Consider the following 288358-nt stretch of genomic DNA (forward strand, 5'->3'; position numbering starts at 1 on the left):
TTGAGGATTCCCCTCCCACATGAACAGCTGCACCTATCCTTCTGAAACTTTGCAGTGTTCTTCCCTCTAGGTTGTCTGTCATTTTCAGAACAATGGCCCACAAAGAACGTGGGGGATAAGCACATACACTTTGGGATACCTCTTGTACAAACTTCCCCGTGCCTCTTCATCTGAAACCTGTCAATCTTGATGTCCTCAAAAGGGGCAACTATCCTTCCATATTTCATTCAAATCTGCCAAGAAACAATAAAGTTATCGGCAGTTTCATCTGTCTGTCTGTCTGTCTGTCTGTCTGTCTATCTATCTATCTATCTATCTATCTATCTATCTATCTATCTATCATCTGTCTATCTAATCTATCTATCATTGGCACATAACACAAAAAAAACCTCACCTATTTTTCCTGACATTTGGCAGGCACAATCTTCTCCGTAGGTACCTCCATGCCTGCAAATATCACCCAATTCCAAAAAAGGGGAAAAAAGGTCATGCCAGCTAAGGGGGTGGAACGTTGAGAGGAAGTTGGTTTTAAAAGGGGGAGATTGGGGAATGGAGAGGAGGAGAGGGAAGAGGAACCAAGAGGAAAGAAGATGTTTTCTCTCTTTGAAGAGGGAGTTCAACCATCGTCACAGCTAATAGGCTGGACTAGGAACCTGCCTTCTCATGAAGGGACAGAATGGCTGTGAGGGGCAGGCGAGATCTGGAGACATGCTATGTGAAAGTCACCAGAGAAGCAAACAGTTGCAGTATATTGTCCTCTTATTCCAGCTAAGACACTAGCCCTATTCAGGTGTTCTGAAACTGAATAGGGCAAACATATGAAGAGGAGGAGTGCTCCAGTTCCACCCCTATGCTTCGTCACATTCACTGCCCTCAGCTCATGGAGGGCAACTGTCCATGCAAGCCAGAAAACTGATTTTCCAATGCTCTTGCTCCTGTGGAAAGCTCACCATATTACAGTAGTTGCAACATGGCATGGAAGTCTCAAAGGGTGTTGTGGGGTAAAGTAAAACAAAACCCACAGGGGTGTGAGCATGAGCCCTTAGGCTACCTTACAGGAGCTCTTGGGATCCAGTCCATTTTCTTGTAGCTCTTGTGTATTTGGTTTCAGAAGCTGGAATTTCATCATGATTTCTGGGAGTTGCAAAAGCTTTGTAAAAATGTCACAAGGAAACTTTCTTGTCAGAAGACCTTCCCTGAGGCACATTCTGTAATGTCATTCAGGCCAAAAAATGTCTCCTTTTGAGTCTCCCGGAAAGAACAAGTGGCAAAATTTTCAGTCCAACTGGGGTTTTATATAGTCTGTGGCAGCATTCATGGGATGAGGGAGCACAAATCAGTGGTGCAGTTTGGTAAATTGGGACTCTGGACATAATGGCTGTATTCATTGTATTGTATTTATTCATTCACCACTGTAATGGTGGGGGTGTTCTTTAAATGGTAATGTGTGTATTTCTTCGCTTACTTCAAAAGGTGGGAAGCCAGCCTTGCGGCCATTGGGGGCCGTCCTGCTCATTCTGCTAAGTGGGGCCCTGGAATTCTGCCCCAAGGTCTTGCACTGAGAGCACCACTGGGTTCAGTTCACACTCACCTGAACACTCTTCTCTCGACTCCGACATCCTGTTTGTGTGTGTGCATCATTAAAGTATAGAATGGTATTGGTGCAAACTGAATCAGTGTGATTCATCTCCAACCTGGTGACCTCCAGATGTGTTGGACTATAGTTCCCATCATCCCCGGCCAGAATGGCCAATGCTCCTCTGCTCTTTCATCAGTCCCTCTTAAAAAAAACAACCCAGATCAAATCTGAATTTGCATCATTGCACCTCTGAACCTGGACATGTTCCTAATTTTGTCTCTTAACAAAAACCCTAAAAACCTGGATTCTAGAATTTGGCTACTCCACATGTCCAGTCCCCCTCTTCTTCCCCTCTCCCCAACATGCTGCATAAATATGCACAGGTTCATACATGCAGTTGGGCACATTTATCTCAAGGAACATCTCCCCCTATACCAACCTCCCAGGCCATTACAATCTTCAGGGGAGGCCCTGTTGTCCTTGCTGCAGCCTACAGATTTCTGTTTGGTGATGACATGGAGATGGACCTTTTCTGCAGTGGCACCCATCCGGTGAAATGATCTTCCCTCTGAAGTACATCAGGCCTCAATGCTGGCATGCTTTTGGCATTGATTGAAAATGCATCTGTTTGCTTGGGCTTTCCCCCAACCATGAGCTATCTTTGTACCAGCCTCATGGTACTAATGGGGCTGTTCACACAGCATGCTAACCCACACTCAGTGGTTGAGTGTGGGTTGTTGTTGAATCATGGGTTGTTTGTTGAACTGTGGGTTAACGTGTTGTCTGAACTCAGGACATTTTCCACAGGGTGGCTTGTTAACCATGCAGTGCAGCTTGTTAACCACCCTGAACAGCCCAACAAGCCATGAGTTCTCAAGGTGGCTTGAGAAAAATAAGCCACGTTGAATGGGTAACAGACCACCCTGTGGAAAATGTCCTGTGTTCAGACAACATGCCAACCCATGTTTCAACAAACAACCCACAGATCAACAACAGCACACTGAGTGTAGGTTAGCATGTTGTGTGACCCCAGTCATTGTGTGTGTGTGTGTGTGTGTGCAGTCCATTTTGTTTGTTTTGTTGTTGTTTGTTTTTATTATTTTGTAAACTGCTTCAGGATTTGTTTCAAGTGAGGATTGGTATATTAAATATTGTGAAGAAGACGAACATGAAGAAGAGGCAATCAGAGATTTGTGTCCTAAGATAAGTTACCTTAAGCTTTCCTTACAAAGTTTCCTGTCCCTCCCTGTTGCAGCCACCTGAGCCCCCCTAAAAGCTTCTGCAGTGGTTCGGGGGTGGTTCTTCAACAACATGGGATGGGGTGTAAGGGGCTGCCAGAAGGTATTTGGCAAAAATTGGGCTTCAATCCTAAGATATGTTAACTTAAGGAAGTTCACCAGAGGAATGTTTCCCATCCCCTCCTCTCCCTGGCAGCCCCCCCACCCCACATGGATCAGGAGGAACCCTGACCCTCCCTAGAGGCTTTTCCGGGGTCATAAGTAACTGTGGGAAGGAAAGGACAGGATTTTTTTAATTCTGTGTACTTCCTTAAGTTAACTTATCTGAGGATCCAAGCCAGTGTTCTTACAAAAGCAGAGGAGGCAGTCATCAGTCTATCAGTAAACAGAAGGTTACCAAATGATTCAAAGCTCTGAGGTCCTAAACTGTTCAAATATTGAGTTAAGAGACTAAAAATGGTTTATAGCTGATGATCTGAAGGTGGAGTCTGCAGTTCGGCATAAAGTAGAAATTGGCACCATGTTGCATAGTTTCCTTATACTTCCAGAAGAAAAAAGAGTCGAGATGTACTTATTTTTAAATAAAAACGGAACATTTAGGGAAAGAGAACAGTGTATCACTGTGTGAACCAGGCCCTCACAAACTCCCTCTTGGCAAATCCCCTGGTACATGGACATATTATATGCATATTTTCTCCCTCCCCACCTCCTGATGGCTATGATGAAGAAAACACTTTACACTGTGGGATGTTCCACTGACAGGTATATAAGAGCTTGGAGAACAGGGAACAAGACCTGGTAGAAGTAAGCTGGGTTGCCATCAAACACTTCTAGCTTTGGGGGACACTGTGGGTCAACATAGGAACCTGCCTTGTACTGAGTCAGATCGTTGGTCCATTAAGGGTGCAATCCTATCTAGATAGGTGGCCACCTCTGAACTCAGAGGCGACTGCCTATCCAAAGCAAGGCAGGAGAAGCATGGAGGGGATCATTTCCCCTGCGCCTCTCCTGCCCTGCTTACTCTGTTAGACAGCCGTTTTTGGCTGTCTACCCATGGGGTGGGGGGCAAGCGAGAGAGGAGGCTGCTGTACCACACATCTGTGTCGTACAAGGAGGCTGCTGTATCACACATCTGTGTCGTACATGCAGTTCTGCTCTCCCTGCCCCAGAACGCCCCTAGCCCTGCCCCTTTTCACCCGCTCCGCGCTCCTCTTCCGAGTGTGGAGGACGGGATTTCTCTGCGCTGTTTTTTCTCCGGAAAACAGCATATCCTATGGCTGTTTAGCCGCTGTCTAGCGGCCATAGGATTGCTCCCTCCGCCCAGTATTGTTGACACTGGCTGGCAGCAGCGGCTCTCCAGGGTTTCATGCAGGATTCTTTCCAGCCCTACCTGGAGATGCCGGGGATTGAACCTGAGACCTTCTGTGTGCAGAGCAGGTGCTCTACCACTGAGCCACGCCCCCTCTGTCAAACTCTGAGTTTCTTTAAATACATAGCTTGCAGCTACAACTGTGCATTTTTCAAAAGTAAGCATGACCCACCAAATGCAGCGCACCACCTGGAAAGGTTTAATCCTTCCCTCTCCTGCTGTGACTCAACCCAAAACGCCCCCCCTTTCCTTCACACACACACACACACACACACACACACACACGCAGCAGTTAGGGATAGCAAAAAAGAAAAAAGAAACAAAAAAGAAGCAGCTCCCATTGGCAAATAACTGAACAAGACAGTGTCGTTCTCAGAGAACTGCTCTATGTGAATGGGGGAAATGTATAGGTAGGACTGTCAAGGTAGACTAGAGGAAGAGTACTCTACCATGCATTAGAGTAAGATGGCTGATGCCATTAAAAACCAGCAAATTGTTCATCATTTAGGCTGCATCCTATGGCCCCCCTGGGATGGCCTAGGGGCCATGGGAGAGATCAAATTTCCCCCTCCAAGGCTGGAGATAGAGCACTGACCTTAAAGGAAGAGATCTGATCTCAGTTTCCCCCTTCCTGCCTCTGCGGATCTTTCCATGGCCCTGCCCTCTTCGACATCAGAGTGGGAAGAATGGGTGAATCAGGGGCATGGCATGGGCAGAGCAGGGGAGGCTCTGGATATGCAGTATCCAAAGCCCTCCCAGCCCCGTAATGGGGGAAATTTAGGCCAGCCCGAGGGCTGGTCTAAAAGCTTCCCTAGCATTGCTCACTATTTATTTACTTATTTATTTATTACACTTATATCCCGCCTTTTTTCCTCTTGCAAAGAACCCAAGGTGGCTTACATAGTCCTTGTCCTCTCCATTTTATCCTCACAACAACCCTGTGAGATAGGTTAGGCTGAGAATCAGTGACTGGCCCAAAGTGTGGGACTAGAAGCCAGGTCTCCCAAGTGGGGCCAAAAGGGGACTAGAAGCTGGGTCTCTGAAGTCCCAGTCCAACACTCTGTGTTGCCCTGGCTGTTGAACTCTTAGGTCAGAAGTGCCAAGATAGTGATAAATCAGACTGAACGGTTTATTTACAAGGAGTACTTTATTGGGTAACTTATAGCACACAGGTGTACCCAATGGCTGGATCAGACCTTGGGTATAACGGGTCTTATACTCTACAGGTTAGCAATAAGCAGCGTTTCAGCAGCACGTGCCCCTAGCGTTCATTCCCCACACAGGCGAGCAGTGTTTGGTTCTCAGGCACAGCCACTTGTAAACAGACTTTGCTTCCCACCCAGGCACATCAGAGATAAGACTTTCTCCTCATTAGTAAGGAACGCACTGAGAAGGCTGTTATCGGCCTTTTGACTCATCTGCACATGCTCAGAGGCTTACTAGCACAGGAATTGCACCAATAATGAACTTGAGCAAGCATTATGGATCTCTAGGCCCCTCTAACACTACAAATGACTTGGCTATGCTCCTGGGGCCAATACATTCTCTAAACACTACACCATACTGGCGATGAGAGGGAAATAGGGTTTGTTTGTTTTAGAGAAACTGGGAGGAAAGGAGCAGTGAATGCAGCTCCTCCCTCCTTTCTGCTGTGCTGTTCTGTGTCAGGATGCTCTGACCTTGGAGTGCTCCAAATAAACAATAGGATTGCTCTGTTATTGATATATATATATATATGGTGAGCAAGGGAGAGGAGCCATTTGGATTTTACACCTCCAGCATTCAGATGTTTTGGACCTGAGAAAGGTGACTATTGTGTTCCCACAGGAGAGGATCGCCAGTCTAGAGGTGTTTTCTAATGCCTCTGTCCAAGTGCTTGACTCCCACTCTCCAGTCCAGGGGCTCCTGCCAGTCATTTTCTTTGAAAGCAAAAACTAGCCTGTTAATTCAATCAGAATAAGGACTAACTCCTGGAACCAGATTGTTCTGTTTCTTGCTTCCTTGGCCACAAGTGTCACCTGGATCAGTCACAATGGCATTTTTTTTTTTTTTAATGCTCCCATTTTGGGAATCTGTTTGCTGTTGCCACAGTTGCTGTTACCAAAATCGCTGTTGCCAAACAGTCATGTCCTGCTTAAGAACAAAGCTAGCCCTTGGGGTTTGCTTTTCCTGTTAATGCAAACAATAGTGACACCCGCGCTTACTGTACACACTTGAGGCATATCGCAACATTCCAGTCCCAACCCTGCCAACTTTTCCTGTTCAACTGTTTACTGTTCCCCCGTAAAAGCAGCCAGACTCTGCCACTTTTTTTTTTAATAGCTCAGTACAGTTAGCAAGTCACACCCGGTTTAGTGAGTCAGCAGCCTGCACTCAGCATCTTTGGAGATCGAAAGTTCTATTTCCTGCTCTGTCACGATGGGCTACCAGAAGGGGTAGCTACATGTTGGGCAGGGAGTGTGTAACAGTTCAGCAGGGTGGGCTGCTTTCTCTCCTGCTTGATTGGTGGTCCAGCATTCTGTTCACACAGCGGCCAGCCAGCTGCCTGTGGGAAACCCACAAGTTGGATATGAGTGCAATAGTGCCCTCCCACTAGCGTTCCCCAGCAAATGGTATACATGGGTACGCTGCCTCTGATATTGGAGGTCGCATATAGCCATCAGGATCAGCACCCATTGACAGCTTTCTCCTCCACCAATGTGTCTAACCCCTTTTTAAAGCCATCCAAAGTGGTGGCCATCACTACATCTTGTGGAAGTGAATTCCATAGTTTTAACTCTACACTGTGCATAGAGATACTTCCATTAATCTTTCCTGAATCTCCCACCATTCAGCTTCATGGGGTTTTCTAGTATTATGAAAGAGGGAGAAAGATGTCTCCCTTTTCCCTTTCTCCACCGCATGCACAATTTTGTATCTCACAGATGGCATGTGGGGAGCCATAGGTTAATGCATATCTCCTTCTTTGTGGCTGTTGACCTACAGCCACGGAGGAGAAGAGATCCAATTGTGGATCTTCCCCCCTTCCCACTCCCAGCCACTGCAGAACATTCCATGGTGGCTCCTCTTCCAAGGTCACAATGGACTGGGAGAGTGGAAAGGAGGCGGGCTGGTGGGAGAGCAGGGGAGAGGACGTAGACCTTTGTATCCACAAGCTTCTCCATTCCTGCCCCCCACCCCCAGGAAGATAGGAGAGCTAGATGGTCCTCTAAGGCCACAAAGTCTCTTGTTCTTTTTCCTGACCTTCTGGGCAGGGCTAAAAATGGATGGAGGTCACCGAGATCGGAGCCCTCCTTCTATTGAGTGTCAATCCTGTTGGATTGTGCTCTAAAGGTTTCTAATGGTAGCATTATTGGCAGTGTCAACCAAGATCTTGACCCCTTTTCATACTGAACCTCATAGAAGTTAACAATAATAGGAGCCTCAGAAATGTGGGTGGCAGTGGAACATAGGAAGCTGCCTTATACTAGGTAGAGTGGTCATGTGTCCTACTTTACAGAAGGTAGTCCTTCTGTGTAATAAGTCCCATTGAACCTGGTAAGATTTATATCTCAGTAGGCATGTATACAGATACAGATACTGAAGCTGAAGTTCAAATATTTTGGCCACCTAATGCGAAGAGAAAACTCCCTGGAAAAGACCCTGATGCTGGGAAAGACTGAAGGCAAAAGGAGAAGGGGACAGCAGAGGATGAGATGGCTAGATAGCATCACCGATGCAATGAATATGAACTTGAGCACGCTCCAGGAGAGAGCGCAGGACAGGAAGGCCTGGCGTGCTATGGTCCACGGGGTCACGAAGAGTTGGACACGACTTAACGACTGAACAACTGAGCAACAACAGGCATGTATAGGATTGCACTGTTAGTGTGTTTCGTGGCTGAGCAGAGATTTTAAAACCAAGTCTCTCCGGTCTAAGTCCAACACCAGCTGTGGCCTCGGGATGTCCCATCAACTCCAATTTTTAGCAAGTAATTTGGTCTTGCTCAAGCATATAATAACTAAACAAAAGTATAAGATACCATTGATTATCACATGTCTTAACAGTGGCTGCTTTCTGAGTATCTGATGTAGTTCCCCCTGCCCCCAAACATGATCCCACAAAATCCCCAGTTCAATTCTAACCAGGAAGTAGTTAGATATCTGTGGGGGCCGCTTGTGCTGACCAGGCAATTTTTGTCTTCTTCCTTATTTCACATCATGTTCCAGAACATGATGAAAAAACATCTCATGGCCCTATGAGCCCAGATGAGCCGCCTCCTTTGCAACCCAGTACTTGAGCAAATCCTATTTGCATGGAGGCCCTACAGTAGTCAAACTCTTCACCAGCAAGAACTTTTCTCTTCTCTTGGCCAAATGCCAGAAATGAAGAATGCAAGGCCAGCCTTTTGGTGTTCTAATTTCCCTGCTTTGGGACTTATACCAAGTCAGACCCTTGGGCCATCTCTAGCCCAGGACTGTCCACACGGACTGGCAGCGGCTTGCCGGAGTTTCGAGCAGGATTCTTTGCATGCAAAGCAGGTGCTCTACCACTGAGCTAGGGCCCTTTCCCCTTCCATCCGCTGCATCAAGGCACACGTTTTTGTGATCTTTTCGGCTGGCCTAAACAATACCCAATAAAGGGTTTTACCAGTGAAAGCTGGTGGCTCTGATTTAGGTGGGGCTGCGCTCCCATTCTGGCTTTCAGTCAGAACTCTAACGGAGCTATCCAAGGTGCTAAGCGCATTTTGGCGATAGGGTTCAGCACAACTGGATAGCGCCTCGAGAGTTCTGGCTGGTTCTGGCCGACACCCAGAACGGACCCACCACCCCACCGAAATCGGGGCCACCAGCCCCCACTGGGTCTTACGCTAATATGGATGCCTAGGGAAGCCGCTGCGTGCGGCGTCTTGCCGGCCGCGAAATCCCTTTGCGCAATGCACACGGGAGTAAACCCCACCGAACTCAGCGGGGTCCGCTGCCGGGCAAGCCGCATGCCGAGGGGGGGATGCGGGGGCGCCCGCGGCGGCGGAGCCAGCACCGACCCGGGGAGGGAGAGAGAGAAGCGGCGCGGGCGAGGCGGCCCGCCGCTTCGGGGAGGAGAAGCGGGCGGGCGAGGTCTTCCGGACGCCGCCGCAGCGACGAGGGCGCGTCCTGCAGCCCCCGCCCACTTCGTGCCGGGGGTGGAGAGAGGAGGAGGAGGAGGAGGAAGCGGAGGCGGCGTCGAATAGCGGGCAAATGGAGACCTGAGAGGCTGCAGCAGCCCCGGAGGGAGGAGGCGAGCGCGCGGCTCCGCTCCAGACGCCCCTCGCCTTCCTCCGCGGCCGCGGCTCGCCCGGGACTGCGCGCCTTCTTCTGGGCGAGCTCCGAGTCGCCGCCGCCTCAGGCTGGGCTTCCTCGGAGGGCGGCAGCAGTCGCCGCCGCCTGCCTGCTCCGTTAAGCGGGCACGAGGAGGAGGAGGAGGAGGAGGAGGAGGAGACGCCGCCGTTCCCCCTTGGCCGGAGGCACCTTCCCGTTGCCTCGGAACCTTCCTGGCTTCGCTGCGCCTGTCGGAGGGCCTGCGGGAAAGGGTCGCGCCCAGCTTGCCGCTGCTCGCCAGGACCCGGGGGAGCCCGGCCGCGCGAGCCCTTGGCGTGGGGAAGCTCCCCGATGGCTGCTGAGAGGCGTCTTTTGCTTTCCCTCCCCGCCGCTTCCTTCTCCCGGGATTCCGCTGCTTGAAAAACCACCACCACCACCATCATTATCATCATCCCAGATGTATGCGAAATACTAATGACCTCGCCCTCGTCAGAGCTCCAGGCACCTTGAAGACTGGATGTGTGTCTCCTAGAGATATTTCTCTCTCTCTCTCTGTCTCTCTCTCACACACACTCTCACACACACACACACACACACGCACACGCACGCGTATCATTTCCAAGTAGGTGCCGGAATCTTTTTTTGCGTACTGGGGGAGGTTCTCTTCCTTCCTGCTTCTTCCCTTCTTCAAAGAACAAGTGGAAGACGAGATGCAGACCTTTCTGAAAGGGAAAAGGGTTGGTTATTGGCTGAGCGAGAAGAAAATCAAGAAGCTGAATTTCCAAGCCTTTGCAGAGCTTTGCAGGTAAGAAAGAGTCTTGAGGATGGTGTGTGTTTGTGTAGGTAAGAAAGAATCCATTCCCTTTTCTCTGGGAACTCCATAAGTCACCCTTCCCCAACCTGGTGCCCGCCAGATGTGTTGCACCACAACGTCCAGCATCCCCAGCCAGCTGGGAGGTGATGGGTGTTGTAGTCCAACACATCTGGAGGGCACCAGGTTGGGCAAGGCTGCTAAAATTTGACACATTAGCATCTCCCTTTCTTAATAATTTCACACGGTGGGCCTCTTTGTTTCTTAACCATGATCTCCTGGCTTAAGACCCTTGGTAATTGCCACTTGGGGAATCAAGTCTTTACAAATCACTAGCAACACCCTGATCAAGTGAAAGAAACGTGCCTAACTCAGTGAGGATGTGCAAAGCGTATAATTTGCTTGGCTTCTTTTGCTACCTCCCCCCCCCCCCCCCAGCCCTTGTTCTCTGGATACGCCAATAACAGATGGGATATAATGTGAGGTTTGGGGGCTTATACAGACATATGCAGGTTTTTAAATAACATATTGAGGGAAGTTTTTAGCCACGCTTGTTATGGCTTATGAACTTTCTTGTGCCTTAAATGATGTGGTAATAAACTGGTCTGGGAAGGCTGATTACTTATTACACGTTCGAAAAATAGGTGAATATAGTGGAATGCTAGTAAGCCTTCCAGTAGTATTGTTTTTTTGTGGTGGAAAGCAGGCTGTATCTGTCCAATAACGTACCATTGTGTGTGTGTAACTAATACTGTGCCTCACTCAATTTTGCTTTTCTGGACCTCGCATCTTTTTGTGATGACAGTAATCTTTCCCTTCTTCCTTAATGTGCAACAGTAAATACCGTATGCCTTAAGCTAAGATGGGCCTAAATATTAGCCATTTCTTTATCTAAAAAAAAAAAACCTAAGAAAGGCCTTTCCTGATCGCCTTCTTTGCTGTACTATCGGGGTTCAATTAAACTTATGGTTGCATGCGCCATTCAAAAGCTTACCGGGCTTATTAATAGTCAAAACAAGAAAGGCTTGGTTGAGAACCAAAACAGTAACATAATGGTTCTGGCTACTAAATAGATGAATGAGCTGATTGTCTTGGTACATAACACAAGCTATTGAGCCTTACTATATGGTAGTCTCACTAGAGACAGTGGTGGTTTCATATGGGTATTTGGGAGACTTCTGAATGGTTAAACAGTAAAAACAACAACAACAACAACAACAACAAAAAACTTCTCCAGCTGTGAGAAGTTAGACATTTTTCAAACAAAGGTGGTAATTTTCCATGGCTTACATTATTGGTGGCTGCAACTTCATTCTGTAACTGTTTGTGCTGCTTATTTCTTGACTTGCTGAATTCCTCAAACTATATATTCCAGATAATATTTTCAGTTAAAAGCCTAGTGAGAACAACTGAGGCCTTATTGTTAAACATCCAGTCAACCCTTTGACTGTGTTGCTGTTACAAGACAATTTCCTTTGCTCCTTTTTAACATTATTCCATCTCTGTTTGCCAGTAATGTCCAACTAGTATCCCTCAGGCATTTTGTCTCAAAATGCAGCAGTCGAACCCCTGAGTGTCTTTTTTTGTGAGGGATGGTGAAAGGTTAGGGGTCATTGGAGCTGCTGGCCTGCAAATATGGCTTGAAAGTTTATGGTTGGGAAGCTAGTCAATAAACTAGATGTGAGGACTTGAGCATCCGAGTAGATCTTGGCTGCACAAGCAGAGTACACTGCCAGTGTATGGTATAGAATGTTATCTCCTAAGTAGAGGGAAACCTCATGGGGTATATGAACTTCTCAAGACTGCATTGGAACATTGGAAGCAGCCTTATACGAAGTCACACCGTTGTCCCATCAGTATTGTCTGCTATACTGACTGGCAGCAGCTCTCCAGGATTTCAGAAAAGGGTCTTTCCCAGCCCTATGTGTTGTTGGCAGGGTTTGAACCTGGGACCTCCTGCAATTCTTCTGCCACTGAGCTAGCCCCCCCACCCCGACAAGAGACGTCATGGGGTCCTGTCTGCCTTAACTGGTGGGCCTCAAATCCACAGCCTTGACAATATTAGCACCACACTGACCAACTGAGCGGTCATGACCAGCAGCAACAGGCCATGGAGGTTTGGAGTTGTTTAGGCCTGCCATTTTCAGAATTATTCTGACTATCTCTGAATAGGGTCTCTAAATCATAGGTGATGGGGGATTCCAATGTCTTGTGTGGTAATCATCCAGTCTGGGATTAGTGACCATCTGTAGTATACTTTCCTTAAAAAAAAAAAAAGTGTGAGGGGATGCCATCTCATTATTTTACCCTCTGATTTGATACTCAATTCATGTACATCATTGAAGGATACTTAACTGGTCTCTTCTTAAAAATGTGCCTCTTTAGATCCTAAGGATTTATTTGGGGTGTTCGCTTATATCACGCCTACAGGATTTTTCAACTTTAAAAGGGGGGAACTCTTCTTTCTTGATCATTTTGTGTGAGGATGGAATGCCACTGGAACTGGACATGTGGACAGGGGTGATCAGGTAGACATCGTTTACTTGGACTTTCAAAAGGCCTTTGACAAAAGTCCCTCACCAAAGAGTCCTGAACAAAGTTAGCAATCATGGAATAAGATGAGAAGTCCTCCTATGGATCAGTAAGTGCTAGCTGAAGGAAGTTATCTCCTTTGCCACTTTATTTCCCCAACAGCATCTCCTTTCACTCAAAAGGGATGCAAGTCATTGAACAGATTTATTTCCATCCCATGACTTTGGTTTGCAAAACAAATAAATGGGAGCTTTTAACAGCGGTTCTTAACAATGTTTGACCTATACTTCTCCTGTTAATTTGAACCATATTAATGAAACATGGGCAGAGAATATACACATGGGTAGAGATGTAAAATTTTTGGAAAACGTAAGGCCATGGGGGAAAAAAATGGATTTTTTTTGGGGGGGGGACTGGAAATTTTGGGAAACATTGAAAAATAAGCAATACTTATTTTTTTAATTCTCTTTACACATTCTAAAGTCACTTTGTTACTTTAAGACAGCCTTCCCCAACTTGGTTCCCTCTGAATATTTTGGACTTCAGCTCTCACCAGTCCCAGGCAGCATGTCCAATGGTCAGAAATGCTGGGTACTGTAGTCCAAAACATCCGGAGGGCACCGGGTTGGGGAGGGCTGCTTTAGGAACATAAAGCAGCCTTTCTGTTCCTAAAGTTATTTTTTGTATGACTTAGCTTGCTCATAAAATTGTCATTATATTTTAAAACTTTTAAAAGTAAACTCAGTAAATCTGTAATTCTTGTCTGAATAGATTAGGACTACATTAAATGACTGCCACAGCATCAGAAACGCAGGACTCTATAGAACAAAACACAAGCTGTCAAGAATGCGCATTTAATTTTAAGAATGCACAATGGTGACTCTACTTACATGTTGGGAAATAGCATAAATGTCTAGCAATAAAATATACTTTAGATCAATAATTTTAATAAGGAATGAAAGAAATAACTATGGTGGCAATCTTACAGAGAGGATTAAAAAACAATTTTTCCCCATGGCTTCATTATTTCCAGGCATTGTACATCTCTAGTCTTTCTATAAAAGTGTTCTTATTACATAGCCTTTAGAAATCATTTTGGAGGGAGTAAACGCTGGGTAACAATATATAAATACCTTGTCTTCAATTCTAAAAGAAAATAGTTCATAAACCAAAGCTGTTCAATTTTTCCAGTTTTTTTGGAAAAAACAAAAATGGTCCTTGGAAAAAACCATCCCCCCCCCCCATTTTTTTCCCCAGTTTTTTCCTGGGCCTTCATATCTCTTAAGTAGGAATTAATGGTAAATTCTCCCAGTGGAAAGATGTAAACAGTGGGTTCCCACAGGGATCTGTATTGGGACCAATGTTTTTCAGCTTGTTTATAAATGATCTGGAATTAGGAATGAGCAGTGAGATGGCTGATGACAGCAAATTATTTAGGGTGGTTAAAACAAAGAGGGATTGCGAAGAGCTCCAAAAGGATCTCTCCAAACTGGGTGAATGGGCATCAGAAAGGCAAATGTGGTTCAGTGTAAGCACATGTAAGGTGAGCAAAAAATCCCAGCTTCATGTATACTGTGAGAGGATCTGAGCACGAAAGTTGACTGACCACGAAAGTTGTGGTGGATAGCTCAATAAAAATGTTGACCCAGTGTGCAGCTGCTGTGAAAAAGGCAAATTCCATGTTAGGCATAATTAGGAAAGGAATCAAAAATAAAATTGCCTGTATACAATTCTGTGGTATGACCACACTTGGAAGACTGTATAAAGTTTTGGTCACTGCACTAAAAAGGATATTGTAGAGTTGGAAAAAGGACGGAAAAGGGCAGCTAAAATGATCAGGGGGATGGGGCTACTCCCCTATGAGGGAAGGTGACAACAACTGGGACTGTTTAAATTAGAAAAAAGGCAGGTGAGGAGAGACATACTAGAGGTGGACAAAATTATGCATGGTATGGAGAAATTGGATAGGGAAACATTTTTCTCCCTCACTGATAATATTAGAACATGGGTTCATCCGATGAAGCTGCTTGGTGGGTGATTCAGGACAGGTCTTCACACAGTACATAGTTAAACTATGGAATTTGTGACCACAAGATGTAGTGATGGCCATCGGCCTGGATGGCTTTAAAAGGAGATTGGACAAATTCATGCAGAATAAAATTATCATTTGCTATTAGTCCTGATGGCTATATGCTACCTCTAGTATCAGAAGCAATATGCCTAGGCACACGAGTTGCTGGGGAACATGAGCAGAAGGGTGCTGTTGCACTCATGCCCTACTTGTGGGCTTTTCACAGGCAGCCGGTTGGCCGCTGTGTGAACAGAATGCTGGATGAGATGTACCTTTGGTCTGATCCAGCATGACTCTTATGTTCTCAACTCCTGAAGGGCAAAGATGCTGGAGGGCAGGGAGTTGGGAGAGTTAAGCATTCTTCCTGCTTATCCCGTGCAAAATTGCCCCTCCTAATGCTGCTTTGTTGACAAGAATTAGTGGCTGAGGCTCCAAGGTGCAAGAACAAAGGTAGAACTGTACATTGTGCTCCAAGATGCTTTTGTAAAACTTCATCTTTTTCCAGACCCTCAGGGCAAAAAAACCTCCTATAACTCTCTAACATTCTGGGATCAGCTTTTGAATGAGTGATACCATGGCTTAGACATGCTTAAAGGGTGATGTAGTTTAGGCTGGAGGCTAAGATTGTCATCTCAACATTTTTCATACCTGATATTACACTTCCCATGCCTGTTAAGGCTCTTACATGCCAAAATTAGGGCTGTCACCCAGCTAAGTATAAATTCATAGATTAAATCTGCATACATTTCTTTCTGGAAAGCCATCGTTTATGTTTTGATGATGCCGCTGCCATCTTAGAAGAGGCATTCCCTGTTCTCTGATAGAATAGAGCAGCCTTCCCTGACCTTGACCATGCTGACTGGGGATGATGGGCATTGTAGTCCACATCTGGAGTGCACCAGGTTGGGGAAGTCTGCAGTAGGAAATGCCTTTTTGAGATGCCGGTTGCCATCTGTATTTTTAAATAATTACTTGTATATTAAATAATTACTGTATTTTTAAATAATTACTTCCCCTTTCACTCCCCACAGCACAAGCCACCCCACTCAGTAGGGTCCCCCAACACGCAGGAGCATTTCAAGGGGACTCTGGGGACCGGCGGGGAGAGGGAAGTCAGCTTGCGCCTGCCTCCTTCCATGGGTGGATATCTGGATACAACCGAGCATGGTTAGGTTTGCAGATTGACTAAATGTTACAGCCCTAGCCCAAATTTTAAAAATCATTATGCACTGCGAAAATCTTATTTCCAATGACACTACCACCTTTGTGTGATTGGTATCTAGTGTTTAGGACAGGGGTGGGCACCTTGTAGCCCTCTGGATATTTTTGGCCCACAACTCCCAGCATCCCTCACCATGGGCTAGCCTAGCTAGGGCTGGTGAGAACTGAAGGCCAAAACATCTGGATGGCCACAAGTTGTCCACCCCAGATTTAGGATTTAAGTGTAACCTGCTCTCTCCCAATTCCTCATGCCTTACCAGGTGAGCCATCTCTTTCAAACCAATACCAGTAATAGTATCTAAACTAGTAGTAACAAACCTTATTAGCAAGTGCGGCACAAGAATGTGTCCAGATAGTGCTGCTCTAATGCATCCTTCCCCAACTTGGTGCCCTCCAGATGTGTTGGTCATGCTGGCTGAGAATAATGGGAGTTGCAGTCCCAGCATATCAGGAGAGCCTCAGGTTGGGGAAGGATGCACTAACATGTCCTGCAGAGTGAGTGTGTGTGTGTGTGTGTGTGTGTGTATTCCCCTGTGCCCTGGGGCAATTTTGTAGATAGTCATGGGAGCAGGCAGGAGAGTAGACCTCACTTTAGGACCCAGGCACACCTCAAACTTCCACTGTGTGGGCCACCCATAGGATAGTAAACCAGTTAATCTGGAACTATGACTCCATCCCATCCCCAGTTGCATCTAATAAATTCTAGCCAGGGACTGGCGTGATCATGAAGTAATAAGAGAGTGGACTTTAGACCTTGTCCTAAAGCAATTGGAATTCTGCACTTAACTAAAATATGCAGTGTATGTGCGCTTTGCTCTTGAGAAAATAACGTATTGGGTTAACTGTGGATTTGGAACAAAGTGGGCATTGTGGCCTCCTGAATTCTTGTCAGTTTTTCTACCGGTTACATGTGAATCTTTCACGACTTGAGTTTACCCCCTTTATTGGAATTTGTCCAATTTCTCCATGTGCGTAAATAATTCTGCTTCATAATTTATTTTCTGAGTCGTAACGTTTAATCTCCTCGGACTGCAGATAGGGGTTTTCTCCAATCTCTGACCAGTTTTCACTTAATTTATGATGAGAATGCTAGTGCTTCCCTCTTTTTAGGCTTAGTTCAGGCATCACACTCCCTAATCTCCAGGCTGTGGTTTGGCAATTGGGGAATGTAGTATGGGATCCTGAGCTCTGTCTTCCACCTACCTTGCAAATGAATTTCCCTCTCCTTTCCATAGCTTGTTGTAACAATAATTTAGTGTTAATATCTGCTCTACCACTGAGCAATGGCACTTCCCTTTACTGTTTTTGCTATCCATTTTAGTAATTGTAATAGTGTTGCATTAATTTATTTTAGTGATTTTTGTACTTGATTAGTTGTACAATGCTTTGAATGCATGTATTTGGGAAAGTGGTCTATAAATAAAGATTTCCAGAGGCTGGGGCTTTGCATAGATCCTTAGCTGTCCCCATGACTAGCTATACCAGAATAAATTATGAACTACAAGAGCAATTATGCAAAAACTTTTTTTTAACATAGAATGCAAACAGTCCTGCATCTGAGCTATCAACTATCATCATCCGTGTCTTCAATTTGTCTCCTGTTAATTTCTGACGCCATTGCTTCTCTCTTCTTTCCTCTTACCTCGTGTTGTTGCCGCCACCACTACCTCTTCTTCCCAGACACCTTTTGGTTCCAGCATGTGTTGGGGGAGAGACAGGGTAGGGGTAGCCCTCCAGCTGTCCTGGCACCTTCCAGATGTTTTAAACTACAACTCCCGTCAGCCCCAGCCAGCATGGGCAATAGTTGGGGAATTGTGGGAGTTGTAGTTCAAAACACTGGAAAAGTACTGGATTGTCTACCCCAGGGGTAGAGTGTGAAGGAAGTACAAATCCACATCTTTCAGATGTGATGGTATAAGGCATGTTGAGCCTTGCTTGTATTATATTTTGCACACATGTGAATGGGTCTTAAAAGACCTGGATGTACCAGTCTGCTTTTAAATATATGGATTTTATAAATTGGTGTTTTTACTGTCACAGTTTTAAATGTATTATGGTGCTGTTTTAGTTCGTATTCTACATCTCAGTTTTTCATAATGTTGCCTTGTAAACTGCCATGAGGCAGTTTGTCTCCAAAAGCAGTATAAAAATATTTAAAATAAATAAATGAACGAAGGCTTTAAAAAAAAAAAAAAGTACTTTATTGCTTGTATTGTATGGAGAAACAGCCTGAAATTCCTGTTATCTCATGAAACTCACTTACAGGAACAAGCAGGCCACATGTTCAGACTAACTTCGGACGCAATCCTATGCATGTTTAGGCAGAGAAGAGGCCCACAACTCCCAGCATTCCCCAGCCAGCATGTTAGTGCTTCCCTCTTTTTAGGCTTAGTTCAGGCATCACACACCCTAATCTCCAAGCTGTTGGCTGGCTGGGGAATGCTGGGAGTTGTGGGCCTTTTCTCTGTCTAAACACGCATAGGATTGCGCCCTAAGTTGTGGGGAAGATTGAAGATAAGAGCCATACAGTGCTTAATACCAGTAAGTGCTATGGAAATGAATATTAATGACGACTCCGGAAGGCAGCACTTGCTTTCACCCCTGCCCCACACAAACACCAGCATTTGGGGGCAAGGAAAATAGTTCAGCATTGAGGTACAAGAGCAGCCTCACTAGTTTTAAAAAAAACATACTGCAGAAAAGTTACCCAAGAATGTGAGTACTTCCTTTAAAAATCTAGTCAGCTCTAATATCTGTTTTAGTGATACTTCCCAATGAAGTTTTTATACCACGTACCCCCCGCCCCGCTTCCCATCAAATGATCAAAGAAGATGATCAGGGGACTGGGAAACAAAGCCCCATGAGGAGAGACTGAACGAACTGGGCATGTTTAGCCTTGAGAAGAGAGGTCTGAGGGGAGATATGATAGTGCTCTTCAAGTACTTGAAAGGCTGTCACACAGAGGAAGGCTAGGATCTCTTCTCAATCATCCCAGAGTGCAGGACACGGAAGAATGGGCTCACGTTCCAGGAAGCCAGATTCCGGCTGGACATCAGGAAAAACTTCCAGACTGTTAGAGCAATACGACAATGGAACCAACTACCTAGGGAGGTGGTGGGCTCTCCCACGCTGGAGGCATTCAAGACGAGGCTGGACAGCCATCTGTCAGGGATGCTCTGACTTGGATTCCTGCACTGAGCAGGGGGTTGGACTCGATGGCCTTGTAGGCCCCTTCCAACCCTACTATTCTGTGATTCTATTAAATTTATTCAGAAGAGTAACATTCACATTATAACACTGCATTTTTATTGATTACAATTTTTTGGGTAGATGTCTAACCTCTGAATATTTATTTATTTATTTATTTCTATACTGCCCAATAGCTGAAGCCGAATATACCATGCAAAAATTAAACAGAAGTACAGCTCCCCCCTCCAGTCCAAGATCTTACATCCTCCCTTTATCAATACTTGTATTAATCTTTTACCTGGCTAGAAAGCCACCATGAAAGCCAATCTGTGTCTCCTAGGTTAGCTCAAGTATAAGCTTACACTATCTTTAATATGCAAAAATCAAGACTTGTATTCATGACAAATAATTTGGATGAACCTGAATCATGTGAGAGGTGAAATTCAGGGAGTGGGAACAGCCAGCCATGTGAACTGGCCCTTATCCCTGGAGAAGACAAAATGGTAGGCTTTTAAAAAAAATTATTTTTGCCATCTGGCAACTGCAGCGTCCAGATCTGGTTTACTGATGGTTATACTTTTGGATGTAAAAACACAACTGTAATAAGCTTTTTGATGCACATATTTCAGATCTCTAGATGTGTGGTTAGTTACTCATAACCACACTTCTAGTTTTGGAGGCAGGATGGTCATAGGAGGATGGCCTTTTTGCTTCCTATTCTTTTCAGTGCAAGTAGGAGTGGTGGCTGAAAAGTTCTCCATTTTACCTAGGCTGAGACCTTTTCCTTGTATATGGTTCAAAGTGGGAATTCTGATTTTTATTGGCAGCTGTGTTTCAGAAACTGCACTTCCAATAAATTAATTGGAATCCTTCATAGAGGTTGTTATAAACTGGGTTAAACACTTGGTCATTGTGTACACTACTCTAGGCACAAGAAGTTAAACAGTGAGAGATGATAGAGGTGTAGAATAATTCTAATGTGAGCCATTAATCACCTTTAAAAAAAAAGGCCATGAAGTGTATTGCATATCCTCCCTGGAATTCTCATTAACTCCCCACCCCACCCCCCAAGCTGGCAAAGACTAAATAGTCTTTTGTCATATGCCTGACTTGTGCCAGTTAAGAGTTTACTTTAGATTCCAAAGTAAAAATTAAGCATGTTTAAGAATGTCTCTTGTTACCTAGGCTGCTTTGTAATATTCAAGTATGAGCTGTAGATAGGATAAACATCTCTGCCTTAACCAGGTTTTAAGAGCTGTGAGGTGTCTTGTGCTAGCTGTTAATTTGAATTGTGCAAATATATTAAAGAAATGGATGAAATACTGCTACTAAACGTTTTGGTATCCTGGTGAATCAAGCCTTGTTGATAGCACCAAGATCATAATACTAAGAGTATAATTAAGTGTTAGTGCTATCTGAGCTGAGAGAATTTTGGAAAGGAGAGCTAGAGTACTGAGAATTGGAATTGGACCTTGCTTGGAGAGTTGGGTTCATGTCTTTCATCTGCTGTAAGAAACAGCCCTACACTTTATGCAGCAATCATACTTGCCACTGGTATGTTCATCTTTTTACACATGCATACAAGTGTTTCCAGCAGCAAAGAAGAAAAATATAACATGTTCATTCTTAAAGGAGCAAATCATGATCTTTCTTAATCTCCATTTCCTGGAATTTAATGTGATAAAAATCGGAGCCATTCTGTCTCTTCTCCTATACACACATGCATGTGTGCACACAGACACTCCTTTAGAGGATACAGAGTGGAATGAAGATCTTGCTTTCTTGGTTTTTTGTAATCTGACAACCACAAACATTTTAAATGGTGAGCTTTTTCACCTCAATCCTACTCCTCTTACTTGGAAGTAGAGATGGATGGAGTGGTCTGTTTCCAGCTTGGGTCAGGCTAGAAATAAGTTTGCAAGTCCATTCTGTCCTGTTTTTGCACAAAAAATCATATTATGCATTTTATCCCAAAATATGCTTTTTGTACACATTTTAGTATGTTTTTGAGCTATTATATTGCAAAGTTTGGAGAAGTGTGGAAGCCTAAGGGTTACAACATTCCAATTTGCATAGTAGTTTGGGAAATATGAAGTAGTTTAGGAAGCATGAATCATGTTGGTGTCAGGCTGGAAACTGAGCCGATAGAACCCCAGAGCAGTTCTGATTCTGAGGAGGAACAGCAATCTGTGGGAGAGGAGCACGCTCATCTCTCACAGGCACAGCAGCTGGCAGAGATTCCTCCTGCCAGCATTCCTGGGATAGATAGTGACCCTGGCAGAGAGAGAGTGTGGGAGGGGGGCTTGCTGGACGCTCGACGCCGATGCTGGGAGCGACGACAGCTGGAGGGCGCGGAAAGGAGGCGTAGCGCTCGTTTGGCGCGCAAGCAACAGTTGCGTCCCGAGGGAAAGAGGGAGGAACTCTCCCTAGCCCATAAGTTCAGGGTCTTCCCGTGATTCTCCTTCAAACGGGGATCAGCTGCCTAACCCGGAGCATAGGCTACTCTGCTGTCCCTTGCTTAGTTGCTGGTGATTAGCATCTAAAAGAGTCATTAAGTTGTAAAAGGATTAAAGCCTTGAAAAGAATCCTTTTGTCTGTGTCTTGAGTTAGCTATTGGAGTAGACTGAAAGAGGCTGCCAGGGCGCTCCTGACAGTTGGTTCATTTAAACTTGCAGGCCGAACAAAATCTTTGAGCATCCGTACTAGAACATGAGCTTGGCTGAAGTCATAGAATCATAGGGTTGGAAGGGCGTACAAGACCATCGAGTCCAACCCCCTGCCCAATGCAGGAAGGCAGATTCTCAGGCGGTCTCCCATCCAAGGACTAACCAGGGCTGACTCTGCTTAGCTTCCGAGATCAGACGAGATTGGGCACATCCAGCCCAGTGAGACTTGCTTCCATAAAGTGGCTGTGATCAGGTCTGCTTTCAGTTCAAAATTAAGATTCCAAATCCCCAAACAAAAATGGTCCCTTTATGTTGATATTCTGATGCCATTTGACTCTTATTAGTTGGTGGGAATGCCAGAAAGCTCGTGAATATCTTACCTTGCACGATTCAGGAATAACTCTGCATTAAATATTTACTTTCTCTCAACTCCTCCTGCCCTGCAACACATAGTATTTTATGTAACCTAATGACCTTACATACGTTTCCTGTTGGACTGAGTTTTTGGTATTTAAATGGACAAAACATGGGATTGTACCCAGTGTTAGTCTAACTTGTCCCATTCTGCTCTTAAGTAGAACTTGCATTGAATACAACTCATAGTTTGGGGAGAAGTTGAATCTTTGTACATCTGGATTTGACCCTAGAGTTCCAGTTCTATATCCAATTTGTTCAGTCCATTCATACACTATATGTTTCCTACAGATAGGGTCGAACACTAACTAGATACGATGGTGACACAACCTGTTCGAATGCAGATTGTGCTAACAGGTATAAAGAGGGTTGGGACATGAGGTGGGAGTTTAAAGCAAAGAACTGGTGTGCAGCAAGGAGATGCTGAAGTCTTTCACTCTCCTCCTGAATTTGGTTCCGCCAAGCTATTTTTATCCCATTTGGATGTTCCCCCCAACCCCGCCTGCTTCTTTTCTGCATTAAATTACTCCCCCTGAGCAGGCATATCCTCAGATTGTATTTGGCCTCTGGGTGGGCAAGGAAAAATGGTTTGTTTGGGTGAGCGGGAACCCTTTTGGGCTAATGCCATTGGGCAAGAGTAAAGACACTTCCATCAGAAGCTAGGTAGGGAGGTAGTTGTGTAATATCAGGGTGGATATAGGGTTAGGGTACTTTGGGGTGTCTTGTTGGGGAGGAGGAGTGGGACACAACTGTGTTCAGTCCAACTGCATATTTTATAGGATTTGCTTAATAACAACAGAAAAGCTCAATGCGTTTTCAGTAACAAAGGTAAGAGCAATTGCGTTTGTGCTGTGCATACAATTCGCCTACTCTAAATGTGGGTTAAAAGGGAGCTTTTCAAAGTTCCTTTGACTTTTAAGCAGCTGTTTCCCCCCTCTCAGAAGCTTCCTGTACGCTCTGTTGTTGCCTTGCTACAAAACTGGCAGCGTGGCAAAGAGTACCTTAAAAAGGAGCCGGTGTTCAGGGCAGCCTTCCCCAACCTGGGGCTTTCCAGGTGTGTTGCACGACGTCTCCCATCAACCCCATGGCCATGCAGGCTGTGGATGATGGGAACAGTAGTGCATCACATATCGAGGGTACCAGGTTGGGGAAGCCTGGTTTAGAGTGCTGGGCTAGTACTAGGGTTCAAATCCCCACCCAGCCATGGATCTTGCTGGGGTGGTCTGGGGCCAGTCGTTATCTCTTAGGCTAATCTACCTCAGAGGGTTGTTGTGGGGGAAAAACAAGGGTATGACACTTTGAGTTGCTTGGTGGAAAGGTGGGGTTAAAAAAAGGAAGGCACTTCGGCAGGTATGTATCCTCCCCCTCCCCCTGTGTAGGCCTTGTTTCCTATCTTGTCCGCCAGGGAATTAGTATGAGCTGTGCATTACTACAATGCGGTTGTGAGGCATTGAATATGCAGAGCCTAGGGAGAAAAAAAAAAAAAACCAAATCCCTGTGGAGGCAATGCCCTGCTAGTCCTGAACATTTTGAAGACGTTAACTTTCGAATTAAAAAAAAAAGGGGGGGTAGAGAATCATTTTGAGGAGCAGCATGGAAAGGAACTATTTTCAGCATAGATTAGTGTAGCACCATACAGAGTTCTTTTGAGTTGTGACAAAGCAAGGTCACTGTAGCAGAAATTATGACCGCTTAAAACCTATTATGTGACAGTCTAATTAGGGAGCTGAAGTACAAGAGGCTCAAGTGAGGGACAGCTTTTTAAAATTTCTCGAAGAACAGCTTTCCAGTAGGCAAACCAAAGGTTTTCAGTGTCTGCTTGGGTTGGTGCACATTCAGGATGCAATATTTTGCGGAGCCATCTGTTGACAAATTGTACATCAGGAAAATTTTCCTGACTGTAAGAGCAATACGACAATGGAACCAATTACCTGGGGAGGTGGTGGGCTCTCCCACACTGGAGGCCTTCAAGACGAGGCTGGACAGCCATCTGTCAGGGATGCTCTGACTTGGATTCCTGCATTGAGCAGGGGGTTGGACTCGATGGCCTTGTAGGCCCCTTCCAACCCTACTATTCTATGATTCTATGTACATTTTCAGGGTAGTCCTGATGATAGGGAGGGACACCAGTAGCGTGATGGAATTTGTTAATGCTGGATCATGGGTTTTCCTCTTTAGTGGCAGATGGAAGATAACCTGCAATTGCTCTTTGGCTGAATGAGGGCTTTATAATAGTGGTTGGTAACTGGCTTGGATAGAAGAGCAGCCTGATACAGGACATTGTTCCCTTCCTTTCTAGCTCTGGTCTCTTGCCTCGGTTAGCATGCTTGCAGAGTGAAAGTTCCAGACTGGCTGTGATGCTTGGTTGTGCTGAGGGTGGAAAAGAAACTGCAAGCAACACTTGTGCAGGACAGCCTGCATGCTTCTTCCAATTTTCCCTCTGTCCCGATACCAGTGGCTCTGTGCTTGGCTGGAACTAACAGTTTTCTTCTAGTCCAGCTTTCCCCCTGGTGCTCTCCAGATGTTTTGGACTTCAACTCTTATCAGCCCCAGCCAACATGGCCAATGGTCAGGAATGCTGGGAGTTGTAGTCTAAAACACCTGGAGGGCACCAGGTTGGAGAAGGCTTTTCTACTCATTAGAAGAGCATTAGTGAGTAGTTGGTCAGCTGGACAGGTTTGGCAAGGAGGCCCTCAGTTGCTGACTGCTGCAGCAGCATAAACATATGCCACAGCTTAGTGGTAGAGCACATGCTTTGCATGCAAAAGGTCCCAGGTTCAATCACTGTCATCTCCAGGTAGGCCTGGGAAAGACTGTCTGAAACCCTAGAGAGCTGATGCTAATCAGACAATACTGAAGTAGATGGACCAGTCTTTTGACTTGATATAAGGCAGCTTCCAAAACCCTGGAATGCTGCTTCTACTCAGTGTACACCAGGCTTGGCCAGCCTGATGCCTTCTGGATGTGTTGGACTACAACTCATTAATGACTTGGATGAGGAGGTACAGGGAATGCTTATGAAATTTGCAGATGATACAAAATTGGGTGGGATAGCTAATACCGTGGAAGAAGGAAACAATATTCAAAGTGATCTTGATAGGCTAGAGCGCTGGCCAGAAGACAACAGAATGAAATTTAATAGGGATAAATGCCAAGTTCTGCACCTAGGAAAAAGAAACCAAATGCACAGTTACAAGATGGGAGATACTTGGCTCAACAATACTACAAGTGAGAAGGATCTTGGAATTGTTGTCGATCGCAAGCTGAATATGTACCAACAATGTGATGTGGCTGCAAAAAAGGCAATGCTATTTTGGGCTATATTAATAGAAATATAGTTTCCAAATCCCGTGAAGTACCAGTTCCCCTCTACTCAGCACTGGTTAGGCCTCATCTGGAGTACTGTGTTCAGTTATGGGCACCACATTTTAAGAAGGATGCAGACAAGCTGGAGAGGGTTCAGAGGAGGGCAACGAAGATGATCAGGGGACTGGAAACAAAGCCCCATGAGGAGAGACTGAACGAACTGGGCATGTTTAGCCTTGAGGAGAGAAGACTGAAGGGAGATATGATAGCGCTCTTCAAGTACTTGAAAGGTTGTCCCAGAGAGGAAGGCCAGGATCTCTTCTTGATCATCCCAGAGTGCAGGACACAGAATAATGGGCTCAAGTTACAGGAAGCCAGATTCCAGAGGAACATCAGGAGAAACGTCCTGACTGTTAGAGCAATACGACAATGGAACCAATTCCCTAGGGAGGTAGTGGGCTCTCTCACACTGGAAGCATTCAAGAGGAGGCTGGAGACCCATTTGTCAGGGATGCTTTGACTTGGATTCCTGCATTGAGCAGGGGGCTGGACTCAATGGTCTTATAGGCTCCTTCCAACCCTACTATTCTATGATTCCCATCATTCCCAGCCTTCATGGCCTTGGTTTAAGGCAGATTGTTATGTTTCTTCTCATATGGCTAACTATCCCATTGTTTCAAAAGCACCACATTTTATTAATAAATGGCTAGCTTGGCCACGGAACAGATTAGTCTGTAAAGTCAAAGAAATTGGCTGGAACATTTTAGATTCACCCTTTTCTCTCTGTAAAAGTCCACAAACAACCTTTATATGCCATTAGTATATAGTGTTCTGTAGCACTTTCATTTGGCTTCTAATGGAGGAAGCATAAGGTATTACACTCTGCAACAAATAATGCTAGGCAGAGCTGTTGGTATTTTGCAATGCCGAGAACTGTGTATGGGCTATTAAATATGACATTCCAAAAATTCTGTGACACAGGATGAGTCAGAAAGCTATCAGTATACGCTAGCCCCTTGCATTAAATGGGAAGATACCTTATAGTTGGTTCAGTTGTATTGTATAATATTTTTTTCAGAACGTAGAATTTAGTTGTCTTCTAGTAATATGGCATGACTAATGTCCTTGTGGAGAACCTAGAGTTTAAATTTGGTTGGCTCAGACACCTGGCTTTTTAACATGAGCTAATGGGTTCTAGCATAGAAGCCTCCAGAAATGCTATCCCATCTGAATCTACTTTGAATTTTTGTCCCATCTCAGTGATGTCTGAAGCATGTTAAATGAGGGTAACTTGAAATTGGTGGAACCTTATTTCAGGCAATCAGTGTAAGATGAGTGTGTGAAATAACACAAGCTATTGACATCTAGGCCACCTGCTATGTGAGTCACAATAAAGAGGCATTGCACTTCACCTAAAAGATAAATTTTGTCTATTATCGAGGGGAAAGATTTGGGGGAAACATACAAATAGCGCCTTCTGGCACTGTACACATTTGTGTACTCGCATGCTCCCTTCTCTCCCCTGTTTCAATTCTTTTATCCTCACCCTGTAGTATTACGTCTGCACCAAACTCAACATTAACCATGGTTAGCTTTAATGAGAGTTAAAAACCTTTGGTTAATCTGGTTTGCAAATCCTTTCTTAGGGTAACAATAGCTAGTCTTAACTTTAGCATGAATGTAATTCTGCACCATGGGTAATTGGTGTAACTGAAAGGAAGGGAGCAATTTGCACAAGTGTGATTTCTTAAGCATGGCTAAGGGATTGAGAAATGCTATGTCTCCTTGAGGCCTTTGCATCTTTGCAAGGTCAGATTGCAGAGAAGTCCCCATGGAGATGACCAGCAGCTGCCTTCTGGGAGTTCTCTGCTAAGAAGGAGCAGAACCATTTGGGTGATTCTGTAATCCAGCCTTCCCCAACCTGCCACCCTCCAGATGTGTTGAACTACAGCTTCCATCATCGCCAGCCAGCATGGATGGCTAGGGATGCTGGGAGTTATAGTCCAAACATCTGGAGGTTGGGGAAGGCTTCTGTAATCATTTAGCCAGTTCTACAGAGCTGTACTGTCACACAGAAACTGAGATCATTAATCACATTGAAGGCTTGCAGTAGCTGAAGGTTCTGAAATAATTGGATTTAGTTCTTCATTCACATAGGATATGGGGAAATAATAAATGGTAACTAGCCCTTCTGTGTTAAGATAAAGTAGTTGCAGGAATTCTCTTTAAAATGTCTCAGTAGCTGCTCCGTATTTGTTTAAAGATGCTAATCTCTCCCATGCGTGTAGCTAAAAATCTTATTCTCTGCCGAAATGCAAAAGACAGCGCAGCTTTTAGTTTTACTGAAGTTTAGCATAGTTCATCAGGGTTGATCCAAGTCTTGTGCTTGAATAGTATCTGATTTTTAATATGTCCTGTGTAATCTTGACATTATCGTCATTCTGGGATTGCTGATTAACTGTTAATTGAACAAGTGATGTGGGTGATGATTAATGTTGTGGGCAAGAGGAAGGATGTTATAAAATACTCTTTTATAATGCTCCCTGCCCATTCACTACAGTGCTAAAATGCACCAGCTGATTCTTTATACTACTCCTAAATTATTTATGTGGTTGATTAGGACCTGTCTCCTCAAAATAATCTATGAGTCCCTGTGCCACAAGGTAGAATGAGGCAAGCAGGAGTGCCTTCACAAATCAGAAATCCTAAAACAGTTGTAAAATTTTAAATGGCTGGAAAAAAAATCTGTCATTTTGTGTAGATGTTACTTGGGGATTATGTCCTAGTATTTCTTGGGGAAAATACTTGCCTAATAAAATATCAGTGGCAGTAAGGGCATTTTCCTGGGATTGCTCAACACAATCTATACACGGTAGTGACAATGCCTGCCCCTGGGTATCTTCCAATACTAATTATATTATTTATTACATTTACATCCCACCTTTCTTCCATCATGAAATTCAAGGCGGTGCATATAGGATTTCCAGCTGGATTCACATCCAGGTACTACCTCATGTGCCTTCCTTGGGGCCATAAAATTGTTACTTTCCGTGTACCTTAATGCCCATTGTCTGACTGAAAGGAACCTTCCAAACCTACTTAACCCATGAGTCGCACATTCAGGGTTTTCTAGAATCCCTTTTAATGTAGAGCAGGGGTGGGCAACTGCAGGAGGTCTGGGGGCCATTTTTGCCCCATGGGCCACCCCAGCCCCAGGTGCTGAAAAAAGGGTATCTGTAGCAACTACAGAGTGCCCAAAGGGTCAAATTTAGCTTGTTTGCAAGCTAAGTTTGACCCCTTAGGCACTCCATAGCCATTACTCATGCCATTTTTTAAAAAACAACAACACTCAATTTCCCCCTGAAATTCAGGGGGCAGTGGGGGCTGCTCGTGGCCTGCGTGGCCATGTGTTGCACACTCCTGATGGTAGGGGCTGCAAACATAGGTCTGGAGAAAATAACTTCCTTGTGGACCAGAAGCAGGCAGCTCTGACCGGGTGTAATTCCCCAAATTTCCATGATGGCGTGGAAGAGCAGTAGTGCTCACAACTCCCTCTGTGTTTTTGTTTGCACTGAAGCATACGTGGCTCCTATTGTAATGTGGAAGCCATGAACATCTTCTGTGAAAACAAAAACCCAAAGTAGAGAGGGAGGGAGCAAGCACGCTGGCTGGTGAGGAGCAGCATCAGCCATAGCAGGATGCTGTCCCTCTGGGTGAAGAGCTTCCAGTTTCCAGCTCCCACCCATGGCTTTAAGTGGGTTTAGGAAGATCTGCATAGGACCTTCAAATGTACTGAAGTTCCTTTATGGCAATTAAAAACATGGCAAAGATGTTACCTTTTAGGAAAGCCTTCAGTGAGTGATTGTCTCCCTCTGTATGTCTCTTTATTGAACTGCTGTACTTATTTTATATAATACACACACACACACGTGTGTGTGTGTGTGTGTGTCACTGTTACTGCATAATGAGTGTGTCTGTATGGGGGGTAGATACTGTTCTGAGCCATCCTGATGGTCGTCTGAGTCACAAGGTAGGATCTTAAAATCACACTTAAACATAGAAGGTACAAATTTCTGCATAAACAGAAATTATACTATCCAACTGAGGACAATTGGAGCAAATGTGCGCCAAAACCCAAACCAGTCACTGCATGCATTTAGTACATTATCTCTGAATATCAGTTGCTGGGGAACGCCAGCATTAGGGTGCTATTGCACTCATGTCCTGCTTGTGGGCTTCCCACAGGCAGCCACTGTGAACAGAATGCCTAGAAGGGCCTTTGGTCTGATTCAGCATGGCTCTTCTTATGGTCTTAAGTAATGCCCCTCTGCTTGCCTTTAGGTAATGAGGAACCAAGCACAATTTTAATTTCTCTACACAAACCTCCAAGTGTTACCAGTGTACCCATTAATTCATTGCTTCTTCTTTTTTGCTTACTCTGAAGCAATTGTTCCCTGATTAGCCTATCACCCTGTATGTTCACATTTGCACAATGGGATTTGTTTAGTGGGAAAGCTAATTGTTGACTGAACAACAATTTGCCAATTTGGGTGTGTGTGAATATATCCTTTTCAGAGTCTGAACCAATGAATTAATATAAAAATTAAACAAAATGGGGGCCAAGACACCCCCCTGTCTTACTCCATTATGAGTGGGTATTAATCCTGTTAAATGGCTGATTCGGCTGCATCTGACCTTCAAATTAGTATTTTCATAGAGACTCTGCATAAGTATAAGCAGCCTCCTATCAATGTTAGTCGCCTCAAACTTTTCCCATAGCTTGTTTTTAGGGATTAAGTCAAAGGTAGTTTTAACATCAATAATTTAGTTATTGATGCATTTGTTGTTGTTCAGTTGTTAAGTCATGTCCGACTCTTTGTGACCCCATGGACCATAGCACGCCAGGCCTTCCTGTCCTCCACTCTCTCCCGGAGTGTGCTCAAGTTCATATTCATTGCATCGGTGATGCTATCTAGCCATCTCATCCTCTGCCGTCCCCTTCTCCTTTTACCTTCAGTCTTTTCCAGCATCAGGGTCTTTTCCAGAGTGTTTTCTCTTTGCATTAGGTGGCCAAAATATTTGAGCTTCAGCTTCATTATCTGTCCTTCCAATGAGCAGTCAGGGTTGATTTCCTTTAGGATGGACTGATTTGACCTCCTTGCAGTCCAGGGGACTCGTAAGAGTCTTCTCCAGCACCACAGTTGGAAAGCATCCATTCTTCGGCGCTCAGCCTTCCGTATAAGTCCAGCTCTCACAGCCATACGTTGCTACTGGGAAAACCATAGCTTTGATTATACGAACCTTTGTCAGCAAGGAGATGTCTCTGCTTCTTACTATGCTGTCTAGGTTTGCCATAGCTTTCCTCCCAAGGAGACTGAAAGAACTGGGCATGTTTAGCCTTGAGAAGAGAAGACTGAGGGGAGATATGATAGCACTCTTCAAGTACTTGAAAGGTTGTCCCAGAGAGGAAGGCCAGGATCTCTTCTTGATCATCCCAGAGTGCAGGACATGGAATAATGGGCTCAAGTGACAGGAAGCCAGATTCCGGCTGAACATCAGTAAAAACATCAGTAAGAACATCAGTCCTGACTGTTAGAGCAATACGACAATGGAACCAATTATGTAGGGAGGTAGTGGGCTCTCCCACACTGGAGGTGTTCAAGACAAGGCTGGACAGCCATCTGTCAGGGATGCTCTGACTTGGATTCCTGCATTGAGCAGGGGGTTGGACTCGATGGCCTTGTAGGCCCCTTCCAACCCTACTATTCTATGATTCTAGATATATGATTTTTTCTACATCAAGCCTTGGTCTACTGACATTTGAAATTACCCTAGAACAACTGTTCAGTAGCAAGCTGCTAGTTTCGAGCTTCTGGGGGGCAAAGGAAGAGATGATCCTTGTGTTTCCTTATTCTTCAAAACAAAATAAAGCATTGTCAAAGTAAGTAGTCATGAAACTACTTATGTAATATGATACATTGCTCCAGAGTTGCTCCGCTTCTTCACTTCTTCCTTACCTCCTAGTTCCTGTTTACTGCTTCGCTTTGTTCTGCTTGGATTTCTTGGTTGCTTTTTGTGGAATTCTAGGTGGCCATCCAGAAGTTTATGGTGCCTTGATTGTAACAGAGATCAGGTGTGGCAAGAACTGAAGGAAGGTGACATGAGAACCTAATATACTAGTTGTTCCTGTAAATACCGTGCCCAACAGCAAATAGTCAAAGGTCGGTTCCCTCCAGGGCAGCTGTGCAGGCAAAGACCTGTTGAGAGCTATGCATTTATTTCAATTCCCTTCTAACATCCGGTTAGGTTTAAAGTCTGAATTACCTGTTTTCCCTCCCAAGTAATTCCCTCCCAGGGCCATGAGACCATTTCTTCTATAGTATATAAATCCTTAAAATGAAACACTTTAATCTATTCTCTCCTCCCTCCCCCAATGCACAAAAACAAATGAAAAGGCTGTGCAGTAACTCCATTAGTCTTATGGAAGGTATATGTTGGAGAATGTGTTTATTATGGGGGTTCCCTCAATTAGGCAAAGTTGCTGTAGCACATTCTCATTTACTTTGGCACATGGCCGTATAGGGTGTATTTGCTTTGCGAAGGCTAGCAATTGTGCTTTCTATCTCTGAGCTTTCTGCATCCTTGTGCTAAGGTGATGCTGTGATTCAATACAAATATGCTCCCTTGAGATTAGAGGCCCATAACACACTCTTAAGAATGCAACCAGTGCATTTATAGAACTTGTAAGAATAATTAAATTACAGTTATGGAGGGGGAGGGCTGCTTTGTTTTGTTCAGAACAGCCAAAGAATGGTACTAATGTATTCCAGTGGGAGATGGATTCCTGTGAGGATATTTTCAGCTCACTACATGTTATTCATTCCTTAAGAATCTCAAGCGATTGGCTACATGTGGGGTCTCTAGAGCCAGGATGACAGACGTATGCTGCAGGAGATAATTATTTGAGCTTTTAATGATGCAACAGTGATTATGGGATTGTGTTACATTAGCCTGGGCCATGGCTTTTCATTTCTTCCCCCTCCTCCTTTTCCTAAGCAAACCTCTTTTTTTTTTTTAGTGAATTCAGTTTATTAAATCTGGTGACTATGTTAAACTTCAAAAGCTAAGTACAGTCAGGTTAGCAATGTATGATTGTAGGTGCTAATGACATGGTGCTAGCATAAACCAGTACTTGTGCAATGTAACTTGTGCTTGCTTGGGGCAATGGGGAAAAGCAGTGATTTGCTGCCAAGGTTTTTCAGGTGTAGGCAACATGTGATCCTGGTGGCATCGAGTGTGGTCCCTGCATTGCCAAAATTCAGTGATGGCGGCCATGGTGGCAGCAAACTCAAACGTGCCAAATCTTGCTTGTTTTCAAGCTAAATATGGCCCTTTTGTGTCTCCATAACACAGGGTGGGCAACATGCAGCCCACATGTGGCCTTGCAGCCCCCCAGTGTGCTCACCCAATTTGGGAGGGACCCAAATAAATCTTTTTTAAAAAGTGGGGTTTTTTTGCAAACCAAATGGCGCCTGGAGCTACTACAGAGTGTTAAAAGAATCAAAATAGCTTGTTTGCAAGCTGATTTTGACCCTTTGGGGGCTCCGTTGCAGCTCTGGGTGCCATTTGGGGTTTTTTTGGGGGGGAGGGCTTCTCCTGCTATTGGCACCTGTGTGTGTTGGGTGGCCTGCACGGGGGAGGATGAAATTGCCCCCACCACTGCCCGAAGTTGCCCACCCCTATGTAATTGTTGACAGTAGGGTGGCTCTTTATTTTTCATGAGGCTTTCTTGTGGTCCTGACTACACCTACTACATTTACTTTCTCCTTTGTGCCTTAGTTCACAATTGCTGAACACTCCATGTATTTATTTGTGCTTAGCTACACCTGGCAAGGTGCTCGCTGCTTTCTTTGCTTCCTGAAAAATTCGGATTTTGACAGTCCTAGGATGCAACTCCTAGGACCTCCTTTGCTGCTGCACTTGGTCTCTCCAAGTAAGGACTGTATCCTGAAGCTCAGGAGAGGGCTCGAGTTGCTCCTACCAGAATTGTTCCTGCAGTCCTTGTAAATCTCAGTGGCGAGCTACTTGGGACAACAAAAGCAGTAGCAGTCTCATAAGCCTTGCTAACCCAAGCCTCTCCTGTTAACTGTTCCACTAGCTGTTGTATAGAATGATTGCGGCTGTGTGACCATTCCTGGCTGTTAGGGCTTAGACTTGGCTGTGTTTAAGGAGTTGGGATTGGGTTTCAGCATCTTGTGCTCTTTCTCCCCTCCTGTGTGAATTCCTCCACAGGCCTAGTTGAAAGCAAAACATGTTAAAACTAACTAGAGCAAGGACAATGCTGATGTATCCATGCTTAAATCTATTGGAGGGGAGGGAGGAAGCATGTGATTGACGTCTGATGCTCTGCTGTTCTCAACTTGTGTTTCTTTGGCCAATATTTTTCCTTGCAGTCTTCTAAAAGTTGCCTTTTAGTCAGCCTACCTCACCCAGGCACCAACCAGGCACCCTCTAAGACTGGCTGGGGATGATGGGAGTTGTAACCAAACACACCAGGAGGGCACTGGTTGGGAAGGCTGCTTTTAGCTGTATTTTAAGCATTAAATGATTCACAATAACTTTTTTTATTTGGGTTACCCTGCAGCATGGTAAAGTGCCACCCTCACTGTTATCTAGAGGCAAAGCAGCCCTCTGCCAGGATGTCTTTGGCTTTTACAAGGTTCAAGAATGCGACTCAGCTTCTTGAATGGCAGTGTCTTAAATGAAAAGAAGCTTAAGAGCAAATGTTCCTCTGTGACATTCAGGAAAAATGAACATGGGTAGAAAGATGCAAGTTGTTTGTACTAGAATGGTTAGTTCATTTCTGTCAGGCCTACTTTTAAGAAGGTGTGATGATTTTGTGGTAAGTAAAGCCCCACAAATTGCATGAGCTTAAGCCAGAGGTAGGCAAGCTTTTTGGACCATGGGCACATTTAGCAAATTGAAAATCTGCCCTGGGCACCAACACAAAATGGCTGCCATAGGAGGTGTGGCAAAGGACTACCTGCCTGAAAGACTGAGAACAAGGTAGAGATGGGGTCTGAGCTCCAACACACTCAACAACTTATTTGAACCAACCAAGTTCACAGCAATCCCTGCTGCTGGTAAGAAAATATATTAATTAAAAGAAGAAGTGGAAAGGGTAGGACACCTTGGCAGGTGCCACGAAAGGTGTCTGGGGGGACATTGGTGTCCACGGGCACCGTGATGACTGCCCCTGGTTTAAGCTGTTGACTTTCACTAGATCAGCCTTCTCCAACCCGGCACCTTCCAGATGTGGTAGACTGCAACTCCCATATTCCCAGCCAGTATGGCCATCGGCCATGGAATTATGGGAGTTGCAGTCCAGGACATCTGGAGGGCACCTGGTTGGGGCAGGCTGCTCTAGACCTTTAGGATACTTTTGAAACTATGCCAGTAGTGTGGGCCCTAACGCAAGTGTTCTGGGCTAGGATGCCAAGAACTGATTGGTTAAGGGTGCAATCCTATGCATGTTTAGACAAAAAAAATCCTACAACTCCCAGCATTCCTCAGCCAGCTAAACGTCTAAATGTTTAGACGTTTTTCTGTCAAAACATTCATAGGATTGCACCTTAAAATGATGATTATTCTACTTCTGGCGCCGACACTGCATCTTTTTGTGGCTGGTAAAGACCAGCAAAGGACTGGATGCACCTGATCTTGGATACTTGGATGGGGACTGCCTCCGAATCAGGCTTCCTGCATTGAGCAGGGTGTTGGACTCGATGGTCTTGCCCTTCCAACCCTATGATTCTGACCACCTTCTACTCCCAGGCATTTAACAGTATATGATGGGGTGTCTATGTTTGCTGTTTTTGAACAGCTCTATTAGGAAAAACATTGTTTATTTAAATTGCTTTTAGCTGTTTACATTGTTTTGATTTTTCTGTTAAAAATTTAAGACTGTTTTTATTATGTTGTATTTTTTTATTATGAATTGTTGTAAACCACCCAGAATGCTTTGGCTATGGGTCAGTGTAGAAATGAAGTAAATAATAATAAAACTTCTGCAACCAAGAGCAGTCTAGCGGTCAGTCCACCTGAAGTGTTCCCACTAGATTACTGGGGTCCTTAACAGCATTTTTTGATATTAATTCCATTCTTGCTTGTTCTTCAACTGTGTAATTGCCTCCTGTTCACCTCAGTATAAACAGAGAGCAGATCCACTGGGGAAATCAAAGGTGGTCAGACACACCCTGCTTCCGTGAGTATCTTTGGCCATAAAAAGTGGTGTATCTTCAATCACATGAGTCTTAAGATCCAGATGTTGTGATAGATTTTGGTCTTGACAGTTACAATCTTGCTGAAGGTTTCATCACTGCAAGTTAACCACAGTTTGGGATTATGAAATCAATAAATGTCTGTCTTTACTTATAGGGGAGGGCATAAGATGCTTTTAGTGACTAAAAAGTAATATGAGTAATAACGGCAATTTCCTCAGGAAGAGGCTATAGCATGGTGGCTCAATGGTGGACCAGCAATGCAAAGGCAAACACATTCTCAAGTGTGCTAAGTCCTGTTAGAATGAGGTGATCTAAATGTGTAGCTTTCACTGCAGGAACAACTGAGGGGGATGTTAAAGCTCTTGTATTAGAGTTAGAAATCAGTGAGTCTGCTGGCTACATATGTTTTTCGGTAGCTGCTAAAGCTGCTTTCTCTGTTCTTGCAATCCTTTCTGCAGTGCTTATATAAGTGACCTGTAGCCATTTTTGGTAGTATAAAGCTACATGACTTTTCTTGAATTATCTAGCCAGCTGTAAATATGAAAGATTGAAATTCCTATGTGGAACTAGAAGAGAATGTGTGTGAGGTGTGTTAACACTACTAAGATAGCTCTCTGTGTGTGTTTATAAGTGCCCAGTTGAACAACTGTTCAGACAAAATGTATTTTTGCTTCCATATCAAATTCATAAACCTCTCAGAGTTAGGATGCTTACAATATGTGCATAGGCTTGTTAAGAGACGTCGTGGGGAATCTGTGGGTAAGATCGTCTTGGATAAATAAGCTGTGCTTAGATAACCTTGATCCTCTGCCTGATAAACAGCAGCTATATCAACTTTTTGTTTATGCTACATTCCACGGAGCAAAAATGTCACCTGGTTAGCTAAATTATTCATCAAGTTTTATTCATTTTCATGCTTTGAACTACATTTCAGAGCTAAACGGGGACAGAGACAGCTGTTTATGAACAACTGAAAAAGAGAAGTATGGCTGAAATACTTGCAGCAAGTTACTCTTCTGGGAACAGAAACAAAAGCATTTATTTGAATGAGTTACTAACTGGGCTAAAACTTACCCAAGAATCTGTGGGAGGTTTCTTTGACCAAAAGCACTGAAGATATTAAAAGTCATGTTCAAATATGGCCTCCCTTCCCACTTCCACAATCTCCTCCACCCCATTCTTCAACACTACACCATCAGCCTTGTTTGTCAGCATTGTGCCATGTGCCTCCATCAAGTCTGGGAGGAGAAGCTGTCCTTGAATTGGCCAGCTCAAGAAAAAAGGGGGCGACCAAGCTGCTGTTTTAACACATTTCTTTGTCTTGCTCATCAGATAAAGCACGATTTAACAATTTCCAGAAGTGTAGTCATTTTAGTCTGTTGTGGCAAAAACAACAAAGAGACTTGTAGCACATTAAAGACTAACACATTTTATTCTGGAGTAAGCTTTGGTGGACACTGTCCACTTCATCAGATGCATGAAGTGTTAACCTCAAATTGGCAAATTTAGATGCACGTCCTGAAGGTAGGGTGGGGGGAAACGTTGTTGGGTTATAATACAGAGAGCTGGATGGCGGCAATTAATTGCCAGGGAGAAGCAGAGCGCACAAGTCCTGTGCAAGCCATTTGTGATTTCAGTTACTTCCAATTTCAGTTTCCAGTTTCAGACGAGGAAACTCTGTGTTGTTCATGGGTTAAACAATCCAGAGCTAACTCAACAACAAACCATGGCCAATTGTTGGATTGACTCTGAGTTGTTTAACTCTGAAACAACCCTGAGTTTCTGAGTTTGCACATTACAAAGCAACGCAGGAACTCGGTGTTCCTGGGTTATTAATTAATAGCAGAAATGACAAGTGTGTGGCTCATGTACTCTGCTCATCCCTGCAATTCCTGGGTTAAACAATTCAGGAACTGGTACTGTGACATGCGAACCAGCTGTCTGTATTATCACCCAACAACACTTTGTGAATGGCATCCATTAAGGTAATTGTCACTGTCTGTACTTCTTTGCATTTCACTTCCCTCTGACAGTACAGTTTACCTCTCTTCCCACTCTACCCCCAGCATGTGTATGTAGATCTTCCTATTTGAGGTTAACATTTCATGCATCTGATGAAGTGGACAGTGTCCACAAAAATAAACCTGTCAGTCTTTAAGTCACCACAAGACTCTTTGCAGTATTTAACAAAGGCTTTATGGGTCTGACTGTTCAAAATATATCCCAGTTAGTGATTCCATTTCTTTTGCTTAGGGTCTAAGTGCCATTATGTGCCCCTTATTTTTGTCAATTTGATTCAGCAGGCACACTTACCAAAATGATAGTGTAATTTTGATTAAATGAACTTTAGAACCCATAAGAATGGGCTAGTATACTGTATTTCGAATTTCGAATTTCTTGGAGCAAAAAGGATGTTTGTAACTTGTACAGAATGTTGTACACAAGGTTGTATTGTGCATAAGATCCTTATATTGCACAGTCTGCTCTTCTTTGGCAGTCTTCATAGGGCACCTTAATTCATATTACATTAGTTGTGAGTGTAGCTCCTTATAATTAATGGGAAATTTCCACTGAGGCAAAGTGTCTTCATTGCTTAGAGCCCAAATCACTTCTCTTCTGAAATCTTCAGAACAACCGTCATTTGACCTATTAGTGCATGGGCATGTGGTGTTACTAGACAATGATTCATCCACCTTTGTCCTTCTTTGTAATTCAGTGGGAAGGTTAGTCACAAAATGAATCGAGAACGTGCATGATTTAGTGTATAGACCAAGTGATATATACCACTTTCGCTTCCTCCTTCAATGCTTCCTATGGGCCACATTCGACTTCCCCCGCCCCGATCCTCTGGTACTGCTGTGCCGCTGAAGCCAAAAAACCTGGACACCAGATTTTGGCAGCAGACTGCTATGGAGGCTTACAGACAAATTTAGCTTGTTTTCAAGTCTGTACTGCAGACTGTTTGTTTTTATACCTGGGTTCAAGTCTTGGCTTGGCTTGTATCTTACTGGACAGCAGCCCTGGGCAATCACAATCTCTCAGCCTCGTGTCTCTATATATCAGATAGAAACAGTCCTGATGCAAATACCACTGGGCTTTGTGAGGATGAATGTCAAAGATTATAACCAGCCTTCCTCAACCCAGTGCCATCCAGGCACTCCTATTATCCCCAGCACATAGCGTCTAACACAGCTGCAAAGCACCAGGTTGGATAAGCTGTTTATAAGGTATTAGGCACAAGAACATTTTGTTTAATCAAACATGATCAAATTAATAAGTGCTCTGGCTCAACTTTGCAGGTAGGATTGTTGGTAAAATTAGATTTTATTCACCAGGTTTAGGATGTATTTTAACTTATTTAGCTTAGGACGGAATAACTTGGTTTAATTTTTGTTCTTGATCAGTGCTGATGTCTCTCAAAGGCATGTGTGGTTTGCAGACTTAACATTTTGTACTTCTGTTCTTTAAAACGACCTGGAAGTCTTACTTAGCTTAGCTAATGTGGTTACAGTTGACCTGTGTATCAACGGTTATGTGAACTTCATAATAATAGACTTGCTTAAAAATATAGTTTATGATTATCTTGTGATGTTGGATGAATCTTCACAGAACCAACTCATCTAACTTGATATCTTCATTATGTGAATATTCATCCCACATCACAAGGAAGGCGGGGGTATTCTTTGACTTTGCAAGGTTCTGAGTATGAAGTTGGAGGTAAAGGCAGAGACTCCAGCTGGAGCAGAGAGGTGTGGTTGCTGTGGTGAGCAAATGTGTGGACCATCCATTTGGGTAGCTTGGAGGTTTCCAGATAATATCCTCCCCAAGATGCTTGGCCTCTTCAGCATCCCTGGTCAGTTTCTGGCGTGATTTGCAGATAACATTAACCCATGTTTTATTTAACCCATGGGATGTTAATTCTAGGTTGTCATGATATGTGAACCCAGCAATGCTAACAAACCATGGTTTGTTAACCACGAACACCCAGAAAGAGAACCTATCGGGGCTGGTTGCACATCACGACAACCCCTCGGTTAAACAACCGATGAGTTGTTGTGCATAAACAGCTTCCGCTTTTACTCCACAACCTGTGATTAGCTCCATTGTAGGCTATGGAGTGTGACATCTGAACCCAGACAACTGGATTGTTTAGTGGCTAAACAACTCAGCGGTTAATTCCTGGTTTGTTGTTGTTTGTTGTTGTTGTTGGGTTAACGGCTGGGATTTTTAGCCCCTAAACAACCCAGAAGTCAGGGTTTACATGTCACATTCCACAACCTACAAACGAGTGTGTCGTGGGTTGTGGGTTAAACGTGGAGGTGGCAGACACGCTGCAGACAGCATGCCTGCTTGTGTATGGCAACCCCTTGATTGTTGAATTGATAGATCGTTCTATCTTCGATAGATCGTTCTACCTGGTTACGTGTGAACCAGGTCATGGTTTGTTGTTACATTGTAAATTCTAGGTTGTTTAATGACCACATCAGCACAACACGACAATCCACCCTGCGAATTAGCAACGTGGTGTGGTTCATTTTCAGAACAACTCATGGTGCACCTGACAGACAATCGGGCTCACCGTGGGTTGTTATATCCCTCCTTCCCTTTGTCTTCCACCTGGTATCCCAGTGTCTTGTGCGGTAGAACCCATCTTGTCTGCCTGTCCTGTCCCCCTCCCTGCTGCAATCGTGACCCCTTTTCATTCCTTGGCTTTTGGGGGGAGCACCAGACATTTGCGCAAATGTGTTCATGATTTTTAAAATTACTATGATTTTTGGTTTTTCACAATTGCACAAGTTTGCACTTGCGGCTGTCAGATATGTGTAGCCTTGCCTTGACTATATCCTTGTATGTTTCAGCTGGCAAAGGGAAGGAAATGCAGTATGAAACATACAAGGAAATTGACAAGATGAGATTGCATATAGGCTAATTTGCACACCATTTGACAGCGACAGGTTGGGAAAAGCGGACAAGATTGCCCACTTAAGGTGATCCTCAAGGTTGTAAGTGTTGAACTGACGCTTGTGGGTGCTCTGCTTCCATTCCATACTTCCCTGAGACTCCAGCAAGTCCTCCAAAGAGAGATGTAGGCTCCCCCACACCCCTTTTCGCAGCTCCCTTTCAGAGTAACTGCAGCAGTAACTGCTCTGGATTGTGCATCTGTGAAAAACCACCAACAAAAAATAATAATAAAAAAAAATGAATTGTCGTTACATGTGAACCCAGTACCATGGGTTGTTCGTGGGTTGTTTCACCAAATTACAGAGGCAGCGGGCAAGAGTGGTAAAAACCAGTGGGCAAGAGTGGTGAAAAAACAACTACTCTACATGCCAGTACTATAGCAGCGCAAAGGCATTTAGGATACAGGGAGGGAGTAGGCAAAGAAAGAGGGAAATAAATAGCCCAGGGATTCAGAAAACACACCATAGTTTGTTCAATAGTCTCCCAGAGAAACCCTGGGTAGGACAACAAACTACAGATTAAATAACCCATGGGTTAACATAATGTGTGAACTAGGTCTCTGTGTCACTTGCCATCACACAAGTATAACACACAATCTGCTCCTTGGGGAACCTCTTCCCCATGTTAGTCCTTCCCAGGTTGCTAGAGACGGGCAAACACAATGAAACTTAAAGTGTAACTTTCTCTTCCTCCTTCGTTGCTTCCCCTTTTACTGGCTCCTGCTTGGTGATCATGCTACAGCAGGGGAAAGAGGAAGGGAACATGCTGGCAGATGGCAAGTGACACAACTCAGAGCATTCAATCTGCTCATTTTATAACCTCTAAACTCCACTACATGATTGCAAATAGTGGTATAGAACGCTGTGGGGGTTGTCTGGTTCACAGCATTAGAAAATATACACATGGAGAAGCCCTAAGGCACAATATGGTTTTCTCCATACTATATTTGCTAAATTTGGCTCATTTGGGGCAGTATTGCTACAGATCTAGCTCCAGTCAAATTAGTTGGCACTAAAAATGTGCAGATGTCAAGAATCGGTTCTTAACACTGTTGGTTGAGCAAGTTCTAAATTTCCTTGATGCTTGGTGGATTAATAGTCTTATTTGACTCCTTCCAATGGTAACTTTCTTGCAGACAAATTCATTTCGTTTTGTCTTCTAGCAAGACTGGGTTGTGTCTCTAGAGACTCTCAAACCCATCAGCAGTACTAGAAAGTTAGTTTTTGTTTTTAAATGGTATGAAGGGGCACTCTTAATTTCCCATGAAGAAATTCATTTATTATTATATGTAGTCTTCAGTCTTTTTAGACCTAGTGCTTACCTTTTGTCCCTCATCTGCAACATGGAACCTAGATTGTTGTTGTTGTTATTGCTTTTGCATGTGTGTGTAAGAGAGTGTGTGGGGGTGGAGGGACAGACAGACAGACAGACTGCAGACAAGACTGGCTTAAGTTATTTCTTCCCAGGAGGCCTTGGGAATTGTAGTTCTCTGTGTGTGTGTCAGGGCTTAAAAGCATATTCATATCTGCGCCAAAGTACAATATCCAGGAATTTGGGGAGAAGCCATAACTAGGTAAACTAGTATAAACTTGTAGCGTAGATATGCCTTCACTTTTTCTTCTTTTCTCCCCCTAACCTGTCTTTGTACTACTACTTCCCACCATTTGTCTTTAGTGATGCCACTAATGGAACTTGCAACCTACTTATGGTCCAGACCCAACAAATTGAAGAGCAGTAGTGTATTTCGTGTTGTGACCCCCAGCCTAAATGAAATCTTTTGGGGCTAAACTCAGCTTGGTTTAAAGTACAGTGCCTTGTATTCACCCCCCTTTGACTTTTCCACATTTTGTTATGTTACAACCTGGAATTAAAATAGATTTAATTAGGATTTCTTGTCACTGATCTATACAAAATAGTCCATAATGTTGATGTGGGGAAAAAATCTACATATTTTACAAAATGATTTACAAGTAAAAAACGGAAAAGTCTGGATTTCATAAGTATTCACCCCCTTTGCTGTGACACCCCTAAATAAGCTCTGGCAGAACCAACTGCCCTCAGAAGTCACATAATTAGTTGAATGGAGTCCATCTGTGTGCAATTCAAGTGTCACATGGTCTCAGGTTAAATACACCTGATTCTGGAAGACCCCAGAGTTTGTTGAAGAGCATATCTAAATAAAGACGGCATAAAGACCAAGGAGCTATCAAAACAAGTCCAGGATCAAGTTCTGGAGAAGCACCAATCAGGGTTGGGTTATAAAAAAATATCCCAAACTATGAACTTACCTCAGAGCACTGTTAAATTGATTAGTACAAAATGGAAAGAACATGGCACAACCACGACTCTGCTTAGAGAAGGCCGTCCACCAAAACACAGTGACTGGGTAAGGAGGGCATTAGTCAGAGAACCAGCCAAGAGGCCAGTAATAACTTTGAAGGAGCAGGAGAGATCCACAACTGAGATGGGAGAAACTGTCCATAGGACAACTATCACCCAGATGTGCCACAAAGCTGGGCTTTATGCAAGAGTGATTGGAAGAAAGCAATTGCTGGGAAAAAACCCCATATCAAATCCCATTTGGATTTTGCCAAATGGCATGTGGGAGAGACAGCAAACATGTGGGAAAAGGTTCTCTGGTCTGATGAGACCAAAACTGAACTTTTTGGCCTTACCGCAAAACGCTGTGTGTGGCACAAAGCCAACAGTGCTCATTGCCCTGAGAACACCATCTCCACGGTGAAGCATGGTGGTGGCAGCACCATGTTGTGGGGATACTTTTTCATCAGCAGGGACTGGAAAGCTGGTCAGGATTGAGGGCAAGATGGATGGAGCCAAATACAGGGCAATTCTAGAGGAAAACCTGTTTCAGTCTGCAAGGGACCTGGGACTGGGATGGAGGTTCACCTTCCAGCAGGACAATGACCCTAAACACACAGCCAAAGTTACACTGGAGTGGCTTAAAAACAAGAACCTGAATGTCATAGAATGGCCCAGTCAAAGTCCAGACCTCAATCTGATTGAGAATCTGCAGCAATACTTGGAAATTGCTGTTCACCAACGCTTCCCATCCACCTGACAGAGTTTGAGCAATTTTGCCAAAAAGAATGGGCAAAAATTGCAGGATCCAGATGTGCAAAGCTGGTAGAGACTTACCCTCAAAGACTCACCGCTGTAATTGCTGCCAAAGGTGCCTCTACCAAGTATTGACTTGGGGGTGAATACTTATGCAACCAACAAATGCCAGTTTTTGTTTAATTAACTTTTGTGCCACAAAAACAAATGCCAGTTTTTGTTTAATTAACTTTTGTGCCACAATAAAAATATTTTGCACTTTCAAAGTGTTAAGTATGTTGTATATATCAAATAGTAAAAATGCCAATTAAATCCATTTTCATTCCAGGTTGTAACACAACAACATGTGGAAAAGTCAAACAGTGGGGGAAGGGGGGAGAGTGAATGCAAGGCACTGTAGCTATCATCCTTTGGTTCTTGGCAAGCTTTGGACATCCAGATATGGCTAAGGGTGCAATCCTATGGATGTTTAGACAGAAAAAAAGTCATACAAATCTCAGCATTCCCAGAGTAGGACTTTTTCCTGTTTAAACTTTCATAGGATTGTAGCTTAAGGAAATTAAATGTTCACAGCAAGTTATTTGAATGATTTCTCATTTGTGGGTGGAGATGAGAGATGTAAGTTTAGAAATCTGTCTCATATCCGTCTTGCAAAGATCCTCTTGATTCACAGTCGGGGCTGGATTAAGACTTGCTGAGGCCCTAAGCCATGTCAAGATTCAGAGGCCCCCTACCATAAAAAATAAAATAAAGAGAAAAGCGTGTATTACATTATAATAGAAAGGTAAATAATATTTGCATATATACACAGGGAAAGATGCAATGAGAAACAACTAAATAAAATGTAGTTCTTGCAAAAAGCTTTATGTGCATTATCAAATACCTTTCTTAATTACCATATATGAAACTGAAACATTTTAATTTATAGAAACACAAGAGGAATTACAGAGATCAGAACTGAGTTAACAGAAGTAGTAATGTAGCTTGTAATGAAAAATCAATACTGGTATTCGAAACAAAACATATGCAGACCTGCGGTAATCCTATATTCATTATTGTATACCTTTAAATGAAAATATAATTTCTTACTTAGCATATATGAAATTGAATACTTTTAACATAATGGGACACAAGAACTTCATACAGATTAGCACTAGTAAATGGAAGCTATTTACTGCACCTTGACAACAATGCCATGATTACTCGAAGCCAACATGGATTTGTCAAAAACAAGTCCTGCCAGACAAATCTGATCTCATTTTTTGATCAAGTCACCTCCCTTGTAGACCGTGGGAATGCTTTAGACATCATATACCTCGACTTCAGCAAAGCTTTCGACAAAGTGCCCCATGATATCCTGATGAGCAAACTAGCTCAAAGTGGGCTAGATGAAACAACGATCCGGTGGATGCACAATTGGCTACAGAATCGGACTCAAAGAGTGCTTATCAATGGGACCTTCTCCAACTGGGGAGAGGTAACGAGTGGGGTACCGCAGGGCTCAGTCCTGGGCCCAGTGCTCTTCAACATTTGTATTAATGACTTGGAGGAGGAGGTGCAGGGAATGCTGATCAAATTTGCAGATGACACAAAATTGGGAGGGATAGCTAATACTTTGGAAGACAGAAACAAAATTCAAAGTGATCTGGATAGACTGGAGCGCTGGGCAGAAAACAACAGAATGACATTTAATAGGGACAAATGCCAAGTTCTGCACCTAGGAAAAAGAAACCAAATGCACAGTTACAAGATGGGGGATACGTGGCTCAACCACACTACAAGCGAGAAGGATCTTGGAATTGTTGTCGATCACAAGCTGAATATGAGCCAACCATGTGATGTGGCTGCAAAAAAGGCAAATGCCATTTTGGGCTGCATTCATAGAAGCATCACTTCCAAATCCCGGGAAGTACTAGTTCCCCTCTACTCAGCACTGGTTAGGCCTCATCTGGAGTACTGTGGCCAGTTCTGGGCACCACACTTGAAGAAGGATGCAGACAAACTGAAGAGGGTTTAGAGGAGGGCAACAGAGATGATCGGGGGACTGGAAACAAAGCCCTATGAAGAGAGACTGAAAGAACTGGGCATGTTTAGCCTTGAGAAGAGAAGACTGAGGGGAGATATGATAGCACTCTTCAAGTACTTGAAAGGTTGTCACAGAGAAGAAGGCCAGGATCTCTTCTTGATCATCCCAGAGTGCAGGACACGGAATAATGGGCTCAAGTGACAGGAAGCCAGATTCCGGCTGAACATCAGGAAAAACGTCCTGACTGTAAGAGCAATACGACAATGGAACCAATCACCTGGGGAGGTGGTGGGCTCTCCCACACTGGAGGCATTCAAGACGAGGCTGGACAGCCATTTGTCAGGGATGCTCTGACTTGGATTCCTGCCTTGAGCAGGGGGTTGGACTCGATGGCCTTGTAGGCCCCTTCCAACCCTACTATTCTATGATTCTATGAAGCAGCAAAGTAATTTGCACAGTCACTTCTCTTTGAACATCACATTTAAAACGTTTTCTTTCATGATTTTAAAAGAGCAAAGTCATGGATGATGTCATCAAATGATAAGCTATGAAATGTATCATTTTACGTGCACATAATGCTTAGCGCAGGCAGCTTTTCTTGCAGCATTGAGGTCTGCAGTTCATTCTTAATCCTTTCCAGCTGTGTAACTGACCTCTCTTCTGAGCAGTGTGTTACCATTAGACTCAAAAATAGCCACAATACTACTTCTATGTTAGGGAAAGCCAACTGAGTCTAGTCTCGGAAGATGACCTAATGCAGATTCTGGTGGCATAAGTGTCCTTTATCTGAATATTTTTGCTTGATAAAGCACATGTTTTATTTCCCCAATGTTTTATTTCCCCAATGAGGTTGGATGTCAGCATTGTCAGGATAGTCTTTCATCAGAAGGTTTACAGCTCTGCACAACTGTCCTTCTGGGGCTTCTAAATCAACCAAAAAGGTGTGTTGTTTTTGCAACGTTATCGTATGTGATTGCTCTTTTCTTGAAGTTGACTTCAGAGGCATCCATTTTTGGAATAAAGGATTTTATGTCAAATTTGTCTCTCGGGGAAAGCCTTTCATCACCGTTGGGTGCACCACCATCATCGACTTGCCTGTTTTCTACCCTTTTTCTTTTATTCACACACACACGTAGTCTATACCAGGCAGGTTTCCTTTTGCTTTGAGCTCAGTTTCATCAAAACTCTGAGTTAACGTGTGTTAAGCCCGATCCGTGGGTCCTGCAGGGAGGGGCTTACTGGTTTTGTGGAACTGATCTAACAAGTGTTTCCAAAGTTCTAACATGAACACGAACTCTAATTCTCCCATTTCTTCCAGAAGAACAGAAGTTTCCCTTCTTTTTCACCATCATTAGTGTGGATAAGAGTAAAAGCATCAATAACTGAATTGTAACTCATGCCTATAGCTGAAGTAGCCTTTGCATGTGCGTCTCACCTAGTGTCAGAGAGATGTTTTGGTACTGTGGATTCTGGACTCAAGAATTATTTGAATAATGCCTGGTGTTTCGGAGAGGCAGAGAAGAAAGTGTGTATTTGTTGCACAACAGAAAAAAATAAAGATTACTGCATCTAGGCAGAAATCAACTGCAGCACGACCTACAAGATTCAGCGAATGCCCAGCACATGGAATATATACAGCTTACTTATTTTTCTTTAGAAGGTTTTGAATAACTGCTTCAGTTTCTCAAATGAGCTATTTCACCCCTAGTCAAGACACTTTCAAAAGTTCTCATCTTTGTTAGACTTAATTTTTTTTTGCTTAGCCAATGATACTATAAAAGTAGTCCTTAAAAGGTCTTTGTAAAAGATGCATAGATCTCTGCCCCCCTGTAATGTTGTAGTCGGTGAGTTAGGTGCTGGGAATTGTAGTTAGAGGCATGGAAGGCAGCTGGAGGGAAGGGGAAGTGAGAGGATGGAGCCAGATTTGTTGAGTGTGGCCTGATGGATTAGTTTTCAGGTTTGCTAAGCTTCTGAAATAAAGAAGCTTTATGTCCTTATCTCTGGTAGTTTGTAATTCCCACAACACAGCACCCCTTATATTTTTGTCCCCCGCCCCCAGATCACTGAGGCTGGCTACAGTCCTGTGTGACAGTATATGGGTGGGGGTGGGAAAGTGGCAAGGAGGGGATTAGCGGAGATGCTGCCTAGTGTGGAACGGGACTTTAGGATGTGTTGGTAGGCTAGCTCCCATGGTCTCCTCTTGAGATCTGAGGTGAAGCTGGGCAACCTGTGGATGATGTAAGCAGCCCTGGAAAGGAAGTTGATGGGATTGGGTTTAGATTGGGATGGGGAAGTCAGGGTTCAGAATTTGGGTGGTGGATTTTATATGAAAAATTATTTAAGACAAAGCAATTTCAATTATAATAAATCTTCATTATCTCCAAAGTATTTAGAGTCCCCTCATAATATGAAGCCCTAAGCCATGACTTACTTGGCTTGTTCCCAAATCCGGCACTGTTCAAAGCATGTGTTGTACTTTCTTGTAGATGAGACTTAGGATAGTTCTCAAGTCCATGTGTTTACAAAGAAGTGTTATAGAGGGAATTTTGTTAGCAGTTCCTCCAGGATGTAAAGTAGCTCTTAGATTTCTGACGCTTTCCTTATTCAAGCCAATTGTTTTGCCACTTAAAATGTCTGTCCTGAAATGTGAACTGCTTAGCCCAGCTGTTAGCAAAAAAGAAAACTGCATCTTGTGAAATTCCCAATTCGCAAGGGTCACCATACTACACTAACAGCACAATCATATTCTACTCAAAGGTAATCCCTCTTGAGTTAAATGGGGCTTACTCCCAGGTATTTTATTTAATTTATTTAAAATATTTCTTGGCTGCCTTTCAGGACAGGAGCCTCCCAAGATGGCGTACAATAATAGAACACATAATAGTAACCAATATAGTCTTAAAAAGCAATAAAAAACAGCAACAACAGTGAACATATCAGGGGAAACCTGAAGTAAAATAATGTTTTCAGGGCCTTCTCAAAAACATGCAATGGTGGGGTCTGGCGAACCTCTGATGACAACTTTATTCCAGAGTTGTGGGACCACCATGGAAAAGGCTGTCTCTTGTGTGGTCACCCATCTTACAGGTGGGCAAATGAGAAGGGCCTCTCTTGCTGTTCTTAAAGGTAACTGTATAGGATTGTAGCTTAATTCTGTTAGGGTTAGCTGGCTGGGGAATGCTGGGAATTGTAGGACTTTTTTCTGTCTGAACATGCATAGGATTGCATCCTTAGTTTTCAAGGTCCCCAGGACAATTTTTTTTTAAATACAGTCTTTCATGGAAATATAATGAAAAGCAGCTACAGCTGAAACTGTCTTTTTTATATATGTATATACTCCTGCAGTCATCACTGCTCTTCTAATAGAGCTGAAAAATCTCATTGCAGTAGTGAGTCATTGCAGAGGACCCCTTTTGGCTTGTATGTGGTGTCCATACAAAGCAATTTGCTGATAGACATAGACATAGAATCATAGGGTTGGAAGGGGCCCACAAGACCATCGAGTCCAACCCCCTGCTCAATGCAGGAATGATTTGCATGACTTCAGCAGACAGTGTGGAGCGATTAGTGGACATGTTGGACTACTTCTATGATGCCAAGTCTTGTCCAGTGTTTTGATTTAAAAACAGCTGGTGTGCCAGGGGATAAATAGTCAAAATCTAACCACTACCCACCTCCTCCAAAAGATTGTTTGATTTAGGGGTATTGGATTTTATATATAGCTGACCTATCAGCTGTAGTTCATGAGAATGCAAGAGAAACGAGATGAGTCAGAGTGAATTTAAGGCAGTGATGCCTATTTGAATTCTCTGTCTTACCTTTTTCCCAGTAGCTACACCGAGCAGCAGAAGGCAGCAGCTACTTCTGTTGTACAAGAGCTGATCTGTTATGGTGCTTCCAGACGAGGCTTTTATTTTATTTTATTTTTTATTTTATTTTATGAGGCTGTGCCTCATTCACAGAATTTTACAGCCTCCTGTGATTTCTCACTGTTTCTTGAATCGTTTTTCTTTCCACAAAAAAATTGTTGAGGAGGAAAAGATGGAATAGCTGTAATGCTTTTTGGTTGGTACTGCTAGGAGCTGTCCATCTGGAAGGACCATTACAGAGTGATGATAGTTATTTATTGTATATCCTACTTAGGATAATTCCCTACAACGCAGCTCACAAAACTCAAAAGGAATTTAAAAATCACATAATCAGTAAAAGCAATCTAAAATCACAGCATAACACAGGAAAGTATAAAAACAACACAACTAAACAGTTGTTTTAAAAATCATGCCAGCACATCCAGATTAAAAATCAAGACCCTGGTACAGACAGTTGACTTAATGTGCAGTGTGAACACAAAACAAAGACTTATGCTTCTAGTTCTCATTGGTACCCAGGAAATAAAAAGCAAGCTATTGGTTAAGGAACTGTAGATTTATTGCACTAAAATGTATATGATGTGCCTTTTTATCTGCTTTAAGAGAGGCCTCCATATGAGTTAGGGGCCGCGGTGGCTTAGTGGTTAAGACGCTGAACTGCAGACTGGAAGGTCGGCAGGTCAGCAGTTCGAGACCCGAGTGCTGCGTGACGGAGTGAGCTCCCGTCTTCCGTCCCAGCTCCTGCCAACCTAGCAGTTCGAAAGCAAGAAATTGCAAGTAGATAAATAGGTACCGCCTCGGCGGGAAAGGTAACAGCGTTCCGTGCACCTCGGTGTTCAGTCATGCCGGCCACATGACCACGGAAGCGTCTTTAGACAGCGCTGGCTCTTCGGCTTAGAAACGGGGATGAGCACCGCACCCTAGAGTTGGACACGACTGGTTGGGGACACCTTCACCTTTTACCATATGAGTTAGGTGAATATGGAGCCAATAAAGAAATTCCCATTAAAGCACCAGTAAAAAATCACTCCTTACTGTACTGAAGACCAGCCTGTCTCTCTTCTAGCGAATGAAAATTAAACTCTTGTGGGAACTATGCCCAATGTTCAGACAATTAACATTTTGTTGGTTGTATTTCTATAATAGTCTTTCTTTGAAAAGGCCACTGATGTCTAGCCTGCTGGAAGAGCACTGAGTCTTTGCAATACATTACTAGAAGTAAGAATATAGAGTATGTTGCTATCTCCATTGTGTGTTGAATCTTGGTTGTGTGTATGTGTGGTTTTAAGCATCTACTATTAAGGTGAATTTGGAGATAGCAAGACTGTTGTTTTCAGGTCTGATAATGATAGTCATGGCAAAAATGAGATGATGACTGGGCAAGCCAACAGTTTTTTAGCCTTGTTCTATATCCAGAGAATTCCAGTACTGAAAAATATGGATAGTCATTTGGAGAGTTGCTTTCTCGGCATGACCCATCTATCACAAGTCTGGCTCTTCTGTGGCATTTCATTTTCAGGGAACAATCTCTGGTATGTAAGGAAGGGTGATAAGCCCTTTCTAAACAGCTGAGTCTTCTAGCCTGCTGGGGTAACAGCCAAGAGTTCTTATAAAGTTAATCCCCCAGTGTTGAAGATCATGATTCAGCTCTTCCTTTTATGAGGTTTGAAAACGTGACAGGTCTACTTTTTAGTTTCTGAAAGTAAAGGACCTTCCCCCCACCCCCTTTATTCTAGCCACCCTCATGCATGTTGGAAGCCTTTAAAACTGAATACCAAGTTTCCGCATGCGGGGGAAGGTCCTTTACATGGCCTTGCAGTTTATGCAAGTTCTTCAATGGGGGCAGTACATGCATTGCTGACTGTATGCTGCCAAAGCCCTCTAATCTAATCCAAAACAGGAAGGCTGCAAGTAACACAAGTTCAAGAGGAAAAGAATTATAATGCCTCTCTACGTGATAGGCCAAATGCTCTATTGTGGCTTAGAAAATCCTGACCCAGTCAGGGCCAAACCATTTATCTAACAGGATCTGTTTAGGCATATGCCTGGAAACACACTCTTGGGGATTATTCTCCTGTTTTGATATACGCACATCTATTAAAAACACCACTCTGTTAAATGCTTGTGAATGTAAAAAGAATGCTTTATTGAAATGTATCCAACATGTTCCGATGAAATGTTATTATCTGATAACATTTGTAATACTTGATGATAAAAACTTCTAGAAAAACACCACCATGGGAAGCATATGCAGCTGCCATCACTTGTCCTTCTGGGCCAGGATTGTGTACTTTCAGCGACATCAGGTCTTCAGGGAGGCCATTCCCATCACTTGCTCCTGGATCCTTTCTTCATCTGGAGATGCTGAGGTTCAAGCCTGGGACCTTCTGAATGCAAGATCAGTGATGTATCACTGAGACACAGCCCTTCCCCAAAGCAGTGACCTTAGCCTTTTCCGATTGGAAACAGCATTAAAAAAAAAGAGGAAACACAGCCTTGTTTCTACGCATGGGTGCCCTTCATACTTGATGAGGTTCTTGTGTATATGTAGATATAGTAATAGAGGGGTACAAAATTATGTATGATGTGGAGGAAGTGGATCGGGAAATTTCTCCCTCTCTCATAATACTGGAACCGGATGGGCTCATCCCTTGAAGCTGAATGGTGGAAGACTTGGGACAGATAAAAGAAAGGACTTCTTCACACAGCGCATAGTTAAACTATGGAATTCGCTTCCACAAGATGTAGTGATGGCCACGAATTTGGATGGTTTTAAAAGAGGGTTAGACATATTCATGGAGGATAAGGTTATCAATGGCTACTGGTCATGATGGCTCTATGCTGCCTCCAGTATCGGGGCAGTATGCCTACCACACCAGTTGCAGGGGGACACAACTAGGAGGGTGCTGTTGCACTCATGACCTACTTGTGGGTTTCCCCATAGGCAGCTGCTTGGCCACTGTGTGAACAGAATGCGGGATATGATGGATCTGATCTGATGGTCTGATCCAGCTGGCTCTTATGTTCTTAGGTATGCATTCACAAGAACAAACAAAGTGAGAATCTGCCTGTAGGCTTGAAATAACTTGGATTCCTTTCGAAACCCCATGACTGCATCTTTGGTCATACTTGCTGCTACTGTTGCTGAGTCACTTAGCACTCATGTAGTGTACTGAACCATGTTCATTCTGTCATGGCACAAGTTTTGAGGAAGATGTTATTACTCTACAGTGATTATTTCTGATCTGCCTGCTGGGAGAGGGGCCATAGCTCGGTGCTAAAGCACATCCTTTGCGTGCAGAAAGTCCCGGGCTCGGTGCCCAGCATCTCCAGGTAAGGATGGAAGGACCCCTGGAGAGCCATTGCCAGGCATTGTCAATAACTGAACCAGTTGGGCCAAGGGTCTGACTCAGTATAAGGCAGCTTCTTGTGTTACACCTGGGGCAATGTCAGGTTATATGAACGCTGTGCCCTTTCTAAGAATGTAGTGCCATATCATTCCTTCATTTTACCTCTTGAGTAATGGCTTAATTGTGCAAAACGTTGCCCTGTTTTGCCAGCTGGGGCTTGCCTGATCTTGTGGCTAGAAATAGGCAGATGCTGGGGGAAACTCCCTAGAAATCGGTCTTAATTTAGTCCACTGTAGATTGTTTATGTCAGGGGTGAGCAACTGCAGGAAGTCTGGTGGCCATTTGTGCCCCCTGGACTCTCCCCAGTGGGCGCTGCACAGTTCGTGGGGCCCCCCAGTTCTTAAAAACAAAACAAAATCAGTGGTTTGCTGCTGAAATTCTTCAAATCGCTCTGTACCACTTAAAACGGTTACATTTAGCTTGTTTGCAAGCTAAATTTGACCCTTTTAGCTGTCTGTAGCACTAAAAGAGCCTTTTTTCCTTTTTTTTTGGAAAAACACCCAGAATTCAGCAGGGTGCCGGGGCCAACATGCAGCCCGCAGACTGTGTGTTGCCTGCCCCAGTTTATGTGAATGAAATAGGAAAGGTACCCAATATTCCAGACTCATTTTAATTTGGAGTAAAAGAACGTGTGTGTACGTGTGTTTTAAAGGATAATTCGTGGGATTATATCTATAGGGTTTTCGTTGATTTATGACAGTTTTTGTTCCTCTAGTGATAGAAGCTCCTGCACAAGGAATATTTAATATAAGCTCAATTGCTAATGGTGAAGTCGTTCTCTCCCTCTTTTTTTTTTTAAGGTGATTGTGCTTGGCAAATAAATACAGAAATACAGAAATTAAATTAACAGAGCACTCCTATGCCCATCCAAGGAGGTTAACCCTAATCAGAACATCCTATGCTCTGCCAGCAGACACCCGGTAGGGGAGGAGGAGCAACGGAGGCGATCTTCACTTCTCCTTTCCGTTGCTCTAAGTGGAGTTGTGGGGATGGGGAACAGGAGGCTTTAGGATTCTGCGGATCCTCTGCACGTCCCCTCCCCCTTCCCCTTCATTTGCATTCCTCACCTGAGGCTGGAGCTCCACAGCAGCTGTGAGGGATGGTGGTGGTGAGACCCATGTTTGGGGATCTTGTGCCAATGTCTATGGCCTCAGAAGGGAAACTTGGCAATATCCTATGGTCTCTGGTCTCTAAGACAATGTGAAGACCCCAATATGTGTTCTCAGATTGAACTCTCTCTGGTGGTTGTAGTTTTTTTTTCACTTTAGAATTCCATAAATGACTAAGGGCACAATCCTATGCATATTTAGACAGAAAAAAGTCCTACAACTCCCAGCATTCTCTAGACAATATGGCTGGCTGGGGAATGCTGGGAATTGTAGGACTTTTTTCTGTCTAAACATGCATAGGATTGTGCCCTTAATCTTAGGAAATTATCTACACAGAGGTGGGAGACTTGGCAGTTACCTCCACCCACTCTTTGGGAATTTCCTCATGGAGTTCTGCAAGATCCTGTTGTGCCTCAAATATGAAATGTCTGGCAGAGTGAGAGAGAGCAAGCGAGCTTGGGAGTATAGGGTGTACTGTCATTGAAAAGCTAATGTCCTAGTTTTTTTGTGTTCCTTTTTCAACAGATACAGAAGCAGCAGTAACAGGTTGGGAATGAATGTCAGATGAATGGTGTTACTTAGTTTAGAGTTAACCAACAAACTGAATTCAGTTGAGATGGAGGAGGTGATGAAGGATGACTTGTGCAGTTGGGAGGGGGTTTCTGGTTATAGCTGAGAGTAACATCGTGATGCATGAGGTTCATCATCTGGATGTAATACTAGATCTGGTCTTGTTCCTTGATGCCAATGTAGTCAGGAGTGCCTTTTTATCAGCTACATCTCACTTACTGTGTCCCTTGATCCAGTCATCCATTTCCTGGTGATTTCTCAAATTGGTTTTAGTGCAGTGAGCTCTATGCTGATCTGCCCTTTCAAACACTTTGGACGCTTAGAGCAATGCAGGCTGCGCCCGCACAGTTTGGCCATGTCTTGGCTCTTTCCAGGCCATTTCTGAATGAGGTTCTGCTCCAGACTCTGTATGTTTTGTTCAGAGCTGGGTGCTCTCTGTCCTGGCATCACAACTTTGGAAAACCCTTCCCAAGGAGGCCTGTTGGCGAAACAGTTTACAAAATTTTGGGAAGCAGGCAAAGACTTTTATCTCAAAACTTTTAAAGACTATTGATCTGCTCTGTGTTCTTGTGTTATGGTGTTGTTGTTGTTGTTGCTGTGGGGTTGTGTTTTTTAAATGTTTCGTATGTAGGTGTGTTTTTTTTTTAATGGATTTTTAAAGTTGAATTTTGTGGATTTTGTAAGCCACTTGGGGAACCGTTTGATGGAAAGGCTACTTAGGAAAGTTATGTTCAAGGTATTTAGCATGGCCTAACTCCTTCTAGTCTGCACAGGAAAAGAATATGGGCAGACATGCACATTGCATATTCCTAGGAATTGCCCTTTTACTATCAGTGGATCAGGATTGTTTAGCTACAGGGCTGATCACAAGAACCGGTTTTCTATGCCTTACTTCAGCAAGCAATATTGAAGAATGAACTTTTCTATTAGTGTTCAAGCACTGACATACCATTGCCTGATCCAACTGTGATTATGGAGCGCCCTGTGGGTTCTACTGCTCCTCACTGTTCCTCTCTGCTCCCTTCTCGCCTCTCTTCTAGTTAACTCTGAAAATGTAAAAGGAAGGGGATTTGAATGAGGGAAAGAAAGACAGGTCACGGTTGGGAGACGGGGCAGAGATCCATCCATCTACACTGGGTCTGTAAATGATCTTACTTGAACAGCAGATTTTTTTTTTGCAAAGGTAATACAAGATGGCTGATTTGGTTTCCTCGTCTGCTTCTGTTTGCAAAGGTGAATCATAGTGTATTTCAACTAAGTGAAAAATAAATTAGTATTATGAAGGAGCTCTTAAGGACTACACACCAAATCAAAGTAGTTTCTCTGTCAATTGTCCCCTCCACCCACACGTTCCCTCATTTAAGGAACACTTCTAATTGTCTTACTGTTGTGAACTAGATGACGTATATAGCCAAGAAAATGTCTTTTTCATTTGAACTTTGATATTTTCATAGCTGAATTGGTCCTAGTAAATCATCAATCCAGCAAAGACCATTTTTATTGGCTCTATAAAGCGTTTTTGGATAGACTGTGAGTGTGTTTGGCCATCAGTTTGTTGCCGTTTGTGCCTTTTGAAAGCATAATAAAAACTTCACTGTGGAGAGGGAAAATGTATAAGACCATTTGGGGATGATTTCATGGCTGAATATTTTTGCCTTTGTCGCCAGTTTGATTATTTTATGCAACAGATAGCCTGAGATGCTTGAGATAATTGTGTATGGAAATAACTTCTATTTGAAAAAAATGCAATCTAGTTAAGACTAGTCAACTTCTATTTGAAAAAATGCAATCTATAACTTGATGATGCAGAATGTGCTATTTGTTCCTGTTGCTGTCTATATTGAAATATGATTTAGGTTTTTTTAAAAAATATAATTTTCTCTCTTAACCCCTTTTTCCAAAGTACATGACTTGAGCTGTGGGTGGATGGATGACATGGATTCTTTGGTGAAGTTGTTACTGACTATCGTACCTCCTAAATCTGTAGCTGAAGCTGTTTTTCTAGATGAGGGGAAACGTGTTCCAGTGTTCTACAGTTATATTGATGTAGTTATTATCTTTTATTTTGAAAATAGGAAGTCAAGGTGGTTGTTTAATGTAGCAGTGGGTAGAAGTAGATTTACAGATGTTTTGGAGTTCAGCTCCCAGAAGCCCCTGCCAGCATGGCCAGTGGTCAAGAATGCTGGGAGTTGAAGTCCAAAACATCTGGAGATCTACTTTTTGACCACTCCTGGTTTAATGGACTGGATTTCTGTCTTCCATGCTATGTATGTCACAGTTGTATAGCCTTCTACATGAGCATTTATAAAGAAACCCTATGCTCATCGACTCAAGAGTAACCCCCATTGTGTTTAATAGGACTGACTTCCAGGTAAGTGGATATAGGATTGTAGTCTCATGAACTTTAAATTATCATAAACTTGTAAGCAATAACTAGTTTTGCATTTTCTTATATAATAATTTTATTTCTTTTCCCTTTCTTTCCTCAGGAAAAGAGGGATAGAAGTCATACAGGTGAGTACCACTGATTTGTTTGTTCTCCTGGTTTTGTTTAAGGGTTTTTCAAAATCCCTTCCCTCTCTCTCTCTCTCTCTGTCACACACACACACACACACACACACACACTCGAAGGCTGAAAGGTGTAGACAGAAACATCTTTGCATTTTGCGTTTCTCTTGCTTTGCAATGTTTGATTTAGATTGCTTATGCTGTTTATCGGTAAGTATCAGAAACCTATATTATTGCAATGCAGTATGATAGTGGTGGAAACTTACCAAAAACACATGGTTTCCACAGAACATAGCAGCACTGTTGATGGCTCCAGTTGTGAGAATAAAGGTAGGTGACCCTTAATGAAATCCACAATGCCTACTTCCAGTTCCTTCCAGCTATTACCCAAATCGTGCCCCTGATATAACCTTTAAAAAACAGAGGCACATAGGATCGTTGCTAAATGGAAGGGGACAGCTCCTCCTTAATTATAAATATTAATAAGGCTATTTCCCAACTGTGGATTTTGGATATTTTTTTCTCTTTGTTTTGTTTTTGTTTTTTATGGCCACTTCAATAATGCAATGCCAAAACTCTGATGGGCAGGAGCATAAGGTTCTCTCTTGGTTTGGGATTCATTGGTTGTCCTGACAGCATGGATGTCTGCAACATCACTTAAAACCACATTTGAAATATGAAAAGAAAAACTAATAAACATTTAATATAGGAAAAAACGTATGTTGGTTTGGAAGGAACTGCAGGACTGAAAGGTGACAAGCATTGCAGGATGCTGGAAGCCAGTAACGTCTAGAAGGCAATTTCAGTTTCTAGGCTAGCATAACTTATCAGGATTCCATTCCTACCCTTCTGATAGTTCTGGATAGATGTAGGCCACTGAATGTTTTTATTAGTTGTTCCCTTCATGATATGATACAAATGATATTCATGACATTAATGCATGGAATCAGAGCTGCAAAAATTTAGGGTCCTGATCACCATTGGTTACATTGGTTAAATTGGAGTATCACCGTTGGGAAATTATCTGTAGGGCTTAATTAAAAATCACTGAGTGTGTGAAACTAAGGTGGAAAAACACATTTGGAAGAAATTATTTGGACTGCTCATAATAAACACAAATAAGCATTTCATTGATACATAGAGAAGTACTCATCATGTGTATTAGCTATGAAAACCTGTCCTTCAAGTAGAATGAAATATAGTCACAAACAGGTACATTCATTGATTCTTAAATGGCTTTTAGAATGGAAGATCTTTTCAAAAAGATCTGTTTGACTTCAACTGGCTCTGTTTTATTACACTGTGGCAATATTCTGTTTTGGTAAATTCAAGAAGCTATATATCCTGTAATGATACGTAAGCCCCCTTTTATCTCTGCTTTCTAAAGTGGGATTTATGTGTGTAAAATGGATCTGCACGGGGAGCACCTGCTTCTCCCCTCATCCCCCTACTCACTCTCTCAGTGCTACAGGTAATAAAAATCTCAGATTCCTCTTGAAATTGTGGTCTGTCTTCCTTTCAAGAGAATAACCAGAAGACTTGATGGGGAGAGCAATCCTATGACCTCTAGACAGTGTCGGGGGAGGGGGGAGCATAGAATAGTTTGGATTCCTGGATCTGAGGTCAGACTCGGTGCTCCAACCTTGGACCCAGAAGTCAGAGCTCTCTGCCCCTCCCCCTTGCAGAGAGAACCATGCCGGCTGCCTCCCTGACGTTGCAAAAGCGACCTTGGAGGAAGGTGGAGGGAGTGTTTCTGGGAGAGGGGACTGGGGAGGCTGGTTACAAGGAATCCTCGGGCCTCCCAAACCTTCTTCCCTCACCCTTTCTGATGCTTCAGCTAGATGGGCAAAAAAGCCCCTCTAGCCAAAATGCAGAGCAGGAGGAGCATGGAGGTGAAGATCACCGCTCTGCATTGGATGGCTCTAACCCTCTGAATTTGGAGGCTTACGGCCATCCTGATAGGATTGCACCCTTAGGTTCCTTTTCTCACTGGTGACTCCCAGGGACTAGATTTATGATGTTCATGAATAGTGCATTGTCATAGAACCGCCTTACGCAACCAGGTGTCCTCCAGATCTGTTGGATTGCTATGGCCATGCTGGTTGGGAAAGATGGAAGCTGCAGTCAAATACTTCTGGAGGGCACAGGGTTGAGGAAGGCTGTCGTAGAAGAATACCTTTCCCACCCTGCAGACTTGGGCCTTCTACACTGTGCCAGGTTCTTGGGGCACATTTTACTCGAAGACATCTTAGGGTTAGGCTGTAATGTTGCGCTGGATCTCTTCTTCTCTCTTATCAAAATTCAGATAGCAAAGCTGATGTATTTATATTACTTATATGATTATGTTGTACTGCTCAGAGAGCTTCGTTGATGGGGAGATATAGAAATGTCATAAATAAGTTTTAGACCAGCATAAATTCATTGCTTTGTCATTAAACTGCTCATAACTTTTGCTGCATTTTTTCTTTCCATAGTAGAACAATAGTTTGCTTTTAGTAGTAAATTGGTGGTCCCTTACGACTGCAAGTCTCTTGTTCTTATTGAACAGAAAAATATAAGATCTAGAAAAGAGGCACCTGCCGCTTTTCCATCTTAGGTCAGAACTGGTGTTTCCACATGCATGTACATACAAGGAATCAATTTTAAAGAATTTACTGAAAATCCTGAGAAATCAGAATACGATAAAATCAAATTGAAACTTCCAGCTGTACAGTGGTGATAAGTAGTAATAGGGTCCTGGGACCTTCCTCATGCAAAGCGTGTGATCTACCACTGGACTACAGCTCCACCTCAAGGAAGCTTATAAAATGCATATATTAAAACACACATCATAATAGCATGGCAACAGTGCACAAGATAAATCTAATACAGATTGGAATTAATGGCTTTTTCTCATGACAAAGAAAACACTAACTTATTTTAATTCAGCTAGCTAGGCCAAAGAGGGAGATTCTTCGCTAGCAGGTGCTGTTTGGTTCCCACTGCACAGAGAAAGGATATTACTCTTGGTGCTTAATTTCAAATAACATAGTTTTACCACAGTCTTAACTACCATAGGAAGCATACCACATTAACAAATTTGCCCTTTTAAACCAGGCGTGAGTAATTGTGGCCCTAAAGTGTAATGTAGCCCTTGACTTAACGTCATGTGGCCCTCAGCCTAATTTCAAAAGCCCTCTGTGTGTGATGAGTTCAGTCCTCTTGCAAGAGTGATCTATCCCTCCCCTGGCAGCCCGTTGCATGGGAAGGAAGAGGGAGAGAAAAAGGGGTGGCAGAAAGAGAGGGAAAAGGGGCAACCTACCCACCTTTAGCTCTGGCTGTATTCACCGCTGTCGTTTGCCCTGCCTGACACTGACATGCAGCCCCTGAGAATTACGGATGAGGGATTGTGGCCCTTGACAGAAAAAAGGGTTTTAAAACAGCCCCGTTTTAAACTATGTTCCATCTCTAAACATGGTCAATGGTGTCCTCTGATGCACTTCCTACGATCACTTTTGTGTACAGCCCCCCATTTTGCATGCATCTTTGGCCAATTACGTTTTATATGATCTTAAAAGCCAACAATTACATAGTTCAGTAACAGGCCTGGAATAGGAAAATAATTGGCCACTGCAGTGTTGAACATTTGCCTGCTTGCTTCTGCTAAAGATTTCTTCTCATGACATAGCCTTATAGTCTCATAAATCTTTACTTAAACTTACGACACAAAATCGCTGGTAGCACTTGAAGATGTCACGTCTCTGCTGCTGAACCATTCAGCATGCCGTGGAAAAAATGCTGAAGATAGAATCTACACACTGAAAATATTTAATTGGAACTCTTCACCCCAGTTACTTCTGAAAATGGCCAGCTCCTTGGCTAGCTGTAGCTTATGTACTCCATTGGTTTCCCTTGCACTAAGGGTAGATGGTTCTGGATTGCAATGTGTTGGACACTTAATGACCTGGTAGGAAGTATATCTGTGTTAAGCATAAGCTGCTTTTGATTTTTTTGTTTGCGATCCCGGATTGTATCCTACGGAGCTAAGCTTTGTAGGAACTTGCTGATATTGCTGACAACAACCTACAAACTGAAACATACAATACAGCTCAATCAGTATTCTATCCATATTTCTCTTTCCCCACAATATTCTGTGTAGCCTGTTCATCCCCGTGTTTGCAGAATTTAGACAATCTCGAAGTTAATTTAAAAAACACACACAGTAAAACAAAGCAGCAAAGGCATGAATCCATTTGCACCGGTAGTACAGCACCCATGTACAGAAGATTACAGTCAGTCAATCAATCAATCAAGCTCAATGCAGACTTGTTTTTCCTCCTCACTACTGCCTTCATATGCACATGACACTGTGCATCTCCCATATCCCCAGCAATCCCCGATTCTCAGTGCCTTACAAACAGAGCCGGCACCAAGGGTGAGCACAGTCGGTCATTTCTTGAGGGCTCATGCCCAAGCAGCAGCCCATTAACAAGAGCGGCCCTGGAGTTGCTCCTTTTCTTCACCATTGCAACCTGCTTGCTCACCTGCCTTTTGCTCTGGCCCAGACAGTGGTGGTGGTGGTAAGGAGAAGCAATAGATGCCACTGCCTGCTTGCTCACTGGTGCTTTGCCTGGCAAGCAAGTAAGTGGTAGCAATGATGAGAAAGAATATGAGCAATAGCAGCTGGTGACAATGGTGGTGAGAAAGTAGACTCACTGAGGGAGGCGTCCCATTGAGGGGTTCTTGCCCAAGGGCCCTCAAAAACCTGGAGCTGGTACTGCTTGCAAGTCACTCATGCTCTCAGCCTAAGGAATTTTTCTTCTGGAAGAGAGGCAAGGGTGGGGTAGGTAAATGGGATTGGGGATATGAGAGGTATTCACAGATCTTCCCTTCACCCTAACCTATGGACTCCTGAGAACCTTTAGGTTCTTCCTTTGCCCCAAAACCTATTTTTTGTTTAGAGGCTATGAAGAACACTTAAAAAGTTATATCCATGTGACATTTTAAGAAGTGCAGTTCCAGTCTTTATGATGATGATGATCTGCTTATTTACTGCATTTCTGTACTGCCCAGTAATTGAAGCTGTTTGGGTGATTCACAAAATAAAGTTAAAAACCATAAAATATGTAAATACAATAAAACAGTGTACAATCTAAACAAGATTAAAACAGCCACAGAATAAAATGAAAGTATAACCAACAATAGAGGACAGTAGCAGTGCAAGGATCTAAAAGCCTGAGAAAAGAAAAATGTCTTGATGTGTGGCACCAAAAAGACCACAGTGGAGGCACCAAGTGAGTGGTGGCGGCACCTTTTCTCTGGAAAGGGCATTCCATAACTGGGGCACCACCACTGAAAAGGCCCTCCCTCTAGCATCCTCCCACCTCACCTCGGTGAGAAGGGACGAGTATATTGAGACTATATTTATTTTCCATGGGGAGTATCCAATGTTAGTCCTATGTAGAGTGGACCCACTGAAATGAATAAGTCACAACTAACTTAAGTCCCATTCATTTTAATGGGTCTACTGTACATAGGACTAACATTGGATAGTATGCAAAATGTATATATCCTGCCTTCATATATAAAACATTCAAAGTGTCTTGCAGTGCAAGAAAACAAAACAAAAATACAAACAAATAGCAAATTATAATTGTCCAATAAAACAGACTGAAAACAGCTACAAAGGAAGGAGCAGGTAAAATTAAGAGCAATAACCTGCAAAAGCTCATAGGAATAAAATGGGCCGCTGTCCATACAGATGTGGGCCGTGATGGGGTTGGGCAGATCTTCCTACACAGGCTATTCCATCTTGGGTGCTATAGCAGAAAAGGCCCTGCCCTGGGTACCCACCTGAAACAGGATCTTCCTGGAGCAAAGGTCTTAGATAAGCTTATATAACTAATATATAGTTTGATAGATAGTGAAGAGCAATAGAAACGGGAAAATAAATATTTAATATTTCATTTTTTTAATCATTAAGTTGTGCAAAATTCATTAAATCTGTATTTTAAATCCCTGCATTACTGCTAGGTTTTATTCTGGTTGTACTGTTATACTGTGGTTTTAGTGTTTTATATATTTTATATTGTTTTATTGTGTGCTCTTTGGTTTTAATTTTTGTGAACCGCCCAGAGAGCTTCGGCTATTGGGCGGTATAGAAATGAAATTAAATGAAATAAATAAATGATACTGTGGTATGTTAATGCTCATTAAAGGAAAATACTGATTTTGTCATGTTCTTAAATTGCTGCTTTAATAAAAGGAACAGGGGGGAAATTCTCTTCCTTTTTAAAACAGCTGGATTCATAAAAAAACTACGAAGAAGGGAGTTTGTCTTCAGTCGAAGTACAATATTGCTGAAAATAGTTTGCACTCATTGTTGCCAGGCGACGCCTGTTTTTGTGAAATGTTGAGGGTTTATTTTTGTGTGAAACATCAGTGGACTGAGTACAGAGCAGAATATATCCAACAAAAAGGGAGCTTATAAAATACACATCCAATAACATATACATAGACTCAATTGGAAGTCTTCCAGGCTTGAATGATGTTGCAAAGCTGGGTTCTTAGAATATGGAGGGGGGTGTTTTTTGTGTGTTCCTTCACGTGCCAGCAGCTCAATAAAAGGACACATTTTGCTTGAAAATTGCAACTCTGACCTCAGTTCCTTTTCGGGTAAAGGTGGTATATGCGCCTCCCAACTATGTGACGTTAACGAATGAGTAAGCTTCATACCTTTATGTAAAGATGCTCCAACCATTTCTTATGCACTTGTGTGTGCGCCATCCATCCCCCAAAGATTTGAGCCCTCCAGGGGTGGGCGGGGGGGGTGAGGCATGGAGTCATCGGGGGGGGGGAACCTTAATTAAGTTTATATCCCGCATCCTTCAGCACAAATGCTGTCATAGCAGCTAACAAACAGACAAAAATAATACAAGCTATCAGTAAAATAGCAGACACAATCAGCTAATAACTCTCCTTCATTTTCTGAATTATCAGTTTGATAACTGCTGCTCCAGGTACATGGGGCAAATGAGGTAGTCATTGCCTCCTTGAGGGATGATAAGGTTCCTGCAGCTTTGAAGGAAGCAGTGGTGAGGCCCTTGTTGAAGAAACTAAATTTAGATCCTGTGGTTTTAGATAGCTACCACCCAGCGTCAACTTTGCCTTGCTTGGGCCAGGTGCTGGAGCGTGTGGTGGCCTTGCAGCTCCAAGAAGTGTTGGATGATACTGATTATTTAGATCCATTCCAATCAGGTTTCAGACCTCGTTATGGGATGGAAACAGCCTTGGTCACCCTGGTTGATTACTTATGCCGGTGAATGGATGGGGGGAGTGCAAGCCTCTTGGTTCTTCCGCACCTCTCAGTGGCTTTTGATATTATTGCCAATGGTATCCTTCTGGATTGTTTATCTGGGTTGGGCTTAGGAGGTACTGTGTTAAAGTGGCTCTGGTCTTTCCTGGAGGAGCGGTCTCAGAAGGTGGTGGTGGGAGACTTCTGTGGGGTGCCGCAAGGTTCCATTCTGTCCCCCCTTTTAACATCTACATGAAACTGCTGGGGAAGTCATCAGGAGCTTTTGTCTGAAGTGTCATCAGCATGGATGATACTCCGCTCTACCTCTCATTTCCATCTATGCATCCTAGAGAAGCTGTGGTGATCTTGAACCAGTGTCTGGAGTCTGTTTGGGGGTGAATGAGGGTCAGCAAGCTCAGACTTTAGCCAGAGAAGAGAGGGATCCTGTGGGTTGGGAAACCAACTACTCTGGATGGAGGTTTACTACTGGTCTTAGGGTCACGCAGCTGCAAGCCTATCTATCTGGAGAGGATGGAGGTTGCTTCAGTTATCCATGCACTAGTGACATCCAAGTTGGACTACTGTAATGCACTGTATATGGGGCTGCCTTTGAAGATGGTCCAGAAGCGTAAACTGATGCAGAATGCAGCCACCCAAATGTTGTTGGGGGAGAGGTGGACAGATCATACAACACCTGTACTGCACCAACTGCACTGGTTACCAGTGTGTTTTCAAGCCCAATTTAAAGTGCTGGTTTTGACCTTTAATGCCTTAAACTGTTTGGAACTAAATTATCTGAAGGATTGTCTTCACCCTTATCAGTCTTCCTGCACTATACGATCACTGTAAGATCAGCAACAGAGGCCCTTCTCACTTGCCCTCCTTTGTGGTTAGTTAGGTGGGCAAGTACACGACAGACAGTCTTTTCAGCACTGGTCCCACACCTCTGGAATGGGTTACCATCGGGGGTCCATCAGGCCCCATCACTGCAGGCTTTTAGGAAGTCCTGAAAACCTACTTGTTAATTCTGGCCTTTCCCTGACTATGGTTTATTGAACTGTTGTGCTCTGTAGCTGCAGTTATGTTGTAGACTTTTAGTAATGTTTTACTGCTTGTGTTTTATGAAAGTTTGCTGCCTTATTACTGTATTGGTTTATATGGATTTTATCGTTGTAAGCTGCCTTGGGAGGGTTTTCACCCTGAAAGGTGACCCAGAAATGTTTTAAATAATAAACAAACAACTACATAGCATTAAATCACAATGAAAGGCTGTACCCAAGTGCAGTGTGTTGAGATAACGCAGGACTGCAAAATGTGGTGCTGCACACAGAATTCAACTGCCTCGGATTTTTCAGCTTTGATTTATATGTTTTAAAAATATAAGTTATTCTAGCACTTATAATCAAAAAGATGTGTTTGAATGTGTGTGGGTTCTGAAATCTCAGAACTCAGAGTGATGACTAAACAAGATTTCCAGAAGTTAGGAACAAAATTACATACAATTATGCAGCATAATAAAAAATACAAGATAAAGTATGAAAAATATACAAATGTTGCAGAATCCAGCTTTTCTTGGTGCAGAATAGGTTGCCTGGGTACAGCATGGAACTTCTGGTCTACATTAGTCAGGAGGAACAAGGCAAGTAGTTCATCCTTGAGATAAGGAAAGCTATCAGTGTTCTAATTGGATTAGCTCAGAGGTCTCTAACCTTTTTGGACCCATGGGCACATTTGGAAATCCGAGAAATTATCATGGGACCACCACTAAATGGCTGCCATGGGGGGCCTGCCTGGTCATAAAAAGCAAGTCACTTCCCCAAGAAGCTGAGTACAAGGCAGAGGTTTACCACATAATTGCCTTCACCAAGCACAACAAAATACCCATTTCACAGGAGGAAAACTGGTGATGCTCAAAGAAACCCTCAGCCCCCATCAAAAAAGTTTACCACACAGGCAAAACTAATCCCCCCACTCCTCCTAAAAGAGCACCACTGTACAGATGAAACACACACACACACACACACACACCAGAACGAACCATCACCACACAGGCGGAAGAGCCCTCCCCGAAAATCCCAGGCAAAACAAATCCCCCTCCAAACACAGACAAAACACACATGTGCACATACACAGCCCTCAGGCAAAACACTTTCATTCGCTGCTCCCCACTGAATCCGCTAGGCTGCTCCCCCAAGCTTACCAGGTGTCAGTAGGGTCCCTTTTATTTCCTTGTGCAGCTGGCTGGTTGGCCCACTGGAAGTCAGCAGGCATCAAGCCTCCAGCTGCCTCAAAGGACAGCTGGCCTTTTCCTCCAGCTGCCCTTTCCCTCCTTCTCCAAAGAACAGTCTGGGCCAGTGTATGGCCCAGAGGCATTCTGGCAGAGGGGAAGGAAAGAAAGATGGTGGGACTGCTAGAGGCTGATTTGTTTTTAGAGTGCCCAAGGTTTTTTTTTTTTTTTACATCATTTAATTTTAAACATTTGGGGAGACAAGGGCCCCCCACAGGCACTTACAGAGTTGTCTGGGAGTGCAATAGTGCCTGTGGGCACCATGTTGCTGACCCTAGGATCGGCTTATAAATGGATAGGTGTCCCTTTCTCTATTACTCTTGACAGCCCTAAAGGGTCCTAATAGCAAGTGGGGGAAGAAACATTAAAAAAGGAATGTATTATGGCTGCACAATAGGGATTGTCTCTGTGACTGACAAATTGGGTATAGTGTCTGATGGCTGCTTTCAGTATGTTCAGGTTATTTATTAGTTTGCATGTGTGCTGCAAATGGAATGGTTTAAAACAGGATAAAACCTAGTGATACTGCTTTTATCCTGGACAATCTCCACCTGCTCTCTTTTTCTGAAAATCTTAAGAGTTGGACGGGACATCAGAAGTCATCAAGTCCAATCCCCTGCCGGTACAACAAAATCCCGTAAAGTGCAAGTTACGTAGACCTAGGAAATTTTTCAGTTCAAACATGGTTTACTTATCCCATACCAGAAAGGCCATTCTAACCCTTATGCCAAAAAGCCATTATTTCAATTGTTAGTAGAGAGATTCCAATTTCCCCCCTTGCCTGATGTTCTCTTGTCAAATAGCAGCTACGTATTTACACTGTTCTGAGAGAATCAGCCGAAGAATGGACAGAAAAGACATAATTGGGATTGAGCTAATAGTGTATGGGATCAAATTGTAAGGCAAACAAAAGAAGAATGTTGGCTAGTTGTGCAAATGAAAGGAAGCTTTTAAGTCTTGTTGACTAAGAGCTGAGCTTTACCGTCTAGATACATTTGGAAATAGTTTGATCTAATGAAGTTATTTTACAGAAAAGCCTAACATTTCTAGTCTTAGGACTTCTAGATGTTGTCTTGCAAGGGGAGCTAATTCCTTGCTGGTTATTTTACTACTCTTTACTACTAACAACGGTTATCCCTGCTTTGGTTACATCACAGTTAGACTATTCCAATGCGCTCTATGGGGGCTATCCTTGAAGAGCTTCTGGAAGCTTCCATTGGTTCAAAATGCAGCAGCTAGGCTGCTAACCAGTGCACGGTATCAGGATCTCATTAGTCCAATACCGAAAGATCTGCCCTGGTTGCCAATTGTTTTTCAAGCTCAATTTAAGGTATTGGTTTTAACCTTTAAAGCCCTGAATGGCTTAGGGGCTGGTTATCTGAGGGACTGCCTATCTCGGTATGAACCAGCTCAGTTATTAAGATCAACAGGAGAGGCCTTTTGAAGACATGCTCACTTACAGAGGCCTCCTCACCTGGCATGTAGAAAAGTGCTTTCTCCTGTGTTACTCCCAGACTCTGGGATGCACTCTCTGTGGAGTTACGACTTGTCCCCACTCTCTGCATTCAGGAAGGTGATCAAGACACATCTTTTTTTATTTGGTTTAAATTGTTATGATTTTTGAGGCTGATTTAGCCACCTTAAAGTTGGTCTCCCAGCACCACCTTCTGAAATCACTGCTCCAAGAAGGACCAGAGCCACTGTTTGACAGTGCCTCCCAGTCCCATCTCAGACAGATGCTTCAGAAGGATACTATATTCAATGATATCGAAAGCTGCAGATCATCCACCAAGGCGGCCAGAGGTGTCTCTGTCCCATAGCCAGGCCTGAAACCAGGTTGAAATTCAATCTGCCTCATCCAGATACCCCTGGAGCTGATAAGCTACCACATATTCTGGCATCTTTCCAAAGAATGGAATATTGGAGACTGGCTGGAAATTATCCAGTACAGGGGGGGGGGGGTGTTAAACATAGGTCTTACTACTGCCTATTTGAGGGAAGACAGAATCACACCTTGCTGTAAAGAGTAATTTACTACTACCCTTACCCACTCAGCCAGTGCTCCCTCCCTAGCTGCTCTTATAAGCCAGGAAGGGCAAGGGTCTAGCAGTCAAGTCTCCAAGGGTCCTGTCTAGGGATGCTGGAGAAATTCGAGACAGACTAAAATGAGCTCGGATTTCTAAGAATCCGACCGCAAAATCCTCTGCAGAGCATCCCCTTCAGGCTGCATGGACTTTCAGATGATTTTTTTACTTTCCCAAAATTTACATATATATATTTGTAGGAAAATACACACATTTCTGCTGAGGAAACATTGATTGTAATGGGGGACAATATGCTAAATGTTACGTACTAAGGTGAATTATGTAAATACTTACGTAATTATTTGTGTATTTTTTCCGCATGACAAAAAAAATATTCACATCTGTCTGTGAGCGGATGATGGAAGAAGAGGCACCTGACAATCCATGAAACACAGGCAGAGTGGATTTTGCAGTCTGTACATCCCTAGTCCTGTCTACCTGGTTATGAGGGAAATGCATCTGGAATCCCTAGGGTAGAAATTGCAGTTGAATGTGGACGGGAAGTCGCGGTGAAAAAGTGATATGCTACTTCTTTGCTGGAGATGGCTCGTAGCACTGAGTTGCAGCAAGGAAGTAGGCCATCAAGATTTCATTACACAGGTTTGTGTGTAAAGTGTATATTTTAGCCCCAAAGGGTTCCGAGTCTAAACACATTCTGATAATTCACCTAACAATACGATGGATGACTTCAGGAATAAAACCAGAACAGTTCAAAGGGAGATTGTGTCAGGGTGGACACTGAGCCCATAGAACCTCAGAGCAGTTCTGATTCTGAGGAGGAACAGCCGTCTGTGGGAGAGGAGAGCGCTCTTCCCTCCCAGGCCCTGCAGCTGGCAGAGATTCCTCCTACTGGCATTCCAGACATAGATAGCAGTCCTGGGAGTGCGAGAGCACGGGAGGAGGACTGGCTGGATGCTCAACGCAGACACAGAGAGTGACGAGCTATGGAGGGCGCGGAAAGGAGGCGTAGCGCCTGTTTGGCGCGCAAGCAACGGTCACGTCCAGAGGACCCAAGGGAGAAGGGGAGGGACTCTCCCTAGCCCATAAATTAAGGGTCTGCAAGTGATTCTCATTCAAACGGGGACCAACTGTTTCCACCCTGGGGCATAGATTACTCTGCTGTTCATAGCTTAGTTGCTGGTGATAGAGTTATTAAGTTGTAAAAGGAATAAAGCCTTGAAAAGAATCCTTTGTCTGTGTCTGGAGTAGGGATGGGGGAGAATTTCTCCCCGAAACTTCGGGGGGCCAAGCACCAACGCATTCGGTCCTCCGAAGGTTGTTTGGGGAGAACTTCTCTGCCCTCCCTGCCCCCCCCCCGGGATGGGACTTACCTTTCACGAATGTCCCTCCCGGCGGCGGGTCCCGGTGGCGGTTCGGCAGATCTTCGTCAGGGGCGGGGGCGGCAGCAGGTCTTTCGACCGGCTGCCGCCACCGCCATTACAAGCAAAGTAAAAAAAAAAACGCCCCTGTGATAGGCTACGTAACGATTAACGTAGCCTATCACGGCTGACTTTGCAGATCTAGCCGTGATAGGCTACGTTAATTGTTACATAGCCTATCACAGGGGCGTTTTTTTTCTTTTTTTCTTTTGAAGTTCGCGGCCGGGGAGACGGGGCGCTTCTCCCCGGCCTGAATTTCGGCCGGGCGAGGCGGAAAGCCTCCCCCCCGGCCTGAATTTCGGCCGGGCGAGGAGGGAAGCCTCCCCCCCCCCGGCCTGAACTTCGGGGGGAGCAGCGAAGCGCCTCCCCCCACCGCGAAGCAAGCTGTGAGACCAGGTAAGTGACTTTCGTGCACCCCTAGTCTGGAGTTGGCTACTGGAGTAGACTGAAAGAGGCCGGCTAGGGCCTCCTGACAGATTGTTGAACAGCCTTCCCTGTCTTGGTGCTCTCCAACCCTCATCACCTCTCAAGTCCCATTGGGCATGCTGGCTGGGAGTGATGGGAGTTGTATCAAACACATCTGGAGGGCACCAGATTGGGGGAAGGCTGTTTTTAGTCTGTGCAGAAGGGGCGCTAGTGATAGGCAGACTGTGTATTAAAAGAGGTTAAGAAAACCGGAGCATCCTCATACTGGGTTTATTGGACGTGAGAAGTTGCTGTTAAGAACCTTCCAGACAAAGAGGGTATCGGACAAGATTTGGCTGTTCAACTCTTCTTTGTTTTTGGTAGAGTTGCAACTTTTTTTTGTTTCGTTTTTTGCTTAAGGTAGAAACTTCTGCAAACTTGACTACCAGCATTATTAGGCTAGTGGTCAAACGTTCATCTGTGTTGGAAAAATCCTAGATGGTCCGTAATCTGGGCACCTATAAATTTGATGCTGGGGCCTAAGAAGCTAAAAGACTGTTTATAATTCAAGTAAATTGAGCAAGTAATGCACCCTTGGCTTGCTCCATATAAAGAAGGCACTGTAAATGTTACATAGCATACGCCTGAAAGCTTCAGGAACACTTCTGACCTTGGTACCTTCCGCTTTCGTTCTAAATTGTGATTTCTGCAAAGAAAAAGACCATAAAGTTGAGTGCCATCTGTGGGGAGCTGAACTAGAGTTTTTCATTTTGATTGCAACAAATACTGAACATAGCTGGTTGTGAATGGTTATTTCCTCTAACTCCCTGCTGATTGAGGATTAAAATCTTTCTTAATTGAACCTCTCGAGATTGTGTGTGTGTGTGTGTGTGTGTGTGTGTGTTTTCAAGTGGTGACATAGCAACAAAGTATGTTTCAGTGATGGTCAAGCATAACAAGCGTGGATGATAAAGCATGAAACTTCATAACAGATATTTCCAGTTAGGTAATAGAAGTTAAAATCAACTAAAATAAAATGTTTAATTGAGTTTTTAAACATATGCATTTGGTATTCCTCAGGTGTCATCATTAAAACATAACTTATTCATTCCTCCATTCATCAGTACTTCTTAATTTGGCTGCTTACACAGCACCAAATAAGATAACTCTCAGGATTGATTCTGAGTGTGTGGAGGTAGTTAGCAGTTCAGATTCAGAAGGGGAACAGCAAGAACCGGGGGAGGCATCTTCCCCAGCCAGTTCAGTTATGGATAGGCATGCTTTTCAGGATGCTAGCACCCAGATGGCTGGGCCTGAAGCCCCCCCCCCCCGTGAGAATCCAGGAGGAGGAGAGCATGGGGTGTGACCTGAGGGATGCTAGACTGCAGTGCAGAGCAAAGCGGGAAAAGTTAGAGGTGGAGCTCAGATGGTCCACTCGGTTGGCGATGCATGAGGGTCGACAGAGGGGACCATCACTGGATGGGAGGGGTTTCCCTCCCTAAGTTATTCTAGCTAGCAAGTCCCTGTTCAAACTGCTACCAACATGGTAGCTCCCATTTGGATTCGCTGCTGTTATTCCTTTGTAGCCTGAGAGTCTTCGGGGATTTGCATCTGTAATGAACCTGTTGATAGTAAATTAAAGATGTGAGACTGAAGCCTCTCTTCTTGTGTGTGTGCATGAGGGTGGTGGGGGCAAGGGAACATGACAGTAACATAGGCTTGCATAAAATGCTCATGTGCTAATTTATATGTATAGAGATGTAAATTTAGAAATAGAGCCAATGTGGTATAGTGGTTAGAGTGTTGGACTGGGATTGGGGAGACCCAGTTTCAAGTCCCCACTCAGCCATGAAGCTCACTGGGTGACTTTGGGCCAGTCACTGACACTCAACCTAACCTATCTCATGGGGTTGTTGTGAGGATAAAATGGAGGAGGATCGTGTATTCCCCCTTGGGCTCCTTAAAGGAAAAGGTAGGATATAAATGTAACAAATAAATTCTATAATTTAGATTTATAGTGACCAGATGACCTGTGCGCCTGCTCAGTGCGCTTCCTCCTTTATTGTTCTTTTATCTTTCAACCTGACTTGGACTGGTCAGCCCTTCCAACAGGGAACACCTTCAAATAGAGGACTGTTCTTTGTAAAGTAGGACACATGGCCACTCTATTTCTCCTAATCTGTAGTTGCAGCATGTGAACATTGGAAAATAGTAGCTGGAGCTGTATAAAGCTTCACAGAGGGCCTGCTTTGACTATCAGCAGTTTAACTTCATCCAGTTTGACACACTAGGCAGAAATTGACCCAAACCAGATTATCCAGCAATCCAGGTTTTATTAGAACCCATCAGGGGTTAATGCATTTTTATGTATTACTGTCTTTAGACTTAGCACAAAAAAGCCTTCTGATTTGTTACTCAGGCTGCAGTCCTGTAATGGATCTTATTCTGAGTAGGTCTGTATAGGATTGCCCTGCAAGGCAAAACATTGGTCAGGTGAAGGCCAGGCTGCTAGACAAGTGTCTCCATAGGTCAGAGAGTCTTTTAGGCCATGGTTCTCCATTACTGAGAATGGGCAGTATTAAGTAGCTTGGCAGTTGCAAAGAGAGCAGCTTCCTCATTCTGTTCCCTGATCCAGAGTGTGTAATTTTGGACTAGTCCATTAACATTCCCAATGCACGCAAATATTCATGAATGAAAGTTCAGCCATCAGTTCATTATATGTGCACATCCTAACATAGGCGGAAAGGGGGCAGTGCCAAAAATAAGCAAAAAAAGGGGGGGGGGACAAAGCCTCAAAATGCATCTGAAAAAAATAGGAATTTTATAAAATAGTCAAATTCCCAATACAATTTGGTGAATGACTTTGCCCTCACCCCCACTGCTTTTTCTTCCTCTTCATTAGCATAGACAAAAACACAAAGGACATAATTCAGCTGAAGTTAAAACATTTTTAACTCCCATGGTTCAAGGGGAGTTTTAAGCAATTGCTTAAATCTCTCTCCCATTGAAATAAAAGGAATTTAAAAGTGTTTAGCTTTGGCTGGATTATTCCCAAAGTTTTTTTGTTTATAATTAATACAGGTCGAAAAGGGTACATTGATCCAGTTATTCCCTTTTCTCCAGCACAAATACGTTTTCCAAAGAGAATCCAGTAGTAGATTTATTGTGAACACAGCCCCTCTGCCCTCTTGAACTTAATATTGGTTCCCTGTCTCATTTTAGTCATTTGTGGGCTCTGGATACCATTTTCCAATCAAAGATGAATTTTATGAAGGTTTTCCTGTTTTTGTTAACCGTTGTTGTTGTTCAGTCGTTAAGTCGTGTCCGACTCTTCGTGACCCCATGGACCGTAGCACGCCAGGCCTTCCTGTCCTCCGCTCTCTCCCGGAGTGTGCTCAAGTTCATATTCATTGCATCGGTGATGCTATCTAGCCATCTCATCCTCTGCCGTCCCCTTCTCCTGTTGCCTTCAATCTTTCCCAGCATCAGGGTCTTTCCCAGTGACTTTTCTCTTCGCATTAGGTGGCCAAAATATTTGAGCTTCAGCTTCAGTATCTGTCCTTCCAATGAGCAGTCAGGGTTGATTTCCTTTAGGATTGACTGGTTTGACCTTGCAGTCCAGGGGACTCGTAACAGTCTTCTCCAGCACCACATTTCAAAAGCATCCATTCTTCGGCGCTCAGCCTTCCTTATAGTCCAGCTCTCACAGCCATACATTACTACTGGGAAAACCATAGCTTTGATTATACGGACCTTTGTCAGCAAGGAGATGTCTCTGCTTCTTACTATGCTGTCTAGGTTTGCCATAGCTTTCCTCCCAAGGAGCAAGCGTCTTTTAATTTCATGGCTACAGTCACCATCTGCGGAGATCTTGGAGCCCAAGAAAATAAAATCTGTCACTGCTTCCATTTCTTCCCCTTCTATATGCCAGGAAGTGATGGGGCAAAATGCCATGATCTTAGTTTTGTTAATGTTGAGTTTCAAACCAGCTTTTGCACTCTCCACTTTCACCCTCAACAAGAGGCTCTTGAGATCCTCTTTGCTTTCTGCCATTAGGGTGGTATCGTCTGCGTACCTGAGGTTGTTGATAATTCTCCCGGCAATCTTAATTCTGACCTGTGATTCATCCAACCCGGTGTTTCTCATGATGTACTCTGCATATAAGTTAAATAAGCAGGGCAACAATATGCAGCCTTGTCGTACTTTTTCCCAATTTTGAACCAATCGGTTGTTCCATGTCTGGTTCTTACTGTTGCTTCTTGACCCTCGTACAGGTTTCTCAGGAGACAGGTAAGGTGGTCTGGTACTCCCATCTCTTTAAGAATTTGCCACAGTTTGTTGTGATCCACACAATCAAAGGCTTTAGCGTAGTCAATGAAGGAGAAATAGACGTTTTTCTGGAATTCTCTTGCTTTCCCCATGATCCAGCAAATGTTGGCGATTTGATCTCTAGTTCCTCTGCCTCTTCGAAACCCAGCTTGTACTTCTGGTAGTTCTCGGTTCACATACTGCTGAAGCCTAGCTTGTAGGATTTTGAGCATCACCTTGCTGGCATGTGAAATGAGCACAATTGTGCGGTAGTTTGAACACTCTTTGGCATTGCCCTTCTTTGGAATTGGAATGTAAACTGACCTTTTCCAGTCTTGTGGCCACTGTTGAGTGTTCCAAATTTGTTGGCATATTGAATGCAGCACTTTAACAGCATCATCTTTTAGGATCTTAAATAGCTCAGCTGGAATACTGTCATCTCCGCTAGCTTTGTTGTTACTAATGCTTCCTAAGGCCCACTTGACTTCACTTTCTAGGATGTCCGGCTCAAGTTCAGTGACCACACTATCATGGCTATCAGGGACATTAAGATCTTTCCTGTATAGTTCTTCTGTGTATTCTTTCTTAATCTCTTCTTAATCTCACCTGCTTCTGTTAGGACCCTGCCTTCTTTGTCCTGTATCATGCCCATCTTTGCACAAAAAGTTCCCTTGATATCTCCGATTTTCTTGAAAAGATCTCTAGTCTTTTCCATTGTATTGTTTTCCTCGATTTCTTTGCATTGTTCATTTCAGAAGGCCTTCTTGTCTCTCCTTGCTATTCTCTGGAACTCTGCATTCAGTTGGCTATATCTTCCCCCTTCTCCCTTGCTTTTCGCTTCCCTTCTTTCCTCAGCTACTTGTAAAGCCTCATCAGACAGCCACTTTGCTTTGTTGCATTTCTTTTTCTTGGGGATGGATGTAGTTGCTGCCTCCTGAACAATGTTACAGACCTCCATCCATAGTTCCTCAGGCACTCTATCAGGTCTTATCCCTTAAATCTATTCCTCACCTCCACTGTATATTCATAAGGGATATGATTGAGGTCATACCTGAACGGTTTAGTGGTTTTCCCTACGTTCTTCAATTTCAGCTGAAATTTTGCAAGAAGCAGCTCATGTTCTGAGCCACAGTCAGCTCCAGGTCTTGTTTTGACTGACTGTATAGAGCTTCTCCATCTTTGGCTGCAAAGGACATAATCAATCTGATTTCGATATTGACCATCTGGTGATGTCCATGTGTAGAGTCGTCTCTTGTGCTGTTGGAAACGAGTGTTTTCTATGATCAGCGTGTTCTCTTGGCAAAACTCTATTAGCCTTTGTCCTGCTTCATTTTGTACACCAAGGCCATGCTTGCCTGTTATCCCGGTGATTTCTTGACTTTCTACTTTAGCATTCCAGTCCCCTATGATGAAAAGGACATCTTTTTTTGGTGTTAGTTCTAGAAGGTGTTGTAGGTCTTCATAGAACCGATCAACCTCAGCTTCTTCGGCCTCAGTGGTTGGGGCATAGACTTGAATTACTGTGATGTTGAATGGTTTGCCTTGGATTCATACTGAGATCATTCTATCGTTTTTGAGATTGTACCCCAGTACTGCTTTTCCCACCCTTTTATTGACTATGAGTGCTGCTCCATTTCTTCTAAGGGATTCTTGCCCACAGTAGTAGATATAATGGTCCCCTGAATTAAATTCACCCATGCTTGTCCATTTTATTTTGCTGATTCCCAATCTTGTCGATGTTCAATCTTGCCATCTCATGTTTAACTATCTCCTGCTTACCTTGATTCATTGATCTTACATTCTAGGTTCCTAAACAATATTGTTCTTTACAGCATCGGATTTTCTTTTCACCACCAGACACATCCACAGCTGAGTGTCCTTTCGGCTTTGGCCCAGCCACTTCACTCTTTCTGGTGCTACTTGGAAATACCCTCTGCTCTTCCCCAGTAGTATATTGGACACCTCCCGACCTGAGGGGCTCATCTTCCGGCGTCATCTCTTTTAGCCTTGTGATACGTTCCATGGGGTTTTCTTAGCAAGAATACTGGAGTGGGTTGCCATTTCCTTCTCCAGTGGACCACATTTTGTCAGAACTCTCCACCATGATCTATCCGTCTTGGGTGGCCCTGCACGGCATAGCTTATGCCTTCACTGGGTTACGCAAGCCCCTTCGCCACAACAAGGCAGTGATCCATGAATGGGATTGTTAACCCTACTAGACCATTTTAAAGGAGCCTGGATTTTTTTGCAACCACTGTTTTTTTTTTTTATATATATATATATATATATATACACACATATACATATATATATATATATATATATATATATATACATACATACACACACACACACATATATTTTGTGTCCTAATAGTTGAACATTTTATTAAAAACTGTTATGGGTGAAAACCATAGTAACACATTTAATGTTTCATCGCTTTGGTGTGAAAAATAATGTCCTCTTATCCTTCCTCTAGTATTTGCAGTCTGCTGCAATGGATTGTAACCCCACCCTGCCAGCTGCTTCTCATCCTTTGAAAATGCCTGAGGTACTGAAGCTGGGAAAACCCATGTATACACCTCTCCCAGATCTTTTTATATGCTTATGTTTCTCTTATACTGGACTGGTAACATTTTAAGCGAGGTTTCAGGGATGCAGATGAGAATGGAGGCTGCACATGAGATTGGAGGTTGCAAATGAGATTGGAGGAAAGATGTTTCCTTGGTAGTTTATCAATGATGTTCACTTTCTACTTTATCAATCCAGCATGGAAGGTCCACTGTGATTAAATCCTGCATCGCCTAGCTGAGGTGATCTCAGGATAATGGGTAAGGATATGGGCCTGTGTCACTTTCCCACTTAATGTTTTCCCCTTTCCCAGACCGTACCCCCCCTATACTACTTTTTTGGGTGGTCCCACAGTCTTCTTCCTTACTTTTAGCCTGGTTCTGTGTAGTGACAAATTCATGGAGGATAAGGCTATCAACAGCTACTAGTCATGATATATGCCTTTGAATACCAGTTGCTAGAGAACACAAGCAGGAGGGTGCTATTGTGCTTATGTCATGCTTGTGGGTGTTGCATGGGCATCTGTGGGAACAGAATGCTGGACTTGACAGGCCTTTGGGCTGATCCACCAGGGCTCTTATGTTCTTAGGCAGATCCTGTTCCACTCACCACATACTTCTACTAACCCTTGCTTTCACCAAGGGATTGCTAATCTGGGTGCCATTCTTTGTCTGCCTTGGCAATTGCAAGGTTCTATACAGGCCCGTATTGTACAGATGTCAACTTAGCCAAGTTTCTATGATGCATGATTGCCAGAGCTCTCATGGCTGGAAGCTGTCAGCTACTGGCGCTCATATTTCATGGCTCCCATGAAGGCAGACATGGGGATAGCACTCATATATAGAATACGTTGTCCCACCTAAGTAGAATTTGTATTAGAATTCACCCTATTCTGAGAGTGGGCTTTAGTGAAAACCCATATCTGACTCTTATTTGGGAACTTTCCAGATTTCACTTAATATAATGACGTTAATTAAGTTTAAAGACGTCAAAAATCCTAAACCCTAGAGGAGTGTGGGTTTATAATTCAACAGGAATTCAATAAGGAATTTTAAGAAGAGTGGCTACTAAAGATTAATGTTGTGAGATTAATGAAGATAGCATTTTTGTGTTAATGGAATTGCTTCAGGCAGATGAATGGAGGCCAAGAAACAGTGAAATAAGGAGACTGAATGTCTTCCCAGCTTGCACTGTGGAGGTTCATATTTTGAGCAGTGCAGATAAGTGGTTTGACATGAATGCTATCTCAGTTCATCAGATTATTCCCTTCCTGCATATTCATTGCTGTGCTTTTACTAGAGTCATAGAATTATAGGCTTGGTAAGATAGCATCCTCTAAACATTGCCATGACACTCAATTCACTATACTCAAGTCTGTCCAAGTAGATGAATTCAGGGAGAGCAACATGTAACTTTCCTAGCCCTGCTTCCAAGGTTTAGATGGGTTCCACCCTGACTTTGTGTGTCTTGCCAAGTTCTTGTATTGTACAACTTCCATGAAGCTGTGAGTAGTCTTGGTTGTAGTTTCATGCATTTTCCTACAACGCAGGGATCATTTATAGTATTTTATCCTAATCTCCACTTCCAAGTAATTACAGTTACTATGATGGAGAGCCCCAGTTGGACTAATTTCCCTTAGAGAAGGGAGATACTGGAAGAAGAGGTTGACCTTCATAGATAGCCCTCTATGGGAGATAATGGTGGCAGCGATGGGGAGAGATAATTTGTCCACTTCTGAACTAATGCATATAGCTAGAATTTGACTGTTGTTGTTGTTGTTGTTGTTATACCACCCAATAGCCAAAGCTCTCTGGGCAGTATACAGAGATTAAAAACATTAAAAATATGTTTTAATCAGATACATGAAAACTATAGCGATTGGGTGAATCAAGATATACCAGTAAGATAACCAAAGAACTGGTTGAGTGAGGGTTTTTTGGGGGGTGGGGGGAATAAAGGTGCAGCAGAAAAAAGTAACTTCTAAAGACCAGGGAATGAACATTATTTTCTCTCCCCCCACCCCGATACTCTCAGTGGTCACCACTGCCCCCTCAAAGAGCCAGAAGCTGTGGCCTGTCTGCCAGGGTGAGGAGAAGCTCTGTGCCTATGGATGCAAACATCAAGCGCTACCTGGCCCTTGTTGCCAGGTAGCACACTTCAAGGCAGGGGTGGTGGTGGTGGAAGCAATTTTTTCAGTCTCTGCTGTGGCAACTTACAGAATAGCAGTTTTGACATCTAAACTGGGGACTGACCATTTCAGACCAGTATGCTCCCTGTGCCTTCATCACTCCTCCACTTACTTTCTTTTTTTAACTGTTTGTGGTTTAATTTTCTCATTGTTGATTGCCTTGAAGTCCTTTTGTCAGGCCGAAAAGCAGCATATACATATCTGAAATAAGGGGACTCTTAAGTCCAGCTTTTGTACTTCTCTTTGTTTCTCTTTGTAAAAGAAAAATGTGGCAGCAGAGAGACAATGAACGAAATGGAAATTTCACAATTACACAGCAGCAGAGTTGAAAAGATACCAAATGGCCATCGAGTGTAGCCCCTTGGCCAAAAGGGCAGACAGCTGTTCACCTCTCTCCAAATGCACATTGATCTGTACAAACTAAGCCAGTGACGTGCTGCTAGCAGGGAGGAGGGCACTTTTGCAGAGAAATTAGCTCCAAATTACTCAAAATTGAGCTGAGCCACACATAGGCTTGACAGTTTTAAGAGCATTGTTTATAGCAGGGGTGGAGAACGTGTGGCCCTCAAAATGTTGTTGGACTACAACTCCCATCAGCTCTAGCCAGCATAGCCAATGATGAGAGATGATGGGAGTTTCAGTCCAACAACATCTGGAGGGCCACATGTTTTCCATCTCTGATTTATAGCATTAAATAACTAAGGAGGTGGCCCAGAAGCTGTTGGTGGGTACCAAGGCCTTTTGAGGTAGGGCTGGTAGCGTGAGAAGGCCTTTTCTGTGGTAACCCCCTGCATGTGGAACTCCCTGCCCTAAGAATTTAGGATACCATCATCTTTACTGGTGTTTTGCTGGTGCTTGAAGATGTTCCTCTTCCATCAAGTTTTTAACTATTGCTGTTGAAGTTTCTAAGTCTTCTTTTCTTGTGCTATTTTTTTGTTATTGTCTTACTTATTTTATGATTTTAATGATATAAATTAATGTTGTTTTCATTCTGTTCATTGGGTTTTGTAAACTGCCTTGAGTGCATCCACAGGGAGGGGAAAACCGGGATAAAAGTTTGATGTAAATCAAATACACCTGTGGCTGCATGATAGGAATAACAAACAGGGTATTAAAAAGCTTGTGGTCCAATGAATTTATGTGTTTTAGCCAAAAAGGCGCCCAAGTTAGCTTACAAAGATAAGAAATAAGGGGATCCCTGCTGGCAGGCTTACAATCTAAAAGACATGACAAAAAAGGAAAGGGGATTGGGAGGGAGGAGGATGGAAGGAAGGAAGCAAATTCAGGCACTAGAGCCTTGGTTGCAAGGTTCATCAGGTCATGGGCACAGTGGAAGGGCTGCTGCCTTTGATGGCCTCAACAGCAACAGTTGGTAGCTGGACAGATGGAGGTTCTCAGCTGGAACTGTATCCTGGCATGATGGGCAGAGGTGGTGGTGCCTGACTGCTGTTTTCTCTCCCTCTGATGGCCTCAGCAGCGAATTGATGAGGTGAAGTAAGGAAGTTGCTGTGACTCAGTCCTGGAATGTGCCTATCCTGAAATTTCTGCTTAATTGAGTCACTTGTGGCAGAGGGGGGGCGGGGAGGTGGGGGGCTAGGTGGGAGAAAAGAGTGTGGCAGCTGTAAGCTGAGAGTATATTTAACCAGCTGCCCTGCCAATTTGATTGAAGAGCAGGGCATAAATCTTAATAAATAAATAAACCCATTTGTTTTCCTTAATGGAGGTTGGAAAGTTTGCCTCATGGGCATGGATAATTTATGGCTATTCTGGCCTTAAAAATATGACGTTATGCTATTGATTCGACTGTCTGCTGACTGATGGGGTTCTCCATGTCGTTTCTCAGCCTGCAACCCAGGATGCCTTTAATGGTTGTTTGGATTCTGTACTATTCCTGTTGTAGTGCACAGTTTTGAGATCGTTTTTAATGGTGTGCTGTTTTATTTTTGTTATCAGTATTTATATTCTGTAAGCTGCCTTAGAGAGGCAAAACGTTTTAACGAAATTAACTGGTGATGCCAGGAATTGAACCTGGTAAATGCTGTACTATTTCACATTGAGCCCTGTCATTGAGAGTGTAAGGTTTCACTTTTTCCACAGAAGAGAAACATGTTTAAATCTGAGTCAGTGAGTAGAAGTTTTAGGTTAAGAAAAGAATTGTTAATTTAGTGGGTTTGAGCTAAACTTTAGTGGATAGCGGTGCCCTAATCACAGCTTTGGCACCTTAAAACACACATACACCCCAACTGAATTTTCTTCATTCTATCGCTTATTTGGAAATATTATGGACTTCATCTGGACTTGCCCTCCAGAGCAGCAAGGGAGGTGGTGCTGTGGACTGAAGGCAAAATCAGAAAATCACCATCCAACCCCTTCTGGAAAGGAGAAGGAGTTTCTACTCCCAGTTCCCTCTGCAAACAGAAGGAGCCCTTCTGTTCACAGAGGGGCAAGTATGAATCCAGCCCTATGAATGTGAATTCTCAGTGGATTTTCCCAATGGGACAATACATCAATAATAGTTATATACTACTGCCCCTAAGTAATTAATATATTATTTCAGTAATGCATTCAACAGTCCTGTAAGGTAGACCAGTATTATACCCATATTACAGATTGCAGGAAGCTGGGAAAAAGTGGCTTCCCAAGGTCACCTAGTGAGTTCATGGCTAAGCTGATGTTTGAACTGAGGATTTACATTATTTTTATTTAGTAGAAATGTTCCACGCAGGCCTTCAATATAAATATTCTCAGGGCAGCATATACAATAGAAACAAATATAACAAACCAAAAATAAAGTATAAAACAGCAGATAGAAACCAGAACAATAAAGTTAAACAGTGATATTTAATGTACGAAACAATTACATGCCTTGGAAAGTGAAAAGAACTTTGCCTGGTTCTGAAAAGAGCAAAGTAAGTGCCAAGCAAGCCTCCTTGGACTTCCATAAATGAGACACTACCATTGAGAAGACTCCAGTAACCACCTGCCTCACTTTTCTGATGGCAGGGATACCTGGAGGAGGGCCTTCGATAATGATCTTAGTGTATAGGCAGGCTGATGTGAAGGCAGGCATTCCTTCAGGTATGCTGGTCCCTAGTCATGCAGGCCTTTTAACAGGAAACACCAGCACTTTGACTTGTTGTTAGAAATGGATTAGTAATCAATGAAGGTGTTCAAGAATTGGTGAAATATCTTCTATCTTGAAATTGATTAAAAGCCTTGCAGCTGTATTTTGAACTATCTGAAGCTTCCATACAGTCTTCAAAGGCAGCCCCATGTACAGCATGTTGGAGAAGTCTTAACCTAGAGCTTACCAGACCATGGATAACTGTTGCCAAGCTACCTCTATCCAAGAGGGGCTTCCAGAAGATAACGAAAAGTCCAAAAGTGGTATGGTGTCCAAACACAGACCTGTATAACCATGGTTAAACTTGCTCTATCTCCCAACATGATGGTATGCAGGGAAGTACAAGTCTTCAACCCACCATTTACACTAAAATAACCTCTGTGGAGAAAAAACACCAGGTGACAAGTGGTTCTGAGGAAGTGTGAAAGATCTGAAAATACCTCTTTCCATAATCTGGTTCCAGTCTAGTAAAGGTTACAATTTCCAGATGATCAAATTTATGGAGGTAGGCAATAGCTGGGATTTACACGTTTTTATAGAAATGTATAAAGCTTTATAGAAATTGCGTGTTTTTTCCTTCAGTTATTTGGAGGGAGAAAAATTGTATCATTCATTTCTTGCTTGAATTGCAGGCCTTCTTTGGTTTTGAAAAAATACGCATACGGCACAATTATGCCCAAATTATGTCTAAAAGAACATTGTGTCCAAAAGCTTTATTGAAATAGTTGCCTTGATCTAGGACTGTAATGCTGCCATTTTATCTGTTTATCTCTGTTTTTAATCAGTAGTGCATGAAGTTCTTGTTAAAGTTTTGTTGCCACTCCTTTCTCTTTGGATTGTCACCAGCTAACAATATTATATCAAAGCACTTGTCTGTCTTGCTTCATTTTTGCCTCTTCCTCAGATGATCAATGAGTTCTAACTTCTTAGCCCTTCACTCACCAAGTTTGATTTCTTTGCCCTGGCTTTATCATTGTGCCCAGTTTACACAATTCAATTTAAACAATTATTTCTAATGCTGTAGCTGTCATTTAATGTAGTTCTAATCTATTCAGACAATAACTGCAAATTTACTGACTGAATTTACTTTGAAAAGTTTTAAAATATACTGATAAGTTTATGAACAAACTAAGGGCGCAATTCTATGGGAATAGATGTCAGCCTCCGAACTCGGAGGCTGACACCTATTCAGTGCAGGGAGGATGAGCGCAGAGGGGATCCTCTCCTCCGTGCTCCAGCTGCCCTACATTTATGGCTAGATGCGCTTTTCGCATGTCTAGCCCCGGCTTCGGGGAGTGGGGAGGGAAGGGTCCGGAGACCTGATAAGAAGCTAATCTAAAGTGGCTTCCGCAGCCTCCTCCCCTGCCTGGCCCCAGGACCACCCCCTTTTCACCATCTCTGCACTCCGTTTACAAGCATGGAGATAGGAGCGGCGCAGAAAGAACTGCGCCAGCTACGAGGGGGTGGGCAGCATGGTTTCTGGAAAACTTCGGTTCCCAGAAACCGAAAAATCGTATGGCCATCTCGACAGTGTCTAATGGCCATAGGACTGCTCTCTAAGTCATACATAAAGTAACTTTAGGAACAGAAAGGCTCCTAAAGCCTTTTTTTTTATGTTCCTAAAGCAGCCCTCCCCAATCTGCTGCCTTCTGGATGTTTTGGACTACAGTGCCTGGCATTTCTGACTATTGGACATGCTGCCTGAAGCTGATGGGAGCTGAAGTCCAAAATATCTAGAGGGCACCAGGTGGGGAAGGCTGTCTTAAAGCAACAAAATGACTTTAGATGTGTAATCTAAAAAAAAAAAAAATGCTTATTTTTCAATTTTTCCCCAGAAAAAAAAAGGGGGGGGGGACCGTTTTTTCCCCTCATGGCCTCAAAATTTATGGAAATGTTACATCACTACCCATGTGTATATTCTCTTCCCACGTTTCATTACTATGGTTCAAGTTAATAGGAGGAGGTTAGGTCAAACATTGTAAGAATTGCTGTTAAAAGCTCCTGTTTGTTCCTTTTGCAAACCAAAGTCATGGGATGGAAATAAGTCTGTTCTTATTTGCATCCCTTTCAAGTGGAAGGAGATGATGTTGGGAAATTGGCAAAGGAGATAACTACCTTTATCTGCATATCTTGATGTTATGCAAGATTGTTTGTTTCACCACCACCACCACTAGATGTGATGGGGCAGAGCCTTGTTTGTTCACATGTCTTGCCTATTCAGGCATAAAGCGAAGTTGGGTGTCTAATTTTGTCAGTTGTGGCACCCGCCTTGTGGAATACCTTCCCCAGAAAGGCTCACCTGGTGCTTACATTGTAGTCTTTTTAGTGCCAGGTGAAGACCTTTTATTCTCCCAGGCATTTTAGTCCTTCATTTTTTGTTGTTTTTAATATCTGTTACAGGGGTGGGGGGAGGGGAATCTTTACACCGCTGTTGGTTTTTACTTGGTTTTATACTGTAATTTTAAACTTTTAAAAGTTTTATATTATGTTTTATCAGTTGTTGTATTTTATTTTTTAACTGTTGTGAACTGCCCAAAGAGTTCGGCTATTGGGTAGTATAAAAATGTAATGAAATGAAATAAAAGGTGTGTACTAGTAAGGGGAACTGATCAGTCATCTGCCTCACCTTGCTGATTTCTGTTGTAACTACTTTTCTCCCCAATCTGGCTTATGTCTGGGTATTGGAACTGGGCTGGGGAGGAACATAGGAAATTGCCTTATACCAAGTCAGACCTTTGGTCCATCTAGCCTGGTATTGTTGACATTGACTGGTAACAGCTCTCTAGGGTTTCAGGCAGTTTTTCCAGCTTTACCTGGGACCTTATGCATGTGAAGCAAGTGCTCTACCCACTAAGCTATGGTCCCGTCCAAGCACCTGTGGTAAATCAGCATGGCAGCATGAGTTTATGGTGCTCCCCTCACCCATGTGCAGATGTTGTAAGAAACCTGCTAGCACTCTACATTTTAGTAGAACTTGGATATGGGACTGTTGTTCTCCTTTCTAGTGACGAAGCATCATCAAGTTCAAGGGAGCAAGTCTGAGAATCTTCCAGTTAATGATACCAGATATAATCTTATCTCCAATTTATGCAAATGAGTGCAATAAGGATAAAATAGTTGGGGCACACATTAATTGATCATATGGAGAAGTGCCTGAGCTACCACTGTAATAAATTCCAGAGTGGTAGCCATAATAAATGTGTTAGTCTTAGAGGTGTCATAAGACTCTGTTGTTGTTTTATACCCATGGGCAATGAGAGAGGCTTAGATTAGAGATTTTTTTAAAAGGTCACAACCGTAAGAACAATTGGCAGGTAGAGCAAAGCTAGAATGAAGATGTAGAACCTTGGTTTTGTTTGTGTATTTTTTAATAAAAAGGGGGGAGGATTAACTCCTGGCAGAATCTTTACAACTAAAGATTCTGACATTGCAGAAAGTTGGACTAAATGATTCTTGAGCTCCCATCCAATTTTGCAATTCTGTTTTAAGCAGTTATTTGTTGAGTACACTAATACGTTGGTCCTGGGGCATAGTCTGAAACACATGATGGAGCAATCTTGCTGATGGTAGGAATATCTGGGTCTGGTTAATGCCTTGGTAGAAGACCACTTGGAAACCCTATGGCCTTGCTCACATGGAATGCTATACCATGGTTTAGTGTTAAGTTGTCAATACAGCTATATCTGCTGCCTTGAGTTCTGTGGAAGAAAAGTGGGATATAAATGTAATTAACTGCCTTTGAATGTCTTTCTCCTTATTCTGGAAAGGTCCAACAAGCAGAGTCTTGGATTCTAGAGGGGTTTCTTCAGTGGACCTCTGGAAGGATGTGTACCTGAGTGGTCAATAGTACTGGATTGCATGCCTTGATAACAAATGAAATGTCCCCACTTAAAATGAAAAATATGGCTGCATTTCTCAAATTGTATTTTTGGAGAGGAAATGTTTTAAAAGCAATTTCTAAATTTATACCTCATAAGGCAGTATCCATTGCTAGTGCAACAGGAAGCTAGTGACTGCAGAAGCAAGTGGAAAGAGTGGAAACAGTCATTTCTGGAACGGGGCAGGTCAGCGGAGCTCTCAGAAGGGAGCTCTGCTGACCTGTACTATTCCAGAAACAAGCATTTCTGCTTATTTCCAGGGTTGCTGTAAGAAGTGCTAGTTCCTGTTGCACCAGTGGTAGGTCCCACAGGCACAACAGAACTAGCGGAGGCACGGCAGCAATATTGGATACTCCCAGAATGTTACCATCAGTTATATTCTAGCTAAGTGTTCTACCTAATTATAAAGGGAGGAAGGTGGTGATGGTGAGTAAAATTGCCTGCCCATGGTGAGTAAAATTGACTACCCAGATTACTAATAGTGATGTGGGTTTTCCAGGAAATAGTTAATTTGCATAGGGTAATTTGCATTCAATTTTTTTTATGCCATAGAAAGTTATCTAATTTAGCATGTGTATTTTACTTGAATTCAGTAAAAAGAATCAAGCTTAAAAAAAAGTACTTCATGTTAATTTTTGTCCCAATACACCACAAGTATTTTGCCTGAAATACCTGAGGAAAAATATTAAAACACTTAATGTGTACATCATGTTGTCATTTTTATTATGCTTGTAGAAATTTAAAGACAATAGCATGAACGTCCCTTATATTGTTTAAATTTAAGTGGGGGTGGGGGAGAGGTACTGAAAACCGTTGACACGTTAATAAATTTTAGCAACCCCAAGAACTGTGCATGGATATGTTGACAGCCACACATCTATTTCAAGGGAGTTCAAGTGTCTTCCACTAAGGTTATTGGGGTACCTTCAGTTTCACCGTCCCTATTTATTAGTTCCATTTCACTCTGAGACATATATGTATTTCAGTGGCATAAATGCATTCTCTCACATACTTGCTAGGGAAGACATTAAATACAACTGTATTTGCAATTAGCATCCATTCATTGTTACTAATGAGCTTATGCATTGGACATTTTTCATAGAAAAATAAAGCACTAGAAAATTATTATTATTATTCTTTTATTTCATTTCTATACTGCCCAATGGCTGAAGCTCTCTGGGCAGTTCACAAAAATGTTCTATTGGTGTGGGGGGAATTCTGCCGCACACCACTGGTTATTCAGCAGGAATGGCTTTGTAAAGGAGTTGGAATTACTTTCTTGCATGCTGTGGATATGCTATGAACAATTGACATAGGTATGTGGAGGCATACTGGCTACTAAAATGTTTTGTAGGACAGTAACTATTGTGGCTTTATTTGCATTAGTGTGCTTATCCCAAACCTGTACCCAAAACTCATAATAGGGAGGAAACTAAAGACATGGGAAATGTAACTTGGAAATGGGTTGGCTTATGCCTGTTTAACTCCCCAGACACTTAGCAGCAGTAAGGGGGCTAGCACATATCTGGGAAGTTGAATAGATAAGCATTGGCCTGTTTGCAAGTACGGGGAGGGGCCATAACTCATAGATAGAGTACATGCTTTCTAAGCAGAAGTTCCCAGGTTAATCCCCAGATTCTCCAGGTACAGCTAGGAAAGAATCCTGCCCGAAACCCTGGAGAGACGCTGCCAATCCATGTTGACAATACTGGCCTATGTGGGTCAGTGTTCTGATTCAGTATAAGGCAGCTACCTATGTTCCAAGGAATACTTTAATTGCTTTCCCCTCTAACATGTGACAAGATGCAGTTCTGGGATAGTAAGTCATGTCAGTAGCAGACCTGAGTGCAGTGCTGTGATGGTAATAGTGTTGTATTGTGATCCAACTCTGCAGCTTTCCTCCAGCATCCTGCATAATCTATACCAAGTTGCTTACAGCAGGTTTTGAATTGTCAACCAACTGTTCACATCACCTGATGTGAGCTTCCACACAAACATTGGTTGGTGAAAATGTGTTTGTGTGCAATCTACAGAATTTCTGCCAAATTCAAGTCACCTCCAGTTCCAACAAAGCACCAAAATGATGAGTGGTGTTGCATATGCAAAGGTTTCTCTTTGATGTGTTATGTTGCTAAACTTTGCAGTAGGCCAGTTGCAACCAGCTGGACCACAGCCTGAGCCTGGTGTACTTGAAACAAATGTGAAAAGAAGCAACTAACTGCAGTTACCAAACCATCTGTGGTTGAAGGTGTCCTTCAAACTTAGTGTGTTGGTGAAGTTGGATGTTGGATCATTTTTTGACATGTAGCCACCATGTGGAAGTTTCCTAAAGTCTAGTAGGGTTGCTGTCAATTACTGCAAACACTTGGAATTCAGTAGGAGATTTGGTGTTATGGAGGGACAGGATCTGGTGCACAACCCTGTATGGACCTGGCTTAAGCCTCTGTTGTGCAAAGGTTATGTTGTGAGTGTGACCTACCCAACTGACAAATGCCCTTGAGGGAGTTTACAATCATAAAAATCCAAACAAAATAAAAAAGGGAATTTTTTTGTTGTTCAGTCGTTAAGTCGTGTCCGACTCTTTGTGACGCCATGGACCATAGCACGCCAGGCCTTCCTGTCCTCCGCTCTCTCCCAGTGTGTGCTCAAGTTCATATTCATCGCATCGGTGATGCTATCAAGGAAAAAATACAACTATAAAAATATCAAAATAATACAATATTAAACATTAAAGAGCCAGCAGTAAAATTAATAGATTGAAGGTTAAATGCCTGTTGGACGAGGAAGGTCTTAGCCTGCCATCTAAATATATACAATGAAGATACCAGGTGGATCTCCCTGGGGAAAGCATTCCCCAGATGGGAGACCACTACAAGAAAAGGCGGTTTCCCTGGTAGCCACCCATCACACCACTGTTGGCAGTGGGGGCGGCAGCCAGAAAAGAGCCTCCGAAGACCAACTCAGCAACTAGGTTAGGTTAGATTAGTTTATTTCTCTGCATCTTTTCTGCCAAAACGACCCCAAAGTGGCTCACAAAAATATACAAATACAATATTGAAACAATACACTACATACAAGTTTAAAGTAGAAATATCACAATGACTATTTAAAACTAAAAAACCCTAAAATTCAAACACAGCTTCTTCATGTCCAAAAGCATTTTGACCAGAATCTGCTGCTGTGATGCCCTCCGCCCCAGTTTTCCATGGAATTCCACACCGAAATTTTGGTAGCATGGCCGATTCAGTGGAATTTTCTTAAGCAGTTTCTCCAATCTGTTATATCCAGGTGGAACTTCGTCACATTGAAACCAGTAACTGGGAAGCAGCGCAATTTGTTGGCTGGCTGCTAGTTGACTATTCCTGTCAGTGTGTCATGACTGTTCCAGACTCTCTTAGGAAAATGTAGGGTTATTCCACAGTGGGGGAAGCAAAGGGAGGCCTGGCTCTGCATTGCCTGGACTTCAGCAGCTAGCCAAGGAGCAGCTGGTAGATAAATGCAGCAGAATGGGATGTCGCAGATATTCTACATGAGTAACTTCTAGGTGTGTTTATGCTTCATTTGGTAAAGGTGGTGGCTGATGCCTCTGTGTTCCTTTGTTCATGTGGAAAAAGGATGAGAAGCATGTATTTCAAGTCCAGGTAGGAATTGTATGCTACTCTTGTATATCTCACAGTGGTCCTCTCAATAACCAGTGGAGCTGAACTGAACATCTGCAGTGACCCTTAAATTAAACAAACTTTCCAATGGCGTAGAAAATACAATAGATAGTTGCCTAACCAGAATTGCTTTCTCAGATGCATTTCTATTTTTGCACTTTAGCTTGCTGCTAATTCTGAAAAACTTGAAATTTGAATCCAAAGCCAAAGGACAAGGCCACATGGAACAGCTGTTGATTCAACATCTGTGTTGGTATAGACCATCTTCATGTTTGTTTACATAGTAACATTGATGTACCTGGTACTTTCAGAGTAACATAAGCAAACAAAAAAGAGATGTTCCTGTCCTGAGGAACTTACCGTCTAATTTAGACATCAGGGGAAATAACAAAAGAAGGGAAGAGTGGATCATGTATATTTGCTCTTGATAGGCTCAGATGACCAGTCGTTGATTCCTTTATCCTGTTCCTGCTCTGAATACTTGTAAGGTTCCGAAGCTTGAAGCATAAGGAATTGTCTCAACACATAATTTTAATGGGGTCAGAAGACTGGGAGCATCCCACAGACTCTTGCAGTCCTCCCTCTCCACATGTGAATTCTGTGTTCCTTTTAATTTTTGGAGCTAATTGCAAAGTCATGTTATATTTGCACTGGTGTCTTTTCTAACCATGGTTAACTCCAAATCATACTTTGCAGCCAGTTGCAAGTGGGTTTGCAAACTACAGTGTGAGTTTATAATGGCAGAAATGCTGGTGCAGAAAATGAAAGGGAGGGGATAAGCTATGAATAAGAAGGGTGAAGAAAGGAACATATAAGCCTGAGGGCAGAAGTGGGAGGAGCATACAGTCTCATGGGGTGCTCCCATCTCTTAGCTGTCATTATGAGGTTGGGCAGCATTATATTTGTACCAGTCCTCCTGTGTGTTTGCAGGGCCAATTTGGCTACAGTGATCTTGACCTTTTAGATTGACTATTTGCGAATTGGAGCCATGTGTTGGGTGTACCACTGACTGCTGTGCCAGTAACCCCAGTTTGTCATTGTGGTACATTGTAGATAGTCTGCAAATGTGCTGAGGCAACTGGGCCATAAAGTACTGTACAGGTGCAACTTCCACAATCTGAATTGCGTAGTTAATAGAGTGTCTTGATCTCCACCTCAAATATCTTATCAGGCAGCAAATAAAATCAATCGCATTTGCACAGGGTGTTTCTCCCGTGCATTACACTTTGTCCCCTTTTCATTATAAAAAATGCACTATCTGCAAAATGCTTGTTACTTTCTGAAATGTAGAATCAAGGCTTATTTGGTTTATTTTCTTGCAACCCTTCCCCCCCAAAACAAAACAAAACCTCCCAGAATAGGCTTGCATGTATTTCAGTGACAGTTGCTATTGTGGCTGTAACATAATCATAAAAGGCTGGTGCAGAGGATTGGGGGCGGGGAAGGGGGGATAATAGGACAGAGGGTCTGCAGCGTATCTTTATTAGCAGCAGCTAATACTTGGTAATAGTGTAGCCTAGTGGTCAGCAACTGATTGGCAAATTTGGCCACCTGAAGATTGCCATTAGTTTTCAGTTGCCAGTTCAGAAGTCATTGAGGAATCACTGGTTGTTCTCGTGGGACTTGCTCACTAACCTCCAGTAAAACTAGCTGCTGACTAGGCCCAGTGATTTCTGAGATTTACATATAGGAATTGGTGGTTTAGTAGTGTGCTGCTTCTTTCTAAATCAAAATTTCTAAAGAAATCTAAGCCCGTGTTTTGCACACAAAAAATCCCCATCTTGGTTCCTCTGTAGCTGTAACACTTCCTGTTTTATTGTACTGAATTTTCACTGCAACATTCTAGGACTTGTATGCAAGTCGACCCCTGTTGTGTTTGAGAGCTGCAACTAAGTGTCAAGACTGCTGTGTGCAGTGTGAATTTATGCACCCAGCTCCTCAATTTCCTTCTACGCCTACCCCGTAACTTGCTGTGCACCAGGAGGCATCTGATTTGGTAGCCTAGTAAAACTGCACAACCCCAATATGTAGTAAAAGGATTTGTCCGGCTTGCATTTATTGCTGACAAAAATAAGTCTAATTTCCCTAAACCAGCTCAGATAAGTGGATACTTATGTTATGAAAACATGTATAAACAGGAATAATCAGAGCTCTGATAATATTAGCTTGAATCAGAGAGGGGAGGACAAGGTTGCAGCCCTCCATTGTTTTCCTCTGCAAACATAATTCAGTGGTCAGGAAGACTGGCTTAGAATTGATACCATGTCCAGATGGCTTCAGTTTTGAAGGCTAAGGCTGCAGTCCTATACACACTTCCCCAGGAGTAAGTCCCTCTGACCTCTACAGGCCTTACTTCTGAGTAGATATGTATAGGATTGCACTGCACATGAACTGTCGTTTCTTTACTTGCCCCAGCAGCTTCATTTTGCTGTCAAAGACCAGTGCAGGCTGTGCTGTTTGTACAACTGACTCTGTGTGTTCCTGTTTGTAAGCTAAAAAAAAGGGTGGGCAGAATGTAGATTGGGATCTAGTGGTAGATCTCCGAGTAGTTTGCAGTAGATCTTCAGGGGTTTCTGACTATAATGAGAGCAAGGGTACAGCAACTACTTAATTTTTGTGAACCGCACAGAGAGCTTCAGCTTTTGGGCAGTATAGAAATGACATACATACATACATACACAATAAAAACTACAAAAATCCAGCAACAACAAATCTTTGCCATGGCTGGCCTTGTTCTAATTGTTTATCTCTCAGCCTCAGTGTTCCTTGTCTGTAAAATGGGTATACTAATTCATTGCTTTTGACCAGGTCTTTGTTCAGCTCTGCCTTCAGTTTTAGAGTGGTGGGCTAGAATCCCTGATCTATGGTAACTGACATGTAGATTTATATGTATCCCAGTGTACGGTTCATGGAGTGCAGTAGATAATGGACTCCCTCTGCTCCCCCTCCCACGAGCCACCATTTTGAATCTGGCTCTAGTTGGTAGGCCTCATCATTCTATGAGAAAACAAAATAAATCTCACAAGCCTGAAGTTTGCCCACCACTGAGCTAGAGCATGCACGCATGGGTTATATGTACATGTAAAATTATAATTTTTATTATTTGCATTTTAATATATGCTGCCTTGGGAAGGCTCCTGCCCTGAAAGACGGCCTATAAATATTTCAAATAAATATAACTGTTTCAGTGTCTATATAAGCCCATTGAAGTAATTTGTTGTGTTTGGGTAAGTTTCCAGTGGTCATGCAGCACTTAGCACTAATGACATTATACTAGTATAAACCCAAAGCATGAACTTGAGCACACTCCGGGAGAAAGCGGGAGGACAGGAAGGCCTGGCGTGGACACGACTTAAGGACTGAACAACAACAACAACAAACCCAAAGCGTCTATTTGCTGCTGAAATTTGGCAGTGGGGCTGAACTTTGGTGGGAAATCACGGTTTGTTTCCTTTGCACTAGTAAGCAGCACCAGCATTATTATCCCTTTATTATTATGAATGCATGTTCTTTTTCTTTTATTTTGTCATATGCTGGAATGTATGCATGTTTTTCCTGAATAAACTTTTTTTCCGATTTTGACAATCGTCCTGTGGATTTGCCTTAGGAATTCAGGAACTGATTCAAATCACACTTGATTTCTATGGAAATTGATAATGACCTTCATGTGGATGGGTCATGAGATTGAAAACCTCTCTGAACCTAAATCAGAGAGGGAGTTTTATACATTCCACATCACTTCAGTTTATCTTAACAAGGACTCTTTTCCCAACCTGGATAAAATATGTAGTAAATTAATAAGAGCCTTCCTGAAAAGCCAGCGTGAAAGCTAACTTAGGCAACTGCTTAGGTATTAAGTCATCCCAGGGCTGGGTCTGAATATGAAAAGTGCGCTTAACTGGATTATTTCCCAGCTCCATGACAATTCTGCACTAACAAATTTAAGCAAGTATTGATTTGTCACTGGCTTGCATCAAAGCCCTAACTTATATCCCATTCATTAAAAGTTCTCATTAGTTCTGACAATCTTTTTCTGGTAACAGGCTCAGCCTTGTAGAATCCTGCAATGAATTTAAAGTGGAAGCAGCTTAATTTCTTTTAATGTTTATCAGAAAAGAGCTTTATATGTGGAGGGGGAAGGGGGGAAATTTCAGATTGGAATCTGTCTTGAGCATTTTTGATGCTGTTCGGGCACAAAAAGTTTCAGTAGATTTTTGTTCCCAAATCGTTGGCTAGTGGCAAATATAGGCAGCCAATTAGTGAGCTGGCTGAATAGAGTTTTGTTGTGAAACAAGCTCCCTTTTTAATGCTTTTAATTTTCAAGTGAAATTTTCTGTGTGTCGAGTTGACAGTCAAGGAGGCAGAGTTGAGACTTCAAGCAGTATAATGAGAGAGATCCATCCTTAGATGGCCAATGTGGAATAGTTAGAATACAGTAACCCAATTTGCCTGATCAAACAGTCCAGGGTTAACAAAGTATGGGTTATTTGTGAGCGGCAGGAGCAGGTGAGTGGGCTGACTCCTGCCCACTTCTGCTTTGCTAAACAACTCAGGAACAACCATTTCTGGGTGGTTCACCATGATGTCCAATCCTGGAACTCAGGGTTGTTGAAGGAGAAATAATCCAGAGTTTTAACCCATGGTTTGTTGTTAGGTTAAAACTCTGGCCTGTTTCTCTCTCAACAACCCCAAATTCTGGGTTCGTACGTTACGGTGAACAACCCAGGTACGGTGCATTCCTGGGTTGTTTAGCAAAGTGGACACAGGTGAATGGATGAGAGCCAGCACACTTGCTCACTTGCAACTGCTTGCAGGCAATGTAATAGGCTGAACTGGGTCAGTATTTGATTGGATTTAGAAGCAAGGTATAAATATAAATAAATCCAAAGTGGGGAGAACTGGGCTTAAATCTCCACTCAGCCATGAACCTCACCAGGTGTCCTTCGGGCAGCCAGTCTCTCTGCCTAGCCTATCTTACAGGATTGTTGTGAGGATAACATTTTTTTTAATGTAGTTTAAATCTACTGAGATGCTTGTTTGAGGTTCTGCTCATAGAGAATGTGCATCAAAGGTTGGCTGAAATGCTCTTCTCTAATGGGTCTGAAAACAGAGCACAGGCATTCTGAGATTGCTGAAACTCAGCACAGACAGTAGCTGAGATCAAGTCACAGCTCTTTACATGAGATGAGGATTGCTATGAATTAAATATCAGTTTCTCCAATGGCTGTAAAAGGCGTGTAGGCCTGCTGCTTAACTGCAGTGGTGATGTAGGTTGGTCACGTTGGCTTTCTGAAGTGTGTTCAGTATTTTGTTTTGGCTTCTTCATCTTTCTTTAAATTCCATTTTTTGCAACACATGGAACAAGATTTAGCCTATTCGAAAAGGATCACCAAGAATGAAATACAAAATGTTATCTGCTGATGTTTTAACCTGAAAGACTGCCTTCTCCCATATGAGCCCGCCCACATTGTAAGCTCTTTGGGGGAGGTCCTTCTCTCGGTGCCGCAGTCATCAGGAGCACATTTCGTGGGGACACGAGAAAGACCCTTCTCAGTAGCTGCTTCCTGGCTTTGGAATTCCTTGCAGAGGGAGGCTAGGTTGGCTCCCTCTCTGCTGTCCTTCTGCTAACAGTCAAGGCTTTTTTTATTCAAGCAGGCGTTTGGCATGTATGCTGGTTTGTTGCCTTGGGTGCTATTTTTATTCTGTTATTGTTGTGGTTTTTAAATTGTGTTTTTAATGTATTTTATTGTGTTTAAAAATATATATTTTACATTTTGATTCCTGTTAGCCGCCTTGAGAGTGATAAAAAATGAAAATAATTGGCAGGGGAAAGTGATTTGATGGTGTCTTCAACATCATATTTACTTGCTGTCTTAGAAAATATTTATGTCATTTTTGTTTTGTCTTCCTCCATGAGTACATCAAGTAAGTGGCCTGGTGCAGACTCTCTGCAAATCATGGCTTGCCAATCTATGTTCATTCCCCTCTCTAGTGCAAATCCTCCTTCCATCCTAAGTTGGCTACAACCATGTTTGAGCATTACATTGGCACTGATGCGTTAAGTATGATGAACCCTAACCAGGTTTCTCTCGATCACGATTTGTTTAAACCTGCTTCAAATTCTTGTTGGAAGCCCTGGCTCCTATTCACATCATTGCAGGCCTAATGCTAAACCATTGTTAAACAAACAAAGGAAATGAGGGTGAAATTTGCACATTGTATTATGTGGTGTGAAGGAAGTCATTAAATTTTCACTAGGCCAATATCCTTTTTTGTTTCAGCGGCTTTCATAAATAAAAGGATTGGAGGAGAAATGTTGGAAAACAGCAAATGATTATTGTATACTACCATTGGCAGGTGATATCTCCTGGCAGCTTGTGAGGTGTTGTTATTTTTCCTTTTTCTGTTTGTATTAACAACTTTTAAAGGTAACTTTAGCTGAGCTGGGTCACCTTCCTTGGAGAGAAACAATTGAGACCCTGAGAACAGCTGAAAAATAGTTAATTCATGTCCTTGGCATGGGGATAATGATGAATGCTGGGGTGAGGTGATGCCCATGGATATTGTTTTCATCTGTGATGGTATCGCACATGGCATCAAATCTACCCTAGATCATTCAACAGACACTCCTGGGGTTTTATGTCTAAACTTGATAATGCTAGGAAAGATGGTGACCAGATGGGAGAACACATGGTAGGATTCTCTTCTGGTTCTTGTCAGATGCCAACTGCCCTTCTTTCCCACACTTACAGTGGAATTTCACATTATGGTAGAGATGTGATTGCCATCAAAAACAGCAGCCCTGCCTCAGTTGCTTTTACCTTCTCAGCCAATTGACCGGAACTCAGCAGGGAAAGTCAGCAGTGTGATGACATCACATCATGTGATACCTTACACTGGGGAAGGGAATGGAGAAAGTGAGATGGAACTGCTGTTTTCAGTGGCAGCCATGTCTCCATAATGTGTCATTTGCCCCGAATTATCTTGCACATGATAGGAAATTGTCCTCTCATCAGTACACACTATACTGGCATTTGGAGGCAATGTTCTGTCAAATCCATCCCCAAATGCCCTTTTATTGTGTTTGGTTTGGGGCCAATTTGATGATGTGGAATAACAATAAGTAGGTTTTGCTAGAGCTAAACGCAACACAGCAAGGTAACTGGATATTTGTAATGTTCCCTGGATTGCTTTTGCACCTGACGAGATTTGATTACCCAAGTTCAGTGCCAGTGAAGTATATTAAGAGGAGTTTGAAACTTGAAAAATGTTTAGTTTTTCTTAACCTGGGTAGATAAAAAACAATGATTTTTAAGGAAAGAAAGAAACAAAATGGGATTTTATTTTTATTTTTAAATATCACATAACATACTAAATTTCTCTGTCAGTTAAAAAAATAAACAGAGTTACATTTATATCTAATCACAAACATAATAAACCTACACTTAGAGAGCAATCCTATGATCCAGAGGCCATGGGATATGGCAGATTTCCTCTTCCAAGGGCGAAGAGAGAGAGATGCCTTCAGAGAGGAAAATCTGCCAATTAATCCCCCCGGCCACTGTGAAAACTTCTGTGGTGGCTTCCTCCATAGGGTCAAAACTCCAGTCTTGGGGAAGGGGGGGAAGTGGGCCAGAGGGAACAGCAGTGGATCCACAGCCCTCCCAGCCCTTGACTACACCCCTGACATGGAAAGACATCTACACCAGCCCTGGATCTGGTCTAAATGAATTCGCTCCCATTGCTCTCAATGTTAGGGATTTGTTTGTTTGGAAACCCACAGAGGGGGAAATAAAGCCAAAACCCCCACACCCTGCTGTCTTCCACACTGCAGGGCTTAGGATAGTTTGGAGCCTCTGATATTGGAGCACTCTGAAAACATAGGATTGTTCTCTTACAGTCTCTTGAAAGCGAATTAACAGTTCTGTCACTCTCACACACATTGACCTGGTTCACATAACACGACTACCCGTGGTGGGTTGTCAGCCTTGTTTGTTTCAGAGTGGTTTGTTGTGACATCTGAACCCAGCACGGTTCCTTAGTGTGGTTTGTTAACCATGCACAAGCCACCCTGAGAACCCATGGCTTGTTGTTGGATTGTTCATGGTGGCTTGTTTTCAGAGTGGATTGCTGTGACATGCCAACCTGGCATGATGGCTTGTGCATGGCTTGTTGGAAAGGGCTACAGAGCTGCTTGGCAAGAGCAGTGAAATACCTGGTTGCTCCTTACAATCTTACTAACAATATCCCCTCTCTATTATGTCTTGAAATGACACTAATCAATTTACTCCTCCACCTTATCACCTTCTTAAACAGTGACACCTTTTTTCTCACCTTCAGGGAGATTTGTGCATATTTTTAAAAAGTTCACCTTTGGAGAGATTTGGGCAAATTTAACTTTTTAAACTTTTCGGGAGATTTGTGCAAATTCACAGTAAATACCGTGCATGAGCAAATTTGCACAAATCTCCCCAAAAGTCACATTTTTAAAAACAAAAGTTAAATTTGCACAAATCTTCCTGAAGGTGAAAAAAATCTACGAAACAAACTCTGCTGTGCTCTGCATTTGCACTCATTAGTGGAGCAGCAGAATAGGCTGCTGAGGGTGTGCCAGAAAGGCCTATGGGATACGTGCCGTGAGCAGGTGGGGGGACTAAGGGAAACTAAGGAGGAAACAAGCCCCAGTAAACTGCAGAATGCCTGATCATCAGTTAAGAGCAATGTGGATTAGCGAGCGAACGACCATCCCACTGTACCTTATTTTCAGGGGGGCTTATCATGATGTCTGTACCGGCTCATTGAGTTAACTACCAGTAAAACATGGCTATTCATTTCAGTTTTTCCTCTCATACAAATGAGAGTTCTACCAGCTCTTGCTTTCTGAAAATTCTGGGTTTTGCCATAGCTCAGTGGTGGAACACCTGCTTTACATGCAGAAGTTGCAGAGTCGGTCACTGAGATTTCTTGGTAGGTCGAGGAAATGATCCTGCCTGAAACCCTGGAGAGCCACTGCCCGTCAGTGTTGACAGTGCTGGGCTAGATGGACCAATGACTCCCTGTAAGGCAGCTTCCTGTGTTTCTCTGACTAAAGTTACAGGTACAAAGACACAGGTTGGATAGGACTGTTGTTCTATCTATAGGTCAGAGGCAGAGTGAAAAGGAACAATGGAGTGAATTGGAAAGGAAAAGGTTAGACATTATATATATACACATATACATAATATACACATTATATATAATTGGAAAGGAAAAGGTTAGACACAGGTTCGGGTTCCAATACTCCCTCACACTTTTGTCACAGAAATGCTGCCATGGCTTCTGGGAATGGATCCTCCTTGATGTTGTAAAAGTGCTGTACTGAGCTGTAAATTAACATGTTTTAGTGATCGAGTTTGCAATGGTTTAAGAAATATATGAAGAACTATCTTTGGCAAACGTGATTTAAATCTGTGATTTAAATCAGGGTTTCTCTTGGTGATTTAAATCAGTCCACCTTGCTAACCTCTAGCTCTCTTCCCAAGAAATGTTTGCATAATTGTTCCCCAGTTAGATCTTCAGTTGTACTACATTCCTTCAAAACTCAGAATCGAGTTATTATTTTCAATATAGGATTCCTATCAGCCACTCTTGTAACAAAAGAGATCAAAGTGCTTTCAATCCCAGCAGGCCTTAATCTATTCTCTTGCTTCAGTTACATTTCTCTTTGTGCTACACGTTTTCAGATAATCACTAGATTGTCCCTTGTGTGGCACAGATCGCTCTGTGCTGAAGGGTAATTATAAGAATTTGACTACATAAACATAGAGCAATACAGTGTAATTAGCCCCTGTGGCTTACTGTGATTCTTCTGGAGGAAGATGAAATAAGAGTTGAGTATAGGTGTAACTTTGCAATATAATACTCTATTTTGATCCGAAACCAGAAATCTAAAATGTTGCTGGGGGAAGAAGTAAGGCTAGAAAAAAGGTAGTATGTATGGAGAGGCTGCTCTCACTGCTGCCAGTGTTGTTGTTTTTTACAAATGAGAAGTATACATTTTCCAGTGAACATACTGATGAAGATGTTTTAAAACGGGACACATGCGTTTAACCCTAGGAAGGACCACAGCTCAGTGTTGGGAACACATGCTTTGCATGATGCAGAGGATTCCAAGTTCAACCCCTAAAACCTTTGTTGAAGGATTTCAGGCAGACCCAACTCTGCCATTAGGCAAAGTGAGGCAAATGCCTCAGGAAAGTGATTTTGGGTATCATGAAAGGATAGCAAATGTTTATATTTAAAAATATATTTTATTTTATTTAGTATATATATATATATATATATATTACTGGTAGGATAGGGGAAAGGCTCTTGTGGCATTTTCTGCTTCAGGTACCAAAGCAACTTGACCAGCCTTCTGTTCTCTGCACCATGACTTGGGGGGAGGGGGGCAGCATTTTGCTCTGACTCAGGCACCAAAATGTCTTGGGCTGGCCTTGGATCTGAGGTATAACATCTGGAAACGTGTAATGCCTTAGGCTTTCAGAGAACTAATGGCCAGTCAGAGTAGATGAGACTGGGCTAAAGCAATCAATGATCTGACTTAGGTTTCTCGTGTGTGTGTGTGTGTGTGTGTGTGTGTGTGTGTGTATGGAAGGATCAACATGTATTCATATATATTAATCTTTTCCCAGGTTGCATCTATTCACCATAAGGAAGAGTGACTCTTTTTAGAGTGGGGTTGGTAGGTGGGTGGAAAATCAGAGTTGAGTTGACTTTCAGATATTCTTATGCAACTTTTGTTGAATATGCTCCTCCTTGTGAAGAAAAAAAAGGAGCCTGTTCTTCTCTACTGTTCACACAAATGTTTTTTGTGGAGAATAGCACCCATCCCCATGAATAACCCCACAAAAGTAACTGATACTGTTGACCTTTGGATGCAGTCCTAAGTAAAAATAGCAACAAGAAGTTATTTTAACATCTAGATACCTATAGACAAAATATTCTGATTGGGTGACTTAAGGAGCAATCCTATACATGTTTAGACAGAAAAAAAGTCTTACAATTCCCAGCATTTGCCAACCAGTTTAGGGGATGGTGGGAGTTGTAGCACTTTTTCTGTCTAAACATGCATAGGATTGCACCTTTAATAGATTACCCCCTTAATCTTGGATTTTTCCAATTCTGGGAAGAATAGGAAATGAGTGTGTTGACATTGTTCATTCACAGTAGGAGTTGGGTTCTCTCTCTGGCGACCTTCAGTGCAGAAATATTTGTCCAGTCAGGCACTGAAGGAGAAGATTGGGAAACTTCCACAGTGACGTGGATTTTCTTCCCAAGCCCATTTGCTGCTTCTGCAAAAGTTTGAATGGATAATTAAATGAGCTAACTGTGCAGAATGTAAGATGGGAGGGATAAATGGAAATCCCATTTGTTGAACTTTTCACTCTTCTGTTACAGTCTGCAATGGGTCTGGTTTGAGTTTGCCCTTTGCAACGGGATCAGGGTAGCACTTCTGTTACAAAGGGAGGTTTATATGCCACCGGTTCTCCCTCGCTGCCCTTTGGCTCCATTATCAGCTGCAGCAAGAGTTAAATAGCTGAGCTTGTTCTGGTATCTGGGTGGGGGAGCTAAACTTACCAAGTGGGTAGGGATAATAAGGAGATGCATTAAAGTTGATTAAATGACTTAAAAAGTGGCATGCACATTATGATTCCAAGTTTGGCAGATAGGCTAGCTTTTGTATAACTTTGCATATCTTATCTTTTTTTCAGCTAGACTTGTGTGTCTTTCTAACAGCTGTGTGTCAGGCCAACATTCAACAGATGTAGCTTGTCATGCAGCTGTCAAGGCAGACATGCTTGAAGCCTCAAATTTAATACCAGGCACCAACACTTAAAGGATGGTCGGCCTGAGATAGGTGAGGATTTGTTATGAGTCCATACAAGGCCACTTTGTGGAGGCTCCTTCATAACTGACCATTCGGGGTACAGCAGGAATTCAAAAGCTGAAGAAAGTATCTATTTGGAAGCTCACCAGATTGGGGAAGGCTGCTTTATAGCTTGCATACCCAGTCTTTCATTTGATAGTGAGCTTCTCTTAGGTTGCTTTACTCTTATCTGTCCCTGCAGCATATCTATAATATACTAAGAATTCTAATCAGTGAGTTTCTTATTTCTTTAGTGATCATGGCATATTATTGTGTGTTCTTTTTTATTGCTTCTTTTTGTTAGGATTTTATTTCAAAATAGAATAAAATTTCATGGGAAAAATGCAAACATGGTTGCCCCTCTCTAACCTTCCCTGAATTTTTTTGCCAATAAAATCAGTGATGTTTTTACATGCAGTGTAACAGGACAGGCTTTCTTTTGCTTCCAACAGTAGGCTTTTCATCCGATGAAGAATATTTCTAGGTTTTACGAATGGTATTTTGCTTATCTATTGGTTAATATCTACTGCAACATTTCTGAAAGCCTGCCTTTAGGGTTTTTCACCTATGCAGAACAACCACTATCCAGGGTGCCTCCCCCCGCAGATATTCACATAAAGGTTCAGATAAATGCCCATTAATTTCTCTGACTTGTTGGCATGGATGGGCAAAGGACACTGAATCATCATCATTATCTATACTAATAGTGAACTTGGTTATGACAGTTGTGTAGCCAAAACGGGGCTGCTGAGAAACAAGAGAGACATCTTGGTATGCTTGGGGGAACCGTAAGGTTTACAAATGTAGAAACAATATTTAGGGGACAAAAAGATCTAAGGGGGCAGTATCCCTCTGAGAAACACCCCAATGAGACTGAGCAGACCCAACAGCCTATGTGGGGCGAGTGGAATGGAATGGAGTTTCCTGAAAGAAATCCTGGCTCTCTGGCTGACTGGAACATTGAACAGGTGCTCTCTACTACAACATTTTGTTGCAGTTCTCACTTGGACTGTAACTCAGTGGTAGAGCAGATGTTTTACATGCAGGAGGGCACAGGTTCAGTCCCTGGCATCTCCAGTTGGGAAGCTAGTGTGGGAGTAGGAAGGGTTCAAATTGCCACACGGCCACAAAGTTTGCTGGGTGACCTTAGGCCAGCCATTCTCTTTCAGCTCAACCTACTTCACAGGAGTGCTGTGAAGATAAAAGGGGTGGGGGAGAACCCTGTATATTGCCCTGAACTCCTTGGAGGATGGGTGGGGAAAATGTAATAATAAAAATAAGCAATTAATATGTTGATAAGTAAATTTATGGCAGCAGTGAATCGAAGCATTTTTTTATTGCCCTGGAAGCTGTGTTGCTACACCTTGATTTTGGTGGACTTTGATAAGCTGAAATCTTAAACTGAAATAAACTAAGAGAGAACTTTTCTGGCTTAGTAATCCTTAATGTGTCATGCACATTACAGCTACTTTACGAATACCATATACAGACTTCAGACAGGGTCAATACAGGCAAGTACTGTACATCCTGCTCAGAAAAAGCAGCATCCAGTGCCAACGAACAATGAAATTAGCAGCAAAGTCTTGAATTGTACAATTTATGGAAATACATTAGAATGCCATGAATCTGATGCTGAAGGGAAGTTTACAGAACGCACAAATGCTTTTGCCTTAGTAGGTGTTTAGTACAAGATACGGTCATGAACTCCAAATTCTGACACCACCAAATCTTAACCACTTTAGGTTAAGAAATCAGAAGATTTTTGTTTATTATATGTAAAATTCTGCGTTGCGCTCCATGGAGCAGCTGTGAGAGCAAGTAATAGTAGTAGTAGTAGTAGTAGTAGTAATAATAACAGTAATATTAAGCCTTCATATAGCACTTTATAGAGTGCTTCACATATATTATCTTAGTAATCTCTACAAATGGACTAAGAAAGATAGGTCAGTATTATCAATGAAATAAAAAAGTGGAGGCATATCTGACACAAGAGGAGTTCACAAAAGCAGAAAGTGATTCCAAGCATATGCAGGGAGGGGATATTTTATTACAAAATGTCCTATTTATAAACCTCCGAAGACAGAAAAGTGGTTGAGCTGGTTGCAGGAGAAAAGTGCTGAACGGGGGCTGAGTTAATTAAGCAACGTTGTACAGAAACAGCAGCTGGGATGTTGATGCATAAGGTGGCCAGATGTGTGTAGCTTCTGGCTAAGGTTACCTCAGTGCCGGCTCCAGTTTTGAGGGCCCTTGGGCAAGACACCTTCAATGGGCCACTCCCTCAGTAAGCATACTTTCTCACCATTATTGGCAGCAGCTGCTGTTGCTCCTCATCCTCATCATTGCTATCTCTTGCTTGCTTGACAGGCAGAGAACCGGTGAGCAAGTAGGCAGTAGCATTTATTCCTCTTCTTTCTCACCACCACTGATGGCCGGCCCAGAGGGAGAGGCATGTGAGCAAGCAGGTTGCAATGGTGAAGAGGAGGAGCTAGTCCATGAGACTTTTGTCAGCGGGCCCCTGCTGTTATGTGGGCCCTTGGCAAGGGTCTAACCATGCCTACCCTTGACATCAACCCTGCTCTCTCTCCCTTCAGGTTTTTGTGTTGTTACAGAGCAACAGCCGTATCCTCTTCCAGTGTTCTGGCTTCATTGAGGTCCACATTTAAAAGTTCTTCATCCCTGATTCTTCCTTCCTTTTCGATAGCTTTTGCCTCCAGTTGTGAGAGCTTTGCACTGAATTCTATGGAAAAAAAACAAACTGTTGCAGATGAACGTGTCAAATGTGAGAAATTCTTAAAGAGAGATGCTGCAAAAAGCCTGAAGCAGGAGGGCTGCCGTTCCAGCCAAAGAGAAATACTGGCTCGTTTTGCTTAGCGGAGGGCCATCAGAAATGTGCGCTAGACTTTGTCAGACTTATGACAGGAGCTGGTATTTCTCTTGAAAAGGCTTCAGTTTATTTTTATTTTTTGTTAAGGACCTTTTTATGCCAGTATACAAAGGAAAAGTGGAAATGCTCCAAATTCTGTGAGTGTAGAAATGTTTACCTTTTCTATGGCTACGAATTGTTCTCAGAACATGGAGAACTTTCTTGCAAATGGCTTGATCTGTGTAATAATTGGTTGACACTGTTGGTTCTTGCTGTTAGGGGTCATAATCTGGAGAACCTGTTCTACATTTAGAAACCAGCTTACACCATGGGGACCAACTCTTTTCCTTACTCAAGCAGTTTGGGCAGGAACTTTTCCTTATGCCAGGAGAATTAAAACAGCATAACAAGTATTTATTCCGTGTGCAGTTTCACATGGCTAATTTCTTTCCCTTTTGTACCTCACTTTCCACAGTTGTTTGTGAAGGGACTTGCACATCTGTATGTGGAGAAATATGGGCAAGATAATCTCTTGCACACTCAACCCTCATGTATCTTACAGCAAACAGGATAATGTGGCAATTTTAAAGTTGTTGTTGTTCAGTCGTTCAGTCGTGTCCGACTCTTCGTGACCCCATGGACCATAGCACGCCAGGCCTTCCTGTCCTGCGCTCTCTCCCGGAGCGTGCTCAAGTTCATACTCATTGCATTGGTGATGCTATCTAGCCATCTCATCCTCTGCCGTTCCTTCTCCTTTTGCCTTCAGTCTTTCCCAGCATCAGGGTCTTTTCCAGGGAGTTTTCTCTTCGCAATAGGTGGCCAAAACATTTGAGCTTCAGCTTCAGTATCTGTCCTTCCAATGAGCAGTCAGGGTTGATTTCCTTTAGGATGGACTGATTGGACCTCCTTGCAGTCCAGGGGACTCGTAAGAGTCTTCTCCAGCACCACAGTTTGAAGGCATCCGTTCTTCGGCGCTCAGCCTTCCTGATAGTCCAGCTCTCACGTTGCTACTGGGAAAACCATAGCTTTGATTAGATGGACCTTTGTCGGCAAGGTGATGTCTCTGCTTCTTACTATGCTGTCTAGGTTTGCCATAGCTTTCCTCCCAAGGAGCAAGCGTCTTTTAATTTCATGGCTACAGTCACTGTCTGCGGTGATCTTGGAGCCCAAGAAAATAAAATCTGTCACAGCTTCCATTTCTTCCTCTTCTAAACGCCAGGAAGTGATGGGGCCAGATGCCATGATCTTAGTTTTTTTAATGTTGAGTTTCAAACTCTGCACTTTCACCCTCAACAAGAGGCTCTTTAGATCCTCTTCGCTTTTTGCCATTAGGGTGGTATCGTCTGCATATCGGAGGTTGTTGATAATTCTCCCGGCAATCTTAATTCCGACTTGTGATTCATCCAGCCCGGCATTTCTCATGATGTACTCTGCATATAAGTTAAATAAGCAGGGCGACAATATGCAGCCTTGTCGTATTCCTTTCCCAATTTTGAACCAATCGGTTGTTCCATGTCCGGTTCTTACTGTTGCTTCTTGACCCCCTCGTACAGGTTTCTCAGGAGACGGGTAAGGTGGTCTGGTATTCCCATCACTTTAAGAATTTGCCACAGTTTGTTGTGATCCACACAATCAAAGGCTTTAGCATAGTCAATGAAGCAGAAATAGACGTTTTTCTGGAATTCTCTTGCTTTCTCCATGATCCAGCGAACGTTGGCGATTTGATCTCTAGTTCCTCTGCCTCTTCGAAACCCAGCTTGTACTTCCGGTAGTTCTCGGTTCGCATACTGCTGAAGCCTAGCTTGTAGGATTTTGAGCATCACCTTGCTGGCATGTGAAATGAGCACAATTGTGCGGTAGTTTGAACACTCTTTGGCGTTGCCCTTCTTTGGAATTGGAATGTAAACTGACCTTTTCCAGTCTTGTGGCCACTGTTGAATGTTCCAAATTTGTTGGCATATTGAGTGCAGCTCTTTAACAGCATCATCTTTTAGGATTTTAAATAGCTCAGCTGGAATACTGTCATCTCCGCTAGCTTTGTTGTTAGTAATGCTTCCTAAGGCCCACTTGACTTCACTCTCGAGGATGTCCGGCTCAAGTTCAGTGACCGCACTATCATGGCTATCAGGGACATTCAGATCTTTCCTGTATAGTTCTTCTGTGTATTCTTTCCACCTCTTCTTAATCTCATTTGCTTCTGTTATGTCCCTGCCTTCTTTGTCCTTTATCATGCCCGTCTTTGCACAAAACGTTCCCTTGAGATCTCGGATTTTCTTGAAGAGATCTCTAGTCTTTCCCATTCTGTTGTTTTCCTCGATTTCTTTGCATTGTTCATTTGAGAAGGCCTTCTTGTCTCTCCTTGCTATTCTCTGGAACTCTGCATTTAGTTGGTTATATCTTCCCCCTTCTCCCTTGCTTTTCGCTTCCCTTCTTTCCTCAGCTACTTGTAAAGCCTCCTCAGACAGCCACTTGGCTTTCTTGCATTTCTTTTTCTTTGGGATGGATTTCATTGCCACCTCCTGAACAGTGTTACGGACCTCTGTCCATAGTTCCTCAGGCACTCTGTCTATCAGGTCTAATCCCTGAAATCTATTCCTCATCTCCACTGTATATTCATAAGGGATATGATTGAGGTCATACCTGAATGGTTTAGTGGTTTTCCCTACGTTCTTCAATTTCAGCCGAAATTTTGCAAGAAGCAGCTCATGATCTGAGCCACAGTCAGCTCCAGGTCTTGTTTTGACTGACTGTATAGAGCTTCTCCATCTTTGGCTGCAAAGGACATAATCAATCTGATTTCGATATTGACCATCTGGTGATGTCCATGTGTAGAGTCGCCTCTTGTGCTGTTGGAAAAGAGTGTTTGCTATGAATAGCATGTTCTCTTGGCAAAACTCTATTAGCTTTTGTCCTGCTTCATTTTGTACACCAAGGCCATGCTTGCCTGTTATCCCGGTGATTTCTTGACTTCCTACTTTAGCATTCCAATCCCCTATGATGAAGAGGACATCTTTTTTTGGTGTTAGTTCTAGAAGGTGTTGTAGGTCTTCATAGAACCGATCAACCTCAGCTTCTTCGGCATCAGTGGTTGGGGCATAGACTTGAATTACTGTGATGTTGAATGGTTTGCCTTGGATTCGTACTGAGATCATTCTATCGTTTTTGAGATTGTACCCCAGTACTGCTTTTCCCACCCTTTTGTTGACTATGAGTGCTACTCCATTTCTTCTAAGGGATTCTTGCCCACAGTAGTAGATATGATGGTCACCTGAATTAAATTCGCCCATGCCTGTCCATTTTAGTTCACTGATTCCCAAGATGTCGATGTTCTGTCTTACCATCTCATGTTTGACCACCTCCAGCTTACCTTGATTCATTGATCTGACATTCCAGGTTCCTAAACAGTATTGTTCTTTACAGCATCGGATTTTCTTTTCACCACCAGACACATCCACAGCTGAGTGTCCTTTCGGCTTTGGCCCAGCCACTTCACTCTTTCTTCTGGCACTACTTGGAAATACCCTCTGCTCTTCCCCAGTAGTATATTGGACACCTTCCGACCTGAGGGGCTCATCTTCCGGCATCATCTCTTTTAGCCTTGTGATACGTTCCATGGGGTTTTCTTGGCCAGAATACTGGAGTGGGTTGCCATTTCCTTCTCCAGCGGACCACATTTTGTCAGAACTCTCTGCCATGACCTGTCCGTCTTGGGTGGCCCTGCACGGCACAGCTTATGGCTTCACTGAGTTACGCAAGCCCCTTCGCCACAACAAGGCAGTGATCCATGAAGGGGAATTTTAAAGTTATGATGGTCCAATTACACAGGACTCATTCCCGTGTTAATGTATTTTCCATCACAAAGGAGTATACAGGAACTCATGAAAAATATTGAACAGCAAAATCCATGTGGTGATTATATTTCAACAATGTGTTCTCACAAGTTTTTCACACAATCTGTTTTTCTGAGGCCTGATGGAGAGAATGTTCCTGTTCCACTTTCAGAACGCATGCCAACGTTCTTTAAATGTGCTGTTCTTATAAAGATTGGTTGAAGGATTACATGAGTCTTGGTAATATATTCTCTTTCACTCTTTTTAGCTGTGGAGGAAAAATAGATGACAAAGTCTATATCCAGATCATCAGTTCCCTCCCCCCCTTCTCTTTCTGATATGCTTTATTTTATTTTATTTTATTTTATTTTGAGTTGGTGGTGCAGTCTGAGTCATGTTCTGTGATCTCATTGTTTGCCACTTCTTTGGCTTTTCTCGCAGAGAATGATCATTGAAAGAGGTACACCCTTTCCTGAAAATACTCTTGGAAGAAGTATCGCTCTGTCACCCTTTCCCACCTGTTGCCCCATCCCTTCTCCTAACAATGTAAGGAAAGCCTTGCCAGATCAGAGCAAAGGTCCATTTCTAGCCCATCACATATTTTCTAAGAATGACCAGCCATATTGACATCTGTTGGGAAGCGCACAAGCAGGAAGCAAGGGGGAGGAAACGGCAGCACTGGAGCAGAAGATGAGTGAATATAGAACATCAGTGTACCACATGGGAAATGCTGGGGAGTTTGCCCATTTCTTACATGTGGTAGTACAGCAATGCAGACAGCTAACAAACATACGAAGGGGCTGCTGAGAACTAAGAGGTGATCTTAGAGGTATTGATTTCCGCAAGTCGATTTTATTGATTTCAACCTTCATGCCTGACCTGTTTCAGTAGCCATATAACCTCTGCAGGGGTGGAGGGGCCTGTTGAAATGGCCTTTCCTTGGAGGCTATTGGATCTGGAAGTATTCCTGATGCTCTCAGGGATTTTCCATCTGGTGGAGTTGGTGAGAGAAGGAGTGGTGCTGGCCTCTTTAAAAGAGGTGGTGATTAGGCCAGTCCTCAAAAAGCCTAACCTGGACCTAGAGGATATTAACAACTATGGTCCAGTTCAAACATCCCCTTCCTGAACAAGGTGCTTGAGTGGGTGATTGCAGGACAACTCCAGGCCCCCTTGAATAAAACAAGTTATCTAGATCCATTTCAGTCAGGCTTCAGGCCTTGTTTTGGAATGGAAACTGCCTTGGTCTCCCTGTGAGATTACCTTTGCTGGGACAGAGACAGGGGGAATGCAACCCTGTTGATTCTCCTGGACCTCTCAGTAGCTTTCGATGGCATCAACCATGGCATCCTTCTGGACTGGGTTGGGAGTTGGAGGCAGTGTGCTGCAGTGGTTCCAATCCTACTTGGATGGCCAATTCCAAGATGGTGCTGGGGGATTATTGCTCTCTGCCTTGGCAACTATGCCATGGGATTCCACAGAGCTCTATTTTATCCCATATGCTGTTCAACATCTACATGAAACTGCTGGGGGAAGTTATCCAGAAGTGAGGGCTGAGATGTCATCAATATGTGGATGACACCCAGGTCTACCTCTGTTTTTCATCAAATCCAGGTGAGGCAGTGGCTGTTCTAAATCAGTGCCTGGGGACAGTAATGGATTGGATGAGGGCCAGTACATTAGACTCAGTTCAGACAAGATGGAGGTACTGTTAGTGGGTGGTTTGTCTGCCCAGCTAGGTGACATTCAACCTGTTCTGGAGGGAGTCGCTCCCCCCCCCAAGAATCAGGTTCATAGTTTGGGAGTGCTCCTGGACCCAGAACTGTCACTCGAGGCACAGGTGGACTCCAGAGCACAGTCTGGAAGTTCAGCTGATCCAAAACAGGGCAGCATGATTGTTAACAGGGACTGGCCAACACGATCACATTACACCAGTACTTTTCTAGCTGCACTGGCTGCTAGTCCATGCCTGGGCCTGATTCAAAGTGCTGGTATTAACTTTCAAAGCCCTAAATGGCTTGGGGCCAGGTTATCTGAAGGATCTTTTCCTCGCATACGCACCTGCCTAGACCTTGCAAAGGAAATGAGGCATGTGGCTACAGGGAAGAGGGTCTTTTGGAATGAGCTCCATAGATAGGTTCGCCTGGCACCTATGTTGTACTCTTTCAGGCACCAGGTGAAGACTTTTTTTTTATTTTCCCAGCATTTTAGCATTATAGACTTTTAACTTTGCTGTTTGAAATCTGTTGCTGTATTTTCAATCTACGTTGCTGCTAGGTTTTATTCTTGTTGTATTTTTATATTGTAGTTTTAAGCTTTTATATTTTATACTGTTTTTATTCTGTACCTTGTCATTTTAATTTTTGTGACCCGCCTAGAGGGCTTTGGCTATTGGGTGGTGTAGAAATGTAATAAATAAAGTCCTGGTTGGTCTGTGAAATGGGGAGATAACCCAGACAGTTGACATCATTGCTCCTAAGCACCCTCTCTCAAGCTTTCTTGGTTTTCTCAGGAGAGTAGGGCAATGAAATATCTTGGTAGACAGCTAGAGAAGTGGAAGAACACTCAGTGCAAATCCCACTGAATGAGGCATGGCAAATGGCTACCAGAGAAATGGCTTTTCCAGTGGTGGCATCCTAATTGTAGAATACTGTTCCCGGAGAAGCTGGCCCAGAGCCCACATTATGGTCCTTTTGGTACATTTTTACTTTCCCAGGCATTTTAAGGTCATTTGGGGATTATTTTGATATCCTCGGGTTTTTTTAGTGCCGCTGTGTTAATGTTTTGCTGTTGCTGGTTATTTTATTTATGTGCTGTGGTTAATTTTCTCCTGTTTTATTTTTACGACTATCTTGATTGTTTTTATGGCTTCTTGCTAAAAACAACTATCCTCACGCACACCCAAAGTTCAATATTAAAAATATCTTATGATAACTGTAAATACTTCAGCATTCAAAAAATCCATAAACAGCACTTGGAATACAAATCTGAATAGGGGAGTCAAGCAGTTCCTTTGAAAGATTTCTCTAGTCCTGAAACTCCACAGCTCAAGGGAATAATTTCTCCTCTTAATGTTTCTTCCCATAGATTACTAATCTAGATGACTAGTTTACCAAGTGGTAAATGAGGGAAATCCTTACCATTTGATGGTCCCCAGCTTTTACCACAATTACAATGTATGGCAGGAAAAAAATGCATCATGTTTTTATTAATACAGATGAAGCAATCACAGGGTATATCACATAGTACATTGGCTGTCTATATTCACTCTACTCTGGTACTCCTTGGTTTCATTCTGCTGTTCCTCTCTCACCTCCCTGCTGTGAAGTAGAACTGTAGCCTTGCTTGCTACACCTGGTAGGAAAGAGAGTGTAAGAGTGCTCTTGACTTCCAAGTTCCTTCTTAACAGCAGCTTAAGGCTGCAATCTTACTAGTCGTAAGCCCCACTGAACACAGTAGGACTTACTTCTAAGTAATACATAGTATTGCACTATGAGTGTGCATAGGATTGCACCATGAAGCTCCTTGGTACTCAACAAACACAGAACTACTTTTTCCATCCCTTCCTTCTTTTGCTCTTCATTTGCAAGTGTTACCTTAGGCTGGGGTGAGCTCCCTCAGTATGCATGGGGGGGAGGGGCTTATATCATCTTCCTCCTAAATGTTTTACAAGTAGTTTTGCATGCAAAAGAAATGAAAAGTTAATTGTTCCATTTAATGACCAGCCTGTCTTCCCAAGAATTTGGGAAGAGTGGAAAGCTGAGTTCAATCTAAAATAAACACACTGGGTTGTTGCATTTTCCATTTTAAATACTGGAAGTAACCTGCCTGAAAACTATTTAGCTTACCTGATGTTAAGTGTATTTGAAGACAACAGGGAATTCCCCCTCATGCATGCTAAATGTCATAGCCATTTTGGGGTAGCTGGCAATGCGTCACCATGGCTTTATGTTTTAATCATTTGCTGAGTCATACATATCCTATAGATTTCAGATCTCTATGCTATTGGGACACATACAGGCAGCTTCTACTTATTCTCATCTCAAACTCTTCCCCACTTGTCATGTCCCCAAGGACTTTAGAGCGATGATTTGGCATCAGCATGTAGGTGCAATAAAAGAGATTAAAGGGCAACTAGAGGAGGGTTTCCCACAAACGATGGCTGTATTAGCACAAAAGCCTAAGCCAGGATTCCTCAGAATCCTGGTTTATGGTTCACAAGCAAATGTGCTGGTGCATGCCACCCAGCTGCTCCCACTTGGCTCCTCCTGGAAGTAGAAGTGGCTAAGTTAACTAGGAACAGGACAGGGTGGGAAAGCTTAGTGTTACGTCCAAACCCGGATCCTGGCTTGCCATTCCTCTAAGTGGTGTTAAATGACTTGGGGTAAGCACAGTGCTGAAGGTAAATAATATCCCAAAAATCTGATAATATTATTTTATCTATGCAGACTAAAAATATACATTCAAAGATAATAGAGGAGAATACAATTCAGTTTTTTAATAATATCCTGCAATCCCAAGAATAACCAGCACCAGAAAGGACCAAACTGAGAGCCAGTGTGGTGTAGTGGCTAGAGTGTTGGACTGGGAGCCAGGAGATCTGGGTTCTAGTCCCCACTCAGCCATGGAAGCTCACTGGGTGACTTTGGGCCAGTCACAGACTCTCAGCCCAACCTACCTCACAGGGTTGTTGTTGTGAGGATAAAATGGAGAGGAGGGGGACCATGTAAGCCGCCTTGGGTTCCTTGGAAGAGGAAAAATGGCGGGATATAAATGCAATCAATCAAGCAAGCAATAAACAAACAAACGCGTTTCGACCTACGGTTTTCTTCAGTGGTCTAGTATGTAAAAATGGTCTAGTATTTAAAAAGGCAATGAAAAAAATATATAAAGGCTTATATAGACACATATGTGTTTCAATTCTAGTTTCTCACATCTATAGACAATATAAGACACTGCAGTGTTGCCACCTGCAACTATAAAAAACACTTATTTTTGTAAATATTTTTTAACTGCTTCCAGAATATAGAATAAAACATTCAAATACGTTATGTGTAAAACACTCATCAATTCAGGCACTAATTCATGGACCTGGCCAAACATAAATAATGTATACACATGCCGGAGCATACGTATATCTGAATAGAAAGAAACTGGAACGCTCAGCTTTTCTGCCCTGACAAGTCCCTGGCTGGTTTAATTCAGCCGTTGTCAACATGGTGGCCTCCAGATGTTTGAAGGTACAACTCCCAGCATTCTTGACCGTTGGCTATGCTGGCTGTGGCTTGAAATCCAAAACATCTGAAAGGCACCAGCTGGGGAAGGCTGGTTTGGCCACTCCTGATTGCAGAAGGAGCCAAGCTGGAGCGATCAGGCAGCATGCACCAGCATGCTTGTGAACGGTAAAGCAGGATTCTGAGGAATTCTGGCTTAGGGCATCTCTACATCAGCCTAAAATCCTGAATTTAAAACAGGGCTTTCTGCTTCTATTTTAAATGCAGGATCAGAACTGACTCCCGTTACACATGCTCCCCTTTCCCCCTTCTTGCCGCTTTAACTCTTTTCACAGAGGAAACTGAAGCGGAACACAACGGGGTAATTTGATAGCTCATTATCTGCAATCTATTTAAAAACTGAACAAAGGGCATTTAGTGCAGGAGATGCCTTGGAGGTTCACGGCGTCATGTAAAGAGCCCGCAAACTTCCATGAAGGAGCAATCTCAATCGTGGGATAAAAGCTTCGTGTGAAGGAGCCCTTAGTGTTTTGTGCAAATGCAACCCATGTGCCCGTTCTGTGAGCAAGCTTCCTGGATTTTCTTTCTTTCTTAAAAGCAATTCTGAATGTTTGGCCAGAATAAATATCAGGGCTGTCAGCATAAATCAATCAGATATGATTAGAGCAGATCTGCTCTAATCATATCGAATGTGAGATTCTAGGGTGTGCTTTAAAGTGCCAAAGGGGTATGTGGACAAGAGGTGCTGAATCTTCCCGTTCACCTTTTTCCTTACCTGGGTACTCCCCCACCCCCCCCAAGCGGGTCTCTTCTATGGGTTGGAGCCCAGATGGAAGAAAAAGATACAGTGGAGACAGAGTGTAGAACTAAGAGGAGCAGGCACACGCATGTGCACACACACACACACACACACACACACTCACATACCCATTTATTGCTTTAAACTGCATACTATCCCTGCTTTAGTCCTTATTGGCGCTGACCTGCCTCTGAACACAGTCTGCTTTCGTATGTAGTTTGGGCTTAAGTAATTCATACTGCAACAGAGCTGACTCTGTGGGAGGCCTAGCCTATGGTGGAAAATGGAACTGAGAATTCTGAGTCTGTCAAGTATTTGCATTATGCTCATCACCATGGCATTCTGGCAAAGTGCTTACATGACACGTTCCCTAATTCACCACTTTGTTTTACAATACGGGGAAAGTCACCCGCATTGTTAAGGCATTCTGTATATTTTGTTATCATTTTTGTTCGTTTGTTTAAAGAAAACTTTATACACTATCCTCCTTCTGCAGTCACAATCCTCACTGTAGCTTCATCACAACCCCTATTCATTTCAATAGTGTATGTGTATATATCAAGAATAATAAAAGAGGATCTGTGTCTGTCCTTCCATCTGTCTGTCCGTGCCATAACATCAAGACCATGAAATGTAGACACCTGAAACTTAACAAGCACACTAAGGGGACCCTTGGGGTTTGCACTTCAGGGTTATTTTGTTTCTAACATACATCAGTTAATTTAATTTTAATATGTCTGTGTGGTTGAAGCCTACAGGAACATCTTCAGCCACAAGGGGCAGTTAAGTCTCTAACCAGCACATTGCGTTGCAGTCCATACAGTTTGAAGCCAGGGGAGATTAGTAGACTGAGGAACAGAGTTATATGTCTGTCCTCTCCCCCTCTGTGGGACAGCCCACCCTCAGGGGAATGGTGTGGACAAACCCCTCCTTTCAGGGCTGTAGGGGTTTGGCAGCGTCTGTGCCTAGGGATGCCAGTGGACATTGTTTCACTCAGACAGGGTGGGCACAATGTGTCCCAACTCTAACAGCTGTGTACGTTTGCTTGAACATTTTGCTGTATCAAACGAAGCGGTATTCCAACCCATGTGAAGCTGGGTTTGTTCACTAGTAAATATAAATAATAATAAGTTGTTTAAGGGCAAAGGTATAACTGATTGCCACCACCCCAGCATCGTTTTAACTGAAGTTCCTAACAGTGAGAAGTGGGAAGATGTTCCCTCTTGTGTCATGTGCACAGCTTAGGTTTTTGGCTTCCGTCGACTGCACTTGCCTTGTGACATAATATGGTGTAGATCATGGGTATTCATCTGCAGGGGAGGGCACACAGGGAAGGGATTTGATCCTCTGGATTCCTGCTTGGCCCCTCCCAATTCCTATTTAATGTGTAAATTCCATTCCATTCCTTTGTTACTTAGTCCAAACATGAGTACAGCATAGCATTTAAGATTTTATTTTGATACCTAATATATGGAAATAAACCCAAGATGGAGAATAGGGTAAAATAAGCACCTTGAGAAAGTTTATTTTACAAAACCTTTAGCTTCAGCAGGAGGCTGAACTGCACCATGAGCCCTCTGACTATTCTGTGATGAAAACTGAAATGTATTTGCTGCCTTATCAGTCAATCTGTTGCTTCATATAACTCAAGTAAATCTGTGTACAGACTTAGTCTGAATCTAACATAGCAGTTGTACCGTTATCATAACTATTCATGCCCATTGGTGTCATGTGTACCAATAGTTATGATAACGGTATAGAATCACAGAATCATAGAATAGTAGGGTTGGAAGGGGCCTTTCAGACCGTTGAGTCCAACCCCCTGCTCAATGTAGGAATCCAAGTCAAAGCATCCCTGACAGATGGCTGTCCAGCTTCATCCTGAATGCCCCCAGTGTGGGAGAGCTGGTTCCATTGTTGTATTGCTCTAACAGGAAGTTTTTCCTGATGTTCAGCTGGAATCTGGCTTCCTGTAACTTGAGCCCATTATTCTGTGTCCTGTACTCTGGGATGATCGAGAAGAAATCTTGGCCTTCCTCTCTGTGACAGCCTTTCAAGTACTTGAAGAGCGCTATCATATCTCCCCTCAGTCTTCTCTTCTCAAGGCTAAACATGCCCAGTTCATTCAGTCTCTCTTCATAAGGCTTTGTTTCCAGTCCCCTGATCATCTTTGTTGCCCTCCTCTGAACCCTCTCCAGTTTGTCTGCATCCTTCTTAAAGTGTGGTGCCCAGAACTGGACACAGTACTCCAGATGAGGCCTAGCCAGTGCTGAGTAGAGGGGAACTAGTACTTCCCGGGATTTGGAAGCTATCCTTCTATTAATGGAGCCCAAAATAGCATTTGCCTTTTTTGCAGCCACATCACTTTGTTGGTTCATATTCAGCTTGTGATCTACAACAATTCCAAGATCCTTCTCGCTTGTAGTATTTTTGAGCCAAGTATGATAACGGTATAACTGCTATGTGTAGATTCAGCCATACTTGATTTAGCAAACGTTTCTGTACCATATAGGGAGGGGATATAGATAAGTGGTAGAACCCATGCTCTGCATGTGTAAAGTTCAACCCCAGCAACTCCAGTAAAAAGGACTACAGATATCTGCACTGCTGGGGGAAACTCTCTGCCTGCAACTTTGGAAAGCTACTGTCTGAGTAGACCAGTAGTTCCTAACCTTGGGTCCCCAGATGTTGAACTACCACTCCAGCTGTGGAATTGTGGGAGGGACTGTGGCTCAGTGGTTGAGCACATGGCTTGCATGTGGAAGGTCCCAGGTTCAATCCCCAGCATCTCCAGATAGGGCTGGAAAAATGTAGAAACCCCCCAGCCAATGTCGACAATACTGGGCTAGACAGACCAATAGTCTGACTCATAGAATCATAGAACAGTAGGGTTGGAAGGGGCCTACAAGGCCATCGAGTCCAACCCCCTGCTCAGTGCGGGAATCCAAGTATTTACTTATATTCAGTATATATTGAGTATATACTTACACTCGGTATAAGGCAGCTTCCTATGTTCCACTCCCATCATCCCCAGCCAGCATAGTTGGGGTGAAAGGGGTTGTAGTCAAACAACATTTTGGGACTCAAGCTTGGGAATGACTGGAGTAAACCATACTGGGCTAGATAGATGAGAGCCAGCGTGGTGTAGTGGTTAGAGTGTTGGACTGGGAGCCGGGAGATCCGGGTTCTAGTCCCCACTCGGCCATGGAAGCTCACGGGGTGACTTTGGGCCAGTCATGGACTCTCAGCCCAGCCTACCTCACAGGGTTGCTGTTGTGAGGATAAAATGGAGAGGAGGAGGAGGAGAATGTAAGCTGCCTTGGGTTCCTTCCATGAGGAAAAAAGGCGGGATATAAATGCAATAAATAAATAAATAAATAGACCCAGTAACTTGAATCAGTATAAAACAGCTTCATATGTTGCCTTCAGTGGTTCTGGGAAATGGCAGCTCATGGCTTGTATTTGGACCCCCTCTTCGAAAGCCCTACCAGTTGGAAAAGATACCACTGGGCAAGGTGAACAAATGGCCTCGCTCAAAAGGTCAGGTTCATATATGTTCAGCTATGCCCCATGAATAACCAATCCTTGAAAAATATTCTCCATATCTGGAGCTGAATATTCTTAGTGACGGTCACCAGAAAACATGGATTTGATCTTTCACGGAATAAGCCTATTTTCTATCTTTCATTATTTTTTTCCAGCTTGACCTTACCAAACCAATAGAAGATCAGGGCCCGTTAGATGTCATCATACATAAACTGACAGACGTCATCATTGAAGCTGACCAAAATGACAGCCAGTCACTGGAGTTGGTTCACAGGTTCCAGGTTAGTCAAGTTTGTGTTACCTTCTTGTGATTAATGGCAGAGGCAGAAGGCAAGAGGTTGGAGATTTGTGTTCACTTTATGCCATACCCTTCGTTTAAAAAAATTATTTCCGCTTTCAGCTTGCCTTCGCTATTCAGTCATATGGCCTCCTGCAAATGATGCTGTTAGCCTGTGTTAGAGAACAGAATTAAAATGTATGCTGCAAAACAGCTGAACATGCAACCTGTTCTTGCTTTTCCATTTATGCTGGCCTTCCCCAACTGATTTTATCAGCAGGACCAGGACCTCTAAGGCAGATCTTGGCATATGGGCTCAGCCGGAGGGAAGTTCCATAACTGTGGGACCATCACTGTGAGACCATCACCAAGAATGCCCTGCCTCTTGTGTTCACCAGTGTAACAGATTTTACCGGCCGGCACATGAGCAGGACCTCTGCAGCAGATCTTAGCATATGGGCAATGTCATACTGGTAAAGGTGGTCCTTAAAGTAACCTAATCCCAAATAGTTTAAGGCTTTAAAAGTTTACACAAACTTGAATTTGGCCCAGAAATGTACTGGTAACCAATGCAGCTGGTGCAAAAATAGTGTTACGTGTTCAGACTTTCTGGTCCCCATTAGCATCTGGGCAGCTGCATCCAACTGAACTATCTTCAAAAGCCAGCCCCACATTATAACACATTATAGCAGTCCAGCTTGGAGGTGGCTAGTGCATGGGTGACCAAAGCCAGGTCTGCTCAGCCCCTTCAAAAGAAGTCTTTAAGAAGGCCTTGAAAATGTCTCTCTTCTTCCTATCCTTAAGTGTGTAAATTACTTGTACGATTCATAGCTGGTTCCCCCCCCCCATAGTAATTGTACACCGGTCTGATATACCGAATGTATTGTAAACCTCAAAGAATATTGAGGCACCTTAAAGACTCATTTATTCTGGCATAAGCTTTTGTGGACAGTAGTACACTTTTTGTATCATTCTTCTTCTGTATGTCACTTTTTAAGGTCTTGGCCCTAAAAAGTGGCTTATAAATACATTGAATTAAAAAAATATATACAGTATGTATTGGCTAGTTTCGTCCTTAAGCCCAGCAGTAATATTTATAAAATGCTGCAGTGTCTACAGCAAAACAAAAGTAGAGTTAGCTTAGTCAGCTAAGGACAAGTATTTGTTACCTTTAAAAGTACAACATGTGTGACTTGTCCCCTTGGCTATTTCTTGTATTTATTTTTTGACGTCTAGGTAGTAAAAAAAAGGGGGGGGCACTTGACCTGGATACTGAGAATTGCTGCTTTTGCAAGTCCTGAACACAGCATTCTATATCTTTATTTTTTCAGGACTGTACCTTTGGGACAAATGTCAAGGTGAAAAAGTTCCAGTTAATATCCATAACTGGGCAACCTTTACATTTGAAGCAGAAGTTTTGAACTAATGCTCTTGTACCTTTAAAATGCTTGCTCTTGGCTGTGTGAGTTCAGCATATTAAATAGCTCAGTTGGAAACAAGCTCTCAGTTGTTGGGTGTTGAGAGGAGGGTGCTATTTATAAAGCAGGGCCTTTGCACAATGGTTGCAGCCAATTGCCAAATTTCAAATAAACAAAGCAAGGGAATTATTGTTTGCAGAGATTATTCTGCTCTGTACTTTCAAAGCAGATTTCTCAATAAATACACTTTAATCTATATATGGTTTAAGAACCCTCTGACGTAACTACTTAAGCCAAGTACAAAAGAGTATTTCCATTCTCCATAGCCCAAGATAGAGGCACTTGCAGAGGTAATATGGAACTGTACCTGGCCTATCCCTGGATCCTTCTGTCTCTTGTTCACTTGGGATAGTCCCCACTCCCTCCAAGTTAGTTACTAGCTGGATTACCTCCCAGAATTCAACACTGGGGCACACCTTTACACACTTGACTTCTGCCTAGTCTGCTGTACAGGCAGACTAGGCAGAACAATTATTGGAACAATTGGTGCAGAAGAAGTTGAGCATGCAGCATTAATACCCTATTCCCATTTTGCTTTATGATGGAAATCCTGTGCCAGGGGCTGTACACTTTCTGTGGTAATGAGCAGCAGCAATAGATGCTCAGCAATGCTTGGGGATGTATAAACTGTGTAATCTGGCCTTGGAATTATCTGACATCTTTTGGTGTCCCCTGGGCTCATTACTAGATAATATGTTAAACTGTGTTCTAATGAATAGTTTAATTAGAACATCAACAGGGTCTTGAGGGGTTTCTACCCTGTGAAGTATAATTGTAGCAACTGTACATTTTAAACCGTATAAGAACTTGTATGTAAACTCTAGTATGACCAAGGGATAAAGCTCACGATGCAGCTGTGCATATAGGAGCAGGCTGGATGTGGATTGTCTATGGGCACCAGGGGAGGGAACAGATTTAACTCCTACACCAGCAGAATTCCTGAATGGATCTTTTCTCCCATTGAACTGAATGACTGCCATCCACTCCTGTGATGAAACAAGCCCTGCGCAGTGGGCATTGAGGTTCTTGTGCCCCCACTTTCTAGGCTTCAGATCTTACTGCTTACTCTATGCTTAGCGTGTTTTATGTTTTTAAATACTTCTGTTGTACGTGTGTGCGCGCACACACACACACCCACACACACCCACACACACTTCCCCCATCATAATAGCAGATTTTATTATAATCATCTACTCGGCACCAGGTTCCCAGGTCCATTTGATAAAAACAAATAGTGTGGTGAAAGCCAACGTGTATGCGTCTAGCAATATCTACATAATTCTAATTCCAACAAACAAGTTTATAAAGACTTGGCAACTAATGGAAGGAAGGAGAAGACATGGATAGCAGAGGCTGAGGATAGTTGATCGGGGGGGGGGGGAGTATTCTATAGTACTGATTGTGAGTCATCAACTGACATCATAAGAATGTTTTCAGCTTTCCTCCCAGTTTCTACGATGTGTTCTGCCTGTTCTCTATGAGGTGTTTGAGACTTGCTCCCTTTTGAAAATGAAGTAGAAAATAACAAACAATATTGTTCGCCCCATTGCTAGTTTAATCAATTTTAAAGGGCTTTTAATTTTTAAGAAATGCACTCAATGGATGATATCCAAGGTTCCCCAAGCAGATTTCCTCTCCCTCTCCTCCCACTTGTACCTTCGCATGTACCCCAAATCTGCTTCGGCGGGGGGTCCCCTAACTCTCTGGAACAGATTGGGAGGGGCATGGGCAGGAACTGAAGCGGGAGGGGGAGTCCGTTCCGCTGATGGACGGGCACCATTGGCTTTCACCCAATAGCAGTACCCAAGTGATAATAATGTTTATTTATACAGCAGTTTACAGTGTCTAGGTGCTATACAGTGGTTATAGTAAAAAGCACAAGCCCCTTCAAAAGGGGGAAGGAGAGGCAGAGATTAGAGATCAATGGCTTGTGAGAAAAGTTATGTTTTCAAATGCTGTTAAAACACTTGCACAGGGAGAGTTGAGAGGAGTGAGTTCCAGAGAAAAAGGGCAGTACAAGCAAAGGCATATAGGCATAAAATACAGGAAATAACCAAGAACAAAGTATCAATAGAGTGAAGAGAACAAGATGGCAAAGACAGAAGAGGAAAGTGAAGAGGTTTAAAAACAGAACAAGTTAACTTGAAGTGGACCCAACAAAGCAAATGGAATCCAATGATGGAGTCTAACAAAGGAGAACTGTGGAGAAAATGAGGTAACAGGAAAAACTAAAAACAAGTCCAGAGTTAAGAATGGGGGTGAAGATGAGAGATATGCAATTCAGAAAGCTGAATTATAATAGCAAAAGCATGAGAGAATAAGAGAAGAAACCACCGTCTTAAGTAGAGGAAGACTCCCCTCCACCACCCAAAAGAATTATTGTTGGTGATATTTCCTTTTGTAACTGGCAAGTTTTTGCAGTGGCTTGAATGAAAAAAGAGAGGAGTTGGAGATCCCAGGGAGGGAGGGAAAAGGAAGACTAGAAGCATTATTCAGAGCTAGGAAATGGGAAAGGAGGTATGAAGATGAAGATTGGAAGAAGAAACATAGGTTGGTGGCATAATTATGAGTGATTAACAGAACAAAGTATTGTTATGAATGTTTATGAATGTTAAAAGAATGAATAGTGGGATAAATAGGAAGGAGATACAAAGGAGAAGACTCAAGATGGATCCTTGAGGAACTCCAGTGGAAAGGGGAGAAAGACTTACCATTAACAGAGATGGAAAAGGAACACTGAGAAAGATAAGAATGAAAGCAGGAAAGCACATAACCACCAAAATCCAGAGAGTATAGGAGAAAGAGATGAATAGAAAAAGAGTGGGAAGGTCAATTACATACATAAAACTAATAATAAAATATATATTTTGTACAATAGCCTGGTTTTATTGTATATGGGCTTGTTTTTTTACAGACTCTGCTATTGAATCTCTGTTCAAATGGATGTTTTTCTACCTGAAACATGTGGGCTGCAGGTGCTGTTTCTTAGCAATTGGTGAAGTCCTTTCTCTTATATCTTTAGCTTGCTGGCCACATTCCAGCAGAGTTTCAAAAATGCTGGCAAAGCAGTTTGTGAATTTACTCAGATGCTTTTATTCAGAAAAAGGCACTGCAGACATTATAGCCACAGTCTTCTCAAAATTGCTTTTCTCTGCATAATCATTTGCTTTTGTTGTTTTTAAATCAGTTTCTGAGGATGCTGTATTCCATTTCAGAATGATTGCACACTTGTGTGGCAGCCAGGCTGTTCACAGTATATATGCAACTCTGATGATACTCTTGGGTGTTCTCTAGAATATACTGTGCATGTACCAGCAAATGCTTTTAGTTCCATGGCTTTGGGCATTATTGATTTTTGTCATTCCTTAAAATGCACATTGCCTAGAGCTTCAGCTGCATCAGTTCACTTGCTAATCATGTGGTACTACTGTGCTTCATGCCACTTTCACTTAGAGACTCAGACATAATTGCCTTGCATGTAATGTTTTTGTGTGATTAATAGCTGTCTTGGGTGGATATGGTCCAGAAAAGCAGCTTATAAATATTTAAGATGGTGGTGGTGGTGATGATGATGACAATGTTTTACTTGTAGCCGTAACATGGCTTTTTCATGTATCAGTCAACCTTGTCTGTGTATGAAAGAAAAACTATGTTTGTGTTGAGCTTAATAAATTACTGTCCTTTCTTAGGATCTGTGAGCAGTGTGTTTTGTCGTTAACAAAAAAAAGCCCTAAAAAACGTGGGACCAGGTTACATTAGCGATCACCTCACCCCTTATGTCCCAGCCTGGTCTTTGCAGTCATCAAAAAGCGGCCAGGTGTTGCAGCACCTGTCCTCTGGAATGCATTCCCTATTAACATCAGGCAGGCATCTATAGTTTTGACTTTCAGCAGCACCTGCTTAAGATGTATCTCTTTAAGCAAGCCCTCCCTGAGGTGTGGCCCAGCCAGTTAAAACTATAGGGCAGAATCCAACACTGTGCTTATGCCCTGCCAATTCTCTCAGTAATACAAAGAGTCTGTTTACGCATTTTATTATCTGTCCCGTCTCGATGGCTAACAAATATTATCATGCGTACCACAGTATCCTCTGGCTATTAAAAACCCAGTTCAAATTATTCTTGCACTGTTCCTAGAAAATGCCCAGTCTGTTCTTTTCATTGTTGTGTGTTGTTGTGTTGTCCAAACCCAGACCATTTCCCACAGGGTGGCTTATTTTTCAGGAACAAACCACACCGAGAACCCATGACTTCTTGTAGGGTTGTTCTTAACCACGATGGGTTGTCAAGTTGTCCAAACCCAGGAGACCCAATTTTATCATGGAGCTGCTGCAATTGGCTACAGAGTTGTTTGGCAAGAGCAGCAGAAAAGCCTGTTCTGCTCGCTTCTTGCAATCTCAACAGTGACTGCCCTTCCACCAATGCTGAAACGGCACTTTGGAAGACCATCACTTGTTCCCTGGCTTTTGGGGGCGGTCGTAATTTTTTTATTATTATTTTTGTCTGTCTTTCGCAAGTGTGCACTTACAGCTATCCCATATGTAGGGTCTTACCTGGTCAATTGCCTGTATGTTTCAGCTGTCAAAGGGAGCAGGGAAGTAGAGTAGGTAAGATACAAAGAAACTGCCAAAACAAGGTTGCAGAATAGCTAACTTGCATTTATTTATTTATTTCATTTCTATACTGCCCAATAGCCGGAACTCTCTGGACGGTTCACAATTGCATACAATTACGAAGGATTGCGGAAGAAATAATACTGAGGGAAAGGAGGAACCCAGTAGTGCAATTACTAGGGGAGCCAAAGGAGTAAGTGCACCAAAAGTGTGCGGGGAGCAGCGGGGAGACAGTATCTCTCCCTTGGCAATGTGATCCTCTTGCCTTTAAATGTTGAAGTGACATTTCGCAGTGTCCTCCCATCTATCCAACACTTCCCCAACTGTCCAGAAGGGGGAGATATTAATTCCCCCCCCCCACTCACACACACACACACACACTCACACACACACACACCTTTCGCAGCTCATTTTTGGAGCACTTACTGCTGTGGTTACTGCAGTTCCCTGACAAATCAGTGGAAATGGTAGCTGCACCTTGCCACCACTGCCCGCCTGAGAGCTGCCATCCCTGCTCACCTACCAGCTCCCCCTGGGCAGTTTTGCTAGGTCCGCTCCTCTTGGCAAGACAGAGAAGAGAGGACGGACAAGACAAGGGAGCAGAGGAGGCTTCTCTTTATAATTGCCATGTGCTTGTCTGCTTTGGTGAGGAGCAGGAGACGTTGCAGCTGCAGCTGCATATGACAGCAGCGACATGGCATAGAGCAGGGGTGCCGAACCTCTTTCAGCTTGAGGGCCAAATTCCATTTTGGAGAAGCTCTCGGGGGCTACATTCCAGTGGTGGATGGTGCTGAAGGCACAAGGGGTGGGGTCAAGATACCAAAAATACAAGCATATTTTAGCTTAAAACCCTTGCTGCCAGTAGCTAAGTCTTGGAAAAGGCATTTCAACCTTTTAGAATGGGGGGAAAGCTGTGGAAAAGCCAGGGAGCCACCAAATGGAGTGGTTGTGGAATGTCGTCCCCTTGGAGGCCCGATTGGCGCAGACATTGGTTTCATTTCGGTGCCAAGTTAAAACATGGCTTTTTACCAAAGCCTTTCAGGGCTAAATGCACTCCCTAAAGTAGCACACCGTTATAACGGTTTTATTGTTTTAGATTTTAAATTGGTATTAGCTTGCTTAATGGTTTAACATGTTTTTAGCTGTTTTACAGTTTTATACTGTCTAAGTTGATTTTATCTGTATGCCGCCCTAAGATCCTAATGATATAGAGCGGGACATAAATGTTATAAATGAATGAATGATCATTCAAATGGCGGGGGGAGGGGATCCCAGAGGGCTGGATTGGGACGCTGGGCCTGAGATTCTGGCATAGAGGGATCAGGGCCTTTCTTCTGGTGGTGGCAGCAGCTGGTTGGGGCAGTGCCAGCAGGGGTCTTGGCAGCTGCCTAACAAAACTAACCCATAAGACCTGTCCTGATGATGCTTCTCATGAAGCAGCACATTTCCTATTATATTCAGAGAGATAATTTTTTTTCGTAAAGTTTAGTAGTCAAAAGTGGGTGTTCTTATTACCACGTTAACAACATCATCATAGAATCATAGAACAGTAGGGTTGGAAGGGGCCTATAAGACCATCGAGTTCAACCCCCTGCTCAATGCATTCCTCCTCTAATGAGGAGGCACCATGGAGATGGAAGAAAATGCTCTGGGGGGATTTCCGGATTTTCCTTTAATGTAGAAACGTCTACAGTCTGCTAGAAAAGCAGCAGCCCTTACCTTAAGGTTAGTGTCAGGAGCTGGTCTTGTCCCAGACTCCACTGAGCATTTCTGTTTGGAGGGAAGAGAGAAAAGAGAGGCAATATGCTAAATGGCTGACCACAAACATGCCACAAACTTGTCTAGCGTTGAAGAGATGCAGAAAAGGGGTGTTCGCTTTTTTTTAATTAGAACACCTTCTGCCATTTTTATGGAATTGTTTGGGGAGATTTCTAATGGTTCAGAAGTCTTGATGCCTTTTTGTTAAACCAGATAGTCAACTTTTATAGAATACTTCTGTATGGGTGTTTCCAGAGGAGGGCTCCTAGTCCTAATACTGCCCATTAAAAGGCATTGCGCAGCTAATTCCATCTCTCCTTTCTTAATGGATTTTTAAAAAAAATTGTGGTTCAAAAAAATGGAAGAAACAGTGGGAAAACATGGGAGGGTTACAAATGGAACGTGACGTGTCTGGACACCCTGTAAACTTCAGTGAATGGGGCAGGGCAATTGCATGAAGCACTATGAACGACTGAAGAACAACAACAACTATGTCTCCAGAATCCGGTATTTAGCAGTATACTGAACATGGAGGTTTCATGTACCTGTCTGGGCTGATTGGTGTAGTTCTCCTACAGAAATTTATTCCTTTCAAAAGCCATCTAAGCTAAGAGCCCTTGTGGGCTTTGTAGTTGTAAAGTTACGTTTGCATGTTTCGCCAACGAGAATTAAAATGATTTGGCATCGTCGTCAGTTTCTCTTGCTCCCCTTTCTCTCCCATCACTGTTACATGTTTGTATAACTTTTTTGCTGTGGACGCTTATAACTTTGTAAGCGGGCTTACTGTGTGCAGCAAACATACTGGGTGTCCTGTATGTTTTAGGATTATATTTTCATTTTTCCCTTTTTAATTAAAAAGACTTTGCAAGTGAGATTGTGCATACGTGCATAGAAAAGGCATGTTGGCTACTGCTTGGAGAAGAGTACACAAACTGCTTGTTACCCGCAGGGTAGTCTGGGGGTTTGTGCATAACATAGCGTGGTGCACATTGTGTTCTTATCGCGAGGCTTAAAAGGTGACGAATTGCTCTTGTGCTACTCAGTGCTGTGAACCGTTTTCACGTGGGACATGTGAACTCTCCCTCTGTTGACGGAGGGCAAGGACAAATCGCCTACCTATTGTTAGCCTGATAAATACTGAACTTAGACTTTGATCATGCACGGGCTCTGTGCTACCCAAGAACACTCCGTGTTGCGTTAGTGGAGCATGAAAACATTCCTCGCCCACCCCCAAATTGACACTTTCATTGAACAGCAATACTCAAGACAAAGGCTGATAGAATGATTCTGCCTGTTCTCTTTTTCTGATTCTTTATGCCTGGAACTCTTGCTCAGAACATCTGCAAGGGACCAGCTTTCTCCTGCTGCAGCTCAAAACCCACCTCTTCTCTACGATGCCTTTAGTCTCCACCCCCTGCTAAAATGAAACCTAAGTATTTGAGCAACTGAATTTGCTTGATCGTGTCTTTTCTTTCTCTCTTCTTCCGCCCTTCAGTGCCTCTTTCAGATTAAATTTAGATTGTAAACTCGTAGGGTCCTGTCTTCTACTAATGTTACTGTATGGATGGCACATAATAATACTAAGATGGATGCCACATTAATAATAATAATAATAATAATAATAATAATAATAGGCAGCGTTAGCCCCTATGCTGTAGTTGAAGGGACGATGGGTTTTGTATGAATTTGGTTTTAATCCTAGTTTGTACAAGAAACATGACATGTAAGAATCCCAGTAGTTAAAATAAGGGAATTTTATTTGCAAATCCAAAATCAAACTATCTGGTGGTTTCATTTCATATTCTGTGACCCAGTTCTCAGGAAAGATTCTTGCTCACCTTTAGCCTCTTATAGCCTACCTGGTGATTTAAGCCAGCAAGGTGCATTTCCAATTTAACAGCTCCTTTTATTTTCCATGCTTTTTTTTTTTTTTTGCTGCTTCTGCTGCTGCTACAAAATGTTGATATAGCACTAATATAGCACCAGTCTCACAGAAAAATAGATTAAAGCTTTTATTGGGTTAACTTCTTTTTTTAATCAATTTTTAATTGTGAGTTTTAACAAAATAAAAAACTTAACAAAACCAAAGAAATTAAAAATATAACAACATATTCTAAAATCCTCAGTTTCAAATATTACAGTATTCTGAGGCGGGGGTGGGGGGAGAGAAAGAATAGATTACACGTAAACTTCAGTATAATCAGACCAGATATCCAAATATAAGTCCATTTGCAAGTTACGCCTATATACCACTCTTTTCAAATGTTGGTAGCATTGTTAAGTCTTCAATCCATTGCATTATAGGAAGTGAGCTTTTATCCTTCCAGTATTGTAGTATCACTGTATCAGTCTTTTAGCAACCAAAAGGGCCTGAAGGATCAATTTTATTGGGTTAACTTCTGTCAGTATGGAAGTACAAATGTTCTGCCTGATGATTTTTGTGTAATTCAGAAGCTTGCACGTGCCAAGAATAAAAGTAAAAATGATAACCTATCCCTGTCTCCAAGACCCCTACCTCCAAGAGGCAATAACTGCCTTTGCTATTTGGAGGAAGTAGTGCCATTATAGAGTGGAGAGGGGGAATATTTTTAGTAGATTTAGGGCGCAATCCTATGAGATGCGCCCTTGATGCTTGTAAGCCTCCAATGTGGAGGTTTATAAACATCCAGCGCAGAGTGGGAAGCACAACAGAGGCAATCATTACCTTCTGTGCCTCCCGCTCTGCATTTTAGCTAGGCAGCCGTTTTTGATCATCTAGCTGAGAGTCTTGGAAGGGTGGGAAGGAGGCTGGAGAGGCCTCGATATGCTGCATAAGTCGGCTGCTCCAGTCCCCTCCCCTCCCTGCGCACAGAAACACCCCTTTTACATGCTCTTGCTTTTATGACCTTGGACAGGCATGGTTCTTTCCACATCGGCGAGGGGGGTGGGGATTGTGGATTCCTGGGCCCGAGGTTGGAGCGCTGTCTCCGATCTGAGATCTGGGAATCTGAAATATCCTATGCCTTCCCCACCCCCCAGATGCTGCCTAGGGGCCATAAGATTTCTCTCCCTAAAATAAGGAATCAAGTAATTTTAAATCTCACCAGTTTTTTCAGAATCAACATTCGCCCGGAGTTAATCTTGAGGGATAAGTAATATAGCTAGTCTATTTAAATGAAGAAGGCCAGTCTGAATTGATCCTGCATTTGAGGGAGGGACCATAGCTCAGTGGTAGAGCACCTGCTTTGCATACAGAAGGTCGCAGGCTCAATCCACCACATCTCCAGATAGGGCTAGGGAAGAATCCTGCCTGAAACCCTGGAGAATGCTGCCAGTCAGTGTTGACACGTAACAACAGTCCAGAGTACGGGTTGAGTATGGGTTGAATATGCGTTGTTGTTGAATCGTGGGTTGTTGTTGTGTGTGAATTCTGCACTGTGGTTTAACTGGGTTGTTTACCTTCAGATGGACCTTCAGTCTGATTTAGCAGGACTTAAGTTTTCCAATTTATTTTAGGAGGTCACCTGTACAGTACTGTGCGAAGTGCAGTTCAGCTGCACAGTCTATAATACTTAAACCACTTACACTGGTTTTCATACATCAACGTTTATACATCTTTCCCTAGATGGAGACTTTTCTTCATGTAAGGGAGGAAATTGTCTGAAGCAGCCTGGAGTCTAGTTGTAGAAACAGAACACAGGCTTCTTACTAATTCAGTTTCTTCATAGCCAAAGTTGGACGGTTCTTGCTGTTTCTCAGGTTATCAAACTGGGGTGTTGGGTGTCCAAGCAAAACAAATGAATGGGTTTTAACTCTCCTGTAAAGCCACCCAAGACGGACAGGACATGGCGGAGAGTTCTGATAAAATGTGATCCACTGGAGAAGGAAATGGCAACCCACTCCAGTATTCTTGCCAAGGAAACCCCATGGAACGTATTACAAGGCTAAAAGAGATGACGCCGGAAGATGAGCACCTCAGGTCGGAAGGTGTCCAGTATACTACTGGGGAAGAGCAGAGGGAATTTCCAAGTAGCGCCAGAAAGAGTGACGCGGCTGGGCCAAACCCAAAAGGACACTCAGCTGTGGATGTGTCTGGTGGTGAAAAGAAAATCCGATGCTGTAAAGAACAATATTGTTTAGGAACCTGGAATATAAGATCAATGAATCAAGGTAAGCTGGAGGTGGTCAAACGTGAGATGGCAAGATTGAACATCGACATCTTGGGAATCAGCAAACTAAAATGGACAACAATGGGCGCATTTAATTCAAGGGACCATCATATCTACTACTGTGGGCAAGAATCCCTTAGAAGAATGGAGTAGCACTCATAGTCAATAAAAGGGTGGGAAAAGCAGTACTGGGGTACAATCTCAAAAACGATAGAACGATCTCAGTACAAATTCAAGGCAAACCATTCAACATCACAGTAATTCAAGTCTATGCCCCAACCACTGAGGCCGAAGAAGCTGAGGTTGATCGGTTCTATGAAGACCTACAACACCTTCTAGAACTCACACCAAAAAAAGATGTCCACCTCATCATAGGGGATTGGAATGCCAAAGTAGGAAGTCAAGAAATCACTGGGATAACAGGCCAGCGTGGCCTTGGTGTACAAAATGAAGCAGGACAAAGGCTAATAGAGTTTTGCCAAGGGAACACGCTGATCATAGCAAACACTCTTTTCCAACAGCACAAGAGACGACTCTACACATGGACATCACCAGATGGTCAATATCGAAATCAGAGTGATTATGTCCTTTGCAGCCAAAGATGGAGAAGCTCTATACAGTCAGTCAAAACAAGACCTGGAGCTGACTGTGGCTCAGATCATGAGCTGCTTCTTGCAAAATTTCGGCTGAAATTGAAGAACGTAGGGAAAACCACTAAACCATTCAGGTATGACCTGAATCATATCCCTTATGAATATACAGTGGAGGTGAGGAATAGATTTCAGGGATTAGACCTGATAGACAGAGTGCCTGAGGAACTATGGACGGAGGTCCGTAACACTGTTCAGGAGGCAGCAACTCAATCCATCCCAAAGAAACAGAAATGCAAGAAAGCCAAGTGGCTGTCTGATGAGGCTTTACAAGTAGCTGAGGAAAGAAGGGAAGCGAAAAGCAAGGGAGAAAGGGGAAGATATATCCAACTGAATGCAGAGTTCCAGAGAATAGCAAGGAGAGACAAGAAGGCCTTCTTAAATGAACAATGCAAAGAAATCGAGGAAAACAATAGAATGGGAAAGACTAGAAATCTTTTAAAGGAAATCGGAGATCTCAAGAGAACGCTTTGTGCAAAGACGGGCATGATAAAGGACAAAGAAGGCAGGGACCTAACAGAAGCAGATGAGATGAAGAAGAGGTGGAAAGAATACACAGAAGAACTATACAGGAAAGATCTTAATGTCCCTGATAGCCATGATAGTGCAGTCACAGAACATGAGCCAGCCATCCTAGAGAGTGAAGTCAAGTGGGCCTTAGGAAGCATTATTAACAACAAAGCTAGCAGAGATGACAGAATTCCAGCTGAGCTATTTAAAATCCTAAAAGATTATTCTGTTAAAGTGCTGCACTCAATATGCCAACGAATTTGGAACACTCAGTAGTGGCACAAGACTGGAAAAGGTCAGTTTACGTTCCAATTCCAAAGAAGGGCAATGCCAAAGAGTGTTCAAACTACCGTACAATTGCGCTCATTTCACATGCCAACAAGGTTACGCTCAAAATCCTACAAGCTAGGCTTCAGCAGTATGTACGTCTATTTCTACTTCATTGACTACGCGAAAGCCTTTGATTGTGTGGATCACAACAAACTCTGGCAAATTCCTAAAGAGATGGGAGTACCAGACCACCTACCTGTCTCCTGAGAAACCTGTACGAGGGTCAAGAAGCAACAGTAAGAACCGGACATGGAACAACCGATTGGTTCAAAATTGGGAAAGGAGTATGACAAGGCTGTATATTGTCACCCTGCAGGTATATGATGTATATGCAGGGTACATCATGAGAAACACTGGGTTGGATGAATCACAGGTCGAAATTAAGATTGCCAGGAGAATTATCAATAACCTCAGATGATTAGGGATGATACCACCCTAATGGCAGAAAGCGAAGAGGATCTAAAGAGCCTCTTGTTGAGGGTGAAAGTGGAGAGTGCAGAAGCTGGTTTGAAACTCAACATTAAAAAAACTAAGATCATGGCATCTGGCCCCATCACTTCCTGGCATATAGAAGGGGAAGAAATGGCAGCAGTGACAGATTTTATTTTCTTGGGCTCCAAGATCACCGCAGACGGTGACTGTAGCCATGAAATTAAAAGAGGCTTGCTCCTTGGGAGGAAAGCTGTGGCAAACCTAGACAGCATAGTAAGAAGCAGAGACATCACCTTGCCGACAAAGGTTCGTATAATCAAAGCTATGGTTTTCCCAGTAGTAATGTATGGCCGTGAGAGCTGGACTATAAAGAAGGCTGAGTGCCGAAGAATGGATGCTTTCGAACTGTGGTGCTGGAGGAAACTCTTATGAGTCCCCTGGACTGCAAGGAGGTCAGATCAGTCAATCCTAAAGGAAATCAAGCCTGAGTGCTCATTGGAAGGACAGATCCTGAAGCCGAAGCTCAAATATTTTGGCCAATCTAATGTGAAGAGAAAAGTCACTGGAAAAGACCCTGATGCTGGGAAAGATTGAAGGCAAAAGGAGAAAGGGACGGCAGAGGATGAGATGGCTAGATAGCATCACGGATGCAATGAATATGAACTTGAGCACGCTCCGGGAGAGAGCGCAGGACAGGAAGGCCTGGCGTGCTATGGTCCATGGGGTCACGAAGAGTCGGACTCGACTTAAGGACTGAACAACAACAAAGCTCAAACTCTGCTACGGTTTATTTTAGTGGCTATCAAACCATTTTCCAGGGAACACTGGTGCTCCTCAGTGAGTCAATAATGACAGTCAAAACTTCTGCACAAGACGTCTTTCCCACAGCTACCAGTCTTTCCCTGTAATGCAGCACTGCAGGAAAGTTCTGGGTCTGTTCTTGGACAGGCTGTCAGGTCATGAAGAGCTATGGTGAGGCCCATGTTGACTGGCCAGTAGCCCCTTTCACCCAGATTGAGCATGCGACCTAGAACACTCCCCAGAATCCTTTGAAACATGCAGAGATTCCTTGCTGGGAAAGTGGATATTCTGTATCAGAAGCAATATGCTTCTATATACCAGGTGCTGGGGAACATGAGCAGGCCTTTGGATGGCTGCTGTGTGACCAAACTTCTGACCTTGATAGGCCTTTGTTCTGATCCAGAGTGGCTCTTCTCATTTTCTCATATGGAAAGGGTTCCCTGAAGAAGCTTAAAATACTGGCTGCTTTGATCCCTCACCTGAGGTTGAAAGGGAAATGAATGAAGTGCCTGTGCTAGGCCAAGTATAGTTGATTTTTTTTCTACTCCACTCACTTCATACGTCCCTTAAAAGTAGAAATAAATCAAATGTTGATATGAATACAGACTATCCCATCCTTTGGTAATGGATTTTCTCAACACACCCTCCTGTTGATCTGAGGCCGTGGCACCAGCAAGGAGTGCATGGCTAGTAAAGACAATGCAGAACAGAAATGGGGAACTGGGCAGTGGAGAACTGGTGGTTGGCTTCTGGATAAAGAGAAAATTGTGTTTGTGAGGCCACCTAAGTAAAAGGTTTAGGAATTGCCCTAATAGACAAGAGTAGACTTTAACAGGAATTCATATTTTGAAGCTTTGTGTTATTTTCAAGAAACTGTGGGCTGGATCTGGAACATCCCTTCCACAAAAGGAAGGGCTACTTCCAGTCACACCATTGGCTAAGATCCAGTGGGGACTCCCGTTGGAAGAACGGAGAAGCAATTTTTGTCAATTTTCCCCCTGCGTCACCAACCACACTGTTCCAAAGGGTCCCCCAACCTTCCAGAGAGTTTTTCAGGGGGATGCAGGAGGAAAGAGAAACTATCAAGAGTCACCTCCACCACCCCTTCCTCCAGCTGGAGCATCCTGAGAGCGATATTCCACTCATGGGAACTCTGGGTCCAAGTATATATTTTCCTTCTATTCCTGGCTATGTGTGTCTTAGGAAATGGCACTCATTTTACTGTTGCTCACCAAATGGGATTTCACAGTGTGGAGAGTGGTGCAGTCTTTCCTGTAAAATGAACAGAAATATTCCCTGGGTTGACCCTAAAATGAACCACTGTTGGCAGTAGGATTACCACTGCTCTATAATCTTTGTTCCCCATGTGAAAATAACCAAGCTAGCCTCCCAAGAGACATACATAGCCTTTAGCTAGCTGCATAAGGTAGTAGGTATTCCTGTCCAGCCTTGCTTCCTGGGCCTAATTGAAGGAGAGATACAGAGTTGGAGGAATCCAAGGTCAAGCTAAAAATAAATAATGCCTTAATATAGCCATTTTAGTTTGCTGTTGCTCAGAGGGCATTTTCTTTGCTTGCATTTTTTTTAAAAAAGTTGCATATTTCTCTTGCTGACATAGCCATATAGCTCTTCATTTATAGTAAAATTGCATAATCATGGCAAGGCAGTATATCCAGGCTCCCCCACCACCCCCATGTAGAAGGCTAAAGCAAGCTTGCTCTTAGTAGCTAGCACAATAGCTGCTTAACTCGTGTTTTATAGCTAAAACAGGAATCATATAACGTTATTCTTTGCCTTTGTATCCTGTCGCATTAAATACAATGGCTGCAAACAAACCCTGCAGCTTGGTAACCATTTTTGTGGAATTATCTTTGGCTGCTCTTTCCAGAGGGATAGCCGTGTTAGTCTGTTGCAGCAAAAACAACAGACTCTTGTGGCACCTTAAAGATTAACACATTTATTTTGGCATAAACTTTTGTGGGCCCTGTCGCCGTCTGTTTTCCAGACTTCAGTTCCTTCTGGAGTATTTGCCCTTGTTAAGAACTCCTCATTGTCAGTGGTTGGGCAGTTATGCGATAACTTTGGAGGTGAAGATTTTATCGGCTCTCTGTGGTTAACAAAGGACATTTAAGTTGTCAGTACAACATTCCAGGCTGTGCATCTGTGAAGTGGATTGGAAAGTTGAGAGTGACTGTTGATGTCTAGTCAGACATTCTTCTACACATAGTGATGTAGTGGTAAATTTTGAAGTGCAGGCATTCATCATGCCAGTCTCCATAGCCATGCTCCCAAGGAGAGTCCAAAATTGCAGACAGCTGTGTTGACCCATATCAACAAACTAGTTCTAGGAGTTTTAATGTCCTAGGAGCAGATCTTTTGTAAAACTAATGGGTCTTAATTGCCCATTCAAGACTGAGCCTCTGCAAAATACTTTACATTACAACAAGGAACAATATGTTGTTGTTGGGAAAATAATTTCATGCCAGCAACTATGAGGATTGCAGAGAATTCTGAGGAGTGGCAGATGACACCAGCATCTCTGCTAATGAATAAGTGCTGGTTGCTGGTACTGCATCCCTGCAAAGCCTGGCTCCACTACACCACTTTCTCTACATCCATAACTGATATAACCCATGGGCCGCACATGGCTGCAAAGCCCTATTTTGTGGCTCCAGGGCTTCTCCAGAAAAAAAATAAGTGCAGCCCAGAACAAGATTCATTTGTATATCTGCTTACATATCCTGTGTCTTCACATCACAATAATTCTTGAGTGGATTTTAAAAAATTATTAAATAGTGTTACTGAATGACAAAAGGAGTAATTCCGTTTGATCATCAATATGAAAATACACGATTTTTAAAAAGAGTTGAAACCCTAACATGGTCTCTTAATATGTTAATCATATTATTATTTTAAGAAATTAAGCCAAAGGATTACCCTAGATAATAAATTATCAGAGTGGAGTAAAAATGCATATACAAAATGAATGGGTTACATAGAAACACATTTTGCATTCTTGAAAGTTCCCAGAAAAATACTGCTGGCGATGCCCACTTAGCATGATGATTGCCTCATTGATGGTTGTGTTAAGGGATGAATTCCACTGATGGAATTCTTATCTACATTATCAAGGGGTGCTCCTAAGAAGAACAAGGGTCATGCTGAATTAGGAACAGGATAGACTAGAATCTAACACCACTTCCAAATGATCGTAACAGTATGGATAAAGTGGCGAGGAAAGGCCTGATAGAGTACCCTGTTTATATGTTACCTGGAGCTGTATGGTTGCTTCTGCTTCTGTGGCTGTTCCTCCATCACATGGAATCATAGCACTGGACCTTGGTCCCTTCCAATACTATGATTTTGTGTAATGTAGATTGTATGTGATATAGATTCTTGCCCAATCTCCTGCTCAATGCAGGTTTGCAATGCAGCTACAGTGAGCCTGACAGATGGCTATGTCAACTCTCCTTAAATACCTCCAGCAAAGGAGAACCCATCACCTCAGGCAGTCTATTCCACTCCCAAACAGCCCTCACTGTTAGGACATTTCTTCTAATGTTTAGCCATAATCTGCTTCCGAGAAACTTCCAATCATTGGTTCTGTTTCTGCCCTCTGTCACTTCCAGTAACATCTGCTAATGTGGTTAAGGTCAATTGCATGTTTATGTACAACATAACCAGAAGTGGCAGGCATTGCTAATGTGGGACAGAACCACATGATCCACCCAGAAGTTGTATTTTCTTAGTTTTGCTTCTAAAGTGCCTGAAATTGTTAGCACTTGTCCTGGTGGGTGAGGACAGTCCTGCCAAACAGCAGTTTTGGCCCCAGGAGATGAAACCATAAACTCTTAAGTCCAGAACATGTTTGTCAGAGGAAATTGGCCTTTGAGAAGTAGACTCTGTTTTCCATGGACAGAGACTAGCAGATGGGCCCACTCTGAGAGACAGATTGAATCGAGAAGACAAGGGCCATCTTTTAAAAGCACAGTTGTAGATGCTCTTTGGTAACTTTTTCAGGTGCAATGGAAAATATCCCAACCATCTCTTCCCTTCCACTATGGCTGGTACCCCTCACCCATGGCATGTCTGCTACAGTTCTGAGAATTCTCAAACTGGAGAATTCCTCGCTAGCTTTCTGTGAGACAACAGGCTTGCTAATGTGCGATAATAAATGTCTGCCTTGAAATCCAAACAAACGGCTATCTGCCCAAACGTCTTTGTTTCTTTTTGTTTGGCTTGTGTGGTGTTCAAAGATTAAGGCGAAGGGACATACATACAGTGTCTGGTTCAGGCTGGTCATAATCCAAAAATACAGTCCTTTCGAAAGTTTTATATGACAGTGCATATAAATATGATGGATTCACTTGAAAAACCAGGCAGATGAGGTGGTGACAAGGCTGGGTAAGGCAGATAAAGGAAGTATTAGGGTTGGAGGTTTTAGGGCTTGCTTAATTTTGAGTCAAGACATCATTAGTTGGGGCCTCTTAATCAGAGATGGGCAATAAGAAAGTACACGTCCCAAGCCCAGGGAACCTCAGTGTATTTCAGCATTTTAATGGCTGTTTTTGTTTGCTTCCTTAGCGTATATAAGAAAACAGTGAGTTTTATTGTTTGTTTTTAGCGGATTGTGGATTTGCTTAAAAATATGGGTCCAGAGTAACCATTATCATAGGATGTAATGTACTGGTAATGCTTTCAAGCCCAAGATGTTGGATGATTCACCACATGTTCTGTACCACATAAGGCCTCAGGTACATGCTTAGCAGAAGTGTCACTGTGGGTCTTCAATCATGAGACTCATTTCAGCAGATGGGGTGTGGGGCCCTCACAAGATGGTTAAGCCTTTTAAACCAGTGCTGACTGACAGTCATGATCCTCAAGGTGCCATAGCCAGCTTGCTGTACAGATGAAGTTGACTTAAGAAGAATGTTGTTGAAGCAGACCAAAGTTCCATTTGGCCAATCGGTTGCTTCTGGGAAGCCTAAAATTGGAGCATGAAAGTAATAGCCTTCTCTTGTTGACCCAGCAACTGGTATCCAGTGGTATACTGCCTCTGAACCCAGAGGTGTTCCCTATAGCCATCATGACTATTAGCCATGGATTGACTTCTAAACTGCTTAAATGTTTAGCAGTATTCACAGTGCCTTGAAGGTCCCACTAATGGTGATCTAGATTTTCTGATCCAGCCGCTATGTCGATGTTCAGTACATTGGATAGTTTGGCCTAGGACTCAAGGAAGACTTTTATGCATATGGTTTACTTCTACTGTGCACTTGAGTGCACGAAGTAGGGAGAGTGAAAAATTCCATAGACCTTGGCCCTCCAATTTTGATATATGGCTGGCAATCATAACACCTTTTACCTAAACTATTTCTCTCAAAATAGCAAAGTAAATTTGCTAAGCTGCCACTAAACTTGAAATTCAGTCATTGTCAATAGCCTGTGTTGTTTCACTGTTCTTCCCATTAAGTGTTTAGTTTCCAAACAAATCTTCTTTGACTAGTAACATTTTGTGTCACATCTCTTCATTCCCTAGGAGTATATTGATGCTCATCCTGAAACCATCATTCTGGACCCCCTGCCTGCTATTAGGACACTGCTGGACCGATCAAAGTCTTATGAGCTTATTAGACAAATAGAGACCTACATGCAAGGTAAGTCCCTAGCATTTGTTACTGTGCCATTGGTATTTGAGTGTTGGTGGCGGAAAGTTTGATATCTGACAGAAAGGTTAGTCTCCATTTGTATGTGGCTGCTAAGTACAATCCTGCCAAAGCAAGTCTTAATGCAGGGATGAGTAACCTGTGTTACTCAAAATGTAATTCAACCTCAAAATGTTTTGACCTACAGCTCCCATGATCCCTCAGCATTAGTTCTGCTGGCTAGGGCTAATGGGAGCTGTAGGCTAAATCATCTGGTTTGGTGTGATCTGAAACCACAAGTTCCCTACCCCTGATCTAGTATAATCCATATTTTCAGAATATAGAAGCACAAAGCTTTTTTAAAAGGATGAAATAAGCCTGTCCTTAATACCATTTCTCTTTCACATACTCTGGACATATCCAGACTCCTCATATCTGAACTCTTCTTTTCTTTTTATAACTTGAGATAATGATTATATGTTATGTTCTGTTTAGTCTATCTTCTTCACACATTATCAGTAAAAACAGAGGCTATGTTTGGTTATTTCGCATAATAAGTAGTATCGGTGCTGGATCTACGTCAGTACAGGCTGTGCATCTGTGTAAGGGTAGGCCCTGGAGCGGCCCCAGGAAGCTGCTGTGGCTACCACCTTTGATATGAATGACACTGTGTGCTCCATCCTGATGGGAACTGTTCGGAGCAAGTCTGAGGAAAATGATGGTGGTGATGGTAGATCTCTGCCATCAGTTCACTCAAGTTCAGAGTGAATTCAACCTGTAGAGTGGGGGTGGTCAACCTGTAGGTGTGCCCTCCAGGTATTTTGGCCTGTAACTCCCATCATCCCTCACCATTGCTGATGTTGGGTAGGGCTGATGGGAATTGTAGGCCAAAACATCTGGAGAGCCACAAGTTGCCCACCCCTGCTAGAGAGACTCATAGAATCATAGAGTTGGAAGGGGCCTACAAGACCATCGAGTCCAACCCCCTGCTCAGTGCAGGAAGCCTGATTCCCTGGTGGTCTCCCATCCAAGTACTAACCAGGGCTGACCCTGCTTAGCTTCCGAGATCAGACAAGAGAGAGAGGTTGGGCCAGGCGAAAGGAAACTGATAGCAAATAAATAGGATATTATTGCAGAAAAATATTTTTTTTCTTTATGGGGGTGCCCATTTATTCAGTGCTGGAAAAGCATTGAGTTTTCAAGGGCTATTCTCCCTTTACACACACACACCGCACAGTCCTTTATGCTTGATTTTTAAAAGGGAGGAGGCACTTTATACTTTTAATTGTTGTTCCATGATCTTGACCTATGAACTGCGTATTTATTGCATGTTTTTTCCACTTGTGGGTGTTAAGGTTACAAAAGCATGGGGAGGATGGTTTCTCAAGTTTACTTTGGTCATTTTAAAAGTATGCTGGTAGTGTCTATAGTTTGAACTGGGTTTTTTTTTTAACTTTTTGAGAGAAGGGTTATAAAAGAAGACTGCTGGGCCATTTGAGATGTTAGAAGCTGAATGAGGCATGCACTGATGATTTTGGAAGTTCATTGCTAAGGCTAGTGATGCTTGAGATGAAATATGTTTAATTATTTGTCTTGAAGATGTAAGGCGAAGCAGCAGGATGAGCCAATGTCTGGTTTGGTTTGTGTTTAGTGGTTTGCACTGAAATTGGGTCTATTATTAGTGATGGATGGATCAGTCTCTTTCCAGTCTTGGGTCAGCTTCATATGTCTCAATCATAAGTCCATTCCATCCAGTTAACTGCGATTTTTTAAAAACTCACATGAACATTCACATTTAAATTGTACACTTTCCTCTCTAAAATACGCATTTTTACATACATTTCCCTCTAACACACACGTTTTTGTACACATTTTTAAAACTAAGAAATGCATTACAAAATTTGGCAAAGCGCATAATCCGAAGGATAACTGCATGCCAACCCATGTACTGGTCCAGGAAGTGCAACTTAGGTTGGTTCGCTTAAAAATGCAGACTGAACAAAATTCTCCAGCATTCCAGCCCATTATACCAGGTTTCTCTTTAGTGTATTTGTTGCTCTGAGACTGTCTTGATATCTGTGCAAATCAGCTCATTGAACATTCTAATTAAAGCACATATATTTTGGGGAGGAAATTGGATACTCATTAAGATATTTCATTCCATATCTCTGCTGAAAGAAACTTTATTCTCTGTGTTACCTGCAAATCTGTTCAAGCTTGCTAAATGAATTTGTGAGTAAATTTATCCTGAGGATTAGCAAATAACTTTCAGAGAGTTGGCCACATTACTTCATTTTAAGAAAAGCAACAAGGAAGGCTGTGCTACATTAAAGACTAACATGTGTATTGTGGCATAAATGTTTCTGAAACAGTCTATAGCCTACAAAAGCTTATGCCATTATACATGTGTATAATGGTGGAAATACACCATGCAGGATTTCCTTACACAAAAAAGATTTCTGTGTTACTCTTGCAGATAATCTTGGCTATATTTAACACTTTCTTACTGAAATGTTACGTGACTTTCATATAGTTGAATTAAAAAAAACAAAGACAGAATTAGAACTTGAACCCACGGGCAAAGACTTCGGGAAACAACGATCTCACTATTCCCTCTTCATTTGTCTCTTCTTTTCTAATTTCCCCCCTTTCCCATCAGATTAATCTGTTCATTGATTTGGGATCAAATGCACTTCCAGACAGAATTTTGGGGTCACTTTGTACAGTAATGGTAATTAGTCAGTTTTCACACTAGCACCTAGTTCTGGCCATTGCCACCACTTCACCAGGTACCTAGTAACACAACACGGGAATATCTGGATCTGGCATGAAGCCAATACACCTGCTTACTTACCAAATTCAGTGGCTCTTCAGTATATCTAGTCCATTCCTAAAGACTATCATCTCAAAACAGCCTAGAACCGAACTGCAGGTCATATGCATGAATATGGGATGGAAATTTTTCCAGTGTTTTATTTTTCTGTGGAAAATTTTTATCATTTCATAAGTTTGTTAATAAAAATGAATGAATGCCAATTGTAAATACAGTATTAGGCAAGCTTGGCAGTTTCAAAGTTGTAATTAATGTTTTTCAGGTGATTATCCCTAGCCAGTATATGAGAGAAAACTTGTATGTCATTGAAATACATATATTTCTCAGAGTGAAATGGAACTAATAAATCAGGGGTCCCCAACCTTTTTTGAACCCATGGGCACATTTGGGAATTTGAGAAACTGCTGTGGGCACCGCTACAAAATGGCCCCCATGGACGATATGGCTAGTCATATAATGGCTGCCGTGGAGGCCTGACTCGTCAAAAGAGGTCAGGGGAGAGAAATAGCAAGGCGAGAGGCTGGGTGGGAGGGAGAAATAGCATGGCAAAGGGGTAGGGGGATGAGAAAGAATGAGACTAGAAGCTAGGACAGGGGATAAACAGCAAGGTAAAGAGCTGGGGGGAAGAAATAGCGAGACTAGAGGCTGGGAGTTGAGAGAAACAGCCCGGTAAAGGGGTGAGTGGGAGAGAAAGAGCAAGGCTAGGGGCTAGGAAGAGAGAGAGATAAAGTTTAAGGGGAAAAAATTTCCCTTTAAATTTAAACAGTGTAAGAAAAGTATTTGCTATTGTCTTTAAATTTTTACATGTATTCCAATGAAAATTTCTACATAATACAACTTTTACATCACATTGTGTGCTTTAATTTTTTTCTCACATACTTGACCAAATACTTGTGGTGTATTGGGACAAAAAATTAATGTGGGGTACTTCTTTATTTACTAAATACAAGTAGAATAATCATTCTAAATTAGATCTCTCCAGGGCAGAAGTGGGCAACTTGTGGCCCTCCAGAAGTTTTGGCCTACCACTCCCATCAGCCAAGCCAGTATAGCCAATGGTAAGGGGACTTGTAGGCCAAAAGGTCTGAAGGGCCACAAGCTGCCCACCCTTGCTCTAGAGCATCAGAACATGTTCCAAGATAAATTGAAAATGTTCCCATGCAAATGACCCTTTGCAAATTAACTTAATTTGCTTTGGAACTTTTTCCAGAAAAAAAACATCCAATTCAAAATTTTCCAGAAAAATTGTATGACCAGTCATATTTAGGTTTAGGCCAGAGTAGAATCATAGAATAGTAGGGTTGGAAGGGGCTTACAAGGCCATCGAGTCCAGCCTTCTCAATGCAGGAATCCAGGTCAGAGCATCCCTGACAGACGGCTGTCCAGCCTCGTCTTGAATGCCTCCAGTGTGGGACAGCCCACCACCTCCCTAGGTACTGAATTCCGAAGTAGTTTTTGATACAAATAAACTAGGTTGAGTGGTTTAGTGTCAGAATTTATTTTCATTCTGTATGCCCTTCTTTCATAGAACCACTAGATCAGTTTTCTCAAACTGTATAAAATTGTCTCCCATTTCTAAATTTCATAGACCCCAGCTTTGGAAATGTGTTGGGTATAAATGGCCCAGCTCCTATTTCCATGTTATTTTTCCCCACCCTTTACTATTACATTCACCATCTTGGGCTGTGGAAAGCACCAAAGGTAAAATGGATTCATGTCTGATGGGTTTAGAAAATCTAATGTGTTTTTTGTTACATGCTCTTACTGTTTTGCAAAGGAGGTTTTCAAAAGCTAAATACCAGAATTTCATGTTAGGTGCTGTTAGAATGAGTTTGTTACATCCAAGTTATAATTAATGTTGGCCAAGTGTGACCATTCATCTTCTCCCACCCCTTTTTTTTTAAAGTTAACAGAAAAGCAGGGGGGAATCACCTTTAAAAGTAAACATTTGTGTGTAGCGGTTCTGTGAAAGTGAGATATGGTCAGGTCCATGCTACAGCCAAAATACTTCTGATTATGTGGGAGATTGTATTTAGGCTTTGGAATGTGGCTACTGTAGAGACATGCTCCCACAAGAATTCTTTCCCACTCACCAAAACATGATCTAAAGAATTGTACTGCCTCATTAAAGAGCTAAAGCCTCAAACTCCCAGGGTATTACTCAGTTCTTCTTTCACATAATAGTCTCTGGTACAGTTTAACATTCCTGTCTGCCGCACACACATACACACACACCCGTCTACCAACCAGTGATTAAATATATACACCAAAAGGTAATTTACTTGTAACAGGTGTACGTGAAATTAACATTAGGATGCTTAAGCCTTTTTCACACTGCTAATTTTTGCGGTATGAGAGCTGCTCACGCTGGTAGTGCTATTGTTGAGGAATTCATGCATATAATACCTAGACTAATCTAATGCGTTAAGAGAGTATTCAATCCAGCTACCCAAACTGCTAGAAGTGGAAATGAATATATGTAGTATAAATATATACATGTGAAGCTAAATACACTGGGGGTTGGACTCAATGGCCTTGTAGCCCCCTTTGTTGTTGTTGTTGTTGTTCAGTCGTTCAGTCGTGTCCGACTCTTCGTGACCCCATGGACCATAGCACGCCAGGCCTTCCTGTCCTGCGCTCTCTCCCGGAGCGTGCTCAAGTTCATATTCATTGCATCCGTGATGCCATCTAGCCATCTCATCCTCTGCCGTCCCCTTCTCCTTTTGCCTTCAGTCTTTCCCAGCATCAGGGTCTTTTCCAGGGAGTTTTCTCTTCGCATTAGGTGGCCAAAATATTGGAGCTTCAGCTTCATTATCTGTCCTTCCAATGAGCACTCAGGGTTGATTTCCTTTAGGATGGACTGATTTGACCTCCTTGCAGTCCAGGGGACTCGTAAGAGTCTTCTCCAGCACCACAGTTCGAAAGCATCAATTCTTCGGCGCTCAGCCTTCCTTATAGTCCAGCTCTCACAGCCATACATTACTACTGGGAAAACCATAGCTTTGATTAGACGGACCTTTGTCGGCAAGGTGATGTCTCTGCTTCTTACTATGCTGTCTAGGTTGACCATAGCTTTCCTCGCAAGGAGCAAGCGTCTTTTAATTTCATGGCTACAGTCACCGTCTGCGGTGATCTTGGAACCCAAGAAAGTAAAATCTGTCACTGCTTCCATTTCTTCCCCTTCCATATGCCAGGAAGTGATGGGGCCAGATGCCATGATCTTCGTTTTTTTAATGTTGAGTTTCAAACCAGCTTTTGCACTCTCTTCTTTCACCCTCAACAAGAGGCTCTTTAGATCCTCTTCGCTTTCTGCCATTAGGGTGGTATCGTCTGCATATCGGAGGTTGTTGATAATTCTCCCGGCAATCTTAATTCCGACCTCTGATTCATCCAACCCGGCATTTCTCATGATGTACTCTGCATATAAGTTAAATAAGCAGGGTGACAATATGCAGCCTTGTCGTACTCCTTTCCCAATTTTGAACCAATCGGTTGTTCCATGTCTGGTTCTTACTGTTGCTTCTTGACCCTCGTACAGGTTTCTCAGGAGACAGGTAAGGTGGTCTGGTACTCCCATCACTTTAAGAATTTGCCACAGTTTGTTGTGATCCACACAATCAAAGGCTTTAGCGTAGTCAATGAAGCAGAAATAGACGTTTTTCTGGAATTCTCTTGCTTTCTCCATGATGCAGCGAATGTTGGCGATTTGATCTCTAGTTCCTCTGCCTCTTCGAAACCCAGCTTGTACTTCCGGTAATTCTCGGTTCGCATACTGCTGAAGCCTAGCTTGTAGGATTTTGAGCATCACCTTGCTGGCATGTGAAATGAGCGCAATTGTGCGGTAGTTTGAACACTCTTTGGCGTTGCCCTTCTTTGGAATTGGAATGTAAACTGACCTTTTCCAGTCTTGTGGCCACTGTTGAGTGTTCCAGATTTGTTGGCATATTGAATGCAGCACTTTAACAGCATCATCTTTTAGGATTTTAAATAGCTCGGCTGGAATACTGTCATCTCCGCTAGCTTTGTTGTTACTAATGCTTCCTAAGGCCCACTTGACTTCACTCTCTAGGATGTCCGGCTCAAGTTCAATGACCGCACTATCATGGCTATCAGGGACATTCAGCTCTTTCCTGTATAGTTCTTCTGTGTATTCTTGCCACCTCTTCTTAATCTCATCTGCTTCTGTTAGGTCCCTGCCTTCTTTGTCCTTTATCATGCCCGTCTTTGCACAAAACGTTCCCTTGAGATCTCCAATTTTCTTGAAGAGATCTCTAGTCTTTCCCATTCTGTTGTTTTCCTCGATTTCTTTGCATTGTTCATTTAAGAAGGCCTTCTTGTCTCTCCTTGCTATTCTCTGGAACTCTGCATTCAGTTGGGTATATCTTCCCCTTTCTCCCTTGCTTTTCGCTTCCCTTCTTTCGTGAGCTACTTGTAAAGCCTCATCAGACAGCCACTTTGCTTTCTTGCATTTCTTTTTCTTTGGGATGGATTTCGTTGCTGCCTCCTGAACAATGTTACGGACCTCCGTCCATAGTTCCTCAGGCACTCTGTCTATCAGGTCTAATCCCTGAAATCTATTCCTCACCTCCACTGTATATTCATCAGGGATATGATTTAGGTCATACCTGAACGGTTTAGTGGTTTTCCCGACGTTCTTCAATTTAAGCTGAAATTTTGCAAGAAGCAGCTCATGATCTGAGCCACAGTCAGCTCCAGGTCTTGTTTTTACTGACTGTATGGAGCTTCTCCATCTTTGGCTGCAAAGGACATAATCAATCTGATTTCGATATTGACCATCTGGTGATGTCCATGTGTAGAGTCGCCTCTTGTGCTGTTGGAAAAGAGTGTTTGCTATGATCAGCATGTTCTCTTGGCAAAACTCTATTAGCTTTTGTCCTGCTTCATTTTGTACACCAAGGCCATGCTTGCCTGTTATCCCGGTGATTTCTTGACTTCCTACTTTAGCATTCCAATCCCCTATGATGAAGAGGACATCTTTTTTTGGTGTTAGTTCTAGAAGGCGTTGTAGGTCTTCATAGAACCGATCAACCTCAGCTTCTTCGGCCTCAGTGGTTGGGGCATAGACTTGAATTACTGTGATGTTGAATGGTTTGCCTTGGATTCGTACTGAGATCATTCTATCATTTTTAAGATTGTACCCCAGTACTGCTTTTCCCACCCTTTTGTTGACTATGAGTGCTACTCCATTTCTTCTAAGGGATTCTTGCCCACAATAGTAGATATGATAGTCACCTGAATTAAATTCGCCCATGCCTGTCCATTTGAGTTCGCTGATTCCCAAGATGTCGATGTTCAATCTTGCCATCTCATGTTTGACCACCTCCAGCTTACCTTGATTCATTGATCTGACATTCCAGGTTCCTAAACAATATTGTTCTTTACAGCATCGGATTTTCTTTTCACCACCAGACACATCCACAGCTGAGTGTCCTTTCGGGTTTGGCCCAGCCGCTTCACTCTTTCTGGAGCTACTTGGAAATACCCTCTGCTCTTCCCCAGTAGCATATTGGACACCTTCCGACCTGAGGGGCTCATCTTCCGGCGTCATCTCGTTTAGCCTTGTGATACATTCCATGGGGTTTTCTTGGCAGGAATACTGGAGTGGGTTGCCATTTCCTTCTCCAGTGGACCACATTTTGTCAGAACTCTCTGCCATGACCTGTCCGTCTTGGGTGGCCCTTCACGGCATAGCTTATGGCTTCATTGAGTTACGCAAGCCCCTTCGCCACAACAAGGCAGTGATCCATGAAGGGGTAGCCCCCTTTCCAACCCTACTATTCTATAAATAAATATTTGGTGCCTAGATGGACTAGGGAACACAATCCCTACCCATAGGCTTACACCAGCCTTCTTCAATCTGATACCCTCCAGTCCTGTTCTGGATTACAACTCCCATCAGCCTCAGCCAGCCTGGCCAGTTGTCAGAGACAATGGGTACTATAGTCCAAAACATCTGGAGGCACCATGTTGGGGGGAGACCAGCTTACACAATAATGGGATCTAAGGAAAAGGAGCCAGGAAATGGAAGGGCAGAGGAAGCGGATCGTATGGGAAAAGCCTGAGCAAAAAGATGAGTCATCATTTTCTTTGGGTGAGGGAGTTGCTGTCCTGCTCCTGTAATATAGTTAGTGTTTTAAATGTTTTCAAATATAGGATTTTTCCACCTGTAAACTGCAGGGCTAGGAAACTGCTTCAGTGTTCAGGTGCCAGTTTCAATTTTCCAGAGACTCCCTCTCAGTTGTTTCCAATTTTAAAACAACCTGCGCTGTTACCCCCACCCCAGGTTTTTTAAAAAATGTTATTTTAAATTTGTGCCTTAAAATAATCTACACGCAACATTGTGCATAGCCCCAATACTATCCTAGTCCCTCTCCTTTTCATGCTTCCGTTTTTTTCCTGTTCTGTCTGCATCTGTGCCAAAATAACGGAGTCATGCCATTTGCATGATTCAGTTTTCTGTGGAATTTGAGTTGCAAAACTAGAATGTTTAATCAATGTGTGGAATCTTAATCCTCTAGTTCAGTGGTCTCCAAACTTTTTTGATTGCAGCCCCATCGGTAAAACATTTTTGAGCGTACACCCCTAATAGATGTATATTTATTTATACAGTATATATATGTACTACTGCACTAATATATCATGTACATTTTAAAACATACACAAAAAATAGAAATTAAAAAAGGATGAGCTAAAGATGAAATAAACAATTTTTTAAAAGGTACAGAAAACCTTTTTTGCTCTCATTAAAGAAAATAGTAATATTTAAAATAATAATATTTATAATAATAATATAATAATATAATGATATTTTTAGTGAGAGCAACATGAATCAGTATGCTTCATTATTTTTGAACACCTTTGTTTAACACTTTGTGATGCAGCGATTTGAAGGTCTGGTTCTAAGTTCAGTTTATTTTGATACTTGGTTATTATAATAGCTGTCGTAGCTGTCATAACACGCGCTTTCTTCTTGGCTTGTTGTTGTTGTTCAGTCATTAAGTCATGTCCGACTCTTCGTAACCCCATGGAAGCCAGGCCTTCCTGTCCTCCGCTCTCTCCCGGAGCGTGCTCAAGTTCATATTCATTGCATCGGTGATGCTATCTAGCCATCTTATCCTCTGCCGTCCCCTTCTCCTTTTGCCTTCAGTCTTTCCCAGCATCAGGGTCTTTACCAGTGACTTTTCTCTTCGCATTAGGTGGCCAAAATATTTGAGCTTCTGCTTCAGTATCTGTCCTTCCAATGAGCACTCAGGGTTGATTTCCTTTAGGATGGACTGATTGGACCTCCTTGCAGTCCAGGGGACTCGTAACAGTCTTCTCCAGCACCACAGTTCGAAAGCATCAATTCTTCGGCGCTCAGTCTTCCTTACAGTCCAGCTCCCACAGCCATACATTACTACTGGAAAAACCATAGCTTTGATTAGACGGACCTTTGTCGGCAAGGTGATGTCTCTGCTTCTTGCTATGTTGTCTAGGTTTGCCATAGCTTTCCTCCCAAGGAGCAAGCGTCTTTTAATTTCATGGCTACAGTCACCATCTGCGGTGATCTTGGAGCCCAAGAAAATAAAATCTGTCACTGCTTCCATTTCTTCCCCTTCCATATGCCAGGAAGTGATGGGGCCAGATGCCATGATCTTCGTTGTTTTAATGTTGAATTTCAAACCAGCTTTTGCACTTTCCTCTTTCACCCTCAACAAGAGGTTCTTTAGATCCTCTTCGCTTTCTGCATTAGGGTGGTATCATCTGTGTATCTGAGGTTTTGATAATTCTCCCGCCAATCTTAATTCCGACCTGTGATTCATCCAACCCGGCATTTCTCATGATGTACTCTGCATATAAGTTAAATAAGCAGGGTGACAATATGCAGCCTTGTCGTACTCCTTTCCCAATTTTGAACCAATCGGTTGTTCCATGCCTGGTTCTTACTGTTGCTTCTTGACCCTCGTACAGGTTTCTCAGGAGACAGGTAAGGTGGTCTGGTACTCCCATCTCTTTAAGAATTTGCCAGAGTTTGTTGTGATCCACACAATCAAAGGCCTTAGCGTAGTCAATGAAGCGGAAATAGACATTTTTCTGGAATTCTCTTGCTTTCTCCACGATCCAGCGAATGTTGGCGATTTGATCTCTAGTTCCTCTGCCTCTTCGAAACCCATCTTGTACTTCCGGTAGTTCTCGCTTCACATGCTGCTGAAGCCTAGCTTGTAGAATTTTGAGCATCACCTTGCTGGCATGTGAAATGAGCGCAATTGTACGGTAGTTTGAACACTCTTTGGCGTTGCCCTTCTTTGGAATTGGAACGTAAACTGACCTTTTCCAGTCTTGTGCCACTGCTGAGTGTTCCAAATTTGTTGGCATATTGAGTGCAGCACTTTAACAGCATCATCTTTTAGGATTTTAAATAACTCAGCTGGAATACTGTCATCTCCGCTAGCTTTGTTGTTAGTAATGCTTGCTAAGGCCCACTTGACTTCACTGTCAAGGATGTCCGGCTCAAGTTCAGTGAGCGCACTATCATGGCTATCAGGGACATTAAGATCTTTCCTGTATAGTTCTTCTGTGTATTCTCTCCACCTCTTCTTAATCTCATCTGCTTCTGTTAGGTCCCTGCCTTCTTTGTCCTTTATCATGCCCGTCTTTGCACAAAACGTTCCCTTGAGATCTCGGATTTTCTTGAAAAAATCTCTAGTCTTTCTCATTCTATTGTTTTCCTCGATTTCTTTGCATTGTTCATTTCAGAATGCCTTCTTGTCTCTCCTTGCTATTCTCTGGAACTCTGCATTCAGTTGGATATATCTTCCCCTTTCTCCCTTGCTTTTCGCTTCCCTTCTTTCCTCAGCTACTTATAAAGCCTCCTCAGACAGCCACTTGGCTTTCTTGCATTTTTTTTTCTTTGGGATGGATTTCATTGCTGCCTCCTGAACAGTGTTACGGACCTCCGTCCATAGTTCCTCAGGCACTCTGTCTATCAGGTCTAATCCCTGAAATCTATTTGTCACCTCCACTGTATAATTCATAAGGGATATGATTGAGGTCATACCTGAATGGTTTAGTGGTTTTCCCTACGTTCTTCAATTTCAGCCGAAATTTTGCAAGAAGCAGCTCATGATCTGAGCCACAGTCAGCTCCAGGTCTTGTTTTGACTGACTGTATAGAGCTTCTCCATCTTTGGCTGCAAAGGACATAATCACTCTGATTTCGATATTGACCATCTGGTGATGTCCATGTGTAGAGTCGCCTCTTGTGCTGTTGGAAAAGAGTGTTTGCTATGATCAGCGTGTTCCCTTGGCAAAACTCTATTAGCCTTTGTCCTGCTTCATTTTGTACACCAAGGCCACGCTGGCCTGTTATCCCAGTGATTTCTTGACTTCCTACTTTGGCATTCCAATCCCCTATGATGAGGAGGACATCTTTTTTTGGTGTGAGTTCTAGAAGGTGTTGTAGGTGTTCATAGAACCGATCAGCCTCAGCTTCTTCGGCCTCAGTGGTAGGGGCATAGACTTGAATTACTGTGATGTTGAATGGTTTGCCTTGGATTCATACTGAGATCATTCTATCGTTTTTAAGATTGTACCCCAGTACTGCTTTTCCCACCCTTTTATTGACTATGAGTGCTACTCCATTTTTTCTAAGGGATTCTTGCCCACAGTAGTAGATATGATGGTCCTTTGAATTAAATTTGCCCATGCTTGTCCATTTTAAGTTAGCTGATTGCCAAGATGTCGATGTTCAATCTTGCCACCTCATATTTGACCACCTCCAGCTTACCTTGATTCATTGATCTGACATTCCAGGTTCCTAAACAATATTGTTCTTTACAGCATCGGATTTTCTTTTCACCACCAGACACATCCACAGCTGAGTGTCCTTTCAGCTTTGGCCCAGCCGCTTCACTCTTTCTGGCGCTACTTGGAAATACCCTCTGCTCTTCCCCAGTAGTATATTGGACACCTTCCGACCTGAGGGGCTCACCTTCCAGCGTCATCTCTTTTAGCCTTGTGATACGTTCCATGGGGTTTTCTTGGCCAGAATCCTGGAGTGGGTTGCCATTTCCTTCTCCAGTGGACCACATTTTGTCGGAACTCTCTGCCATCACCTGTCCAGCTTGGGTGGCCCTGCACAGCATAGCTTATGGCTTCACTGAGTTATGCAAGCCCCTTCGCCACAACAAGGCAGTGATCCATGCTTCATTCTACCAAAGGAGTTTGGGAAGGGTTAATCTCCTTCCTGCTCTCCTTTGGCAGGATGGCAGGTGCTCCAGTGCTGTGGCTTCCTCTGCCGTGCCTGGCAAAGACTGGCGCAGTTGCTGTTGGTGGCCGCAGCAGAGGCAGGATAGGACTGGAGCTGAGAGAGAAATGCTATGAAACTTCCCTCTTGGCTCCCATCCCGTTCCATCCTGCCGCCTCCACCTCTGCCATCATTGCATACTATGGCAGCTTGTCAGGGCAGCAGGAGGCTGCTCAATTATCAGGCAGCTCGTGCACCCCAGTGGATTGTCTTGTGCACCCCCTGGGGTGCGCACACCCCACTTTGGAGACCACTTCTCTAGTTGTCTAGAGTTCAGCCTTTTCAGACCAGGGACTGACTTTTCACCCCTACCTGAAACGTGGGATTCCCACCCACGTTTAAAAAGGTGTTCCCCTTGTGCAACCCTCCTTAGGTCAAGGTATGACCTGATTGTGGATCATTGTTCACCACTTGAGAACAAGTACTCAAATTTCAGTGCTCTTGTTCAGTGGTTTTCCCGTGTCCTGCCCTTCCACATTGAACTGCTAAGAAGACCTTCATGTTGGAGAGGATTGTGGGGCACATTCTTGAGCCTGCTCTCTGGTCACACAGGACTCTTGATAAGCAGTTTGTAGCTGCACATTACTGACAAAGATGGGTAATGGTGGACATACTATTTTGAGGAACCTGTAATGGAACTTTAGGATTTCTTAGAATCTCTAAACCACTGCTCTTGCTCGCAAACTTTTATTTACAGGAAGGGGCCATTTGCTTCTATTTGATTTGCACTGTTCAATACAAGAGGGTCATGGGGTCTGCATTCAGTCATACTCTTTTACCCAGTGGAGAATTGCTTGCTTGATCACAGTTATGAATTGAATACATTCTTAGATAATCTAGCCATTGCCTTAGGCTGTCATTAGCTAGTGCTCTGGTGCTAGGGATTGTGTCAAGAAAAGCAAAGGAAAGATGAATGGAATTACCCAGAGTGCTACATTTTACCTGTGGCTATTTTCACCCAGTTGATTAAATCCAAAGCAACATTTGTGGGCTGTATCTAAGAAGAAATTACTGCTTCGTGATGCACATGGATAATATATTAAAGCATTCTTACCTCCTGGATTGACCTCTGTCTCCCTCTTGCGCATTTACCTCCTGGATTGACCTCTTGTTCCCTCTTGGGTATTTTCCTTAATCACTCATCATCTGGGGGATTGATGAAAGCACAATGATAGGATCAACCTTTTTAAAAAAAAGTTTCACAGCTGCCAGAGAAATACCTAGTTTTCTAAAGAAATTGTGGTGCCATTGTTCTTTCTGCAGAGATTAACACATCACTGACTTTGTGCGTGACCAGTTAAGTTAGTGAATGTTTCATTTTGATGACCACCCCCTCCCAGACCTATCACTTTAATCAGGTTTTTCAGCAAATTGAAATGGTTGAAGCTCCCTTTTAAGGTTCTTTTGTTCCTAATAACTTGAGCTGTGTCCTCTTAAATATAAAAAGATTGAAATAGGTTTTCGTCAAAATAATGGAACTAATAGTTAACTGTGTGCAGGATCCAGTTCTCCACATGGAGCACCCTTCTCACTGTAGCACCCTGCACCTTTTATTTATTTATTAAATTTATTAATCGCCCATCTGACTGGTCACCCAGCCACCTTATTGAATGTCACCTTGGAGAATCCCCCAACAGCCAGCATTAGCTTTTTGGGGAGCATGGGGTCTACCGTGGAAGAGCGGACAAGGCCCTGGTGTACCTGTGGAGCAGTTAGCATGTCCCTTTAGATCTTGGCATGGTTCAGATCAGAGTGCCAGTTATACCTGGTGAGGTGGTTGGCCTATCCAGCTGAGTACAGTCTGCTCATACTGACAGCAACTCTCCAAGGTCTCAGACAGACAGAGGCCTTTCCTAACTTCCTTTCCTGATTAAAGGCAGCCGCCAGCGTGATCACATCACTCCGGTGCTGAAGGAGTTGCACTGGCTACCAGTTGTTTTCCGGGCCATATTCAAGGTGATGGTTTTGACCTTTAAAACCCTATACAGTTCCAGCCCAGCCTATCTCAAGGAGCGCCTCCAGCAACACCAGACAGGCCGCTCAACAAGATCAGCCTCAGATGGCCTTCTCTCTGTCCCATCAGCCAGGACAGCTAGGCTGGTGAGGATGAGGGAGAGGGCCTTCTTTGTGGTGGCCCCCACTCTGTGGAACTCCCTCCCTAGGGAACTCCGCCATGACCTTCCCTTTAATGAGCTTAAGCCACACATTGAAAACTTGGTTATTCAGGCAGGTATTTGGGGTGGGTTAGGGTATTTTTAAATAATGTTTAATGTGTACTGTGTACTCTTTTAAATTGTACTGTTGTACATTGCCCAGAGTGGCCGGGTGACCAGCCAGATGGGTGATTAAGAAATTTAATAAATAAAATAAATGAAATGAAATAACTCTGCTACCCAAGATAGTCTTTTCCGGTGGAGATGCCATGGATTGAACCTGGCACCTTCTACATGCAAAGCATGTGCTCTACTGCTAAGTTATTGTTCCCCCTCCCCAAACGTCTTTCTCCTCCATCATGAAGCTCACTGGGTGGCTTTTGGAAAGTTACTTTTCTCCTCACAAGTCTGTTGTGTGTGTCAAAATGAGATGCCTCAGTATATATGTCACACTCAATTCCTTCAAAGTTGAGTAGCCTATATGACAGATAAGTCCATACCTATATATTCTGAAGACAGGCACTAATAGTCAAGAAGAAAGGAGCTGTTATCTCTGGCTGTTAACATTGCATGTATTTTGCAAAGTATTGGTGGCATTTTGTTAGAATGCACGTATCTATTCTAACTTATGACGTCACGACGTAAAGTTTTGGCCCACCTATTTGGGGGTCGTGTTAAATCTTCTCCAGCAAGTATGCTGAACATTGCATTTTTAACTAGTGGCACATATATGTATTCTTTTTCCTAGAAGAGTTCCTGTGCGATTCACAGCTGTACAATATGGAGAGATTTGTCAAGAGCAGCTTTTCCCATCACTGTGGCAAGAAAACGGACAGCAAAAGCTGAAGTTGTTGAATTCTTTCCTGTCGTTCATGCTGTTCAAGCCATAGGAGCAGGCTTCAACAAATATGTTTGCCATGGCGAGTGTGATAAGTGGCCAGCTTTCCTCTCAACTTCGAAATGCAGATGTGGGTGGGATCATCTCAGCCAGGGGTGGGCAGAAAGTTGATCTCTAGATGTTTTGGACTTCAGATCTTAGCATTTCTGACCACTGGCCATGCTGACAGGGGATTCTGAGAATTGAAGTTCAAGACATCTGGAGATCTACCTTCTGCCCACTCCTGGTTTAAGCAGTTGCGCATCAGTTTCTGCCACCTCTCCAACTCCAACTTTGGGAGGAAGGCTGGCAGTTGTAAGTTTGGCAACTGTGTGCCTACTGTTCCTGAAGAGCATTGGTCCTGCATGGCCAAACTGGCAACCCCCTCCCCAGCTTTTCCAGAGCAGGAAAGGCAGTTTGGGGACCTTTGGCCGCCACTGTCTGAAGGTGCTGTGTGTACATTTGGACCTCGGCACCCAACTGCATGCACACCCTGCCCGGTCCTTCTCTGATGAAAGAGTGAGGCGGAAGGCTTGGGCACTGTTGCCCGAAGGTGCTCCATGTACTTTGGGAGGTGGTGCCCGAAGTGCATGCTCTCCCCACTTTCCCTCAGGAAACACTGGGACAGGATGGAGGGCTGATGACTACCAATTTTAGCTTGGCTAGAAAGGCCAGCCAAAAATGGCTAACCCTTACAGAGAAGGTTCTTCCAGGAAAGATGTTGTTGAACCCTCTTCTTTTATCAGACTCCTGTTGTTCACTCCCGGTGAGAGTTTCTCCTCGCAATGCCTGAAGACATTTTTGCGTCTGGATTGAAAAGGCAAAAATGAAACCCCATGTTCTGGACCAGAGTTGCTCTTCTTTTTAATGGCACAGAAGCCCCTCAACATGTTATATGCAAGGGGGACTCCATGTGACCAAGGTGTAGTGGGTTTGTTGTGTTGCTGGTTCTGCCCTCAAGCTCAGCTGCCTCCCCTGCCCCCTGATGTCCACATGTTAGGTGTGGATGATTGCAGAGGAAAAGCTTTCATGCTTGAGTTTTCCTGGGAGCTGGACATTCATAGAGCTCTACAAGTACAGGCTTTCCCCTTGTAAACACTTACACCTAACACATGGATTCAAGGGCTTGGAGTGTGACCTCACTGCCCCTTGATCGTGTGAAGCCTCCTTTTTATGATATATATGTGAACAGGATTAAAAAGAAGCAGGGAAATGGCACCCCTCTGGATCTGCTGTCTATATTGCTTCATGGTAAGGTTGACCCTGCCAAGTCACGCTTTGGGAAATGGTATTATGTTGGTGTTTTCCCTTCTTTTTCTTTTACTGTAATTATTTAGCTGCAAGGAAAAATGTCATTTTGCATCTTTAACACTTCTTGAAGCAGATTCTGGGATTGGGGGAGTTTATTGCAAGGCAGGTAACATGATTTATTAATGTTTCTAAATTGAGAATCCCCTCATCTTTTTGCAAGCTTTATGGGGCTCAATCTTTACTGGCTCTAGTGACCAAGAAAGGTCATGTCTGTTTCCAAAGCAAAACTGGTTTGTTTTTAGATTTGCTACTTATTCTGATTTATTTACTGACTCCAAAAGTTTCCATAGGCACAACTCTAGTAGATGGCTGACTAGATAATGTCAAGGCGGTTGTTTTCTGTAAATTTATGCCTTTTTATTTCTACCCCTTTCTCGTTTCCCTTCCTCCCACGGGTTCTCCCTATGCCTGTTTATAACACAGAACCAAAAAGCACTCCTTTTACCATTGTTTTTTCACTATGATGTTTCATTTGATCCAGAAATAATACATGGGAAATGGAAAATAGGAGTTGATAAAGGGTTTGATTTCTTAAGTTGTCAACGTGGGGCCATTTTGTTATGTTACATTTATATTTATTACCTTTTAGTGGCTGTGCGGACTTCGAAGAACGGCATGCTCTATTTTTTCAGTTCTTCCCCAAGATAAAAAATGACAGACTACCCATCACCACCAATATCTGAGCTACTTCGAACCCATTTTGATTCACTGTGTCTCTTTGATTTTGCATGATGCTATAAGTGCATAAGCTGGATTTTCAAAGACACCAGCTATGGTTCAGTTTGAAGCAAGAAATACATGTTTTCAGCCTTCCCAAATTTAGCAAAGACAAATCAGCTCTACTCAAGAGCACAGTGCTAGGCAGACAAATGGTGGAGGAAAAGACAGCAGCAGATCCACATGGGCTCATCGTGTGCTTTAAGATAGGAGTTACAGAAACCAAAACAAAAAAAATAGAATCATTGCAAAATGTAGGGCTCCAAATACCATCAATCACTATAAGTTGAGAGACACACTCAGCTACTTGTATTCATTCATTCATTCATTACATTAACCTGGTGCCGGAAAGATGACAAAGTTGGCACCAGGCGGACCTGTATTATGCTACTTGAGAGGACGGGAACAGGTTTTAGGCCCATAATTGGGCCATATCAAGATCCACAACCAGACAGTTCCAGGCCTGGGATTGTATCCAGCATTGTCATTCCACTGACAGCAGAACTGAGGTGGTGGGATTCCCCCACACGACACACACAAATCTGCTCCAAGGGGCTGGGAAACTATCCAGAACAGATGTTTAGGTGGTATGGTGTGGGCTGCAGGGAGAAGGAGAGAGGGAGATAGTCCATTGTGCTAGCTAGTGGGACATCCACTAGCATGACATTGGATTTAGTCAATGCTTTCCAAGCAAATGCTCCTATTTCGATTGCCATACACAGTTGAGAACTTTGGTCATAGAAGAATGTAACCTGTGGAAAAGCTCTGCCCCAAATTTAGCATCAGCAACATCATTCTAACGATGAAAGCAACTTGGTGACAGCCAGGACTCAGTGCTACTTGGTTGAGGCTACTGCAGACACTGGCTGAGTGCACTTAGCTCCTGCTTGTTCCTCTCATGGAGAAAGTGAAGGACATGTGAAGCTAGCTCCCCAAAGCCAAAGCACCGAGTTTAGAAGAGGTCCAGCTGATGCTTTGGCTGGAGACCGGATGATGTCAGGGGGCTGGGCTGACATCACTGGTGGGCCCCACCTCCAACATCATCCAGCTAGTGGGGAGGGCATGGGAACAATCTGCCCCCCCAAGGGAATAACGTTCCCCACCCCTAAATGATGATACATTATTATCAGCTTCACATGTTCTGGAGCTATGATCTGGCATTGAGAACTTGTTCTGGGATGACTGGCTCAAACCGAGGCCTTAGGTTTCCTCCTTGTTTTAAATTAAATAAACTTTGGTGGTTGAATCAAGATAGCTTAAAAAAAAAAAAGCATAGATTTTTTTTTTAAGTTCTTGTCATGTTTAAAGGGCCTTCAGTAGAGAAACTTGTCCATCAAAAGAAGATTTTAGGAAATCTTGGCAGATTTGCATATTCAATGGGATAAACAGCCGCATTGTAGGGAAGAATAAACAGTCTTTTGAGCCTAGATTTGGGGGGATGTAAGAAGGGAACAAAAGCAGTTACTCATTCAATGGATTCCCCCCCCCCAACTTCTCCAGTTTGTTGGCAGTTCCTCTCATTTTCTATACATAAAGTCAAAACTCTTAATCATATTCTTGTTCAGCAGAAATGCACAGCCCAAGCAGACAAGAAACAAGAAAGAGAGATCTTTTCAAATTGAAACTGCATTGATACATTTAAAAAAATTGTAAGCATGTTGACAAGCTGACAGGCACATTTGCAGTGAATTCATTATTCATGGAGCCTGAAGGAACAGGTGCTGGGGACAGGATGTTCTTTCAGCCACAACAAAACAATTGCCTGGGAATAAATGCATCCTATTACATAGGATTGGGAGCAGCAAGAAGGGGAGAATGGATTACTCTTTTATGCTCCCAAAGCATATGGATTAGGATTGTCACCTGATTAAAGCCCATGTACTAAATGAGCTAAAATTTATTTAATCGATTAAATCTGCATACATTTGCATATGAATAAATAATTCTGAAGGTAAAAAGCATTACATTTTTGTCTTGAGAGAGCCTGCACATGCAGAGTGGCTGCAGCTCAGTGGCAGAGTGCATGCGTTGTATGCAGGAGGTCCCAAATTCAATCCCTGCCATCTCCAGTTAGACAGGTCAAGTAGCGGGTGATGGGAAACACCTCTGCTTGAGACCCTAGAAAGCTACTGCCAGTCATAGCAGCCAATATTGGGCTAAATGGACAAATAATATAACCTGATATACGACAGCTTCCTATAATCCATGTTGCAGCAGGACCCATTTTAGAAGAGGCATTCCCTCCTATGTATTTCAAAGAAAGAATGCCTTTTCTTTGATGACTGCCATCTGCAGCTTTTTGTAAGTACTTATATTAGCAAGAGTTAATTTTCAAAATAACATCTGCCTGATCAGTTCTTTGTAATTGACTGAAAGACGTTGGATGGATTTAATCTAACCAGTTGATCAAGTCAATGTTGCATCCCTGATATTGATCAGTTTTCTGATGTTGGAAGGGTGTCATGTGAATTACATTCATGTAATGGAAAAAGCGGCTCCTTAAAAGAATGTTCTCATATGCGCTCCTGAATCAGTGGCTTTCTAAAGCTCTCACAATGATAATAACAGGTCTGGAAGGTTCTTCACTGAGGGCCAGAGTACACATTACCTTTTCTGCATAGTTCTGGCCTTGAGTGCAGGTTGTTGTCATTTTACAAACTGCCAGTACAGCGAGGCTGATCCAGCTCAGGACCTCAGTGTGGAGGGTACAGGGGGCTTTAACCTTCTCCCACCCCCGGCTGCAGTCCTTTTCTTGCAGTGCAAATTGCTAGTGCAGGGCCCCTGATTGGGATCGGGACCACAGTGCGGGATAAAGGACTAAAGCTCTCTCTCTCTCTCTCTCTCTCTCTCTCTCTCTCACACACACACACACACACACACACACACACACAGATTTCAGTCTGAATCCGGAATGGGCACGCTAGCAGTTTGTAAAACAAACAAACCAAAAATTGCCTTGAGTGTCAGAACCACACAGAAAAGGCGACATGCACTGCAGCCCTGAGAAGTGCTGTTCCCTGCAGTTCACAGATTTCAGACCATTCCTGACAGGCCTTTCCACTTCAGACTACCAGTGGCGGCTCACATGAGTGAAAGCCCCTTGAGAGAGAGAAAGATAGAAAAGTCAGGGAGAAGGCTTCTAGCTTCGCCTTCTTCCATAGCAAGGTATTTTCTCTATGTTGACAGATTTATTTGTTTTGTATTGAGGAGCATTCAGTCATATGAGTCTTAATTTTCAGTGTGAAGTGGAACAGCCCAGTCATAAATGTATAACCTCAGCGAGAATTAGGCCCTTAGGGTTATTGCTTCATTTACTGTGTTTCTTGTTCTGCAAAATCAACACAGCAGTGTAAAGGTTTAAACCCAGCTGTCAGCACCAAACTTCTATTATATAATTCACAACTTGAAAAAATCCTTTCCTCGGTTTCAGTGCTGTGTTATAGCATGGCACCTACTGATCTATTAGATTTATTTATTAAGGTGCAATTCTATGTATGTTTAGACAGAAAAAGTCCCACAACTTCCATCATTCCCCAGCCAGCATGGCTGGGTGGGGAATGCTGGGAGTTGTAGGACTTTTTTCTGTCTAAGCATGCATAGGATTGCACCCTTAATTAATTCAAGTATTTTTATGCCACCCCTCAGCCCAACAAAGGCTCCAAGAATGGTTTTGTTGTTGTTCAGTCGTTCAGTCGTGTCTGACTCTTCGTGACCCCATGCACCATAGCACGCCAGGCCTTCCTGTCCTGCGCTCTCTCCCGGAGCGTGCTCAAGTTCATATTCATTGCATCGGTGATGCTATCTAGCCATCTCATCCTCTGCCGTCCCCTTCTCCTTTCGCCTTCAGTCTTTCCCAGCATCAGGGTCTTTTCCAGAGAATTTTCTCTTCGCATTAGGTGGCCAAAATATTTGAGCTTCTGCTTCAGGATCTGTCCTTCCAATGAGCAGTCAGGGTTGATTTCCTTTAGGATGGACTGATTTGACCTCCTTGCAGTCCAGGGGACTCGTAAGAGTCTTCTCCAGCACCACAGTTTGAAGGCATCCGTTCTTCGGCGCTCAGCCTTCCTGATAGTCCAGCTCTCACAGCCATACATTACTACTGGGAAAACCATAGCTTTGATTAGACGGACCTTTGTCGGCAAGGTGATGTCTCTGCTTCTTACTATGCTGTCTAGGTTTGCCATAGCTTTACTCCCAAGGAGCAAGCGTCTTTTAATTTCATGGCTACAGTCACCATCTGCGGTGATCTTGGAGCCCAAGAAAGTAAAATCTGTCACTGCTTCCATTTCTTCCCCTTCTATATGCCAGGAAGTGATAGGGCCAGATGCCATGATCTCCGTTTTTTTAATGTTGAGTTTCAAACCAGCTTTTGCACTCTCCTCTTTCACCCTCAACAAGAGGCTCTTTAGATCCTCTTCGCTTTCTGCCATTAGGGTGGTATCGTCTGCATATCGGAGGTTGTTGATAATTCTCCCAGCAATCTTAATTCCGACCTGTGATTCATCCAACCCGGCGTTTCTCATGATGTACTCTGCATATAAGTTAAATAAGCAGGGTGACAATATGCAGCCTTGTCGTACTCCTTTCCCAGTTTTGAACCACTCAGTTGTTCCATGTCTGGTTCTTACTGTTGCTTCTTGACCCTTGTACAGGTTTCTCAGGAGACAGGTAAGGTGGTCTGGTACTCCCATCACTTTAAGAATTTGCCAGAGTTTGTTGTGATCCACACAATCAAAGGCTTTAGTTTAGTCAATGAAGCAGAAGTAGATGTTTTTCTGGAATTCTCTTGCTTTCTCCATGATGCAGCGAATGTTGGCGATTTGATCTCTAGTTCCTCTGCCTCTTCGAAACCCATCTTGTACTTCCGGTAGTTCTCGGTTCGCATACTGCTGAAGCCTAGCTTGTAGGATTTTGAGCATCACCTTGCTGGCATGTGAAATGAGCGTAATTGTGCTGTAGTTTGAACACTCTTTGGCGTTGCCCTTCTTTGGAATTGGAATGTAAACCGACCTTTTCCAGTCTTGCAGCCATTGTTGAGTGTTCCAAATTTGTTGGCATATTGAATGCAGCACTTTAACAGCATCATCTTTTAGGATTTTAAATAGATCAGCTGGAACACTGTCATCTCCGCTAGCTTTATTGTTACTAATGCTTCCTAAGGCCCACTTGACTTCACTCTCGAGGATGTCCGGCTCAAGTTCAGTGACCGCACTATCATGGCTATCAGGGACATTAAGATCTTTCCTGTATAGTTCTTCTGTATATTCTTGCCACCTCTTCTTAATCTCATCTGCATCTGTTAGGTCCCTGCCTTCTTTGTCCTTTATCATGCCCGTCTTTGCACAAAACGTTCCCTTGAGATCTCGGATTTTCTTGAAGAGATCTCTAGTCTTTCCCATTCTGTTGTTTTCCTCGATTTCTTTGCATTGTTCATTTCAGAAGGCCTTCTTGTCTCTCCTTGCTATTCTCTGGAACTCTGCATTCAGTTGGATATATCTTCCCCTTTCTCCCTTGCTTTTCGCTTCCCTTCTTTCCTCAGCTACTTGTAAAGCCTCATCAGACAGCCACTTGGCTTTCTTGCATTTCTGTTTCTTTGGGATGGATTTCATTGCTGCCTCCTGAACAGTGTTACGGACCTCCGTCCATAGTTCCTCAGGCACTCTGTCTATCAGGTCTAATCCCTGAAATCTATTCCTCACCTCCACTGTATATTCATAAGGGATATGATTGAGGTCATACCTGAATGGTTTAGTTGTTTTCCCTACGTTCTTCAATTTCAGCCGAAATTTTGCAAGAAGCAGCTCATGATCTGAGCCACAGTCAGCTCCAGGTCTTGTTTTGACTGACTGTATAGAGCCTCTCCATCTTTGGCTGCAAAGGACATAATCACTCTGATTTCGATATTGACCATCTGGTGATGTCCATGTGTAGAGTCGCCTCTTGTGCTGTTGGAAAAGAGTGTTTGCTATGATCAGCGTGTTCTCTTGGCAAAACTCTATTTGCTTTTGTCCTGCTTCATTTTGTACACCAAGGCCATGCCTGCCTGTTATCCCAGTGATTTCTTGACTTCCTACTTTAGCATTCCAATCCCCTATGATGAAGAGGACATCTTTTTTTGGTGTTAGTTCTAGAAGGTGTTGTAGGTCTTCATAGAACCGATCAACCTCAGCTTCTTCGGCATCAGTGGTTGGGGCATAGACTTGAATTACTGTGATGTTGAATGGTTTGCCTTGGATTCGTACTGAGATCATTCTATCATTTTTAAGATTGTACCCCAGTACTGCTTTTCCCACCCTTTTATTGACTATGAGTGCTACTCCATTTCTTCTAAGGGATTCTTGCCCACAATAGTAGATATGATGGTGACCTGAATTAAATTCGCCCATGCCTGATTCCCAAGATGTCCATGTTCAATCTTGCCATCTCATGTTTGACCACCTCCAGCTTACCTTGATTCATTGATCTGACATTCCAGGTTCCTAAACAATATTGTTCTTTACAGCATCGGATTTTCTTTTCACCACCAGACACATCCACAGCTGAGTGTCCTTTCAGGTTTGGCCCAGCCGCTTCACTCTTTCTGGCGCTACTTGGAAATACCCTCTGCTCTTCCCCAGTAGCATATTGGACACCTTCCGACCTGAGGGGCTCATCTTCCGGCGTCATCTCTTTTAGCCTTGTGATACGTTCCATGGGATTTTCTTGGCAAGAATACTGGAGTGGGTTGTCATTTCCTTGTCCAGTGGACCACATTTTGTCAGAACTCTCTGCCATGACCTGTCCGTCTTGGGTGGCCCTGCACGGCATAGCTTATGGCTTCACTGAGTTATGCAAGCCCCTTCGCCACAACAAGGCAGTGATCCGTGAAGGGGAAGAGTGGCTGACCATCAGTAAAAGACAGTCCCTGCCTGCATGCTTACAATCTAAAAAGACATGACACACAAGGTAAAGGAGGATGGGGAGGGAAAAGGAAAAAAACAGATTTTCAGCGGGGCTGGTGGAAAATGCTAAAGATACAATGCTGAAGATATTAGTTTGACTCCCCTACCCTACACCCTGTAAATTCAGGCTCGTTTCTGATAGTAAAGAATTATACGGAAACAGTTATGCTAACATGCCTAGAAATTTAGGCAAGGCCCCCATTTTGGTAATGTTGCGATATCTTCAGTTCTGTCTTGCCGAACATTTTTTAAGCTAAATTTCAGCCTGTAAAGAGTTGAAAAAACAAATAAAATGAAGTCTAGAGAGGGATATTAAATAACTCAGAAAGAGAGGAAATAGATTGTCTAATAAATCAAATCCTATTTTATACAAGCCATGCTGGGCCATGCTGAGAAGTGTCTAGATTGTTGAATTTAGCTGTGTTTCTTCTCTGAAAAGCAGCCAGAATGTCAGTTCTCTCTCTCTCTCTCTCCCTCTCTCTCTCTCTGTCTGATTTACCTTATATTGCAGTTCAGATTCTCTTGTTAGGCTAGCATAAATCCAGATGAATTAAACTGTCATGCGCCAAATTCCAGGTTAACTGCTATGCAGTTTGGTGTAGAAGGTTAGGTCTGTTACTACACAGTGAGTTTTTATTTAACCCTTAGGTGGCTTCTAAACGTACAAGTATCAAACTAAAATTGCATACATAGGGCTTCCCATAACCATGCAGCAGAGGAGTGGCTTTTGTGGTATAACACAAAGCTGTTCCGTGTTACTTTTCTGTATGCCCATCATTTACATCAAAGACTGCAAAGTTAATACAATCATGGTTGATGCCTGTGGTTGGTGTAACTGTTGCATTGGCCACCTGACAGGAACCAGTGCTGCCATCTTAGTTCTTACCTGGAGCAGGGCCCAGTCAGGTTGGAGATGACCTTGCTGTTCCAAGCCCTGTCAGTGAAGAGTGATACCCAGACTCCTTTGTGATGGCACAGGAACTTGAAACATTCATTCATACCTAAGGTGTCCAAAGGCCCCTACAAATCTAGTGCCAAGTCTGCCCGGGATGTATATGTGTAGCACACTTTAAATATACTAATTTGTGAGACCCAGATATTATCTATTTATTTAAATACTGGATGAAGTAGCAGTTATGGGAACTCTGGGGGAAAGTGATCATGTTATACTTGAGTTCTCGGTTTTTTGTGAACCACCCAGAGAGCTTTGGCTATTGGGCGGTATAGAAATGAAATTAAATGAAATAAACAAACAAACAAACACATACTCTGGATTTTAGGAAAGCCAATTTTAATAAACTCAGAACAGTGATAAGTAAGGTCCCATGGCAAGTGGCTGTAATGAGAAAAGGAGTCCAAGATGGGTGGGAATTTTTTAAAAAGGAAATTCGAAAGGCACAATTACAGACAATTCCAACAAGAAAAAAAAGTGGAAGGCAACAGAAAAAGCCAATGTGGTTTCACAAAAAGCTTAGAGATGACCTGAAAACAAAAAAGGGCACATATAGGAAGTGGAAGGAAGGCCAAGCTACAAAGGAAGAGTACAGGCAGGTAGCACAGAATTTGCAGGGATGGCGTCAGGAAGGCTAAAGCTGAGAACGAGCTGAGGTTAGCGAGGGATGCTAAAAACAACAAAAAGCCTTTCTTCAGATACGTGCATAGTAAAAGACAGAGGAAAGAGTTGGTGGTTCAACTATTAAATACGGATGGCAAAATGATAACTGATGACAAAGAAAAGGCAGACGTGCTCAGTTCCTACTTTGGCTCAGTCCTCTCCCGAAAGAGGGTCTATGACCCCCCTGGCAAAGGCGAAGTACAGGCTGAAGGGGCAGGATTGCAGATTGAGATTGATAGGCATATGGTCAAGGAACACTTAATTACTTTGAATGAGTTCAAATCTCCAGGGCCATATGAACTGCATCCTAGAGTAATAAAGGAACTGGCAGAAGAACTCTCAGAACTACTGTCTATTCTCTTTGAGAAATCATGGAGGACGGGTGAAGTGCCAGATGATTGGAGGAGGGCTAATGTTATCTCTATCTTCAAAATGGGCAAGAAGAAGGAACCTGGGAACTATAGACCAGTCAGTCTGACATCAATCCCTGGGGAAATTCTGGAGCAGATTATAAAACGATCTGTATGTAAGCACCTTGAAAACAATGCAATGATTACTCGAAGCCAACATGGATTTATCAAGAACAAATCCTTCCAGACGAATGTGATCTCATTTTTTGATCAGGTCACCTCACTTGTGGACTGTGGGAATGCTGTAGACATAATATATCTCAACTTCAGCAAAGCTTTCTACAATGTGCCCCATGATATCCTGATGAGCAAACTAGCTCAAAGTGGGCTAGATGAAACCACCATCAGGTGGATCCACAGTTGGCTCCAGAATCGGACTCAAAGAGTGCTTATCAATGGGGGCTTCTCAAACTGGGGAGAGGTAGTGAGCGGGGTACTGCAGGGCTCAGTCCTGGGCCCAGTGCTCTTCAACATTTTTATTAATGACGTGGATGAGTAGGTGCAGGGAATGCTTATCACATTTGAAAATGACACAAAATTGGGCAGGATAGCTAATACCTTGGAAGACAGAAACAAAATTCAAAGTGATCTTGGTAGACTGGAGCACTAGGCAGAAAAGAACGGAATGACATTTAATAGGGATAAATGCCAAGTTCTGCACCTAGGAAAAAGAAACCAAATGTACAGTTACAAGATGGGGGATACTTGGCTCAACAATACGACAAGGGAGAAGGATCTTGGAATTGTTGTAGATCACAAGCTGAAGATGAGCCAACAAAGTGATGTGGCTGCAAAAAAGGCAAATGCTCTTTTGGGCTGCATTAATAGAAGGATAGCTTCCAAATCCCATGAAGTACTGGTTCCCCTCTACTCGGCACTGGTTAGGCCTCACCTGGAGTACTGTGTCCAGTTCTGGGCACCACACTTGAAGAAGGATGCAGACAAACTGGAGAGGGTTCAGAGGAGGGCAACGAGGATGATCAGGGAACTGGAAACAAAGCCCTCTGAGGAGAGACTGAATGAACTGGGCATGTTTAGCCTTGAGAAGACAAGACTGAGGGGAGATATGATCGCGCTCTTCAAGTCCTTGAAAGGTTGTCACAGAGAGGAAGGCCAGGATCTCTTCTCCATCATCCCAGAGTGCAGGACACGGAAGAATGGGCTGAAGTGACAGGGAGCCAGATTCCGGCTGAACATTAGGAAAAACGTCCTGACTGTAAGAGCAATATGACAATGGAACCAATGACCTAGGGAGGTGGTGGGCTCTCCCACACTGGAGGCATTCAGGATGAAGCTGGACAGCCATCTGTCAGGGATGCTCTGACCTGGATTCCTGCATTGAGCAGGGGGTTGGACTCGATGGTCTTGTAGGCCCCTTCCAATCCTACTATTCTATGATTCTATTAAATAAATTGATTTAATGTATTTGAGAGGCTGTAGCTCAGTGGTAGAGCACCTGCTTTGTGTGGAGAAGGTCCCAGCTTCAGTCCCTGCTGATACTGCCACTTAAAAGTGGATCAGGAACTAAGTGCTGCACAAGACCTTTGCCTGAGACCCTGGAAAGCCATTGCTAATCAGAGTAGGCAGCACTGGTCTAGACAGACAAGCAGTCTGAACTAGTATGAAGCAGCTTCCTATGTTCCTACAATTTGACAGAAATGAATTCAGCATATACAGTGTGATTTCATAACCACCACGCTATGTCCCAGGCCCTTTGAACTTAGTGGCATCCCATTAAATAAAGGTATTGCTCCTAACAGACCAAGGATTTCAGTTACTCCAGAAGCTCTCCTTTATTTGTCTTCTGTGAACGTTTTCGGGGACAAACTGCTGATTAAGCCAGTCTTTGTCTCTTGCTGATGTGAATAATGTGAGGGCTTTGCATGTTGTGTGCCTTCAAAGGAAACCTCTCAGCTTGTAACAGGTATTGTACAGTCCCTTGAGCCCATTATCAGACCGAGGTGCCAGCTGAAAGGGCCTTGTTGTTAACATCCTCTCATGAAAGGGGTTGCTTGTTTCTCCTCCGCAGGAGTCAAGCTACTGCTCTTCCAGCCTGACCTTTTCCCACTGGGCTGCTCTGGTGGGAAACGCTGCTCTCCAAAGGCAAGATGTGTGTGCAAAACAGACATAAAAAGTACTCTCTCCCCAATGGGTAGTGTTGTAATTGCCACCAGCCAGTCCGAAAAGGAATTGGCTTAAGGGAATTAACATTAGTTTGACCATAACTGAAATGTTTCCAGTCTGTCCCAGGGAGAAGTCACCTACTGGGCTGATGGAAGACTTGGTGTTTAGCCTTTAAAGTTTTGGGGGTTTTAGCTGATGTGTATGTGTATGCTAGCTGCAGTACATGACCAGCAGCCCTAAGCTGCCAGGAAAATGTTTAATGTATTCTTGTTGCTGCTATACAATAGCAATGAGGCTTTGCCGTGTGTTTCTTTTTAGTAATGAGCCATTTTCCTAGTTTGTTTTTTTTTAAACTCACACAGCAGCTTTCATAATATAAATAACTACTATGCCTGGAATCCTTTCATCCTGTTTAGAGTGGCAAGCCATTCCCCCACCCACCAGGTCTATTTCTTAGCACAACCATTCCTAAATCATATTGGCCTCACCTTGTCTGTACCTCCACAGCTATGTGATTGTTACTGAACTCATTCATCATTCCTCAACTATTCCTGCCATCCCCTTCTTGTTAGCCTTACAGCACAATCCTGTGCATATTTAGACAGAAAAAAAGCCCTACAACTCCCAGCATTCCCCAGCCAGCCATGCTGTGGGACATTTTTTCTGACTAAATATGCATAGGTTTGTCCCCTTAATGTTAAATAAGAGTTGGTGTGGTGTGATGGAGGCCCAGGTTCAAATCCCCACTCCGCCACAAAGCTCTCTGAATTACCTTCAGCCAGTCTGTCTCAGGGTGCAGGGAGAACTATGCATGCCGCTCTGAGCTCCTTGGATAAATTCATTTGCTGGCAGTAGAGGATGTAGAGCCTGAAATGAAGAGGGTCCTCTTCTGTCCACTATATAAGGACAGAAGACCAGCTCTGAGCATATATTCTATGTCTGGATATTCCACAGACTTCATAGTGACTTCCATTCATGCAAGCCAATACTGCACACTCACATTCTGTGCTTGAAAATAGGAAGCTGTCTTATACCGAGTCAGAAGAAATGGTTCGTCCAGCCAGTATCGTCAAAGGCCCCTTCCAACCCTTTTCTCTTCTCTTCTCTTCTCTTCTCTTCTCTTCTCTTCTCTTCTCTTCTATTCTATTCTATTCTATTCTACTATTCAATTATAAACCATATTTAAGATTCACTTCAGTTTGTTGTGTTTTGACAAAATGATAAGCTGTAGTTAAATTAACTACGTGTTCCACAGCAACTTATGTACATAGTCAAACATCCAAGTAGGGTTAGATACCATGTGTACAGAGCCTGAATACAAACACAGTCTACCCTTTTCTTAAGCTTGATTGGCAGTACATGTAAAATGGACAACAACAGTAGCACTTTATTTAACACATAACTAATTTAAAGAATTCTGCCACTTGAAAGGGGCGACTTTCCATTAGTTCACATCTGATTTGTTTGGAAAATAAGCTTGGTTTATTTTTTGAAACCAATTCAGAAGTCATCTGTCCTTCCCAGGCCCCTTAAATTAGACTTCTGTGGCACCTCAACTGTGGAAAGATGAAGAAGTGCTCTCTTCAACTGCTCTAGTGGCATGCAAGTAAGAACAGCCCTGGTGGCCCTTGGCAAATGTAGTTTCTCCAAACACTAGAGGAGAAACTACATTTCCCAAGAGCTTGTTTGTAAACTTCAGGAGGCAGCTGGCTAGCAATACAGCTGGAGGCGAATACTAGATTAAATGGGTGTTAGTCAGATTCAGGAGTACACTACTTAACGTTCTTCGGTTTTAGTGCTTTTCTCATTATTCTTGGTAGATCTCTGTTCTTCCTAACTGTCCTAGTCAATCCTTTCTTGTGGAGTTACTTCTACTTTTTTTTTTCTTGTAGCAATTATTAAAGATTCTCTCAGCATTCTATGTAACCTTGGACATAAATAATTTTTGCTTTTATGTATTTGAAATAAGTGCAGTACTTTCTACAAAACAATTAAGAGCGTGATCTTAATTGATTGGACAGGATCAATCATACATTGATTGTATGATTGGACAGGGGAAAAAATCCTACAAATCCCAGCATTCCCCAGCCAGCATGGCAGGCTGGGGAATGCTGGGACTTGTAGGAGTTATTTCTGTTTAAACATACATAGGATTGTGCCATAAATTACCTTATGCCTTCTAAAGGACTTATTTATTAAAGTAGTGCTAAATATGATTATTATTTATTATTAATATAAAAAAGAGGAAACAAAATTTTTCTTCCCATCTCCATTTCAGTCAAATAATTATCATCCTACTAATGCTGTATCGGAGCCAGTGTCACACTAATCACAAGGGAAAGTTTTTTGTGTTGTACCACAGTAATAATGATCTGTGCATATATGCGACCAAAGTGTGACAAAACCAGGAAAAGAATAATTGAAATGAATAAAACCAAAAAACAGAATAATTTGATCTTCCAGTTCTCATATGTTGACCGCATTTATTCTTCTGTTGGTTATCACCCATGGAAATCATTGCTTTACTGCAAAACAATGGTACTTACCTAGTGCCAGTATGCGGCTAAAATTGCTCAATACAGCCTTGTGTTCTGATGTGGCAGGGCGGGGGCTGGATAGATGGTTGTTTACTCAAGCCTTAGATTAGTGTGACATAACTGGGTCTCGCTCTGTTTGTTTCATGGCGGATGATATGGAACACTGAAATCTGCTGTCAAAAGCTTCCTTTTCTGTACTTCCCCTCTCATTTTCCAAAGTCAGTGGCTTTCCCTTTGAGCCTACAGGGCACAGAGAGATGGGCCTGTAGCCAGCCTAAATTTTCCCTGCTCCCTTAAATTTTTTTACAAACCAATAATTAAAAAACAGTTTACAATTTTTTCTTTAAAAGCCCTGCAAACCAGATGAACTGCCTCCCACCTTTTTTTTCCACCCACACCGCTGAACTCTTAGGCTGGCCACAGGCTTATGGACAGGGGAAGTGGGATTCTTTCATCAGTAAGCTGCAGATAAAGATGATGGTAACTGGTAAATACAGGCAGCCTTGTTTCTGCTTTTAAGTTGGCTACCACCATCTCAAAATTTGCAGTATATTTCAGTTAAATCTGACAAGGAGTCACGGTTGGGTGAAGAATACCATCATACAGTCTGCGACTAAACCCGTTTTCTTTCTTTCTTTCTTTTTAAGTGCTGGAGTTTAGGCCTGGCTAGAATCTGCTCTGTATGGCCCGAAATAGTGTCCTCTAATCTCAGACATGTAGGAGATGGTGACGTGCATGACTCAGTTTTGGATGGTGACTCAGTTTGGAGGAAAATGTGTTCTGCCCATGTTCATGGTTCTCTCCATATTGTATACAGCAGGGACTGGGAACCTCAGACCTGCAGGTCAAATCCAGCCCACCTGAGGTCCCAGTTTAGCCCTCCAGGGTTCCTCAAATGGCCACCCCCTTTCCCTCAATCAATAATCGTTCTAATACTAGAAGCCAGGGTCATCCCATGAAGCTGAATGGTGGGAGATTCAAGACAGGTAAAAGGAAGCACTCCTTCACAAAGCACATAATTAAACTATGGAATTCACTACTATAAGTTGTAGTGTTGACCACCAATTTGGGTGGCTTTAAAAGGGGATTAGACAAATTCATGGAGGATAAGGGTACAATCCTATGTATGTTTTAGACAGAAAAAAGTCCTCCACCTCCCAGCATGGTAGGGAATTGTAGGGTTTTTTCTGTCTAAACATGCATAGGATTGCACCCTTAAGCTATTAATGGCTACTAGACAGGATGGCTGTATGCTGCCTCCAGTATCAGAGGCAGTGTGCCTCTGTAGACCATTTGCTGGGTAACACAAGTGGGAGGATGCCAATGTACTCATGTCCTACTTGTGGGCTTCTCACAGGCAGCCTGGCTGGCCGCTATATAAACAGAATGCTGGGCTAGATAAGTTTTTGGTCTGATTCAGCATGGTTTTTATTATGCTCTTAAGTTTTAACCAAAGATTCAAAGTATAGAAATTCTGGGAAATTCATAATGCCTCTCCCTAAACGGACTTCTTTTCTCTCTCCTGTGCCTGTGATCACATTGTTCTTCTCCTTAAGTCATTATGCTAAATTCAGGTCATACTTCATTTCAGCTTCAAATTTTGGAGCTTTTCTTCTCCCTACTTCACCCCGATCCATTGTGTGCAAATGGGATACTGCCCTGTTGCCACCGAGTCGGGGCTTTCAGGAATATTGTGCAAAACAAAATGCAGTTGATGGCATACATTGGAACAGCATTGTGCAGACACTGGGGCTACATTCACACATAAGCAAACAACATGTATTACTGACCCAATGTTTATACCATTTTCTAAAGTATACATAAAGAAAAGGTCTCCCTGACCCAAATTATACCTGTGCTTGAGATCAATGAAAACTGGCAAGACCACTTCATGCACCCATTTGGTCAAGTGGTAGTGGTATAGTGTGAATGCTGAGAATGTGTGATGGTGTGATACATAAATAACAAGCCTTCCAAGTTTTTTCTCCCTTTGTATTTGCATGAGAGACCAATGGAGGGAACCAAGGTAGAACCATGAGACATCTCTCTGAATTTGCATGTCTGATGGCATACCGTCTCATGTATCTGGGTTACATGAGAGAAGTCCTCAGTCAAGTCCAAGTACAAATCCTCAGATTAATTCAACTTTCTTCTGGCAACACTTCCTTCTGTCAAATACTTGTAAATATCGTGGTACCATCACTTTCAAGTGCTGGTGCCTGTTTTATCATGACAGTGTGAAGGAAGCTTTGATGCCTGGGAAACTTTAATTTTGTTTTGGGTTTTTTTTTAGATCCAAGTCGACCTCAGAGCATCAGTTTGTCAGCATCTGGTTTTACAAGTTACTTGCTTTCATGTCTGTCATAAAATGCATTATAATAAAAGAATGGCCTAAGGTTCTGAACTCAAGAGCTGCACCTATCTGTACTCCATCCACCTCCAGCTCCCTTTCACATACTGGGCTAATTTAATTTATATTCACCAAGCCAGGGTTCTGGTTTGGATATAATTCTAAGCTGTGATTCAGTTTTACATGCATGAGTTCGCTCGCTCACTCCGCTTCGTCCTCCTCCGCTTCCCCTTTCCTCTTGAGTAGCTGCATGGAGACTGGAAGTGTCTGCTTCTGTTTTCAGTTAACTCTGGTTTAGTCTTATGTCCAAATCCCAAACTGGTTAATCCTAATGGTGGTTTACAAAAATAAGTCAGGATTATAAACCATGATTTGAAGTTGATTTGTTTCTCTAAGCCATAGTTAAAACTAATCACTGTTTGTCAGGGTTCAGACATAGCAAGTAACCACAGCTCATGTAAAATGAAAGCAAAGCTTCCAGGCTCCTCCTTCTGTCTGTGCCAGAGAGGTGAGGGGGAGTGCATGAGACCAAGGCTTATTCATGTAACTCTAAACCACAGTTTAGCATCATGTTCAAACAAGGTGGTTCTGATGGTACACTGGCAGTTGACAAGCTGTCTTAATTTGTGAGAACAGCATAATGTCAGAGCCGCAAACTCATGGCTCCATTTCCATGAAAAGAAAAATGCACTGAAGAGGACCCATGGTCTTGCAGAGTTCATGGCTCCTTAACATTCCATGCTTACACAAGTAGACAAGCCTATAAAACCAGTTTCTTGCACTTTGAAATTTAGTTTGCAAACAAAAGCAGGAATTAATAGTTAGGGTTGCCTATGTTTCTGTAGACTCCCATCATAAAGTACAGCTAAACTGTTTCAAAAGCAGCTGCCGCTAATCTAATTTCAGCCATAAATCGAGCTTTTGTCAGTTCCACTTGTCAAATGTCATGTTTTCCACTCAATGCCTTAAGGTTGTTTCTGACATTGCATTTTATTTTTCACATGTCTTGGCTTATCTAGAGCTCTTTGCTTGGCCGAAATTGGTAACGTAGTGTACCGGCTCTCAGATTCTGTGGTCTGGGTTATTAATTGATATGTGAGGGGCCAGGTGCGTGGAAAACCTTGCTTCTGAAGTGTCTTTGGGGGGGTCCTTTCCAACTTTGAATTCTGTTTCGTTTACTATTTATTTAGTACATTTATATACACGTTTCTGCCACTGTACTCCAAGCAGAATAAGATACAAAATAGCGGCTTGTGTTCTTAGACATGATGCAAAAGGGAAAAATTATAAGAGGAAGATAAGGCAATTCATATATCAAAATGCTCCACTGTAAAGCACTGTGTATGTTGGTGGGGCTGTAGTATTCAGGTAGGTAATGTTAAGAAGAAGGACAGTGGAAGAGTTAAGTGAAAAAGAGGGCAAGGAAACAGGCACCCATTGTGAGAAGTACTACTTTGTCATCTTCACCTTGCTGCACCACTTAGAATGGCACTTTCTTGCTTCTATTTCTGAAGACCTGGCACAACTCATGAGTGAGAGTCCTGTGTCTGTTCTGCGATATGGGAATAGTGATATATGTGCATTGGTTTATAGAGGAGTGCTCTGAATGGCAAGACTGTAGAAGTAACTCCACCTGTTTTGTAGGTCATCTCTTTCAGCTTGTTGTGTGTGCCGTCATTCTTCACATTTCTGTGTATTTTGTGACTCTCAAGAACTTCCACCTATCTTTCAAAAATAAAGCCAATCATAGAATCACAGAATAGTAGGGTTGGAAGGGGCCTACAACGCCATCGAGTCCAACCCCCTGCTCAATGCAGGAATCCAAGTCAGAGCATCCCTGACAGATGGCTGTCCAGCCTCGTCTTGAAGGCCTCCAGTGTGGGAGAGTCCACCACCTCCCTAGGGAATTGGTTCCATTGTCGTATTGTTGGCTCATATTCATTGTTGGCTCATATTCAGCTTGTGATCGACAACAATTCCAAGATCCTTCTCGCTTGTAGTGTTGTTGAGCCACGTATCCCCCATCTTGTAACTGTGCATTTGGTTTCATTCTCCTAGGTGCAGAACTTGGCATTTATCTCTTTTAAATGTCATTCTGTTGTTTCCTGCCCAGCGCTCCAGTCTATCCAGATCCCTTTGAATGTTGTTTCTGTCTTCCAAAGTATTAGCTATCCTGCCCAATTTGGTGTCATCTGCAAATTTGATCAGCATTCCCTGCACCTCCTCCTCCAAGTCATTAATCAAAATGTTGAAGAGCACTGGGCCCAGGAATGAGCCCTGCAGTACCCCACTCATTACCTCTCCCCCGTTTGAGAAGGTCCCGTTGATAAGCACTCTTTGAGCCCGATTCTGTAGCCAACTGTGGATCTGCCAGATAGTATAGTCCACCATCAAACAACTAGAAGAGTAGCTTCCATTGTGTTAGTCCTTTGTAGAAAAAATTAAAAAGCATCCTGTAGCACCTTGAAAACTAAAACATTTATTATGGTATAAGGTTTTGTAGACTAGATGCATGAAAGGCTTTCTTCAGTTGGCAGGTTTATATACACATTGATGTCAAGGAAAGGAGAGAGAATGTTGTAAACAGTGGGGTCAAATAGAAGCATGGGTTATGTAGAAAGCTAGTATTGGCCTGAACTGAAAAATACATACACGCTGCTTCAATCTGTTCTCTCTTTTCTTGTCTTTCAGATGAAAGGATATGTTCACCACCATTTATGGAGTTGACAAGTGCATATGGAGGAGACACCTTGCAGCAAATAGAGAAGAATGGAATTGCATTCCCATTCAGTATGTCAACAGACTTTACATTTCACCTAATAGGGAACTCTTGGAGAATTTCTCCTTAAAATACTCCTATTTTAGAAAAGAAAAGAAGAGTGAAAACCATACTTGACTCTCTCTCTCTCTCTCTCTCTCTCTGTGTGTGTGTGTGTGTGTGTGTGTGTATATATATATATATATATATATATGGTTTTAGAAGCATCCATGATGTAGTGTGGCAATTGATGGTAATTGTTCAAAATAACTATGATTGGCTAGTGAGGGCGCTTCATTGCGGAGGAAGAGGACTTGCACACCAGGTTATATATGGCTTGTTTCACATGCTGGACTTGTGAACGATTCAGAGAGAACAAATTCACATAAAATTCCTAAGTTAAATGTTTGAGTTCCTCCACCGCAGATCTGGGTTTTACTTGGGGAGGGGGGTCTTGGAGGTGGTATAACCCCCTCTCTATCACTAAAACATCATGCTGTTGCAACACTAAAAGTACATCATTCCTTGTAGTGACGGCAGAAGTTGGAGTCCCTAGATTAGAAGAGCAGACCAAAGGTTCACCTAGTCCAGTATCCTACTTGACAGAGAAGCCAATCAGATGCCTCCAGGAAACCCACAAGCAGGGCATGAAGGCTATAGCCTTCTTAGCAACTGGAATTCAGTGGCATGCTCCCTGTGAACATGTGTGTTCCATAGAGCTGTCATCAGTAATAGCCACTGGTAAACCCATGAATTTGTGTAATCTCCTTTAAAAGACCAGATTGGCTAGTGATCCGGAATGTGTGCAGTGCACACTAGATAGTATGTAGGAAAGACCTCTCTAATGCCGGCTCCAACTTTTTGTGGGCTGTTGGGCAAGACACCCTCAATGGGCCTCTTCCCTCAGTAAGTCTACCTCCTCACCACCATTGTCACCCGTTGCTATTGCTCCTCTTCTTCTTTCGTATCGCTTGCTTGACCGGCAGAGAGCCAGGGAGAAAGTAAGCAGTGGCATCTACAACTCCTCCTCCTTAACCACCACCATTGTCTGGGACATAACAAGAGGCAGGTGAACAAACAGGTTGTAATGGTGAAGAGGAGCAGCAATGCCTGAGGGCTCTTGTCAGTGGGCCCCTGTTAGGGCATGGGCCCTTGACAGGTGCCTGATCATGCCTACCCATGACACTGGCCCTGGCCCTCTCTGTGTATCGCAGTGTGGGGCACCATATGTTCTCCTGTCTTTTGCTGCTGACTCAGTCTGATCTGAGTTGTGTAGATTAATTTTCAGGGGTATTATGGAAAGCTCTTGTCTTGGATCCCTTCCCAGCCCTATGATTTACACCCACCTAGAACTAAATGGCAGATGATGATGATTTTTGGCACGTTGGCCACTGATTGTAGCCTGGTTTATTTAATTTATTTACTAGTCACCCCATAACACAAGTTCTCTGGAGGGCTCACAGAAGAGATATAACATTAAAATAGAATATAAAACAATACACATAGTCAAAACTAAATTTATTTCTAAGCAGAGAGGCTCAGATTATGAGAAATAAGTGATTTAAAAGGCCTGGAGGAATAAAAAGGTTGTCACCTGGTGCTGAAAAGATCATAAAGATGGTGCCAGGCAAACCTCTCTGGAAAGGCTGTTCCACAACCAGGGTGCTGCTACCAAAAAGGTCCTCTCCTAGTGGTTAACCAACTTCCTGGGGTCACTCAGAGCAGAGCGTCTGAAGAAGTTCTTAAAGTTTGGGAAGATACATAATGGGAGAAGGCGGTCTTTCAGGTAACCTGGTCCCAAGTCGCTTAGGGCTTTAAAGGTGAAAAACAAGCCGTTAAATTGAGCCCAGAAATGGACTAGGAGTCAGTGCAGCTAACAAAGCACAGATGTAATGTGGTCAAAGTTACCAGGCCAAGTGCATATTCTTGTGGCCCTATTCCAGTCCAACTGCAGTTTAGGAAACCTTTTTAAAGGCAGCGCCATGTACGACCACTGCAGTTGTCTAAACAGGAGGTTATTGGAGCATGGGCTCCTTGTGAGGAAGGATGGGATATAAATATAAATAAATGGCATATAAATATAATGGCATATAAATAGAGTGGCTGGATAGCCAGCCAGATGGGTGGCTAATAAATCTAATACATGAATAAAAATGAATGAATGAATATAAATGAATCCTGCCCTTGGGCCAAAAAGGGTTCCCCACCTTGTTTTAGAGGGAGCGAGACCCTATCTAGAACAGGTTGAACACCATTCACCCTGGTGGATTAATGACATTAATGGCATTAACCAAGTGGTTAATGAGCTGCATTAGAAACTGTTCATTAAGAATAGCAGCAAAATGTTTTGTGTATGCCCTGCTCCATTTACTTACAACTTGCATTTCTTTTTTGTTCATGTAGTTTGTAAGACAAGAGTGGCCCATGGAACCAACTCTCATGAGGTGAGTATCTGCATAGGGCTCACTCTAGTGCCTGGTTTTAGAAAATGCCTTGTTTGTGAGTCAGAGCAGAAAAAACAGCCCCTGTTGGCAGTTTCCTTCACTGGTCTGAAGGAAGAAATAAGGCAGGGTGTTTCCTTTTATCTCTCGTACTTGTTGGGCACAGTGCTGCAAGAACAACCAATGTTAACACCAGTGTATGTGAAACAATCACATTTGCCCTGTAATGTGTTTCCCCTTTAATTGCAAGTCCTGGTTGAGGCAAGTATGTGTGCTTGTTTTCTTAATTTTCAGATGGCTATCATATTCAACCAGGAAGGCCTGAAAGCCATCCAGCCCCCATGTGTGATTCAGAGCTTCATCAACCACAACGCCGTTCTTTACAAAGTCTTTGTTGTTGGAGAGTCGTACACCGTGGTGAAAAGACCATCTGTAAAGAACTTCTCAGCAGGCGTTTCAGGTAATGCTGTGAGAGTGGCAGTTCACTGTGAGTGTGAACAGGCAAGAGTCTTGCCGACAACTAGCCAGAAGGAGAAAGAGACTTTTAAATATGGTGTTTCTCAAACGTTTTGTACTTGGGGAGGGGATAGAGGGGAGACTCTCTGAAGGTTTACAAATACAAATAACAACGCAAAATACAACAAATTTAAGTAATCAACTGAACAAAACATTGCTGTAAAAAACCCTAACCCACCCCAAATGTCCGCCTGAACAGCCAGGTTTTCAAAGCGGAAAAGCTCATCAAAGAGGGGGCATGGCGGAGGTCACTAGGGAGGGAATTCCACAGAGTGGGGGCCACCACAGAAAAGGCCCTCTCCCTAGTCCTCACCAGCCTAGCTGTCCTGGCTGATGGGACAGACAGAAGGCCTTCCGAGGCTGATTTCGTTGAGCAGCATCCCTGGTGTTTCTGGAAGCACACCTTAAGTTAGAGTGGGCCGGACCTGTATAGGGTTTTAAAGGTCAATACCAACACCTTGAATTGGGCCAAGAAAATAACTGGTAACCAGTGCAACTCCTTCAGCACCAGAGTGATGTGTTCTCGCTGATGGCTGCTTTTAATCAGGCGGGCCACCGCGTTCTGCACCAGCTGCAACTTCCGAACCATCTTCCAGGGTAACCCCACATAGAGCGCATTACAATAGTCTAGGCGACAGGAGACCATGGCATGAACTACTGATGGGAGCAGATGGTTAGGGAGGTAGGGACGCAGCCGCCATATCAGACGGAGTTGATACAGCGCCGCCTGGCTCACGGCCGACATCTGAGCCTCCATGGACAGCTGGGAGTCTAAAATGACCCCCAGGCTGTGGACCTGGTCCCTCAGGGGCAGCTGTACCCCATTCAACACCAGGCCAACATGCTCTAGCCTCCCCTTGTCTCCCGCCAAAAGTACCTCAGTTTTGTCAGGGTTCAGTTTCAGCTTATTCCTTCCCATCCAGCCACTCATGGACTCCAGACGCTTGGACGGGGTTTCTACAGCCGACCTTAGCCAGGATTTAAATGAGAGGTAGAGTTGTGTGTCATCCGCATATTAATGACACTGCACCCCAACCCTCCCGATGATGGCCCCCAGCAGCTTCACATAGATGTTAAATAAAATCGGGGAGAGAATAGAGCTCTCTGTGGCACCCCACAAGTGAGCAGTCAAGGGTCTGAAGTCTCCTCCCCCAGAACTACCTTCTGTTACCTGCCAGGGAAGAAGGAATGGAACCACCATAATACGATGTCCCCTATGCCTATCCCCTCCAAGCGGTCCAGGAGGATACCGTAGTCGATGGTATCAAAAGCCACTGAGAGATCAAGGAGAACAAGGAAGGCACATTCGTCCCTGTCCAGAGCTCTGTATTAATATGGCTTTGTGGACTGGAGCACTAATCTCATACAGTCATTAGAAGAGAGACAGAGCAGGACTTCCCAGACTTTCACCTAAAACCAACCAGCCAGGACAGGCAGAAAGAAGGCCTGCAGCTGTCACTAGAAGCTCCTGTATGTGCCTCTAAACCATCCAACACTAAACCTCTGTTGCTGGGAGGAAAATGGATGTGCCTTCTGTGGGAACCTCTCTTCCCCCCTCCCACCCCCTGCAGATCCATGCCCCCTTCCAGGGGTCTTGCAAAGCCCCCACCCCTCAAGTGACCTGACCTGCAGGTTGAGAACCACTGTTTTAAATAGTCCATTAAAATGGAAACATCTGTTTCTTGAGACCTGCATTTGTTCCTCATACGAAGAGGGATGCTGTCTGTTCTGAAATGCACATGAATGGAATTCTTAGATTAAACAGATTCTATGAAGTAACCTCATCTTTAGTTTTTATATCTGTGATTGGTGGTGTTGTGGACAAAAAAAGGCACTTAGCTGAAAACTTTCAGTGGGTGCTTTTACTTTTTCTTCCCTCCCTCCTTCCCTTCAAGTGAGAAATTCTTGGATATTGTCATAGCACTTCCTGTGTCTGCCTTTTACTTGGTGCAACTCTTTTTCATCTTGCATCTCTGCTGAACAAGCTGGGCATTCATGGTGTGCAGGTGTTTTATGAGTTTTTAAACTATGGGCCAGAGCCTTTGTGGACAATAGCAGGAAAAATGTAAAGATTGATTTTCTGAAGTCACAGAATGGCAAAATGAATACAAATCAGGAGGCTCAACACAAGTCATGATGACAAAAAAATAAATATGGGTATAGCACTTAAAATATTCACCATAGTATTTCCAGCTAGGGCTTTAGGGTACAGTCCTGTGCATGTTTAGACAGAAAAAAGCCCTACAACTCCCAGCATTCCCCAACCAGCATGGCTGGCTGGCTGAGGAATGCTGGGAGTTATACAACTTTTTTCTGTCTAAACATGCATAGGATTTCATCCTTAGCTGATTAATCTAAAGGAACTAGTTTTAATGAGTGATTATTTACATAGGTAAACTGGCTGCTGCAACAGCTCTGTGGTAATGAATTTTATAAAAGAGTAACAGTCAAGAGTTGCAATTCAGAAACAAAAAGAGTCAAGCTGAGATAGAGTGATGGGTAGAAGGTAAAGAGAGGAATGCTGAATAAAGTTCAAGGTAAATACATTGACAATGGAGAGCAGAGAGGGAGCTCTGCAAAGACTAACCCAGGGGAAAGCAAACCAGTACCCTCCAGATGTTTTGGACTAAAACTCACATAATTCCTGACCATTAGCCATGCTAGCTGGGGCTTATGGGAGTTGTAGTCCAAAATGTCTGGAGGGCATCAGGTTGCCTACCCTTGAGTAGCCCAAACAGCAGGGAGCTCGGATACTTTCCAGACAGCCCTGACCAAGTGGATGTAAGAAAGATTCTTCAGTGGTCACAAATGTTTGGCCTGTGGCCAACCCATGTGGGCATAATAAATGGTGCTGGCAACTCATGGTAGAAAAATGCAGACAAGCCTGGCACAACCACTCTTAAAATAAAATCCCAACTATGATGATGGTCATCTTGACGTTTGTAAAGAATTTAAGAAACTCTCTGAGAGAATTCATTATTGGCCGGATTACTATTGTGTAATCATAGTTTTACACAAGCTATGGGAGCATGCCACAGGAAGCTATGGTCTCATGCGCCCCCCCTCACCTTTCTTCCTCCGTGTACAAGAGGACTAGAGTAAAATCTTCCACTTTCACTTTAGAACAAGCCACAGTTCCATGTTACATCTGAACTTGGGGCACTATGGTTTGGTCTAACCAAACTGCGTAAAAACAAACAACAGTTTATTATAAAGTAAAAGTGGAAGTTTTCACACTCCTCTCATGCATGATGAAACAGTAGAAGGAAGGGGGAACAGGCAAGCCCAAGGCTCACTGTAGTCTGTTCCCAATCATCTGAGCCATGGTTTAGATTATTTTTGAATGCAAGGTGATGTCTGGGGGGAATTACAACTACAATTTTCTTTTTCCTGAGAACCTGTCTTCTCGAGAATTGCTTAAATTAGTATTTGGTTTTGGGCCTTGCTAGATGATAGGGATATTTTATGCAGTAGATGCTCAGCTATTTCCCATTCATTGCATGGGATTCAGATGTCTTCCCTTAAAAAGAAGAGCTTTGGTTGGAGATGCATCACATTTTTCCAGCAATGTTTTCCCACTTAGGGAAAGGCAATTCTTCCCCCGGGGTAGCATATATGCTACTCTTGCAAGTGCTGTGTGGAATGTGGCTACATGACTGTCTGCAGCACCTGTTTGGGGTACCAGTGACATCACTAGTGATAAGCAACGCAACTCTTCCTTACTATATGCCCTGCACAATTTCTTTTAATCTTTTAAACTAATTTAGGGAGCAATCCAATGGCCTCCAGACAATGTCTAAAGGGCCATAGGATTTTTCAGTTTCTGGGAACCGAGCTCCCCACTACCTCGTAGGTAGCGCGGTTCAGCCCAGTCTCTGTGCTCATAAGTACAGTGTGGAGCGGGAGAAAAGGGGGTGTTCCCAGGGGAGGAGAGGAGATCACGGAAGCATTGTTATGACACTTCCTATGCGCCATCCTGCCTCCCCCACTCCTGGCTCCAACGTCCACAATTAGACAAAATCAGCAGTCTAGCCACAAATGCAGGGCAACCAGAGTGCGAAGGAGAAAATCCCCTCCATGCTCTGCCCACCCTGTATTGGATAGTCAGCGGCCGACTATCCCCATAGGATTGCACCCTTAAAGGCTCAGTGTTCCGCAGCAGCACTACTCCAGAGCAATAGCTCTTATCTACCCCTCAAGGAAAGCAAAAATGACGGCAAAACCCTGCATGGCTGTTTTTTCTTCAAGCAATGCCCTGCCTTTTCACCACCTTTTTCTTTTTTAAAAAAATATAAAGGTTCCCTTCCTTTTTGCAGCACTTTCCTATCCATTATGAAGGGATGAAATATTGCATTATTAGTGCTGGATTTGGGCTAATGTAATATAAGTGCATATACAAGCCAAGGCTTTTATGTAAGTTGTAAAGGCCCATAGAGTTACTGGGTTGCACTGCCCTCTAGTGTTTGTCCATTCAAATCCTTTTGAGGCCCAAAATGATTATTTGGATCTCAAAAGGATCTCAAAAGGGAGCATTCTGTGCTGCCTATATGGAACCTACATTTTCCCACCTCCAGAATTCTGTTTACAACATTTACATTTTTTTGTTTTTACCTTTTCCACCTGCAGATAGAGAATCAATATTTTTCAACAGCCACAACGTATCAAAGCCAGAATCCTCTTCCATCCTAACAGCAGTAAGTATTACAGGCCTCCTTCTCAAAATACTAGTTAACTGCGTGCTGAGTGGTTCAAGTCACAAACAGATCTCAGAGTGTCGATTTCTCTAAGGATCTCTCAATTTCAAGCTCTTCTTTCTTGGTTTATTCTAGGAGCCTAAGTTTCTGAAAACGTTTTGTAGTGCCTTTTATTTCATAGGAAGATAGGAAGCTACCATATGCCGGGTCAGACTGTTGTCTACTCTAACTGGCGGCAGCTCTCCAGGATCTCAAACAGGTCGTTCCCATCACCTGAACTTTTTTCTTCTTCTTAAACTGGAAATGCCAGGGATTGAACCCGAGGCTGTCTGCATGCAAAACATGTGCTCTACCATTGACCTGTGGTCCCTCCCACAAGGTTGTTGAAACCTCAATAATTCCCATAACACTCCTGGGAAATTGGAGGGGTTTATTCATAAATTGGACCACAGATGTTAACTATATTAACAGTATAAGAACATAAGAAGAGCCATGCTGGATCAGAGCAAGGGTCCATCTAGTCCAGCATTATGTTCACACAGTGGCCAACCAGCTGCCCACGGAAATCTCACAAGCAGGACATGAGTGCAACAGCACCCTCCCACCCATGTTGCCCAGCAACTGGTGTGCATAGGCATACTGCCTCTGACAGTGGAGGCAGCGAATAGCCATCAGGACTAGTAGCCATTGATAGCCATGTCTCCTCTCACTTGCCTTTTCTCCAAAATAAACAATCCCAGCTGTTGTGACCTTCCCTCATAGGGGAGTTGCTCCAGCCTCTTAGTTACTCTGGTTTATTGATTGATTGATTGATTGATTGATTGATTGCATTTATATCCCGCCTTTTTTCCTCTTGCGAAGAACCGAAGACAGCTTACATTCTCCTCCTCCTCTCCATTTTATCCTCACAACAACAACCCTGTGTGGTAGGTTGGGCTGAGAGTCCATGACTGGCCCAAAGTCACCCAGTGAGCTTCCATGGCTGAGTGGGGACTAGAACCCGGATCTCCCAGCTCCCAGTCCAACACTCTAGCCACTAGACCATGCTGGCTGTCCACCCTGGTCCACACCAGCCACATCCTCTTTGTGCCACCAAGTACATGATCTTATCAAGTCTGTAACTAACCAGTCTCCGGGACCAACCTGCATAACATAAGGCCCATAAATCAGTTGAAGCCCCCTCCCTATTTGCACCCCCCCCCCGAGGAATTCCAAATAACCATTGTCTTCAGCCCTTTCTCACTTCTTTGTTTGTGGGATTTTTGTGAGAACATCTGCAGCATGGGGGGACCCATGATCAGTGACAGGCAAGGAAGGGGGAATGTTTGCATTATGTTTGCACATCTCCTCTCTCTCCCCACCCCCACCCCAGTTCAGAGTGCTTCGATGGGGTTGGTGCCAGGTTTTTTTAAGCCTGTTGTAAGAAGCCATGCTCACACAGCATAGCTGTGTGTGAATTGCTGAAAAGCCTTGTGTGCTGTTTTTTGCTGAGTCCGAGGAGGAGAGGTGTGTGTGTGTGTGTGTGCGTGCATGCATGTGCGTGCGTGCGTGCAAGTAATCGCATAATATTACATAATAGTAATAGAGAGACCTCTGGGTGGGAAACAGAAAAGAAGGGGAAAGAAGACCATGTGATATATGGGGTGGAGAGTGAGAGCCTTCTATGGGGTGGAGAGAGAAAAGAAGAGATGGTTAATAGGCAGGAGTTCAGAGAGATCTGTGGTGGTTGGATGAAGCGAAAGCTTGCTGTAGGGCACAGAGAGAAAAAGGGGGTTAACAGATAATGTGTTACAATGTAACAAAATGCTTCCGTGCAATTAATGTAATGATGCAACCCTCCTGAATTAATAAAAAGGGAACAGAGACTCTTTGAGCAACATGAGCTGTGCACCCCTGCTCTGAGAAGTTTAGCATGTCATTCCATCTGCAGTCACCTACAGGGGGTGTTTGTGTGTGTGTTTCCTCCTAGTCCATAGAACCTGCTTGGTTGTTTTATTATTCATTTATTGCACAGATTAGTCACTACAGTGTACCAGATAACAAATGTGGATTACTGGCCATGTAGCAGAAAATGGGAAAAGGGAGTAAAAGTGTAGTTCATCCCACAGTCCTAAACTCTATTGAAAAGCCATTTTCTTAGGAAATGTAAGACCTGTATATGTCTCCCATTCACAGCATTAGCAAAATGCTAACGATATTTTGCAAGGTCAGTTGCATATACACCTGTGCAGGACATAGAGTACACAATCTAGCCAAAGCTAGACCCTTTTACATCTCATTAACAATCTCATTTAGATGAAATGTAACACGATATATTTAAGCGTGTGCTCACTCTCCCTTTAAGATTAATGCAACCGAAGTGTTATTTCTTTGTTTGAATCATACCCTATGTTTTAGGCGTATCCCTTGAAACACTCAGTATAGGCTTGTTCTGTTTTATGTTTGTTGTTGCTGATGATGTTGTTGTTGTAATGTTCAAAGAGAGAACCTTTCTGTTAAGGACATCTGTTGGTATTGAGCTTGTTACCATAATGCAAATAGGTTTGTTTTTAATAGAAAATCAGCTTCAAACTGTAAATGCACCTTGGTCATTCTGACACTTATTGTGCCAAATATTGGGCGTTCATTTTTCCTTTTATGTAGTGGCTATGCTGGAGTATGAACACAAGGCTGGATTCAGCGTAACATTTGGTACTCACAGGATGTGCCTCTGATCTTGTGGGGTGCATACAGGTGGAATATAAAGCCTTCCCCAAAATAGCACCCTCTGGACTACAACCCCTGTTAGCCCAGCCAACATGATCATGCTGGGTGGGAATGATGGGAATTGTAATCCATCACATCTGGAGGCACTAGATTGGGGAAGGCTGGTGTTGTATAATTTTGTACACCTCTATCATGTCTCCCCTCTCTTGTCTTTTCTCTAAGCTAAACAGTCCCAGATGCTGTAACCTTTCCTCGCAGGGGAGTTGCTCCAGCCCCTTGATCATTTTAGTTGCCCTTTTCTGCCTTTTCTCCAACTCTACAATATCCTATTTTAGGTGTGGTGACCAGAACGATACATAGATTGTCTAGGTCCCCATCCCATTTCTTAAACTTGTTTGTTTCTCTCCCCCGTCTCTCCTTTTCTTTGTAGCTTGATAAAATAGAAGGCGTGTTTGAGAGGCCCAATGACGATGTCATCCGCGCCATCTCGAAGACACTGAGGCAGGCCCTGGGGGTTTCTCTGTTTGGGATTGACGTTATCATCAACAATCAGACTGGGCAGCATGCTGTCATCGACATCAATGCATTCCCAGGTAAGAGCAGGCTGCTTGATAGCATACACACGACACCTAATTCAGCATTCATTTCAAGCCCCTTTCAGAAGTGCCCTCCGCAAGTTTAGGGAATATGTGGAAGGGGCAAGAGGATCGTGCCCACTATACTTACCCCCAACTTCAAAGCTACTGTCAGCTCCTTCCCCCACCCTGACTTCTGCAGGGTCAGCAGAAGGTCTAAACCTGCAGTTTGAGATGAGTAACTTCTTGCTCCATCTGACTAGTTTGTTTCCCAAACTTGAACGGGTGTATCTGAGATTCATCAGATCAATAGAGAATGCAACAGTTTTAAGGACCCCACTCAATGATAGATTTACAAATCTTTACCAAGTGTTTTGGGCTTCAAGAATTAATATATGGGTAGTGGTCCCTGAAACTTCTCTCAAGCCGGACAACACAAATTTGGTATTAAAGAATATATATTTATTGCTCAAACAGTCTAAGAGAATAACAAGCTTGAGCTAAGACAAGGCAGATTACAAAAGTCCCTACATACACACACATTATAATCACTAAAAGTATAATGAAAATAGAAGCAAGCATATTGTTAACATAGTAGCACCTAGGTCCCTCTCAATCTAACAGACAATATCAAAGTTTCATATTTACCTCAGTGGAAGGCATTCTGGACAAAGCCAGCCTAAGCATGTATGGCGGGGTTTCTCGTTCTCCCAGGATCTCTCTCCAAACAAATCAAACCCTGGCCTTTTATAACCCCCATGATGTCGATGACCTCATCCTTAGTTTTGGACCTGGTCATACGACTACTCTCATTTTTCTCAGTGTAGCCAGGTGTGCCATTGACACCAGTAACACCTAGATGAAGGGATCCCTACCTAGCTAAGCAGCTTGCTGCCTCCAGTACTTGACCGACCCACTCATGGCAGCCTTCCTTCATTTCCAAGAATACATTCCATTACTTACAGTTATGTCACAACACACACACACAGAACTAGTCACATCTACTGAATACAATAGATTCTTATCAATTGCACATGCTATAATGCATATTCCGTTACAAGTTCCTCCATGCATTTGGGCTCCTCAATCAGGCAGAATGCCCGTTTCCATGGAGAAGCTTACACGGGTACAGCTGTATGGACACAGACTTCCCATTTGGACCTCCTGCCAATACATGGAGGTCATGGGGGGTACAGGCTAGCAGGTACCCCCACCTCTTCCACACATTCCCTGAACACATGGAGGGTGCTTCCAAATGGGGCTGTAAACTGATACAGAAAGGGGGGGGGGTTCATTTTGGTTCATCCTAATAGCCTCCACCCCCACCGCCATTGCCGTGTTCTGCCCCAACGCTGATCACATTAGCAGTCTAATTTACAGCAGCATCTCTGCAGTCTGTCCCTTTTGCTTCATTTTAGCTGGCGGCCTGTCTCTAATGTTACCTACCTGCTACCAGCTCCTGTGAGACCCACTTGGGTTTTGTAAATTAGCCCAGGCTAGCAATATTTCTGTGAGCATTACAGCCATTTAGAGTGCAATCCTATGCATGTTGAGACATTTTTTTAAAAGTCCTACAATTCCCAGCATTCCCCAGCCAGCCATGCCTGCATAGGATTGCATCCTTAGACACGCCCAGTCCCAGATCCCTCCCATCAATCCAAAAACAGTCATCACCCTTCTCTAAGACTCACACAGTACTCTACAAATAAACCATGGCAGTGTAGCACAACCAGTCATACCAAATGAAGAATGTAAGCAGTCGAGAGTCCAGATTTTTAAAAAAGTAAAATAAAGTGCCCACTGAAATTCTGGTGCCTTTGCCATGGAGTTCTGTCATAGATGTTATCCATGGAAGAGACTGAAGAAAGAATCTTTGTATGTTCCTGAGCTACACAGAACAGCTCCAGGTTTACCAAGAAGGCAGTTAATTTATTTATTATTTATTTATTTCATTTCTATACCGCCCAATAGCCGGAGCTCTCTGGGCGGTTCACAGTTAATGTGCTTTCAGGAGGAGGTCTGTGTTAGGTACAAGTTGCAAGGTGTACGCAAGATTTCCTTAGAGTCTGAGGCTTAGATGTTATAGTTCCCTGTGATATTTACCTCTAAGATGTCAGTGGCAGGGACCATAGCTCAGGTCCTAGGTTCAATTCTAAATATCCTTAGGTAGGGCTAGGAAAGAATCCTGCCTGAAACCCTGGAGAGCTGCTACCAGTCAGTGCCGACAATACTGCGCTTGAAGAACCAAGGATCTGACTCCCTATATTCCTACGCTTTGGGGCTTCTCAGCTGCTTCTGCCATCTTCTTGTTGGGCATTAGGAATTCCCAGCTGCTTTGCTGTCTGGATGGGGCCAATTTCTTCTGATTACTCCATGAGACAATGATGTACCTCTTCTCAAGCAAGGAGATGCAATGTTTCTACACAACACAGAGCATATTTTAAAGGCTAATGCTATTATTTTCCTCCCTTTTAAAAAGAGATGGGGAAAAGCAGATGCGTTGAAACTCTTTTAGGTCTTCAGATATGTCTACGCTTCAAGCTGTCTTTATACTGAGTCAAATTGTTGACTCTGGCTGGCAGCACACCTCCCTACAGGTCTTTCCCTGTCTTGCTACTTGAGATACTTTAAACTGGAGATGCCAGGCCGTTGAGTGTGAGATCACCTGCATACAGAGCAAGCAGTCTACCCCTGAGCTATGGCCCCTACCCATAACTCACTACACAATGCATTTAAATCTGCTTCCAGCCAATTTAACAAATGCAGCCCCCAAATGACGAACAATCAGACATCACAATTGCTGCAGAAAACACTGATGTCTTTTCCTGCTGCAAACTCATAACGTGTAAACATTACACAAGTGCACATGCACCTTTGAACAGCAGCATACCCATGTCCAGAAAGTGTGAACCTGTCAGATTTCCTAGGCACATTTACACTGGTATGTAATGTCCATGCATGACACAATTCTGCAGGAAACAGTAGTGTAACCTTGGTATTTCCTGTAGCAATCATAATGCTCTTGGCTGGGGGCTGGGAATGGAATAATGTGAATGGGGGTAAAATAGAATCTGGAGTTTGACTGGGAATGAGAAATTAGTTCTCTGAATTAAAATGCTTAACCAGAGCAAAGAAAAAATTAATTCACTTTCAGGATGTCTCCTGTGTTTAGATTAACATTTCTTGCTATAGTGTCTAAAAATATCCAGGTTTCCCTGCTTTATCCTATGTTTATTTTATTCTGTCATGAGGATTTATCATTTCTATGGAAAAGAATATTCCTTAAAAATATTGCAGAGGCATAGTGGGTTGGCTTTCTTTTGCAGCACTCTAGCATCACCTCTGGAGAGGAAAGGTGTTTTTATCCCCTTCCTTCCAAGATCAGACACTTAGGGGTAGTTTTAGTTCAGCTGTTTTACTGCATAATTCCCCACCCTACCTTGTCATATTGCAAGATAATTGCGTATACACAGAAAACTATTTCATTAGCAAGCTACTTCACAATAGTAAAATGTTCCTGTGCTGACAGAAGAAGTAGAAAGACACCACCGGATCCACCTCTGGGCGGTTCACACAACACATTAACCCACACTCAGTGGTTGAGTATGAGTTGTTGTTGAACTGTGAGTTGTCTGTTGAACCGCGAATTAGCGTGTTATCTGAACCCAGGACATTTTCCGCAGGGTGACATGTTAACCATGCAGTGTGGCTTATTAACCACCCTGAACAACCCACAACAAACTGTGGGTTCTCAAGGTGGCTTGTTCAAGAAGAATAAGCCACACTGCATGGTTAACAAGCCACCCTGCAGAAAATGTCCTGGGATCAGACAACATGCCATGGCTCAAAAACAACCCACACTCAACCACTGAGTGTAGGTTAGCGTGTTGTGCGAACCCAGTCAATGTGTTCCTGCCCTTCAGATCAGTGGCAACGCCAATTGGCCAGCCCTCTTTCTTCCTACTCATCCTCTTCCTCCCAACTCTCAGAGCCTGCCTGGGTGCAGCAGCTCTCTTCAGCTCTGTTCTCAGCCATCAGAACCTCGAAACAAGCAACACTAAGCCCTCCCTTCTCATCACTCTCCTGCTGACCATAAGGCCTCATCCCGCCCTTATGCAGTGAACGTACGTGTGTCCTCTCACTCCGAAGCTCACTCTGTCCTATGCCAGCCTCTCTGCCAATCGTGCACAAGGTAATATGAGTGTCATCGATCCCCCAGCAGAGAAGGAGCAAGGATACCTGAGGCCTTCCTTTTCTCAGAGGGACTTGCATAGCAGGCACCTTTTGAACTTTTTGAAAGTGGGTTCCAATTACTGGAAGAGAGAGGTGAGGTACTGGGCTATGTGTTTGCAATCCACAGCTTGATGGGCCAGTCAAAAGATAATAGGAATGATGGCTGAGGGAACGAGGAGGAGGAGGAGGGAGTACTTCTGCCCAAGTAATCCTTAATATCCCCTTGCAGTGACCTGCTGTGGAACCTTGTGTGAAGCAGCAGTATACACACTTGAAAGGTTCTCCATGCACACATCTGCCAAACAAATGGCTGGGGGCGGGGGCAGGGGGAAGTACAGTAATTTTAGAAGGGAGGCCAGAATTATGAAGAGTTTGCAAGAATACTGATTTGTGGATTAGATATTTTGGGATCAAGCCAGCCTATGAGTATCAAAGTGATGTTGTTAGTGTGCTTTGGAGAGGGGTAGCACAAAACATGACTGTTAATACCTCCATTGGTCATGTGCCCACAGATAGTTATTCCAGCGCCAGCTCCAGGTTTTTGTGGGCCCTTGGGCAAGACCCCCTCAATGGGCCCCCTCCCTCAGTGAGTCTACCTCCCTACCGTTACAGTCACCAGCTCCTATTGCTCCTTATCTTCTTTCTCATCATTGCTACCACTTGTTTGCTTAACTGACTGATAGGCAGGCCAGAGCAAGTGGCAGGTGAGGAAGCAGGTTTCAGTGGTGAAGAGGAGGAGCAAGTCCAGGGGGCCCTTGGCAGATGCCCAAGCATGCCTACCCTTGACGCTGGCTCTAAGTGATCCCTTCTTAAAATGATGTCCTCCATATATTGCAGGATGAAAAGAGGGATGAGGGACTTTATTGGAAAAGCTAGGAAGATGGCCATGCCTGATCTCTCTGCCTCTCTCTCTCTCTCTCTCTCTCTCTCCCCCTCCCCCTGCCCCCCCCATCCCTCCTTATTACTTTCTCAGGTTATGAAGGTGTCTCAGAGTTCTTCACAGACCTCCTGAACCACATAGCCACTGTCCTGCAGGGGCAAACTCCAGAGGTGTCCCAGCTAAACCATAGCAAGCACCTGGCCGAGCAGACCAGCAACCTGGTGGGGGAGCGGACATGCTGTGCGAACACGGGCTGCCGGAGCATGGTGGGCAAAGACCCCTGGATTGTGGACAGTGAGACCAACAGCTCCGTGAAGCTTCAGCACCAGAGACTAGGCTGTAACTCTGCAGTGTCTCCTAGCTTTCAGCAACATTGTGTTGCCACATTGGCAACTAAAGCTTCCTCTCAATAACCCAATCAGTGCCATGGACTGAGAAAAAAAAAAACACTGTAGTCCCCATGATCAGAGCAGGCTGGTTGGTAATGCAACTACTAAACAAATAAACAAAAATCTCTATTGGTTCAATATGATTTTGAAAAGGAAAACAAAATTAGTGATCTGGGTCCACTTCATCAGATTCCTATTGTAGATCTGTAGTGAGTTTACATGTGCATGCGTGTGTCTGTGTGTGCATGTGTCTTAAACACTAGACCTGAATGTGGGAGGATGGATTTTTTGTGTCCCCCCGCCTTTCCCCCCCTCTTCCTCTTTGTAATCATTAAAGACCAGAATGTCAAGGATTCACAGAATTGATAAGGAGCACGTTGAGAATTTGCACACTTGAATTCAACAGCCCTTCTTGGCTCCTTCCCGGCCCACTCCAAAGGGTAAAGCAAGAGGGCCCACAATAGAAATTGCCCATCTGTTTATTGTGCAATTGAAAGATTCCATACTAATACAAAACCTGCATGTCTAGGATTGGTGGTCTTTACTTTGACTGGGTGGGCGCTAATGTTAGGGCTAGCTTGAAACTGTTTCCCTTCTCCCAAAAGAATAGTATTACTTGGCTACTCATTTGCCACTGTGAAAAATTGAGTCCATTATCTGGTTAAATTTCTGAATAGAGATAGGTTGATGTAACACTGCTGTTTATCTTGTCTTTGGGAGATTCTTTTCAACTAGCCCTTTTTCTGCTGCTTAGCTGATCCTGTGACTGCAGGGGGTCAATTGTATTTTTGTCCACTACTCCCCACAATTCATTTTGCTCAACAGTGGGCAGAACTTTGTACAAAAGAGTAAATGTGTGGCTATATATATATATATATATATATTTACACTACTCCCTCCATCACTCTTTGGGGCTGATTTTCTGGGATAATTTCACAAGGGCAATGTATATTAACCTGTACATTCTTTCATAGTCTGGTCAAACCTTGAGATCTGATAGCAAAACAAAAGTGCACCTTAACACAACATCGTCTTTGTACAGCTTTGAACTGCTCAGGACTTTGAGAAAGTATTTGTTAGTGAGTTTGAGGGCTTCCTCCTGTTTGAGACAATCCCTAAATTGTTTCAGGAAATGCTGTTTAAATCTCATACTTGTGTTTAGATAGTGATAGAGTGATGGAATATTTACATGAGTTTGGGCTGTATGGACTGGTTCACTCATTTACTAGAATGAATGGAGTGTGAATGCATACAATATTGGGCATGATGCAGGTTGCACACAAAACCTTCACCACCACCACCACCACTTTTTTGGGGTGGGGGGAAGACCATGTTGATCATGCGTGCATGTTACTTTGTAGGGTTAAAGAAGGTAGCACGAGTGGTCACATCTCATCAGTACCTGTAAAGATGAGTCATTCCTGGAAATGTATGAACTGGCCTTAACGTATTATTCCCCACTGATGCCAAGTATTTTTGGATCTGTAGGAAGGAAAGAGAAGATGGAAACATTTGATGAAATTTTGAAGCAGGGAAGAGAGAAGCAAAATGAGCAGAGACAGTTCAAAGACAGTGAATGTTTTTGAAGTCCCATAGGGTGTATTTGGGGGAAAGCCTATAAATCTTGATTTGTGGGGGAGGGGGAAATGCTAATTTTGTTATAGGTTTTTATTTTGTTTTTAAATTCCTCTTATAGAACTCTGCAGTAGGTGATAAACACAGTTAGCCTTTTCAACAACAACAAAAAGCTGTCTTTATATGGATGTCTCCCATGAAAGATAATCAGACATTTGTTTTGGATTTCTATATAAAATTTGGATCATGGTGATCCTAAATAATTATCTTCCTCCGTACCTACTGTTGCGGAGACATCACAACATTGTAGGGACGTTTCTGTGCATATTTTACATGCATTCATTGGGAGTGAAAAGTAGATCAAACATGGTTTTGTAAACCTCTTTGCAATGTGGTAAGCCCCTTGTCAGTTCATGATGTTAAAAACAAAGCAAAAAGTTTAAAAGAAATCTTTTAATCAGAGAGAATGAGAGAGAGAGAGAGAGAGAGAGTAAAACACAAGCCTGGACTTCAAATTGCCCCAGTTAGTGGCGCCTCTGAAAGCAGCTCAGTCTCCTCCTCCTTCTGTCCCGTACATTTAGTAAGGCAAGATTCATTGTTTTCATCACGTTGAATTTTTCCACCCCCATGCCATGTCATTAGCTGTTGCTTGCATGGGTCAAGAAACTTTTCAAAGCATTACACCAGGAGAGCAGGAGGAAGAGTCACGGGTCTAATTCTTGCCACAGAATTGGCTAGGGTATGTGGTGGTACTATGGCATCACTGGCTTCTGGAATGTTTTTTATCATTTCCTCCCCCACCCCATACTTCATTGAAGTGGCGATATTAAATTTGGGTTAAGGAGTAAGCAAGCTAGAAGAGAGACTGTTCCATCTGGTTTAGTAACAAGACATATCAAAACTATGTTTACATGAATCTGAGTATTGGATCCAATTACAATGTCTTTGTGCTGTTTCCTAGTTTTAATAATGAGTAAGAATTTCTTTTCATGGCTACCTTCTAAATTTTGGTTGGCCTATTTTGCACTGCTTATTTCTCCAAAATAAACTACTGAAATATAATTGTGCATTTTATATTTGTTTACAGATGATTATTAAGTATATTTTGTAAATTCTCTGAAGTCTTAGCACAAAGTATGTCTTAAAAAATGCAGTCCAGATCTTGACTGTAAGTAGAACCTAACTTTAATTCTGTAGCCAAGTGGGTCGCCAGCTTCTTGCCCACCATGAGTATAACTGATGCTTATTAAAGAATGGCGCCAATGTCACTTTTTCACATTCTGTAACAAGATGGCATTATAACTGGCTTTACTGACAAATATCGTGTAATTCTCTTGGTTATTTCTTGGCCTACCAGAATATCCTGAGTGAAAGCATTCATATAATAACTGCAGTCTTGCTAATTCTCACAGGTTCCAGGGAGATGAAGAATTTGCTATTGTGAATTACAGAGCAATGAACAAGTGTTATTCCCCCACCCCCACCCCGCAAATCAAATTTACATCAGTCCAAATGGACCTTTTAGTATTTGGGCTGTGATTGGACCACATCTCTTGAGCCCATGTTTGATTCTAAAGGTGTTTCCTTACTTTATTCTTCAAGGGCAGCATTCTATGTGAACTGTACATGCGTTGCATGTTCCCAGGTTTGAATATGTGTGGTACTCCTGTCATGCATAGGGTGAAGATGGTTCTACATTTTTCTCTTCCAGAGGAAAAAAATACACACAGTCCTTCAGGTTTTTGGCCTAGTTCAGTTTGAAAAAGGAAAGGTTGGGTGATGAATGTCTGTTGGATAGCACCAGACATGTCATCACCACACTAAGTCCCTTAGAGCAGTTTTGCTACTGTTCTTAAAATGTTTGTAAATTTATGGGAGGGGGTTAGATGAAGGATGAAAGTATATATGCATCAGTGCATAATGCTGCTTTAAGGTTTTGCGTTTTTTTAAAGAAAGCACAGCCATCCGATTCGCGGGGCAAGATTTTGAGGGCTGATGCATATCTTTGGCATCAGAAGCAACTCACTAAGCCAGGGTTCACTTTTCCGGTATGTATGTCTGTAACACAAATTGAAAAGAACCCTCAGATTATCCTTAGAATGTTATTTATATCTGTTTGCCAAAGGTGTGCTCAAAAATAGGGCCCCACCAAAAACCCGCCATTTGGGTTGTTTATTATAGAAATAGGTGCTTTGCCCACCTTTGGTGCATAAGGTGCATCTGCATACCAAACCCCAGGGAATAATGAGCACAGATAAGTACACATTTTGAAGCTGCCCTCACATGTACCCTTTGTTTGTAAAACATGTGCTTTGCACACTTTTGCAGAACCCTTCACATAATTGATAAGAGCTGAGAAGTTATGGAAAATCTTCTGGTGTTATGTTTATAAACTTAAGTTGAAATCTCACTAGACTAACCTGTCAAATCATGTTTGAAACCTGGGGAGAGGCTACGTTTTAAAGTTTATGTGAGTGGGTAATTATTGAGATGATCTGGTGCTACCTGAAATGTTGACTTGTCTCTCCAGGAATAGGTGGTGCTAGAGAGTCTCTCAAATGATTGAGCCCTAATTTTTAATCTGCAGTAAATATGTTTTTGGTTTTTTTTTAGGGGCCACGGTGGCTTAGTGGTTAAGATGCTGAGCTGCAGACTGGAAGGTCGGCAGGTCAGCAGTTCGAGACCCGAGTGCTGCGTGACGGAGTGAGCTCCCGTCTTCAGTCCCAGCTTCTGCCAACCTAGCAGTTCGAAAGCAAGAAATTGCAAGTAGATAAATAGGTACCGCCTCGGCGGGAAAGGTAACAGCGTTCCGTGCACCTCGGTGTTCAGTCATGCCGGCCACATGACCACGGAAGCGTCTTCGGACAGCGCTGGCTCTTCGGCTTAGAAACGGGGATGAGCACCGCACCCTAGAGTCGGACACGACTGGTTGGGGACACCTTTACCTTTACCTTTTTAAATATGTTTTTTACATCAGGGCTGACCATAAATAGGTTGCATAGAGAGATAATACTGGAAGAATTCTAAGGCACAAGCCTATGCATGTTTAGACAGAAAAAAGCCCTTCAAGTCCCAGCTTTCCCCAGCCAGTTATGCTATGTATGAGCTTTTTCTGTCTAAGCATGCATAGGATTGTGCCCTTAATCTCATTTCAGGTTAATTATTTTTAAATAGCTTAATTGGTTCATCTTTTTAAAATTTTTGCTATTCCAGGTCAAACAGTTTTGTGATAATTAGTTATAAATGGCAATGAGTACAAGACAAGACAGCTACATTGTAAGCATAAGCTGGATCCAAGAAATAACCAACTAGAACTATGAATTACAGCAGCAGGGTAAAATGCAAGTGGTAGGATATCATTGGTATAGACCAGCCTTCCCCAACTTGATGCCCTCCAGATGTTTTGGACTACAACTCCTAGCATTCCTGACCATTGTCCATGCTGGATGGAGCTATGAGTGTCCAAAACATTTGAAGGGCACAAGGTTGGGAAAGGCTGGTAAAGACTAACATCATTGTTTTTTCAATGCTCTAGTGCAAATTTCTCAGCTCTTAGGCCAAATTTGGGTTTTTTTGGTCATTACAAAATAAAGCAGATTAGGCTTCTTCTGAACCTCCAGGCAGCCTTAGGACTCTCCTTGCTTCCCATATGTGCATGCTAAATTGAAAGCATAGGACAGACATAAAGCAAGCAACCTGCAAGGTCTTTGCTCCATACGCTCATAACATGTCCAGTTCTACTGTTAGCATGGTCTATGGTGGCTCAAGTATTGTAGGCTGTCAGGAAGAGGCGGGAGACATATGTGCATGATGTCATGGGCACATATAGACTAAGATGTTTCAAAGCACACTTGGGCATAAATCCACATCGCGTTCAGAAGTGCCAGACAGATGCACTGTTAGCTTCAACCTCTGTCCTGAAAGCTCTTTTTCTTAGGAAAAACAGGATAATACCTAGCACCTTCAGTTTGAATGTAATGCATCAGCCCAGCTCTAGTTCCCCAGTAGTATGCAAATTGGGCAAACATTCTTCACTTTTTCTCAGAATCTGCTGTAATATTGTTGTAGCCTATTTATGTAAATTATTCATAGCACGGAGTTCCACTTTAAAAAAAAAAAGGAATTATGTGGAAGTGCATTTAAGAATGTACTGGCGTTATTACCATTGTTTTCACAGACTTAAAAAAACTACAAGGGTCTATCCCTCCTCCTCTCCTCTTCCCACAACCCCACAGTCTCTGCACCCATTAAATGAAAAGTGTGACTTTGCCACTGGATTCGGTAGCTTCTTTAAGTGGTTGGAAAATGTTATCAGGAGATTGTGAATACAACTAACGCTGTTACCCAGTTAAAGAAAACTATGTTGATTTGTAAATGAGGATAAAAAGCCCAATAGCTCTAAAGAAAAAAACTTAAGTTTGTTTTTTGATGATCCACGTATGTACACATTGGGCCTTACCTTAAGAGAGATATTTCACCTTCTTAAGAGAAGTACTTCCGCTTTTAAGGTGCTGCTTTCAGTCTGCCAGGGATTTTTTAATAGTTGTATTTTTTAAAAAGTAAAAAACTGCTACCCAATTTAATTGGCACCTTTTGAGTGTATCAAAATCTTTAGTTGAGCTCTGAAATAATCAATTAAACCTTGCAGCTGTAATTGAAAACTCAGTTTTCATCAGGACTGCCTCCCCCACCCCCCTTTTTAGGGCTGAATTTATACATAATGCACAATCCTTAGCAGAAACAGAGTGCTGCTATTTCAAAGCATCTTGAGTTTCATTACTAAACATTTTCTTCTTTTTAGCCCTCTGCAGTAAAATGAGCAAGTCTGTCCCAACACAATCCACTTTTCCATAACATACATAGAACTTTTCCTTCTTTTGCTATCCCAGTGAAAAACCTTATACATGCAAAGGTAGAATATCAGAATACCCTGTTCTCTAACATCTCACTTTGCAGGGATTTTTTTGTTTCTGTTTTGTAGTATGGTGAAACATTCAGTCAAGTAAAGCCTCGCCTTCTGTCTGAATTGGTACAGTCCAGGTACAAGAACAACATGCTATGTGGCATCTGAAAGACTAACAAGTATATCATGGCGTAAGTTTCCTTAGAGCAGATATATCCATTTTCCTTGTAATCTGCTGTTCTGTTTAGACTGGGCCTAACAGAACATAATCTAACATCTCACTCTTGCCAGTAACTTGAAAAACAAGTTTGGAGTGTGCTGTTTGGTTTAATTACTGTCCTTAAAAATGGAAGATGCTACAAAACCCATTTCATAATTTCCAATTAGTAAAACTAGTGAAAGTGAGGTGGAGTTGGGAATCACGTCTTCCTTTTTGCAAGTAACCCAAGCCACGTTTACGTTTTAACTTTCCACCTTTTGCACAGTAACTTCCTAATATAACATTTCAATGTGTGAAGAGATGCACGTAGTATTTAAACATTTGCAAATGTGTAAGTATTAAAAATAGTGATTTCTATGTTTCAGACTGGGTGCAGCCCTTAAGAATAATAGACAGGTCTTTTATTTCTTTTGTAAAGGAAAGAAAAAAAGTCAGTGCTGTCAAAAAGAAAAAAGTATGAGATCTATTTCCCCCCAATTATTTATTTCTTTAGATCCCACCCCTTCCTTGGTGTTTATACGTGGCTCAATTACCTCCTTCCCAGTGAGATCCCAGTTAACATCCCATTAAACTGGACTCTACCCATAATTAAAGATCATACATGTTTTACCTGATGAATCAGGAATTGTGTGTGGGGGGGGTTGTTTTTTTTAAGGCATGCTTTGCATTTATCGTCCCCAGTACAGTGCTCAATCTATATGGGACCATTTTCTTGCTTATGCCAAGGGTGCATCAGCTCACTGATGTTCATCCATTACCCTCTGCCACTTTATATAGTGTTAGCAAGCCGGAGTGTTGTGATTTGCTTTGGCCCTGTTCATAAAACTACTTTGATGAAAAACTAATAAGAAAAAATGTGGGCTTATATAAAAACCAGAAGTACTGGCTTTTTATGTGTACTGCATGACACAACATCCTTCTTAATAATAATATGGTGCTTCTCTTCTCTTGCTTAAGTCATTGATTTTTCAATAGTTGTTTATCCCATTTTGTCTTTATTTGCCAAACACCTGTGACAGACATTTTTTTTTAAAAAAATTAACAGTAGAGTTAAAATGCACTTAAGTATCATCTGTTGTTGTTTCTGTGTTTGCTTTGGAGACAAAACTGTCCTTTTTCCAAACACCTGATTAAAATAAATGCCTTATTACAACTCCTTATCCTGTGTTCTCATTCATGATTGGAGAGAGTGTTTATTCCACAAGGTTGATCTCCCCCCGCAAAAAGAAAGAATTGTCATGTCATTTTCTTACATCCACAAATTGCAATCCCAGTGCTATTTAGACTCCATATATTTGTTTTATTTATTTCTTCTAAGAGAACGGTCCAATATCAAATGGGTTTTTTAATTGGGAGGACTATTTAGGGCTGATCTGACTTCCTGTATACTGATTTTTCCAGAAACTGAGTGATTACTTAGAGCAGGAGTCTTGTATATCCATATGTATTGCTTTCTTCTATGCACAGACACACACGCATGCACAGAGGCCTGGTTTGCACATAACACTAATCCATGGTTTATTTAATCCATGGTTTGTTGCTTTACCCAAAGTTTGTCTGGCAAATGATCAAACAAACCATGGTTTGTTTTCCCAATCCCTAGGTTGTTTGTTTCCCTCCTCCTTCACCCACTCACTCATTGTATCCCAAATGCCTTCATGGTGCTGTTGTACTGGAATGTAGAACAGCAACATTTTTGACCACTCATGCCCGCCGCCTTTAGCCTGGTGAAACAACCCATGAACAACCTAGAGTTCACAACCCACCAACAAACCATGGGCTCTCTTTCTGTGTTGTTCATAATTAACAAGCCATGGTTTGTTAGTGTGGCTGCATTCACACATCATGACAACCTTGAATTCAACAACCTTATACCATGGGTTATCATTATGGGTGAACCCTGCCACGCACACAGACACCCTCCAATGTTACATATCTACAAAAATCACTAATAGGCATGTTAAAATTAACACCCCTCACCCAGAGGGGAGGCAGGCTCATGCCAATGTATACCAATTGCTGGGGAACACGAGCAAGAGGAAAGGTTACAATGTCTGGGACTGTTTAGCTTTGAAAAAAAGGCGAATAAGGGGAAACATGATAGAGGGGTACAAATTGTGCACGGAGCAGAGAAAGTGGATAGGGAGATACTTTTCTCCCTTTCATAATATTAGAACTCAGGATCATCCCATGAATCTGATTGGCAGGAGATTTAGGACAGATCAGAGGAAGTACTTCTTTACACAGCACATAAAGTATGGAATTCGCTAGCACAAGTTGAGTTGCTGGCCACCAATTTGGATGGCTTTCAAAGGGTGCTAGACAAATTCATGGAAGAAAAGTCTATCAATGGCTACTTGTCCTGATGGCTATATGCCACCTCCAGTATCAGAGGCGCTATGTCACTGTAGACCAGTTGCTGGGAAACATGAGCAGGAGGGTACTATTGCACTCACGTCCTACTTGTGGGTTCCCACAGGCAGCTGATTGGTTGGGCAAGACCCTTGACCTGATCCAGCATGGCTTGTCTTCTTATCACCCTGCTTCTGATGCTTGTGCCACCAGTGTGAGAAGGGGCCCTTTGTAAATACTGAGGCATATATGTAGAGTACCTCCTATGGGAGGGAGGATCCTGATTCGCTCCAGATCTCCCCCCACACACACACACGGAGGAGCTCTACACATGTAAGAAGTTCCCATCTCGCAAATGCATGGCTAGCCTCTACAGGTCCCTCACACGTGTTGGGATTGTTGATCTGAACCTTCCTAAGACTGAACAGAAAAACGTAAATCCCTAACGATTTTTGGCATTTAGGCAGAAACATTGGGAAGGTTTGTATGAGGTTTTCCCATATCTGTAATCATATTGTGGAGCAGTGCTTGCAATGGATTATAAGAGTGTCAGGCAAAAGGCTGCCTGTAATGAACTTGTGACAGCCGCCACATGTGTGACAACCTTTGGGCTAATATTTCAAGTGCGCTCAGGAACACAGATGTAATACGTTGTTTTGTCATCCCTTGAGCTTTCAGTGTAAGCATGGTCTCTTGACATGAGTTGAAGGTGTAGGGCCGGGTTGTTGAATCCTCTTTCACCCAGACGGCCAGATTCAATTTTGAAGAAGTTCTTAGGGGCCACATTCCACTGGTGGGTGGGGCCAAAAATACCAGCATACTTCGCTTAAAGCTCTTGTCTTAAAGCTCTTGTCTTGTCTTGTCTTAAGAGAGGCATTGCAACCTTTTAGAATGGGGGGGGGGGAAACATGCAAAGGCTGGGAAGCCACCGAACAATCAGTAGTTGGGGGAAGGAGGCATGCCCATCTGGCGATCCCTCAGGCAGGCTGGATTTGGCCCACAAGCCTGAGGTTCAACACTCCTGATGTAGGGACTATCCATCTGCAAAAACGAACACTGCATATTCTGAGACCTCTAAACATGTTGTGGAATAAAACAGTGATTCCCTGAGCGTTGGGATCAGATCAGCTCTTCTTTCAACATGATGCTGGCTCCCTAGGACTATTTAACACATTACGCCATGGCAGACCGTAGTTTGCCACCACAAGTGCACGTATGTGCAACATGCGAAGCTGCTATAGCAGGTCAGACTGTTTGGCCATCTAGCCCAGTATTGTCCACCTGCAGTGGAGGCTGGTGGCTCCGATGTCAGTGGGGCAGTGAATCCACTCCAGGTTTCAGTCAGAACTCTAAATTTATTTATGTAATTTCTATACCACTCAATAGCTGAAGCTCTCTGGGCTGTTCACAAAAATTAAAACCAAAAAGCACAGGATAAAACAATATACAATATAAAAGCATTAAAACCACAATATAACAATGCAACCAGAATAAAAGCTTTGCACTTTGGAGTTCTGACAGGTTCTGACTGAAACCCGGAGTGGATTCACCGCCCCACTGACATCGGAGCCACCAGCCTCCACTGTCTGCCTGACTGGTGGTTCTACAGTGTCTTAGGCATCCCATCACCTGCTAGCTCCGTGATGGCGAAGCTATGACATGCGTGTCAGCACTGACACACGTAGCCATTTTCGATGACACGCGGCCGCATGCGGTCGCATACAGAGAAGTATGGGGCCGCATGCCGAGAAGTATGGGGCCGCATGCAGAGAAGGACGTTTCATCCTCGGCTACTGCACGGCCAGGTGCAGTAGGCGAGGATGAAACATTTGCTGTAGTGTAGTGTAGACACTCTGTGCCGGAGGTCTGTAGGCCAAAACAACAGAACTCCGGCACAGAGCGTCTAGTTCTGGGACTTCCGGTTAGTCCGTTAGGGGATCTTTGACCTCACTTCCGGCTGGCGGAGCAGGGAGCAGTGGAATGCCGTGGGGGACGCATCTCTGGGGGCCCTGTGATCGCCATTACCAGCAACCACATAACCACAGCAACCATCATCCAATCTACTGTTCTGGGGTGTCGTGGATTTCTAATTGACCATCATTACTGAGATAAGTGAGGGGGAGGCTGGGAGAGGCAAGGGCCTGTGCTATGGGTGCCGTTTCCCGCCATTAGAAATAGCGGCAGCCATCTTAATTTATATAAGGAACTCCATTTTGCAGCATAGTGCAGACTCCATTTCACCACTATTACTGTTGTGCATCCTTATTAACACCTAATTCTGCTTATTAACCCTGCCCTTTCCTAAAAGACAGTTACATGTGCCATCTTGTGGTCAGTTAGGCTAGTTAACCCCTAATTGCCTGCAGGGCTAACAGGCTATCTATAATTCTATCTTCTGTCACTGCCCCCCTGATGGAGAACCCAAAAAATAAAAAGCCAAGGTTAAGTAAAGGAAGTGGTAGTAGCAGTAGCTGACCCTTTCAAGAGACATGGACTGAGATGTATGGCATTATAGAAAAAAATGGCAGATAATTTTGCGTTCTATGTACTGAAACGGTAGTAAGCAGAACGTGGAATATAAATAGACATTTTGAAACTAATCATTCCCAGCTCTTGAAAAAAAGTGAGGATGAAAGGAAGGAATACATTTCCAGGCAGCTACACCTTTATAAGAGCCAATCTAATTCCATCCTTAAATTTATAAAAGGCTCTACAAATTTAACATCTGCAAGTTTGAGCATTGCTCACTCCATAGCTCAGCATGGAAAAGCACTCAGTGAGGGAGAATTTATTAAAGAAACTCTCCTAAGATGTGCACCAGTTCTATTTCACGATATGCAGAATAAAGATGCAATTATTAAGAGAATATCTGAGTTACCACTCAGTAGAAATATCATAAAAGACCGAATAATGAGACTGAATACAAACGTACAACATCAATTAAAGAGAGACATAAGTAATTGTAAATATTTTTCGATCTCTCTTAATGAAACTACTGATGTCACATCACATGCTCAGTTGGCCATTATTGGTCGATATTCTGATGGTCTCACAATGAGAGAAGAGTTGATAAAGTTAGTATCAGTGCCAACAAGTACATCAGGAAGCGAAATATGTAAGGTTGTTATACAAACATTCCGTGACCTAAGCATTGATATCTCTAAAGTTGTGTCAGTGACGACAGATGGGGCACCAAACATGGTGGGGGAAAAAGTCGGATTTGTCAAATTGTTTACAGAAGCTATTGGACATCCGATTGTGCCTTTTCATTGTATTATCCATCAGGAGGTTTTATGTGCCAAGGAAGGATTCACCGACTTAAACGACTTAATGTCAGTTGTTACAAAAATAGTTAATTTAATAGCTGCTCGCCCCCTTCACAAGCGAGAATTTTCTGCACTTTTACTGGAAGTTGATTCCACCTACAGTGGACTGCTGATGTACAATAATGTAAGATGTCTGAGCCGAGGCAAAGTTCTTGAGTGCTTTGTGGAGTGCTTTGAAGAAATTAAGGTATTGCTTGAGGATAAGGATCTGGGAAACTTTTCTCAGCTCAATGATGATAAGTGGGTCAACACCCTGATATTTTTTACAGATCTCTCTTTAAGTTCATATTAATGAACTGAACTTAAAGTTACAAGGTTTTGGCAAAAGTATTGACGTTATGTTTGGATACATAAAAGCTTTTGAAAGTAAACTTAAAATTTTCAAGCGAGATGTAGAAACTGAAACTTATAAGTATTTTCCTCGAGTAACAAAGTATTTTGAGAAGGCCAGTGCAGCTGTACAAAATGAAATGGAACCCTTGCATATAAAGTACCAGCATGTTTTAGACTCGTTACTTGACCAGTTCAATGATAAGATTTAATCAATTTAGAAGCCTAGAACAGACCATAAAAATAATTAAGTATCCTGATGTAGTAGTCTACAGTAGTTTGGAATTAAATGGTTTCCAATGGATGTAAATTGATGATTTGGAGATGCAACTTGCAGAATTTCAAGACAGCATCTGGGCTCAGGTGTTTGTCGACTTGAGGTCAAAGCTTGAGAATCTGGAAAGGTGCTGCTTGGAGAATCAAGAGGAGTGCCACTACGAACAGGAAATTTGGAGTGCCTGGAACCGATTACCAGACACTTTTAGCACCCTGAAAAATATAGCAATGGCTTTACTCACAATTTTTCCCTCTACGTACTTTTGTGAGACCTTATTCTCAGCGTTAAATAATATCAAAACCAACAAAAGAAACAGATTGACGGATGAAGTTAGTAGTGCTTGCTTGGGCTTGAAATGTACAAAATACCAACCTTCAATTGAAGGTTTAGCCAATGAAATTCAGCAACAAAAAAGTCACTAATAGGCAGGTTAGTTAAAGAACTCCCCCTCCCCCTCACTTATCTTAGTTCACGGCACCCCACACAAGTTAAATAATATCAAGACCTACAAAAGAAACCGACTGACAGATGAACAAAGAAGTCACTAAGCAGGTAAGTTAAATAATTAGTTTTTGGTTTATTAAATACAGTTATATATTACAATTATACATTTTTGTTATTTAAACTATAAATATCGCGAAATTATGGTTTTTTTCTCGAAGTGACACACCACCCGAGTTATGCTCGGGTTTTTGGTGAATTTTGACACACCAAGCTCAAAAGGTTGCCCATCACTGTGCTAGCTGATCCTTCTCAGTGGGGGTACCGGGGATTGAATCTGGGACTCTTTTGCATGTCAAGCACATCCTTGTCCACTGAACCATGGTCTGTCCTCTTGACAGGGCGCAGCCGCTCATCCCGGCTCTTTGATAAGGAAACCTGCATGTTGCATGTATTTGCAAGCACCCGTCTGTTGCATATCCACACACCATAAAAGCATTCCATAAAACCTTTTGTAAAAAAGGCACAAAATGCTCCTACTAAGCTTGGTGGTTGTTAAGGATCTGGCCAAATTATACAGCAGAACTGATCCCAGGAATGCCTTCCAGATTTTCCCTGCCCAGTGGGCACAGCAGGCTGGCTATCATTAGAATTGCCAGGCAGATGCTAAGGCAGAGATGCTTTATGTGTAAAGACACTACCAATATGAGGGGTATTTCTGCCATGCACACCTGGCTGCTATTGTTGGCTAAATGTCCTCGCTCTCATTAAATAAGCATGGTAAGTGCAACTGAGAATTTGGTGAGCTTCTTTGGCAATCTGAGCAGGAAAACGCTGCCACTTGCAAAAATTCTACACGTGGTCATTTGTCAACCAAGTGAATTCTGGAATGTTGGAGGTGAATTTTGCATGGGAAGCAAACTGATCTTGAAACAGAACACAAGAACAATTTTTTTTTTTTTCAGAATTTGGACTGCATTCATTGCAGAGAAATATTACCCTGAGAAAACACAGTTAAAAGTGTGCAGGATACAACTTGGCTGAAGTGTATGCAATCATGTTTTGATGGCCAAACATATGACAGTTTTATCTTTTTCTGAGTCTCCTATAGTAAAACGTAGAAAAACTTCACCACTGGAAAGTCTCATGGTATAGCCATCATAGAATCATAGAATAGTAGGGTTGGAAGGGACCTGTAAGACCATCAAGTCCAACCCCCTGCTCAGTGCAGGACTGTTGACAAATTATTGCCATAAATTATTTTGGACACTCGGCCTTTAAAAAATATTTTGGTCTAAGGCAGCTTTGTGTGTGTGTTTCTTAGTTATATCCCTCCCTCCAAGGAGCTTCAGCATGCATGGTATTAGTTAGGTTCAAAGGTGACATGCATGAGATTAGGTTTTAGAGCAGGGGTGGTGAACACTTTTTCTGCCAAGGGCCTCATTCTCTCCGGGGCCATCTACTTGGTTCCTACGAATCTTAACAACATAAGAACATAAGAGCCATACTGGATCAGACCAAGGGTCCATCTAGTCCAGCATTCTGTTCACACACTGGCCAACCGGCTATTGACCAGGAACTCACAAGCAGGGCATGAGCGCAACAGCACCCTCCCACCCATGTTCCCCAGCAACTGGGGTACATAGGCTCACTGCCTCTGGTCCCAGAGATAGCACAGACTAGTAGCCATTGATAGCCTTCTCCAGGAATTTGTCTAACACCCTTTTAAAGCCATCCAAATTGGTGGCCATCACTACATCCTGCAGTAGCGAATTCCATAGTTTAACTATGCGCTGTGTGAAGAAGTCCTTCCTTTTATCTGTCCTGAATCTCCCACCAATCAGATTCATGGGGTGACCCCGGGTTCTAGTATTTTGAGAGAGGGAGAATAACGTCTCCCTATCACATTCTCCACACCATGCATAATTTTGTACACCTCTAAATCTTCAACCCAGAAACAGACCCCCAGACTAATCTCTTATCTCTTCCATGCACTGTTGGACAGTTCCAACACACCTCTAATGGGGGCTTAACTTTGAAACTCCCCTTCCAGCCCTAACAGTCAACATGGATGCATCCTTTCACGGCTGGGGAGCACACTGTGGTTCACTCACTATCAGGGGACTGTGGTCCCATCAGGAGAGAACCCTGCACATCATCCCAAGCTTCTTGCTGTTGCCAAAGCCCTACAGGCTCTCAAATCTTCCTTCAAGGGGTGACCTGTCCAAATTGCAATGGACAATACCATGGTTATCTTTTACATAAACAAACAGGGCAGGACAAGATCGCTTCCCCTCCTTTGACTCCCCCTCAATTTCTGGGACTGGTGTGTATGTTGCCATATTGCCGCCATCGCCATACACCTTGCAGGAACGTCCAACACTCTTGCCAACTCGATCAGCAGGTCAGGAACCACCCTTCACAAGTGGGAGCTCTCTCTGACAGTCACACCAGAAGTCTTGTGGGACACCACAACTATTGACCTCTTTGCTACAGCACTGACTACAAAATGCCAGTCTTTCTGCAGCAAAGCTGTTCACAATCAGGATTCTCTTGGAGATGCTTTCCTTCTTCACTGAGGAGGCACTCTAACCTATATGTCGACACCCCCCCCGCCCTTCCCTTTAGTCACACAAGTGGTGAACATCATGCATGACAATGAGGCTCACTACATCTTGATAACCCCATGGTGGCCAAGGCAAAAGTGGTTTGTGACACTTCTCCTGTCCAACTACACTTTTTTCTGTATCCCTCGCCTCCCAGATCTCCTCACAATGAGCAATGGGAAGATCACAAACCCAGACCTGGACACTCTGTCTCTGACTACATGGAATGTAGGCAACCTCGCCAGTCCTGCGACAGGATCCTGAAAGTAATGACTACTTCACACAAACCTTCCACCCGGCCTCATACACTGCCAAGTGGAAGACCTTTCTGAAATTTCTCGCTCCAGCAGAACAGGACACACAATCCTGTACTCTACCAAGTACATCGGACTTTCTTCTTTTTTGTTTAAATGTAGAGGTTTCACTCTTTCCTCTGCCAAAGTTTACTTAGCAGCCATATTGGATCATCATAGCGAAATTGAAGATTCCGCTCTCTTCCCACATCCTCACATTAGACAGTTCCTTAAAAGACCTGCCAGTCTCTATCCACTGGACTCTCTGCCAGTTCCTGGTCTGGAATTTGTCAGGGGCGCTGGCGCAATTGATGGCCAAACCCTTTGAGCCTACAGCCACAGTGGACCTTAGGCTCTTCACAATGAAAGTGGTTTTCCTTGTTGCTATTACTGCGGCATGAAGAGCAAGCAAACTCTATGCTCTAAGCCATGACTAACCTTTCCTAACTTTTGATGCAAAGTGATGCCATGCCCAGACTGCCCCTTTCTTCCAAAGGTTGTCTCCCAATTCCATTTAACTCGGGATATTGTACTATCAACTACCAGAGGTGTTCTACTTCTGCAACTGTGTAGCTCAGCCCTCTGCCTTCATCAAACATTACCACCTGGATATCAGAGCTTGTGCTGATGCGGCTTTTGGCAGAGCAGCCTTTTCTTCAGTTCTGACGTGACATCTCCCTCCTCTGGTAGGTCTCTTGCTTTTCAGTCACCCATATGTGTGTGAGTCATAGAGACCACGAAGAAGGAGGTTACGTACCTGTAACTGTGGCTCTTCAAGTGGTCATCTGTGAACGCACACAACCCACCCTCTTCCCCACTCCGTTGCCTCACCTTCTTGATTCCTCTGCTGCCACAGACTCAGAACCGAGAGGCAGGCGGGAGACACGCCTGGAGCATGCACAGAGGAGGAGGGTGGGACTCCCACCTAAAACTCTTCTAGCTCTAGAATGTTCTCAATAACTGTTCTGTGCAGGTGCATAGCCCATAAGTGTGAGTTCACAGATAACCACTCAAACCAGATAATCATTCTGCACTGGCTGCCTGTATGTTTCCGAGCCCAATTCAAGGTGCTGGTTTTAACCTATAAAGCCTTACATGGCTTGGGACCACAATACCTGATGGAGTGCCTCTCCCGACACAAACCTACTCGTACACTACGCTCAACATCTAAGGCCCTCCTCTGGCTGCCTACTCCAAGGGAAGCTCGGAAGACGGCAACAAGGGAGAGGGCCTTCTCGGTGGTGGCCCCCAAATTCTGGAATGATCTCACTGATGAGGCCTGCCTGGCACCAACATTGTTATCTTTTAGGCGCCAGGTTAAGACCTTTCTCTTCTCCCACACATTTGGCAGCATATGATAAGTTTTCATTAATCCTGGAATGGCGTATGGTTATGGTTGTCTGCTTTGAGATTGCTTGTTGAAGTTGTTTTAGATATATGTCCTTGTATATTGTTCTGCTCATGTGTTTTTTTATGGAATTGGCTTTTAAAATCTGTATATTGTATTTTTAAATGTTTTAATCTTTGTAAACTGCCCAGAGAACTTTGGCTATTGGGCAGTATAGAAATGTAATCAATCAATCAATAAACAAACCACAGTTACAAATAAGCAACCTGTCCATCCTTGATCTGTAGCAACTTAGATATAGATGTAGATTTGTGTATGCAGGTCAGTGCCGATTAAATAAAACCAAGCAATTCCTTCTTTCCTCCCCCACCCCACCCCCAGTGCCAGCTTCAGGTTTCCCAGGGCCCTTGGGGAAGACACCCTACCTAAATAGGCCCCCTCCCTCAGTGAGTCCACCTCCTCGCCACCATTGTCACAAGCTGCTATTGTTGCTCATTATCTTTCTCATCATTGCTACCACTTGCTTGCTTGACAGGCAGGGAGCCAGTGAGCAAGAAGGCCGTGGCATCTACTGTGAGCCTGTGAGCAAGCGGGCCATGGCATCTTCTGCTCCACCTTCTCACTCCCACCATTGTCTGAGCCAGAGCGAGTGGCAGGTGAGCAAGCAGGTTGCAGGGGTGAAGAGCAGGAGCAATCCCAGGAGGCGCTTGTCAGTGGGCTCTGCTGGGGTGTGGGTCTTTGGCAGGTGCCTAACCAGGCCTATCCTTGATACCAGCCCTGAGGCAGGTCATCCTAGTGAAAGTGTCCTGGAAAGCAGCAGGTAGTTGGCTTTGCCCTGAACCAGTATTTTGGACCTCAGGATTGGTGGATTTGGGGGTTCTAGCCATACACAAAATATATCCCACAGCCCCTGAAGTCTGCCTTCCCTTGCACTGAAAACTTCATTAGATCGCAGCTGAGAGAGGCAAAGAAAGGAGCCCAAAGTTGTGTGTTTATTTTTGTCCTTAATTTATATATAGAATATGTTACAGTCAGAGCTCTCATCTTTTAATCAAAAGAATAACAAGTTATTGCAGGTTATTTTATCCAGTAAACCTAATGGTAGAAGTAAAACATTTTAGAAAGCGGTCATGGCTTTTTTTCTTCTTTTTTTTAAAAACAGAGACAAAAAGGAAAGAAAGGAAAGAAGGGGGGAGAGGAGGACAAACCAATCCCTTTTTCTCAATTGAAGAGACTTGAGTTAAGTCACACTGTTTGTGATACTGTAATCCAAAAGTCACAAGAGAAAAATGATAGCCAGTAAAGCAAACATAAAAGCAAACAAGTTAATGATGATGAAGAAGAGCGGTATTACCAGAGAGAGAGAGAGAGAGAGAGAGAGGTGGCCGTTTTTCTGGTGATGCTGGCATCCTACGCAAAATGCACCAGCTCCATCATGACTTCCTCCTTTAAAAAACATTTTTAAATTGCAGTGTTTAAAATGGTGAATTAAAACTTCTGGCTTTTTGCTCACATCACATGTTGTTAAACCATCAACCCCTTCTCAGGGCGTGGAGCTTGTGGGCAACTTTCTCCAGCTCCGCTTCTATGGCTGCCAGACTTTCCAGCTCTTGTTCCTAGAGGAAGAGAGGAAACGGACAAGATTCAGCGCTGCAAATCATTGTAGCAGGGTGCAGCTACAGCTGGACCTTGGAGCTAACAACCAAGGCCCCACAGCCCGGGGCGGCCCTAATAACCACCCAGAGGGTGGCAGGTGATGAGGCTAGCAGAGGCAAACTCCCTTTCAGTGGAGGCTGGTGGCTGCGATGGGAGTGGGCGGTGAATCCACTCCAGGTTCAGTCAGAAGTCTAAAGCAGCTATGCAAGGTGCTTGGAGAGCTCCTTTGGAGTTCTAACTGCTTCTGGCTGAAACTGCCCCACTCCCATCACACACTCCAGCTTCCACTGGTCCCTGTTATTCCTGCCATCATGATGGCACTATGACTTAAGTGAGTTTAAAACACAGAACTGCATGTGCTTGGAGCTGGGTGTTGTTGTTTTACCAGGGTCGGCAGATAGTGTTCTTGTTGTTGAATGTTAATTGTAAAGCACAGAAAGGCGGTTGTGGAGGGAGAAGAGAAATGTTAGTTGTGTGCCATCTAAACCCGCCCGTCCCCGCCCCCGCTAACGTCACTGTTGTGTCCAGGGTCTAAACTTGCCTAGCTGCCCCATTGGCAGGGTGTGCTTTCTCACAGAGATGAAATTTCAGCCGGGGGGGCAGGGAAGAGAAAAGATGGGGCTTTTTCAGCAGTGACCTCACAGTTGTGAAACTCACTCCCTAGAGAGATTTGCCATTTTTAAACTGGCTCTAAAGACTTTATTTCAGGGGGCTTTATCACAACTGAATGCCTTTGTTTTATGCTAGACTCTTGGATTTCATTCATGGTATTACTGGCTGTTTCGCTTATTTGGTTGTTTAAACTGTGTTTATACTGTCCTGTTTGATTTTGTATGCGGCTTTGTAAAGCTTTTCAATTTAAAGAGAAGGATTTAATTATCTTAAATAATACAAATGATGAGGCAAGATTCTCAGCAAGCTTTAAAGGCCAGCTCTTTGATATATTCGTGTTTCAATTATGAAAATGTGTATACCCCAGAATCATTACAGCAATATTATCATTTAAAAAGCAACAACAACAACAATTAAAGCAAAGGTGGGCAACCTGGGGCCCTATGACTGCATTCCACCCTCTGCCTAATTTCATGCAGCCCTGCTCCTAGGCTGGATCTACACATTGCAGTTTTACTGCTATTGTACTGCTCTGGTAAGTATTGCTGCACGTGACACCAATGGGCACCAGTCGTTATCACTGCAGTATGATAATGGTAAAACTGCGATGTGCAGATTCAGCCCTAGATTCAAAAGCCCTTTTCAAGGGATCAGTTCAGACCTCTGATGAGTGGTCTGTCTCTCCCACAGCAGCCTGCAGCTGGGGAAGACAAGAGAAAAAAAAGGGGGTGGCAGAGAGGGGGGGGTGGCCAAAAGAGAGAGAAGGAGTGGCCCTGCCCACCACTCATATGTGGCCCCTGACAGATTACCTCCCAGGGGAATGCGACCCTCAACAAAGGGATGAAATAAAGGGATGTTATGTTTCTTTGTGTACTGCCAGTGAGATGGAAAGAAATATGTTAGTTCCTGACATTGTAACAATCAAAGGGATGCAATATGAGGGGAGGGAGAATGGACCAATGCCTCCCCCCCATCTCGTCCATCCTTGTCCGTGTCAATGGCCTTAAATATATATAAGCACAGAAGTCTGTCCTTGGCCATACATCTGTTCTTGAAAAGTCAAGTAATAGCCATCGCTGTCCAAATCACCTCGAGCCATTTATCAGTCAATTCCAGCATGCAGTCAATTCCAACATTTCGAATTAAAACAGGTAGGGCTGCTTGCAGGATCTGTCTTTCTTCAGAGGAAAGGCTCTGCTCATGGAAGGTCCCTTCGCCCAGTTTGGGGGGTTCCCCCTCCCCCTGCGCACATCCCATTCAGCAGCATCTCCTGGGGCTGGAGGGGCTGCCCAGAGAATGGTGCCCCAACACTATTTCTAACAACTAGACTGCACTGGCTATGCTCAATCCCACACCGGCTGAGTGAGCCTCCTCAGGAGCATTTCTCCATCTGCCATGAGTCATCAGTTCTCCCATTTCTCCATCTGCCATGAGTCATCAGTTCTCCCATTTCTCCATCTGCCATGAGTCATCAGTTCTCCCATTTCTCCATCTGCCATGAGTCATCAGTTCTCCCATTTCTCCATCTGCCATGAGTCATCAGTTCTCCCATTTCTCCATCTGCCATGAGTCATCAGTTCTCCCATTTCTCCATCTGCCATGAGTCATCAGTTCTCCCATTTCTCCATCTGCCATGAGTCATCAGTTCTCCCATTTCTCCATCTGCCATGAGTCATCAGTTCTCCCATTTCTCCATCTGCCATGAGTCATCAGTTCTCCCATTTCTCCATCTGCCATGAGTCATCAGTTCTCCCTTTTATCCAAAGCCTTTACTTGCTTTCTCTCAGTTTGAGATGTTTAAAAGAAGGATCAGGTGGGTCAGGCAGGCAGACAAACCGTGCCTGTGACAGCAAAGGTGGCGGTTAGCAGCTCCCTCAGATACAAGGAAAATGGGGCAACATCCCATATCGCATTGATGTAGAAGATCTAAGGCTTCCCACTGTGAGAACACAGTACACTACAAGCTTCCCTTGGAGATGTTTGTTCCTTTTTCAAAGATGGTTGAAATGATCACAGAAAGGAAGCCACACATGGGTCGCTTAATATCCAGGCAATGCATGCATCACCACAAAAGGCCGTTAGTTTTCTTCCATAAGATTATTCTCCATTGGGTGGGTGTGGGGCGTGGGTGTTAGGTTTATTCAGTCACTTGAACTTCTAGCCCTTTCTGAGCATCTAACAATTTGAAAAAATGCAACTGGTGGGGGGAAGGGGGATCCGGATAATGTTTATGTATCAACTACCTCCCAGTTTAGCTCTTACTAAGAGGGATTTTCAGTGGTAGCACCTGGTTGTAGAATGCCCTCCCCAGAGAGGCTCACCTGGCACCTACACTGTGGTCTTCTCGGTGCCAGGTAAAGACCTTTTTATTCTCCCTGGCATTTCAGTTCCTCACTTTTTATTGTTTCAAATCTGTTATATTTTAAGATCTTCATACTGCTGCTGGTTTTTAATTTTTACTTTGGTTTTATACTGTAGTTTTAAACTTTTACAAGTGACATGTTTTGTTTTAACTTGTTGTTCTATTTTATGGTTTTAGCTGTTGCTAACCTGCCCAGAAAGCTTAAGCTACTGCCTCGCTTTATCCCATGCTGGCTTTCTGCAGAAAATTGCTCCCTCTTGGCTGCTTTTTCGGTTTTTTGCCACAGTGGAGTTTACTGCAAATAGAAGGGGATGATGTTCAGCAGAAAAGAGGCATAAGGGTCCCAGCAGCACATTCCAGGTTGGACTTTAGGGCAGAGGTTGAGGCCCCAACACAGCAGAATGAGCAGAAGGGCCCCCAAATGCCCCGAGGCTGGTATACAACATTTTGAAGTAATAAACATTACCATCTAAAGACGCCCTCTTCTATAAGACCATTAAGTCCAGTGTCTAAAATTACCTATCTGCATTGCAGAGTTTGGGGGCCACATTCTGGAGTGTGGCCCAGCAACCTTGCTTGCACTCCCAAAGCAAAGCAGATGGGAGTAGCAAGCTTGCTTAAACCCATGACTAACATCACATGTACTTCATAGGGATGTACAGATTGTGTAAAATCTATTCTGTCTGTGTTTCGTGAAGGGACAAAGGAGACTTTTGTCCCATTGCAGGGCCATACACAGAACTGGATTCTTGTTGTTTGTGAATTTGCGCAAATCTGCATTTGTGCAAAATTGCACATGTGAAAATGCGCAAATCCCCCCCCCCCAATGTGCATTTTCACACTTTAGCCTATGGAGGAAATGAGCAGTTTGGGCCGCTGTTGTTTTTTTTTTTAAATTATTTTTCTATGACAAAATTTGTGCAAATTTTGGGGAAGTTAGAAAAACAGCCTATAAGTCTGCAGAATCCACCTGATGGGAAAAGCAAGTGTGCTATGGAATCTGTGGGTTGGATTCATGCAAATCTGAAGTCATTTGGTTTTGTTGCAGATTTCACCTCAGTATCAATGATGTTTTATTTATTTATTTTATTTCATTTCTATACCGCCCAATAGCCGAAGCTCTCTGGGCGGTTCACAAAAATTAAAACCAAACAACACACAATAAAACAATTTAAAATATATAGAACATTAAAACCACAATATAACAATACAACCACAATAAAACCTAGCAGCAGTACAGGAGTTTAAAATACAGATTTAAAACAGCAAAGATAAAAATTTAGAAAGCTAAAATGCCTGGGAAAATAAAAAGGTCTTCACCTGGCACCGAAAGGAGTACAATGTAGGCGCCAGGCGAACCTTACTAGGGAGCTCATTCCAGAGCCGGGGTGCCACAACAGAAAAAGCCCTCTTCCTAGTAGCCACCCACCTCACTTCCTTTGGCAGGGGCTCACGGAGAAGGGCTGCTGATGATGATCTTAAGGTCCGGGCAGGCACATATGGGAGGAGGCGATCCTTCAGGTAACCTGGCTCCAAGCCGTTAAGGGCTTTGAATGTTAACACCAGCACTTTGAATCGGGCCCGGAAATGGACTGGCAGCCAGTGCAGCTGGAAAAGTACTGGCGTAATATGAGCTCACAGGCCAGTCCCTGTTAACAATCTTGCTGCCCTATTTTGGACCAGCTGAAGTTTCCGGACCGTTTTCAAAGGCAGCCCCACGTATAACGCATTGCAGTAATCCAGACGAGAAGTTATCAGAGCATGGATAACTGTAGCTAGGCTATCTCTGTCCAGATAAGGGCGTAGTTGGTATACCAGCCTAAGCTGATAAAAAGTGCTCCGTGCCACTGAGTTCACCTGTGCCTCAAGTGACAGTTCTGGATCCAAGAGCACCCCCAAACTACGAACCTGATCCTTTAGGGCGAGTGCAACCCCCTCCAGAACAGGTTGAATATCACCTAGCCGGGCAGACGAACCACCCACTAACAGTACCTCCGTCTTGTCTGGATTGAGTTTCAGTTTATTAGCCCTCATCCAGTCCATTACCGTGCCCAGGCACTGGTTCAGAACAGCCACTGCCTCACCTGGTTTTGATGAGAAAGAGAAGTAGAGCTGGGTGTCATCCGCATATTGATGGCACCTCAGCCCACACCTCTGGATAACCTCCCCCAGCGGTTTCATGTAGATGTTAAACAGCATGGGGGATAAAATAGAGCCCTGTGGGACCCCATGGCACAATTGCCATGGCACAGAGCAATAATCCCCCAGCACCACCTTCTGGAATCGGCCATCCAAGTAGGAGCAGAACCACTGCGGTGCAGTGCCTCCAACTCCCAACCCAGACAACCTATCCAGAAGGATACCATGGTCGATGGTATCGAAAGCCGCTGAGAGGTCCAGGAGAATCAACAGGGTCGCACTCCCCCTGTCCCTCTCCCGGCAGAGGTCATCCCACAGGGCGACCAAGGCAGTTTCCGTTCCAAAACCAGGCCTGAAGCCCGATTGAAATGGATCTAGATAATCCGTTTCATTCAAGAGTGCCTGGAGCTGTCCTACAACCACCCTCTCAAGCACCTTGCCCAGGAAGGGGAAGTTGGCCACTGGCCTATAATTGTTAACATCCTCTGGGTCCAGGTTAGGCTTTTTCAGGAGTGGTCTAATTACTGCCTCTTTTAAAGCAGCAGGCACCACTCCCTCTCTCAAGGAGGAATTTACAACCTCCTGGACCCAGCCGGACAACCCCTCCTTGTTTGATTTAATAAGCCATGAAGGGCAAGGGTCAAGCACACAAGTGGCCGATCGGACTTGGCCAAGCACCTTGTCCGCATCCTCAGGCCTCAGTAACTGAAACTCATCCAATAAAACTGGACCAGACGGTGCTCTGAACGCCTCTACCAATGGAACTGCATTAATGGTGGTTGTGTGCCTGATTCTGCTCCAGAAAACACAAGTTTGTCTTTTCCTTCTTGTCTCTCCTTCCAGTCTTGCTTTAGAGGACTGGCTCTTGATTGCAGCCACTAGCTCTGCCCTGCCTAAATAATGAAAGTGCAGGTGCTGCTTCTAATTAGCTGGGGGCAGTGATAAATTCATATGACTGAAAGAAGGGTTTTGTAGGATCACAGGAATCCCTTTGCTATGGAGCAAGATACCCAGTTTCTCTCTTAGTGCCAAGACAAGGCAGAGAGACAGCATGAGAGAGAGAGTTGAAAAACAGACCCAAACAAGATGTCTGTTTTGCACATGATCTTCTCCTGCAATCCTATCAGCAAAAGGGCTCCGCTATCTATATAGCAGGGGTGGGAAACATGGGACCCTCCAAATGTTGTTGAACTGCAACTCCCATCAACCCTAGCCAGCATAGCCAATGTTGAGGGATTATGAGAACTGCAGTCTAGCAACATCTGGAGAGCCACATGTTTCCCACCCCTGACTCATAGGAACAACGGCAGCTGCCTGATACCGAATCAAACCCTTGGTCCATCTAGGTCAGGATCAACTACACCAGCCTTCCCTAACATGGCACCCTCTAGATATCTTGGACTTCCTTTCCCATTATCCCAAAACTCTGCTTGGGGGTGATGGGAGGTGTAGTCCAACTCATCTGGCATGCACCAGGTTTGTGTACACTGACTGGTGACGGGCCTTCTGTGTCTCCAACAAGAGCCTTTCCCGGCCCCACCTGGAGCTGCCGGGGATTGAACCTGGGGCCTTCTGCATGCAAAGCTTGTGCTCTGCCACTGAGCTACAGCTCTTCCCCTCCCCTGGCTCCCCTCCTGGGATAGGAGCAAGCATAAGCACTCTCTCTGGCCCCTCCGGAGGTTGCCAGGGACAGGTTGCAACACAAAGGGATGAGGAGGGGCCAGGAATAAGATTGCTCGCAGCAGAACAAGGCACTGCGGGTACCCCGGCAGATGAATCCAATTCATGTGATAAAGCCCCACAAGACTTCAGCACCAATGGAGGCTGGTGGCCCCGATGCCAGTGGGGTGGTGAATCTGCACCTTGGATAGCTTCTTTAGAGTTCTGACTGAAACCAGAGCAAATGTACCGCCCCACCGACATCGAGCCACCAGCCTCCACTGGTCAGCACTAACAAAGAGGTGGTGTCTCAGCTGTGAGCTGAGGGCAATTTGTGGTTGTCAAGCATTTCAGGATGGGTTGGGAGCAGGGACTGTTATTCATCAGCTGCACTCACTGGCAGGTCCTTGTATGTATTTCTGTGAGTGTTCGAACAATCCCATCAGCATCCCATTTCTTTCTCCAGGGATGCCTGAATGAATACGGACTAGTGAGACACACTCTTTGCCTCCCTCTTTCTTTCTCTTACTTTTTGCTGAGCTGACGGAGAGGGTTTTTGTTCTGCTACCGGCACCTGAGCAACCGTCGTCAAGGTTTTCTGGTTGCCTCCCTGGGGTCTTGTCAGTGTCTTGTCAATTCCCTGAAAACACAGTGATTGTTGCGTGCTAGAAAGGCACAAGGTGAATCTTGAGCAATAAGGCAGAGTCACTGTAGATGGGAAAAGGCATAGGCGGCGGGGTGGGGGCGAGGAACCTCTTTGCTTTGTAGCCCGCTGCGTAGGCCTCTCATTGTTGGCTACTAGGGACTACAGTTACCAGATGCAAAGGAAGACAGGGGTTTCCTACGTTTGAATAAATGTGGAGAGCAGAGCCTACCCTACCATTTGGCAAAGTACGGCAGCTGCCTTAGCCAGCAGATGCGCAGTGGGGGGGCACTTTAGGGTGGCCCCTCATGCATCACCCCAAAAGAAGAAATGCATCACCCAAAAAGAGGACAAAAGAGGGCAGTGATTTGTGTAATGTTTGTGTATGCTAATGTATAGTTGAAAATATGCACATTTAGAAATAGAGACTATACTTTAAACAGAAATACAGTGAGGAAGATTGCGACCTTTGTTCCTACTCAGGCTGCTGCCCAGGTTGACGGGCAATTTCAAGACTGCTGTTTGCTCTTGTTAATAGGGTCCTTTATCTTTAAACTGGACTTGCTCCCGACAGCCCTGCAAATAGAGGATGCCTTCAAATAGAGGACTGTCCTCTATAAAGTAGGAGACATGGCCACCCAAGGGCAGTGGAATCCTCCACCCCCATGGTGGTTCCCATCCTCCTAAGATGGCACCCTTTTGATGCTTGCATATTGCTGACAAATACTACCCCATTAAGGATGAAAGGGTTGCTACAGACATCTGCTGAGGAAACAGAATGAGGAACATTCCACAATCTGTAGGAATGTTGTGTCTGTTGTCTGGGAACTGCTGTGAGTCGCTTCTGAGGTTAGCGAAATTGAGCAAACATGTAGTGAAGCGGCTGTTTTTCTCTGATGCAACCAACATTCAGAATTAACGATTAAACAGCAACAACAACAACAACAACAACCTCAAGGTGCTTATATGCACCTGTCATGGGTCTCTCATCCAAGAACATGTCAGGTCAACACCCACTCGGCTTCAGTAATGGTATGCCACAAAAACGTTCACTGAGCTCAGCATTTTAGAACTGTACTGTTCCAATATATGCAGGGTTCGCTGTTAGGTTACAAAAACTGTTTATCAGTGGGTTAATCAGCTTTTAGTCTTGGTCAATAAAGAAAGAATTACGTAGGATAAACACCCCAGCGCTCAGTTTGGAAGTCCTTCTCAGATTGTATTTGGTGAATAAGGCTACAAGTACAGTAGGTTTAGCAGGAGAGAAGATTAGACACACACACACACACACACACACACACACGGGGAGAGGGGTTGGTTTGTATGTTCTTTTCATACAAGGGGAGCAAGGGGAAATCCCACTGCATGAATGGCATTGGATTTAACCTATTATATACTATGGTAACTATTTTACAAGTCAAGTTATTAATGATCAGGGGAATAAAGAGCTTCTTTCTTTCTTTCTTCCTTCCTTCCTTCCTTCCTTCCTTCCTTCCTTCCTTCCTTCCTTTCCATGGCAGCTGTTCTTTGAAATTGATGGTTTCTGCCAACACTAGTCGTTGCTAGCTGCCATGCCCATGGAATGAAGACGCCTGTCCCCATCAGTGCTAGGTCACCTAGTTCTGTGTTAGAGGTTCATATACGGCTGCTAAGTGCAAAACCAGCAGTTTGCAGTTGGAAGACACAGAAGCAAAGAGGAAACGGTGAGCTGGCTAATGGCACCTTGTGGGAAAAAGGAGGAGCCTCTCTGGGGATCTGATGTGGGGTAGCTTGCTGCCTTGTAAGTGTGTCTTCCTGCTGTTTGCCTCCACATTTATGCTCTGCTTGCAGGTTTGTAAACAGAACTAATTGTCCTAGCCCCAGGACTGGAGGCTTGGCATCACCCCAAAGAGGGCTCTAAGCCCAGCAAGACACTGGTCAGCCCACTTCAGGGAGGACCCTTGGGAACCCCTGATGCCTCCCACAGACTCAGCCCACTCCTCAACCTCAGCCTCCAAGAACGGCTCTCCCAAAGCCTCTCAGGTCTCTCGACCATGTAGAAGCTCCAGGCTACGGAGAAGAGCATGGGCCCTTTAAGGCTGCAGTTGGTACCCAGTGAGAGGTGGAGATTCTGAGAGACCTGAGCTGACCAGTCTACTTAAGGCCTCAGTTGCTGCCAGTCTTTTGCTGGAGCAACCCAGTGAAGACTGGTGGCTCCAATATCATTGGGGTGGTGAATCCGCTCTGGGTTTCAGTCAGAACTACTTTGCACTTTGGATAACTGCTTTAGAATTCTGACTGGTTCTGACTGGAACTCGGAGCAGATTCACCACCCCACTGACATCGGAGCCACCAGCCTCCACTGGCAACAGTGTCTTCCCTGAGGAAGTACCTTGCCCTAGCAGTGCCTGGAGACCCCTGGCCAAGATACTAGGAGTCTCTAGCTTGCTGTGCCCTTGTTTACTGGGCATAAACTGCCAACCAAACGTGATGCTTGGTTGTAGCTTCCTTCGACCAGAGCCGCCTCAAGTGCCCGCTTCCCCCAAGGCCCAAGACAGGGTACAATAATTGCAAAACTGCTGTAAGTACCTGGTGCTACTGTCTCCCAAGGAAACCCAAACCCAGGTAGCACTGCTTCCCCCCTGGCATTTCTTGCTGCTTGGGGAAGTGAGGAGCACATCACATTATGTTAAAGCTTTTGCAGGGGGTCTTGCTCACCCTTGCACTCTTCTGGGACTGGACAAACCATTTGGAAAAACTGTGATTGTAAAAGGAGGGAGACCTACCTCTGTCCTTCTGTTAGCACTTCCTTCTTCATCCTTCTTTTCCTCAGGCATGGCAACAAGAGGAAAGCTGCCTTCACTACTCTCCTCCTTTGAATGATGCTTCGGTGGCCTCCTCGTATCTTCTTCAGGGTTGTGGAAGTCATACTTGTGGGACCTGAGTGCCAGTTTCATGGACCGATCGGGGTCTTCATTGCTTTCATTTTCCTCTGCACGCTTTGTAGTGGTCAGTTGCTTGGCTAGCTCATCCATTTTGTTCCATCTCTTGGCATCCTCTATATCTCTGAAGGGTTCCTCTTCCACTTCTTCACTCTCAATATCCCTGGCGTGGGAGGTGTCTTCACCCTGCCTTGTTTCATCTAGAGAGTGATGTCTTCCTCCCTTCACACTGAGGTATTTCTCTTTTTCTTCTGAAGGCTTCTCATCCTGTTCAAATCCCTTTGCATCTTGGTTATCTGAAAATAAATTGAACCAAATGAATACGCATGATTATTTGTTTGTTTTTGGTTAAATCAAACTCAGTCATTCCTTCCTTCCACCCCCATGTGTCCTTTACCAAGAGCTATTTTAAAGTGTTGCATCAAAAATGACATTTCTAGGCATACATCTAAGACATTTCAAAGGTACACCTAAATATGAAACATGAATGTGGCAAATACATCCCAAACCTATCCCTCTTGCAGGCACACTAATCAAGGAGCCAAGATTGTCTGTGTCCCTTGTTGAGGTGGGGTGCACTTGGTGGCAAACTCAGGTTTTCTTCTGCAAATTGTGTGAAATGGCTGCTGTGTCAGGGATGGTGAACCCTTCAATTTGGTCAATCATTTGCTGCTGTGTAGGGACAGGACCCCAGGTCCATAATTAGGAATGGTTTCTTGACTTAATTTTAGGAATTGGTACCAATACACCTAGCCCAATTCAGCCAAAGTTGAGCACTTTTAGGTCTTGTTGATTTCAGGGGCAGGGGGCTGATGCTCAGTCTTAAATATCTCCTTGTGAAGGTTTGAGGCCCACAGAGGCAAGGTAAAAAGGTCAGCCCTAGAGGCTGGGATCGGTGGGAGGGGGCAACCCTGAGAGGAGTAGTGTCACTTCTCTGGTTGGTTTCATTTCTCCAGGTTTGAAAAAGTACTTTCAGTTTGGGGGAAGGAGGGGATATAAAGGGAGAGAGAGCCAGTGAGAGGGATACCAGAGAGAGGAAGACCAGAGCAAGAGGAAGACCAGAGCACGAAGAGAGAGCAGGAAGAAAGAGCCCGGAGAAGTCTAAATGGAGCTAGGTTAGAGGAATGTGTGTTTTTGCAACCTTTATTTACTCTTAATGCCTTTTGTATCACTCAGCTCTATTCTGTAAATACCTTTAGTCATAATTTGCTTGCTTTAATTTACTAGTAAACTGTTGTGTTTAACACCCAAGTGTCTGAAGTGCCAGTCACCCCAAGTCTACGGCCTAAACCCCATGTTATTGGGAAGGGGAAGTTTAGAAGAAGAAAGGTGGGACTCTTAAAGAGGCAAGAGATCCTTAAGGAGTTGCTTGACATTTCTGCATTACAATGCTTAGTTTGGACTGTGCTCATGGTTGGAATTGCATGCAGAACAATTCCTTTGCATCAGCAATTGTTTTATATGTAGTCTCTCCCCTTTTTCCAAGGAACTCAGGATGGTTATTCATGGAGTTATCTCCTTTGGTCCTCACGATGCTCTCCCCAAAGGCCAGGTGCCTAGCTTAGGAGGACCTGCTGGACCTGGCATTGCACTTGGAATCTCAGACAGCCATCATGGCTTAAAGTTCATTCCATCAACTTTGGCTGATTTTACCAGCTGTACCCACTACTGGAAGGCAGACTTAATCACCTTCATTTAGGATCTGGTGAGCTCCAAATTAGACTACCGTAACCCTCTCTGTGGGGTTATCCTTGAAAACTGTTCAGAAACTTTGGTTGGTACAAAATGCTTTTGTTTGACCATTGGTGGGTTGGAGCTGATTTCCCCATATGTCTTAAAACATCTGCACTGGCTGCCCATTTGTTCCTGGGGCCAGTTCAAAGTGTTGATTTTTAGCCTCTCAAAGCCCTAAACAGCCTAGGTCCTGATTCTCTCAAGGGAATATCTCCTGCCATCTGCCACCCGCCCCTGGCTTTTGCAATCATGGGGCCCGGCTGTAGTAGAGGTTCTACTAGAAGCTGAGCCTTCTCTGTTGTAGCTCCAGTCAGTGGAGGTTGGTTGTTCTGAAGTCAGTGGAGCAGTGAATCTGCTCTGGGTTTCAGTCAGAACTTTAAAGGCGCTATCCAAGGTGCAAAGCTCCTTTACAGTTCTGACTGGTTCTGACTGAAACCTAGAGCGGATTCACTGCCCCACTGACATCAGAACCACCAGCCTCCACTGGTTCTAGTGCTTTGGAATGCCCATTGTTGTGAGGCTTGAGTGGCACCCCTTTGACTGTCTTTCAAGAGATGTTTTATTGTGCCTTTGGAAATGTATTTCTTTTTGGAATCATAGAGTGGAAGGGTCCTTGGATGTCATCTAGTCCAACCCCTTGCCCAATGCAGGTTCTGTAGTGCCGGATGCAACTACAGAATCCTTAGCAGATGGCCATCATCTGCTTAAATACCTCCAGCGAAGGGGCAGGCTGTTGAACAGCTCTTACAGTTGGGACATTTATCCTGATGTTGAGCTAAAATCTACTTCCCTGCCATTTCCACTCATTGGTTCTAGTCCTGCCTTCTGGAGGAACACCGAACAAGTCTGCTCCATCTTCAGCAAGTTTGCAGCCTGAGATTGCATTAGCTTTTTTAGCAGCTGCATCACACTGCTGGCTCATGTCTGGCCCTGTGATCAGCTAAGACACCTAGATCCTTTTTGCATGTACCGCTCTCAAGCCCGGTCTCCCCCATCCTATGCTTCAGCTGTGATGTTGTTTTGTTGATTGGTAATTTTAGATTTGCACACCGCTTTGAAAATGTTATTGAAAAGTGGTATAAAGCTATTTTGAATGAAACAACAGCAGTGGTGTAGTGGAGCCAGGGCTCACAGGGACGCAGCACCGGCACTTTTTCATTAGCAGGCACGCTGAGGTCATCTGCTGCCCCCTTCAGGCTTTATCGCTCCCTGTTGTGATGCGAAGTATTTTGGGGTGATTTGGTCTTGAATGGGCAATTAAGACCCATTTTGCTTAACAAAAGACCTGCTCCTGGTGGAGATGAAAACTACTAGAATGGGTTTATTGATATCTCCTGCCTGAATTTTGGGACTCTCCTTGGGGGCGTGGCTATGAGGATTGTCAAGGTGAGCACCTGCATTTCAAAATTTACCACTACGCCACTGCACAACATCAACACAACCTTGTGAAGTGGCTTAGGGATAGTGATTTTCCCAGGGCCACTCAGTGACCTTCATTCATCCACTCCTTAGGTCTTTCCTCTAGGCTGAACATGCCCAGTTCCTTTATCCTGACCTAAAGGGTTTGTCTTCTAAACCGATCATAATGCAAATAGGATCCCTGCTGATGCCTGAAATGAATGCTACTTGAGAACTATGAACGGTAAAATAAAATGGATCCCCCATATACTAAAGTTGAGAGTGAAGTGGATGTTGGGGAGCAGATGGCTAACTGCATAGCAAGTTAAGTGCTTGAGCGTAACCTGATAGACATACCGCCTTCCCTTTCATCATCCACATCCTCAGAACTGGTAGGATGTTCCTCATTAGAGATGCTTCTCTCCTTCTCTTCCTCTTCTTCCTCTTCTTCTTCATCCTTTACCTCCTCCTCCTCTTCTTCGTCCTCCTCACCCTGTTCTCTGACACTGTGCTCTCCCTCCTCGTTACTTTCCTCTTGACTGTGTTTGGAAACCTGCTCCTTCTCAGACTCCTCTGACTCTGCAGCTTCTTCACCCTCTTGGCGTCCCTGCTCAGGTACCTCCTCATCTCGGGCATCATCGTGGATGTGATTGTCGACTGCATCATCCCAGGGCAGTTCTTCCATCTCGCCAACATCGTTGCTCTCAAATCCTGCAGTGTTCTCCTTCTCGTCTTTGGGGTCAAGGTCTCTAGCCCTTGGCTCCCTCTCTTCCAAGCTGTTTCTCTCCTCCTCTTTGGAAACATCCCTTTCGCTGTTCTTCTGATTCTCCTCTGCCTCTAGCTCAGCCAAGGAGACAGTAGGATGTTTGTCAGGAGTCCCCTCTAGATCCGAGAGTCAAAATAATAACAGTAAGCAGAAAATGCCCCCCCGGGGGGGTGAGGGGATGCTAAAACACACACACAGAAAACCCAATCTCATAACCACATCTTTGAACTCTAAACTTTGTCTTTAAAAGGGGGTTAGACAAATTCATGGAGAAGAAGGCCAATGGCCACCAGTCCTGATGGCTCTGTGCTACTTCTGGTATCAGAGGCAAGATGCCTATGTATAACCATCGCTGGGGAACACGAGTGGGACAATGCTATTTCACTCATGTCCTATTGTGGGCTTCACACAGGCAGCTGGTTGACCACTGTGCGAACTGAATGCTGGATGAGATGGACCCTTGGTCTGATCCAGCATGGCTCTTCTTATGTTTTTAACAACTGCATTTGCAATGTATTATACAAACCAGGTACTTTTGCATACTCTTATTTAACGATGTGTGGGGGGGGCGGGGGGCGGGTAGTTGTCTTTCCCCCAAATCTGGAACAGCTTTTGTTATACATTCTGAAAGAAGTGGTCAGTGTTTTCCAAACTCAACCAGGCCGACGGGCAACAGGTGTGTGGACAAAGAGGGGGAGAAGCAGAAGACTCTATAATGGAACTGGCAGTGCTCCTGATCAAATTGTTCACTGTGACCTGACTTCTGGCCTCCCCATGAATATATATTTCATTTCTACCCCACATCCCCCAGATCTCAAGGCAGCTTGCATTCATCCATAAACTGAGCACATGAAGATCCTGAGAGCTTTAGCACATTGAAATGCTTCACACGTCGCTAACAGTCAATGGTTAACAAACAGTAGGTTGTTGAAAATGCAACAGGAGCATGCGTGCTGGTACCCACATGTCCACCTGCTCCTGCTGAAATTAACAGTCCTGGGTTGTTTATGTGATGTCTGAACCTGGAATTCTGGGTTGTTGGGGCCATAATAAAGATTCAACTCATAGGAAAGGTGCTCTTAATTCCAGAAAGCCTTTGCCTAACCTGAGTGTGCATGTATATTTCACCGTTACCATCTTGGTTTTTATTGTTGCTTTAACTGGTAACATCAATGTACTAAACTTCAGTGTATTTTAATTGAGTTTACTTACTTACTTACTTACTTATTTATTTACTGCATTTATACCCCACCTTTTTTCCTCTTGCAAGGAACCCAAGGCGGCTTACATTATCCTCCTCCTCTCCATTTTATCCTCACAACAACAACCCTGTGAGGTGGGTTGGGCTGAGAGTCTGTGACTGGCCCAAAGTCACCCAGTGAGCTTCCATGGCTGAGTGGGGACTAGAACCCGGTTCTCCCAGCTCCTAGTCCAACACTCTTGCCACTACACCACACTGGCTCTGTTTATGTTGTAAGCTGCCTTGGGGGACTCTTGTCAGACTAAAAAGTGATATTATAGATGGGGTGGGGGGACTTGTGGCCCTCCAGATGTTTGGCCTACAACTCCCACCATCCCTCACCACGGGCTATGCTGGCTAGGGCTGATGGAAAACCATAAATCCTCATGAAAACCATAAATCCCAGGATTCTTTGTGGGATGTTACGGGAATTAAAGCGGTATGAAACTGATATACGCTTGTAGTAAGTAGATATGCTCTAAAACAGCCGTCCTCAACCTAGTGGCCTCCCGATGTTTTGGACTTCCACTCCCATCAGCCCTAGCTAACATGGCTAATGGTCAGGAATTCTGGGAGTACAAAACATCTGAATGGCACCAGGTCGAGGAAGCCTGCTCTAAAACAACCAAAGCTCAGCAAAACAGAACCAAAGGAGATCACCTAAAATCGGAACCAAAACAAAAGAGGCCTCCATTACAAACAGAAATGATTTGCATTTTTTTCGAGCTATCAGAGTGAGCTTAACTAGGCAAGGAACCCAAACAGTCACTTGGGGAAACGGTATTGTCAGAGGCTAACGAAGCTGGCAGGCTGCAGCACCAGTGCTACCATTAGACCGAGTGAGGTGGCTCTGGCTGTTGATTTGGGGTGCCATAAAATGGTTAGGATTGCATTTGTACTGCAGGTGTGGGGGGCACTTGTGGGATTTTATGCCTCAGGTACCAATGTAGCTTGATGGACCTTGCGTACTAGGCATACTGACTTGGGGGGCAGAGGCACCATTTGCTGCAGCACCTCAGGCTGCAAAATGTATTGGGCCGGTCTTGTGGCAGGAAGATAAGGGGTGTGTGTGTGGGGGGGGGGATAGCATTTGCTATGTAAAATACTGTTAGTTAGTGATGACTCTGCTGTCAAAGCTTTCAGCTGCTGCGAACCAATGGGAAAGCCACTCGGAGGTCACACATTTACATCTCAGCAGAAAATGACCTCCAGCGTGGAGCAGGTGTGTGTGCCAAGGCCGTTTGAAATAACATCTACATTTATACTGCTCTGCCTGGCTTCTGTGGGGGTTATGCTGACACCAACCTCTTTCCGCGTTCTTGTTGTTTTGGCTTTCAAGGACCTCGGAAAGCTCATCTTCAAATCCGCTGTTTTTCTTCTGCTGTTCTGTCCTTTCGTTTGCTCCTATTTCAAATATGGAGGAGGGGGGAATAAATATCTGACAGCTCTCCACCTTTAAAATATAGAGTATTTTAGCACCTTCATTCTCGTAACAATAAATGCACAGTAAAACCCTTTTCCAGTTAGCTGAATTTTTTAAAGCGTTTTTAAAGGGTCAAAATATATCTCATGTTAAATGCATTATTTGCCCTTGAACAGGGCCGGCCCAACCATTAGGCAAAGTGAGGCAGTCGCCTTAGGTAGCAGATGTTAGGAGGCGGCAGCATGCTGTTGGAGGGGAGACAGGCCTGGCCCAACGTATCTTGCCACCACGCCCCACCAGCTGCCACCATACCTGCTCACCCACCCACTTTCTCACTCTTACCTGCCCGACCGCTCCTGACTTGCATCCCTTACCAGCCACGGGGCTCCTGCGAGGGTTTGGCCAATCTCTCACAGGAGGTTGGCCAAACTCTCTCAAAAGTTCAGCCTACCTGCCGCGAGAGCTTAGCAGCTACAAGCCCCAACACTTGGGGTAAGGAGGAGTAGCGGTGCACCCAGCAGGTTGCTCTAGAGAGCCTTCTGGAGGGAGCAGGGAGGCAGTGATGGGCCTTCTTGGTAGGGGTGGAAGGAGAGCAGCATAATTTGCAGATAGGCACTCGTGAGCCTGCGTAATGATAGGGCCAGGAGAGAGCTGTGAGCCATGCTGCCTACCCTGTGCCACCTAAGCTAGCCTGCTACCTTCAGGTGTGGTGGAGGATGCTGTCCCATTGCCAGTGTCAAAGAAAGATTCATCTGCCAGTCCAGTTGGGTTTTGTACTTGGAATGGGAGGGGGCGCCATCTTGTCCTTTTCCTCAGGCAGCAAAATGTCCTGGGGCAGCCTTGCCCTTGCATGCCTCCCTTTTTCTTTCAAACTAGCAGCCACAAAGGGAGGAATCAGGATTGATTCTATGGCACATTGGGAAAGAGGTTGAACTCTCCTCCCCCATGCCTGCATATAACACCACAGTTTCAACACTAGGGCAGCTTAGATTTTAGAACTAGGTCCAAAACTCAAGGAAGGGCCCTAGCTCAGTGGTAGGGCACCTGCTTTACGTGCAGCAGGTCCCAGGCTCAAACCCTGGCAGCATCTTCAGGGAAGGCTAGGAAAGAATCCTGCCTGAAACCCAGAACAGCCGCTATATCCAGAATACCCAGAATAGCAGACAATACTGGGCTGGATCAGGAGTGCAGAACCTCCTTTACCCCGTGGGCCAAATTCCATTTTGGAGAAGCTCTTGGGGGGGAGGGTCTGCAGTCCAGCGGTGAACAGGGCTGAGGCCAAGGGGGCGGGGCCAATAAAACAAAGACACCAGCATGGTTTAGCTTCAAGCTCTTACTCCTAGCAGCTAGCCTCAGAAGAGGCATTTCAACCTTTTGGAATGGGGGAAAAATTGCACAAAAGCCAGGAAGCCACCCAGTGTTCAGGGGAAAGGGGGTGAGGCCTTCTTGGGAAACCTGGAGAGTCCGAGTGGCTTCCCCTGGAGAGCCGGATGTTCTGACTGCGTCCTTGGGCTAGATGGACCGATGGAGTGATTCAGCCCAAGGCAGCGTCTGTGTCCTATGTCCCCTGCTGCTCTGTGGCACAGGTGGAGAGCAAGAGCATCTTCTGTGCTGGGGCAAAGAGCAGCCAGGGCCGGGGGACTTTCATTGGGGCTGTGGAGTCTGTGGGAAAGGGTAATAAACCTCTCTCCCCACATGCTGCAGGCTAGCCCCCCCATGCCTACCCCCCCCCCCGCCTGCCATCTTAAAAGTCAGGGGGACAAGATATACAGGAGAAAGCAGAACATTAAATGTAGCACACCAAGAGTGATGAATCCAGAAGTCTGAGATTTGAAACTTGCCTCTAGCATGATTGCACTAGGTGGCCTTAGGCAAGGTGCTCTCTCTCAGCCTCAGTCCCCACCCCCATCTCCAGTATGGGAGCAGAGGAATAATAATACTGACTTGCAATCAGATAATGCCTATATAGCGCTTTGAACTCTTTGAGCACCATAGAAACATCTGCACACAATATCACATGGGAAGCTCATTTAACTACAGCCACACCTACCACCACAACCTGTATAGAAAGGGGGTCGAATCTCTCTCAGCCTGGAAGCCGAATTCTAATTTGGAGAAGTTCTTGGGGGTCACATTCCAGTGTGGTTGAAGGCAAAAGGGGTACCAAAAACACCAGCATTTTTAGCTGAAAGCTGTTACTGCCAGCAACTAAGCCTTAGGAGAGGCATTTTGGCCTTTTAGAATGGGGGAAAAAACTATGCAGAAAGTGGGAAACCACCAAATGATTGGCAGTCAGAGGGGAAGGGGGGTCATGGGAAGGGGGCGTGGCCTCCTGGGGTGTCCCACGTGGGCCAGATTTGGTCGATCGGCCTGAGGTTCAACACCCCTGCTGTACAGGCTCTCCTGTTAGTGAGTCTCCTTAAGTTGTAAATATAATTCTGCAATCCTGTACCTTGTTTACTTTTGAGTAGATGCATATTGAATTGCATTGGAAATGTGACAGACTGAAATCAAAGTTCTGTGTGGAATAACCTTTCAATTATTCCAGAATCTCCATTTGGAACTTGTCTTGTACTTTGTGATCAAAGCAAACCGACCTAGCTATGCCCAAGCAATCTAAATTTTGTAAACCATCCCGTCCCAAATTTGGTTATGATGTGAATAAATTATGCAAATATGTACTCCCTTATTTTGCATAATTTATTCTGCAGGCTAAATATTACTTAATTTCTGATTTGGGGTAGATCAAGGAGCTGAGTATGGCACTTAACAAACACACACACGCACACTAAAAAGACATTTCATGCAGCCACCATTCTGATCTCAGAGATTTCAACAGATGTTGATTACATACTTCCAAGCATATCTTCAGGCTCATCAGGGCTAGAAAGTTGCGGGGGCGGGGGCGTTAAATGAAAGCTAAGACTCTGTATTCAATGCCACATTTTGCGCTCTTTCAGTAGCCCCACTGCATATCCACATGAAGCCCTGTTTGTAGCACACTGAAATGAATTCACATGAACTAATATCAAGAATTGTGAAGAAGTATAATATCTGTCTGTTTCTCTGTCACTTGCTCTGAGAGACAAACACACACGATTCCAGCTGTAGCATACCTTGGATTGCAATCTCTTGAAGTTCCTTTAGCAAGTTTTGATGGCGAAGGATGGAACGGATTCTTTCATCTGCAAGAAAAAGCACACACAGCTGTCACAGAAGCCTTCCAGTAGTAAAGAGAGTTGGCATGCAAAGCTTTTTTCACATCATGGCTCCTTTAGCAGATCAGCTGGTTGAATTTATTTTTTATTTAAGCCAGTATGGCAGCCCATTAAAAAAATCCAAACTATTTAATTTAAAAATTAATATCAGACTTTTTATTAGACTCTTATGTCTTACTTAGCTTTGATCTGATCAAGGCTAAGGTAATGACCTTAAGGTTTTGTACCCAAGCTGATGAATTAAAACAAGGTCTTTCCTTAATTCCCCCAATAGAAAATTATGCAGAAAATAGATATTGTACCTCCTTGGAGAATTTCTAGGCATTCCTGGCTGATTGGGAGTGGATTTGGCTTTGACACTGTATCAGAAATTACCTCGGCAATGCACTTCATCACCTAGAAAAACAGAATGTATTTGTATGGATTTATTTTTATCTGTCTCCTCCTCCAAGGAACTCAGGACAACACTCAAGGTTCTCCCCGCCATCCCCTAGTTTATATTCACAACAGCCCTGTGAGGTGCATTAGTCCAAGAGATAGTGACTGGTCCAAGGTAACCCAGAGATCTTTATGGCTGAGTGGGGATTTGAACCTGGATCTCCCCAGTCCTAGTCTAATACTAACCAATGACTACACCAGGATGCAGAATCTGGCCCTCTGGGGTGGCTACACCATGCAAGCAAATGAGAAGATGAAACTTGTAGGGCTCCATGTTTACTCAGTGTGAACACCCTCTCTGGACCCTTTATCTCAAGCTCTTTTCACTGCCTCAGATGGATCACTGAGGCAAGCGATCAGCACAGCCTCCCCAACTTGGTGCCCTCCAAAAGTTTTAGACTTCACCTCCCATCAACCCCAGCCAACATGGCCAATGGTCAGGGATTATGGAAGCTGGAGTCCAAAACTGAAGGGCACCAGGTTGGGGAAGGCCGCTCTTAGAGCAATAAGTATGCCGTTTGCTACATGAATGTGACTGGTTTCTCTCTCCTTTGATCTCTTTGGTTTGGGATATATTACTGATAGCTTAAGCTACTGCTGGCATAATTTACAAGATCACAGAGGCTTGATGATGATGATGACATTTCAATTGTACCCTGTCTTTGGATGCAAAAGAATCAAAGCTCTATCACACACACACACACACACACACACACACACCATAATCTTTTGTTTGTCTAAACTAAAAAGCTGCCAATGCTTTAGCTATTTCTTATTAAAAGCAGCAACAAAAACATGATTTTCAAACCAAAGTTGAAATTATGCATTAATATCCCAATTTATCAATCATATCTGTGAAGGGTTAATAACACTGCAGTGAGTTCAGCTATGTTTAAGACCTTCTTTTAAAGTCAGTGTACAGCAGCATTTCCCAGATTAATAATGTTTATGAAGCAGTCATTGATTCATATTGGCTCCTCTGCCAATGAAACGAGGACAATGGATTGGGGTGGAGGGGAGGACTTTCATTTTAGCTATTATTAAATGTCATTCCTTTCTATAAATGAAACACCACTTTAAAAAAAATCAACAGCAGGGCTTTCTAAATTTAAATCTACCATGGACCACTCCAAAACAAAACTAGATAATCACAGCTGCTCTTTAAATTTAGATGAGTTAGTGATTGATTCCCAGTTTCCAAATAATGTTCTTTACTCAAGCCCTATCCAAATGTTTGTGGTTTGTAAGTGACAAATCTTTTCATCCCTGTAGAAAATTACTTTCACCATATTGACATTTCAGATTAAAGAGAATTTGGAATGGTAACCAAATGCAAAGAAATCATTGGACTTCTGTTGTTGTAAGGGTATTCGCTTGGCAGACTAGCCCAGACGTCTTCTAGCTTTTCAGTGGCCTGTTTCACACACTCACAGGGTGGTTAATAAACCATGGTGGCTTGTTAACCACCCTGCATGTGCCTGTTGCCTGCCAGCCAGATTTTTATAATCACCTTCACCAGTGAGGCTTGTTGTGACATCCAGACCTGGTCAGGGTAGGTGGCTACGGTGGTTAACAAACCACCCAGGGCCCATTTTAAATGTTTTTTTGTTGTTAGGGATGGTGCAGGCACCCGATTCCATCCACAAATCTGGCGGAACCCCCCTGCTCACACCCCTGCCCCCACTCACCCCTGCCCCTGCTCTGCAAGCAGCCCACACTCACAATGGCAGCCTCATCAAACTCCACAGTTGCCATTTTTTGAAAAATAAAATGACGATTGCAAAAATGCACATATTTGTGCATGCACAAAATCTGCATTTTGTGAATGTGCATATTTGTGCATGCAGAAATGCACATTTTTGTGAACGCACACATTTTCATATGTGCAAAAATGCTCATTTTCATGCTCACGCAAAAATGCACACTTGCCGCTCTGCAAGCGGCCCACACTCACAATGTCAGCCTCATCAAACTCCACAGTTGCCATTTTTTGAAAAATAAAATGACGATTGCAAAAATGCACATATTTGTGCATGCACAAAATCTGCATTTTGTGAACGCACATATTTTCATATGTGCAAAAATGCGCATTTTCGCGCTCACGCAAAAGTGCACATTTGCAAAAATGCACATTTGTGCGCATATGCAAAAACATGCATTTTGCAATCGCCATTTTATTTTTCAAAAACGGCAACCGTGGAGCTTGACGAGCCCACTGAAGTGAATGCAGACTGCTTGCAGAGCGCAGGAGGAGCTTGAGTGCAGTCTGGGGACTGGCAAGCAGGGGCTGGGTGAGCACCCAGAGAACCCAGATGGGGGTGGGTTCGCACATCCCTAGTTGTTGTTGTTTACTGCAGATGCCTGCCTTTCTCCTCCTCATTCCCCTCTTTTAAAAATAACCTATAAATAAATGGAATGGTGATAGGGTAGCCACATATACATGGCAAAAAAATGCCTCACCAAAGGGACAAAAGTGGACTTAGATTTGCATAAAATGTGTATACAAATTGCATGTGTTAGTGTATGTATATGCATGCAAGTTTTGAAAGAGTTTCTGTTGTTTAAAGAGATCTTACCAGATTGTGGGGCAGATTGTGGAACTCTGAGGCAGGCTTCTGGAACAGAAGTCTCCTGACACCCCCTTCTGAGACCATCCCTCCAGGAAGCATTAGAGCCACTGCAATACCGTATCCCTCAAGCCCAACCCAGCCAGGTACCCCAGAAGGATGCCACAGCTAATAGTACTGAAAGCCACCAAGAGATCCAATAGAACTAATGCAGTTACACTCCCCCAACCATTTTCTGATGCAAGTCTTCTACCTGGGTGACCAAATCTGTTTTCAGCCCAAAACTGGGCCTGCTGAAACCAGATTGGAATGGAGCAAAATAAACCGTTTCCTCCCTCCAAGATTCCCCGAGAAGCGGTCACCAGCTCCAGGACTTTGTTCAAAAATGGAAGATTGGACCCTGGGCAGTAATCGTCCTTGATCAAGATGTGGTTTTTTCCAAAAGAAAAAACCTCCTCCTCGAGAGCCACAAGAACTGCTCCCTTGTTCAGAGAAGCATTGATTACCTTGGAGGTCCATCATCCCAGTCTAGCTGTGTGCCTCTCTCCCAATCTCAGTAAAGAGAGGCTCCTAGCAGATGTGCTCTCGATTCCTATAGCACTGCTGCATTGCATATGGTCCCAATAGTTCACCCGGTAAGATCAATGGCTTAATTTTAAGTCCTTCAGCCCCACTCGCTCAACATAAGTGACTTGTAGCATAAGCTTTTATGGGCAACGCATTTCATAGTCAACACGATTAACTCACATCCTTCAGGTTAAAGAGGGCAATAACCTCTGAGCAGGAGCAAATAAGGCGCCAAGGACTAAAGCAAGTTGCCCAATGGAAGACGTGATCTGGTTCAAAGAGACAATGTTGACGTTGTGTAGACGTATTACAATTTGGATAAATAATTTTGCGCTTTTACTATGTGACCAACTTGCTACACACTTTGGGTTCGCAGCTGGAGGCCCCAAGGTCAGATCCAGGCCTCAAAGCTTCCCCCTCCCCAAGTTGCCAAAGCCAAGAGGGCTACAGAGAGGGAACGGTGACAACAGCAATGAGATTCACTGACTGTTCATCCCCTCCTCTGCTTGCCATGTGGAATACCTGGATCAGCTAGTACGTTTGGGGAGCGGATGTGCAACAAGGCCAGGGAGAGAACGGGCATGAGAAGACCCAGGTGCTTTATCTCCTGCCACACTGGGAAACTTAGAGGTATACGCAGTGGTGTAGCGGAGCCAGGACGCAGCGCCAGCACTGTTTCATTAGCAGGGATGCTGAAGTCACTGCCACCCCGCTCAGACTTCCCTCAGCAGCTGGTTGGCCGCTATGTGATCAGAATGCTGGACTAAATGGACCCTTGGTCTGATCCAGCATGGCTTTTCTTCTGTTCTAATCTTCCCAGTAGCAGCAATTTATTGTTCCCTGTTGTAATGCAAAGTATTTCATGGTAGCTTGGTCTTGAATGGGCAATTAAGACCCATTCATTTTACCTACGACTTGCTCCTGGTGGAGATGAAAACTTCTAGAACTGAATTGTTGCTGTGGATCAACACAGCTCCCTGCTTTTTTGGCCCCTTCTTGGGGGTGTGGCTATGGGGGCTGTCATGATGAGTGCCTGCACTTCAAAATGTACCACTACACCACTGAGTCCTCCAATTTGAAACTGGCAACCCTGTTATTGCGAACAATGCATTAGAATGGCACAGAAGAACTACACATAAAATAATGGGGGGGCGGAACGGTTGCGCACATGTACACTAGGGTGGCCAGTTATGCACTGTGAAAAAAGAGGATACCAGGTTGCTGAAAAATGGCATACGCTAATTCAAATGCATAGATGCAAATTTAGAAATATAACTACCATTTAAATAGAATACAAGACATCTCAGACTGTGACCAGGTGATCTTTCTACCAGCTCAGTCTGCTGACCAGTTGCTAAGTGTTGATGGGCAGCATCAAGGCCTCTGCTGCTCTCCCTTCTTACAGTTTCTTATGATTCTTTGTCTTTAAACCTGACTTGGACTGGGCAGCCCTTCAAAGAGAGGACTCCTTTTATTAGAGGACTGTCCTCTGTAAAGTAGGACACTTGGCCACCCTAGCATGCATGTTTTTGATCATCTTTTGGGAAGGGCAGAATATTGTATGGTTAAACTGACATGTCTGTACCTGAATAAGTGGGTGTTTGAAGGAGGTGTTTTCATAGCCTTGGTTTATGTATTCACATATACAGGCCAGTGTTGTATAGTGGTTAGAGTGTTGGACTGTGACTTAGAAAATCTGGGTTCTAGTCCCCACTCAGCAATGAAACTCACTGGGTGACTTTGGGCCAGTCACTGATGCTCAGCCTGACCTACTTCACAGGGTTGTTTTGAGGATAAAATGGAGAGGAGGGGGGGGGCATGTATGCCACCTTGGGTTCCTTGCAGGAGGGAAAAGGTGGGATATAAATCTAATAATAAATAATAAAATATCACTAGCCTTTCTGTAATCAGTTATATACATATAAGGAACCAAACAACAACAGGACTTGTTTAAAACATTAAAATAACAAAAACATCCAGCAGCAGTAATAATTAAAAGCATAAGCAAACTGAAAGTATAAAAAACCCAGCCATGTTAACTATTAAAAGCATTAGAAAACAGAAAGGTTTTGTCTTGTTGTCTAAATGAAAACCAAGCTGGCGACTAGCTTTTCATTGGGAAGGTTATTCCATGGGTGAAGGGCCACCACTAAAAAAGGCCTGTACCATGTGCCACGCAACCCAACCTAATATCAGATGGGAAGTTGAAACAGACACCTGGGGCATGAAGCAGACCTTAGAGCAGGGGTGAAATACACTGTGCTTAAGCCCTGTAGGCCTGTATAGGTAACAATGCCCACCTTGAATTGAGTCCAGTGGTTACTGTTCATGTGTCTCTACAAAGGGTGTTTGAATAAATGAATGGGTAGATCCGAGACCAGAAGCAAGTCTGAATTAATCAGAAGTGTGACTTTGTTTTCTTCACTCAGACTGACATTATAGAATCATAAGAGCTGGAAGGTACCTTAGAAGTCATCTAGTCCAACCTTTGCTCAGTGCAGGATCAATGCTACACTTGTGTCAGGAAATGGGATCTTAGGGGAAATTTGCTTCAGGTTTATCCAGTGGAGGCTGGTGGCTCCAACATCAGTGGGGCCGTGAATTCGCTCTGGGTCTCAGTCAGAACTCTAAAGGAGCTATCCAAGGTGTGGAGCCTCCACTGGGTTCATCCTTTGGAAGGTGAGGCTCAACCAAAAAACTAGTTTTGAATGCCAGAGCTCAACCCTGACACCTATAAAGCCATAAAATAATGCCTCTGAGCATGAGCAGTGTGCCATAGAAACATAAGAAGAAGAGCCCTGCTGGATCAGACCAAAGGCCTCTCTCTTCCAGCACCTAGTTTTCCACAGAGGTGAACCACTGGGAAGCCCATAAGCAGGACACGGGTGTAATAGCCCCCTCCTGCTCATGTTCTCCCGGCATTCAGAGTTGTTCTGCCTCTGATCCTGGAGATAGCAGAGAGCTATCATGACTAGAAGCCTTTGGATCTCTTGGATGCCACAACATCTCTTTAATAAAGGTTTGTCAAACTCAGCTAATTGTTGGAGGTGTAATGCAGTTAGCACTTCTTTTATTCATATGTTTTGGAAATGCCCAATAGTTGCCTCCTTTGGGAGGAAGTTATCATACAGATAAACTTTGTATTGGAAAGCTCTGCAATATTTACTGATGTACATGTGCTCTTAAAGTATTTACCTGCTTTTTGGAAGGTAACACACAGTCAGCATAAATGTATTTTTCATGGTGTCTTGGCTACTAAGGGCACAATCCTATTCAGATAGGCAGCTGCCTCCAAACTCGGAGTGACAGCCTAGCCAATGCAGGGCAAGAGAAGCACGGAGGGGATCATTCCCTCCATGCTTCTCCTGCCCTGCATTTTCAGCTAGACAGCTGCAATCAGCTGTCTAGCCGTGGGAGGGCAGAGCGGAACACCCTCCAGGAACTCCCCTTTTAGGCTGCTCCTTTTGGGGTTGTTCTGCGTTGCCTTGGAGGCAGCGTGGAAATCAAGGGAGGTCGGTTCTCCAGGAACCAACCTCGGAGCCCGCACTCCAAGGTCAGTTCCGGGAAAATCAGATATCCTATGGATGTCTAGCTGCTGTCTAGCAGCCATAGGATTGCACCCTAAAAGACTGATACTACAATACTAGAAGGATAAAAGCTCACTGCCTGTAATGCAATGGATTGAGGGCAACAACACTAGCAACATTTGAAAGAGTGGTATATAGGCATCACTTGCAAATGGACTTATAGCTGGTCTGCTTTTACTGAAGTTTATGTGTAATCTATTCTTTTTTTCTCTTTTTACCCCCTTAGAATGTTGTAATATTTGAAACTGAGGACTTTGGAGCATGTTGTTATACTTTCAAGTTTTTGTTTTGTTATGTTTTTGTTTATTTGTTTTGTCTTGTTGAAACTCACAATAAAACACTACTTAAAAATAATAATAATAAAATATGACTAGAAGCCATTGATAGCCTTATCTTTTTATCCCATAGATGATTCTGACATGGCTTTATGCAAGCAGGCAATAATATATATACAATCAGCTGACACACATCGGAGGTTAGGGAATGAGGGTTCCAAGCTGAAGGACCTTTCTGGGCAAACTTGTGCTCCAGTGGCTCACTTTTTAGAAAGTAATTAATCTCCCAACCATGGTCAGGGTTAGCTGAAAAGGCTTTCCTCAGGGTTTTCAAAAGCCTGGATTAGTTCAGGGAGGGAGGGAGGCAAGGAGAACACTGTGCAATCACAGAAAAACTAGCAAAGGCAATCAGGAGGCTATCAAGTAGGAAATTTGTCTCTAGCAACCCTCTAATTAGCATGATTCCTTTACATTGGCCAGAGCCTGGTCTGTAGTCCCAACATAAGAGAAAAGCATCAGGCCCTTTGGAGATTCAAAGCAACAAATCAAGCCTTTCCAAATGTCTCTGGCAGCAATCAAGTGGAGATACACTTTAAATGGGATATGCTGAGCTTTGGCAGGGCTAGCTTTAGATATATAGTTTTTCACAGCTAAAAGGAAGAGTCTATTTGCATCCATCTTTCCCTCGTTTGCTTGTTGTTGTTTTTTAAAGGGTGCATTCAGAATAAGAATGGAATAAGAATAATGGCTGTTTCCTCTGAAATCTGCTCCCCAAAGCAGCTGATTCATGTTACTTTGCGGTATGCCCAGCACTGCAGGCTGGTGAATGGTATGACGGGTGCCCAGGGAAAAATCGATGTCTGTGGTGCTGGTGGTTTTTGCTACGGAAGTAGGGCTGGATTCATAACTCACAGCATGGACCATTGTGCATTGTCAGCAGCTGCACCAGATGGTCAAAGTCAGCAGGAGATGCTGGGGGCGGGGGGAGCTGGGATGACAGTTTGTTGCTTTGCACAAAGAAACTAACTGCTCGGCCAGTGCTTAATGAGCAGGAGTACGATCCGCAGTGGAGGCTGGTGGCTCTGATATCAGTGAAGCTGCTCTGGGTTCCAGTCAGAACTCTAAAGGAGCTATCCGAGGTGCTGGACCTATTGGGGGGATTGGATGAAGCACCTTGGATAGCTCCTTTAGACTTCTGAATGCAACCTGGAGCGGATTCGCTGCCCCAGTGACATTGGAGCCACAAGCCTCCAGTGATTATGAGTAATTGGTTTATAGTACGTTGAACACGCAAAGTGCTTTATGAGTCTGACTGCACAATCCTATGCATGCCTACTCAGGAGGAAGTCCTATTAAGCTCAAAGAGACTTACTCCTAGGTAAATGCATAGGGTTGCAGCCTTTAATGACTTCAGTTCATGAAGACGTCCTCTGCTTGAAAGGCTTTCTTGTCCAGTTCTGTTTTAACAGTAATGAACCGTAAGAACTGTTGCCCATCAACAGCTAGCACCAGTGGAAGCTGGTGGCTCTGATGTAAGTGGGGCTGTGACTCCGCTCTGGGTTTTGGTCAGAACTCTAAGGGAGCATCCAAGGTGCTGAACCTATTTTGGGGATTGGGTGCGGCACCTTTGATAGCTCCTTTGGGGTTCTGACTGAAACCCAGAGTGGATTTGCAGCCCCACTGACATCAGAGTCACCATCCCCACTGGTTAGCAGCTGAACAGCAAACTGAATAGACGGGCATGCAGTTCTCCTGGTCACAATCTTCCACACTATGGGAGATGTACTGTATTTCTGTCCTCTTTTTTGGTGATCCATCAGTGGCCACCCTACCCCAGCACGAAGCTGAGAGTTGCTTAGACGTGGCCCACAATCCGACACAGACATCTTCAAGGCCATTCATATCAGCATGGCTAAGTAGCATGGCACATAATTCTGATGGGACTGTAAACCAGGATTACCCATTTGTCTCCCATACAAACACTTCTCATGACCCAGACTCCCTTATGTTCAGCAACAGAGCAATATCCTGAGAGTTTAGACCAGAGATGGGGGACTCATGGCCCTCTGGATATAGTTGGACTCTAGCTCCCATGAACCCCAGCCAGGATGGTCAATGGTCAAGAAGGCCGGCAACCATAGTCCGACAATGAATGGAGGGCCACGTCTTCTTCAGTTTAAATTATTATGTGGGCCATTACCAACTTTCATGGAGTCGCACTTGGTTGGACAATGCAGCACTCTGGCTTCAAGCCATCGATGACTGACATGGTTGGCATGGAGATGCTGATGCCATTAAACATTAAGGAAGAACTTGCAACACAGAGTCATCTAACTGCATATTACAGTATATGTGGATGGTTGTGGTGGGGAGAGGGGAGTGTGGGCTTACTGGGGTTCTTCTCTCAAATGTCTGCTGATGAGGAGTCTGTAGAATGCTGTGCCTTGGAAAATGTTGATCTCCTTATGCAGGAAAATGCTGCACAATTACAGTGATTTGAGCCAGCAGCAGGGGGGCTCCCCCAAACAAGAGCGAAATCACAGCCAGTGCCCTAAGGCTTTCAGAAGCCTCCAGAACGGCTGCTAGGCATGCAGGGAGTTCCATACAAAACTGCCCTCCAGGTTCCAGGCTGGCAGAGAGAGAGAGAGAGAGAGCGAGGACAGACAGTGCAGCATTTCTTAGAGCACCAGGGCTGGAAGGAATTGGGGTTTTTGAAGAGATTAAAGATAATTAAACTGGCAAAAGCTTTTTTTCCATTAAGGGAAAAATTGAGAGGTCTTTTGTAGTAGATTTCAGTGAAAGACTGAGGGCAGAGATGGAGGTCTGGAAGTCCGATTCTATTAGCACTTACTGGGGAAGTCTATTTAGGGAAGTTAAAGGAGGGCAGCAATTTTGAAAATGCAGCACATTAAACATAGCATTAGCAAACATAACAAATTTGACTGCAGATTTCTGGTTTGTATACACATGACCATGCACACATACACACACAAATGCACACAAACATGCAGATAGATGGCACCAGATACAACAATGGCTGTAGTGTTTGAGCTGGGGCAGGGGGGAGGGAGAAAGTAGATCTCCACATGTTTTGGACTTCAATTCCCAGCATTACTGACCATTGGCCATGCTGGCAGGGGCTTTGGGCAGTTGAAGTCCAAAACATCTAGAGATCTGCCCAGCCCTGTTCTAAGATATCCCAGATCAGTCTTGTGTTTAGCCATTTCCCCCTGAACTTAGGACAAAGTATAATTGGGGCAGGGGTGTTGACAATGCTTTGGATTTATCTGCAAGGCTGTGCAAAATAGACAAACCCTGTGACCCATCACAGAAGAGCTATACCTAGAAATAGGCTTTCATGCATGGATTTACTTACTGGCTTGGAACCCCATATGCACCCTGCTAGATTTAGAAGTGCCTCTGGGCTACTCATTGACATTGTTATACTCATATAGGTGTAAAATGCCCAGTGTTTTCCCCATCTGCACTCTCAGGCGTGGCTGGAGAGGGATGTTCCAATCAATGTGGGTGCGACTGTGCATTCACAGCACCTTCTTGGGCCTATAGTTGTATACAGACAACACGTGCATGCAGGTGACTGTATCTTCAAATAGTGCAAGAGTATGAAAGGGACATCTAGTCCATCCACGTGCCACAGAGGATATCTACCCACCCTTCCCCTGTAGTTCAGTGTATACTTTCCAGACAACAGGACTCATGCAGAGAGGGTAGGTACACCATTCAAGGTACAAGTAAATAGCTTCAGATGATACTAAGTAAAGTAGGCTCAGTAAGATGATCTGTTTATTTAATTTGATATGCATTTCTCCCACTCAAATATAAAAGTAGTGAGGTTTTGATATGTCTAATGGAAAAGTACTTCGAGAAGAAAAAGGTAAATCTCCATTTTAGGGATGGGTTGACAGATGGAATTAATAAATAATTCCACGTATGTCTGTTTTTATTGTCCCGTTAAACACACAGTGCTAGTTAGAATTCATAGACATCTTCATCATTTTATTTTATGTTTTGGGCTGTATGTAGCACCCCTTCAACCATCTCTTCAAATGTGAAGTTGCAGTATCTCCTTTATAATCATATTTCAGTATCACCCTATGAACAGCATGCACACTAACCCAGTGATGATCTATCCCTTAAGTCACTGGAATAACAATACATTTGTATAATGCTTGTTTTTGTTGTTGTTTCATTTTGTTTTACTTCATTTTAGACAATACATCAGTCTTAGTGACAATTTTCAGGTATGTTACCAGGAACACTTAAGCTCTTGAATAGCAGGGGGTTAGGTTTAGCCCACAATGGGCGTATACAGGATATAACTGGAAGGCTAATTCACCAACCTTTCAGATTCTCAAAAGGAGCAACTACAACCGCTAGTGAACACAGTCAAACTTACTCACATGTCCACATGGTGTAGTTTGGTCACACAAGATGGACAGAGGAGCACAAACTATTGCAGGGAAAGCATTTCTCCGAAGGGTCACTTCACACATTACACAGCAACAAGCCTGGATTTGACACAGAGTGGATGTGCAGCCAGTCCTCACTCCCTAAGCACACTTGTATGATCCACGTGTTTTTAAACATCTGTTTGTTGCATTCATTGTTTTGCGGTAGACACTCGTAAAAAAAATAGGTGTGTACACCTACAAAAAATGTGATGTGTGAAGTGGCCCAGCACTTCAATTACTACATCAAAGCATCTGTTAGGACAGAACATGGCCCCATAGATTTGTTTAATGAATAGCAATATACAGTAATATTCCTATGTTCAACCATTTTGTTTTTGCAGCTCACCTTGGTGTCATCTTTAGTTGTTGGATTTGTTACTGGAAGTGAAATTACTGCGAGAGAGAGAGAGAGAGAGAGAGAATAATACCTTTAATACTGCATATTCTCTAGAAGAGTTCCATCTCCCCCTCTGGGGAATTGGCATGAATATGCACTTGTGGGCTCATAAGCCATAAAAACAGTGTATGAAATCCAGCATCAGAAATTTGCTCATAGTCTGGACTTTAAAAATGGGGAGGGTTGCATTTCTCTCTATAACTGCTTAAACAGGCAACCAAAGTGGAAGCTAGCAAATTGCCGTAATGATTTCATAAGGGAAGGGGTTCTGCAATCATTCACTTAGAAATAGGTTGTGGAATCTTTTTTCAGCATCCAGAATTTAGTTAACCTGATTGCTGGATTGATTCGCTGTTCATGACTGTACTATACAGGTTGATTTCAAGTGAGCAGAAGCATGGGTGGGTGGGTAGATAAATGGGAGGGATGGGGATTTGGTTAGAAAGACAAAGAAACTGCAGAAAAGAATTATGGCGGCGGGGGGGGGGGTGTTTAAAGACAAACTATCCAGAAGGGACTTGCTTTGCAGATGAGGATTTCAGAAGTTTGCTAGGAGTACAAATGATCTTGTGGATCCCTGGAGCTCAGTGAGGCTGGCTAGCATTACGTTCATATCCAATCCTCACCTCACCTCCTTCCAAAAAACAAAAACCAAAACCAAGCCCCCCCCCCTTCTTCTCTTGGACCAGTTTTGACCTGTACAGCTCCGGTCAACACTTTTGCTTGGACCGGGCAATGGCCCCAGGCGAACCCCACCCGCCGCGGCGCTGTCCTTGGTGCTGGAAAGGACAGTCGATGCGGACAAGCCGCCCCGGGCAAGCGCCCTATGCCAGAGAGGAACTGCAGACAACGACCGGAGACCTCCCCCGCTCCCCCGAGGCTTACCTCCCCCCCCCCCCGAGGCTTACCTTGTCCTGCGAGGAGGAGGAGAGCCCAAAACCCAGCGCGGGTCATGTTGCCGGAGCGGGGGGGACCGCAGGCTGCAGGATGGCCGGAGGGGGCGCGGGAAGGGAAGATCTGCGTCGGCTTTATCGCTGGCGGCCGGGCTGTAGAGGGGGCAGCTGCCGGAGGGACTTGGCTGGAGAGAAGCGACGGGCGGCTGACCCTGAGCGAGAGCTGAGCCGGGAGGCGGAGTAATCGGCCCCTGTCCTTCTCTAGGTCCTCTAATGCCTGCGCTGACGATCCCCGACCGGGCACTGCAGCAACCACCTCCTTTATATATTTCCCCCTCCCCTCTCCTCCCTGCCCCCCTCCCCTCCGGAAACGGCGTCAGGAGGAAGCCGCCCCCCCCCCCCCCCCGAGGAAAGCTACATGCAATCCCTCCTTGGCTGGGCATCGCGGAGCCAGTGGGGGCTGGTGGCTCCGGTGTCAGTGGGGCTGTGCATCTGCTCTGGGTATCAGTCAGAGCTCTAAAGGAGCTATGCAAGGTGCCGAAGCCAACCCCCTGAAGAGGCCCAGTGCCTTGGCCAGCTCCTCGAGAGTGCTGACTGAAAGCCAAAGCGGATGCATAGCCCCACTGGCACCGGAGTCACCAGCCTGCACTGCCTGGAGACCCGATGGGAGGTGGGCTGAGCTGAGCCTCCTCCGAGGCTGCCCCGCTTAGCGGGCGCCCCGCGAGTCGGATGAGCGTGCGCTGCCCCAGCAAGGCTGGCGGGACGCTTGTAGGACGGCGGCAGCAAGCTGGGGTCCAGCAGGGCTCTCTCAGCATCCTGACCGCCCGCAGCTCACCTCTGGCGCAGGGCAGGCTCCAGAGTGAAAGTCCACAGCCGGGGACACTGCGCTCAGAAAGCCAAGGGAGGGAGGGAGGGCGGGTTAGACTGGGGTGAGGGGGGTACACCAAGGCGGGAGGACCCGATGGTCTTCAGGAGCGGCTAGATCTGTGGAAGGGGTTAGTGGAGGCTGGTGGCTCTGATATCAGTGGGGCGGTGAATCCGCTCCAGGTTTTGGTCAGAACCACTCAGAATTCTAAAGGAGCTATCCAAGGAGCTCAGCGGTTCTGACTGAAACCAAGAGCAAATTCACCACCTCGGTGACATTAGAGCCACCAGCCTCCACTGGAAGGGGCACATTTCAGGGAAGGACGTCCGGGCAGGTGCCCAGGGCCCATTCAGCAGAGTGACCAGGAGGACGGCTGGCTTACCCCATTTTGGATATGGGAGGGAATGCCCAGCACCACCTGAAGCAGGCGTGGGCAAGCTGGGGCCCTCCAGGTGTTTTGAGCAGCAACTCCTATAATCTTTGATTGTTGACCATGCTGGCTGGGACTGATGGGAGCCGTAGTGCAAAACAGCCAGAGGGCACCAGCTTGCCTACCCCTGATCTAAAGAGGGCTGAGGGTGGGCTGTACAGCCATTCATTCCAGGGTCTAAAATTACCAAACTGCCCCACTGATCTCCGGTTAATTAGGAGATGTAAAATGAGCAAGTGACCACAAGAAATGCCCTTAGGGATCCAAGGCACTGCTTCTTGGCAATTTCATCTTGACTCTATCCTCAAGCAGGCCTTTGAAATTTTCTGCGAATCTTGCTCCCTCTCAAAGGTCTCCCCCCTCACACCTGAGGCACCCCTTTAGGGAATGAACAACTCAGTCCAACCCAAGGGCCACCATTGCCCTGCCTAGATTTAGTATACTGTGTATATTAAACCTGGTGGCTGCATTCCTCAAGGCAAATCCCTCTCCAAACCCACAGTTTGGAACACTGGAGAAGTAGAAGCTGCTTTGAAAGGGGCAGAGAAGCAGTGGAGCAGAGAAGCAGTGGGTGGGGGAAGGGTTAAGCACTATCCTTCCCTTCCCTTCTCCACTTCAAATCTCCCTCTTGAAGATGCTTTTCCTGAGGAAATGCAGACATGGGGCTTTCGTTGTGCACATGTATGTGTAGAGTTTTCTTCTGCCTTGAGCATCACTTCATCACAGGAAGGACAGATCTCTGTGTTTCCATCGAATGTCAACCCATCTCTTTTCTAACAAGAGAGATGAAGGTATGCAAACACTTGGGGAAACATTTCCAGAGGAACTGCACTTGACTGAGGGCTCATTCAGACATGCATATTTGTTTGACTGTGTTTTACATATTTTCAGCGATAATATCTTCCCCCCTACACACACACACACACACACACACATTAAAGGCAAACTAAACCAATAACAAACAATATAAAATCCATAGAATTAAGCTAAAACAACATTAAAAATCGATATGTCAGAAGAGCTGCTCAACAAAAGGTGTGCAGTGATGGGGCCAGCTAGACTTCCACTGTCTTAGCATCACCAGGAGGTGTCCTATTGTACTTCAGACAGCGGGGAAACAGGTAGCAGGAGCTCAGTAGGATGATCTCAACTGTTAGGCAGAAAGTCAGCATGGTGTCATGGTTAGAGTGTTCGACTAGGCCTGGGGAGACCCCGGTTCGAATCCCCACTCAGCCATGAAGTTCGCTGGGCGACCTGGGTGACCCTTCTAAGAATAACCTGCCTCACAAGGGTTATTGTGGGGATAAATGTGGGAGAGGGAGAGGAATTACCATGGATGCCTTCCAGAGTACTTCGGTGAAAGTGTGGAATACAAAGGCAATAAATAAACATGGGTGGAGGCAATTCTGAAGATGCTCCAGTCCCAGGCATGTTCATCACATGACGACTTGCATGGGTGCGGATGGGGTGCCACAGAGAGACCTTTCAGATCACCTCTAAAACAATACTTTTCAGGGAAGTCCGGGCAGATGTAAAGCTGCTGGTCCTCAAGTGCACAATTAAATGTAGAGATATCTAGTGATATGAGTGTTTATATGAACCAGCTCAGCCCTGAGGGAGGCAGGGTCTGGCCAGCAAAATGCAAGAAGTGCCTCTGAGCATGCACAGAATGTCACTGTCTTTCCCAAAATATGGTCAACCGCTGCATATCTTGGATTAGATGCTGGCAAGAGCCGGGCACCCTTATTATTAAAAATGAATCATGTTCTTCCTTCGAGGGGGTGCTTCTTGAAGAAATATTTCAATAAAACACAGATATCAGGACCAAATCATAATACATTACACAGGGAAGGCATCCAACTCTTGTGCTACTTTTAGCACTGGAAGATAATCCATTGCGGTTAATCATGGAGCTACTAAAAGTAAGTGCAGCCTTCTTCTAATGCAACCTTTCCCAACAGGGTGTTCCTCCAGATGTGTTGGACTACAACCCCCATCACCCCCAGCCAGCACACAGATGGGCATGCTAGGTTGGGGGAAGCTGCTGTAATGTAATTTGAGGAGGAAATCAGAGACAGTGCTACAGTGCCAGGGAGAGACAGCGCATCGCAGCTCCCTAATATGGGTCTGCCACACCTGCCCAGGTTTTTTTGAGATGCACACATCCCTTTCATACTGTACATGTTTGCCAAGCCAAATATGCATGTGTAACACTGAGAAACACCCATGATATATCAGTCTATACCAGCAGAGCTTTATACCAGCAGAGCTAATGTTTGTATTAGCATGCAGCTCTTCATTGTCATGTGAGTCCAGAGGTCTCTATAGAAGGGAGGTGTAAACAAATGGTATTTCCTAGGCCAGCAGTGAGCAGAAGATAGATCTGGATCTCCTGGTAGATCTCCAGATTATTTATATATGTATATGTATACGTATACGTATATGTATACGTATATGTATATATATATATAAGATCCTGCAAGACTGAAGTCCACCCGCCCCTGTCCTAGGCCACTTGAATTGACCTACCTGGATGTCTAAATTCATTATGCACAATAAAGAAATTGTCCTTGTCTTTCTAGAGGTGGGTCACAAGTATTTTAAAAGATTGTACTTACACTTCCAGCTGCCCCTGCTCTTGGTAGCTATAAAAGGTGGGTGGAGGGATCACAAAGTACATTGTATGTCAAAGAAGAGGAACAGCATGGCAAAAGACATTAGTTTCATCAGGGAGTGTGGTACTACTCTGCATAGATGCAAGTGACATGTCTCTACGAATGATGTGGCAGTCGTGCCATTTGGGCATAACACTGACATACCATTTTAAGTATGGTGTTAGTGAAGTTGATTTGAATGCACCCATGCTGGCCTGAAAACTCATAGGCTTCCTTCTTTCCTAGACTGAGCTTTGCGGGGGGGGGGGGAACGTTCTGCAAGTTTTCAGCATAAAAGGGAAATGTGGGCACCTATTGGCTAGCTTCCATACCATCACTAACCCCAATCCCCAGAACAATTTTGCAACTGTGTAAAAGTGGCCATGATTTTTTTTAATTGGTACCATGAAAGATGAATGTACAGGTGTACAAATGCATATGTGTGTCTTTTTGCCAAAAGGTAGACAGCCCACCTGAAGTGCAAGGAGAGGGTCAAGAGACAAAGTTCAGATCCAGCATTCAACTTGCAAGCTGTGAACATGTGCACATGGCAAGTAACAAAGCCAAGGGTGAAGATTCTGCAGTGGCTTTTCTTAAGAATATTATCTCAGTCTCCTTCATCCTCAGAAATCCTGGCTAGATCAATGTCTATAGTGGATCTGGCGAACAAGCAATCAAACTGCACTGAGGCGAGATTGCTTTAGGTGGGATGAGAATCAGCATGAGACCAATACTTCACCGACGCAGATATTTATGCAGGGGCAGACATTGCCTCGAGGGTTTGTTGGGGAACCATCTGTTACTTTTAATTCACAAGCACAGATTTCATTCCCATCCAGCCCCCTGGGCTGTGTCACCATCATCCACAGTTGGCAGGAACATCTTCAAGGCTCTTTCACTCAGCTGTTGTGTTTCTTTGCCCACCGCAGGGGAATCACTGTTTTCAGAGTGTAACTCTGTAAGAAATAAAATGCCTTGCACAGACAATGAATGTGTAATGTGCTGCACAACTCCTCGCAGTGCAAGGGGCAAGTATCTCCTCCACTGCACAGCCACATCAATTGTGGAGGGGAAAGATGAGGAGGTGTTTAAGAAAAGAGAAAGGAAAGGTGTGCAAGGAAGGGGCATCTGTGAAGCTTGTGCCTCTGGAATTGTTTCTGGCAATTCTACTATTCTTTATGGGCAGCTCACTAGTTTGTCAGAAGAACACTACAGCTGGTGGATGTCCAGAATATTTCAGTAATTGAAAGTTTGAAAGGTATTGCTACATAGGTCCTGACCTGGAGACTTGGATACAGTAAACTTAGGCATTCCAGGCAACCAAGATTAACCAAGTCAAGCAGTTTTGCTATAGCAGAGGTGGGGAACCACAGGCCTGCAGACGAAATGTGGCCTTCCAAGCTTCCCCATCTGGCCCACCAGCCTCTCCTTAAGCCCCCCCCCTTCCACCACTCCATTTCCCACATTCTCAGCAACTTCCTGTGGATCAGCTGAGCAGCATGGGGAGATCATAGGAGAGGGGAGGTTTCATCGTGGGGCTGAGCTAGAGAGTCAGGAATACCCTCAAAGGAATGCACCCCTCAGTGGTGGAGGGGGGTATGGTTACAAAAGTAGTCAAAGGTATGGAAAGATATTTGATTTGCAGCCCAAATCATGCCAACCCATGATATGCTAATACTCTAATGGGAATGAATGTGTGTGTGTATGTGCATGTGAGTGTACTCATGTGTGTGTCTGAGTATGGGAGTGTGAGTGTGTGTGTGTGTGTGTGTGTGTGAGAGAGAGAGAGAGAGAGAGAGAGAGAGAGAGAGACCCCTGGCATCCCAGCAGGCACCTGATGCTCCCTTCAGAGCCAAAAAAACTGCATCCTTACTCTGAAGCAGGAGAAGGCAATGTGGTGCCCAGAGTCACAAATATGCCCCCAGTCACCTTTCTTAGCACTCCCCAAAGTGCTCTAGCCCTCCCACTTTTTAAAGAAAATAAACACTGGGATTGCTGTGGCTTTGCTGTGAAATAGGTTTCTGTTGGTGCTGAAAACTGTGGGCTCAAAGGAGTTGCGTAGTGTGTTGGGGCTCAGACCCAGTCCCTGCCTTGTACTCAGTCTTTGGGGTGGGATACTGGTCCTTTGCCATGCCTCCCATGGCAGCCATTCTGTGGTGGTGCCCAGACAGATTCTCCAATTGCCAAATGTGCCCATGGATCCAAAAGGTTACCTACCCTTGCTCTAAAGAGAACACTTTGTGCTTGAGCTCCTGTCCTTAGCAGACCTTTGACTTGAAGCAGCTTGCAAGGCAAGCCCTCTTTTGAACTGGCTCTTCACACACTCTGCCACTCCCCAGCTTCCTTTTCCCTTGCCTTGCTCTGCCCCCTGTGATTCCTTTTTGTGAAGCCCAGGCTTCTTTGATTTGTGCAATGCTGGTATAGTATGCACTGCGTTGGTTACAGAGCCGGTTATCTATCTTACATGAGGTTTCCAACCTGAAGCAGTCACTTATGGGAAACACACAAGCTACTGGAGGCTGGTGGCTCCGATTTCGGTGGGGCTGTGATTCCATTCTGGGTTTCAGTCAGAGCCAGCCAGAACCATAAAGGAGCTGTCCAAGGTAATGGACATATTGGGGGTCAGTTTCAGCACCTTGGATAGCTCCTTTAGAGTTCTGGCTGGTTCTGAGTGAAACCCACAATGGATTCACAGCCCCATCGAAATCGGAGCACCAGCCTCCGCTGCACAAACCTCTTCTTATCTTGAGACAGTCCATCTTAGGCCAGATCACCTAGTCTGACTTGCAGCATCTCTCCAAGGTTTCTTCTTCTCCAGCTCTGCTACTGGAGATACTTTAACTGTGGAAGCAAGAGCAGAACCTGCATGCAAACAGGGGGCTCTACCAATGACCCGTGGCCCCCCTTTTCCATAAGCTCTTGCTCAGCTGCTTCAAGACTGCAGAATGGGTAATGTGCCCTTAGTTCCCAAGCCTCACCTTTTCCCATGAATAGGGCTGTTTTCACAGTGCAAGGGAAGTGAATCTCAGATGTCAAAACATAATAATATCTTCTCTGAAATATAACAGCTTCAAAGCCCAGGCTGTCACCCATCTGCATTGTTAAAGGGTATTCATCTCTGGTTTTTAGGTCAGCAGCAAAGTGATGTCGAATCCCTTTGATTTCCTTTGCTTCTGCTGCACTTACAGCAGCCTGGAATTAATTGCATGAAATGCTGAGCCTCTTGCTTACACTCTGCCAGAAATATCTAGGTGTAGAGATTTCTGCCAGGTAGTTTCTGGACCGGTCTTTTATTCTCACTTTCTTTGGATTGACCCAACCTAAACATCCTCAAGTTTGTTTTCATACTATGTAAAATCGATAAACACGGGACATGCTTGAGAACATAAAGAGAGAGCCTGTCTACAGTTATCCATGTCCTGGTAACATCCTGCCAGGACTGTTGCAATGTGTTATACACAGGGCTACCTCTGAAGAAGGTCCAGAAATGTCAATCAGAGCAGCGAGGTTGCTTCCTGGGACTGGCCATTTTGAACCTATCATTCCATCGCTGTGTCATCTGCGCTGGTTGCCGGTCAGGTTCTGGGCTCAGAAAGTGTTGATGCTTTAGGGCTCAATACTATCACGATGTCTGTTAGCATCTGAACTCAGAGGCTGACAGGCATCCTATGCAGAGTGGGAGGAGTACACAGGTGATCTTTGCCTCCATGCTTGTCCTGCTCTTCTTTTTGCTAGACTTGCTTTTTCGTCCACTTAGCTGGGGCTCTGTGGAGCAGGAGGGAAGCAAGCTGTGAAGGCTGGAGGATTCTCATATGTCTCCCCAGTCCCCTCCGCACCCACAGGACTGCCCCCTTTCCCTCATCTCCAAGGTTGTTTTTGCAACCTTGGAGAGGCAGCCAGTGCGGTTCTCTCTGCACCAGCTGCGAGGGGGCGGGGGTGGGGAGCTTGGAATCCTGGGTCCGAGGTCAGAGCGCTGTCTCCGACCTCGGACTCAGGAATCCAAACTATCCTATGCCCCTCCAGATGCTAAGGGCTATAGGATTGCTCTCCTAAAGCCCTAAATGGCTTAGGACTAGTGAACGAGTGCCTTCTCATGTATGTTCCTGCCCGATCATCCTGCTAAGATCATCTTCGGAGGCTTTTCTCTGGATGCCACTGCCCACAATGGTATGATGGGTGATTACCAAGGAAAGGGCCTTCTCTGTAGTGCACCCTCTCAATCTACCTTTGGGAAACCTGCCTGGCATCTTCACTGCACACTTTTAGAGGCCAGATCAAGACCTGCCTCTCCCAGCAAGCATTTGATCTTTAATTATCTTATTATGTATTATTTAAAATATTTCTTGGCTGCCTTTCAGGCCCAAGGCTGCCCCAAGGAGGCATACAACAATAAAACTCATATAACAAAAACCAATATGGCAATGAAAACAATAAAAGCAGCATCAGCAACAAACATCCTAAAAAACAACACCAGCATTAAAAAAAAACCCCTACCATATATAACTGCAGCTACAAGTTAGTCAGTCCAATAGAACAAAATCAGGGTTAGGTAAAGTAGTCAGTTTTCAAGGTCTTACTGAAAGCCTGCAATGGTGGAGCCTGGTGGACCCCCGATGGCAACATGTTCTATTGTAAACCGCCCTATTTATATGTTTATTTATAAACATATAAATAAACATATGAATTTAAAAAGAGCCCTACTGGATCAAACCAAGATCTACTGAGCCCAGCATGGTGTTTCCACAGTGGTCAACCCTGGGAAGTTTAACAAGCAGGGCATGAAGCAGTGGCGGCTGGTGACTCCAGTTCCGGAGGGGTTGTATTTCCATTCAGGGATTTAGTTACAACCAGCCAAAACTCTAAAGGTGCTATCCAAGGTGCTGACCCAATTTTGGGGATAAGGTTCAGCACATTGGATAGCACTTTTAGAGGTTGGCTGGTGGTGAGTAAAACCCAGAATAGAATTACCACCTGTCCAGAACTGGAGTCACCAGCTGCCACTGGCATGAAGCCAATAGCCCATTTATTTATTTATTTGTTTGTTTGTTTGTTTGTTTATTTATTTATTTAATTTCTTAATTGCCCATCTGGCTGGTCATCCATCCACTCTGGGTGATTTTTTTGTTGTTTATTCGTTCAGTCGCTTCCGACTCTTCATGACTTCATAGACCAGTCCACGCCAGAGCTTCCTGTCGGCCATTGCCACCCCCAGCTCCCCCAAGGTCGAGTCCGTCACCTACAGAATATCATCCATCCATCTTGCCCTTGGTCAGCCCCTCTTCCTTTTGCCTTCCACTTTCCCTACCATCAGCATCTTCTCCAGGGTATCCTGTCTTCTCATTATGTGGCCAAAGTACTTCAGTTTTGCCTTTAATATCATTCCCTCAAGTGAGCAGCCTGGCTTTATTTCCTGGAGTATGGACTGGTTTGATCTTCTTGCAGTCTAAGGCACTCTCAGAATTTTCCTCCAACACCACGGTTCAAAAGCATTTATCTTCCTTCGCTCAGCCTTCCTTATGGTCCAGCTCTCGCAGCTATAGGTTACTACGGGGAATACCATTGCTTTAACAATGCGTACCTTTGTTGTCAGTGTGATCTCTGTTCTTCACTATTTTATCAAGATTTGTCATTGCTCTTCTCCCAAGAAGTAAACGTCTTCTGATTTCCTGGCTGCAGTCAGTGTCTGCAGTAATCTCTGCGCCTAGAAATACAAAGTCTGTCACTGCCTCCATGTTTTCTCCCTCTATTTGCTAGTTATCAATCAAGCTAGTTGCCATAATCTTGGGTTTTTTGAGGTTTAACTGCAATCCAGCTTTTGCACTTTCTTCTTTCATCTTCGTCATAAGGTTCCTCAGCTCCTCCTCACTTTCAGCCATCAAAGAGGTATCATCTGCATATTGGAGATTGTTAATGTTTCTTCCAGCAATTTTAACTCCAGCCTTGGATTCATCAAGCCCAGCATGTCGCATGATGTGTTCTGCGTACAGCTTGAATAGGTATGGTGAGAGTATACAACCCTGCCGTACTCCTTTCCCAATCTTAAACCAGTCTGTTGTTCTGTGATCTGTTCTTACCATTGCTACTTGGTCATTATACAGATTCCTCAGGAGGCAGACAAGATGACTTGGGATCCCCATCCCACCAAAAACTTGCCACAATTTGTTATAATCCACACAGTCCAAGGCTTTAGAATAGTCCATAAAACAGAAATAGATTTTTTTTTTTAAACTCCCTGGCTTTCTCCATTATCCAGCGGATAATGGCAATTTGGTCTCTAGTTCCTCTGCCTTTTCTAAACCCAGCTTGTACAGCTGGCAATTCTCGTTCCATGAATTGCTGGAGTCTACCTTGCAAGATCTTGAGTATTACCTTACTGGCATGTGAAATAAGTGCCACTGTTTGGTAGTTTGAACGTTCTTTAGTGTTTCCCTTTTTTGGTATGGGGATATAAGTCGATTTTTTTCCCAATCTGATGGCCATTCTTGTGTTTTCCAAATTTGCTGGCATATGGCATGCATCACCTTGACAGCATCATCTTGCAAGAGTTTAAACAGTTCAGCTGGGATACCGTCGTCTCCTGCTGCCTTGTTATTAGCAATGCTTCTTAAGGCCCATTCCACCTCACTCTTCAGGATGTCTGGCTCTAGCTCACTGACCACACCATCAAATCTATCCCCGATATTATTATCCTTCCTATACAGATCTTCTGTATATTCTTGCCACCTTTTCTTGCTCTCTTCTGTTTCTGTTAGGTCCTTGCCATCTTTGTTTTTGATCATACCCATTTTTGCCTGGAATTTACCTCTGATGTTTCTAATTTTCTGGAAGAGGTCTGTTGTCCTTCCTATTCTATTATCTTCTTCCACTTCTGCGCATTGCTTGTTTAAAAATAATTCCTTATCTCTTCTGGCTAACCTCTGGAATTTTGCATTTAATTGGGCATATCTCCCCCTTTCACTGTTGCCTTTTTCTTTCCTTCTTTCTTGGGCTACTTCCAGTGTCTCAGCAGACAGCCATCTTGCCTTCTTGGTTTTCTTTTTCTTTGGGGCGTTTTTTGTTGTCACCTCCTGAACAATGTTGCGAACTTCTGTCCATAGTTCTTCCGGGACCCTATCTACTAAATCTAGTCCCTTTTAAATCTATTCTTCACCTCCACTGCATATTCATTAGGAATATTAGTGAGCTCAAATCTAACTGATCTGTGGGTCTTCCCTATTTTCTTTAGTCTGATTCTAAATTGTGCAATAAGAAGTTCGTGATCTGAACTACAGTCAGCTCCAGGTCTTGTTTTTACCGACTGTATAGCTGTCCGCCACCTTTGGTTACAAACGATGTAGTCGATCTGATTTCAGTATCAACCATCTGGTGAAGTCCATGTATAAAGTTGTCTTTTAGGTTGTTGGAAGAGAGTGTTTGTTATGCACAGTGAGTTGTCTTGACAAAATTCTATCAGCCTATGTCCCACTTCATTTTGTTCTCACAGACCATGCTTGCCTGTAATTCCAGGTGTCATTTGACTACCCACCTTAGGATTCCAGTGTCCTGTAATGAAAATAACATCTCCTTTTGGCATATTATCCAGTAGGTGCTGCATATCCTCATAGAACTGATCTACTTCTGCTTCTTCAGCGTCTGTGGTTGGGGCGTATATTTGGATCACTGTGATGTTAAATGGCTTACCCTGAATTCAAATTGAGATCATTCTATCATTTTTTGGATTGTATCCAAGCACTTTATTATTAATTATAAAGGCTACTCCATTTCACCTGTGGTCCTCTTGTCCACGGTAGTAGAACTGGTGGTCATCTGATGTGAAGTGGCCCATTTCAGTTCACTGACACCCAAAATGTCTATATTTAATCTTGACATCTCCCCAGTAACCACATCTAATTTACCTTGGCTCATAGATCTTACATTCCAGGTTCCTATGGTGTGTTGATCTTTAGAACATCGGATTCGTCGTTCACCACCAGCACCGTCGGCCACTAGCTGTCCTTTCGGCTTTGAGCTAGCTGTGTCATCACATCTGGGGCTAGTTGAACTTATCCTCTGTTCTTCCACAGTAGCATTTTGACCATCTTCCGACCTGGGAGTCCCATCCTCTGATGGTATACCGACATATCTCTGGTTGTACTGATCCTTTTAGTTTTCACGGTAAGAATACTGGGGTGGGTTGTCGTTACCTTCCCCAGGGATTGTATTTAGTCTGACCTCTCTGCCATGACCTTCCCATCTTGGGTGTCCCTTCATGGTTTAGCTCATGGCGTCGTTCAGGTGCTCAAGCTCCAGCACCACAACAAGGCAATGATCTCCTTTGCTGAAGCTGGGCGATGTACAACAGTGCAATTTAAAACAGTAAAATTCTACATTAAAATATAATATTTCTACAAATACCCTAACCCACCTCAAATGCCTGCCTGAATAACCAAGTTTTCAGTGCGTGGTGGAAGCTCATTAAAGAGGGGGCATGGCAGAGTTCCCTAGGGAGGGAGTTCCACAGAGTGGGGCCACCACAGAGAAGGCCCTCTCCCTCGTCCTCACCAGCCTAGATGTCCTGGCTGATGGGACAGAGAGAAGGCCATCTGAGGCTGATCTTGTTAAGCGGCCTGTCTGATGTTGCTGGAGGCACTCCTTGATTTAGGCTGGGCCAGAACCGTATAGGGTTTTAAAGGTCAAAACCAACACCTTGAATTTGGCCCAGAAAACAACTGGTAACCACTGCAACTCCTTCAGCATCGGAGTGATGTGATCACGCCAGCGGCTGCCTTTAATCAGGCGAGCTGCCACATTCTGCACCAGCTGCAGCTTCCAAACTGTCTTCAAGGGTAACCCCACGTAGAGTGCATTACAGTAGTCTAGATGACAGGAGACCAGGGCATGTACTACCGATGAGAGCAGATGGTCGGGAAGATAGGGGTACAGCTGCCATATGAGATGGAGTTGGTACAATGCTGTCTGGCTCACAGCTGACACCTAAGCCTCCATGGACAGCTGGGGGTCTAAAATGATCCCCAGGCTGCAGACTTGGTCTTTCAAGGGTAGCCATACCCCATTCAACACCAGATCAACATCCCCCAACCTCCTCTTGTCTCCCACCAAAAGTACCTCAGTCTTGTCAGGGTTCAGTTTCAGCTTATTCCTCCCCATCCAGCCACTCACCATCTCCAGACATTTAGACAGGGATTCCACGGCCAACCCTGGTGAAGATTTGAACGAGAGGTAGAGCTGCGTGTCATCCATATATTGATGACACCACACCCCAAACCTCCTGATGATAGCCCCCAGCAGCTTCACATAGATGTTAAATAGCATCAGGGAGAGGATGGAACCCTGTGGCACCCCACACGTGAGCGGCCACGGGTCCGAAAACTCCTCTCCCAGTGCTACCTTCTGGTACCTACCAGAGAGGAAGGACCGGAACTACCGCAATACGGTGTCTCCAATGCCCAACCCCTCCAGGCGGTCCAGGAGGATACCGTGGTCAATGGTATCAAAAGCTGCTGAGTGGTCGAGGAGAACAAGGAAGGAGCATTCACCCCTATCCAGAGCCCTCCTCATATCATCCACCAACGCGACCAAGGCCATTTCTGTCCCATGCCCAGGCCTGAAGCCCAAATGAATTGGATCTAGATAGTTGGCTTCTTCCAAGCATGCCTTCAACTGCATCATCACCACCCACTCAATCACCTTGCCCCCAAATGGCAGATTTGAAACTGGGCGAAAGTTGTTCGGAACTTGGGGATCCAAGGAGGGCTTTTTAAAAAGCAGTCTTATCACTGCCTCCTTGAGAGCTGATGGCATCACTCCCTCCTCAAGGGAGGAGTTCACCACTGCCCTGATCCCCTCACCCAGCCTCTCTCTGCAGCTCATAATGAACCAAGATAGGCAAGGATCAAGTAAGCAAGTGGTCGGCCTTACAGATAAAAGCACCTTGTCCACTTCATCAGAAGGAAGAAGCTGGAACCGATCCCACAAAACCGGTTTGCCACAGACCACCTCTTCCTCGCTAACTGTATCCACGGTGCACGGAATAACACTCCTAATCCGATCAATTTTATCTGCAAAGTGCCTTGCCAAGGCCTCACAGGAGGCCTTAGAATGCTCCAGAGGTTCCGGAGCCACTGGACCGACCAGGCTCCGGACCACTTGGAACAGCCTCCTGGGACAGCACTCTGCAGATGCGATAGAGGCAGCATAATATTCCTTTTTTGCTGCCTTCACTGCCATGTGATAGGCTGAAGATACAGCTCTAGCCTGTGTCTGATTGTCTTCGGAGTGAGACTTCCACCACCAGCGCTCTAGCCATCTCACCTCCTGTTTCAGGGCTCGTAACTGCAGGTTGAACCATGGTGCAGTCTGAGCCCTGTTCAGGGGGAGAGGGCATTTCAGAGCCACCCAATCTAATGCCCCAGTGATTGCAGCATTCCAGCCACCCACCAGAGTCTTGACCGGGTGGCCGTTTGTGTGCTCCAGAGAATCCCCAAGCATGTTCAGGAATCCATTTGGATCCATAAGACGCCTGGGGCAGACCATTTTAATGGGTCCTCCACCCCTGTGGAGGGGTTGTGGAACCGAGAAGTCCAGCATCACCAAACAGTGATCTGACTATGACAAGGGGGGGGTGGATATACCCCCAACTTGCAGATCACTCCCCGCTTCTCCAGAAACAAACACAAGGTCTAGTGCATAACTGGCTACAAGGGTGGGCCCAGTTAGAATAGGGTGCAGCTCCCAGGAAGCCATGGTCTCCATGAAGTCCTGAGGTGCCCCTGTGAAGATGGCCTCTGAATGTACGTTGAAGTCCCCCAACACCAATAAGTTAGGGGACTGTACACGCACATCAGAGACCACCTCAAGCACCTCGGCCAGGGAGTCAGTCGTACAGCGGGGTGGACGGTACACGAGCAGAATCCCCAGACTGCCCTCCGGGCCCAATTTCCAGTACATGCACTCAGCAACCTTGGTCTCCCGGAGAGGGGGTCTGGTGTAGAACAAGGACTCTCGGTTGATAACAGCCACTCCCCCTCCCCCATCTCCAGCCCTCGGCTGCTGTGCATATGAGAATCCAGCTGGACACATGACCGTCAGAGTTGGAGCAGCGCCCTCAGCCAGCCAGGTCTCTGTAATACCCGCCAGGTCTGCACCCTCATCCCAGATCATGTCATGGATGAGGGATGTTTTCTGGGTAACAGACCTGGCATTGCAGAGCAGCAGACAAAGGCCAGAAGATGGAGTCACGCCTCCCACAGCCATCCTTTGGCTCTGGGCAGGCCCGGAACAGGACACAGATATTACACATCTCCCCCTTGTTCCCCTTACCTGGCATGGCCTGCCCTAGCGCTCCACCAGCGCCTGCCGCCCAGCCTCTGTATTGTCTGGCCTCCAATGCTCCCCCCACTGCCTCCGTCAGGTGGACGCATGCCCCCTCGCTCCCGCCTATCAGGCAGGCCACCCACCCCTAAAAACACAACAGAATCCTCCCCAAAAAACCACCCACACCAACAATTAAACAAAGATCAAAAGATCCCCTTTACCAATACTGGCTCTCCCAAGCCACCCCAGCCAGCCAGCTTATATGGTCCCTCCAGGAGGAATGGGTGGTGACAGTCAGCAGCAGCTGGCTCAGTACCTGGGGGTCTGGTCCTGCAAGGAGTGGCGGTCTGCCAGGCAGAAGCCCACAGGAAGAGCAGTGGCGGCGGCGGCAGCAGCCGCGGCAGCAGCAACAATCAGCAGGCACTCCCTCTTCCTGGATAGTGGCTCTCCTACAGGTACAGCCCTCTCTTTCTGTTGCTCTTCGGCAACTGGCATTCAGCAGCACAGTGCCTCTGGACCAGGGACGGCCCAAGGCTGAGGCAAAGGACAAGATTCTCCCCTCTCTTCCATGTACAAACGCAAACTGGACTGGCAGATGAATCTGCCTTCAACACTGATGATGGAACAGCATTCTCCACTGCACCTGAAGGCAGCAGGACAACTTAGGAGGTGAGGAGCAGACCTCATGGCACACAGGTTTCTCCTCCGACACCATGCTGCCCCCTCCCAGCATCTACTGCCTGAGGCAACTGCTTCCCTTGGTTTCATAAGGCCCTCATAGTTCATAGGTGCCCACAGTCATCCTTCATTAATTGGTCTACCCCTCCCCCCTTTAAAGGTGCCTATACCTCTGGCCATCACCACATCCTGGAGCAGTGAGTTTCACAAATACATTATGGGCTGTGTGAAGAAGTACTTCCTTTTGCCTGTCCAGAATCTATTGCCTGTCAGTTTAAGAACATAAGAAGAGCCTGCTGGATCAGACCAAGGGTCCATCTAGTCCAGCATTCTGTTCATACCATGGCCATCCAGCTGCCCACAGGAAACCCACAAGCAGGTCATCAGTGCGACAGCACCCTCCCACCCGTGTTCCCCAGCATCTCGTGTACATAAGCATATTGCCTCTGATAGCGGAAGTAGCATAAAGCAATCAGGACCAGTAGCCATTGATAACCTTCAGTGCAATTTCATTATGATCTGGGGTTCCAGCATATGCTTGCAAGTGGTTCTGCACCTAGCCTTAAATAAAACCCCAAGAGCACATATGTTGGGCTGGGTAGACTTGGCACTGGTTTCCCAGTTAGCCAAAATATGGCAATTGATAGATGAGAGCCTCTGATTTGTTAATTCTCTCAACTGGAAAATCTGTAACAACACTTCAAGCAAACAACTGATTTTTCCAGCTGACCTTGGTGGTTGATTACTTGTGGTCCTTGCGTAGAATTTGCTAGGTGGAGTCCATTAGAGATAACCTGAAAGGCTCCTTTGTCTGATCAATCATGGCCTGGAGTATCTTGTTCTCACATATATTTGATGTGCCAGTCTTTGCACAATGCTGATTCACCTTTCGAGACCTAGGCGTGTGAAGTCTCATTTTGCTACAGCAGCTGGCATGGTTTATTGCTCTGGGTTTGCGACAGCAGACAGAGCCTGCAGGTTTAATTAAGTTTATTTTTCATTAAAACTAAATAAAAGATTTTTCAGTATCTATATTTATACTATGTTGTATTAAATTTGGAAAATATTGTATGCAAAACTTTTAACAAGCAGTAAATGTTTTTTAAAAGCAAAAACAAAATGAAGACTAGTTTGTTAAGTTTTCAGAAATGTGATTGCACTTTACATGAGTTAACTACTTTGCACTGTAAAATCACAAACCTAGCTTACTCTGTGATTCCTAAAGAGTGATTTTGGCATCACCCAAAAGGTTTTAGGGCTGTTTGGGAGAAGGGACCATAGTTCAGTGGTAGAGTACATGACTTCTATGCAGAATGCCTCAGGTTCGTTCCTGTTACCACGAGTCCCCAGTGATATGTGTACTCTGACACAGAAGGGTACATCATGTGAAATCAACTGACAAGCCAGAAGTATTTATCTTGGTCCTAGGGACAAGATGTGCTATGGGGAAGTTGTGCTTTATGCTTAAACCCCGGGAGAAATTAGCATTAACCACAGACTAAGAAATAAATCAAAGAATATAAGTTTTATTACAGAATATACGAGTTAACCCAAATAAATGACGTCAATACAGACTGGAGAAGTTGGTAAGATTAACTCAATGATGTTTGGAGTGGCAGCTACCTATAACCAGGAAACAAACAAAGAAGAAGAAAGAAAGAGGCAGGGAAGTTACGGTTGCCGAATAAGAGAATGGAGCGGCTGCTAGGGAGTTTGAAGGCGGAGTTGGAGGCCTGGACACAAGGGGGTGACTCAAGATGTAATGGCATGGGATTGGGCAGTGCAAGGGTTTGAGTAGAGAGATCTGTGCCAGCTGCAGGCTTTGAAGGCCCCTGGGCAAGACACACTCAATGCCCCCCCCCCTGTGAGTCTGCCTTATCACTGCCATTGTCACAAGCTGCTATTGTTGCTCTTTCTCTTCATTGCTACCAGGTGCTGGCTTGACAGGCAGAGAGCCAGTGAGCAAGTAGGCCATGGCATCTACCTCTCCTTCTCCTCACCCCCGAGGTCTGACCCAGAGGGAGAGGCTTGTGAATAAGCAGGTTGCAAGGGTAGAGAAGAGGAGCATGTCCAGGGTGCTCTTGTCAGCGGGCCCTGCTGGTGTGTGGGCTCTTGACAGGTGCCCAATCATATCTACCCTTGGTGCCGGCCCTGGGAAAGATGATGGGCCAGAACTGGAATGGGAGAGAAAGATTTAAAGCACTAATAGTTACCCATTCCAGAGAAGGTAGGATATAAAGAGGAGGTTTGGCATGCTGTGATGGCAGCAAAGAAGGAGTGGTTCTCTGCCACCATTGGGTCAGCACAGCATCGTCCAGTGGAGTTGTTTCAACTCATAAAGTGGTCGCTGCATCCTAGGCCCCAGAGCAGTGAGGGGGACCTTTCCACAGTCCACTATGCTGAGTTTAAAAAATGCTTTGCTGATAAAAATCACTCACATCCATTCTGACTTGGATGGACTCTAAAATGAGAGCAGGCTCTGGGGTAGAGACTGAGGCAGCCAATTGTCCAGTTTCAGTGGATGAGTTTCATCGTGTTCAACCTGAGGATGTGGACAAGTGGCTTGGAGGGGCGTGGCCAACTTCTTGTTTGCTGGACATTTGTCCGTCCTGGTTAATAATAAAAGCTGCCAGAGGGGGACTGGCCAGTTGGTGGAGGTTGCAAATGTGTGTGTGTTTTTATATACATTTATTTATTTATTTAATTTCTATACTGCCCAATAGCCAAAGCTCTCTGGGTGGTTCACAAAAACCAAACAACACACAATAAAACAATTTAAAATATATAGGACATTAAAACCACAATATAACAATACAACCACAATAAAACCTAGCAGCAGTGCAGGAGTTTAAAATACAGATTTAAAACAGCAAAGATAAAAATTTAGAAAGCTAAAATGCTAACATACATACATACTACTTCTATACCACTTAATGTCTTCAAATCTCTAAGCAGTTCACAGCACAATACACAACTGTCATGGTCACAACCACAAAATGGCTGCCATAGGTGGGCATGGCTAATCACAAAAGACAAGTAACCTGCCCAAAGGCATTCATGGGAAATTAAGATGGCAGCAGCTAGAGCCTCCCCCTTCACTTCGAAGCAATCCCAGATGCCAGTATGAAAATATGAAAACATTTTAAAATAAAAATTGGGAAGACTAGAGTGTCTCGGTGGGGACCAAGGAAGGTATTTGGGAGCACATTGGCACCATGTCGCCTACTCCTGATATAAATAATGATGTCTGTTCCTTTAAAACAGGGGTAGAAAACTTTTTTTGGGCCTGAGGGCTAGATCGTTACCCAGGAAAACTCCCAAGGACTGCATGCTAACTCTGCATGTTCAGAGCCCAAAGTGGACATGATCAACGTCTCTCTCTCTCTCTCTCTCTCTCTCTCTCTCTCTCACACACACACACACACACACTCCCCTATACACCCATTTACATACACACACCCCATTCATAAACACATGCCTATATATACACACACCCATCTACACACAGAGACTCGGTTAAAAGTGACATTCATTCATGCATTTTCTATTTTGATGCTAAACGCTTTGTGAACTAGACAGTGTCTGAAAAGCAGATGTTTTTAATCAAGGTATAAGTAGCCTTCATCAGTATTAGCAGAAAATGCAAGCCAAATACTCGCCTGGTTAATACTGAATCAATATGCTTTTTACTTCATAGAATCATAGAATCATAGAATAGTAGGGTTGGAAGGGGCCTACAAGGCCATCGAGTCCAACCCCCTGCTCAATGCAGGAATCCAAGTCAGAGCATCCCTGACAAATGGCTGTCCAGCCTCATCTTGAAGGCCTCCAGTGTGGGAGAGCCCACCACCTCCCCAGGTAATTGGTTCCATTGTCGTCTTGCTCTTACAGTCAGGAAGTTTTTCCTGATGTTCAGCCGGAATCTGGCTTCCTGTAACTTGAGCCCATTATTCCGTGTCCTGCACTCTGGGATGATCAAGAAGAGATCCTGGCCTTCTTCTCTGTGACAACCTTTCAAGTACTTGAAGAGTGCTATCATGTCTCCCCTCAAGTCTTCTCTTCTCAATGCTAAACATGCCCAGTTCTTTCAGTCTCTCTTCATAGGGCTTTGTTTCCAGTCCCCTGATCATCTTTGTTGCCCTCCTCTAAACCCTCTCCAGTTCGTCTGCATCCTTCTTAAAGTGTGGTGCCCAGAACTGGACACAGTACTCCAGATAAGGCCTAACCAGTGCTGAGTAGAGGGGAACTAGTACTTCCCGGGATTTGGAAGCGATGCTTCTATGAATGCAGCCCCAAATAGCATTTGCCTTTTTTGCAGCCACATCACATTGTTGGTTCATCTTCAGCTTGTGATCGACAACAATTCCAAGATCCTTCTCGCTTGTAGTGTGGTTGAGCCACGTATCCCCCATCTTGTAACTGTGCATTTGGTTTCTTTTTCCTAGGTGCAGAACTTGGCATTTGTCCCTATTAAATGTCATTCTGTTGTTTTCTGCCCAGCACTCCAGTCTATCCAGATCACTTTGAATTTTGTTTCTGTCTTCCAGAGTATTAGCTATCCCGCCCAATTTTGTGTCATCTGCAAATTTGATCAGCATTCCCTGCACCTCCTCCTCCAAGTCATTAATACAAATGTTGAAGTGCACTGGGCCCAGGACTGAGCCCTGCGGTACCCCACTCGTTCCCTCTCCCCAGTTTGAGAAGGTCCCATTGATAAACACTCTTTGAGTCCGATTCTGTAGCCAACTGTGGATCCACCTGATCGTTGTTTCATCTAGCCCACTTTGAGCTAGTTTGCTCATCAGGATATCATGGGGCACTTTGTCGAAAGCTTTGCTGAAGTCGAGGTATATGATGTCTACAGCATTCCCATGGTCTACAAGGGAGGTTACTTGATCAAAAATGAGATCAGATTTGTCTGGCAGGACTTGGTTTTGACAAATCCATGTTGGCTTCGAGTAATCACGGCACTGTTGTCAAGGTGCTTCCAGATGGATTGCTTTATGATCTGCTCCAGAATTTTCCCAGGGATTGATGTCAGACTGACTGGTCTGTAGTTCCCATGTTCCTCCTTTTTACCCTTTTTGAAGATAGGGACAACGTTAGCCCTCCTCCAGTCATCTGGCACTTCCCCCATCCTCCATGATTTCTCAAAGAGAATAGACAGCGGTTCTGAGAGTTCTTCTGCCAGTTCCTTTATGACTCTAGGATGCAGTTCATCTGGCCCTGGAGATTTGAACTCATTCAAAGTAATGAGGTGTTCCTTGACCATATGCCTGTCGATCTCAAGCTGCAATCCTGCCCCTTCAGCCTGTACTTCGCCTTTGCCAGGGGGGTCATAGACCCTCTTTTGGGAAAAGACTGAGCCAAAGTAGGAATTGAGCACCTCTGCCTTTTCTTTGTCATCTGTTATCGTTTTGCCATCCTTATTTAATAGCTGAACCACCATTTCTTTCCTCTGCCTTTTACTATGAACGTAGCTGAAGAAAGCCTTTTTGTTGTTTTTAACATCCCTTGCTAACCTCAGCTCATTCTCAGCTTTAGCCTTCCTGACGCCATCCCTGCAATTCTGTGCTACCTGCCTGTACTCTTCCTTTGTTACTTGGCCTTCTTTCCACTTCCTATATGTGTCCTTTTTTGTTTTCAGGTCATCCCTAAGCTTTTTTTGAAGCCACATTGGCTTCTTCTGTTGTCTTCCACCTTTTCTTCTTGTTGGAATTGCTTGTGATTGTGCCTTGAGAATTTCCTTTTTTAAAAGCTCCCACCCATCTTGGACTCCTTTTCTCGCTAGCATCGCTTGCCATGGGACCTTACTGATCGTTGTTCTGAGTTTATGAAAATCAGCTTTCCTAAAATCCAGGGTACGCGTTTGACTACACTCGGCTTTTGCTTCCCTTAGAACCAAGAACTCAAGTACAACATGGTCGCTTTCCCCCAGAGTTCCTGTAACTGCTACTTTATCCACTAAGTCATCTCTGTTGGTTAGGATCAAGTCAAGGATAGCCGATCCTCTAGTTCCTTCCTCTACTTTCTGTAGGAGGAAGTTATCCGCCACACAAGTCAGGAATTTCCTGGAGGGGTCATGTTTTGCAGAATTTGTCTCCCAACAAATATCGGGGAAATTGAAGTCCCCCATTACTACTACATCATGCTTCCTTAAAACATTGGCTATTTGCTTTTCAAAAGTTTCATCCTTGTCTTTCAAGATATTTCAAGATATTTAAGTCCCACTTTTTCTGTTAACATATTCAAATCAAGTAATAATCTAATTAAAGCAATTAACAATAGCACATCAATACTGAAAATCAATAATCTAAACAATCTAAACAAAAAAATGCAGATAGCAGCATCAATAGGCCATAGAAAATTAAAGCACAGTAACTATCAGAGATAGCCAATTAGAATACGAGATGGGGGTCTTAACTGCCTGTCTGACTGCAATCAAAGAAGGAGTCTGGCAGATCTCCCCAGGAACAGCTTTCTACAATCTAGGCACCACCACAAAAAAGGCTCTGTTCCCTGTGAAACCCTAGGAGGGGCAGATTTGGGTTCAGCACCCCTGCTCTTTGTGCCCTCTTGTGTGATGCTGCCTTTGAAGACCATCTGAAACCCCAGAGTGGTTATGCAGCTGCCAGAGTTTTAACTCAGGCTTTGACACTGGAAGAATTCCACTTGTATATCATTCCCACTGGCTACCTATTTGTTTCAGGTTTTGATTCAAAATGCTGGTGTTAAAGACCTTAACGGCCTAGGACCAATATATATGAAGATATACTCTTATAGGAACCTGCCTGAATGTTAAAATTACTTTCCTCTGCAAAGCTGTTTCTTTTTAACAAGTTGTGACTGGCCCTGTCATTGAGAATATTCATAAACTTTCTGCGGCATCAAAGCATTTTAGCCAATGGCTTGGGGGTCTCAAAACAGACAACAGTTAGTTTTACGACATTTATTACATTTCATATACATTAACTGCAATTTAGAACTGAGTGAACATTTTGCAGTGATCTTTATTTTCTTGGGCTTCAAGATCACCGCAGATGGTGACTGTAGCCATGAAATTAAAAGACGCTTGCTCCTTGGGAGGAAAGCTATGGCAAACCTAGACAGCATAGTAAGAAGCAGAGACATCACCTTGCCGACAAAGGTCCGTATATTCAAAGCTATGGTTTTCCCACTAGCAACGTATGGCTGTGAGAGCTGGACTATCAGGAAGGCTGAGCGCCGAAGAATTGATGCCTTCGAACTGTGGTGCTGGAGAAGACTCTTATGAGTCCCCTGGACTGCAAGGAGGTCAAATCGGTCCGTCCTAAAGGAAATCAACCCTGACTGCTCACTGGAAGGACAGATAGTGAAGCTGAAGCTCAAATATTTTGGCCACCTAATGCGAAGAGAAAACTCCCTGGAAAAGACCCTGATGTTGGGAAAGATTGAAGGCAAAAGGAGAAGGGGACAGCAGAGGATGAGATGGCTAGATAGCATCACCGATGCAATGAATGTGGACTTGAGCACACTCCGGGAAGGAGCGCAGGACAGGAAGGCCTGGTGTGCTATGGTCCATGGGGTCACGAAGAGTCGGACACAACTGAACGACTGAACAACAAATATGCAAGATCTATTTCCTAGAGGCTGGAAGACATCTCCTCTCTTCACATCCCCTTACCTGAGAGGTTAGAGAATGGCATCGCTAATTAGTTTAACGATCCATGAGCAGAAGGAAGTCCCAGACAGTGATGCATCTGCTCTCCCAACTAAGAAAGGAGGAAAGTTTCTACCAGGATAAACCCAGCAAACAGATGTCAAGTATTCTTCTTAACTCTCCTAATGTTGATTTCGACTTTGAGAAGATGAAGCAAATTTGCATTGTTTAGGAGCAGATTGTCTAAACCTGAGCCTTGCATGTAATTACAAATCCTCATTGACAAGGGAGGGGGGCTGGGAAAGTTCCATGGCATGAAGCTAGTGATCATTAGGTGGGTAAATAGTTTCAGGTGAGAAGCTTGATATTCTCTTAGGTCACACATTAAAGTGTCCGGTATGACTTTTGCTGGCAAAAAGCGTATTAAAACGGACTGCAGTCTGCCGCTGTAGAAATTACTGTCAAGATCCTGTTCACTCTGTTGGAAATGTGGCCGCTTTCACAGGTCACGTGAAAGCGCTTCTCATTCCGAGTGGGGCAGAGTAGAACTGAACATCATCAGCCCCATCAACTCTGCTCAGGGAATGAGAGAGGCTTATTTCCAGCCCCTGTCCATGCTCCCCCCTGCGTGCGTGCGTGCGTGCGTGTGTGTGAAGGAGAACCCTAGCCCCTTGACCACGTCACTGCCAGGTCACAGCCACATCACAGAGGCACGCCCAGGATCTCATGCTGGGGACGGGGCAGCATGGCAGCCACTTTGGCACATTCCCCATGTGCTTGGGAACACTGGGAACATTCCATGTGCCAGGAATCGCTCAAAATTAGTAGGTGTGCAGGGGGTAGGCGCTGTGTACTCCATAACATGTTAGAGAAAACATGCCTTCTTTAAAAAGGACAGATGCACACTTTTTTTGGACACTGTGTATATCCAGCTATAGGAAAACAATAGAATGGGAAAGACTAGAGATCTTTTCAAGAAAATCGGAGATATCAAGAGAATGTTTTGTGCAAAGACTGGCATGATAAAGGACAAAGAAGGCAGGGATCTAACAGAAGCAGATGAGATGAAGAAGAGGTGGAAAGAATACACAGAAGAACTATACAGGAAAGATCTGAATGTCCCTGATAGCCACGATAGTGCGGTCACTGAACTTGAGCTGGACATCCTAGAGAGTGAAGTCAAGTGGGCCTTAGGAAGCATTACTAACAACAAAGCTGGTGGAGATGACAGTATTCCAGCTGAGCTATTTAAAATCCTAAAAGATGATGCTGTTAAAGTGCTGCACTCAATATGCCAACAAATTTGGAACACTCAACAGTGGCCACAAGACTGGAAAAGGTCAGTTACATTCCAATTCCAAGGAAGGGCAATGCCAAAGAGTGTTCAAACTACAGCACAATTGTGCTCATTTCACATGCCAGCAAGGTGATGCTCAAAATCCTACAAGCTAGGCTTCAGCAGTATGTGAACCGAGAACTACCAGAAGTACAAGCTGGGTTTTGAAGATGCAGAGGAACTAGAGATCAAATCGCCAACATTCGCTGGATCATGGAGAAAGCAAGAGAATTCCAGAAAAACGTCTATTTCTGCTTCATTGACTACGCTAAAGCCTTTGATTGTGTGGATCGCAACAAACTGTGGCAAATTCTTACAGAGATGGGAGTACCAGACCACCTTACCTGACTCCTGAGAAACCTGTACGAGGGTCAAGAAGCAACAGTAAGAACTGGACATGGAACAACCGATTGGTCCCAAATTGGGAAAGGAGTACAACAAGGCTGCATATTGTCGCCCTGCTTATTTAACTTATATGCAGAGTACATCATGAGAAACGCCGGGTTGGATGAATCACAGGTCGGAATTAAGATTGCCGGGAGAATTATCAACAACCTCAGATATGCAGACGATACCACCCTAATGGCAGAAAGCGAAGCGGATCTAAAGAGCCTCTTGTTGAGGGTGAAAGAGGAGAGTGCAAAGGTGGTTTGAAACTCAACATTAACAAAACGAAGATCATGGCATCTTGCCCCATCACTTCCTGGCATATAGAAGGGGAAGAAATGGAAGCAGTGACAGATTTTATTTTCTTGGGCTCCAAGATCACGGCAGACAGTGACTGTAGCCATGAAATTAAAAGATGCTTGCTCCTTGGGAGGAAAGCTATGGCAAACCTAGACAGCATAGTAAGAAGCAGAGACATCACCTTGCCGACAAAGGTCCGTCTAATCAAAGCTATGGTTTTCCCAGTAGTAATGTATGGCTGTGAGAGCTGGACTATAAGGAAGGCTGAGCGCCGAAGAATTGATGCCTTCGAACTGTGGTGCTGGAGAAGGCTCTTATGAGTCCCCTGGACTGCAAGGAGGTCAAATCAGTCCATCCTAAAGGAAATCAACCCTGACTGCTCATTGGAAGGATGGATACTGAAGGTGAAGCTCAAATATTTTGGCCACCTAATGCGAAGAGAAAACTCCCTGGAAAAGACCCTGATGCTGGGAAAGACTGAAGGCAAAAGGAGAAGGGGACGGCAGAGGGTGAGATGGCTAAATAGCATCACTGATGCAATGAATATGAACCTGTCCTGAGCACACTCCGGGACAGAGTGGAGGACAGGAAGGCCTGGCGTGCTATGGTCCATGGGGTCACGAAGAGTCGGACATGACTTAACGACTGAACAACAATGCAGCGGGGGAAACCCGTCGCACCAGCAAATGCTATTGGCATTTTGCCAGAGGTCTGCCCAATGTAATTTACATTAGTGGTTGTGTCACATTGGATACTGCCCAACATGTCGGGATGAATTGAGGCTACCAGCGTTGTGTACATGAAGTCAGAAACAAGCATATTTCCCAGTCATATATTATGAGATAGACCACAGATAGACACAGTTGTAATACAGACATACACAGCTGCAGGAAAAGAACAGATCCACAAAGCTGGCTGGCATGTGATGACTTGCATGTGAACATATGAAGCTGCCTTATCAGGTCAGAATGTTTGTCCATCTAACCCAACATTCTCAGCGCAGGCTCTCTAGGTCTTTGGCTGGGGTCTTTTGCACAATCTGCCAGAGCCAGCCGAATCATTAGGCAAAGTGAGGAGGTTGCCACAAGCAGCAAATGCAGGGAGGCATCAGCAAGGTGCTGGAGGAGAGAATTGTGTGCCACATGGCTTGCTCCGCATCCCCTAAGCTAGCCTGCTGCTTTCAGTGTGGTGGAAGATGCTGTCCCACTGTCAGTATTGAAGAAAAATTCAACTGCCCATCCAGTTGGCTTTTGTACATCATCATCATTAGATGATCATCGTTACAGAGCTTCAGCTATTGGGCAGAATAGAAATAAATAAATAAATAAATAAAATCATTATATTTATATTTAAATCCCGCCTTTTCCCCATTACTGGCTCTCAAGGAGGCTTTACGTGGATGTGAGAGGCACCATCTTGTTCTTTGCCTCAGGCAGCCAAATGTCTTGGGCCAGCCCTGCAACCTGCTACTATCCTTTTTGAAATGGAGTTGCCAGGGATTGAACCTAGGACCTTCTACATGCAAAGCATGTGCTCTACCACTGAACTAGAATCCCGCCCCATCACAGATCAAACACCACAGATGGAAATTTCGTATTGCATTGTCTCAAGAGCAGTTTCAACGGAGTCCTCTCACCCATTCAGCAGCCAGCCTTCAAGCACACATTCTTCAAGTATAAGGGATAGGCTGGGATTGTAGGATTGTAGAGTTGCAAGGGACCTTGGAGGTCATCGAGTCCAGCCACTTGCTCAGCTCAGGAATCTTGCAACTACAGCACCCCTGACATCCATTCAGATGGCCATTCTTGAATGCCTCCAGCAAAGAAGAACCCACTCCTCCTCCTGAGATGGACTGTTCTACCATCAAACAATTTGTACTATTAGGAAATGTTTCCGAATGTTTAGTGGAAATCTGCATCCCTGCAGTTTCAGTGCACGGGCTCTTGTCCTGCCTTCGGGGGAACAACATGCCCCATCTTCTGCATGACCATCCTGCAGATATTTGGGGAATGCTGTCAGGCCTCCCCATAATCATCTCTTCTCCAGGCTAAACATACCCACCACTGTCAACCATTCTTCGTAGGGCTTGGTTTCCACAACTCTCACCATCCTGCTTGTCCTCCTATAGACATGCTTCAGTTTGTCAACAGCTCTATTCAGGAGTTATGACTGGATAGGGCACAAGGAAGAGGGATGGGGCTGCGCATGCCACCCCCGCCCACAATATCCTCTTGCGCACTGCGCCTTGAGGCACTGATGACCCCATATTGAACAGCGAGGTCTGCAGCAGGCTTCTATTTGCAGTCACTTGAACAAGAGCTTTTCCACACCAGGCTGTTAATCCACTGTATCTGCTTCTGCTTTCATTGCAGAACTGAGAGCCGAGCACTTCACAATGAACGTTTTCTTTCCTGCTTTTCCACTACATAACCTTTAGGCGGCACTGTGGTATAGTGGAATAGCGCAAATACCTAGGACAAAAAAATGGCTCTTTTCATTTTCACTATTAAATCCCGCATTTTCCCTGTTCTAGCCCCCCTCACCAAAACTGCTTGTTAGACACAGAAATGAAACTGGAGGGTCATGACATTGTTTAAAAAAACCCATAAACAACTATGAGTAGGGAATGAGTGCATGATAAATGCCTCACGTAGAAAAGCCCCAAGAGTAGAACTCTCTGCACAACTGGGAACCCTCACTTAGAGACTTCTACTCATATTCAAGCAAATGCGAGTAGAAATCCTGTGCAGACTTCCCTCATTTAATGCAGCCGAGTGTGCTCAGGGAGTTAGGGGGTAGGGCTGGCCTGTGAAGCCCCATCTGACTTACAGGTAATACATAGGCTTACACCTCTATAGGGCTAATGTTCTCAAAATGTGGTAGCCAGAACTGGACACAATACTCCAGATGCAGCCTGACCAATGCAGAGAAAGGCGGAACTATTAATCAGGGATGGGTAGAAAGAAGATCTCCAGATGTTCTGCACACAACACACACACACACAAACTAACATGCAGAGAGTAGACAGCATATACAACAATGGCTACTGAATTTGCCCTAAGGCGGAGGCAGGGGGAGAAAGTAGATCTCCAGATGTTTTGGACTTCAACTCCCAGCATTCCTGACCATTGGTCATGCTGGTAGGGGCTTCCAGGAGTTGGAGTCCAAAACATCTGGAGATCTACTTTCTGCCCACCCTCATATTACATCATATGATGTATATGTGCACAGTCACGTCTACCCCCATGCAAACAACCTAGGTTGAGTGAATGTGCATATGGGGGTGGGGTGGGGATTATGGCAGCATTCCCCCCACCCCCATGCATTCAGTTACACGGTTGCATGGTGCATGCACACAAACAAGTGCATGTGCATGGGGTTGTGTGCACACGCGCGCGTGCGCACACACGTGCATGCACACAGTGGAGGCTGGTGGCTCCGATGACAGTGGGGCGGTGAATCTGCTCCGGGTTTCAGTCAGAACCAGCCAGAACTCTAAAGGAGCTATCGAGGGTGCTTTCAGACAGCTGGATGTGCCTGATCTCGTCTCATCTCGGAAGCTAAGCAGGGTCAGCCCTGGTTAGCCCTTGGATGGGAGATCGCCTGGGAATCGGGCTTCCCGCATTGAGCAAGGGGTTGGACTTGATGGTCTTGCAGGCCCCTTCCGAAGCTATGATTCTATGATTCACTGCCCCACTGACATGGGAGCCACCAGCCTCCACTGCACATGTGTGTGTGTGTGTGTGTGTGATCAGGAACCCTGAAAAGCAAGGGGGCTCATTCTGCGGAGAGAGCACTATACACAGACATTAACCTTAATGCATTGGGCTCTCCCCGTGCACATTCACTCATCCTGGATATGTTGTCTGAATAGTTGCCCAAGTGTCTATTATTCCACGTGTGCCTCTGTTTGGAAGCTGCCTCTTGTACCCTTCACATAGCCGTTGGAAATTGCTGCAGTTGTCCTTCCGTGATTAGAGTTTCAAGGCTGCGCTTGGCTTTTATTCCAGCTTTCTTTCCAAATGCGGGCTGCTGTATTAATTAAGGTTGGACAGCATCGCTGCTGCTCTTGTTCTCTGCCAGCCATGCGGGGGGGGGAGGGGGGTGTCTCTCTGTGTGTGTGGTCAGAAGCCAGCCTGACAAGGGTGTGCAGCTGTTTTGCCTTTCAGAAACTCGGAGCCCTTGTTTGAAATGGTTGTGAAAGTGTGCAGCTGCTGCAGGTGCCGACTCCATTTGAGCTCTCACAGTGACCCAAAATGGAGAGGTCAACACACAGTTGTGAGAGGGAAGGTGCAGCACCAACAGCAGGGAAGTATTATAGGAAGCCAAAGGGATGCTCCCCTACACACACACACACACAGTTTGGCAGCATCAGGTTTTATCAGCTTCCAAAGCAAGCAGAACAAGGGCAAATATTAAGCAGGGTTTTAAGGCAGATAAGCAGCTGGGAAACCCGGTTCAAAATTGCCTGCATCTGGGCGGTTGTGTGATCAAAGCATCCCAGGACATAAATGTATGAATGGCTGTTTCTTGTCCTTCCAAAGCATTGTTGTTTTCACTTGCAGGGTGGTAGAATAATACAGTCGGAGAGGGGGAGCAGGGCCATTCTACCAGCCCTGCTGAAAGACTTGATTTTCCCCCTCTTCCCTGCCCATTTTCCTCATGTGTGATGTCTTTCTACATTGTAAGCCTGTGTGGGCAGGGACTGCTCACTGCTGTCTTTTACATATTATATGTAGTTTGTTCCAGGAGGCTTTTTTGGCTGAAGAGTGGGATAAAAATACTTTGGATTAAAAATAAATACAATGATACCATTTTTTGCACAGTGCCATCCCAAGATACTTTGCTCCCTTCTGTGGTACAAACTCCCACCCCAAGTCAAGGTGCATAGTACCCAAGGCCAACCAACTTTTTTGGCACCTGAGGCAGAAAATCCCACAAGAACCTTTCCTGCTGCAATGGGTTGAACCCAGAGTTAGTCACAGTTAGACTTAAGTTAGTCATGACTAACCTAAGTCCCACTGATTTCAGTGGGACTACTCTAGATATGGCGAAGTCTGGATCCAACCCAATAGTAATAAATTAATAACTAACCATTTGCTGCCTTTTCATGACAGCACAAATCTGCTGTAGGGGTGGGGAGAGGGTAATCTCACTCTGCCTAATGGTAGGGCCGGCCCTGATTTTTCACAATCTTACCAATTGTTGGTCAATTGAGAGGCACAGTCTTCATGCACATACTTTAGAATAGCTTTTTCAACCTGGTGCCCTCCAGATGTGTTGAACGTGAACTCCCATTGGCCATACTGATTGGAGATGACTGGAGTTGTAGACTACTGCATAATATCCAATACATCCGGAGGGCACCAGGTTAGGGAAGGAAAACCAACTATGGTCTTTTTTTTGCCCTTCCCGTGCTCCCCACCTCCCTGACTGGTAGGAAATTCCAGGGGTCAGTTTCCTTGTGAGACAGGAATACTGCAGGCTTACGATGTGTTTGTAATAACTATTTAATACAGTCATGGGCCTGTCCCTGTTTTCATCTGTGAAATAAAGGTATAGAAAGGAAGGTGGGGTGGAACATCTTAGTCTGTAAAGCTTCCCTGCAAATCCTAGGTGTCTGACATTATCCTGTGTATAGCCACTCATGACAAGTAAGCACTCAGCACATGCTCTCAGGCGCTCCAAGGGTCATCGGGTTCTACCTCCCTGCCCCACCGCCGGCTCAGGAACCATAATGTTTTAAAGCAAAAGCTGGATAAGAAAAAGGGAGGGGAACCCTCAACTGAAGTCTCAAACAATATCAAAAGGGCCACAAAAGGTGCAATAATATCAGTTACAAGGCTATCCATGCTTGTGCGAAGCAGAGCATAAATATAAAGCACACAAGATTTGGTCCAAGATTGAATTTGCATATAAACACAACTTGTGTACTTTATATTTATGCTCTGCTTCGCACAGGCACTAATAGCCTTGTGATTAATATTATTGCACCTTTTAAAAAAATCCTTTTTATCTTGTTTAAGGCAAAGGTTGGCCACCTGACAACAGAATCCAGCCCGGAATCACCACCAGCACCATCCATTGTCAGGTACAAGAGGGAGAAATAGGTCTGATCTATCCTGCTGGTTAATCTGTGCTTTGTTCAGATGCTGAATGCCTTGGGTTGGATCCAGCAGCATCAACTGTGCTGGCAGAAGCAGAGTTCCCACCCACCCTTTCTCACGGCAGGCAGCTCCTCCAGCCCCCTGAAAATCCTACACAGAGAGACAACCTGATAAATGGGATGAGCTGTGGTGTGTGTATGGGGATCCCCCAAAGTCAGACAGAAGGATCCAACCTCTTGTGGATAGGCTACTATCTATTTTTAGTCCCTCGTTCACTCATCTATAGGGGCTTTGGACTTCTTCACATGATGAAGTCAGGGCTCTGGATTGTGCCACAACCAACTATAAATACAGCTGGAACACTCAATGGAAGCAGATGTCTGCAATGCCAATAATATGACTCACCATGAAGCCTCTATTGAAATCCATCCTTACAAAGCTTTTCACATTCAGTAGACTGGGTTCTTTGAGCCTTAGAGCTGAGCCAGGTTTTCTGAGCTGCTGGCAGCAAGCGGTGAAATGTATATCTTGGATCCTGTAGGGAAATGATCATTTGCAAATCTGAGGGCAGCGCCACAAATTAGATCCAGAGGCGAGACTAAAGCAGTCTATGCCATAAATCTTTCCGTATGGAATTGTGGCCAAAATGCAGTTAACCTTGCTGTACGGTAGTGATATTAAGATAAAGAGCAACCTTGATTGTCCTTGTGGTATAGGTGGGGAGAGCTGAGCTCACTTTAATTACAAAAAGTGTTGCGTATGATGGTTAAGGAAGGTATTGAGGGGATATGATATCGGTGCTTGGAAGGCACGACATTCAACAGTCTGTCTAATGAGACTTATCTTTTATTCAGCCAAGGATGAGGAAGAATCTTTATATATCTCTTTGTAGAAAAACCAGTGAAGGGCTTAAAATCCTTTGATGCCAGATAAAACTGACATTAAAAATGCCGTATGCATTACAGTTTAATTTAGCTAAGTGGCCCAGGGGATGTGATTGGATGAATGAAGGTGCATTTCTGTGAGCGGATATGGTTGTGTCTGTTCTGCAACAAATTCCGCATGCCACTATCAAAATTAATTACACAAATTAGACAAATGTGTGTATAGCTTATCCTAACTGTAATTCAGTAACCTGATTTAGCTCTACTCCAAGAGGAGGTCCAGTAACTTGGGCTTTGCTTTTCCAAGGACAGAGGGAAAGGCATAGAGATTGATGATATGAAATGTTTTAATCCAGGGGTGCGGAAATTATGGGCAGTATCCCATGTTAGTCTTACTTAGAGTAGACCCATTGAAATGAATGAGACTTAGGTTAGTCACGACTAACCTAAGTCTCATTCCTTTCAATGGGTCTACTCTAAGTAGGATTAAAACTGGATACTGCCCCATGGCCCTCCGGATGTTGTCAAACTGCAACTCCCATCACCGCTGACCACTGGCCAAGCTAACTAGGGCTGATGGAAGTTGGATTACAGTAACACCTGGATGGTCACAGCTTCCCTACCTTTGTGATAGAGGCAGCAAAGAAGAAGAATGTTGCCAGACCACAACCGAGAGTTCTGCCCTAACCCTTTCAATCTCCCAGTGCCTACGAAGATGAGGTATCTAGCCACAACAACGTCTCTGATCAATTTCTCCTCCAGCCCTATTATCTACCTCCCTTCACGAGCTCTGCAGCATGCATCAGGCAGGGGAAAGGGTTGACAAGAGGACCTGGGAAGGAACAGGAAGGAAACATATTTTCCAATGCCTTGGGAGAGGGGATTTAAAAGTACAGTGCAGATCTCCACTCTAATAATAGCAACATGGAAGAAGAAAGGAAGCAGGGCCTTGACTAGGGTACAGGGGTCATGGGTAAAATTACAGAGGGTGCTCCTGTAATTTTAACTTCTGGGTAGAAGTGGGATTTTTTTTGTAAGTGCAGCTTGGCAAACAGGAACGAGGAAAAGCTTCACCTCTTGCAATGTCCTTTTCTACACCTCTAGGGTGCAGGACCTGTGTCCTCGTTTGTGTTGGGTCACTCTAACACTGATGCCCAAGCCCTAGGCCACTCGAGTGTCTGCAGCTTCTGAGCTCTCAAGAACCTCCCCCCACCCCACCCCACCCCACCCCCATACACACACATTAAGCAGCTCTTTACAGACACAGGAGAAACTTGCTTCTTCCCATCCTGGAATCCTGAGACTCTTGCTGGTATCTTCAAGGCCCAAGCAAGGGGGTGGGAGTATATTTTGTCCAGACGTTGTGAGATTCAGAAGCAGTGTTTGAGCAGAATAAGCCACATTCTGAAGAGTCAATATCCTACAAATCTTTCTGAGAATTTTTATTGTGAAATGTTGTATCTGGGGGGAAAACTTCAAGTCTACTTTTGGAAAAGGATATCATCTAACCCCCAATATTCTTTTTTAAATAAGATTTACAAAAAACAACTGCAATTTGTTTTCAGTGAAATGTGTATAGTCCTACGGATATTTTGCACACGGCCAGTGACTCTAGTGCAGGGCTGGGCAATTCCTGGCCCTCCAGATGTTTTGGCCAGCAACTTCTACCATCCCTCACCATTGGCTATGCTGGCTAGGTTTTGACCTTTAGGGCACAATCCTATGGGGATGGCTGTAAGCTTCCAAACTTGGAGGCTTCCAGCCATCCAATGCAAAGCAAGAGGAGCGGTGGAGGTGATCTTCACCTCTGTGCTCCTCCCACTCTGCATTTCAGCTAGACAGGCTTTTCCGCCAAACTAGCTGAGGCACCAGGAGGGGGGAGGGAAGGAGGCTGGGGGATTCCTCATACGGCAGCCTCTCCAGTCCCCACCCCTTTTATTACTGTTTTATTGTGTTTTATCGCTTTTAATATTGTATTGGTTTTATGTGTTTTATTGTCGTAAGCTACCTTGGGATGGTTTCTGCCATGAAAGGAGGCCAAGAAATATTTTAAATAACATAAAAAATTATAGGACCGTAGGGAGTTGTTGTAGTCTAACGACATCTGGAGGGCCACAAGTTGCCCATCCCTGCTCTAGCAGAAGTTGAAAGAAGTTTTATCACAGAAGCACTCCTCAAAAAAATCCAGACTGTCTACTCTGAGGCAAAAACGGTTCAGCCAGTTTTGTCTGGGGAAAGGTTCCGCTGTCAAATTTCTCCCCATTGTGGCTGAGGAACACTTCTGGAAAAAGTTAGCAACACTAAGTGCTGCAAGACTTTTTGAAACAATACTTTCTCCCATTAGTGCATGTTGGGAAAAGGTTCACCACCTGATGTTAAAGGCACAAGAGTCCTGGCAGAAGAAAAAGCAGCAACATTAGTATTTGCCCTGCTACAACAACCCTAGGATGTAGGCCATGATTCTTATTAATTAGCTCCATATTACAGATGGGGACCAAGGCTGAGAAATGGCAGCTAACCTAAGGCTGAGCTGAGATGTGAACAAGCAATGGCTCGCACCCTTACGCTTGTCAATGGGCAAACCAGCTGCGTTAGAAGTTCCCATTGCAACCCAGTGGTAGTTATAGATGGAAACAGAACTCAATGATTCCCAAGTTTTATGTCTATCGTCTCTAAATATGTGCATCTCAGTTTGCCAACTTATTTTTTTTATTGACCCTGGTCCTGTGCCTATAACAGCATCTTAATGTGCCTATAACAGCATCCTGTTCCTGTGCCTATAACAGCATCCCAATGTGCAGAAATTTAAAGGGTGACAGTTTTCCTGGCATGGAGATAAAATGATAGGAAAAAAAAAATCCCATTTAGTTTCTGTGTAGTAGGCTGCTGCAAAAGGCTTGGGAACAGAGGCAATTAAAAAGTTGGCAACCTTACGTGTGGTGTAATTTTAGGAAAATCGCCCACTGCTGAATTTATAGCTCTCTCTGCGTCTATCGCATTAACACTAATTTCAGTGGTTTGTACCATTATTTTGACTATGAAGATTAAAACTGTAATAGCAGCTGTTGCTTCACTGGGTCTCAGTTGTCTGCAGCACATTTCGAGTGCCGCTTTGCTTTTAGGCACGTCAATATGAGCCAAAATTAAATGTTTATCATTTTTTAAAAGCCACAGTTACCCAGTTTGCATGCTTAATTTGCACAAGTTTTTCAGATGTGCAGACAATTTGGTGATGAGGACTCCTTGCCGCTACAGTTGTATGCAGTGTATTTCTTTCCAATCCTCTTCACAATTAGTTCTACGCCTCCAGCAATGTTATTTGAGCTACATATGGGAAAGCAATCCTAAATAAACCCCACTAGCACAATTTCCCCCAGTCCTGTTTGCAGAAGCAGCAAATGCCCTGATCCGGTGAATAAAAACCCTGCATGGCTAAAGATCTGTACTCATAATTAGAGCTCCTAGAACAAAAATTCAAGCAGTTTGAGAGTGGCCTTGTACATTGTGAACAATCCACATCCTATTGTTTTGTGTATGTGTTATTTTAAAAAGATTGTATCCCTCCTGACCTCCCTATTTTTGCCCAGTGCCACCACATGTACTGTATATAAACCTGAAACTCTTCGTAATACCTAGTACATCTGGTGAAGTGGTTTCTAGTCCACAAAAGCTTATGCCAGAATAAATGTGTCAGTCTTTAAGTTGCCACAGGACTCTGTTTTTGCTGCAACGGACTAACAGGGCTACCCTTTGGGCATTTCTACACCAGCCTAAAATCCTGCATTTAAAACAGGGCTTTCGGCTTCCATTTTAAATGCAGGATCACCACTGACTCCCTTTACATGCACTTCCTTCACCTTCACCACCACCACCACCACCACCACCACCACCACCACCACCACCTTTTCCCCGTAACTGAGTCTTCCATTATCTTTCATTGATCTCGCTCCTCTTCTTGCTGCTTTAACTCTTTTGACGGAGGAAAGTGAAGTGGAACACAATGGGGTAATTTGATAGCTCGTTATCTGTGATGTATTTAAAAACGGAACAAAGGGCACTTAGTGCAGGAGATGCCCGGCAGGCTCATGGCGTCGTGTAAAGAGCCCACAAACTTCCTTGAAGGAGCAATCTCAATTGCAGGATAAAAGCTCCGTGTTGATGAAGCCCTATGGAAAGGATTCCCAAAGCAGCTAAGAATACAGAAAGCCAAAATCATCAACATAAAACACCACATACCCCTTAAATAGATAATAAGTCAACAGATTGACTGAGTAGCAGCAGGAAGCATCAGAACCCATTCAAAACCAAGGAAGAAAACAGCCATTCTCAGTTGTTTTCTAAAAAAATCATAAAGGAGGGAGCCTGGCAAAGGATCAGAAGGAGGAAATTCCAAAGGTAAGGCACCATAACCAAAAAGGCCCAGTCTCTTATTGCCACCCACCTTGTCTGGCCCACAGGAGAGTAGGACATCCTTCAGCTACCCTTGTCCCAAGCCATTTAGGTTGCAATCCTATGGGTTGTGCCCTTGTTACCTGGAAGATCAAATCTCAGAGGCATCTGAGTACCCAATGCCCTGCCGGGCAGCTGCTAGTAGGGCGGGAGGAGCAATGGAGGCGATCGTTGCCTCTCCATCCTCCTTTTTCTTTTCTTTTTCCTCTAGATGGGCCTCTGAGCCATCTAGGGTAGCTGTGCTGCCGGCGGCGGGGCTTGGACTGGAAAGTCCATAGGATTCTTCATAACCGGGTGGGAATCTCCACGGCGAAATGGTTCGCTCTCCATTTTGTTATGGTCTTTACTGGAGTTGAATCTGCTCCATCTGGGGACACACCAGGGTCAAAAACCCAGATTATTGCAAAGCTAGCCTGGGTAACACATTATTGCAAAGGTAGCCTGGGTAACACGCAGTAACACAGTTTACTGCGAATTGTTTGGGTGGCTATTGGGTGGAGTCTTGTCCATCTCATCATTTAGAGAGCCTGTTCCCTCCCTCCCACTCTCACCTTGTTCCGACCCTTCTGCTTTCTCTAGCCAGTGTGTGTGTTAGCGCCCCCACCCTCCCCAACCTATGTCCAACCTTCCCCACCCAATTTTTAAAAAGTTATTTTCCCTCTAAAACCACAATAGCGGCAGGACTAAATGCGCAGCCGCGAACCCTCACATTACAATATTAGTGGGCACACTCAGTCAGTCAGTCTCTTTAGGTAGCCTGCTTTCCCGCTCAGGAAGACACCCCCCTGGACTCTCCTTTCCTCTTCCCTTCTCCCACACACCCCCTTTCAGACATCTCCAAAGTCCCCAGAGGCCACTTTTGCACCCTCAGGAAGCAGCCAGCATGGTTTTTTCCACCGCGGCTGTGAGGAGGCAGGGGCAGGGGGAGGGATCGGATTCAAGAGTCCCCCTTCTGAGGTCATAGCAGTGTCTACAGCCTCAGAGGGGGGACTTTGAAGGATCTTATGGTCCCTTGGATTCCTTCCAGGAACATAGGATTGCTCTCTTAGAGTGCAATTTTATGCATGTTTGCTCAGAAGCAAGTCCCATTCATTAGCTTACTCCGAAGTGATCACAGTCTTAGGGCTAAATAGGTCAAAAACAGCACTTCTTAATTATGTCCAGAAGGAGAGGGGATTGCTGATGGAATGGGGACACATCTGCATTCTGACTGCTGTGAGTTCTTCCTTCCTTCCTTCCTTCCTTCCTTCCTTTCTTTCTCTCTCTCTCTCTCCCCAATGCCCTCTGTTTTTTTAAACTCTTAGGTCTGGATCCAGATTTAGGTGTGTGTAATTGAGCTGCTGGAAGCAGAAAGCCCTGCGACCTCCTCCCCGTGGAAGCCCTTCCACCCCATGAACTTGCCATGTAGAGGGTCAGGGCCCCCCTGCTGAATAGGGTAAGCTGTGGTTTGGGGGGATCCCTCCAATATGGGGCAGAGGCACCTTCTGCAAAGACAGCCCTCCCATCAGGTTGGATCCTGGGTCCAACCCCTGGTCATCAGCTAATTTTTTACAAGGGCCATATTTTGAGGTCAGCAAGGGCTGGAGGTCCAGCAAAATTGGCGTCACCAGGCACAAAGGGCAAACAGCAGCAGAGGCAGTACACCTGCCTGAGAATGAGGTGCTCAAGTCCTGAGATGGTAGAATGGCTTGTACCATTTCAGACTGCGGCAGGGATCACCTTTTTTGAATGCTCCCTGTCTTAAAAATAAAAATAAAAATTATGCCCTTCTAGCATAGCAAGAAGCAGGCTGGGCCCCAAATGGGATGTTCTGGGGTTTTGACAGTTTGTTTTACTTACAAGGAGTTTTTGTTGCTGCTGCTGAATATGCAAGACCTTTCAAAACTTTGTGCGAGACCTTTCTGTGCAAGAACTTTCTGTGCAAAACCTTTGTGTGCGAGACCTTCGTGATCCTTCATGACCTTTATTTATGATCCTTTATGACCTTTATCCTTTAAGACCTTTATGACTTTTATTTTTCTTGTGTGCAAGACCTCTGTGTGTACAAGACCTCTTTGTGTACAAGACCTTTCAAAACTCTAGTACGCAGTACCTCAGAGTTCTACAGCCTCATTCAGCTATATATGTAGGCCAGGAAGTGGTGCAGTTATGTAATTTTAGACATTGGACCGATGATCTTATGGGCCAACTATTTAGATGGCCATGTGTATTACTTCAGTTGCAAAGCACATGACTATCATTTTTCTTCTCCCCTCCGCACCATTCCAGGCTTCACAACAGGTTCTACGTTCCTGACATCTTAGAGCAATTTAAACAAAATCCTGTTTACCAACCTTAATTTTTTAAAAGACATACTCTGAGCATGTGCAGTTTTGCATTCTAAACTCACTGAAACCATAGCAGTCTGATGTTTACAGGAATAAAATGGGATCTGCTTCTGCTGCCCTGATCCTAAATACATCTACTTGGAAATAAGCATCATTTGGTTGTAGGAAAGGATAATATATATTTAATCTAAAATTAATAAAGGGAGCACCTGTAGCCATGTACATGCTCAGTTGTCTGCTCCCGAACTCTAAACCTTTTAGTGTTTTTCAGTGTCTGTATTAAATCTGGTACTGTATTTTAAATCGTTGCACTGCTGCTAGATTATATTTTTATTCTATACTGCAGTTTTCAGCTTTTCAGCTTTTATATTGTATTTTATTGTGTTGTATTTTATGGTTTTAATTGTTGTGAACTGCTGAGAGAGCTTCAGCTGTCTGGGCAGTATAGAAATGTAATAAATAAATAAAATAAAAAAGAGATGTTATTATATTAAGCGGTATATAAGTATCACAAACAAATAAATAGAGTATTTAAAAATAAGGATGCTGTGGGGAGCATGCCGGGATCAGCCCAGATCCTGATGCAGGACCTGTTTGCCACTGGCCCCATTACTGGGTGGTTATTTGGAGGCCCCCAGGGCTGTGTGGGTTCTGTACATTGTCCTGAGGTTCAGCCCTAGCTGCACCACTGAGACCAGGCCTAAGAATGAGCACCTGAAGAGTACCTATGGGAAGAACCCTCAGGCAGAGCTTCTGTAGCAGTTCAAACTAGGGATGGCTGTTGTGGGGAAATCCTGTTCACTTTTGGCTCAATGGATCCCTGTGGTGCCCTTGACTCAACGCGCATTTATGAGCTGAGCAGTATCCGAAACTTGGGAACTTTGCCGCCTTTTAAAAAAAATCTGTGAGTCACAATTTCGCAGGTATAACTATTTACAGGAATCACAATTTGCACAAAATCGTGGCGGTGAATAGCACAATTTGTGCAAAATTGTGCTATTTACGGCCACAATTTTGTGCAAGTCGCGATCCCTGTGAAGATTTATGCTGTAATTTTGGACACATCACAATTTGTGCACATTTTAAAAAGCAGAAAACTGCAAGCTGGCCCAATGCACAAACCAGAATCCAGGGGCCCAGATTCCTCCAACATCCCTAGTTCCCACTGGGGAGGGGAAATGCAACACCTCTTTGCCTGTGCCTTGGCTTAGAAAAAAGCATCTGACAGGTATTAGGGAAGAGTCCTCTTGGAAAGCAGGGGCCGCGCTAAGGTGGGGCGGGATGGGGAGATGAAACCTGGGAGCCGCGCTAAGCCCCATGGCCACCAGTTGCCTATCACGACACCTCAGATGAGGCTATAGGTGTTGTAGGACTGGAAAATAAAAGCAGAAGAGGAAAAGAAGACACATGGTGCTCTGGAGATGAGTCGTATCTGCTTCCACCGTAGCTAGCTGGCCATCTGCTCTGCATTTATTATAACTGATGTGTTCCGTTGGGAGGATGAGGCAGAATCTGATAACACATTTATACACAAATCCACTCTGCAATCCCATCCACTCTCCTTTTTTTAATTAATCAAAACCACTTTCTTGCAAGGCCGCACAGATAAATGCTTCCTGGGAGCTACTACCATGCTAAGGCTATTAAACAGCCAATTTGGGGGCACGGAGCAAGAGGAACTATTTTCACCCTATTATAGCCCCAGTGTTTTTTAGAATGCTGGTCTGAACAAAGATCATTCGGATTTTTAACAGATTGCTATTTATAGCTTTTTAAAATATGTATAAGTATGTGTCTGACTGTGCTTATCTCCATGCCAAAAAAACCTCTCCACATTTCTATGGATAAAGCTGATGTTAAAGGCACAAGGCTAGGCTGACGCGGAGGCGGGCGGGCCAGTGGGTGGGTGGGGGGAGTTTCCAGGAAAGTCACAACCCTACTAATAACATCAACCTACTTTACAAGGCTGCTTTGATTACTGAGTTAATGCATAAAGCTCTGTATAGATGCTGAATATTATTATTATGAGCTGTGCTCCTGGCCAAACTCAGCAAAGGCTCAGTTAGGGCTAACTGGTTGCATCTTGCAAAATGCAAATGAATGTAATTTTCTAGGCTCCTTTTAAAGAAGCCAAAATGACTAAGAAGATGCTTTTGTAAGATGCTGCACAGAAATGGATTACTAGCTAGGCAGGCAGCTGCAATGAAAGATTGATTTTCATGCTTACCCAGAAATGCTAGCTTACTCCATAGCCCACACCTGGGCTTGGTTATTTTTTTTTAGCTGATGACGCAGAACAGAAGCACTCAAACTATCGATAAGTTATACATCCCTGGGCTAAAAGCACTCTTTACAAGCCACTTAACTGTTGCAGTGATGTGTGGTGATGGGATGATTGTTGCCAACTTATTTTACCAGCCTCTGCTCCTCTGCCTTCAACAGCAATTTGATTAGATGACATAGAGGGTGGCTCCATGCCTCAAAAAAAAACACCTTCACCTGCTGATTTCTTCCATTCAAGCTGCTGTTAGAGGAACAGGAGCAGTTGGAAACCCCAGATGGGACAAATTGTATTAAATAGTATGAAATGGCCTTGTTTGAATCATTGATCACCAGGACATGGGTTCAGAGGTAGGCTTACCAATATTTTTTTCCCAGTCCCAGGTTCTGGGCCTCTTAACAGCAGAGTGATCTGATAACATTCACAGGCAAAAAAACCTTCCTGCCGCTTTCTGCAGATCAAGCTGTTGATAAAGGCTGCACAGAAGCAGACCAAGTGGCAACCTTGAGCGGACATGTGATAGGTAGCATATAAATCCACAACAAGACAGGCTGGGCCATGAACCAGCCAAAGGGGGAGTACAGGAGCAAAATGGTAATCAGGCACTGAGTTGTAGATGAGCAATCTGACTGACAGTACAATCCTATATGTGTCTACTCAAGAGTAGGCCCCATTGAGTTTAGTGACACTTATTCCCAGGGTAACTGTGGTTTAATGTTGTTCATGGCTGTTTTAATTTGTTTACTGCTGCTGTCTTTCTTTTGGGTTTTGGTTTTTACAACTTTTAAAAATCTGTATCATTGCTGTATGTTCATCCTGTTGTAAGCTGCCTCAAGATGTGAGTTTGAGAGGTAGGATAGAAATATTTGAAATTAAATAAAGACATAACATTTCTCAGATAAAGTAAGGACTAGTTTGGTGTAGTGGTTACAGTATCAGATGAGAACCAAAGGAGACCCAGGTTCAACTCCCCACCCAGTCATGAAGCTTGTTGGGTGGTCTTGGGCCTGTCGTGAATCTCAGCCTAACCTACCTCATAGGGTTGTTATGAGGATAAAATGGAGGGAAGGAGAGTCCAATATGCCATCTTGACCTTCTTGGAGTAATGGTGGGAGGATAGAAATGTAATAAAATAAGTCAGTAAAGTTGTCCAATGGCCCACTCTTCCCCACGCCTCCAGCCTGCAGGAATGCCTGGCAAGTTGAATTGCTGGGAGTGAGAATGCCACAGAAGCCAAATGTTGGTGGT

The 288358-nt window shown here is 44.0% G+C and overlaps 2 protein-coding genes across 3 annotated transcripts; one reads left to right on the forward strand and one right to left on the reverse strand.

Annotated features, from left to right (window-relative positions):
- The first annotated feature begins 9372 nt into the window (after positions 1 to 9372).
- On the forward strand, positions 9373 to 192970 carry ITPK1 (inositol-tetrakisphosphate 1-kinase). Of its 2 annotated transcripts, XM_084840337.1 has the most exons (10): positions 9373 to 10267; positions 57466 to 57490; positions 118973 to 119098; positions 139352 to 139469; positions 176322 to 176420; positions 178792 to 178832; positions 179124 to 179289; positions 183972 to 184039; positions 187176 to 187338; positions 192527 to 192970. In XM_084840337.1, exons 1-10 carry the CDS (start codon positions 10173 to 10175, stop codon positions 192844 to 192846), a joined length of 1221 nt encoding a protein of 406 aa, XP_084696463.1. In that variant the 5' UTR covers positions 9373 to 10172; the 3' UTR covers positions 192847 to 192970. The 2 variants fall into 2 exon arrangements, with proteins under 2 accessions (XP_084696463.1, XP_084696471.1); XM_084840345.1 differs by lacking the exons at positions 9373 to 10267; positions 57466 to 57490 and adding an exon at positions 69571 to 69728.
- An 18497-nt stretch (positions 192971 to 211467) lies between these two features.
- CHGA (chromogranin A) lies at positions 211468 to 245754 on the reverse strand. Its single transcript, XM_084840357.1, has 9 exons — positions 245476 to 245754; positions 244517 to 244563; positions 232567 to 232660; positions 232163 to 232231; positions 228929 to 229027; positions 225975 to 226499; positions 222330 to 222781; positions 219451 to 219561; positions 211468 to 212109 (listed from the first exon to the last, which is right to left on the reverse strand). The coding sequence occupies exons 1-9, from the start codon at positions 245519 to 245521 to the stop codon at positions 212026 to 212028; spliced, it is 1527 nt and encodes a 508-aa protein (XP_084696483.1). The 5' UTR covers positions 245522 to 245754; the 3' UTR covers positions 211468 to 212025.
- Between the last annotated feature and the right edge of the window lie 42604 nt (positions 245755 to 288358).

Source organism: Heloderma suspectum, chromosome 1 (genome assembly GCF_057233095.1).
Source record: "Heloderma suspectum isolate Gila_16-S chromosome 1, 16-S_ref, whole genome shotgun sequence".
In the NCBI taxonomy this organism is placed as follows: Eukaryota; Metazoa; Chordata; class Lepidosauria; order Squamata; family Helodermatidae; genus Heloderma; species Heloderma suspectum.

What these genes read in the sequence shown, in the direction of transcription:
- ITPK1 (XM_084840337.1), top strand. Translation starts at nt 10,173, where the DNA reads ATGCAGACCTTTCTGAAAGGGAAAAGGGTTGGTTATTGGCTGAGCGAG. An exon ending in TGGAATTGCATTCCCATTCA is followed by an intron (nt 176,421 to 178,791) that starts GTATGTCAACAG and finishes TTGTTCATGTAG; the next exon opens with TTTGTAAGACAAGAGTGGCC. An exon ending in ATGGAACCAACTCTCATGAG is followed by an intron (nt 178,833 to 179,123) that starts GTGAGTATCTGC and finishes CTTAATTTTCAG; the next exon opens with ATGGCTATCATATTCAACCA.
- CHGA (XM_084840357.1), bottom strand. Translation starts at nt 245,521, where the DNA reads ATGACCCGCGCTGGGTTTTGGGCTCTCCTCCTCCTCGCAGGACAAG. An exon ending in CAACAAGAACGCGGAAAGAG is followed by an intron (nt 226,500 to 228,928) that starts GTTGGTGTCAGC and finishes TCTCGGATCTAG; the next exon opens with AGGGGACTCCTGACAAACAT. An exon ending in GGATGATGAAAGGGAAGGCG is followed by an intron (nt 222,782 to 225,974) that starts GTATGTCTATCA and finishes ATTTATTTTCAG; the next exon opens with ATAACCAAGATGCAAAGGGA.